The sequence below is a fragment of the Toxotes jaculatrix genome, chromosome 22 (genome assembly GCF_017976425.1).
Source record: "Toxotes jaculatrix isolate fToxJac2 chromosome 22, fToxJac2.pri, whole genome shotgun sequence".
Lineage (NCBI taxonomy): Eukaryota > Metazoa > Chordata > Actinopteri > Toxotidae > Toxotes > Toxotes jaculatrix.
The window spans coordinates 6,815,798-7,071,446 of record NC_054415.1 but is presented as its reverse complement, the minus strand read 5'-3'; the positions used below and the strand labels follow the sequence as shown (position 1 = coordinate 7,071,446).

Here is a 255,649-nt window from a genome sequence, read left to right as displayed (position 1 = left end):
CCCAGGACAACTCATTAAGTGTGTAGTCCTCCTGTAAAAGAATAAGGAGAGCAGGACACTGTGCTGCAGTCTGCACTCAGCATGCCCGTCAAACACGGGAACCAGTGTGTGTGTGTGTGAGTGTTTGTGAGTAGGAAAGACATACAAATCACATTCACAAAAAAACACGGATTGTATTTTTGTCTCTCACTCACATTCTCTTGCACACCTAGAAAACACACAGTCACACTGACCGACACACAAATACACACAGAACTTACAAAGGCTGACATGGATTTATGGTGCCCGTGGCTGAAGCAGACAGGCCTCGGGAAAAGGCACACATTTAACCGAAGAATAGGAACATCCACTGTCCAGGATAATACAAACACACACACGATCACACACAACACACAGCCAAAAACACACACTAGCCCCAGGAAATGGCTTATAGACTGTGCAGTGTTTAAAGCAGACTTGTGTGTGTGGGTAAGGCTGTTGGTTTAGTCACTGTATGCTACTGTGCATGTCTTCTATTGACACATGCACACATGTAAAAAGAAACACACACATGTTCACACAGATAAATGCTGATGGACGGAGAAAAGTGAGAGCACCTTCATTGTGATCATTGATAAGAAAGCCTTGGATTTTTGTTATTTGAATGGAAATGAACCATAAGATTATGTTTGGTTACTGCCTCGGTGCGAAATGTGTGTGTTTCCGTGAAATGGAATTTGTGGAAGTGATTTGTGGGACAACTGGGGATGGCGAGGGTTTAATGAGCGCTTGTTTGATTTGGGAATTGGAAACTGCAAGGTCTTTTCTTTGCGCTGATTTGCTCTGTTTAATGATAAAGTAAATACACTTTATGTGCATATGTGTGTTTTTTTCCATCCTTCTATCCATTTTTCTTTCCTTCTTTCTGTTCTCTTGTCTTCCTCCTGCCTTGTGTTGTTTTCTTTTGTCTAACCCTCATTCTTAATTCAAGACTTCTAAACCCAGAGAAGAAAATGAGATCCTAACAAAACTAGAGACGGTGAAAGAGAGAGGGTAAATGAAGGAGAAATAGCATGAATCTTTTGTGTGGCTCTCCGTCTCCACCAATCTTCCTCTCAGTCGATGAACGAAAGAGTGGAGGAAAAACACAAACAAAAGGAAAATAGGCAGTGTTCCTCCACCTTTCCTCAGCCTCCTTACAACTCCACAGCGATCAATAATCAATCCCTAATCTCTCTCACGTTCTCTCCCTCTCTCTCTTTCTCGCTCTCCCTCTTTTGCTCCATCCTATCTTTCCTTTTTAAGCCCCTCCATGTCTCCAGCTAAGATAGTGAAACTGCGGCGAGGACACGCACAAGACCATGCAGATGCACACAAATGAAGTTTTACGCACAGAAGCACGCACAAGATTAAAGACAAAGACAGCCACGTATACAACACAATAAAATGACTTACTTAATACTCTACACATGTGCAAGAACACTAATTTTATCACAAAAATACAAAAGATCGTGACTGAATACCTCTATGGAAACAATGAACATACTGTACACTATTCTTTCACATGCATGCTCACACAGGTCAAGGTTTCTATGAATCATTTTCCTCATTTATATTTTGCTATTTCTTCAAGTGTCTTTTAAGGTGAAAATTAAAATGGCACGTTGTCATCTCTAAATCAAAAATTAATTTAATGCTTTTTTTTTTTAATCTCAAGAATCTCCAAATAGTGTCTTTGAAAAAATGAAAGGGGGGACATGTCCTCCGAAGCCCTAGTGGAAATTATGCCCTTACACACAGATAAAATATGCATAAACATACATAAATAAGACGGGTGACTCGAGGGGAACTTGACGTGGTTGACTCGACTCAGTTCTGAAATGAAGAGCCCTTATGGATGAGAGGTGAAACGTCTTCAAGTATCTACAACCACATCACGTTGCCCTCAATTCAACTCGTCGTGGATAACAACGACCTGGATGACTGAGAATCTTCACAGAGATGACACACGAACACACACAGTCTTTCTATGGCCTGTGTAGTTTGCGCAGCGGCAGCCTCGGCTACGGTCTCGTCAGTGCTTCACCCCATGAGAAACTGCAGCCACTCACACATACAACCTATGTCAGTAGCTTAAGGGTCTTGAATGTAGAAGAAGTGAATCAACCTCTCCTTTACCTTTGCGTACCTTCATAGGTGGCTATTGCTTTAGGAAATGTTAATCTCGCCCTTGGGGACATGATAAAAGAGAGAGGAAAAATCTGAGAGATTAGTGGTTGAAGATTGAAGGGAAATGAAAGAACAAAATGAGAGACAAGAGAGGAAGGATTGCGGTTGCCAGAGATCGAATGGCATTTAATCCACCTGCTTTTTCAACCACATGGACCCCTGCTGGCCTGCCATCAAACCTACCAGCTCTTCTGTACCTGTTACCTAACTCTCCTGTGTCTCATTCCTCGTTGTTCTTAACATTGGAAAAATGCTAAAAAAAAAAAAAAAAAAAGTTACAGGAACAAAGAAAAAGAGAGATGAGAACAAGAGAAGGAACTGAAAATGCATCTCCATAGCTGAGCTCCAGTGTTGACAGAACGCTGAACAAGAACAGTGCCACTGTTGGAGGAAGCCACCTGCTGTTCCATAAGTGTGTGTCTCAGTGTGTGTGTGTGTGTCTGCATGAATGTGTGCATACCCTGCTGTGGTTATTAGGGATGAAGAGGTGTCCCACTCAGCACCTGTCCCACTGCTGGCTGTGGCAACTTCACACTCAATCACCACTGAAAAAAAAAAAAAGAATAAATAATGGGACAGTACTATTTAAGTCTGGCTACTTTCACACGTTGTAAGATCTGTGTGTTTAAATGCACACTTTTCTCAACCTCTTCCTTTCTCTGTTTCATCACTGCATAAATACAAGTGCATGAAGGACTAAATAAAGTTTGACTTCTGTTTGTTTCTCTTGCTCTCTCACTGACCAATCTTTCTTTTTAATGTTCTCTTTGTGAATTAGTAGCATCATATATAAAATAAATTCAATTTAATCCTCAGTGACATTAAACACAGCCAATCCTGATATAACCTGATCTATTAACAATGATACTATTGCTCATGTTATGAAGTCTGACATTCTTGCATCTGGTTTTGGATCTGTTGCTATGGGAAAGGACACAAATCTTGTTTTGATCCACTTTTAGCTCTCAATGCCTCAAGCTCAGGTTGTTCCTTTTTTTGCTTTTAGATGTATTTAACTGAACTGTATTTGGATGTCTTTAGATTGCAAAATTCAACAGTCTCTGTGGGATCCGGCCATAATAGGTGGAAATCCTGCTGGAGTGGTTGATTGTAGGATTGGGTTAAAAAAAAAAAAAGGAAAAAAAAACAAAACAGTCCTGTACAGACCTCTGAAGCAATAAGTAAAACAACAAAAAACAGCTTGAGATTGAAAATATGTTTGCACCTGCTCCCCAATCTCACTCTTGAAGACAGAGACAGTGAGCAATACACTGACAGCAGCTTTTCAATTCCACCTCCACAAGTGCTATGGAGTATGAGGAGGGGCAGCAGGAGATGCCACAAACTCTTTTGGTCCTTTTTGGCTTTGTTCCACATTCCCACATCTCCACTTATTTTAAATTCCAAATGTAGCCACTCAAAACTCAAATCTTTTATTCATTGGGCTGATTGTGAAACATGTAGGTGGTTTGAAGTGCTTACGGTCACTTCCCAAACGGCATTTAGTGATTACAGCGCTGGGAGACAGAGTGGCTGCTTTCAGTCTGGTAGCAACGGTTATTCAATAACTCTGACTCTTAAAAAAAAACAAAAAAACTTTCTCCCTCACTCCCACATATACAACTGGCACACACACGCATCTAGTAACATGCATGTACGTTCACAAAATATGGCACTCATCATTGTCATTATTTCTTTACAGACCACAAAAGTAAGATATGTGGCATTCATTCACTTTATTGTCATGGTAACTCCCTCTAAGCTTTCTGTATTATCTATGGCAATATGTGGTTCAAATACAGCCTATGTTTAAGTTACAGCTTTTATTGTTCTTGTGCAAGGAAATTTAGAAAAGAGTCAAAAGTGCATTCGTGCAAAAAGAAGCTTCAAGGGACGGTGTGTGTGTGTGTGTGTAGCTTTACACATGTGTTACAGCATCTTTAATCCTGCGGGGAAAAAAGAGATTCTCACATACAGATAGCTTCACTAATAAAACATAAGTGGATCAAAGGTAACAAGAATAGAAATGGAGTAGCTCGGTCAGAGGGGAGAAAATAGTGCGATGCAATGCAGTTTTTTTTCTGAACCCATTCAAGTACCGTCTGCCTCTGTAAGTGCTGTGCCTGCATATGAAATTACCCATTCATGTCATCATTAGCATAATGTAAAATCAAACTTGTCATGTAAATTTGAGCAAGACATACATTGTTATTTTACTGTCAAGAATATGGCAGGAACATGAGTGGATCATGTAGAAATCATGATATATCTCAAATACTTGTTATTGTTGCAACACTAACTCCACATGGGAACAAACATTTGTTAAATTTTGTGGGTTATTGTAAACATTATATTTTAGAATAATACACCCAGATCTATAGTGCACAAGAGGCTATTCCTCTACAAATGAAATAATTAGATCTAATAAAAACAGTGGACTACCCTGGGCAGGTTGGGGACGCTGGGTGGTAATATAAATGGAAAAAAAACAAAAAGTCTACGCAGAAACTCACTCTCTGAACATATTAAATTGAGAGAAAAACAATGAATGATTAATGGTTTTCATTAAGACGCCATACCACAATAATTTTTCCTCAGAGCAGAAGATGTTTATTACCCCAAAGCACACGTCATTAGTATAAGGTTCTGGTGTCTTAAACAGACCAATTCATTTGGTGATGCTGAACACAAGTAATAAGGAGCCGTGTCTGTGCTGCAGCTGATGCTACATATACTCCTGGTTGCACCTCTGGATAGAAGCAGAAGCTGTATTCCTCTGTGTTCTCTACAATTAACCCACAAGTGCCACATGTGCTGTGCTTTTCACTGTATATCCTATAGTAATGAAACCTTTTGCCTCTGGCTCTGTGTGAGTGCGGGTAAAAAACAATTTAGGTCATAAAATGATGGTCAGCTCTTTGTGTGTGTGTGTTTGTTACAAATAACAATTCCATTTTGCCATTTCGATCATTATATTCAGTCAAAGTGCTGAGCTGACAAAAGCCTAGAAACATTATGAAAGTGTTTCAATTACCTTCACTGCCACTTAAACACAATGAGCTCCCTTTATTGATAAGATACCGCCTCGGGCTGCCCAAATGCGAACGCACACACGCGCACACACATACACGCACACACACACACACCTGGGGTTAAACTCTTCCAAACACTGATAAGTCAATGTCATTCACACAAAGCGTTAACACAGCACCATGTCTGCTCCATCAAAATCAATAATGGCCCCGGGGTGAGTGTCGTGGCCATGTTTAAGAGCAACAGCACAACACCAGCAGCAATAATAACCATGTTAATGAGCTCCAGAGAAAGGTCAAGGCTAAACAAAAGAATTCCTCCTTATAAATATTTAAGTGTGATTAACATTAGCAGCCCTAATTAAGCCATCAGTCTTTGCCCTGTGAAAGGGCCTTTGATTAGTCAACACTCAGGATGTTTCACTCCAATGCAGAGTGGCTCTGCAGGGCCTGATGGGGAAGCTGTTGAGGAGAGGGTGTGTGTGGGCTGAGGGAAGAGAAGGTGATGTTTTTATTTATTTATTTTTATTATTATTTGTGTGTGTGTTTATGTGTTTGTTTGTTTTTATACTAATGGCTGACTAAATAAATTGATCTGATTGGTCTCCTTGCCAACAGCTATACACGTAAAATATCCACCCAAACATAATCAGGAACTCTTTTTTCAAGGTCTATAGTAAAATATATAATGAAATTATATATGTAATCAACTGTTATTATGGAAATAAGCAGAAACATAATACAAACCACTTTAATCTTTAAGGTAATTGAAATTTAAATTAGAAATTTAAAAAAAGAAAAGCCCAGTTTGTCAAATAATATAGCATATGAATAAACACAGTGAAGGATCCAACTGAAAAAAAGTGAATGTAGTTAACAGCTTCCCACAAATGTATTAAAGTGGAGAACTCCATCAGCAACATGTCAAGACAGGGGCTGACATTTGGGACCCATTCATTTTGGATGCATTAAGGAAAATGTCACACCTCAAAACACCTGCCAAACTGCTTTGTACAGTGAGCTCGGTCCATATTTACCATCATATTAACAGATGTTAGTCTGTGGACACCACAGGGCTCAGCGGTCGACACTGTTACCTCACAGCATGAAGGTTCACAGATCAGATCTTGGCCTCGGACTCCTCTGTGAGAAATTTGTATGTTTACAGTTTTGGTTTCTCTCACAGTCTCAGAGTCATGCAGGTCAGGTGAAGTAGACACAGAGTAGTTTTTCTATAGCTTTGCAATGGAGGGGTGGCAACTTGTTGCCCAGCATGTTTCTCCTCCCAAATTATGGTGGGACAGACTCCCCTGAGTTTTAAATGGTGAGGTTATGTTGTCAAAATAGAACTTTGTTATTCACAAGCTAGCACTAAATATTGCAATTTTACAATATAATGGCTTTTAAAGATACCAGAAACAACGTCATGTACCACCCTGTAAAAGAAAATATAGCTGAAAACCGGAGAATAAAGCATGATACAATGTGTAAGAGAAGACTTTAAGAGACCAACTCCAGTGCAGCTGGGGCAGGCTCATGGGTTGGTACTATATTCTAATTTGTTGATTATATAATCTTGCTAGCAGCTACACCAGAATGTTAAAGTGAATTCATATTATCATTTTTGATAATATTTAATATTTCCATTTTGCTAATTCAACAAAGGCATTATAATGGTGTTCCACATGGTTCTGGCTCAGTGTATCTTCTGGATGCAGAGCAGATTACTATAAGAAGTGAGAAGCAGTCTTTAAAACGTATGCCATCACTACTAAGTGGCACACACAACAATCAATACTGAAGCTCAGTGCCAAATTATAATACTCCAAATCACCCACTTGGATTGAGTGTTGACTGTGTGTTAGCTTCCCCTGGGTTATACATATGTTTGTGTGCGTGATGATGATGATGGCTGTATGATGTCACTGTCCCTGTATGACCCAGTCACAGACATCAATTAGAGGTAATCATATTTGAGTGTGTGTCTGTGTTGTGAAGGCCTCGAAGCATCTTACGCAACCACTGGGGACTGTGAGGTTTTAAACACAATGCATGTTTGAGTGTGTGTGTGTGTTTTAATGTGCAATATCTCCTGTTTGCCATCCAGCCCTCTGCTTATGAGTGTGCATCTGCATGAGCTATAGCCATATTGTAAATAATAAATAACTGTGTGTGCCTCTGTGTTCATCTTCTGTACTGTATCTGTGTGAACGGGTGTACAAGTGTGTGTGTTCAACCTCATATGTTTATGCACTGAAGCATCTCACATGACAATACAAAGGTTACTACAAAGTACATTTCAGCGTGTGCCTGTGTGAGCTCGCTGTATATGTATGGGCCCCTGGGCTTCTAGGGCACTGTGCTTGTGGACAAAATTAACAAGAGAAACGCTTCAGGCATCAGCTGCACACCACATCGCAGGCGAGCCACAGCACAAGTTGTATGTGTAAAGTAATTTAAATCCTCTTCTGAAGGGTGAGAAAACATTTTTTACAGTTGTGGGGATTAGTCTAAACTGGCTCCTCGCAGGTCACGGATTGATGGGCTTATGCGGGGCCATGTAACAGGTTTAGTAACCACTGGCTTGTGGCATGGTCATGTGCTTCCCCAACATGTAGGGAGTATCTAACCTTCAAATGTGGGTAGCTCATTGCCTCTAGACATCTTGGGTTAAGCCTTTCGCCCCTTCAGCCTATATCAGCTCATAAAGAATTCACTGTAACAACTTACTGTGCAGGTTGGTAGAATAATTAAATACAATTTATCAGCTGTTCGTCTCTTACAGAAAATCCACATACTGGCTCCAGTTTCAGTTAAAAAGGGATCAGGAAATCAAAACATGAATCCAACTTGAAAATGTACCAGAGAAAAACAAATGCAAAAATTTCCTCTCAGTTAAAATATGAAATGTCAAATAGAAACAAGCCCAAAAGTTTTCTTTGTCAGCGATGGAGTTTTTCCTCATTACCAAACTTCTGTCTCACTGCTTCTCTGACTTCAGCTCAACAACAAGCCAGTTTTTTTAGTCATGCAGCCCAGAAGAGCAAGTGAAGGATTTATTGTAATATAGTGAGTATTGTATCTCTGAAGAAAACAGACATACTTTAAACCTGCAATCTGTTGCTTTCCTCACACTAAAACTATGCGGTGAAATTATCTTTGAGTGCCCAGGAAATATGAACATTAATTATTGACTGTATTTGTAATGCAACACCAGCACAAGCCATGGACAAAATTAGCAATGAGTTAAATTGCCACCTCTGTGCCACAGATTGAACACTAATTCTAAGATTGTTTTGGATGGATATATATATATATTTTTTTTACATTTAGCCTCGTGTATGGGATGAAGAAATAGTTTAATTGCTTTAAGTTTGTGAGTGTGTGTGTGTGTCTGTAAAAGTGTATGTGGTCTTCAAGGTCATCCTCCTCCCCTGGCGGTCCCACTGTCTCTTCAGCGCAGCAGCTCAGGGCCTCATTACCACTCACTTTATCTCTGGAGGGAAACTGAGAGTCAAAGCCAAGCTCTCACTCACTGCCTCTGTCTCCACTTCATTCACGAACACGCACAGCCACACACATACACGCACAGCTAGCCGTCCCACCACCACCGCCATAAATGATGTCAAATCTTTTATACAGCTTTCGCGATAGAGATCAACCATGTATTTGCTACATTCTTCCCTTGATGTCATTTTTATCTTCCTTCTCTCTTTTTCCCTTTGCCTTTGGTCCATCACTTATTCAGCAGATAGTTATTTATCTCTGTAGCTTCTCCACACCAGGACAGTGAGCCTGTGATTTATACATAATTAAAGCTCATCTAACTGACACTCTGTACTTCTTGTCCTCATAACAGAATTGTTACCAATCAAAAAAAAAGCTGTTGCAGGGTCAAACTAAGCCCGGGTAAGAAAAGAGAAGCACTTAAACTTACTTGTGCAATCTGTTGGGCTTTTTTTTTTTCACTGATATGCGATGTTCATATTTAGCTGTTAAGCTGTTAGCACAACAGATACTGTGTATTACAGGGGATAAAGGGGATTGATGGCTTTCCATTTCCTTCGATTTCCACTTTTTCATCCCAAGTCTAGCAGCACTCGCAAAGCTAGTTAAGCTAACCAGCTTCTGGCGATAGCTTTGTATTAACTGAACAGATATGAAAGTGGTATTGATCTTCTCAGCTAATGCTCAGTAAGAGAGCAATTAAGCATACTTCACTAAATGTTGAATTCCTTGATTTTCATTCAAAGTTCTCTGCAGTAAACTGGCTCCGGGTCCAAAAAACATTAAAGTTTGACTCAGTCCAATGAGACTTTTTCTGCCACTGGGCAGTGCTGCCTCCAAAAAGTCTTTGCATGACCAAAAAAAAAAAAAAAAAGACAGGAAGGTAACAGCAGTTTCTAAGACCGAGCCAATAACTCACTCCCCCAGCAGCAGAAGTTCTAGCTGGAATGAAACGGCTATTGATGGTGCCAAGCAGACAGACAGCAGCAGCACAGACTCAGAGAGAGCAGGAATAGAGGTGCAGACTGGAACAAAAAAGAACAAATAAATAAGAGTGGGAGGGAATAGCAGAGGGAAGTGTGAGGGAGACAGAACTCTATAAATTGTGGCCCAGTGCAGGGCAGCAGGAAGGGCGTAGCAGCCTGATGAATAGAGCCATCAGCCTAAGCAGAGGCTACAGAGCAACCTGCCATCTGCCTGCCCATTACTAGAATGGAGTGTATGACAGTCTACGCTCATCTGCAGGCCCCACTGGCATCGCTGGCAACCAGGAACATTTCTTTCGGAGTGTGTGTGTATGAGTGTGATCATTCTCAAGTCCTAACAGTACAAGGTGTCCTTGTCTAGACATAATCATAACCACATTTTCTGAGTGTCTTCTGTTGTGTTTTTAATTTGTTTGGGTAAATGCATTTGTCAAGCGCATGTATCTGTTTAAAGCATATTGTGTGAAACTGTGTGTGTGGATGTGCAAGGAGGCGAGGGTGGCCCTCAGAGAAGAGTTACAGCAGCGTGGCAGACGAATTCACACCTCATTGGCAAGCATGGAGAGCCAATCACCGCCAGCAGATCCGCCCCTCAGGCTGCCGCCCTATTCTTCAGTATCCTTGATGAGTTAGAGAAAGCAAGAAAAAGAAAGAAGTGGAAGAAACTAAGGAGTGCAGAGGGAGAGTGAGACAGAACAAAAGAACAAAAAAAAAGGGAGTAAATTCAAACAGAAGAATAGGGATAGACTGTGCAGAGAGACGCTGATGGGCACAAAGAGACACACAGACGGATAAGAGCCAGAGAGGGAGCGCGGGGAAAACTTTAAAGGGAAAAGTTATTTTTTTCTTCAGAGAAGGTCATTAAATCAAATGTGATTAGTCATCACGGTGGAGGATGTTGTCTTTTGTATTGCAGAGTTGAATGCATTCTGGTATTTTTTTTCCCCTTTTTGTCCAAGCTTCTTTAGAGAACAGAGGCAGTGTAGGACTGAAGTATCATAAAAGCATCCAAATGAAATTGTAGCTTTATCCTAATCGCTTTATAACGTCCGACACAGGAACTGGTGCTAGTGGAAGCGACAAAATCCCACTGTTCATACAGAGGCAGATGGTACGGAGCACTTACAGAGGCAGTGAGAGCTAAACTGGCAGAAGCTGATATAAATAACAGTCAAAGTGGCATACAGTATGGGTGGAGGAGCAGAGTGACATGTCGGAGTGCATTAAGGGCACAATATGAGGAAGTTATAACAAACAGAATGAATAGAATGAAATAATTATAAGCATCAGAGAACACTCACATACTTTATTTCCAGGGACTATAACCAAAAAACTGTGTGGTTGTCAGTAAATAAGGAAAAAGGCACATGTGTGGGTCACTGATTCAAAGCTTTTGAATTACAGTTGGCCAAGAAGGTGCAAGCATCTCTCTGGAACAACACAATTACACAAAGTTTGACTATATCTGGGTTTTTTTTTCCCCTGTTTGTTTCCTCTGTGGCTCCAAATACCCAGAGTGGCTGAAAGGTCATCACATTACTGTTTCATTCATGTGTTTTCTTCCAGGTGCAAATGGGACTGAGCCACAGCAGCAGCTGTACAAGCACAGCACTTTTGGCATCTGCTTTACTGTGTGACTAGTGTTTTCGAGTATAAATGCATTTTTTTCAAGTCATGGATTCCTGTGCACTGTGGAAACGAAACTAACACTGATAGGGAGGCATTAACAATGTTACTTGCCTTTTCTAGTTCACGGCAGCCAGTGAGACTGACACTGATACCATCCTAATAATGAGGTTAGTTAACCACACTCCTCCTTCCGTTCAGGGGAGGTGGTTTCATCATTGCTGATTTTCTCTCAGGGATGGGGAGCAGCACTCTGACTGTACCCCACGTTGCCTTTCTACACTGCACACTTGTCTGATTTCTCAGTATTGTGCTGCACAGTGACAAGATGCTTTCTTGGCATCTCCTAGGTGAGTCAAATCAGTAGCTAATAACGAGACAGACCTGTCCTCCATGTGTGACTGCACACTGCTGACCCTTCAGTGTCTTCCTACACAAGCCCTTATCTGCCCAACAAAAGGAATTACCATAACAATTTGCATTGTCTTGCGCATAGACCAGACGATAATGTGAAAAAAAAAGAAAAAAGCATGGCAGTAGAAATAATGCAGCCTTTTTAGAGTAAATGTAAATGTATTAGCCATGATAGTGCAGGGCACTTTATTTATGCACTGCTGACAGACTGAAGAAACAATCAGAGGGAAATATATATAATAAACATTTATTATAAGTTTCATAGTTTGGAAAGAAAATATTCACAAATACTGAAAGAAAGTGAAATCAAATTAAGAGCAGATTGTTCAAGTAACATGTAGAACACTGTCAGATATCTATTTGATAGATAACGTGAATGAGAGGTTTTGCACCAGTTTATTTGATAACATAACACCTGTCAATAATTTGATTCACCCTCACCTGAAATACTTTTTACTGCATTTCAATTTTTGTTCTCTTCACTCTCCACCACCTCCATCACTCTGACCCTGCAGCCAACAGCCTTGAGGACCCCTCAAGAATTTGAGCACAGCCTGATGCCACCATGCAGCCTCACTTTTTTTTTTTGTCCATCCAGCTCACTTTGTTTTTATGAACACTTATTGCATTATTTATTCTCCCAAAAATGTTTCTCTACATCCAAATTTCATTACTTCTGCTACCTGATAAATGTAAGATTCAGCTGCTTCAGAAGGTGTGTATATAAATCCCAGCTAATATAGCACTACATTAATTTTGAATTATTCCAACGCCTTCCCTAATAGACTATTTCTCAGGCAATGCATCAAACTAAAGAAGCAAAATGTTCCTTTTGTGTGACTTTAGAAGAAGAAATGAACCAGTAACTCTTCATATACAAGCAGTTGTTGAAGTGGAGAATTTTCAGAGAAGTTTTGCAAATTAAAAAGGTTGCTGAGGTCGTGGTGGAGGCCTTTGACAGAAAAAGGTAAGCCCCATGTTTAGATCTCATGATTCTATAATCATGCTTTTAATTATGTTAGAAGGCATATAATCTCATTACAGACAGAATACACCGTTAAATCACTTATCTTTGCTGGGAGGCAGCGGGTCAGACAGAGGAGCCTGTGCCTGTGGCAGAGAGGCAAAAACGAGTGGGAAGAGAGATGGAAAAAATGGGGCTTAGTCTGCTCTTTGGAGAAACACCTGCCATGAACTCCAATACCCATTATCCCCAACCTTTAGAAAACTCCTCCAACGCGCGCGCACACACACAACACTCACCCTGCTATATAATAGAAGTCAACCCCTAACCCCTCCGAGACTCCAAAAGTCAAAAAGCAAAAGGACAGCTGACTGACACACAGAGGGGGATTAGTCACAATGAATCACATGCTTGCATGCACACACACACACACACACACCCTGCCTCTCTTCCTCACTCTCTTGCTCCGTCCATCAGACACACACACACACTTTCTTCTTCTTCTTCTTCTGATGCAGAATTAAGATAATGTCTCGTCTGTGATCACCTGCCTCCACATCAAACCCAGATGGTGTCCCTAGGACTCAGAGGTGGGGGCATCAAATGTCCACAGACACACACACACACAGAGTTACTGCATCCATAAAAAGTGAGTGGATGGCTGCATTACTACCCCACCCACACATACACACTGTCAAACCAAACACATATATATACAGTGTCTGTCTATCCTGTTAAACCCAACCCAGAGAGTCTGGCAGAGTGCAGACAGCGTGGAGAAGCCGTCTCCTCCAAGACAACATTAGCCTGGGAGACTGAGCAGAGAAGAAACACACTCCAGAAAGAAAGAAGAGAGGAAGAAGAAAGGCACAAAGAAGTAGATAAGTGAAAGGAAAGAGGGACAATGAGCGGATAAGGAGGAGGTAGAGATCTCTGCTCCTTTCACTGAATAGCTAGAGCGCACAGAGGATTCACACAACAGAGCTATATAAAGAAAGGAAGACAGATAGAGAAACAGAGAGAAAGATAGATGATGAACCAGAACATCTGGGATGAATATTTCCCCCACGCTTCGGTCCCCATCTCTTGGGCTCATTCACTCTGTTTGGAAAAATGTCGTTGTGACAACACGAGGGCCGCGTATCCATCAAAGATGTACAATGCTTCCTGTAATTAGCATAAAACATACACACACACACACTCTCACACTCCAGAGATGGAGCCCGCTGAATATTTATGGAGAAAAGTTCAACAACAGTTCCTGCATCATTTTGTTTTTTATTTCCTCTGATCAGACATTGTCACAAGTGTTGGTCTGGATGAACACTCAACACGCAGGTCGTTAAATTATTAACATAACACAATCTCACACGTACAGATGCAAAGAAGAAACAGATGCGTACATGTGTATCTGTGTACAGGATAGTGCATTAGGAGTCGGAAAACTATGAATTATTGACAACAAAATAGGACTGACTTTAATTAGTAAAAATAGACTTTCATTTTCCTAAGGGTGTTGGGAGTGAGTGGAGATGGGTCTAAGTGGCTTGTGACACATGTGGCTGGCTTTCTTGAGGTGGTTCTGGTTCATCTTTGTCCTCTTAGTGAGCCAAGCTCAGGCCCGCTGGGTCCCGTAGGTCACCGCAGTGTCACTGCCTCCCTGCTATTCTCAAGGGAGAGATAGACGAAGGGGAAGAGAGGAGGGGAGGGAGATAAGAATCGAGGGAAAAGGTGTCTATTTCTCGTTAAAGGTGCTGTGTTCGGTGCCTCTACTCTGGTTCGGTCACAGGGTTTTGAGGGTGTGTGTGTGTGTGTGTGTCAGTGCTGATTCATTCCTCATTTCCTCCACTCTGCTTTGGTCTGTCTGTCAGTCGGTCGATAATCAGTAATCCCACACAATAAACTCTTCATTGCTCTCTCTTTCTTCCTCTCTCTTCTTTAACCCCCAGTCCTCAACTTGTTCTGAACAAAAGAAAAAACAGAGGAAAGTGCATTAGAGAGACGGAGAGGCAGTTAAAATAAAATCAAAACAGAGAAATAAACAGAAGAGAGAGATATTATGTCACACAGGGGAGACAAGACAGGGAGAGGAAGGCCTGAGAGTACAATAAAAAGGAAGAGGATGGAGTGAGTTTGAGAAGTAGAGAAAGGACCGGAGGGCAGTGGATTCCATGTTAGCGATAAGTGCAACCACAAATCCCCAGCACTCCGTGTCAATAACCATTTGAACCGGCCTATTGCAGCTGATGCCTCTGGATGAAAACTGCCTAAGAGAAGATGAGTGAAGGGGAAAGAAAAAGCAGAAGAAACAAGGGACATAAGGGAGGGAATAAGACAGACAGAAAGCAAGACAAGAAAAATATCTTCTTCCTCACTGACCACCTTAATAATGGTGTTGTGAATCAGATACAGTCTGTGTCAGTAACATTTCATTTCTCCAAAGAAATCTGAGTTTATTTTCCGCACTATTGATCTGACCATAAAATGGTTATCAATAAAAACAGTTACTCCTAACATTCCCTCCACACTGTAAAGTGCAGGTTAAGACAAAAAACCAAAACAAAAAACAACAGACTTTGAAGAAAACAAGATGATTCCAGTTTATTACAACTTATTTCCGTAGTTCTGGACACTATCAACAGTACCAATGTAACTGCTTAGATCTGGCAACATGGCAGCATCACTACAATCAATTCCAATGGGGCAAAACACACCAGAGATTAGAGTAAAAAAAAAACTGTCTGCAGGAATGTGTACTACCCACACAGGAATCCTTCAACCTACACTGTACAAACAAAAACATGAAGCCTGCTCATATAAACATTACTCTGTAATGTCTATTAATCGTCAAAGACTCCACAGGGTAGCTTTAAGGAGATCAAGTGTCGGCCGTGACAGGACTTATCCACATTGAACACAGTGTCTGTGTCAGTGTTACTGTACTATAAAATTAAGTCACACTTATTCAACACCATTTATTCAGTAACATTCATTAAGTCGCAGCTGGTTGCTGACTCAGGTGTCACTCACGAGTACCACGGCAGTCCCTGGCCTCATGTTACCTTACACAGAAAGGTATGCAGGTTTTACAATTCGAGTTGAGTCACTGGAAACAGTGTCAGGAGAGAAAAAGCTGTATGAGTGCATCCCCTTAAGACTTGAGATGTTCAAGCCAACAGTTTGGCCAGTTTAGCTAAACCACATTAGTCGTAATGAACTGGAATTATCCTTTAATATAATCAAAAAACACATTTATGAATTTAAAACCCAAAATATTTACTGACATAAGTGCTGAAATGATATGTTAAAGAATGTTTGAGAGCAATATCGATTAAAGATGATGCTGAAGCAGCTACGTCAGTCGGCTTCTTTCTCATTTGAATCATCGCAAACATAACATCAGTGGAAACCACAAACAGGGCTCCAGCTCGGCCCTTTGAGAGTGAAAGGGAGATGGAAGGGTCAGCCTAAAAAATGAAGTGGAGAAGGAAAAGATAGGGAGCAAGAGGCGGTCATGCGGTGAGAATATGGAATGAGGAGGCAAGCAGTGGATGGAGAGATCGGCCTCCATGATAAACTCTTATTCACAGAGGGAGAGGGAGAGAGAAAGAGAGACTTTATCTGTCCTTCGACTGCCTCTTTCTCACTGTTTGCTATCTGGACCTGTTAAGTGCTGAATGCATTAGAAATGTGACTAGGGATGAAGGGATAGTGGATGGAGGGAGTGAAGGAGGGATGGCGGCGGGGCACAAAGGGCGGAAAAGAGAGCGAAAGTGGGTCTAAATGTTATCACTGACTGTGGCAATAAGAACGCTAATTTTCAGTGACAATGGCCGGGCAGCTGACAACGGCTCTGTCTCAGCTGACTCCAGCTGAGGGGTCAGTATTGTAAAAAAACTGAGATTTGGTTTTTATCCTCGATGAGCTGCCATCTTGGACCATCTTGCTCCTGCAGTTTTTAGCTGAATTTCAGTTTTGAATGCCAAGGACGAAGAAGGAGAAAGAGATTTTGCCGTCTGAACTATGTTATCAAGTGTCTCTGACAGAGAGGGCAAAAGGATGACAAACGGCTGTTAGAGGGGACGTGTGGATCTTCTGACCCCCCAGAGGTCAAAGTCATGTCCTTTGACATTTGCTCTCAGTGCTGCTTCCTGCTCGGCTCTGATAAAACTGTGTAAACATCCTAATCATGATGCTGCAACAGCTCATTTCAATCCCACCTCATTCCTCCCCCCACTTTGTCGGTTGTGTAATTTCTGTATATTAGTCCTTTAACGCCTTATCACAAAACTGTTTCTTTTGCACCTAATGACTTTAAAAGCAAGTCTTAGACAGATAAGCACAGATGAACAGGAGTGTGCCGTGATTGCCGCAGGGTGATAAACACAAGTGGATTACCATATCGTCTCAGGCTTGCTTCCAAACAATTTACAAGATCATAACAGCATCCGGCTGTGAACGCACCCTTGCTGAATCTTGACGAGGCTACAGGTAGCTCTCTTAAACGCGTGCACACACGCGCATCCACACGATGAATAAAACATTGTGCAATTTACATGATGTATAGCTTAAAAATCTGCCTGCATCTGACTTTTAGATCTAATACTAATACCCACGAGAGTAAGCGAGAGCCACAGTACTCGGTTTTCCTCATTTCCGGCAAAACAATGCAATTGTAAAAAAATCTAATAGAAAAGCTCTATGAATGTAAATTGGGCCTTTTTGGGGGCAATGGATGCTACATATTGCAAAGTGAGAGAGGGGGAATCAAGTTAATATCAACCTGAGTGACATTACTATTACCATACAGTGTGTGTCCGTCGGAGACAGAGGGCAAAAAAACATTTGTACTTGACAGTAAAAGGAAAGAGCACGGAGAGGACAATGGTATCCAACTAGTAGCAGCTACTCCCGTGGTCTTATTACATTAAAACACACACAAGAGACAGTCGGGGGGAACGCCTGTGTCAGCAGGTATTATGGAAATATATCAGAAGGTTTAAACTGGCTATTTAGCTTTACTCAGGCGCCAGTAGCCCTGTGGAAATTATATTCTCCTGTCTAAAAGCAAAGAGCTGGTGCATGTAAATGGATGCTAGCGTGTGTGTGTGTGTGTGTGTGTGTGTGTGTGTGTGTGTGTGTGTGTGTAGTGTGTTTCATTTAGACATTTAAAGAGGGAAAGACTGTTCTACTGTAGATACCATACACATCTATGAGCTCCAGTGACGTATGCTGTAACTCACGCACACACGGGGCTACTTTGTAATGCAAACATCGATTCAACTGAAAGCTACACTACAGGATTAAGAAGCGCTACAACTTACATATCATCTGTCCATGAGGGTGCATGCACATACTTGTCATTCTTCAGAGGGGGGAAAAAAAAGGCATTATTTTGTCTTTTTACGGATTACAGTTCAAGCTTTACCGTATTTTCCTCACTTGCAGAGAGTACAGCCGCATGCTCATGCTCATTCATTTCACTTAACAAGCATGCAATGCTCATATACATAACATTCACATGCAAATGATGCTAGTGCAGTGTATCAAATTACTTTCACATGGGACATGACAAATGATCAAAGATAAATAGCTTAGTTTGGTAAATACGCACCTGTTTGGCGTTGTTGACACACTGTAGGTAAAGGGCTGCTATGTTGGAGCAGTGAAGGGTTTTTCCAACGTTCTCTTTGTAGCATGCCAGGATCTGGCCCTGCAGGTCTGCACACACTGGATACACCTCATACCGCCTGCGGGGTGGGTGAGAAGGGGAGAGAAGTGGTGTGAAAACGGGGAAAAACACGGTGTCAAAATGGAGGAGGAGATGGGACAGGAGAAAAAGTGTGAGGGATGAGAGTTAAGGAAAAGGGATTAAAGTGTGAAAAAAAGAGAGTGAGTGATAAATGTGTGAGAGAGAAAAGAAAATCAGAAAAAAAAAGTCAGAATCAAAGGTGGACACAGCGCATAAAGATGGACTGACAAAATAAAACATATTGTTGGTCTGGAAAATGAGCATATCGATGGTCATTTTCTCTCAAGAGGGCTCATGCTTTGTTAAAGCACACTGAGCTGTACTGCAGTCTGCAGTGTGTGTACACCCCCTGTCTTTTCTATTATCACTGTCATTCCAGTCCAAAACACCTGAAGCAAGAATCAGCATTACTGTATCTGCTGGGAGGAAGGTCAAAGATCAATCCAACCTCCACAACCTGCTGTGATGACCATGTCGATGTGTGCGCTACAACATATCGACAGAGAGGCCAGAGGATTTTCTAAAGATGGACAATAAGAGACGTCAAATAAAGCTTCCAACAATGGCTTCAACCAGAGATCCACCAGTGCCATGGGAGAGTATGGAGGAGAAGCTAACTGGACTAATCAATGTGTAATCCAGCAAAACAAGAAGAGAGCATTGGTTTAACCTAGAAAAGCAATAAAACTAAGGTATTATGATGGTGATAATGATGATAGGGGTAAAATTACAGGCAAGCAAAGTGTACCCTCCTGATAAATACATCCCTCTTCTTATGTCTTCGCTAAAAACCTTTTAAAAGGACTTATTGATCACTGTGCTGTGGAATGCATCCATTGATTCAGAATGGCTCCCTGAAAGTGTCAACCATTTACAAACTGGGTAGCAATCACCTTGGACTGGTTTAAATGTCAAATTCAATCTTTTAGCAGCCAGGAGCAGGTTGCTGCTGTAAGACTGTGAATGCAAATTGTCGGGTTATAGGCTACACATGACTAGCTTAGCGCACCCAAGTCTGTCCTTGACGTCCGCTACAGCTTTAGCGCTGCTGTCTTAGCTGGTATAATCCAGATGCTAGTGCTTCCAATAATAGAAGCTCAGCTAAACTTCAGCACATTTAAATGTGACTTCTGTTGGATGCATACAAGAGATGGATCCTTTAGCCAGTCTAGCAGTGGACTGTGCTACCAGCATTGGTGCCTTGCCCAGTGTTAACTGCTTTGTCTGTCTCTTCACACACCCCATAAAAATCCATAATGACAACACATGCACATGCTAGGGCTATTATGCTAATGGCAGTGTCATCGTTTTGTTCACACCAGTGCTCAGGACACTCCATCTGCCTCACTAAACACGCCTTGCATGGGTGTAAAAGAGAAAGAGATTTTGCCCGTCAGCAACTCTGAAGATCTCAAAGGAATATTGGGGCTGAAGCCGGGCCCCAGTAGTGGGAATCAGATGTTTGATTTGCCCCCTGGAGTGAGAAATTACCCCCCGTTGGATGCAAAGCGGGGGATTGGTGGCATGGGTCATTACCCAGGGTGCAATGCAGCAGGAAGCTGGTGCAGGGAAGATGCGTACATATGTGTCTCTCCACGTGGTTATATTTGTCAGGGAGGCTGGAAAAATCTATAGTCCTTGTAAGTACAGGTCAGTGACAATTTGTGACAACATGAGAGGTACTCACAATAGTAGTAAGAATAATCAATACACTTCATTCAGTATCCAATGCTGCGCTCAGTTGCCAAGCAGGGTGAGAAATATTTTATGTGAGGAATACTTCAAAGAATAGAAATAGTCACTTTGGACACTTGAAGGAATAGTCTGACATTTTGGAAAACACACTTATTCGCCTTCTTGCTTTCTTTCTTCATGCCAAGCTAAGCGGCTGCTGGCTGTAACTTTTATATTTACTGAATAGACCTGAGAGTGGTATTGATCTTCCCACTCTCCACAAGGAAATGAATAAGCATATTTCCCAAAATATCGGACTATTCTTTTAAACATTGGTTGATTCCAGGGTAGGTCTATACCCTGAGTAATTCCTGGCATTTAGAACTTTGAGCGCAGACTGGGACATTACGGTGTTCGGTGTGTGGGGAAGGTTTCTGCGTTTGTGGAACCCACTGGGGAGAAATTCAGTCATTTGCTAGGAGGCATAACAGGGCCATTGCTCTGCGTCAGGGTATTGAACGATGACAGCAGCGCGGCCAGAAATCGCTGCCATCCTATTCCTATGGATCCTGGCGCTCATTTATTACACCGCCTATGGGCATCTACAGGGACAAGAGGAGCCACATACACCCACTAATTACTTTCTTAAGCATCTGCGTTAATGCCAGGTGCATCCTGCTGATACAAACCACAGTGTTTATCACCAGTAATGGCCTCTGAGAGAGAGAGACAGGAGGACACAGGGAGGGAGGAAGAGAGAGAGGATGAGGGGGGTGGATAGAAATGAAGAGCATTTCTTGATGAGGAACTAGACAGTGGTACTTCTATTTTTGCTTGCTCTCTGGTTCTCTCTAGAAGGGAGGAAGGGGCCGAGACAGTGGTTGAGTTAATCATGGAGACAATAACACTGTCACACACACTCTGTGGCGGCACACTGCATCTTCTATCATCTATCATTAAGATTAACATTAAGTTCAAGCTGCCAACCTCACGGAGCTGGAAGGAAAACACTCCAACCTCCCCTCCCTCCTCCTCAGTTTTTTCATTAGGTGTCCTCGTATCATTTACTAGAGTACGACTGTTATAGTGCTATGCAGCAGGGTGAGCCGAGGCAAATACGACAGACACGTCACATCACGAACAGACTATAAACCATAAGCACTGGAAGATTACCCTGTTTTACCTTCTATGAAGGAAACTCACCCACATTTTTTCACTCAACAATAAAAAGTCATGAAATAAAATGTATCAGAGAAAACAACATACTCCTGTAAGTCACTTGAATGCGGTCATTTCAAAGCTTCCAAAGGATTTTGTTTTTTTTATTTAAGTCATTTATCGGCCTCAGGTAATCTCCATTTATCACCACTACATAACGGCATCGAACACCCCGCAATGCAAGACAAACATTAGGTTGTTCCTGTTGAATTCATCGCAAAATAGTTCAAAGTGGATTTAAATGCTACAAAGTGAATACACAGTAGGTCCTCTCAGTGTGGGAATTAGAGGGTATAATTATAGATATAGTTGAAAACAACAATGAATCATCCAGTTCCCATGTAACCTGAGCAGAAAGTGCTTTCGTAAACAGGGACACTGTGTCACATTCCCAAAGCAAAAGCTCTTTTTTTTTTTTTTTTTAAAGTACATGATATACAGGAAATGAAAACATGAGTGAAGGCCAGAGGCATTTTGACTTTTTTTTCAGCCATGGTTTAGTCCAACTGTAGAATTAGAGTTTTGCAGTTATTGGGTCAGTTATCAGATGAAGAGGACAGTTTTCTTTTTCGCAAAACAAAAGCAACAACAAGGAATCCATGCAAACTATACAGACTCACGCTGAGACAAAAATTATAGTGCTACAACATAAATGTCTACACACACAAATCATAATATTATTCTACAGGATATAGAACCAGACATTGCCAATAAATGTCCCATTTTCCCCTTCTCTCTTTCTCACTCTCCCCTTTTTTCACCATCTACATCAGCCATTTATTCCTCTCTCCTTTATTCTCCTCTTCAGTCCCCAGTGGTTCATGGGATATTTAATAAAACTCCATGTGCAGGGGGGAGAATCTGAAACAAACAGAGACATCTAGCCAGAGACAGTTGGTTATTATTTGCACTGTGTGTGTGTGTGTGTGTGTGTGTGTGTGTGTGTGTGTGTGTGTGTGCACCCCTGCACCCCAGAGACAGTAAATCTAAACAGTATATATAGGGATCTCGCCTTGTGCCACCAGTAATAGTAAAGGTTTCCATAATATCACCTTATCCAACCCAAGCCCCCAAACACACACACACACACACACACACACACACACACACACACACACACACACACACACACACACACACACACACACACACACACACACACACACACACACACACAAGCAGGTCCCTATTGCCATGATTCACTGATTGAGAGGGAGGAATGAAAGGGAGGAGGCTGGTTTAGATGCCTATATTACAGTTTCTCAGCTCTGCATCATAAATCATAAAGCAAAGGGGGGTAAAGAACAGCAGACAAAGGGGAGGGGGGGGCTTTATTAGAGGAAGTGAGATAGAGACAGCCAGTGTGTGTTTGTGAGACAGAGGACAGAAAAGAAAGCATGGAAAAGAAGTGGGGTGTCTATGAGAAGAGAGGTGTAGGAGAAGCAGAGGAAACTCTTAAAGCTTTCTTCTCATTTCCTTTGTAAAGTTTTCCTTTAGGAGCAAAGAGAAAACGAGGTTGAGGGGAGGTGCAGAGATGATATGAGAGGGTGAATGTGTCCCATTTAACACGTAATAAAGCAGAACAGATTACCTGCTCACTCCCTCTCACTGTCCATCTCCCTCCTCAAGGTGTCCCTATATCATTTAATACAATCCTCTCTTTCAAGCCTCCTGCTGTACAAGTCAGCACATTTCCATGGAGGGGACATATTCCGATGGGTTTATGGCTACGGCTTCATTCTTCAAAGAACATATTGACTGCAAGCAGGGGGATGTATTGAGATCGATGTTGGGATTTTCATACTGTATGCATGTGTTATACCAATAGAGGGTGCGAGGAGCGGTATCAGTCCATTTCTCAAAGCAACTTAGATTGACCATGACTACCATCTGCTGTAACAGTGTAGAGCTGTGCACTCAAATGACATTCATAGATCTCTGTTAAGGATACAACATGCTTCAATAGTTGAACAAGGTGCGAGACACATCTTGGAAACGTGGACATTCATCTGTCATAATTTGAGATACATTACAACTTTGGAAAAAGACAAAGAAAAGCACAAAGAAGCATGCCCAAAGGGACAAGCAGGCATACAGACAAATACAGAGACAATGGATGCAGGGGCCAAGAGGACATTGTCCACTTGTACTGGATAGGGTTTAACTGTCCCCCTGGAAAAAGAAGTATTGTTTGAACAAAATGACTGTAGAGGACTGTAAATGTTTTCAATTCAACTGCGACAAGAGCACTTCTTACTCCTTACAGTATACTAGATCCAGAACAGCAGTGGACAAAGGGTGGATACAAAATAAATAAGATCCACATAAATGTCTGTGAAGATTCTCAGTCATCCAGGTCATGGCTATCCAAGAGGAGTGGAATTGAGGACGACTGAAGAGGCTTCTTCAGTTCAGTTCCAGGGCTGAAGAAGCCTCTTGGATGAGAGGTGAAGCGTCTTCAACATCTACAACCAAGTCCTGTTGCCCTCGATTCAACTCTTCTTGGATCCACATCAATGTGTTCGGAGCAGTGCAGCGCAGTAGTGCTATCAGTCATCATCAATGAGCAGCAGAGAGAGCGTTTCTCTACTCAGGCTCTGGGTATCACTTGAAAAACTATACTTTTTTTCAACACCTTACCAGGAGGTTTCTATTAAAAAAAACAACAACAAAAAACCAGAAAACCAATACAGCCTTAGCGGCTAAGATACCAAGCATGAACCGCAACAACAGCCGTGATTCAAGTCAAGCTGGGAGCCTTTGCTGCAGTTGTCTCTCCATCATTTCCTGTCGTCTTTCTACTTGTGCGATCTAATAAAGGCATAAAATGGCCACAAAATTAGGAAGATTACTTCTCTGAAGTTTGAGTACTCCACACTACTCAGGCAAAGACGTCATGTCAAAGTGAATTCCGCTTGGTTTTTAACGATAAAAGAATATTTTTGCACATACGTCGCTGCAGTTGATTATTGGATTTTTCTGCATTTAAAAGCAGCCCAATATAAGAAGAAGCCATTTGTTCTGTTTTCACACGACTACTAATGCTGTTATCAATCTATTATGATTAAAAAGCACTTGACCAAGAACAGGAAGGAGCCATTTTATGGTCTGATTTAGTCAGGTTTCACACATGTTGCTAGCAATCATCTTACCTCATCTCTAACCCCTTTTTAAGCCCACACACACACACACACACACACACACACAACACAGGAGCAGCATACTGTAGCTCCATCGACAGTATGGATTACCATAGCCTGCTACCAGATTGAGTTCCCAATCACCACATTGTCTATTTATCATCATTTGGGTCCACTTAGGGGTTAATAGGGTTAAGGGGCGGGTGCCAGTTCCCCCTTAAAAAGCCCTCATGCTCTCTCTAGTTAAGGCAGGCGTCAGTACCGAGGGGGGTAAATAAATACAAATGATCCAGTTAAGGAGAAAAATGACACACATTTTGCTCACGCTGCTTTTTAAAAGCAGACCTGAGTGACCCCCCGCAGTGAAATCCATCAGCATGGATAAGAGATTGAATGAGAGAGAAAAAGAGAAGGGAAGAGGGAGAGAGGGAGTGGGAGGAAGGGACATAGAGAGAGACAGAATCAAGAAAAGTGTGACAGATAAAAGACTGCCAAAGAATGGAGAGAGAGAGAGTGTATGAGTGAGGGAGGGAGGAAAAAGCAGACGATAACAAAGAGGGAGTGAGTGAGAGAGATTTAAATTAAGACAGAAAACACTGTTCCTAAGTGAGCAGCGAGGGAGACAAAGAAGGGTGAGCGAGTGAGAGGAAGAAGAAAAGGAGTGTGTGTCCTTTCTGACCCCTCTTTATACACACTCTTATAAGGAGAGTGGTGCCTGGCCTCATACAAAGGACATGTTTGAGATATTCCTCAGAAGTATGATGAAACATGCACCTGAAGTATGTTCACCGGTTCAGTGACCCCTACTTGTGAAAGGCACATTGAAATTACAAGGTTGAGTGGCAGCATCTTGTGATTGGTAAAACCCTACGAAATGCTGCATGGCAGTTATTTTCTGTTCCATCATGCATGTCACTGCAATGTTCACTATATGAAAAAAATCCCAAATTGGTTTCTTAACCATTTCCAAAATCACTCATTCAGCCACTAAAAGGTGTGTATGTGCAAAGTGTGTCCATGTATACGCCCACGCAGGTCCCTCGAATTGTGTGTGCTTTTTACCAACAGCACCACGGAGCTCTTAAGGCCCAAAGAAGAGCTTTTAAAGCAGTTATTGACTTCTATCTCCTCAGCTGACCACCATCTTGTCCCTACGCCCCGGTTGCCTAGCTACGAAATTGTGGTTCATCCTCACCTGACAGAGGGGTCAAAGCGCTGCTCAGCCTGTCCTACCTCGCCGACAACTTCACAGAAAAAGAAAACACCTCTGCAACGGCAACAACTGAAGCACTTGGCACTAACTTGCCTGCTAAATTAATTACTGTTATTTTTAGTAATTAAAATTGCTCCGTGGCCCAATTAAACATCAATAAATCATTACTTCATTAATTTTGGAACATCGGTATTATTCCCTTAAACAAACAGGAGCGCTGCCAAGAAAATGGAAAGCCTCTACCTGCCTCTACAACTTATTTACATTTTGTAGCAGCAGGGTGGATTTTGCAGGAAACCTGATGGATTCTCTCCAGCACATTTATCCTTTTCAGTAACATGAAAGATAAGAAAAAATACACAACGCAATAGTCCTGCAATGCTTTGTTGCAGGGCCATTGTGTTTGATTGCATTAGGTTGCATGGGATTACCCAATTTGGTGTCCACAACCTTATGACAAGAAACAATGGTTTGAAGGAAATTAAGAAATTGAGGAAATGAGGTCTTTAACTTAAATGATACTAAAGGCAATAAGACCTGACCACAGTCTTTGTCACTGCAATTATACTAAAGTGTCACAATTCATTTGCCAGTGTTATAATGAAAACTTTTAACAAGAAGCAACTTCATTACTAAGGAGTTTGCTGGTAAGATTGCACAATGTATTAACGTAAATAAATAAATAAATAAAGCAGTAGAAGGGTTGTTTATTTCCGAAAGGTTTATGGTCAAAAGGGGCTGAAAGAAGGACGAGTGGGTTCTGTTTTCTCCGGAGTGGTATGAGGGAGAAGACAGACTGTCAGGTGTGGTCTCTTCACCGAGGCAGTACAGCACACACATGAAAAACAATGAGCCATTTACATTCAACAAGTTTTGCTCCACGCCTCCTCATTCCACCTTTGCGTGGGCGTGCGGAGAGACGAAGCGAGGACAGTGGCTGTTGTTATTGTCAACTGGATCAAATTAAAAAAAGATTTATTCAAAAGAGCTAAAAAAAATAAAATAAATAAACAACAGACAAAGGGAGTGAGTGTGTAGCCTGAGGGAGGAGAGGAGTGACAATGAAGTGACAGACAAAAATGATATTTTATTCTCTTTGGCCAAATGTATTGGGGGTGGGGGCTTAGACACACTCAGACACAAACACAAAAGTGTAAAAATACTCTGTGTTTTCCGATCTTATGACAAATGTCACCATCAAGGCAGAAAAACCTACAGGAGCCCAGGTTTTTGGAACTTCAGAGAGGAGGATGGAGACATTAGAGATGATGGTCTCAATCCTTCAGTGTTACACAGCCTTGTCAGACCCTCCCATTCACCAATATGTGATGTCCCGGTCCCATCTCAAGTCTGCAGGGACCCCAGACAAACACAGAGCGGCCGGCTTCGACAAAGAAGCCCAAAACCCCACCAAAGGTTAGCGGTGACAGGAGGGCTTAGGACTACGCTGCCGTTCTTTCATTCCCCATTCCATCTTTTCGCATAATCTCACATCTATCATTTTGCCTCCATGCCTGTCAGCTCGCACTTCAAACTAAAGCCCCATTGGGTCACTGCTGCCTGTCGAGACTCTACACACACACACGCCAATGCAGACCTCCACATACACATCCGCATACATGAGGGCACTCAAATGCATTCATCCTCACATACAAAAGCATGTGTACACATATGCATGCATACATACATGTAGTGCAGTAAAGGTCACAGATTCAGAGCTGGACAGTGTGATAATGCATCAGACTTGGATAAACTAGTGGTGAATGTGGCAGCATATAAATCAGGTGCAGAGGGAGAGATAGCCTCCTTTCACAACTGGGAACTCTTATCTACAGTCAGTGTCACAGGGAAAGTGAATAAAAGCTTTGGTCTTATGTGAATGCATGTGTGTCTAACACACTGTGTTATTACATTATCTGTTACATGCTGTGCATATTTACACATTTATGGAAGACCTGTCCACCAATTGTCTTTTGTCTTGGCCTTTGAGAACAGGTTGAGACCCTGCAGTTTATGATTCATAGCCACAATTTCAGACACTACAAGGGCCTACTTACAGCTTTAGCTGAATTTGTTCATACTCACTTCAGTATGAACAAATTCCTATATATGATATATGATATATATGATTTTTTTTATGGATAGACGTATGTATACACATATGTGTGTGTGTGTGTGTGTGTGTGTGTGTGTGTGTGTGTGTGTGTGTGTGTGTGTGTGTGTGTGTGTGTGTGTGTGTGTGTGTGTGTGTGTGGATGTAATGAGGTCACAGTGATGCAGTACCGTTCCAGTTGGGAGAGCTCCATCATTCTCAGAAAACTCTGGTGGGAATACTACAGGAGAACGGCAGGGAACAGCTGTACCGCACACCTACGCAAAAAACTGCACACATTCACAAACTCATATTGCACAAAGACACACACACAGACATTCACACACACACACACACCCTACCCTCCCTTGAGTACCTGCCCCTCTCACTCTAATTTATTCCTTTCAACTTTACCAAGGAAAAGGACCTATGACCTAAATGGATCTATTTGTATTTCCTATCTGTAAACGTGTGTATATCACACACCATAATGAAACCAAATGAAGTGAAAGGAGTGAAATTTTCATTTCAATGTCTTTTTTTTTGCTACTAAGAATATCTTGTCCCCATCCAATCACTTTTACAACAGATCCTGTTTCAAACCAAAGTAATGATTTCCCATGTTGACTGTTACAGAGCATAAAAGAACCTGTATAAGAACAGGTGCTGCATATAGCTGTGACACATACTTTCCTCCCAAATCCCTACCACTCTCGAGACCTTATTTTTCTGTCTTGTCCTGATCCCAATGCCACAAAGTAATAACAGCTTTATCCAACAGATATCCCACAAATTCCCTGCTGATCTTATGTCATTTGCACATGGCAAACTTAAACCAACCAAAAACCCTAGTTAAATCTTCCAAAAGTATATATTCAGATGTTATAGCCCTTGACAGACAACCTCCATTCTCCTTTACGATAATAAACCATACACTAATATCAGGCCTAACACTAATCAATCCCTGGAGTACTATCACTCCCGTTACAGCTGCACTGACATGAGCTCGAGTGAGGAAATGAAGACATTTTAATAAGAAAGATGTCATCTCCAACACTTTATAACATCCTCACATTAACATATCAAATGTTAATTCTATCAAGTATGGATAAGACCCCAGCTTTGCTTTCTTTTTTTTTTTTTTTTTATCTCTGGGGGACATTTTCAACTTTGAGGAAATCAAAAGCCAGTGTGAGACAAAAAAAGATTTCCTCCCATTATTCAACAGAGGCCACAGATAGCATCTTATCTCTGTAGGGTCTCTGTCATGAGAGAGAGAGCTTTGAGGAAAGACACACGCATTACGTTCAGCAAAGATGTTCAACATACAAATGCATACAAACATACACCATCACGCATGAACTCACACACATAAACAAAGATGGGCCAAACACGCCCTGCTAAATCCAATTAACCCTCTGCTCTGATCCACTCAATGCATCCCTGCCCCTGTCTTGTAAGACCAGACCTTCCCGCCATTTCATTAGCACACACACACATCCACGGATACTCCCTCCTTCTCTGCCTTTCAACCATTGCAATCCAGCCTCAACCGTGCTAATGCAGCTCCTATAACCGAATACACCAATCACCGCTCTTGGTGCAAAGGCCTGTGTCACATGACTACCCGCATGTTAGCCCGACGCTCGCTCGCAGTTAGCACTGTCATTTGGCACTAATGCTATTCCAGTGTTTTTTTTTCTTTAATGTGATTTGTAAAGTCTCAGCTCTGGCTTCCAGCAGTCTAGCGCTAAACCCCCGGTGGACTTGGCTAATCACTTTCCAGCATTTCTGAGGGAGACAATGATCCCAGTGTTAGCGCTGGCTAATGACAAGCTAACACAATTAGCCTAGCCTCCCTGGAGGAGAGCTCAGAGCCAGGGCCCATTCTTGCCCCACCTCCTGTGGGCTCCTCATCCACTTTCCCTACATTACTATGGAGCCTAATGGCCTCTTATTAAGAAGACAGATGGAACACGGATGGGGAGGGATTCTGCATCTTCTTGAGTTACATATATGTGTCGGATATGTGCTACATCCATGACCGCATGGATGTTTAATATTGCCTCCTCTGCTAATAGCTTCAATTAAGTAATCATTGTTTTCAGTGAAAGGTGTGGTCGCAAGATTGGTAGACGAAAAAAGAAGAAGACTACACTGTTTGAAAGCCTCTGCAGAATTCTTTTCTGCAGCACAAAGGTTATCTTTTGCATCTTGATATAGTAAACGCTAGCCATGTTATGAATCTGCTACAAATTATCTGATAATCCTGTTTGACCCAAGTCTGCTTGAACATAAAGTTTGACCCAATAAATGATACTCCTCTAACACTGAAATATTAAAAGAGTACAAGAAAAGCCCTGTCAGCTATCATGAACATGCAATCAGGCTTATCAGTGAACCGCATCATCAACATCAGCTAATGGCCCGGGCTAATGTGGTTCTGATTGAAAGACGTAGGTTAGAATGTGGCCAGCATAATTCAATAGTGTATTCACTGGTCGGTCCACATGGACATCTAATGTGTTGTGGAAGCATACTTGTTAACTTTATCTTTCTTCATGTAACAGTACACATGAAGCTTTTCAAGATGCAATTGGATTGTGAACCTACTCTGTGTGAGAATAAGAGGCTTTTTTTTGCAAACAAATCATTTTTAAAACAAAGAGGCAGAAAGCAAAAATCCTATTTATGCAGGTAACACAAAGAAACACATAATAAATTACTGATGGAGCCGAGTACCTTGGGTCAATTGTCCGAACTTACTTGTACTTGGCATTCACTTGGTCTGCAGCTTTATGGTAGTTCTCTGTGGTGACCTTGTAGAACTGAGCACTCTGAAAAACAGAGAGACGGAGAAACCAGTGAGTGAGAGAAATGCATGAAAATGCGACTGTAATCTCCTGTACAAAAACGTCCATTCAATTTATTCACATCTTCCCTCCTCTCAGGTTGAAGCCATTTAGGCCCAAAGAAAATATTTCAGCAGTGTGACACCTCTGTTTAGATCATAACTACAGCACAACCGAGCCAACACAACCCTGCCTCTTCTGCCATCATTCAAACTTCATTAAAACCTGATTGAGAGGGATATTAAGGGCAGGGGTCTATTACCAGCTGGGTTTATTGTCCATAACATCTCTGTACTGTATGTAGGTTTAAGATTTTTCTATTTTATATGCCGCTTTGAGCGTGTTCACACACTGCACGTTTTCCTCTTTGTGTGAGTGTGTGAATTATGGGTATTTGTGTGTGTGTGTGTGTTTGCATTGTGCTTATCCTCCCACAAAAAGACTGCTGTAATAACAGGCAGCAATCCTGTAAGGTCAGAGGGTCGCTAGTCAACAACGTACAGACCACTGGCCATAATCCTCCAGTGACCCATAGCAAATGAACCCATAGCAGGACCACTCAACCTGAATTACCTCCTCAAACACAGCCATATAACCCAGCTCCTACACCATTTATACCACTCTAGGAAGATCTGTTTTGTCAGCCCTCAGTGGCTGCTATGCACATTTATGATCAAACGGTGAGAGGTTATAAAGTGTGATGGATAGCTTGATTGAGCTGTATGAGGTTTGATCCTGGGACAGGATGAGCAAATGTATACCACTGTCAATGTCTTCAGATTAAGAAGTATAAGCATAATAAAACTTATACTTGCTCATAAAAAGAATAATTCACCAAATATGATCACATTTTCTACGACATCAGTCCAATTAGAAGTTTTGTACGATTCCCTGTTGGGCTGTTAAGAGACACAATCAACCTAGTACTGTGTACATTACACAGTACTAGGTTGATTGTGAATGCATGATATATCTCATCTACTAGAAACCAAATTACAAATTATTAATTACAGCTACATTAGAAATGTGATAAATGTAAGTCTCTTGGTCCTGTCTGCCCTAACTTAACCTCCTTGCGGGGAAGACATTCATCATAGTTTTGGAAAAGATCAATAGGAATGAACTGCGCTGCTGAAAAGATCAATAGTCATGTGTTGTAGAGCTAAAAGAAGATGGGACATGACAACGCTGACAAATGGTCTGATACAGATTTGAGTCCTCTTCATTTGGATGGACACTCGCACAGAGGGTTTGTAGGATTCAGAGTCCTTTACTCTTTCACATACTGCATTTACAGAGATTATTTAAAAATCTCTTAATTTATTTCTGTGGCATCAATATGATCATCACTTCATAGATATGTTGTATGTATTGTACTGAAACAAAGAGACCTTATTTACATACGTTAGAACTTTTGCTAAAACACTTTTGTATCCTTTTTTATCACTCTTGAGATGTCTCAAGTCTGTTTGTGTCAAATTTAATTGATTGGAAATGATTGATGTCTAAGCACTGTCCCATGTCCCATGAGTAAAAATTAAGTCATGACGTCCAAGAAACCCTCCTTACATTTCCTTATATGCTCAGGAATGAATCTGCAGAGGGGTATACGGCTGTCTGACAGACTTATTTTTTAGTAATTCTATATTTAAATAAAAGTTTTCACTTTGACATTACTGGAAAGTGTGCCCATGGCAAACATCCTGCAGGCCCCAAAACATCCTGCATGAAATGCATTAAACAACAAAATGTAAAGGGGTATGAATACCTTACTGAACCACAGCGGTTGTCCCTCAGGCAGACATTAATTTGTATGTAAAACATAGAACAACAGAGCATTCCCAAAGTTTAAGAGTTAACTTGTAAGCTTATGCTGTATCAGTGCCCTCTTGGCCTTGAATCAAGTGGTTTTCAGTGTAGACAAAGAAACTGTCAAGAGCTATGGAAAAGGATTTAAAAGAGAAGCTTATTCACAGATAAAAAAAAAAAAAGACTAAAAAAGAGATTTTGGGAGCTAAAGAGGCAAGAATAAAACTTCTCCTGAGTGCTGAGATTGAGCCATTGGAAGAGAAAGAGGGAGACAGAAAGGGCCGGATTTGGGTCTCTGTCTGGAATACTAAGTATAAGGTAATAATACCTGCCTAAATGGCAGAGCTGGCACTAATCAGTGCACTAATCCACCTGGGAGGACAAAAGGCCACGTGTGACAATGATTGCAGGACCACTTACAATACACATACACACACACACACACACAAAACAATGCAGATGCATTCACACACACCTACACACACAAGACAATAACACACACAGCATGTGTGGGTATGCTGCCAAAAGTGTCCACAACCACAGCGGTGGTTAGATATCTAGATATAAACAGTGCCACACAAAAAAAGGGAAAACAAAAAAAAATGGTTGACCACCAGACAGAGAATAGTGTAATTTGTGTGATTACTGAGTGGTCTCAAAGTGTGATTTCCTGCTGTTGCCCCAACTGATTTAGAGAGTAGCCCTGACCTTTTATTAGCCCTGAGAAGAGAGACCACAGCTTGGTTTGGCTGAACATTCCTCCCTTGACCAAAATAAAAAAAAGTTTTTTTTAGGAGCAGCACAATACAACCTTGATGTGAGTCTCTGAGAAAGATGTTTGTTCACTGCTGAGAAACAGATAATACAGAACTGTGAAGATACAGGAACCTGGTACAGTGTATGTCCACATGTGCAATCAAGTATTTACTGTGAAAAACAGTTTGAATAAAACCGTGTTTTAAATAAAACAGTGTTTCAGGTTATTTTCATCCTATTTACTCAATTTGCTTTCCACTAGGTTTTCAGCTCATCTGGAGCCACACAAAATGCTGGTGGGGGGTGTCATGGACAAATTAAGTCATTACTGCTAATGCACTGCGGCGATATGGAGAAGATAGAAGCTGCACCCCAACACAGGCTCCAGCTCAATTTAGAGAAAAAAGCCTCCAATTTTTAATGAATAAAAAAAACAGCCCCCTGTACTGATGGCTTCTTTCTCTTATCTGCTGCTGAGCAGGAGGGCCAAAATGGGGAGAAACCCCACCATGGGTGACATTATGATTCTGCAGAGCTAGAGAAAATGGGACTTCTGCGATGTGACTCAGTGAAACTTACTCATAGGGAGAGCAATGATGCTGGTAAACTGTTATTGAGCCTATCCTGGATATGCAGAATTGACTAAGCTTTTCAAGTTTTGCCTTAAGGGGCAAGAAAACATCCCAGGGTGGAGATGCACAGATGAAGCAGCCACAACTATAGATGTTTGTTAAACTCTGAAAAGGACCTACTTTTAGCCAAAGGTAACTAAATCTGCCAATGATCACCTCCAAACACACAGAATGCATCAGCTCATGACCTGGGAACCTCAAAGACTTTGATTCTTGACAAAGCGAGGTTAGCTGTTTCCCCCCATTTCCAGTCTTTGTGCTAAGCTATGCTAACCTGGCTTCAGCCTTACGTTTCACATTCAGATATCAGAGAAAAATAAAACAAAAACACATCCTTCCCAAAATGTAAAACTATTCCCTTACAATTATATGAGCAACTTTGAATTTTGAGTTCTTTAAATTGGTTTTCTTGCAAACCAATAGATAATCTATACTTATCAAAAGTTTAGGCCATGCAAGTGAAATGTGTCTACCCTCATGTTCATTGATGAAAAAGACACACACACACAAAAACTTTGAATATATTATAGTTCAATACAATTTTCACCACTTGAATCTACATTTATAACTTAGCTTGAACAAAAACTGAGCCCTATAAGTCAACATTCAAAAAGTTGTGTCTCAGCATTCATTACTTTAGCCTGCAGAGTGTTACTACAGAAGGATTTTCTTTCTTTTTTTTTAAACATAAATGAACGTGCTGCTCTGTTGTTGTGAAATCACCATTCCTTGAAAAGACTTCCCGTTAAATCCCTGTGAATCCCATCATGTGCCTATAACAGCAAACGGTCTCAGACACAATAATTCAACACTGCAGCACACTGTCATGTCTTCACTTCGGATTACTGTGTCTCCAGTTATACAAGTAGCAGAGCCAGAGAGACTACGCTGAGCGCTTCATGGTTAAAGAGAAATTCTAAAACATCTTTACTCCTACAATACAGCAACAAGACAAGCAAGAAACTACTGTTCTGATTTTTTGAATTTTAATTTTAACACACAAGCAAAAATGAACTTAAAATTTTAGCTCCAGTATGCAGGAGGAGAGACAGAGGGCAAAAGACTGAGAGGGAGAGGGATACTGAAAAGACAGACAGAGGGGAGAGATGAAGATGGCAAGTCAGTGCCAGAGACAGAGATAGAGAGATAGAAGCCATTACTGTTTTTTAATGCTCTTTCCCCAGTATTTCTTCCTTTCACAGTGCTATGGAACTTTGCTATGAGATGGCAATTGCTGCCGTGATTGTCCTCCATGGGAGAGCAGAAAAATCCAATTTCATCGATATACAAGGCGAAAAGAAAGATAGAAAAAAGAAGAAAAATCCCTTCAGAAAAAAAAGAAATTGAGGCATGGAGGGAAAAAAAAACACCACTTGAAAAAAAAACTGAAAAAGGAGAGATACAGAGAGACAGATGTGGCAGGAAGGGAGGGCTGGAAAGAGACATGGTAGAAAAAAAAAGAAAAAAAAACATGGGCAAGTTGATTGTTAAATATGAGATTGTTTTACAGCGGGGCAGGTATTGAGTGAAAATGTAATAAATATATAGATATTGTTTTCAGGGGCTATTTGGTAGCTGTGGCCCCAATGAGCGGCAGCAGCAGAGGCAGCAGGCTGAGCTGTCTTGGAGCCTGGTGATGGCCTGTCACTGGAAGCCCCTCTGATGAATGGCCATGTTGGATTGGAACAGACGTGTAATATATATCAGACTTATATTCTCTCTCTCTCTCTCTTGCTCTCTTTTGGTTCCTCTGCCTCTTTCTGGTGGTGTGCAAGATGCTGGGGGAATCCTGAGGTAAAAGGGAAGAACGCAGGGCAGATGGAGGGAGGGCGAAGAGTGTGATGGGAGATAATATTAAACTGGCAGTACACTCCAACTGAAATCAAATTTGGTGCGATCTCACTAGAAAAATGCAGCGTTTGCAACTAAAAAGAAGAACAGCATTGGGCTTTGATAGATACAGAGTGTGCAGACTGGTCAGAGGAACTACAGCTGTGTTCACCACCCAACAGTACACCATCACTGGTGACAGGTCACCAACATCATATAACAGATTCTGGGTCATACATTTTCTTCATTGAAGTTTTAAAAGTAAAATAATTTACTTAATGTTTGGTCACAACAAACCTTCTTTCTTTTCACACGCCATCACTCTCATCAGCCATGTGACAACTCAAACCATATCCTGTGCATTACTCGGTAATCAATTTACTGTCCCCACATATATTACAGTGTAAGGTAGAGATGGTGCAAAAGGATGCAAATAACAGCACAGCAACTAACAATTTTCATTATTGATTAATCTCTTAATTGTTTTCCTTCTAAATGGTTATTCCATTTGTCAAGACAGTGGAAAAAATGCCCATGACAACAACCCAGATCCCAAGGTAGACTACAATCAACAGACTACAATGCAATGATATTCAATTTACATTGATTTAAATCAATAAAAGAAGCAAATCCTCACACCTGAGAATCTGGAAAAAGATTCTTGTCCAAGTCTAAGAAGCTTTTGAAAGCCATGTGTTGATGATGGCTTATCTTTGTTTAGCTGTATGTATTTGTATTTTCTTGTGATATTTGTTTTCTGTACTGTCTTTATGTATTGAACACCTTCATCTTCTGCTATTGATGCTATTACCCACGCAGGAGTTACAGTGAGCACACAAGAGCAGAACATGCCAAAGCTGATTTTGTTTGGTAATGCTGTCGGGCTTCTGCTGGGTGATGAGAACAGGGAGTGAAGAGAGGCTGGACTGAGTGCCAAATGGGGCACTGTGGCCAGAACAAGAAAAAGGAGTGTTATTAACACAGTCCAAACAAACTGAACCCCCTATGGAGCCCCAAGCCGCTTTCTGCACAGTAAGGCAACATGCAATATGCCCACCATTGATCCTCAGTTACACACAGGATCAAACACCGTCACACAAAACCCACACATGGTTGCCACTTCTGTCGTGTTTTACCTCCACAGGCCATAAATCCTGATGGAATCATTTGCAAAGTGAAATGCTGTGGTCAGGTCATGTGTGTGGAAATACAGTTAATTTGTCGTTTCATTCTTGCACATAAATCAATTAAAAAAAAAAAAAACTCTGCATTTTCCCAGAACCTTCCTGTGTCACATTCCCAGTTTCTCACACTCACCTTCATCTTTTTTTTTTTTTTTTTACTATTCAGTGATGGGCTGTAGTGGTATTTCTTCTTTTCTTTATCATACAGTTGACATTTATCATTTTTCTGTCTTGTTTCTTTTACTTTTGTCTTTTTCTTGTTCTTATCTTCACTCACAAATGTCACTTTTTCGCTCTTTTTCAATCTCGCCTTTTCTTGTGTTGAATATCCAGTTTCTCTTTTTTCCTTCAGTTTCTGTCTTCAATAACATATCTCTTTCCTTGTTGTCTGCCCATCTCTCTCTCTCTTTCTCCTCCCTCTCTCTCAATCTTCTGTTTCTCTGTGGTGTGAAGGTGATTTGTTGACACTTTGATCTAAGGAATATTGACCAGAGGCCAACATGGCTGATGGATGGCCAGTGCCTGGAGTCGATAATGCCTACGTTAGTTGGGACTCATCACTTCTACTATCAGCACTTGCATTTGCTCCTATACAGTATTATGTAGTAGAACTACTCAGATCAAAGATGGAACGATCTGAGCTGAGGAACTGAAAGAGTGAAGCTCGACTGCACAGCTGGATCTGTGGAAGTTCAAGTGCAACAAGGGAGCATGTCAGCATCTCATATTATTTCAACATTCTTTGGTCTTTTGCCGAGCCATCAACCTTCAAAAGAAATTTTGAAAAAAAAAAACTGCTGTAAATAGCTGTTTTCTTTGCAAATGATCCATTGATTAATTTACACCTTCCCCTGACGTCAGTAAATGGCCTCCTCTCCTCTCCACTACCCAACCAAAATTGTACAGACCAATGCACTTCCAATTACTGACAGAAGCCCACCACCACTCAATACCCACTGGTTTGGCTTAGCAGTTCATCCTCAGTGAAGTAAGGAAATTTTGCAAGCTTTATTGACCCAAAGGGGGAAGGTCTTGCACATAATGGGACCTGACAAACACACACTAAAAACATCAAACAAGCATGCTTATTAAAACAGTGAGTTATTACAATGATGCTGATTGTTAAATCAGCTAAGAGGAAAATTAACAAATGGTGAAAAAAAGTAAGTAAATTAATTAACAATGATGTGTGCACCTGCACGGATAAGCACACACAAGGTGAGACGCCATCTTTTCACCAAGAAATCACATTTGAGCCATTTGGATAAACACAAAATCATTTCACACTGAGGTCATTTAAAGGACAAAGGGCCCATTGAGTATGTGATATTTTGCTGGCCTTGTATTCATGAGAGCTTCTAAGAATAAGAATATGTGATTGCCTCCCTCTTCCACACTGAATATCTGGCTTCACAACGGTGTGAAATTTCCTTTTGGCTTTCACTATAAAGGGCATTTGACTTTTTGCACCCTCCAAAGGGGAGAAAACTCCTTCCCAGCATGAAGGTGTCATTTCAAGCACATTAAATAGGGCATTGTATCCTTCCTAAGACACACTTATGATTTGAGAGCAGCATGAGGGCGTCCTTTTTAACACACTTTAACAGGGCATTTGACCCTGGTCCCCCGCCTTGCAGGCATCTCGCACTGGGACCAGCATGGAGCTGCCATTTGAAGGTGGCTGAGCACGGCAGCTGACCCTTATCCCCCTCCATAGGACGCTGGTTTGACAACGAACATCAGGGTAGTGTCATTTTCAGGGACAGGAGGACACACACAGAGATGAATGAGATTTAACCCTTTATACTTGAGGCAAGGGAATGGTGGGTAGAGATCAAAGTAAAAAAGAGAGTGTAAAAAAGAGTGGCAGAGAGGCAGTTATGAAGAGGTACAGAAAGAGTGAGAGAGAGAAAGAGAGATGCACCACACTGGGGGAAGTATGCAGACTCTAAGTTGAAGGATGAAAACAAAGCAGTGGGTCAGTTGGATGAGGAGACAGAATAAAGGTGACTGTACTTGGGCTGAGTCCCATGGTGACCGAGCTCTCTGCGTCTGTGTGCGAACTGTGTGCATGAATCTGTATGTATGAATCAGTACTTGTCTGTGAGTACACTGGTTTGTGGGTTTCTGTGTGCACTTCAAACAAGTTTTAAAAAAGAAAATCGTCAAGTTTGTTTCTCCATTTTTGCCTGAGAATTCAGCTCAGTTAAGCCACATTGAGTAAAAGTTAGACATCAGGTTGGAGCATGATGCAAACATTTTCTTACCCTCTCCTCCAGCCGGGCCACCTGCTCTCTGTAGAAAGCATCCTGCCTCTTTAAATCTGCTTCTCTGGCCTCCAGCTGCTTGGCCTAAACACACACACACATGTACAATGTACAGCATACACACATGCACACACAGAAGAGGGGAAAAACCATTACTTATGTGCTCAGTGGAACATTGCCAGTTTTAACAAACCAATCACAAAACACAAGTGTACATACAAATGAGAGAGGACCATAATGGGGACAAGTGTGTATAAAGCAGAGACACATTACAACACAACAAAGACAGAAGTCTCTTGTTTGTTGACACAGATATACCACACTGTGAAGCACCATGTGAACATGTGTCGCGCTTGCAAACATGTGCACACAACCAGAGAGGGTTTGCATGTATTTGAATATGTGCACATTTTGCTTAGTGCATGGAGAGTACACCTGTGTGTGCCAAGGCGTGGTAATGTACGAGCCTCTTTGTCCTCTTGTGTTCAATCTCAAGCCAAACCACTATCAGGCCAAGAGGATAACATCAGTCCTCAGTACGAACGAGCACCTCGGTCTGGCGTATATATTTAGCTAGCCTACCTATCTCCACTGTCCTCCATTCTACTATGACCTTCACTAGACGTACGGCTGACTCTCTGGGTGATATACAATACAGGACAGATAAGACCTGAATGTATCGGCTCCCAGAAAAAAAAAAAAAGGAAAAAAACACCTTTACACCTTGACAGAGGGCAAGCGATTCAAATGGAATTAGACAATGAAATGTTACTAATCGTGATTAAAGTTCAAATTTCTGTACAGACCAGTCAACACTTTTCAGGAGCACATATTTTTAATTGTGGATCTACTTCTCATCATGTACTTGTTATGATGAGATGATGACTATGGATGTTAAAACAGCAATAAAACAGCATTTAAAAACTGGCAGAACTGGCGTTTCCTGAATCTAAGACTTAGTTTCATTCAAACTTTGGTTGGCATATATCTACCAAACTAGGTTTTGACTGGAGGAAAAAGAACCTCTTTGAGGTATTAAAAAAAAGTATAAAGAATATGTAAAATAAAAAGAGATGGAAAACCTTTGAACAAGAAACAGAATTGTATTATGCAAAGTTGCAGTGAACTTTAGGACCCGACCAAGAAAATTTTGTATTACTGTTCCCTTCTGTTAATAAGTCTTCAGAAACAAGCTGAAGTCGTCATCTCATCTATAATTCTACAAAGCATTTGGAGCAAGAGAACTGAGCCTAATAAAAAAAAAAGGATCATCAAAATATAGAGAAGCTGAAGTACCTGCTGGAAAGAAATATGTAACATGTCAAAGAAGCTGAAAGGGAAAAGAAATCCGTGACTCTATCATGCAGAAACAGTGAGAGTTAGATGTAGAGTCATGGAGAAGGTGAAGGCCTTTAGACTTACCTTCCTTCCAATCTCCTGAATGAGGGGAGCATTAAAGGAAAACAAGAGAGAGAAAGAGAAAAAGTGTAAAGAGGCACTGATTCATCCGTGAACTTCTTCAAAGTGACATTTGGAAAGGTTTAGTATTCAGAGGCTAGGGGGTGACTGGCTGCCACACTGTTCTGCTTGAATACTCCCCTCATCCTCTCAATCTCCTCACTCACTGGCATACACACACATCAGTGCATACACACACACACACATACATGCATGGTATGTAAGCATAAACCATGTGCACTGCTCTAGACCCTTGAAGCCTTTGCTTTAAGAACCATAGGATGTTGGAGGAGACAGAGACGGAGTAGGAACAAAACGCAACGTACAGCGCATTACCCCATCCAATCTCTGCTACCCTGATAACCATCTGTGTTCGGCTGCTCAACGCACTGCGGGCGGAGCTGCATGCTCTATGCATTGTGATGAGTGTCGAGGAGTGCCACCGAGGGGCTGTCCTCGCCTGAAATGATTGGGGGAAGTTTCAAAGTCAAGGGGCTGCTCCAAGCTTACCCACTACACACACAAGACAGAACACAGGCAAGCACCTGCACCCACACACACACATATATATATACACACACACATATATATACACACACACATGATGTCATCTCCAGAGCCAGATAAGGGGGAAAAAAACATTCCGAGCAGCACTTTATCACATTCCCAACAACACTCAGCAAAGCAACACCATGACCAAGTTGCTGCTGTCTCTGCTGTCCTCAGCACAACCTAACATTAGCCAGTCTTATTGATGCGGTCAGACAATTGTCTCCATTGTGTCCCCTTACAAGTCTGAAGTGCTATTGTGTGGCCGGAGTTTTACCGAAGCTAGCACTGCCTGCACTTCATGATGGAATCAAGTTGACTTAAACCTACATAAATGATAGCGCTGGGCGAATGTACCCTGAAGTACACCCTTAAAAGTATGCTGTAAGTACACTAGAAGTAGCTCTATTATGACCTTTATATGTGTTATCGATTCCAAGCATGCAATCAGGGCTTCTATGATAGACTGGCAAAGTTTTTGAGAGGCTGGATTACATTGGCTGAGGTGCCAAAAAACTGTCTCCCACCAACAGCTCAATTTAGGAGGAAAAGAAGAGGGATGATGGGATGGAGGGAAACGCAGAGGAGAGGACCGGCAGGGGGTTGTGCAATGTCACAAGTGTGTCCAAACTCAATGTTACGCTGTTAGGTGGTGACTAAAGAGTTTAGCTTTGCAGAGAAAGACAAAAGACGCACAGAGTCGCCAAGACGCAAACAACGACTCAGACGCTGATCTGAAACGCACACATCAACACGTACACACATGCACATACACTCGCACCAGCCGGAGCAGCTGTACCCACAGAGAGCGGGTGGAGAGATAAATGTGTGCTGAAGGCGAGACTAAAGGGGTCATTAAAGGAAGAGAGGTTGTGACAGAAATGTGTACCCAGGGATTTTCTTTTTTTTTTTTTTGCTCACTTTTGTGTGTGTGTGTGTGTGCACGTCTATGCATACATGCACCCGTGCATGTGTTCAATTTCCATGCAAGCAGGTTGGCCCTCCTCTTTGACGATGCACACAGGCCCAGACACACACACACACACACACACACACACACACACACACACACAATGTCAGGATTACTTCCGACTGATTAACCCCATTCTGCAGACTTTAAAGATAATCTAATCATACTAAAGGCCAAACAATGGGACAGACTTCACCACTGCCCATATACCTTTTGTTCCCCTAATGAAGAGGCGGTCGCGGGTGGAGGAGGAGAGCTGGGATAAGGGTGAGGGGAGGAGGAGCAAGAGAAGGGCAGAATTTGAAAAGAAAATGGAAGTGAACTTGAGAGCGGAATAAACAGAGAGATAAAGGACCAAGAGGAGTGGACAATAAAAGGTGATTTATCATTGGACCTGTCAAGAATGGAGACCTGGCTGTTAGATGGGACACTGATCCTGGCCCAAGTGCGTCTCTATAACTTTAGAAAGAAGTTAAAGAGAGAAAATGATCACAAAGTACAGAAAGGAGGGGAGAAGTTAAGTAGAGGAAATAGGGAAAAACAACGAGGAACAACTGATGCTTTTAGTTTCCAGCTTTGAAATCGAGACTTCTCCAAGACAATGGTTAATTTAATCGGAAGTAAAGAATGAATGTCAACCACTCTCATGATGAACACATGAAAAATAGAGTTCTCCTCATTTTATGAGCAATTTAGAAACTTTGCAAGTCCAGCCGATGATGTCATTCTTTTAGGCTAATTCACTGATTCAAATTCAGCCTCTTGCTCTGTTTAATTTTCCTGTGCAGAAACCCTTGACATAGGGGGGAAAAAATACCCCAGTAAAAAATACAAACACTCACATTAATACCCTCCCACAGGGTGAGTCCACACACACTGCTGTTTGTAGCCCAGGAAACCACATTAACATCAACAGCAAACTTTTACATTTCCCTTCTTGTATCCATCTCCCCCTGGTCTTTTATTAAGTACAGTAGCACAATGGCTGAGGGTGACAGGCGGCTGAGAGTGAGACCGTGGTGGTCAGATTAAACGGATCGTTTAGGCGAGGTGAACGCCTCTGTGAATATCAATTAGCCAGGCGCTGAATAATTAAGGACAGCCATGTTTTTTAATTAGTCGACTGCCGCAGTTTGAGCTGGGAGCGAGGGCGGAGGAGGAGAGGAGGAGAGGAGGGCAGGAGAAAAGGAGAGGAGGATGAAGAAGGATGAAAACAGGTGGATTTTGCTGCGTCAGGCCTCCCCCACCCACAGCCTGTTCTCTCGCTGATTTGCTCCCATACACTATTTCTTTCACACCTGCTTTTTCGTTTAAAGTGTTCTCTGACACGAGCATCTTTCTTTTAAAGCGTTTCAAGGTACTGAAATAAAAATGACTCCAGCCTGCAGCGTTCAGCAGGCTTATGGCAACTGCATGTCTGAGTATGTGCATATACTGTGTGTGGCTAACATGTCTACCTAAAACACATCATCACAAGTTTATTATGTCTATGTGTTGTGAGCAGTTTAACTAAACAAATTAGTGTAATTGTACAAGTCCGAAAAAAAAAAAAAAACATTCTTAACTTTGTGTGCAAGAAATATGGTTTTGATTCCCTCTTATCCCATTCATCAGCTTGTTACAACTCAAATCTGTATCACAGCTACTTCGGTAGAATTCAATTTATAATAGGCTCACAATACTAGTTGCCAACACAATAAATTTACGCCAGGCACCACAATACTTCCTCAAGCTGAAGAAGAAAAAAAATCAGATTACAGCTATTACTGTAGCAATTCTGTACATATTACATTTTCATTTCACACCTCAATGATGGGGACCTCTGTATTGTAATATAATGAGGTGACTCTCTGGTACATTGCATGCTGGCTCCATGCTTTTAAATCATGCCAGATGAAAATAATCTTACACGATGCCATGATCAATAGAGCACAAATCAAATCTCATCACATTAACTAACAGCGCCTCATCCACAACCTTGGTCTCTTTTGTCTTCCCCCTGCCACCATCAGCTCAGCCCTGATTCACCTCTGTCACAAGTAGCATCATAATCAATGCTCCCTCACACCATCCACGTGAGCGCTGCAGCACGCTGGGTCAGAGCTGCTCACCAGGGCCCATCTATCACAGACCTGCGCGACAGGGCCCTGTGACAAACTAATACTGAAGCCGGGGGTCTCGGGTCCTGCGTGCTCCGACAGGCAGGGAGGGGGGTCAAAGGGCGGCACAATGTGACCGTGCTCTGGTGTTAATTGGCACGACGGAGGTGTAGGTGGCTTGTGGGAGGTTAGAGATGGATGGAGGGAAGGGAGGGGAAGTTCATGGGGTAGGGAAGATGAAAGCGAGGGAGAGAGCTGGGTCAATGTGTGGATGGAATATGGATGACAAGATAGTTGGAAAGAGAATTGGGTTTTTTGACAGTTCTTGGAAGAACTGTCATATCAAGCTTGGAGGTAGGAGAATATTTTAAAAAGGGGGGGGGGGGGGGTGATGAAAAACACACAGTTTCTTACTTTTTTTTTTTTTTTTTGCAGCCACAGACGAATATATACAAAGCTTACACGCACACTCCAAACTCAGTTTCAGACACACATCCCTCCCACGGATCTTGGCACATCCTGTAACTGCCTCTAAAATCATTGCAACTCTATCTTTAAAAGCTATCATTGGCAGATCAAATCTAAGTGATGGAGTGTAAAATGATATCACCTAACAGCCCTTACTGGCAGTATTATGCTTTACCCTTAGAGTCACTAATAAAACATAAGTCCTGGTAGCAGAAGCTGTAAAACTCCATTGGAAACCATTCACTGTGGATGGTTAATTAGCATCATGGGGTTTTACTGAGCTGCAATAACACTTCAAGACAAGGTATTAGTCTCCATGGGAAGTGGTAGGGTTATGGGCGATGTAATCATGTCAGATGTGGTGCGGTCAGTTAATGGGCTTAACCTTGACTGATAAGACTAAAGGACAAACACATTATAAACACTTATTCACATTCTGGGTGCTTCAGTGGTGAAATGTTGTCCTCAGGTGAGCCACTGAGCTGCTCAGTTCTTGTTGCCCATGTTTTTGGTATTTTGTCAAACCTACTCTGTTTGGTTTGATTCACCTGAACCCTCTTTTCTACTTCACTTCAGTTCATTTTAACAGCATGTTTAACAAGTTGTAAACCAAAGAAGCTGAGACTGAGTCTGCACAAAGACACTGGCCTCTGGCCTGTTTTTTAAAGGCCTGATGTGCTTGAATGAACTAGTTCCTACAGCTTGTCTTCTAAATTTGTCTAAAGGCAACAGCTTTCATAGCCGTTCAGAACAGCCACACTTGGAGGCAGCATGAAGAGTCTGCCATCACAGAGAGGGGTGAGGTGTGCAAATGGTACAGAGGCTTGGAGGATAACTTTGTATACTTTAGGACAGTCTCTCCTTGAAGGCATTTGTGGTGCTGCACTTGTTTGTACACACAATTCTGACTGAAGTCCAAATCCTGCCTTCTTTTTCTCCAAAAAACTGCATAAAAAACTTCATGATTGTCGTTTTTTTTTTTTTTTTTAAGGTACAGTAACTGTCCACTCAACACAGGGAAAATGTAAGGGAGTTTAACTTGCAACAAAGGCTGCTGACAGATTCTGAATCAGTTACACGCGTTTTAGACCGCTGGGCCACAAGGACACCACAAAATAAATTTGGCAACATGGCCACCCTGTCACAACATAATCAGGAAGCAACCTCTTCTTGGGAATTTATCTCAGCAGAGTAGGAAATGGTCACAATGAAGTAAAAAAAAAAAAACAGTGGTACCATTAATCATTGAGAACAAGCTAGTGCTAGTCAAGAAGCTCTAACTGAAGCAATTACCTTCTGACAACTATGCTGTAAGGATTAACCTACTTTTTTTAGTGTTGCTTTACTGTTTTGCCCTTTTCTTTATTGGGTATGTGGTGTGACCAGTGCCACTTGCTCATACTGTGGAAATTCAGAAAGCAATCCAGTGTATATGCCAGGAACGACAGCAGAATGCAGATGCTGCTTACCAGGTGTGTGCAGGCATATGACCTGACAATGTAGTAAAGCTGCAGGCCATCTAAACTGTCCAATGAAGTTGCTACCCTGTCAGGCCACATTACCTATGTTTTTCATTTGTTTAAATCTGATTGTAGCATAATTCAATCAAAGAAAATCATGTTTGTAAGGGTAATTTTACCCAATGTAAAATCTTGTTCTGCCAATTACTGTATAAGCACACATACCCAGATGTGTCATTACCGACAACACTCGTCTATACATTTGGAAACATCAGCAACTCGACTTTCTCTTTAACAAACAACTGAAACACAAACCATCCTGGTAGAAAAAGACATGAATGCCACAGGCTGCAGAAAGCACTACCCTCCCGGGGGATCTCTTAGCACAGTGAGTAATGACGCAATGACCTGGTGGGTCAAAGGGCTGACCTGCCCAGGACAGGGACCAAGGGCCCAGGACAAGGACCAAAGGCCAAGAGGTGTAGGTGGTGAGTGTGGGTGTCTCAATGTTTGTGCCTGTATCTTAACTGCTGGCTGTTTAAGGGCACATTGAAATTAAGTGTTCGTGCAGAGTCTGTAGGTCATTGACAGTGAACAGGGGTCAACAGGGGGCTTGATCTTAACCAGCTGGCCTTAATGATGGTGAGACAGGGCTGTCAACCCACTCACACATTTACATCTCTTTTACGCTTCTCCTGAAGTTGTAGATAACATACAAAAATATACTAATTTAGTTTAGGCAAATAGGTTTACAGTTTACAGAGGACCATGCTTCCTCTGAGATGTTCTCAGGATTGAAAGGAAGGGAATAACGTTTGAAAAGCAAGGAAAGAAATGATCCTCTGGAGAAAACGAATGAGACAAGTGAGCCCACAAATGTTGAGATCCTGGTAGAAACATGAAAAACCACTTTCCTTTCTACTCCCAGACACTTCAAGCCCTTCAGCCTTTGTTGGAGACACCACCTCCACCGCTCCGCTGCCAGCTCCTTCACTGAGGGACAGCCACAGCATCTGCTGGCTCAGAGATTGATTAATTGGCTGATCAGGCGCCCGCGGTGTAAACTGATTGATTGATCATCACGCAGTTGGAGCTGCCTTTATCTAGAGCCCTGGGGAGCGAACCTCTGGAGGTCCCCAGTCATCTGTCATGTCCAACACACAGGGGAAGACGAAAGAGAGATGAAGAGCTGTGGGTTCATTACCGAGACACGGGGGGCATGTATGTATGGAGGAAGTCTCAGCCACGATGGGAACAGGGGGCATGCCAAGAGAACAATGGGAACATAAGGACAAAGAGGGTGAGGATGAAGGGAAGGGAGAAGATGCTCTGGTGCATATACACAGAGAGAGACAGATAAAGATATACATGAAGGAAGGAGAAGGAAGGATGGTGGTCAAGCCACAAACAGTGGAAGAAACCACTATTCAAATACTCTCAACAAGCAGAAAGTAAAAAAAAAAAAGTACAAAACAGTGAAAAAATATGTCTTTAGCTTGGAAGAGATTTGTAGCGACTATGGCACGGACTTGCATTTTTTTTCAGGCATTTTGTTTTGGACATATAACCTCCACTCATTTTTAATTCCTGACCACATCCCTGTTTAAAAGCGAGCCGTGAGAGTGATGGGATACTGGGACAGGACTGGGCAGGTGAAAACAAGTGTGGAGAACGCTAGTATGCATTCAGTCAGCCACATAAAATAAAGGCAGAAAATTCCTTTACTTGACGGCAAAGGACACAGTGAATGACCTGAGAGTAGAGGGAGGCATATTGCCTTTGGACAACAGATATCCCTGGGGAGGAAAGTGAATGAGAGAGAAAGAGATGGTGGAGCAGGGAAGAGAGCACGAACAACCTATAGGAGGAAGAAGGTGAGAGGGATGTAGAAGGGAGGACAATAGGGGGAGACACGCAGGGAGAAAAGGGGACATCCTCGGGATGTGTTGCTGACATTGGACTTCATGGAAAAGTCAAACTGCATGTGCCTGACCCGTCTGTGTGCAAGCGTCTACTGCATGCAAATCTTTACCTGAATCAGTGCTCAGGTTGACGAGCAGCCTAGTGTTATGCGTAAGTGACTGAATCCTTGTGTGGTTACGGCTGTGGGCATACTGTACATGTCTCACAACACGCGTGCTCACGCTGTGTATTAATGCATATTCATTCCATCCAGCAGCAGGTGGTCTTCCCAGGCCCTGATGAAGCTGGGAGGGAGCCACAGTCCACCTTCAGCTCCTGTCTATCAAGTCCATGTCAGCAGGCTCAGGGTCACCTCTAATCCACTAACCTCCTCAGCTGAATACAGGCCTTTACCCACTTTTAAAAGGGGATGGACAGAAAAGAGCCAATTTGATGTTGATTTCTTCTCTTAAATTATAAGTTAGCCTGTTCATGCATACGTATGACTTGTAAGCTTCATGATCCTTTTCAACTACATGTCAAAGCACATGAATGAGTAAATAAATATTCTTATTTCACTGAATTCCTCCCCCAAAACAATCCTGCTATTACTGTTAGGTTATTTGAGTTTTGTTTAAAGTTTACACTTGGTTTGTTTCCTAATTGGAGTTTATAACCTTGTTTGGAAAACTGCTTTGTGAATCAATATCTCTAATTTCTCTCGTCTGCTCTTTCCACGTGCCTCTATGTATTCCTCTATCTTTTATCTTCTTTCCATTCTCTCACTGAATCTAAATCTCATCTAGATTTTCTGCTGTTCACAGCCTTCTCGACTCCCCTTGTGTCTGCGTTCCCTCTATATGTTTAAGTTCTTTCCATCGTTCAATCAAAAACTCTCCCTCTAGCACCATTAGCTGAGCCGACTGTTCACTTCGGTAGAAGCTCATTAATACCACTCTCCTGTCAGAGCCAAGAGGGAAAACAGAGAAAGACAATGAGAAGGGGAGGGGACGAGTGTAAAAGAAAACACCTGTCACATCACACATCCAACATATCTACTGTACTGAGCCACATACATGTTCCCATACACATATAATGCTGCATCAAAGGTAAGATGCTTGCTTTTCTAACCTTTGGACTTGCCAAATTAAGTTTCAGCTAGCCTGAGTGAAAGACAGGATAAGAAATAGCAAGAAATTATCACAAAACTATTCTCAGTAATACTAAAGGCTGCAGAGGTCTATGCTATGGCACCACTGATATAAAAGTTGTACTAGTGAAAAGGGGAAACGTGTCACACATTGTGTTAAAGCTGAAGTTTTTTACCAACACAGTTCAGGCATAATAACTGGATGTGCCATTATAAATATACAGCATCAACGAACCCTGTTAAAATCTGTTAAACCCACTAAAATGACTTTGACCAGAAAAAGACACAAAGTGTTGAAAAAATGACAGTTGTACACTTGCTGTATATATATCTTTAGCTGTAACATCTGTTTAAAATTAATAAGAAACAAGCTCTTGGTGCATTCACAAATAGGAAGGTGGAAACTTAAAACACTAATTTGAATCTTTTTTACAGCTTGTCTAGAAAGTGCACAATTTTGCAGTTATGTGTAGTATGTACAGAAAAGTGTCTTTGGATAATTAGTTGCTGTTCACACAAGTCAAATCAATTCCTCCGTCAGACAAAGGTGAAAGAAAACACACAGCACAATAAGAAAATTCCAGTCAACCTTCCAAAATGTTTAGAACAAATGAGGGTGAACACATACATAAATACATACACAGCCCAGTGAGGCTGAGGCAGTAAATTGACTGTACTGGCTCTCTTGTCAGAAAGAAGCTTTCCTGACACCAGTATCCATCCATCAATCGAAGTGCTGCCGTGCCCCGGCCCCGCTGCTGGCCACTCGCAGTGCCAATTAGCTGACAGGGTGAGGGCCTGGCGCAGAGTGCCAGCCACAGGCCATGCCAATTACAGCCTGATCCCCCGTCTAACCCTAATACTGGCACGGTGCGTCTGGGCACCACACCCTGGGCAGGGGTGAGGTACGGCCACCAATATGTAAAGGACGGTTGAGTGGACACCCTCCAAGACGAGTGAGACAAAGACAGAGGAGAGAGAGAGAAAAAATGGACACAGTTCTGTACAGTAGACTGTCAATAAGAAAGAATCGAAAAGGCAGCGATGCAGACAGAATATCTGCTCAATTAAGTTGACCTCTTACAGTACACAAACATTTAATTACGCTGTATCCACGAAGCAAACTGACATTCACACAAACACAAGACACACTTTTACCTCATGACATGAGGAGAAACAGTAAAACACCAGGTTCGTACTTTTGTACTTTTTCATTGGCTCTAATAGGTCTCAACTGTGGAAGGTATTTCGCTTTTAAGGTCCCTTGTAAACTTATTAATACATCCACAGTGACTGATATATTTCCCCTCCAGGCCTATTAGTGTCTACTTGCTAGATCTGTAATTGTAGCTCCCCATCTCCCCCTCTGGGCCAGTCAATGAAATTCTGATCATGCTGGAGTGCAGTGGTGCTGTGCACTTTCTTTTTTAACTAAGTCTTGTCAAAATCCAGTGAATGTTGTCTGAAATATTGTCTACCATAAATGAATTGGTCTTTAAAAAAAAAAAACACAAGAGCAAACTTTGTTCAGAGCCTCTGAATGTTTGTTACAGAAGAGTAAATATCTCGTGTGAGTAGATTACAGCTCACCTTCTGGCAGAAAGATACGCCTCTGTAAAACAAAATTAAAAATACAAAATGATGTAATGGTATATTTATACGTTTGCATAAATATTCAGGAATAAAGCAGACATGACATCCCATAATTAAAGGTTTACGGCAGTTGCAAAAAAAATTGGTGCTGAAAATTAATTAGTTAAAATCTCAAAGTAATTACTCAATTTAAACAGCTAAATACTTGAGTAATGAGTTTCTAAAGTGCTGTAAACAATTAAGTATCTGACAGGAAGCAGGTAGAGAGGCTGCTGACTGCAAATATAATATCCTACAAACTGTCAGACTGGAGGAACAACCTCATCCTGCTCCACTGTCATGCTGCTGGTCTTATTTCTTTAAGGTAGCCTCAGCTTTAGGTCTAAAGCCGAACTGTAATCTATGCCACATCAACCTAACCACTTCATTAATCCATCTGCAGAGCAAAAGTCCCCCCGCAGAATCAGCTCTCTTAAATCCAGTTACATCAAGCCTGGCAGGGGTTGCTCTTACAACAGCTCAGAGAACTGTCGTCAGAGATAGGATGCAATTTGTCCTTGGCAAGCTGAGCAAATCCAAAATATATGTAAATCACAGTGTACCGCTACCTCTCTTTATCTCATTCAAAAGTAAAAGAATGAGGACCTATTCTCCCCCCAATCTTCCATATACTCTGTGATATGGAGAGAAAAAATAACAAGTTGAGAGAAGAAGAAGTTTTATTTTACTATTTTTTCTAAAATACCACCAACGGGCACCAATTCAAAACCCAGCAAGTCTCCTTTAATACGTGGGAAATTAAATTGTCGGCCCATTATCAGCCAGGTCCAGTCATCTGTATCTAAAATGCAACCGTGCGCAAGTGAAGTACACAAGATTCACCAACAGGACCAGGACATTTGCTGGAGACTGCAGTTTTTAGAGGGGTGGGAAGGAGAGGAGTACCAGGGTGAGCTGAGGGAGGGTGGAGGGGGCTTGTTGCATTAAAAATGTTAAGCTTTACCCAAAGTCATTTTCAAGCCAGCCAAGCATCAAATGGAACACAGTTTAAGGAGAGAGTAGGTACTGATTTACTTGGGGAGCTCTGACGGGATGGACATGGTGTGCGTGTGTGTGTGTGTCTGTATGTGTGCACAGGGAGCAAACAAACATTGGTATGCTGTGTTATCCCTCGCTGTGAAAACAGAGATGGTGGAAAAATCATGGAACATCACATTAGCGCCTGGTATGTGCGTGTCTGGGCGAGTGTGTATGAGAGAAAGAGATAAAGATAGAGACAGAGGGAGCAACAAAAGCAGATTTTTTTTACGCTTCTACATTCAAATAACTGTGCATACAACTTTGGAAAAAAAGTGAGAAACTGACAGATACATGGACTAACACTGGACTATAACAAGCTAAAAGCAGTGCAGTCTAATACAAGAGTCCAGGAATAAATCCTAAAGACTGCAGTCTGCGGTGCTGACGAACTGTATTGGGTTATACAGGTGTGCCTAAATAACAGAAACACTTCTCCGTATTATATAATCCAGTTGAACAGTAACACATTTATATACTGTGTAATGTTTCATAGTGTCTCTTAACCAGAGTGTCAGCTTAAGGTCTCAAATTAAGAAAAACAATAAAGTAAATGTAAGCTCTGAGTGTTTTGGACCAGTAGACAAAACCATCGCCAGCAGGTAAACCCCACCCAGGCCACTGTTTGGAGCGAGGAAAGATTGATGACTCTGGGTTTGATTGAAAAGTCTGCCTCGGGGTTAGAGCCTGTGTCTGGGTGAGACGCTGTGGCCAGTGATTGATTGGCCACTGGGCCAGTTTGCCTCCGCAGGGAGCAGAGTCGCTGAAAATCAAAAGAGGGGTCGGCGGAAGTCTATGATTTCATTAAAACACAGATGTGTGGACTGACAGATGGATCTGGACTGTGAATAAGAGAGTTACATGACTGGCTCACGCCACGTGCTCGTATATCTCTGTCAAAACTCCTCATTTGTCAGTACATAAAGACAAGATTATATTTGTGGAGCTCATTCATACGCCAGTCTTTTCTGCTTTGTCTTCAGCTGGTATCCACTAAAAAGAATCATATATTCCTAATTGATGCTGCCGGGTAATTAAGCACTAATTGACCTCTTATCTAATTAAAGGTTTATTTGTGTGTAATGATTCTACTAAGTAACTCCTTGATTAGGCCTTCTTGACCACATAAAGTCACCAATCAGCTCTTTCACACCAGGCTGTCTACTCATTAAATCACACTCATCAAGAAATTATTCAGAATAACCACATGATGAGAAGATACAGTCTTTATGAGGTTGCCAAGCATGTTGAAGACAAAACAACGCAGTGCAAAGTGTTGCATCAATTTTCTTTTCAGCGTGAATTTGACCAGTTTGTCTTTTAGTAGCTGCTGTGATCCAGGAAATTCTCCTGCTCTGGACAGGCAAACATAGTCAGCATAAAGAGTGAAATTAAAAATGACAAATGCAACTTTACAAAAAAAAAAACCACACACAGCTCATTTATATGTTAATAATTCAAAGAGTAATTATGCTCATCTCGTATCTTTCCACTAGCTTATCAAACAATACAAAAACATGAAACATGTATCTAAACAGAAATCTTAAATTTACCACTGTGCTTCTAACTACCACAAACCGCTTGTGTACGCCTGTGTTTACCCCTGAGTGGCAGAACATGTGTGTGCAGTGACACTGAACATGTTACCCTCAGACAACAGAACCCCAGGAACCCGACAACAATGACACCGACAACACACACCCATGCCTACACTGCTGTGAAGTTTCAATTACTGGTACACTTGCTGGCTGGCTCCTGCCCGTCAGCCTGACAGGGAAGGGAGTGACTGGTGCTGGAAAAGCCTGAAGGACAAGCAGTCCCACCAGGGTGGTAGGAACCATCTAGAGTCCTGGCTGCACTTGACACAACTGCAATTTATACTGAAACAAAATCTGATGCACACATGACAAATATAGATGCCTAAAACTGTTTGCTGTAGAGACAGATGTGAAAAACACTTTGCTTCAGCATACTTCTGGCTCAATGTAGAAGTTGACAAGTTGACAGTATGGTCATAGCGCAACAGAACACTGCTACTATGGTCATACCAAAAAAAAACAACAACAAAAAAAACAAAACACACACATAAAACAGTGGCTAGTTTTACCAAAATTATTATTTTTTCTGCAGATAATTTATGACAAATTACTGTTCCTAACTTCCTAAAATATGTTTAAATTGAAGGTGCTTTAGAATTTGCTTTCAATAAAAATGAAGTTTCTTTTTGTACTAAATTTGGCACAAATCTGAACCGAGATACAACCAAAACCAGCATCTATAAACGGAGTCTAAATCAATAAAATCTAAACGATACCCAACTCTAGTCTAACCCATGTCTCAGGGCAATTCTCCAGAATGGGTGTCACTGTAATTGGTGCAGCTATGGTTGCGGAGGTTATGGCCATTATAGGTGAGCGTGGGGAGGCATAACTGCTCACAGCATCGCTCTCATTGTGTGTGAAGTAGAGGAGGGAATGTATGGCGTCCTGCTGCTCACCGTGACCTGTATCTTAATGAGGGGGACAAATCAATACTGCACCGGACAAAGAACACAAGAACTACAGCTGCCATAGACAAATGTTTTTTCAGTGGCAATGAACATGGCTTCAAGTCAATTCACATTCAATTAAAGCAATTTGAAGTGCGATAAAAATCAACGATGCAATCATGACATATTCATTCTGACTAAATATTTTCTAGATAGACTAGACAGTCTAAACATGAAAAACACTTTCATTTTTCATTCGTTTTCTTTCCATTTTACAGGAACACAATGTTTGGGCTATTTCCTATAGATCATCTTATAGTTTCATCCTGTTTCAAAATGCCTTTTCTTACTGCTCACATTTCAAAAACAGTACTTCAGGGCAACCTAGTGGCCCAGACATACAGTTACTGCCAAGTCCCTTGTTCAAGTCAGGTTATTAAATGACATCCCTGTATCTTTTCCCATGTTTTCTGGTTCTTTCCTCTGTCTATATTAAACCAAGGAGAAAAAAAAAAGTCCTCGACAGATAGATTGATTGTTGACAGATGCAATGTTTACCCATGCAGTCGACACCCAACTTCTTCACTTTCTACAACACTGAAAAAAACAATGTCATTTCTCTTGACACCAAAACTGCCAGTGGGCTGAGATAAATCCAGCAGTTTTCAAAACACTCTCACTTGTTTCAGTAATGTTCAAAAAATAAGTCATTTTCTGAGAACACAGCAGAGCAATGTGTATCTCTCCCTCTGAAGTTTTTTTTTGTGATTCAACACTAGGTTGTTATTAAGCCAGAACATGTATTTTCTGCTATCAAACTAACTCATGCAAACTAATGTTATGCATTTACAAGGGTTTACTGGGAAAAAGGACTGAACAAATCACCTCTGAAAGCTTTATCAGCCACCAGATTATGTGCTTAGTACAGCAAACCTCAACCTCTCCCTCGAGCTCTCTCTCGATCAACTTATTGACTCTGCTCAGCAATCAGAACCAATTTCACCTTCCAATTACTGATCCTTATGTGCTTTACAACAGTGTAAATTTAATTTATTGAGTAACCTATGGTGAAAGGGTTTTTTATTTGATGACACGGGTTGGTGAAAGCGCATCATGTGAAAATGAGCAAAAAAAAAAAAAAGGTCTACATACTCATTTGCACATATTTCAAGCTGAGTATCTTAGAAGTAGTTCTTCTGTTTTCTTCTTTTTGAGTAAAAGGAAATAGACTCACACAAGGACATGGAGGGGAAGAAAGACAGTCAGGAGACGGGGAAGACACCCGCACAAAAGACTAAAAAAATGTTTTATGTTTCATCAAAGATGAGTTCACTGTGGGTAGCGGACAATCCTGAAGTTTGACAAACACAGAGTGAAATGACAATGGGTGGGAGACGTCTTGGGCGAGAGGCTGCCTTTTAAAACGGAAAAGTCCATTTCCAGTTGAAAAGAACAGTGCCTGTGTGGAAGCGTCTGACTTGACAATTACATGAGTGGTAAAAACGGCACTGCGCCTCCACTGATAACCCGTTGGATTCTATTAAAACTCTGGCACTCCAAAAGAAAGCGCAAATGGAAGAAATTATCACACAGGCGCACACACACACACACGATTTTAAAACAGTAAGACCCTCTGACAATGATTCTTTTGATGCAATATGTGGGCTTTTAAAGAAGTAAGGGACAAACTGGAGGGAGAACAGACACAATCAACTGAGTTTATACAGAAAATATAAGTTACAAAGACTATAAGTAAAGCTGTATGTATGACTGTGTGTGCTCAGCCATGCTGAATGCACGGCCACTGCGGTGTTTGCTAACTGTAGTTTCAAAGGCTGATAAAGTCCCTAGGTTAGCCCTTGGGCTACAAGAAAAAGCCTCGTAGCGTATAGGAGGAAAAGTTCTCTTAAGTAGAGGGGGTTTGTACTTCAGGAGGATGCAGGCAATGACATGCACAAGGTCTCTCCTCTGTGTCCTGCAGGAAGCGGAACTGTATATTGCTATGAGAATGGTGAGAGGGACTCAAGTAACAAAGGAAGACAGACTGGTTGGTCACGGCTGCATCCCACAGCGAGAAAATGACCCAAAACATTAGAAGAAAAGAACCAGACAGTGGCTTCAAATGATGGAAAACCAGCACAGTCCCCAGACCTAAACCCTGTGGAGCTGGTTTTAGATGAACTGGACAGAAGGTGAAAACAAACAAGGTGAAAGCAACCCACAAGTGCAACCCATTTGTGTGGACTTCTGCAACAGCGTAGGGACAAACTTTCTGAACAATATTTGATTTCCATTGTATCCATCGCATCACGGGTGCGTTCGGCTGCTGGATGAGTCAAGCATTCAGATTCAACTTCAGCTCAATAAGAAGATCCCATGATTCACTGTTTTTAAAATCTCCCATTGTTTATCTGTTCTGTGCTTGAATTTCAGAAACACTGAGACACTGAATTATGTAAATTTAAATGACAGCTGGAAAACTTCAGGTGTTCTAAAACTTTGCACAGGTAGTGCACATAACAGATACAAAGCAGGTGTTACAGTCTTTCCCCTTCCTCCCCTCCTACAGGCTCCTCCACTCATCTGTCCTGTCTCCCTCCCTATGAAACACAACAGAAATTAAATAACAGAAAACCTGCGACTGAAACGGTTTTCTTCACAGATGCTGAAGGGAAAAACACATCACATCATGTGTCTCCCTCCCTCGCTAACTCTCTCTCTCACCACCTTTTTTTTTCTTTCGATTTGATCTCCGTTCCAAACGAGGGATCACTCATACACTTGTCCTGCGGCGTGGAATCACGTCAACGCTCCTTTCTTTCTCCCTCTCTCTCAACAAAATGATTCATTTTTCTATTACGGCGATGAGCGTGTGAAATGAGCTATATAATCAATAGCATAGGTTTGTAAACAGCAGCCGTACTCCAGGGAAAATGTGTTTTCTTTTTGAAAACAATACGCTGCCTGTGTGTGTGGTAAGGAACGCTCATCTGACAATGTTTACAAGGGCAATTTACAGGAAATAAAGACACAGCCTTCCCAAAATGAAGGTAGCTTTCATAATACGGCAGGATGAACAGGCAGAGATACAGAAGAGGACAAAAATATCAGCCTACAACATGTGGCTTTATGGGTTTACTCCGTGTATGTTGATTAAAGTAAGCTCAAACTGTCCTCTGAGTTTGTATTATGCAGATAAGGCTATGATGTACAAACAGTCTAGAAAATAACTGTTTAACATGTATTTGTGGTCGTGTGTGTTTCTGGGGTTGAGCATTGACCCAGTGAAGACAGTCCTATGAATGACTGCTCACAACGATGCTCACACACTCACAGCTCTGACATTTGTCACTTTACCAGGCATGACCTGTCGATTACAGCAAATAGGTTCACTTCTGTGTGTCTGTGTGATAGAACAGGAATGCGTGAACATAAAATGGGACCTGTCTTCATGTAAAAATGACACTCATCAGTGAGTCTGCGCTCACAAGGTCATAGAGTTAAAATGTTCAGCGTCTGTTTGACACTGTGGTGCAGATTTGAACCAACCCAGTGTCAAAAAGGAATGAAACTGTTTGGCAAGATAAAACCAGATGGGAAAGTTCACAGCAGCTGCCGTACATCAACTTACATAGAGCTGAGCGCGGAGCCTCTCATCCTCAGTGGCGATCCTCTCCCTTATGACAGCCTGCTGGAGGCTGTCCTGGGCCATGGCCCGCTCCACCGACAGGATCCTGGACACTTCTTGCTGGACTTGGGACTGGGCATCAGCATTAGTCTGCGCCCTTGCCCGAGCCTTCTCTGCCTCCAGCCTGTAAAGCATTAGCATTAATTTACATGATTAAAATGCTTTTTAACCCATTTCAAGATGTTATATGTTTATGCAGAGTGTTGCAGAGGGGTATAATAACAATGCACCTCATGATAGATGACTACAGCATCTGCTACTCAACACTCCTTCCCCTACAGCTATCTCCATAATGCATGACTGGCTATTTAAGTTTTCAGTGGACAAAGTTATGCTGTCTATGGTATGTTCCCCTGTCCACAGCACTGTGTACTGTGTATTAGTATAACGTGTGTTATAAAGTATATGGTGAACCACACATATTTTTAAAATTCAAACCAAGACCAAGCTATTCTGAAATGAAAAACTTTTGAAAAACCATGAAGGAATCTGTTACTCATTAATTAAAAAAAACAAAAAAACACTATTTTGGGCATTTATAGCACCACCCACGTTCACAAACCTGTTGTACTGCTGGCTATAATATTGTGTCTCCCAAAAGAATTAAAAGGTCACAAACGCAATTATGGTGCTGATGAAGCATAGATGTAGGCCAATATACTTGTGTATTGATTTTCAATCCTAATGTCAGTTTCATCCATTCAAGTCTTTGCTTTTCCACAGCTTGCAAAGAGGAGGCAACACTGAGAAGTCATACTCATACTCAGCCAACACTGAAAAAAAAAAAAAAACATTAGGAGTTGAACTCTGACTGCCCCAGTTTAAGTGCCTCTGATGTACCACAGTTAGCGGATATCTGTCAGACAGTTCACATCTATTTACATTATTTTAAAATAATTTACATAGAAGAGTAATTTGACTCTCAATATGCAATAGACAACACTACCATTTCCCCAAAACAAGAACCATCAATCCAGTGAAGCAGTGATGTAGACAGAGGCACTACGCTCTCTGCAGATACAAGACCACCATTTGAACCCTGTCACTGGGTTCTCATAGTTGCCTAGCAACGCACTCCCTACTCGGCGACAGTGTGCTTGATTGGAGAAGAGGAGGAACGTCCCTGAAACCCTGAAAGTCTTCCTCTGCTAGGAATCAAACATTAGTAGCAAGGTAAAATAAACAAAGAACAGACAGAGTGAGCGCCTGAGTGAATCATGACAGACGAACGAAGGTGGCAAGGATCTTAATAAACTCCAGCCGAACAAAAATCCTAAGAGAGCCCTGAAAGGTAACCTTGACGAGAAGAAGGATGCCTGAAAGTGACGGTGCGTGTTGACGGGTCGCGTGATGCATTTCACAGATAGGATAACTGTTACGTACGCGAAATTCCCCTACATTCAAAGGAGCCATCTTTGATCCATCATTTGTCAGAGGTCTGACTGATCAATTATTGTAAGATGCCTAGAGAGGAAACACTGTGTAACAACAACACTTGTTTTTAAAAGGTAGTTTATTAGAACACATTTTCTTTTGTTTCAATCGTTTTTCAAGTTGTGAACATTTTGCTTTGATATTCATGAAGTTAAATGCATGACTCATTTACAGCCTCATCAGGCTTGTGCATTGCTCATTATGATAATTTAATTGAATCATCCTGGTTGTCAAGTGCGTGGTAACAGGCGTAGATACAGTTTGTGCCTTTTTCACCTCGTGGCTCTGTTTTCTTGATATTACCCACTGATCTGTCAGTGTGAAGGGTTTTCATTTGTTATTCTATTTCAAAAATCTCATCACTCTCTACACTCACCTGTGAATATGCCCAAAATTTAGACAGTGATGAATTATGATGGACAGACTGGTCTAACTGATCACCACCCCATGCCTTTGGCTTTGAGCTGATGACAGGTAGGTCAAATGAAAATATGTCTGATGTCTTAAAGTTGCCATTTGCCCTGCAACACCACTAAATGTCAAAGAGCAGGGGGGAGCAAGGGAGAGAGGGAGACGGAGAAAAAGACAGAAAAGAGAGAGAGGAAGGACCGAGCGTGAGCGGTGGCGACATGACATGTTTGGCCCTGAGGAAGCGAAGCAAAGAGGGAGTGAGGCAGAGAGTGGGAGAAAGAGATGGAGGGAGACGGAGAGAGACCAGCCATGTCCAGTCTCACAGTCCACTGGGCTGCACACGTCAGCACACTCCATCCATCATCAGGCTCCAACTCACATACACACACTCATACAGGGAGCCTCCTAATAGCCTTTTACATTCACCATTTCCCCACGATCCACGCCTCTCTGCCTGCACTGCTAATTTACCTAAGCTACCTTTACTCAAGAAGCTCTGGCTTTTGTTACTGCCACTACTGTAAGAGAGGGGACGGCATACAGAGTTTTTAGAGAACTACACTAATTAAATTATTCAATGTCCAAGTCTTAAAAGTGTTCAGATATTCTAAGGACAACCAATATGCTATTTGCTTTGGACCTGTCCACGACTCTGACTCAGGACTGTCAGATCTCCTTTTGTTTACCAGTTTTGTAACAGAAAACCAACATGACAGACGGTGAAAGAGAACTGAACCAGGTAAGATCAAAACTAATAAAAAGTTGTGCCCACTGAGCAAAGACAATACCAAGTTAACCATGATTATAAATGAATGGTGACCAAAAGCTACAGCCTGGACAAGTGAGAGAAATGAGGCCAAGAAAACAGACAGCTTAGCAAAAAAGTCTGTCTACTGACTCCCTCACAAGTGCTAACCCAAGCAAAGACTGCTATCACTAGCTGGATGCTATCTGTCTGCTTCACCTCTATTGCTTTCCAGTCATTATTGCCCTGTCCCTGGGATATTGGACGCATTTTTCATTCGACTGTAGAAGATTGGCACGGGGTAGGAAAGGGGGGCTTTGAGATAGAGAATGGGTGAGTCAGACAGAGAGAGGAAAAAGACAGCACCTATGTATGGGAATGAAAAAAGCATATCATGTCTTCTGAGGACAAGCGGGTGATGTTTGGCCTGGTACTGGAGGGATAGAGAGGATAATCTTGGCCCAGTAACCTGCGTTTTGATGGCTCAGTGGATCGAGTCTCGAAAACAGAACGGTGGAAAGGTGGAACCAGTGATGTATCATTAATTTGAAGGGGAGAGGAGTGCAGGCGGGTTGGACTGTGCTGGCCTTTCCAGAGAAGTAACTCGCTATTTTCAGGAGATGACCTTGAACAGAAGTACGGAGGAATGCTTCAGTACTTTTAGGAAACTATTTCTAAAACTGACAGAGATCAGATCTGTGGCAATTCATGTAAAAGATTCATAGGTAAAGTACAGGAGATGCTGCAGCCTCGTAACCCTTAGCACCAACAGTTTCCAGTTAGTTAGTTTCGAGTAGTTAGTGTGACTGTGTACACAGACAAACTTTCCAATAACAACAGTAAATGCAGACCTGCTAAAAAAAAACTGTGCTTAACTATCATCACCAAATACTCAACAGCAAATCACTTCAAATATTTTGTTTGTTATACCAAAACAAAAGAAATTTTAAATTCATGTCTCCCAGGTTTTCCTCTTTTACCTCTCCATCAGTTTCTCAGCTCTTTACCCATTAATGCTTCCAGTTGTCTACCTGTCATCTGCACAAGATGTGTCTCAATACATTCTGCCTGGAAGGATGGATTCTGACAGACCTGCATAACAGTGCAGGCTCAACCCAGGTGCCTTGAAACAAAGGCATTTAAAGGCCCAATGCAATATTGATGTTAGGAATAATGTCGCTGAATGCTGGCAATGAATATTTTATGGAGCTATGCACTCTCCCTGACACACACACACTCACACATAAACACACACAAACACCACACCTGACTGTGGGTGCTGTGAAATGCCTGGACAGACTTAAAATTACGTGTACGGGAAACAAAGGACAGGGCAGTGGGAAGATTAATTTAGAAGAGCCTCCACACTGCAGAAGGAACATAAAAGCCATTTTGTACTCTCCCTCTACTTTATCCACATTTAGAGATAACTGCAATGTTCTTAGTGATACGACCAAGCTTCATCAGCAGCAAACTGCCAAAAGTGGATATCACTGTCACGCTCTGCTTCCGTTACTGTCTCTTTAAATATCAGACCGAGCATTTAGCTCGAACTCCCAACATCCTGCCATTTAATACAGTGAAAGAGCCAGAGTAAACAGTCCATCCACTTAGCAATTTGGAATAAGTTGTAAGGCATGATGGTTATCATTATGTGCAGCCATCGGGGTGTCTTATGGAGCTTTAAAACCAGGATAACATTAGAAATTACTTTGAGTTTGTACTGAACTCAAAGCCAACTGATTCTATCTATTCATGTAAGACCACCTTGAGCAATACACAAACCACAGACAGCAGATTTGCCAGGGGACTGGACAGAGTCACTATTTAGTACTTGGTCACAACTTATCCTAACACCAAAGGAGTCCCTTATTTGACATTAGGAGGTGGTTCCCAGGGTTTATCAGATGGTCGGTGAGAGATTAGCTCGTTGCTATGATTTTCTCTGTGGTTACTAAGGTATTTCTAGGTAATAATATGGATATTTGGGATGGTTGGGTTGACAGTGGCTGCTCGGTTGCTGGCTGAGAGCATGAGGTGGTTGCTGTGGCGACTCTTCTGTAAATGTACTATTTTCTGGGTTTATGCCTGTAAAGCACTTTGCAGACTCGTTTTTGAAAAGTGGCATATAAATAAGAGTTATTACGATAATTAGTATGGCTATCATTATTATGATATCACTATTATGACCGATTACATGATTATTATCATTATTACTATTATCATTCCCGTTCAGTTGTTACGGTGTACTATATCTATATTTATCGCAGTAGTCACAGTTAAAGTATCATGAAGAAATAGTGCAGACAAGTACAGGAAGAGGATCTGAGAGAGAATCAAGACGAGCAATGAAGCTGGTTCAGACACATTTTTAAAGAAGAATCACAACTACCCAAACACAATCTTTGTAAAATCAGTCCATAAAAAGATAAAAAATAAATAAATAAATAAATAAACAGGGTGCAACAAAGAATTTAACAGGTTGGCTGGATAATGCTGGGAGGAAGACAGAAGCTCTGAGGAAGGTCAGTGTTCTCGCTCAGCAGTCTGACATGCAATTATATCACACAAGTCAACAAAAGCTGCTTGGATACATGCTGAAATAATGGGCAGAAGTTTCACAACAATGACTAACCTTTAAGTGTCCACTGTGTGGACACTTAAACACGTTCATTTCACGCATGGGACGGGAGACTGAGAGAGGGAGGTGGGAAGAAGCCATGAACAAGGGGGAAGAAAACAGAATGAGAAACAGACAAGGGAGATGGCTGGGGGGATGCAGGAAATATGGAAAAACAAAGGTAGGGGATAAGGGAGAAAAGGAGACAAGAGAGGGAGGAAAAGGTGGAGGAAAATCTGAGAGAATAACAGAAGAAGAACTGGATCGAATGGTGACACAAGATGAGTTAGGCTGAGGGAGGAGAGACAGAATGGCGTTAGAGCCCCCCCCCCACCCCTCCTTCTCTCTCATCCTTTTCTCTGAGTCGTTCTGCTCTGGTGCCTCACAGAGAAGCAGCAGAGGCAAATCTGCTCCCTGCAGCCACTCCTTGCTACAAATGAGTTTAGGCTGCACCCAAATGAACTCTTCACAGAGCCCTTACTTCACTCCTACCAGAGGAAAACATACAAAACCAGATCTCTGGAGTTCATTTATGGCCCTAAAGCCAAACGGAAGAAGCACTGTTTAATCGAAAACACCAGTGTTCCTCAAAAATCCCTAGATCTGGGTTCCCTACACAGCAATATTGCACTGGATAGAATTACAGAGTTGACCATGTAGCTGCAGTGTTCATACCCCCATGTCTCTGGTGCCACATTTCCTATCAGGCCTCTATTGTCTTACAAAAGCATAAATGCCCAAAATTAACTGTCAACTGTTTATCTATCAGTTTAACAGCCAACATGTTATCTGCATTTATTTATTTTGACAATTACAATAAATGAGCAAATAACCAGTGAACTACAGAAGTAGTTGTTGGGGCTGAACATGACCTTGAGATTTTGGTGACCTGGGTGTTCACATATTCTTCCATTTCCCTGTGCTCAAGCTGTGCAGCAATTTCACCGCAGGGTTCCATAACTAGTGAGGCACTGTGCAGTCCAGTTAGCTTTAATAAACACACACCCAAAAAAAAAACGTTTTACATTTTACTCCAATTTCGCCGCAAAAGCTACCCATTCTGCTTGCTGAATCTTCCATCACATCGAAGGCCATAATCACTGTGCCTTGTTTGCCTTCAACAACCAAAAACTCTCTGTAGTTAGTGCCTGCACCCTGTGAAGGTGAAATACCACCACAATTTAATTATGGCTTGACAACCCCGTGGAGAAAAAAGGGACTGTGTTCCTCTCATCTATTTCAATTAGAAGAAAGCACCAGTCACCTTTAGCTCCCAATAGCGACAAATGAATAGAAAAGTTCAACTGTGGTGGTTCAAAAAAAAAAAGAAAGAAAGAGTAGAATGCCAGTTTCAGTCCTGAAGCATAGTGGTGTGTTAGTATAAATTAACACATCATTTTATACATTAGAAAGCATCATGTGCCAGATTGAACCATAACAGATAATGAGTGTGGTGATCCAAGACTTGTACTGTGATCAGATGTTGGACTGAGTGTGGACAGCAGCCTCTGAACCATCTAAACAAAAAGTTAAATTACGCTTTAGTAAATAGTCTAAAGTGTTTTTTTTTATCTCAGCATCATTACATTGTGGTTTATTTTCTGACTTCCTGACTCTAGATAAAACCCATCACTGATCTTTTAGGTTCTCCTTAAATCCCAGAATACACCTTGATAGCTGTCCCATGATTACTCCCTACCAAACCATTAGCTAGGAAAATGAACACACATGAATGCACACTCAAACAAACAAAAACAGAACAAAAATAAAGTGACAAAATGGGCAAAGGAAAAAAACAAACAGCAAAAAAGACCACATTGAAAACTGTATTAATATGCATCTACACACATACTCTACTGATGATTGCTTATTTACCATTTCATGTTCAGTTTGTAAGTGAAAATGCAGGCCCATGCCAAGCACAATCAAAAATTGAGGGCTTGAAAGCCACCATGATTTCAATTAATTGCAAGGAGGGCGTAATTTTGAAGCACTTACTCCTCTGAACAGACATCAATAAGAGAACTGCAGGAAGCAGTTACATCAAAAAAATAAAATAGCCAGGAAAAAAAAAAAATCAATAGACAAATGATTTCTCAACACCACTCGTTAATTTCTCTCTTCTTGAATGAACCTCAAAACAGAGGCTAATCGCTAGGCTAACACTACCTCCTCCTGGATATGGACAGGTTGTGTTTTTTTCCCCCTCATACAGTACAAGGGTGCATTTAGTGGCTAATCACAGTTGTTCATTCACCGGGGTCTGTTGGAGATCATCCAGGTCTATTAGCGAGGGGGAGCACCACGATTATCTGACATTATGGCATGTGCACCTGCTTCTTTAGGGTCAAAAAGAAGAGGAGAGCACAGGAGGTGATAGGAAAGGGGAGAGAATGGAACACGCTCCTCACATTAAGAGTGTGTTTCTTCATCAGGCAGGGCTAATGGATCACCCACTCAACACCCAGGAAATTACCTCAGGATAGCGCCCTCCTTTCTCAGGCATGATTAATTGATCCGGAGTGAACGAGAGAAGGAGAGGAGAGGCAGAAATAGAGGGAGGAAAAAGTGCTGATGTGCTTCGGAAGAGAGGCAGATTGGAAACAGTGGGGATCGGAAAGACTGTTGCTGACCTTTTTGACTATTAATGAAAGCGGAAAACGTTCAATCTCTAATGAAATCCTGGAACAGGAATTGACACTGGTGTAGTACCCTGATTCAATCTATCATGATCCAAAACGAGGCAGGTAGGGGGAGAGAGGAACAGGAGAAGAGAGACAATGAGAAGGGTACAGAATTATGCGCCACACACAGGGAACAAGAGAGATTCTGACTTTCAGCAAACTCAGTAAATTTACCTCAGAAATAAAAACAGAAAGCTTTGCAACAAGAAAACTATTTGTACAAGGTCAGAAACAAAAACTGGTTTTCCATTCCAGGCTAAAACCGCATGTGTGTGTATGTGTGCATGCATCTAACCAGGCTTGCAGCTCTTGCTCTGCCTTGGCCCTCTCCTGCTCCAAGCCTTTATACAGCTCATCAGTGATCTTCTTCCTCAGGGCCTCCTCATCGACTGGGGACAACAAGAGAAAGACAAGCAGAAGCAGCACAGAGAATGAGTTAGAGAGTGGGATTTTTAAGTAAACAGCTATTGTTTGCTGACAGGTATATTGTGTTTGTTGGGACACCAAATAGAATGATACTGTCTAACAAGTAACAATGAAAAGGTAAAGAGAAAGGTGGGTGTTTATCTACAACAGGTGATAGAAAAAAAAAAGTTTTGTTCTAAATAAACACTTAGATTTTTACTGACTGAGCATCAGGAGTTTACACTTGCTGACACTACATTTGCAACAGTGTACATCTACTGTACGTGAATATATAGACAATAGACCTTACGGAGTGAGGACAATTTGGTAAAGTGAGGACATCTTGGTCTGTCCTCACAACTTTAAAGGGCAGTTTGAGGGTTAAGACCTGGTTTTAGGGTTACGGTTAGGTTAGGGTAAGGGGCTGGGGAATAGATTATGACAATGAGTGTCCTCACAAAGATATACGTATAAGTATGTGTGCGTGTGTCAAGTGCGGCAAGAACTCACATCATAGAGGACCTGTGGCATTAAAGCATGATGGAGCAATACACTTTAATCCACAAAAAAATTGCCCCCACACACTGAGGCACACACATCCTCACAGCAGCACACACCCCTGTCTACATATATTCATGTCAGGGACATCATACACGTATGATTCCATGTCTCCGCTGGTCTATCTTGGCAGGTAATTAAGCATGAAAGTAAAGATGCCAGGCGGCGACCAGGCCAAAACGTGCTCTGAAGACAGAAGTGCCATGCGGTGTGCTGCGACACTGCAGTGATTGGGGGAGTGTCTGAGTGTGTCAAGATTACTCTCCCACTGCATTAGTTAGATAGGATAATCCCTATTGTCTGTGTCTATTATTACCAGGTAATGTGTGGTAACAGCAGGCCAGTTGAAAGGCAAACACACAAAAACCTATTTCCAGCTGAATCAGATTAACAATAAGACATAAAATGTGCCACGCCGTTCTTTTCGTATAATCTTGGAGCAGTAAAATAAACACAGATAAAAGGAAAAAAAACTCTGAGGCAAAGTGTCTTCATGCTCCAGCAGCGTCTGCAGTTACAGTGTTTATTCTGTGATTTTAAAAAGCTGCAGTGCTTAAGGGTTATTACAGCCATGATTTCACATCTGTCCCTCTTTCAGTCCAACATGTGGTGTTAGTGGTGGCTGATTTCTTAATTATGTTCTTTCAATATCACAGCTGGAAGCATAAGAAGACAAACAATTCCCCAACTTACCTCACTCGATTCAATGTGAAGTTAAATTAATTTCTTGATAACATAGCCTTAGGATTCAAAATTGAGTCTAGCTGCTTTAGTTTCATTGTTTTGACTAAAAAAAAAAAAAAGAAAGGAAAAGAATAACGGTCTAAAAGCAGAAGCCCCAATTCCAGATCAATATCATAGTCTAATTAAATGCTTCAAATGTTTCGTTGGCCCAAAGCATGCCTACCAGTCGTCTTGGAAATCTATTTAAAGGCTTTGAGATACCTCGTGGACACGCGGAACAAACTTCTCTCAGGGAACGATTAAAAAAAAGAAATGAAACAATTAGGACCACAATTCTAAGCTTCAAATTGATATTTTCTCTAGCAGTGGTGGTAGCATCTGTTTAACACTGATAACTTAATAAGAATCATAAGATCTATCTGTGTGAAACTTTTGTTTGAAGCAAAATCATGGTCAGCAAAAATTTAATTTTTGAGTGAATTTTTTTTTTTGACTGGCTCTCGCAGTGGCCTGAACCTTAGTGCCCTCAGTGTCTTCTGCTCTTTGTGAAGACTGAATAAATATCCACTCATAATGTAACCAACTGAATACCTAAGATTCAAAATAAACTGTCACCCAATTCACAAATACACAAAAATTTGAATCTTTAAGACTAATTTTCTTCAGTGGTTTGATGTAAAACATAAAAAGTTATGATACTGCTGAACCAAAGGTCACCAGTTACCAGGAGCTTGCTACAGTTAACGCATGGTGTCATAACATCTTTGCTCATTACCAAGTATCTCTCCTTCCAGCTCCTGCCATTTACTCTTCACCTCCGTGAGCGGCTTTGACACAACAACTGTTAATAACCTGCTCTCAAGCGACATTCCTGCTTAAACACACAAAACAAAAATACAGTTAACGTAATCCTTTTTCTGATTTCCACCCTCTATGGCCTTTTCTTCTCAGCAGCAAATGACAAATAACAAGAGCTCACAGTGTGACACCTATTTGCTACAGCAAAGGGAACGAATACACATCAGGTAGAGGGAGGTTTAGTATGACAGCGCTTCAGAAGAAACACTAGTGCAAACACAGGCGTTGACTGACACATGACAACTTTCTGCTGCATAGTGTGTCCTCAAAGACAGAGACTGCTGTCACCTACTGTCCAGGGTGTGAGAAAATAATATCAATCATGTCTGACAGCACTCAGAAGCGCCATTGATCTCGCTGCAGAGGAGAGTCTAATTACAACTCAGTTAAGAACTAAAGCAGAAAGACGACCTGTAGGGCTGCAATCCTGACACAGGTTCTGCCATAAGAACGTCAGATAGAAAGAACGCTACTTTCCTGTGATTGTCTTCTGTTAAAGGTAATGCTGCAGAAGTAGAACTTTAGCTGCATATAAATATCTCCCACGGGTCTAGAACACAGCAATAAGCAGGCAGTTGTTTTTAGTGAAATAACACCACTGTACACTACTCAGTGCTAAATGGCAGGCAGACAAAGTTAGGAGCTAGATGGTGGAACAACAGTGCAACATTTACCAGCTAAAGAGCCGCATCTTTCCCTCTTGGCCAAAACATAATCACTTACTGCGATACAGAACGGACAGGCCGATGTCACATCTTGCCACAATTAAATTTGTGATTATGACTGCAAACAGTACTTAAGCTTTGGGCCACAGTGAAACTAGCAGAGTCACTTTGCTGAAAATCTCTCAATTACTTACTATTCCCCCCATAGGTCCTTAGAGTAGATGAATACACTGTGTACAGTAGAGCTGTGTTGAAAAAATCGATTCTCCGACTCTGAATCGATTCTCATTTTATTTTCTAAAGATCGATTCGTATGTGCAAATATCGATTTTTTAAAATACATTCCCCCCCGGTGAACTTTAACCCCACTAGTCGCGTCATCCAATTCACGCATGCGCGCGTGGTGTGAAGCTATCAAAACAGTGAACATAGCGTCGGATCGTAAGCGCAACGTTAGCCAAGCAGTGGCTTTGAAAACGCCAGAAAGGGTCAAAGCTTCTGTCTGGCACCATTTTGGGTTCAAAAACAACAAGGACAGAGATACGCTTGACAAAAGCAAAGCAATTTGCAAGGAATGCCAAATGGAAGTGAAGTATTGTGGAAATACGACCAACCTCAGGAACCACCTAGCCTCGCAAGCCGGTCTCAAACGAGCGAATATTGCACACCTGCTTGGTAAAGTGAGGCACATTGCAAAGTTCTTTTATCGCAGTACGACAGCCACCCGCATCCTCAAAGAAAAACAGAAGCTGTTGCAGCTGAAAGCACACAGGCTCACAATTGATGTCGTGACCCGGTGGAACAGTGTGCTCGAGATGTTAGAACGCTTTCTGGAGCAGCAACCTGCAATATCTGCCGCTCTGCTCTCACCCGAAGTCCGCAGAAATGAAAAGGAGCTGTGCAGCTTGAAAGAGGAAGACATAACAGATGCAGAAGATGTGGCCAGAGCTCTGAAGCCAATGAAGACAGCTACTCAGGTCATGTCAGAAGAAAAGTCCCCAACAGTTTACATGTTCGCACTTTAAAGGCAATTGAATGTCATACACTTAGAACACTTACGTTTCCTAAGGTACTGTACCATTGATTCTTATTTACATGCAGTATGACTGTTACTTTGAAGCCAGCAACCAGCACTCTGTTTACATTTACACTGGCTGAGAATGTCTTTGTTTTTCATGTTGATACTTGAAATAAAAGTAGATTTGTATTCAACAGCAACAGCTTTTGTGTGAATTCTTAATGTCATATTTTTAATATTGCACCAGGTTAGTGTCCTGTAGTAGCAGTTAGCAGTCCATCGCTGCAGCTATAGACACCTCTGGCATTCTGTTTGCTGCCCTGGATCTGGTCATTCTGCCCCACAGCATTGTTTTTGGCATTAATATGTTGCATATCTACACAGTCATGTAATTCAGATAACAGCTTAAAAAATGATTTTAATAACACTTACTCGAATCAAGATCGAATCGAATCGAATTGAATCGTGATAATCGATCCTGAATCTTGAGAATCGGAATCGAATCAATTCTTGAAATTTGAATCGATACCCAGCCCTAGTGTACAGGACATCAAACTGAAGCGCCACTTAAAATCTGAGGTCAAACCCTGTCACGATGAACTTTTTCAGCACTTCTGCACCATCTCTCCTTTAAAATCTCTCAGACTTACATTGAAAATGTATACCCTTCAGCAGTGCGCTACAAAAAGTAAAATTTTAAAATTCCTCCAAGTTCAGGGGAGCCCAAGTGGTTCCTCATTTATCTCCACATCCTCTCCAGCCCTGCAGAGAGAGGATTCAGATAGCTAGCAGGCCCACAGGGTCAGCCAGAGAACAGGTTCTGATATGATAAACACTGTCTGGGGACCTTGAGGGAGGCTGGTTAGGGTCAGACACAATTCCAGATCGACAGAGCTCGTGTCAATCCTGAGTAGGACATGTAAATGTTAAAAAGATTAAAAACTCATCATCTTTTTAGACGTGTCCCCCTCCTTTCCTTTTACACCAATCACTAAACCCTGTGGAAAAACCCAGAGAGGAGGAGGAGGAGAGGCGGTGGAGCACAGGCTATTGGCAATGGAGATAATAGACGAAGGCAAATTGCGTTTCTCATCTGAAGTTTCATTAACCCCAGGACCTGCGTGAAGGGCATAATCTGTAACATTACCACTTCCTCACGTTTCTAGCTTGCGCTTAGTTGAGTCACCGCACACCTTTAACTATGTTCAAATAGGGACGAGAAAAAAAAAAGAAAAAGAGAAGCGCCAAGAGCAAGCTTCCAGCCCTGGCAGGCAGGTGCCATTTCTGATTTTCTCTTTTATTCACACTCTTTCCTGTTAATTTAATCTCATGTTATGGAATAGAAACTAACTGATCATTTCACATTTTCACAAGATAACAAGAAACGTCAGTTTCAAAAGCAGAGTGATATATTTCACAAGTTTCACACTCACATTTATGCACACACACACACACACACACACACACACACACACAACCACCACATTTCTCCCTTTGTGTTTCTTTGTCTCTCCCATTTGCCCATTCTTTATGCTGCACCTGGGAGACATCTTTAAGCAGACTATTAGTCCAGCCAGTGTGTGGGCTCTGGCATATGAATATTTATAGCACATTGGAGAAGGTGTAGGAGGTTCAACCTTGACTATGGTGTAATCAGCACACATACTGACTCAGGCCATGATTTAGAGACAGCCGACCTGCTGAGAGCCTCACTCCGTACCCAACTCTCATGGACACACATAATCAATGTCCGCCTCATTAAGGTCGTACCCTTTCAGAATTGGGCTGAACTTTGCAACTTTTTAACGAGATTCACATTCACATTCATCGTACCTTTTTTTTTTGTTCTTTAAAAAGAGCAAGCTTGATCAATCATCCAAGTTGACTTTTTTCCTCTCCTTTATAATACTTGGTGAGCTGGGTACATAGTGAGCTGTGAGGTGACCTTGCAAGGAGGGTATATTCAAAATACCTCAGTAAATGTCAACAGTTGTGAGACAAATACATGGGCCAATGTCAAGAGTCAGCCACGTTTTTGCAGTTGGATGGAAACTGTAGTGGTGACGGTGTAGCAACTTTAAAAATATAGCCAAAGCAAACATATATTTATTATCCTGAATACTGCAAACACAGAAGAACATGGACAGAAGAGTTGGTTCTGAAAAACCTTTGTCTCCTCTCAAACTTTCCCTGAGTGTTTCAAGACTGAAGAAAGGAAATGGAAAGACACAGCAGCAATGACAGCTTCACGTCCCCCAAAAGACAGCTTAGATCTTGCATCCATAACTTACCAATTAAAGAGGAAACAGATAAGTAGATTTGTTGTGTTGTGCCGTGACAGCGGCAGACAGTGTCTCATAATACCTACGCTCAACACACTCCACGCCTTTAACAAAATCAAGCGAGATAGTGTTGTATTTATCTTTTAATCTGAAACCCAATTAGCACAAACAATGGAGGAATAATTTTATTCAACATGAAATATGAGACTCTGTTCTGACAGTGACCCCAGAGCTAATGGAAAACAGACTGACAAAAAAATGTTTTTGCCAAATGTACATGAATAACTTCTATTAATTGTCCGACTGTATGACTAATGTGCTCAAACAAAAAGGCAAATGGGTCACATAAAATTCCGTGCCATATCACGGAAGCCCTATGGCCAAATAAAAATTTTATATATACACACACACGCACGCCACCTCCTTCCCTTAATAAGGCCTGGTGGTTTGTTGTGTGAAACTGCAGAGGTGTCGTTTTAATCACTGGAGTCAGTGTGGCGTGGCATAAGTTGGCCTTTTTTTAATTACCTTACTGATTGAGCACAGTCAAGGATGGGGAAGCCTGCCCACACCCCGGATACCACCCTCTGAAAAACTTGCGCCCACGCCCCATTCGATACTGTGTAATGAGCAGGTAACATTCAAATGTCCTCTGCCGGATATGTCAAGAGATAATGGACGTGCACCCACACTAAAAAGACAATAGGGCTAAAACTTCGCTTTAAGAGAGAAGAGGGGAAGACAGTGAGTTTGTCTGTGTCTTTGAGTCTCTTTAACATAGAAGTTGTCACATGATGTTCCGTAAAATTAAAATCCTGATTATAGAGCGAACTGAAAAGGAAATTGTAAAAAAGTTGAGAAAAAGAAAAACATACCCAGATACAACAAATACAGAGGCTAGTGCTGAGGTTAGCCTCACTATTTTGAGTGTTCTCACAAACCGCAGGAAGAAGAAGAAGGGTTATCATGACAGCTTTAGCTCCACAGTGACGAGGCAGAATGGAGGGCCACTAATTACAGCATCAATTTATTAACATTATTACAAGAAAGAATTAATCATTTCATTAACAGTTAGGGGATGGCAATGAATCATAATATGACCAAAGCCACTGTGAGGCCCATTTTTAAAATGAAGACTAATTACAATCTGCATGAAAACTTGGAGACAAAAAGCTTAAGGTGGCTTAAAGTAAACACCCATACAATAAACATCATTAAAATTCAATGTAGCTGGACTTAAAATAAATCCTCGGACAGTTCATTTCCTCATAACCTTTGCTTTCTAATTAACCATGTCCCATACATTTCAGGATAAAATGAACAATTACCACAAACAATTTAGTTCTCCAGTTTTTTGGTTTTTTTTATGAATAAACATTCACCCCTGTCTCTTGTTAGAAGGACAAGTTTGTCCAGCTGCCTGTGAGGTCAAAAATCACAACAGCAAAAATACAATGAAAACTAAGAACAGCTTGATTGGATCTGGTCTATTCCTTAACATAGATTAAGCTACCCTACACCTTCATCGCCATTTAACCTTCATTAGCATTTGTTTGTGAAATATGTTATGAACACAGAACACAGCATCCTGGAATAAAACTCACCGGCTGGTGCAGCAGGAGGTGGTGGGACTGGACTTGATTCAGGCACTGGCACTGGAGCAGGGGATATTGGTTCCACAGGGGGCTGAGGAGGAGGTGCAACTGGTTCACAAGGAGCAGAAAACTCAGGCAGGGGAGGTGCAGCAAATGGCTCAGCAGGCTGCGGGGACAAAGTGTCCCCTGAAGGATGGAGGGGCGGTGGAGGGATGGTCACAGGCTCAAAAGCAGAAGGGGAAGAGAGGGGTTCTGATTTGGGAGGTGGGCGAGAAGCGAGGGGTTCAATCTGGACAGAAGGAGGACATGGTATGGGGTCAACTACAGATGAAGGAGCAATGGATTCAATCACATGTAGAGGACCAACAGGTTCAATTATTGGAGGAGAAGAAGCAATGGATTGATTTATGGGAGGAGGAGATGGTTCGATTACGAGGGGAGGAGGAGCAAGCGGAGTGACAGCTTCCACCACAGCTGGAGCAGGAGCAGAGGGAGGGGGCAGTGGTGTAGGCAAAGTTACCAGTTCAGCGGCAGCAGGAGGAGCAGCCGCCACAGGCTCAAAAGCTGCAGCAGCAACAGCACTAGCAGAAGCAGGTGGGGGTGATGAGGATGGGAACACCATGTCAGTTATGGTGGGAACTGCTACCTGTTCTGAGGATGGTTGAGGAGGAGGCTGTGGAGGTGCAGCCACAGTCTCTGTGGCAGATGGAGCTGGTGTAGGAGGAGCAGGGGGTGCAACAGGCTCTACAAAAGGAGAGGGAGGAGGCAAGGGTGTGATCGGGTCAAAAAGGGGAGGCACTGGCCGCCGGAGAGGAGAAGGATTCAGAGTAGGTGCCGGTGGAGGTGGAGAAGGAGCATGTTGGTGTTTAGGAGGAGCTGCAGGCTCCCTCATGCGGTTGATGACATTCTCAGAAAGCTGCGAAGAAGAGTGGAAGAAAGTCTCAGAGGAACAGGGAGACTTATTCAAAAAGGAACAGGTTCACATAACTAAATATTACAGTATACCTGTATACAAATAGTTACAGTACATAACCCCCTGTAAAACCACAACTTGTCATTATTACAGTTTTCAGTTGTGGTGATTTTTTCTTTTGTTTGTAGTATGGGAAGTATGGCAGATTTTTGTAGCTGTGATCAGGGATGGGCTGTTTCCCCCCTGCTCCTAATACTGACCAAAATGTTAAGCTATACTTTTAAGCTGGTGTTCCTATGGAAAACTACACACTGTTCTTCCACCATGGAAGAAAAAGCTTTGTTTTCAGTCTGTTTACATAAACATTATAGCATTGGCAGAATCAGGGTTGCACCTTGCTGAAAGTTAAGAATAGCCTCGCCTGGCTGGCTTGCAAACTGAGTAATAATAGACAGAGCTGTGCCAACTGAAGTCTTATCTGACCAGCTAAAGCCTCTCAGTCTATATTTAACATCAGCTGACAGTGGCATGCCAGAACTTGTGGCAGCTCCCACCTAGTAACAGAAGCTACGTTTCAATAACCAGCCACGTTTATACCGTGCACATCTTTCCACTTTTAACATCATCTATTACCAAGAATGCAACAGCCTGGAGTCATTTTCATTCATTCATACACTGAGAGCAGAACACGTGGCCGGTGACGTCGACATCAACATTCCCAAAGAGACATCCAAAAGTTTAAAGCGTCTCGTAACCACGGACTTATAACTAGCCTGTTGTTAAACCATAAACTTCGTCACTACTTTAGGTTAACCTGCTATGTAGCTTTCAAACTGAATGAATGAAAGTTTACCGGGTGCCAAGAGTCTGCTTGCAATGTAGCATAGCTGATTTTAGTGCTAAAGAGCCATAGCATAGGATTACCTTTACACTTCTTCACTACACTACTTCATCATTGTATTACCCGATGCAGGATTAAAGCGCTCATGTAACAGCTGTTCGCCCGGCACAAGTTTGTATAACGTGACTTACCCGTATGCCCTTCACCACCGTTATATTCTCGTTCTCGTCTGATTCAAATGACACGCGACGGGTACTGTTGTTCGCGCCCATTGTCTGACCGCAGGCTGTCAAAGTGTCAGTTATCTACATGTAAAGGGGAACACTGGCATCCGCTTTTGTTTTTGAACAGTTTACTTGCGTTAGAGCCAGGTATGGCTGGCTGAGGCCCGCACGCCACTGGTTCAGCAGGTCCGCACTTCCCTAGCATGACGTGCTTGAAGAACACGCGAGTTGATTGGACAGAAGCATCATTCCGTCCTTACATCGGCGATTTTCATTGGCTTTTGCTCGTGAGCGGTTGAGTGGGAGTGTGGCAGCACTGCTTGTCCCACTTGATGCAATTTTCCAACATAGTATTTGACACCTGTCATAATAATCTTGTACCAAAATATTGCTATAAACTGTCACACATTGATGACACTGTAATGTTTACAAGGTATGATTTCAATCACGCGCCAGGTCAAAGGTAAAAGTTTGACTAGGCGTTTGGTTTTAGCTATTCAGCATTTCATCTGCCAGAAATCTATTAAAGCTGTTTAGAGCTGGCAGTCTACTTACAGAAAAAAAGATTTAATTATTTATTAAGTCGGTGATTGAACTCAGTACAATGTTCTTTTTTTTTTTATGTGTTGTTGCTCATCTCGAGCTGACAAAAAGAGAAAATGAGAAAAGCAAAACAATAACAACATTATGAGAGATGGAAAGAGTAAAATATGTAGCCTGAATAATAATGGAACATTATCATCAGATTCATGTAAAAGTGCAGAATGAGTTGTCAGACCCATCAGAGAAAGCAAAGACCTAAATGTAAATAGAGCTGAAAAGAGAATAAAAGGAGAGAGAGGGAAACAGAGAACCATTACATGGCCAAATTCAGTGGCCATATTCCCATTGAGAACCTTTGCCTGCTCCTGCCTGGCATCCTGAGACTCAGTCTCACAGTGTAGAGTGGGCTGGCTGAGGCTGGATCATCTGCACAAGCCTCCCCTGACTTTCATCTGCAATTTCTGTATCCTGCTGTCTTCCTCTGCCATTAACTCACTGTTTGTCTTCTGAGTCATCACCTGTCTTTTTTCATTCATCATTTCTGAAACTGTATAAAACACTTTTGAGGGGGGATCTCTCTGTTTGTCCTTGTCTTTACTCACTTTGTGTCTCATTAACAGTCAACACCTCATTGATATTTCTCCTGAGGTGGATTTTGTTATTTGTACAGTGGAACATCTAATCCTGGGAATTAATGAGTAAACAACAAATGTTGTCCACTTTCATTTTCCGTGATAGGTGTTTGAGTTTTGCTATTTTCTGATTCTGCCTTCTACTAACAGTAGAGGAGATGGGAAAATCCAAAAGGGAGCCAACAGTCAGCACTCAGTGGAGCGTATACCTCCGCCAAAGAGAAAAATACCCTAATTCTCACAATGTTAAGGAAAGTGAAAAAAAAAAAAAATCTGGATCCGCCTCTTTAACCAGATCTGCCCCAGAATTTAATGGGTTCTTCCCTAGCCCATGTCCCATCCCTCCACCAAACTTGGGTAAGGGACCAGGTTCAGTACTTTTTGCAAAATCCTGCTGACAAGCAAACAAACAAACCAACAGAAACAGATGAAAACATAACCTCCTTGGCAGAGATAATAATTAATGGGTAGTGAGAGACACTTACATTTGGTAACTGGCAGCCAGTCAGAAGAGAAAAACAAAATCAAAGAGCTAAGGCAAACTGGTAGACAATCAAAGACAGAAGATAGATGAAACATGGAAGGGTTGGACATGCAGGGGCAAACTGAGAATGCTCAATGGCAACAGAGGTGAGCAGAAGCACTGAAAAGGTAGGGTGAGTAGAAAACATATAACCATCTGGTGATTATTGTCAGCTCCACAAGGAGCAGATGCTAACTGTCCTCGACAGAGGCTGATACATTTTGGAGATAATACATCTCATTTACCTCCCTTCTTTCAGTTAATTACACTTGTTTGCAACTGTTTGCAGCATTACTGCTATTACTATTACAGTAGTTCTTTTTCTTGTACTTTGTGATCTCCACTATGAAAGATACTAACTCCTAAAGAGCATCCTAAAGAAAATTAATATTTATATACATATTTGTGTGTGTGTGTGTGTGTGTGTGTGTGTGTGTGTGTGTGTGTGTGTGTGTGTGTGTGTGTGTGTGTGGAGAAAGGGCAAGTTTATATGCTCCATCAACAGCAGGGATTCTAGCAAGCGGTCACTAAATCAGTCATTTTATTTACGTATATTGATTTAGAAGTAGATAGAAAAAAGTTCAACTGTCAGTGTGTTGAGGGAATTCAGATTTCTTCATAATTATAACTTTCTTGTTTTGTATAATACTTTATGCATTTCAGGAACTCATACGGCAGCTGACATGCCTCAAGGAGAGAGGATATTATAAGGAATGACAGTTCATAAGAATCATCCTGTAAACTCGATATATTATACACAAACAGTAATCCAATACAGTTTCTATAATACTCTTTTCTGTTGACTTTTGTGTTTTCTGCTTTGTATATGTTTTGGGTGCTGTGCAAACGTAAATCAATAAAAACCTTTTTAAGAATTCATTGCGGTGGTGTATACTGTAATATCATTGAGAAATTCCCTATACACAGAGGACTTGTTCAAATTTTTTACACAATATAAACCTTGATCAAATAAACATTTTTAATATAAAACAATGTACCAGCATGGCTGACAGTATATACGTATTATATACATTTGATCACACAACACAGTATAATACACGCAGTATTTTCTCAGATCCTGAATTTTAATTCATTTTAATTTTCTGTAGTACTCTGAGATAATGGGTGTTCAGATGTTTTACGTTGTGTCATGTTGTTATGGATAGATCCCCCCAAGGGGTCTCTTTCACCTCTGCAATGACTTCATTATTCCAGATTACGTAATAAAGCATTAGAATGTGCAGCAATGCCCCGAGGGCACTGTCTGAAAAGCCTCAGGCTGTATTGAATACAGTGCTTATGGAACAGAGATATTAATGAGTGGTGGAGCGTGTACAGGGCCTTGCTTGTTGTTTGTGACAGGATTATTATTAAAACTGACTCCTGAGTTTGATACTAAGCAATTATGTTGCTTGGTGATCTGGTGAATTTACTGGTAATTTTTCATTCAGTGACAAAACTTGATTTTCCTGCGTGTTCAGTGTCCTTTCACGTTTTTCTCATATGTAACTGCCACCTAAAATATCTGATGATGTGAATATAATTTGCATCATTGCCTACTATCATCTTGTTCTCACACCTTGCAGGGCCCTTTTGCATCCATTTGTACAATTATGTGAATCAGTTAACATTTGCCGCTTTAACATTTCCCCGCGCAAAAAAAAAAAGAAATTTGTTTTTCTTGGCTGGAAAACCTGCTACCTCAAAGCAACTAAAAGATCACATTTTCTCCTACAGGATGAGATTCTCCAAAAACAAGAAGTAAATGTGATCAATTTGAAAACTAGTCTGTTATTTAGTTCCAAAATGTGGTTAGTGTGAATATATAGTTTTTCATCTTGTTTTACCCACTTAACCTTTATCATTGCTGCTTTTTGCCAATATCTCTTACTTTGCCTTGATCTTGTGATATTTGAGTTGATTAGGCATCCATAAATCTTCATCTAATTTCACTTCTTTCTGTGTCATTTCTGCAAAATCGAGTGCTCTACTCAATAAAGATATCAGCTGAATTGAGCGTGTCTGGAAAGGGAATGGGATTAAACCTAGAATATAAATTAAGTATGAATTGCTGTATCCTAATGCAGGTGGTGCATTGAGCTGGAGATACAAGACACATGTTCTATTTGATCCAGTTTGAGATTAAGTGAAAGCTCTTGCTATTTCCCTCAACCACATTTCCATGGAAACAAGTAAAGAAGTTTCTTCCTAATCACCAAGGGATGACTTTTTGTTACAAGTTTCCAAGGGATGTAAATGAGAGGAGGATGTACTGTATTTACACAGCCTTGTTATCTTCACGTTTTATTTCTCTCACAATAATTATTAGAGCTATTAGCATAAGGTACATTAACAGTGACTCTCAGTTAATTACAACCCAAAAATTACATAAAAATATGTTCCCATGACCAAGATCATCAATTATTTAATGAGCACAAGAGCCATATCTGAGGGAAAGCACCTGCTTGAATGTATGCTTTTGCTAAGAGCTTCTCTCTTATCTTAATGCATATCGTCTGATGTGTCTTACTAAAATTATGTACTAAAACTTAAGCAAAATAGTTAATTTGGTAAAGTGGCTACACCATTATTCAAAGAGCTGTAAAAGTCAGTTCTTACAGAATTTATATTTTCTTTTCTGAACACTAAATCAAGGACACGGAGCAACTGAGATGCAACACCTGCCTTCAGATTTGTATGTTAACTGATCATTAAGACATGTCATACATAGATCTAATTGCCTTTGTATTTAATCCACACACAGGTCAGATCAGTCAAAGCAATCGCTTAGGGTTCATATCAACCTGAAAGAAATAACCTTGGAGCTGCATTGCTGGAGAAAAAAAGGACAGTAAATTAGTTGGACTGATGGGACATGGGCTCCTAGGTAAGGTGATAAGAAGTTTAAAATTAAACTTAGATCTGGGAAGCCAGGTGCCTTCAAAAGAAAAACAGTGGCTCCCGCATGACACAGCGATTGTTTCTTCTTTTTTTTTCGGAAGAGGCACAAAGATCACCCACAATGTTATCTCGTCAGTCCACCAGTGCATCAATCAGGGCCCGGGCTGCTGGGAATCGACCTCTTTTGCTCCAGAATCAATGCCCTCTCTCATTCTCATTGCTACAGCAGAGATCGTCAGAGATACAGCACAGGAGAGCCCCGCCAAATCCAGCACTATATGTTCTAAATGGGGGAGGCTATTAACTCACTGACACACTGTCTCCCTCTCTTTTCTCCTCTGCTCAACCTTTCCTTTATCAGTTTCAAAACGACTGGAGTGAAAGTGTTACAGTGAAACAGTTTTTTCTGTTGTGATATTTGTGCTGTAAAATGTGTTGAAAAAAGAATATAAAAAATGTCGCACAACATAGGAGATGTCTGCCATGAAACATTTTAGCATCCAGTTATTTTCATTCCCCATGTCAATGTAATTACACCATTCGTTCCACATTTGTGATTGCAGGAGTCATAGAAGATGTGCATCACTGTTGCGGCGTTAAGTTCCACGATCAAACCACAACTCCCAGAATTCCGTCGTACGACCTCGCGCTTCTGCCTTCCTGTTTGGGTGCCGCAGCTGGAAAAATGGCAGCTGATGCAGGGAGATACAGGAGTGCTGTAAGCAAAAACAAAGACCCTTCAGGTCTGCTCATCTCTGTCATAAGGTAAGGTTTGTCGCATTCTCTAAATAAAGTTAATAGACTGGCGAGAAGTCGGACAGCCCTTGAAACGTGCTCGTATTTGGACTCAGACGAATTGACAGCTAGCCTTAATGCTAAGTTAGCTATGCTAGCTACATCCTTCCTGTGTTGTTAATTGTGTGAAAGAAATGTAAGCACACACATTTAGTATTTTTAATTCCGATATTATATGTTGGTAAATGATAACAGCTGTTTTATTTTCTCGTAAAGCAGAAGAGAAAAGGTTGAATCTGACTTGGTCATGGTGTGTGCCTTTTACCATTTGAGGCTCAGTGATTATTCGTTAAAGAGCACTGGGCTATACTTTTTCACATGGTTAATCACATGGATTTTAGAGATGACTCTTATCAAAGTGTAGTGAAACGACTTGTTTGGGGGTGGGTGTTAAAGTTTGACTACAGTTTGTTTTGTCGGAGCACTGTGATATATATCTCTACACGGGTCTATTCATCACTGAAAATCTATTAAAAAAAAAAAGTTCGACAGGCAATTTGTAATTGCCTGTCTCATAACACTGGTGCTTCATTCATATTTTTGATGTGAATTTAGTTATTGGATTGAATCCTACTGCTCTATTTCCTCTTCTCCTGATGCAGGACTCTGTCCAGCAGTGATGATGTGCAGGACAGGGAGACAGAGAAGGGTCGTCTGGAAGAGGCATTTGAGACATGCGACAGGGGTTTAGATGAGCTGATTGTTCAGCATTATGCCGAACTCACCACTGCCATCAGGACATACCAGAGCATCACAGAGCGCATCACCAGCTCCCGCAACAAGATCAAACAGGTAGAAATCAGAGACACGTTTTCAGAAATGGACACTGGGTGAAATGAACCTGGAGGGTTGTGAAAACTATCGTTAGAGTTCATGTCTACATTGTTTCAGATGGATTTTAGAGCGGTGACTCTAAGCTGTGTAATTAAAAACAAAACAGAAAAAGCTTTTTTTCATTAATATTTGTTTGTCTCTTTTGTAATTAGGGGCACCTGGGGGCAATACTTGAAGTTATTTCACTTCTCATCCAAGGGACTTCTTCGTTTCTGACTGACTGGTGGAGAGCTCCATGTATTTAACCTCTGTTGGCTCATTATCACGGCCATTGCTCCTGATTGTTGTAACATCAGTCCTTAGAGTCATTGAAGTCACCTGAGGCCAAGTGTGAATGGTTGTTAAGTCTCCTGGGAAGGGGTGAAAGGACAGAATTGTAGGTGGGAGATAAGTGGGATCGTAGACGCAGCCAGGAGCACCTACAAAACCTAGTGACATCAATGACCTTGATAACAAAACCACAGAGGTTAAATACCTGGACTCTCCACCTGTCAGTCAGAACTGAAGACAACGCTTTGATGAGAGATGAAGTGTCTTCAAGTATCTACAACCAAGTCCAGTTGCCCTCAAATAAACCCCTCTTGGATCACTATGACCTGGATGACTGAGAATCTTCATAGACGTCTCTTATCAGAGTTTTAGGCTTTTTTTATTCTCCAAGTCTGAAAGACTGACTTAATTAACGCAAATCCTGTTCACCCAAGAAGAAAACTGCCTACTTAACAATTGTCAGCTGAAGTCCAGAACCCATAGCCCCGTGGACGTAATTTTCTCTATCACACTTGATAAAATTATTCGAAATGTTGAGGTCAGCCCCTCGGTCCCCTTCATGAGCAAGCCAATACAGACTTGGCAAAAAAGTCACCTAGTTTCCCAGTGCTTTTTTTCATCAGGGTAAAACTTTATTTTAACCAAGGTGTGCTTTCCCAGGTCTGTCTTTATATGATGGTGTAACCATTACATCAGTTTCTTTACACCATTCCATGGGGCTTTTTCACAGCAGACATTTTGACTTTTAGTAGCAGGAAGAGCACAGGTGTTACTAATAACCTGAAAGATGACTCATGTCTATTCAAGTGCCTCAGTAATCAGTGACAGTGAACCAGCATGCACAATACCTGGACCTAGAAACCAGAGCAGCTAAGTGGAATTCAGTCATCATTAATTTATACCTGTGTTTTTCTTAATGTGACTTGTCTAAATGTCTTCTGTGAAAAATATGTGTGAAAATTTCCCAGCATAGATCTGCCCCACTCCAGCTTGAGGTTTATTCATCCAGTGTAAACACCTGTGTGGGTGTGCGGGGCCTGTAATGTAATTGCCAGTTGTTTCAGCACATTATGTACTAAAGCACAAAAATAACAAAAAATGATTAATGTTTCCCACACCAGTGTTTCAAAAAGTTTCACTTACTTCCTCTCTGTATTTCACTACCATTTCAGAGATCATTTGATAGTAAACTGTTAGCTCATGAGATTAAACTTAGCATATTCTTGACATTATTAAGAAGTTTGCATGGTTTTAGTTGTCACACTAAGAATTAATCAAAAGGTATTTTACAACAGCCAATGTTGGTACATTATTTACAGGTTACAGTTTCAGGTCAACAGGAAGTGCAGTCAAAATTACTTCACAGAACTATTCTGGAAGTAAACTGTGATCTTTAAATATACTTCTATGATTTGAGAATTCAGGAGTAGGCACTGACCTATACTTACTTACTCCTAACAGTTTGTTCCACACTTCCAAAATGCTTTTGTTCAAAGATACTACCACTACAAAAATGTGCCTAGTGGCCAAGTTTGGTGTTGTGTCTCACTCGTATGATTTCAACTCCCTCCATCCTGCAGGTGAAGGAGAACCTCCTGTCTTGTAAGATGCTTCTCCACTGCAAACGGGATGAGCTGAGGAAGCTGTGGATAGAAGGCATTGAGCACAAGCATGTCCTCCAGCTGCTGGATGAAATTGAAAGCATCAAGCAGGTTCCTCAACGGCTGGAGGCCTACATGGCAAGCAAGCACTACCTTCATGCCACAGATATGCTGGTGAGTAGGCTGATGGTCAGGGAGCTGGTTGTATTGAAAGCACCTTTGTATGTCTTGTTTATGTGTGAGCTGTACGTTATTTCAGTTGGACAGAGGTAGACCGAGAGACAGGGTTAGAAATAATAGCGCAATAGATGTGATCTTCCTAATATCTTGGGGTTTGGATGGATTGTATGCGAGGTAGAGAAAGTGAGGAACAGAAAAAGGAACAGGCTGCTGTCTTGTTCCTGAAGTTGTGGGAAAACGTATTTACATACTGTTTGAAAAATGCATATGAGGTTCTTCTGAGGCCCATTGTGTGCGCAGTACACATACATAAACAGCAGTGTTTATGAAGTGTTGCTGCTGAGATTGATTTCCTGGCGCCTCTCATCCTTTTTAAAGAATCCTTCTCTAGCCTTGAACAGTCCAGTGGGTGCAACGCTTTTACTTCAAGCGAACATCATCCGAGCGCAGTGAGGGCGCTGCAGGTGTGTATGTATGCGTGCACTCGTGTTCTTTTGATGTGTGTTTTGCCGTATGCTCAGCAGGGAAGCTGAAGGATGGCATTGAGGACTAAACGACCAGACTCTGTGATCTCTCTGTTCCTTTGCTTTCCTTCCCTTTCCTCTCGCCTGTCCTCTGTCACTCCCACACATCTTCCTTAAGACTTTAGTAATAATTAGTTTGCTAGAATGGGGTTATCTGAGGAGGAGGAAAAAAGAGGGATGATGGTGCGCCCAAAGGACCATGAAAAATCCTCTTTGTGGGGGTGGAGAGAAGTGGAACTTCATTCAACCTGTGCTCAGACAGTTCATCGTGCTTTGAAAGGTTGTGGAAAGTTCAAAGTCAGTTGGACGCGTCGCCTCTGTCTTGCAAACTTCAAATGTGCTTTACTTGATCAGAATGGTGCATTTTCATTGGTATGTAGAAGGCAGACTTTAAAGCATATTTTATGTGCCTTCAGCTATCAAAATGCTGTTGGATGCATTCGTTCTACCTTTTGCTTTGGTGACATGTTTGTGCAATTCATGAATAAATAATGTGTGAAAAGTCCACTTTAAATAATCCTCACTTGAGCCAAAGTAGAGGATATTAGTGATGATTATAAAATGGCAAAATGAGTTTCCTCAAATGACATATTTGGTATGTGAATGATTCAACCAGCCATTCCATATTTATTTCCAAGACAGACGGAATGTGAGAATTAAATTTATATGAAATTACGAGAGACTGTGCAGTGTTTCCTGCATTTCCGTGCTGATATACACTCTCAGGACACACGGACACACTGTCTGCATCTCTCTGCTGTAACATCATACTGCCTGTGTCACCTCTCAGGGAGTCCCTGATGTGTTTATTCCCATCACGTTGTCACTCACAGCACTCATCCATCAGATTCCTTCCTTCCTTCCTTTATTCTTTCCTACCTTCCTTCACAAAAGTTGTATTGTTTTCTGCTTACAGATACACCAGGGATAAATTTACTAGTCTCTGTATCTCTCTCTCCTCTTCACTGTCACTTCCTCTCTATAACATTGTTTGTGCATGTGTTCATGTGAGGCTTATCTCTAAGGGTTGACAATTAGAATTAAGACTATGCTCTCTGTCTGCTGTTGAATGGCAGCCTTAAACCCTATGGGGTTGGTTAAAACAAGACTGGCTTTGGTTCCAGAAAAACTCTCCTCTCCTCCCCTCTCCTCCCCTCTCCTATTTCCTCCCATCCCCTTGTTTCTTTAGTAACAAACTCTTCTCTTCTCCTTTTCCTCTTTGTCCCTTTCTTCATTTATCCCAAGCAAATTCACTAGAGGCTTCATATTCCTCATTACACTGACAGGCCTGGCCCCCTAATGATGTTAACCAGCCTCCCTCTGTCATCCCAGCCCAATGGTAATGAGATATCCCTCCACACACAGACACATAAGCGTTAAATGATGTACAGTCATACAATCACACACACACATAATCATACACAGACACATCTGAGAGGTGTGTACACACAGACTTGCATGGAACATGCAAAGCCTTGCAGGCATGCCGAGTTATTCTATTAAGCCAAAGGGGGCTGATCATACAGCACATTAGCTCATCTCGTCACTAATGCGGCTCTCATTTGCATCAACACACACTTGACCCATGCCCCTTGCCCCCCCCCACCTCACTACCCCATTCCCTTCTGGCCTGCCCTGGCCGTGCAAATATTCTTCACAGCGCTATCATCTGGCCATTAGTGCTCTTGTAATACACACAGAAAAGCACATACATGCTCATAAATACACACATACCGACAGGGACATTTTATTTAATGGCATAAAGATTCTTTAATTTGCAAATGTGCCACAACCACTGTTGCTCCTGCTAATGAAAAGATCAGTGAGGAAAGGGGGAAGAAGAGAGGCAGACTGAGTGAAGATGGAGAAATAAAGAGCATGACTCAGGAACGCATGAGGAGACTGTAGATCGGTTTTTGAAGTAAAATATATTCTTTGTACATTGTAAATAATTATTATCCATAATAATATGGATTAATTCAAAATTATTGCCATTGTGGTTGTTGATCTCATTGTAAACATGGAGTGAAGTTTCACAATTGCTCACTGTCTTTGAGTTGGAGATAGACATAAAAGGAGCTTCATGTACAGGTGTCATGAAGTGTGGAATACTTAGGGAATAGGAAAAGAAGGGGGTAAATAAGGCATTGGTTGGTGTGCATGTGAGTCTCTTTGAAAACAACTTTGCTTCTCGTTTTACACCGGAAGTAGAAGGTGTAGTTTTAAATGCAGTGATCTTGAGCAGGACAGTTTGACTGCCATGACAGTCATTTTCCATTTGGTTAGTGTGGGCAGATAAGTCACAAACATAGGAGCACTGGCCATAGGCAAGTGGGATGAGAAATTTAATTTCCTGGTGAAATACTACTCTGTCTATATCCCTCATGGAGTTGATGGTTGGGCCTTTTAGAAGTCTGCTATTTGTCTATATTTCTTGTGTGGAGATTTGTGTTTGTGTACCAAACAGAAGCACAACAGAATTTCATAACTCAGTTAAAATAAAATGTTGTCATATGCAGGTGTCAGCCGTGGAGTCCTTGGAAGGGCCCTTGTTGCAGGTGGAGGGGCTTGGAGATCTGCGGTTGGAGCTCCACAGCAAGAAGCTCAACATCCACCTTGTGCTCATTGATGAGCTGCACCGACACCTCTACATCAAGTCCACAAGTCGCCTTGGACACAAGAACAAGGACAAAAATGCTGCTCGCCTTCCAGGGTAAGAAGTGGTTTCTTATGTTTCTTAGGTTGTTACCAGTTGTCCAGATGTCTTCACAAGAATGAAAGAAATGTGGAAATAGCTCTTCAGTGTCATCAGGAATTCGCGTGGTTTCTGAAAAAATTGTGAGCTGTGTGTCATTATTTCTTGTGTTTGTGCTGCGACATAAGACCAGTTTATATTCAGTGTAGAGCTGATGCATTAGGTATGGTGTAGGTGTAGCGCCGTAGCCAATGCTGTACCCTGACGTGCACCTTCCTAGAAATGTAACTACACATTGAATTCTTCACAGTATTTTGCGCAGTAGCACGACTAGTGGTCAAAAACTGACTTAACAGTCTAACTTTAAGCTACTGTAAGGAGGGGCATTTCATCACATTTCATTTACAAACATCCCTATTAGCTTCAGCAAAGCTGTAGCTATTCTTTTGTGGGTCCACACAGGAAACATAAAAAACAGTTTTTATTTCATTTGCTTACATTGTTATCACTAACATACAAAATAGAAGGTTGAGAGAGACATAGGAATTGAAGTTGAAAAAAGAAATAGCCTATCATAAAAATACATCTTTTAATCAGTTTGTTTGAGTCCGGGTACAAAAAGCCTTTATTGTTTGCCGATTATTTAGTCAACAGAACTATATCCTTGCTTCTTTGCGAAGTTTAAAACTCTATAGATGTGCCTTCATTATAAGTTATTCCATTGCTGAGACAACTAAGTGCAACTTGCCAATTATTTACTGTATGGAAACCAAGCCAATTACTGACAAAAACAATTAGACCTTGTAAAACTTGTTGCTTTGCTTCTTTATGTTTGTACTTTGTGCTCTGAAGTTCCAAAGAAACAGACAAAAAACACCCCACATCATTTGCTGTAGAGGCAAACAACACTAATTCGCTCATAGGGAATTAGGAGGCATGCATTCAGCCATGATAGGTGCTACAGTAAGGACATCAGAAAACACCAAAATACAAACATCGTAGTTTGGTTTAGACAATGTAAGCTGCCAATTACTAGCAGTAAATAAATAAAATGACTGTAAAATAAATGTAACATGCATGGTTGCTGTTTGACACCAGTGGTGCCTCAAATAATGAAGTAAGCTTTGCAGCCACTAGGAGAATAACTTAAGCTTTGCCTCCGTGACCTAAGAGACAGTTTCTTAGTTTCATGAAGCGGCCATGTAACTTATTGGGGCTAATGCTGCACAGTGGCTTCAGCCACGCTGTTGATGCTCTTGTGTTCTGTGTAAGACATTCAGCTTAAGTGTTGTTTGCACTTTTACACGTGTGTGTGTCTGTGTGTGTGTCTGTGTGTGGGGTGCAGTAATTATGGTGGCGGTGGGTTGGTGAGGTACAGTGATTTATTACTGAGGGTCAGCCAGTGACAGGTCCTGGCCTCCCTGTATTGGGTCGTCTCTAACAACAAGCCAGCCTCCATACACCCCACTCACTTAGCAGGCACACTGTGTTTATACCGCCCAACTTAAAGGACCTGGATTGCTTCCACCTCCGGCTTAAGGCTTGATAAATGGCTCATTGGAAACCAGCACCAATCCCACCCAGAGATTCTAGGCTTTTTGTTATAACAGTAGATTGTTTTTGTTAGGGAAGGGCAGGTTAGTGGGTATGTTTCTGTTAGTGCATACTAAACTTTTGTATGTGTATAAGAAGCTATTACTCCAGAATTTTAGGAGTGACTTTCCTCTCATGCAATTGCAATATCAGGATTTATATGAGACAGAGAGCATGATATGTAATAACATGATTTATTTTATTTTGATAATCCCTGGATTTTATTCTCTTCACAGCTCTACTGCCAAAGACACATCTCCAATGCCTGTGTTGGATGTGAGCAGCCTGTCCACTCCCCGCAAGCTTTTGGATTCATCACAGTTCAGCACACCTGGATCCAGCAGTGGTACAGTGCTTCGATCATATTAGATGGGGTTGTAAAAAAAAAAAAAAGGGGGTGTTATAGAGATGAACATATCAACAAAGTAGTGTTGTGGGTCTCTGTGTGTAGCAAAGTGTGTGGATTTCAGTTGTCAATTTTATTTTCACTGTGCTGATATTCTTAGTGATAATGAAGTCATTAGCATCACTCTGGCTTACATCCATTTGCATATCATTATGGGTGTGTATTGCCTTCTCTCTCACACACACACACACACTGTTGTTGAATACACACAAAAATGGCCGATCCAAATGGCTGATCCACTCTAGTACAAAGGACTAAGCACACCACTGATGCCTCATTGCACATACAACTTTGCACACACACATATACACCGACATTTCTTTCCATGCGGTATATGTCATAACATCTTCAACTATGATCATACAGTATACATCTTCCTCGCTAAAATTATAATCATCTTGTCCACACTATCTGTACCATTAGTCACCCAGTGTCTCTGTCATCACAGCAGGGGAACAGCATTCATTACGCTCAAACCGGTAACCAGCGCTTTTAACAGGGACTGATAATGCAGACTCTAACTGTATTCGGCAATGTAAGAATTCTCTTTTGGCTGTAGGGGCGTAGAGTCAGCACTGCATTCCTTCCAGGCAGGGCACAGAGGAACGCAAACAAGAAGATAATGAAAAAAGTTAATCCTGCAATAACTTGGTGTTCCCTTGGTGCTTCTGAGTTTTTATATTAAGCCTGGTACTTTTTTCACCACCCACTCTTGGCATTCTAAATTAGTGACTCACCATGGTGTTTTTAGCTGTGTGGATACCAGGCAGTCATACACCATACTGTACATACCACCCAGCATCCGCAGACATGTTAGCTTATTGCTGCTACGACCTTACTAACGTGGCAGGGACACGTTAGCAGCATAAGCATATGATTGGCTCCTGACAAGAAAGGCTTATGTGAAAGGTACAGTGCCGCCAACATTTCTGTGCCATCCAGTGGTTGTTAAGTGAAACTGTTGGGGTTCTCTATGTTGTTCTCTGTCTCTGTCTTTGTCTCCATTGTGTTTGGTTCTGCCCCCATTGAGAGCGTTTGTCAGCTAGACCTCCCATTTTGGTTATCTATCATTTACTCCACCTCTTTTTATTCACTCAGCTCGACACATCCGCATGTATGTGTGTGCCATAACCTCAAACACACAAGCACACACATAAATGTACGAATTACCACTAATATATAATAAATATCCATTCAATTCACCCACCCTGTAGGCCTAAAAGTAAAAGCTAAACCACAGTTTTCCCCACATTACGCAAAGAAAACACTGGCAATTATCTACCACCAGGCGGTAAGTGCCTATACAACGTCATGCTAACAACTGTGGTCACGACACAGCAGCCAGCTTCCATCAGTGGCCTAGCTTGCCATTTTGTCTAATAGCATTAGAGCACCTCATTTGTAGCTAGTAATTGTCATAATTATTACACAAACTACAGTTGGAATGGGGAAAAGAGGAAATACACCCAAAGTCCATTAACTTGCCATAAACATTAACTCTCTTAACGTGCTTTGATGGGGAATTGGGAGGCCCCATCTAATGGAAATTAGAGCATCACTCCACGCTGCCACTCTCAATTTAGCCGCTAATGTGGCTAAGTCATATGGTGAGAGCATGAGGGGGGAGGATAACAGGGTACGTGCAGGTGTGTGCATTTAAAATAGATGTATTGTATTAATATAGTAAAAACTGTAATTTTATTGGTTTTAGTGTGTTACATTAATAAAAAGCTGGTATGGTTTGTATTCTGTATACGGTAAGTATCTGTTTTGGGAAATTGCTGAATAGATATAGAACATTTTCAGGGTTCTACAGTGTGCCAAAGAAAACGCAGTGCTCGTTTTATGTTCGCCATATAAATGATATGGCAATAGGATACTCAAAACACCATGACTGAAACAACAGTTTGGAACTAGAGGCAAAGCAATGTAGGGATTGTTTATCATTGTCACTTCACATTTTTCCAGTACTGCAATAATTGGATTTGTGTGCTTGTAAATATTCTATAACCACTTTTTGTGTGTGCTAATCTGTGTGTGTATATTACTTGTTCAGTGCGCGAGCTCCAGCAGGATGTGCGAGAGCTAAACCAAGCTGATCTTCCTGAAGTGGATCCAGAGGAGAATAGTGCTGAGTTCATGGGTATCCTCATCAAGGTACATACTGTACATGAACATTATAGTGTAACTACACTCTGTTAATTGTGAATAATATTCAATAATATTACAGCCTTTGTGTTTTCTGCTGTTACTTCAGTGTCTATGTGATGTTTTTGCTTCAAGTAAATTATTTGTGTTGTCCTTCTTCTTCAGGCTCTGGCCAAGTTGAAGAAAATCCCAGAGACCATCAAAGCCATAATGGAGCGGCTGGAACCTGAACTGAAGCAGATCGTTAAGAGGTCCACCACTCAGATAGCAGACCATGCTTACCAGAGAGGAGAAAGCCTGGCCCAGGAGAGCCAGCCCAGGTAAAGTATGGATGTATGGAGGGTGAGGAAGGCACTATGTTGAAAAATCATGACTTCCTGGGAGTGGCGAACAATCTCCTGAGAGTGAGCTGCTAAAGATCAGTGAAATAAATTGAGAAAACTGAAGGTTAATAATAAATGGTAAATGACGAAAGGAAGGGGGATGCAGTAAATAGATAGCCATGAAGAGGAAACTATAAACGCTTCCGTGGAAAGATGAAAGCCATCTTTTTGAAATGATAATATTTGCCTGACAGAAGATAATAAGTAGCACTAGCTATGTTTCCAAAAATGATCAGTATAAACAGCAGTAGGAAGCTACTGTTGTTACCACTGATAAAAGACCTTAATAAAGCTGTCATTTGTAATCCCTGCAGCATTAAATCTATGCACAAGAGTTTTATTAAAGCAGCCTGCTTTCTTATTCTTCTGTAGTTGTAGTATTCCCATTAGAATCAATTCCCCTGTGTCATTATGTAAAAGGTGGCCACACTCTCCAGTGGATGGTAAAATTCTGTGCATTAACTTATCATTTCTTGACAGGAATACCTCAACATTCCCTGCAGATTCTCATTAACACTAGACAGCTGTTTATAAATACTAATATGGATTGGATTAGTCACCAGTCATTTTTGCTGTTACGTGCAGTGGGTGTTTTAGGTATATTAAGAGTTGACTGTGAAGGCAGTAGAGAACATGTTTTGAATGCATTCCCAGGGTGTTCATAGTCAGACAGTCAACCAGGTATGAAACACAGTAAAGGCTAGGACCGGAGACACGCCTGCCTCAGACCATGAAAACAGATACTCTGCTGCTTTAAACCTAGACAAGTCATGGTTAAACACGCCCATACACACACACACACACAAACAATTTCACACCTGCCATAGAGGACTGCTACTTTTTAAAAGCAGTCACGTCAGCTCCTGCAGACATACACATACAGTGAGCAGACTTGGGAAGCACAGGTCTCAGTCCACTGATCCTGAACCATTTAAGAGGAACGTCTTGTTTTCTGTCAGGGATGTTCTCTCTGGCCTCGTCTGCCTTCCTTCTCCTGTTGCCTGCTGAATCTCATCTGACCTCAATGTAATAGGCCACCGTGTAGCTCATTCCCAGCTCTACTCCTTACAGATTGTTTTAAGTTTGCCTGCGTGTGCGTTTGTATGGGAGCGCTTAATGCTGTATTTGTGTCAGAGCGTGCTGAATTGCATTTACGTGAACACTTTGAGGTTTGTGTGTGTGTGTGTGTGTGTGTGTGTGTTTGTATTCGGATACATACACACCTAGTCCTGCCTATGTTCACTTCAATTTAAAGTCAAGGCTTGTTGCTATGGAAACTCCAACCAGTGTACCACTTGTAGGGAACAATGGTCTTGCATTATTGCACACTATATTTTATAGCACTGCAGACTAGCAGGCAACACTTAAGCACTTTACAGCGTATACAGTGGTCTGTGGCTCGCTCTTGGAGGTTTATATTCTCATTCATGTCCTCTGTGATCAGCCACTTTGAAAGTGCATTTTCATTTCCAGTAACTTTCACTAGATCTAACTTTCATAAAGCTCCTCCATACAGGTTCCCACAGGTTCCATGCACCAAAGTTATTAGCATGCACCACTGATCTGAGAGTAGTCCAGTTTAATTTACATCAAATCAGGCTTGTTGGACTCATATTCCTTTTTCATTTTGCATTATAAAAACAGAGCCTTCTCTTTTCTTTGTTTTTGGTAAATAGGAGATTCTGAATCTAATCTAATCAGAAAGAGAGCTGATTTAAAGTGAAGGAGCACTTGAATAACCAAAGAACAACAAGATAAAAGGCTAAGTATTTTAAATCCTATGTAAAAACAAGAAAACCTGATTGATCACAATACTGATAGCTTGTCTGTAATGTACTGTTTTTTTCCTGCTTGTTCAGTAGAGTGGTCACTGGAAAAGTCTGATGAGGATGACCTGGCACATTTAATGCTTCAACATGATACTTTAAATACTCTGTAGACCCCTGTTTATAGTAATTTAATTATTTTTGGCTGTCAACCAACCTAATGATAATCTAATGTGGGCACTATCGTTTTCCTCCCATAATGAAACACACACATACACACACTCACACACAGGTGTACTGTCTGCCCGTCAGTCTGGGCCTGTACATCCCTGTGTGCGCTCCCTGCTGTCTCTCCTGACTGTTCATCAGCCATGTGTGTGTCAGCTTCGATCCTGAGGGGAAATGAGAAGTGAGGTCTCAAAGAACAGACAATATGGATTAGGACGGCCTCCACAGGGAGATAATGAGAGGGACTGGGCTGTCTACTCTTTGTATAAATATGTGTGTGTGTGTGTGAGGGGTGAGGTGGGAGATGTGGTTGGAGTGCATTTAGAAATTGAACCAAAGATGAGGTTACAAGGTCAGAGCTGTGAATTTTGTGCGTCCACCTTCATGCAGGTGTACATGATCATATATTGTTTGTCCATTTCTGAAGGCTGGTGTTCACTATGTGTCCTTTTTCTTGTCGGTCCTTCATGTTTATGCATGAGAGAGAGAGAGAGAGAGAGAGAGAGAGAGAGAGAGAGAGAGAGAGATTCCCTCACTCATTGGCATTTCACAGCTCCCCTCTTCGTCTCATGAACATCTCCCGTTCACTGAGTTATAGCTCATAGTGATTTGTGCCTGCTTTCCTCTCCATTAATAACATTTACTCGCTGCTACTGCCAGTGTAGTGACAGACAGCCAACCAAAATGCCCCCTAGTGAAACATCCATCTTGCCTCTACATTATCCTTATACCTTTCCAGGAAACCTTGGACACTTCCCAAAACTTTTATCATGCTTTCTTTTCTCGCAGCATTTAAATTGGTGGTAATTTGTATTGACTTGGCATTAATGAGGTATGGGCTCAGGTGCTTTTGACTATACATAATAGAAGACAGTTTATTTTCTGCAGTCACAGCTTTTCTGGTTTAGAGCCTAAATTTTAATTCTGGTTACTTGTACTTCAGGCTATTATAACTGGTCTACTGGTCTTTTTTGACTCATTTATTAGTTAAGCACCCAACTTGCCTCAGATTTTTTTTTCTTAATTAAATCAGCAGAAAAGCTGATTAGGAAGGTGCAGGAAAGCTTCTGTTAGATCTGAGGCTAATTGGGTGAGATACAGGTCCCAGGTTAGAGAACACTGATGAAGTCTCTGGGCAGCAAAAGTTCAAGAATTTGAGCTTTGCCATTTTCAAAATATGTATAATATTTAAGATTTGCACAGCTTGTGAGTTTATAAAATTACATAATGGTGCAGTTTCCCAAAAAGGATGGATTTCTACAAATCCGGGTCCATCAGGGTCTTCAGACTGACAGTATTGTTTTTTTTTTTTTACTTTTAAACTTTTTTTTTGTTTTTTTTTGTTTTTAAAAACCAAAAAACCAAAATAGTGGTTTCACTTACTACCAATTAAATAAAACCCAGATTAAATGCCAGAGGAGGGTACTAAAAGACCTGTGTTAGATAAACAGTGTGACTGTTTTTATATCAACTGTAATATCTCCACTAAAATAAAGTGGGCACTCACTGGGATGGGTGCACTGGGTACTCATTCAGACTCAACTAATGTAACCTGTGTTCCCTCTTTACTTTGAAAGCTTTGTCCTTGTGCAGAAAGCAGCTATAGCAAAGTCTGTATGAAAGCATTAGCGTAGATGAGGCAACTGTGAGTTTCCAATCCACAGTGCAGCACTCAGATCAAGTGGAAGGTCAGTTTGGTTTTGCCTGCACTCTCTTCTTCAGCCAGAGCCATTTAGAGCTAATGAGAGTAGCTGCTCATTTGAGTCCAGGTTGGGCACCTCGCTACTTTTACAATAGCCAGCCCAGGTGCTGGGTTATTACTGCAGGTAAAATATCTGTGAGTAGCTGCTGAACTGCAAATGAAAAAGGGAACTGCAATACCTAATTAGTTATGTGAAATGCACTCAGTAGTCGTTTTTGGATAGATCATGTGTTGCTTCATCCATTCTCTCTCTCCTTTTCTTTCGGGCAGCTTTAGTTTTGCCTTTAGTCTACTTTACCTCAAATTATAGGTTGGATTTATCGGGCTTATTTTAAAGTTTTACTTTTTAATTTCATATTATTTACCTTTTATTATGTAGGTAAAGACACTGTAATAGGAACAATTTCATCTTTTAGAAGATTGGATCTGTGCATATATACATTCTCCTGGTAGCAGTTAAGAGGTAATGGTAAATTTAAGGGCAAACAGAAGCTGAGATACACAATAATCTCCTCACATAGAGAGTACATACCAGTAATGCTATATTTTTTTATGCAAGTGCAGAGACTGTGTTGTTATAAAATTATGTTAGGAAAAAAGGGTATTTGGATGCTGCTTACCATGATACATTAGCTTATAATCAGAGGCATCAGGCGTCAGTATTACTGTTTTAATGGATATCATGAATTTGGAGGTAAGACAAACATGAAGGAGCGCAGAAAGTGGTTGTTAACTGCTGCAATACTGTTGGGTGTGTAGACTTTTTATGGTCATTATTGGTGATACAAAAAAAAAAAAGTCTGTTAACTGGTGTGTTCGCTGGCACCAGCAATATCACCCAGTGCTAAGACTAATTTTCCCTTCCCTCTAATATTCAAGCAGAAGCTGAATTCCTTGGTGGCTCAAGGCCAGTTGATTTTCTTTATTAATAAAGTGTCGAGTGAATGTAGTCCTTGTTGTGTTTCTTAGCTCCTGTATTAGATTGTGAGAGAAAAAGACCATGTAAAAGGCTTACATAATACGTGTTGCATTTCAGAATTCATTTTTATTCCAAAAACATAACACATTTTTGTTTTATCTCTATTGAATATTATCATGACTCATTTCTCATAACTTCTCTTGATTTCCCTCCTTTTCCCTCTCTTCCCCGTGTCTTTTCTACCCAATCTCCTTCTCTCTGTCCCTTGTGTTTCTCATTTTCTCCCTCCCTTTCTGCTCTCTCTGGCTCCCTCTGCAGGTTGCTGCTGGAACTGCTGGAGCTTCTTTTTGATAAGTTCAAGGCAGTGGCTCAGGCTCACAGTGTGGTGCTGGCCCACCTGCAGCAGATTGCGGTGCAGTGCCCGGGCGGGGCCCACGAAGAGGGCATCAAGCTCTACGAGCAGGCGGACGTCTCTGCCAAAATCCAGACAGTGCTGCAGGTCAGTTTTGATCAACACTGATGAACCAAATGTCCCCAGATCATTTATATATGTGCTCAGTATAGTTTAAAGTAGTATAGCACAAAAAATCAAATCCTAGTGATCAAAAATTAAGCTTTAAACAGCTTTTAACACCTACAGAGATCAAATTACATATAAATTACATTTAAGTGATCTCTGTGGGGGAAACACAGGGTTTGCCATGTCTTTCAGTCCAGTTGATCATAGTAAATTTATCCTTCTGTGAGCAAAACTCTACCTACTTATGTTATGGGCCCATATTGTAGCACTGCACCTGCTAACAAGATGCTTTCATGGTGAACTCAGAGTTGTTTGTTTTGTCCTGCCTCACAGGCATACCCCCAGGCTTTTATTTTTCATTCGCTGCCATGGAGATTTGTTCATCTTTGATTTATTTCCCACCCTTTTCTTATACAAGAGTGATTTAATTCACCTTCTCTTATAGTAAATTAATCATTTGAGAAACTGGCAGCGATGTGATGGATGGCGTTCAATCTGTCAGCAAGAAGTTGCAAGGGAAAAAGACAGGGGAAGCTTGATTGCTTGGATTAATTTTAGGTTCTTTAATTGGCGTGTATTTATGCTGGGTTCTTGCTCCCTGCTTCTGTTTGATTGGCGGAGGGGATGAGCAGCTGTTGAGCTGACCTATGGTGAATCTCTGAGGAAAATCTGTGGCAGTCGTTGCTCTCAAAACGATCAGTGTTTGTGTGTCTGTCTCCCTGTGCGTGTTCATACCAAAGAAAACAGCATTCTCCCTGATGATCCTTCGCTAGGGGTTGTGTAATTTAATTTTATGACATTTTTCTGAAACCCGCCTCGTGTGTATAACCACACCCTAACTTGTTTTAGAGTCTATTTTTGTTAAAGAGGATGAGCAACTTGTCATCAGTCACTTAGATGCACAGTATATAAATATACAAGATAAATAAGATCTTAACTTTTTAGGGCGGGAAACAAATTTTCTCAGAGGGCTAACCTGTTTGTTGCCATGGCTATCGACAGTGAGATCAGTAATTAAATGTTTTTTTTTTAACAGTACTTTTACAGATGATAAAAGTAAATAAAATGACAGAATGCTGTTGCCCAGTTAAACTGAAAGCCTATCTATTTCTAGCTCATGCAATATGGCTCATCTTCTTCCAATAACTTCAGGTTTTTTTTTTTCCAGCTGGCATGCTTGAACGCATAAATACAGGAGTGTTTAGGTGTATGTGTGTGTGTGTTTCCGAGGGTGTGAATGTGCATAGGCATGTACTGTAATAGCTCTGCTGTACCAGTGCAGTCACAGAAAGCATTAAGCCATTCCCCAGCATGCGACGACTGCCAACACCCAGTTGCCAGGGACTCCACTCTCCCCTGTCTCTGCGATGTGAGATAATGTAATCTCTTGATTAGAATACTCATTACGTGAAATGAGGTTTTCTTATTCACTCACTCGTGTTATTATTTCCTGACCGATTGTATCAATATGAAGGCCCCTCGTCCATCCCTCCCTCCCCCTTGCCATTTTTCTCATGTCTTGCCTGTTGGTTTGTTGTTCTCTCCCACTCTTCATTTCCATTTCCCTTGCTCCTTCCTCCCTTCTTCAGCATCATTCCTGCTGCCTCTGTATTACAGTCTCTCAGCTTCCCAATACCTTGTGCGTACCCTTCTTACTCCTTGTAATTTCCTTCTTAATCTCATTATCTTGCTTTCTTTTTCTCTCACAACTCCCACACTCCCTTTCACCCCCTTCGTTTAGCCCACTCTGTCTTAGAGAGTCACATATCAGCAATGAGAGAAATTAAATTCCTACTGCTCCCACTGCTCCTCTGTTAAATATTATTGGATACCGAGCCAGTTCTTATCTCACGTCTTAACACCCACAAAGGGGCAGGAACCTACTCAGCATTGGTCAGAATTTGGTTATGATCTTTGTTAGTCCCTCATCTTGTTTCTCTCTTGAATTTGTTTTCTTCATTTCAAACAAACTACTGTAACTTTGTTTTTTTCAAAAAACTAGTTCACTATTGCCTGACACATGGGCAATGTAAAAGGCTGAAGGCTTTACTCTTCTGTGTAGCAGCGACACATAGTCTACGCTGCGTCGCTCTCAAACTATACTGCCAAAATTCTAGTTGGCTGTGAGGTTTCTGTGCCACTGTGCTGAGTTTCTTCATGTTCCTCAAACGATGGCGTCTGAAACTGAGTGGATCGTGCAGGTGTTGGAGCTTATAAATGCTTTTACTTTTGCATCGGATACGCGGCTGCACTGTACCTACGGCGTCGATTCTGCTTCAGCAGTATAAAAGCCCTCAACTTGAGCATCTTGTTGATTCAGTTTAAACAGAGGCAAGTAATTTATTTGTAGCGATTGCAGTGTGTCAAAGTAGGAAATCATTTTATTTTCATTGAGACTGTTGAAACTTGTTTAAACTTCTGTCTACCGTTTTTGCCACGTACAAGGACGAATGTCTTTTACAGTTAAATCATTTGAATCCCTGCCTGTCTTACTTATTGCAGTTCACATCGGTGACATGTACAGAAACCTCTTGGTAGGTTTTATTTTTTTTTCCCCACTTTGAGAGGTGGAGAAACCAGGTTGACCTTTCCACATGACATACCAGCAGACAGATGCATGAGCAGACAGAAACACAGGGTGCACCCAGTTACAAGGCCTTGGCTGAGAGACGCTGTTCATTAATACGTGACTGAGGACCAGTGGGCTTAGAATGGGAGTAGGTAAACAAGCCTTTAAGGATTCGTGTATTGGTTTTAATCCCTGTACAGAAATGCTGGAGATGCTCCCACTTGTTGTTTATTTCAGTGCAGAAGTATTGATTCAAAGCATAAAAGACTGGATGGTAATCAGTGGTATTGATGTTGGAAGGAGTGTTTTAATTCCACTTCACAATTTTTCCAGTGGCTTTCAGTAGAATGCATGCGAGTATATCTATTGATTATTCACACCATTACTGAATTTACATTTCTAAGTGTGCACCACCACATGCCTTCAGTACTCACTATCTGTGACTGCCTTTTTTTCCCCCTTCCCATCACAAACTATTTGTTCTTCAAAGCAATCCGTTTTTTTCTAAGAAATCAGAGCGACTGGAATTTGTGTGTATATCCATAAATGTTTAATACACCTCTCCTTGCTCTTCAGTGAATACAGTATAACACCATCACACAATTAAGAGAGCCTGTCAGCCAGGCAAGTTTAATGTGATGTTCTGCAAGTTAAAATGTTAGTCTAAACAACATTATCTGCCAAGTGAGAAAATCCACAAGTTTCCTTTGAATCGTTAACAAGACAGAAGTCACAATACGTTATCAGGTAATTGGGTAACATAGTTCATGAAAGATCACAGTTCATAAACCTCTCCATGCATTCTTCATTAAGACTGCCTAGCGGGAGTCATATTTCCTGTATATTTGGCACAGAGTGTCTCTGGCTACTGACATCCATCACCCTTTGACCTTGTCTGCCGTTCAGTTTGAGGTGTATGAGTTTGTTAATTAGCTCGCCATTTGCGCATTCTGCAAGGATTTGTGGCTGGGTGACTGCTTGCCATGTCCATTGTCTTCTGCGAGTGTGTGACCAGAGTGCAAATCACACTTTTAATGAGTGGCTTCCTCACTGCAGACAAGGAACTCTGAGCCTGCATTCAAAAATATGGATGGATGTTTACTGTCGGCCTTCTGTAACAACTGATTTCTAGATCATAGATACTTGACCGGAGAACTTGAACTTGTGCATATTCTACTGTACCTAGAGATATAGCGAGTAACGGGCTGAGCTTCTTTGATGTGGGTCCTGCATAAAGATTCACATTTTAAAAAAACAAATTGATAGGACTGATGTTTAGGTATTTGTCCTTGCTTTAGAATTTGATTTGAAGCACGAAGAAGTAAAATCCTTTCTCTCTTTGATACAGTTTTTTTGGGGGGCTTTGGTGATATAACACACTTCTTCCATCTATTTCTGACGGAATTTTCTAATATTCTTTTCCTGTTTTTATGTATTCCTGATCACATTCCTGCTCCCCTCTCTTGAAGAGAGCGAGGGAGATTAACCAAGACAAAGGGGGTGTTATGTTTGTGCCAAAGATATTTAAATATACAGGTGGCTTAAATATGCACCGCCTTCTCTCAGCTCATCAGCAGAGTGAAAACGAGGCGAATTGAACTGCCAAAGAGTAGCCAGAAGACAATGATCTCTTTTAATTAGATATGAAGCGCACACATCGCTACGTTGTTCTCGTCCAACATTTTAATCAATGTGTCACATTTATTCTGCCCTCCAAAGCGCTGTCATATTTACATATCGCTGGAGCGCATTGAAGTCTGCCATCTCCATGGTGTTGCACAGTCTCATCTCTCACAGCTCCACCCCACACCCCACTTACATCTACTACATCAAAATCACCAGAGACTTAATCAAATCATGATGGATGTTTTTGCAATAATTTCCTTGACTTGTTGATACACTTCATGACTGCGCTGTAAACGCTGTTCTGGCTTCAAGATTAAATAAAAAGCATCACAGATGAGTTTCATGCAGTTGTACAACTTGGAAGATCATCAGCGTGGTTTGGCTTTGGGGATAGATTTTGTAATGCGAAAGCAATCGCCAGGTGTTTTTATGTGTACAGCACGCGTATCAAATCAGAGAATTCAGAGCTATTCTCACATACTCTCCGAGATGGGAGGTGCTGCTGTGATGGCAAATAAAGTAAACCCAAAGGTTTTATATATCACTAAATAACATGCTTATCTTTGTTTACTGTGGAGCTACGATGAAAAGAATTAAGCTGATAAAGACTACAGTCTCAGTGAGCAGAAATACAGAGAAAACTGACTTTTAACTTAAAGGTTACCATAATGTTCAAATTCACACATCAAATAAACCAATTATGGTGAACAGTAATATTTTCAGGGCTCTATATTTAGGAATATTTAATATATTTTGTCGTTTCTTTTACTATTGAGTTAAAGTATGCAGCAGTCATTGCCCTTGCAACGTATACTTTGCTATTTTGACTCTCAGAGAAATGGAAATGAAAAAAAGTGTATTTTTTAAAGGATAGTATCCATAGAAACAAGTCTATTATTCCTCTTTCCTTTTTATTTGAAACAATAAGCACACATATAAATGTTGGGGGACACAGCAAGGACACAGAGAGAAATAAAATGGATTTCAGTGAACACACAGGCACATTTTCCTTTCCCCTGTCAACAAGATAGCCTTCAAAAGATTGACTTGATGCGGCCCACTCCAGGTGGGAACCCCCACTGGTTAGCGGTAGTTCAGTGCTGCGGGAGTAGTTGTGGTTGAAGCTCTGTCCAAACTTGTGAAGGTTATTGAAGTTTCTGGAACACAATCAATACTGGATGTATACAGAAACCTTTCTTTGACGGCCAAGGACACTTTGGGCTTTAACTTCAAACTAGCAGCAAGGGATATCAGTCAATATGTTTTGTGACAAGACACCAGCCAGGGGATTTAGTGGGAAAACAGCCGATTTCAATAAGCCTTGAGAAAGGAACAAAGTGCTGAGATTGTTCTCTCGGCTGCTTTTAAGATGACTTAATAAGAAGGAGAGGATGGGAGCAAGGAAAGAGCAGATGAAGTGATATTTATTTCTTTAATTTTCGCCAATTGTTTACTCTCGAGTTTACCCAATGACAAGTGCTCACCTGCAAAGCTTTGAGTGACGCTCTCTTAATTGCTCTGATTTGTTGGTGTTTGGGCCCTAATGGACGGAATGGAGGATGAGTATACACTTTCTCCAAGCACAAAGGGTGATATCAGGACATTTCGTTAGGAAGAAATAAATGGGAGTGCTGGTAATGAATTACAAAGGCAGACTTCCATGAAGCTTTTCTCCACTTTTTAATAGAACTTCGCTCTCAGCCCAGTGGACTGATTTAGTTTTGGGGTGAGACCCAAGCCACTCAAGTGCAGCACGAGGTTGGTTGGTTGATGGAATTACATTGAATAGATGTGGAAATGATTGTCTTTGTCAGGGGAGCCCTTGAGAGAGATGTGTTTTGCATGCGTGCCCACTCATACACATAAACAGACAAACACACACAGACACACACTCGAGTTGTTATGAACTCTTGAGCTTAGTCTTATTATCTGGTGTGAAGAGCCAGTTGCCATGTCTCACATCTTTACATACCAAACCTTTTTCCATCCACTGTTTCACAGATTGACCCATGAATATTGATTTTTCGTGAATTCAAGCAGTTCCTTTACTCCTCTCAATTTCTCCATCAACACTTTGTAACCTTTGAGTGGAAGTCCGCTGGACTAATGTAGAATGGAGATAGTGTATTGGCTAACTTATCAACATCCATCTATGCTGAAGAAGTTGCTAAGACGATGCTTTGATGTTTAAATGCCAGATTTTCAACCTGAACTGTTCAAACAATGAAGGATAAGTGGTAAGAGACATGAATTTGTTTCCATCTGGTGCTGGCTGCTGCCAATTTTAAAGAGAGGGGGAGAGAGTGTGTGTTAACATTATATCTGCCTAATTTCCATGAAATCCCATTTCTCATGCACAGATAGCAGAGCCAGTTACTGTACATCAGACATTATGAATACTCTAGGATTTTACTAAATTAGAACTGGCTCCCATTTTGGTCTACAGTTAATATTGTGGACCACTGAATTTGTTTATTTTTATCACTTGTGGATGTGTCTATTTTTGCATTGTTGTGATGCTCGGGGTGCAGTCACTGGGGCAACTCTTTGTATTAGCAACTGCAGTGATTCTGCTGTTCATCATTCTTCAGGTCATATTAGCAGGTGTGGAAAGTTACCAGAGGCTGCTCCACTGTTTGATTAGTGATTAGCTGGCACTGGCATAGTCTTGCATATACAGGAGAAACATATTTTGTATCAAACCAAATTAATATCTTAGATTATATTAAATTTGATCAAGTGTATTGATTTTGGAACAAGGTTTGTATCAATTGAAATGCAGTTACAGCACATTATTCCAAAACATTATAGTACTTTGTTTTACTGGTTGGAGACATAACTTCTTCCACCTGTAAAGTTTTTCATGGTGCAACAGTTAGTACAATAGATTACTTAGCAATGTGATTGGTTAATGTGAGTTACATAGGGATTGTAGCTTTTCATGCACAGTGTCCTGCTATATTTGGAACATTCAGTGCTAGGCAACTAGGTTGTTTTTGTGGAACAGATGCTGGGGAGTGTGGTGTGGGTGACTCTTGTTTACTTATATCATGTGTAGATTGTAGTTTGTTAATATTAAGTCCCTCGGCAGTACTTGAATAAAGTAGTTGACAGCTGGAGATGACGGTGACTCATGACAGTACTCATATTAAAACTTAAAGATAATATGTCTCAAGAATAAAGTGACTAACTCCTGCCGTGATGCTTTTGTTATTGTAATACTCTCTTGTCCTTTATAAAAAGACACTAAGACACTTTTTTGACAAACAAAGATGAAGCGCTCAGCCTCTCAAATTGTTATTCTTGATAATTAGTTTGCACATTGCACAATAAGTTTGATATAAATTTAGTCAGTTTCATCCTGTCTGAAAAGAAACAAATTCGCAGTAGTTTGGTTTTGCAACAAAATAAGTTTGTTAGGACCAACGTTGGATTTGTTATAGAAATTAACACATTGAATAAAGAAATAATTGAGAACATTTAAGGTGACATTAACAAAAACTTTTGTGAGTTATTAGCTTTGTAATGTGGTTTGCTGCTGATTGGAGGTGGATTGGTTAGTCCTGTCTGCTAAAGGCTTGTGCCCACTATAGAATTAGAAGGAGGTCCCATAAGTAGAGGTGGGAAAGCAACTATCTTTTTGAACTTCACTTAGAGGTGTTAAATCAACAACAACAGGTTGTTTGGTCTCATGTTTCCACTTCGATTTCCTCACTTTTCCCTCGCTTCTCTCTTTCCATGCCCATTTTCAGTTTAGCATTCTGTTGTTCATTCTCCATCCATAATCCTTTGCTCTTTCTATTCTCCACGACTCTTTCCCACCTTTATCTCTCCTTCTTTCCTTCTCTCCTTCAGTATTCCTTTCTGCCTCCCATCCCTCCATCTTTCTCTCGGTCTTAGCAGTCCAGTTAATTGCCTCCAAAGTTCACTCTGTCTCTGGGCTAATGCAATTTAAGTAGGGTCGGAGCCCCTTCATCAGCCCAGCGCTGGCATTTCATTAAGTCTACTTGGGCGTTAGCTTGCAAGCAAGTGGGGGTTTCGCTCCACCAGCTCATCATTAGTAATTAATACACTGATAGGATTAGCTGCAGCATGAGGCTAGTGGCAAGTGGCAGCCCTGGTGTTGCTGGTTGGAGAGTGCGTGTGTGATATGGCCTCCAGCACTGCCTGTGATGAGGGGAACTGTGTTACAGACTAATTACGTGTGTGGTGGAAGATTGTACGTGCGTGTTTTACTTGTGTCTTTACACAAACATTTGTGGCTAAGTACTGTGACCCCACCTTCATGTAACTGAACGTGAGAACCATGGGTCCCTCTTTCCATTTTAAACAATTTCAGGAGTGTAAAGTAAAATCTATGTAGAGTTTTCTAATGGCTGAACAGTTTTTTTCAGACTGATTCTTGGCTTTTTTCTGTTCTCAAAGATTTCCTCAGAAATGTTTATCTGTATCATCATAGAGATGTATTTAAACTGTGAAGCAACAACCATCTTAATAGTATTAATTAGTGAGGTTTATCAATCTCCACTTATCCAGATTTGTCTTTATTTCTTGAATTAGTGGGACCATATTAATAGAGATTATATTTCCTTATTCTGAGTCCAAACAGAGACTAATACCTAAATATATAATTCCAACTGCAATCCACTTAAACTGGAATGGGATGATTTTTGATCGCAAGCTTCCTTTTGATATCAGCATGGCTTCTGTTTTTTGAAACTTTATTTTGTAGACTGTAGATGTTTCTGAAACAGATTTAACTGTAGATAAAACATCAGGGACTGAGGAGACAGTCCTTGATAAGTAATACTTTTCTAGTTACTTTCAACACATCAAAAAAATGCTTTTGCATCATTTTTTCATGGCAGTTGAAAATACGTGCATGTGTGTGCACTTGATTTAATATCAGTGCTAGCATGTGAAGGCTTTCCCATGCATGACGGGGGGTGCTCTCCGCAGCGTTAATTACATCATTATGGTCGGGATGGATCTCCATCTGCTCTACCATTACTCCTGTCCCATTCTGGGCTGACCCACACTGCGCCTCAGAATTAGACACACACAGGCTAAATGGCCCCACTAAATTATGAAGCTATTAGATATGGGAGGCTATTTTAGAACATATGTATTCACACAGAGAGAAGAATGGGGAAGGGTGGGAGAGAAAGGAAACGATGAACTGAGGTAGACAGAGCAAGAGAGAGAAAATAGAAATGTGAGAAATGAGAGATGAGGCACTAAGAGATTTTGAAAAATGAGAGCCAGTGAAAGCAACGGAGGGAATGTGCAGATATAATGATAGAGTAGAGGAAGTTAACTTTCTCTATCTGGCCAGAGTTTCAATGTGCTTGTCCTCAGCTATTGTTAGAAGTTGATAAGATTTTTATGAAGCATGATAAGACGTTGATGGATTTCACCATGGATCATGCAGACGGATCAGGAAAATGGAGGACAAGAATTTTAACAGTGTTCATCAAAAGCACCCAGCCATGTCAGTGGCCTCTTTCTATTTCCAGAGTTTGGATTTTCTTTTGTTTTCCAGGATTGGCTTTGTAGATAAAATGTTGCCATAAATTGTAATACGCTGTTGCACTGTTATGATAAATATAAAACCCACTGCTTGGGGTGTCTCAAGCTGATATTCTAGATATGTATGCCTGTTGAACAAGGCATTTTTAATTGCAATTTTACATTAGAAGTGATGCGAAAATAGAAGTATAATTCAGCAAAATCTTCCTGGAAAGGTAATATTGAGAATGAATGTTTGTACGACCACAGCTATAACTGCGGAGAATCTGAAAATGATACAAAAGGGAAATACAGGGAAAGACAGACTGTGCTGTGTTTTCACTCAGTGCTGAGTCCATACAGTGAGCTGAGTACTGCAGTGACCCATTCTTTTGACTTGTTTGTAATAACTGTCTCACCAACATAGACGTGCTTAAGGGTGAAATGAAAACCCAGAGAAATCTCATCTTAGGTTTTTCTTGTCCTTTCAAATTATTGGCAGAAACACTATCACTCTAGGCACTTTGCAAATTAAACCTGTGTCACATAGTTAAAGGCCAAATCCCCACTGGGATAATACTACGATACTTCTTCTCCTTTTAAGCCTTTGATGCAGTTCTCTGTGTGTTGTTTAGGTTCTGCTTATGGAGTATCTTGACGTGAAGAACAGCCGGAGTGCCACAGAGCCATCAGCTCAGCTCTCCTATGCCAGCACTGGCAGTGAGTTTGCCGCCTTTTTTGCAAAGAAAAAACCACAGCGTGCCAAGCAGTCTCTCTTCAAGTAAGCACCACACCTTTTTCTCTATGATAATCCAAAAAATAATAGTAAATTATTCTGCATATAAATTTACATGTCTCAAAAAGACCAAAGTGTATTTAACATTACTTTAGTCTGTATTGTTTTCCCTATAGCTTTGTGTATTGTATTGTATTGTTGTGTCATGTGCTCACTTTTATTTGTTTTTATTTGTTTTGTAGGTTTGAATCATCTTCCCATGCCATCAGCATGAGTGCCTACCTGAGAGAGCAGAGGCGAGAACTCTACAGCAAGAGTGGAGAATTACAAGGTGAGGAGGGGGATGGGGGGATGAGCTGATGATGGAGAGAGCCGGGGTACAGAAGAACAGCAAGACTGAAGAAGGGTAGACATATAGTGAGATGAAGGGAGGGAAAAAGAAATGACAGGGCAGAAGGTGTGAAAAGTATTGACATAAAAGTGGGAAAAGGGAAAATGTGCCAGTGAAAGAAGAAGAAATTGGGCAGGGTTTGCAGTGTGTCAGATAAAGCAGGAGAGGAAAGTGCGGCACAAACACAGAACTAAGGTTAGTGTTGGGCGGAAGGATGAAAAGACGGAGAACGGCTAGAGGTGTATGGGTTGACTAAGAAAAAAGACAAGACCTCAATAGAAAACATGGACACTTACAGCTTACTGAACAGACGGAAATAATGGGTACGTGCAGTCAGATACATGAATACACAGATTAAGAAGAGATGGCAAACACGTGTGTATTTTGCCTGGAGTGGGAACTGAATTCAGACAAGATCGAAGGAGAAGAGGGTGATTTGGTCATGTTTGGATAAGGCGGAGGACGGGGTGTGGAAGGACCCAACCACACAGTGAAGAATAGATTTGGGGTGATGGAGAGTTGGACTGGAGAGCATGAGAGGGAAGAAACAAAGGTGCTGCAGAGGTAGGAAGGGCGTGTAGCAGATCGAAAAGTTACACTTAGGCAACGAAAGGCAGATAACAGGGATGTGGAGAGGGAAACAGTGATAGAGGAAGAGATTGACGAGAGGCAAAGAACAGGGTGACTTTGCAGAATCCGCCAACAGGGAGAGGCCTTGAAAACCTCTCAGTCACACATTCACACACATGCGCGCACACACACACACACACACACACACACACACACACACACACACACACACACACACACACACACAATATCAGTGTGTGCGAGCTACACAGCCAGACACTGGAGAGTCTATGCTGTTCCTACTTCTCCCGTCTCTCCCGAGCTCTGTTTCTCTGCCTGTGACCTTGAGGTTTCAATCAGCAGTGCCTGACAGCCCTGTTTGTCTGGCACTGTTCCTTTTTTAACCCCAAGCTCCTCGCCGACATTGTTTGGATAAAATGGAAAAGGTAAGAGATGGAGCAAGATAGCAACAGTAAATTGCTTTTGATTTGTCGAGACTACTCCGTAACATGTGCAAAAAGGTATATATAAGGTATTCTGATTATCAAGGGTAAACTATTTAAATAACAGTATTAATTAGGCTTCTGTAGGTATTTTGCTTAAAGCACAGAAGATATGTCAGAGCAGGCTGTAGTTCTTTCTTTGACAAGAAATGCCACTCATACAGTCTGTAAATGTATGCAAAATGTACTTCCTCAGCCCCCCACCAGCACAAAAAGAACAGCATTGATTAACTGTGGATAAAGGAAAAGCCCAAACGGTCTTCAAATAACAGCTCACTTTTTTTTCTTCTTCCATCTGTCGGCGCCTCAGAAAGAACGGGGAAAAAATATTTTTTTTGACTGGATGAATGCCTCGGAGCGTTTATAAGAAGATGAGATTTCTCTGGGCTTTCATTTCACCTGTCACAATGCGTAGCACCGGCCACAAGCCCAGGCCGGGGCCTGAATGGCTGCAAAGAGATTGAAGGAGTAAGAAATCATTTAGAAAGTGAAATAAGTCGACTGTGATGGAGGGAGGGGAAAGATGGATGGAGGGAAGGGGGGAGGGAGAGGAAGGTTAAAAGTCATTGTTTTCATCAGGGTCCAGCGAAGAAGCCATTAAGAGATTTCTGAAGGAAGAAATTAGAAAAATATGTATTGGGACGGTGTGGAAAGGGACTTTTTCTCTCTTCAAATTAAACTTACTGTAGGGAGGGAGGGAGAGGAAAAGAGTCAGAAATGAGAGATTGAGTTGATGAGTTCTTCTGGCTACAGGATTACTCAACACTTAAAGCTTAGTCATGTGTGTCTCTTAGTCTCTCTACTTGGAGTTTCCTAAACTCTTTTTTCTCAACGGTCTGCTTCAAGTCAATATACTTATTAACTCAAATGCTCACCAACACAGCCTTGGAAATAAGAGTTTGATTGTTCATTTTAAATCCAGCTATGCACCGTTGACAAGTGCATAACAATGGCCACGCACTAAATAAAGTACAAAGTCACAACTACAAATGATTCTGTAGTTTGTTCAGAGGCTGCTAGCAAATTTGCGGCATTTGGCACTTTTTTTGGGCGATACTGGCCATGTGATCATACTGACATGAAACACATTTTTACCTCTGAGATATTACAGCATTTCACATATCTGACAGGTTTCCAGATCTTCTGTAAGTAAAGATCAGAGCGGCAGTATTTGTATAAAATGTGTAATGATTCAGTAACCTATCCACTCTCACATATCTCTAATGGGTTTGAAATTAATCTGTAATATCTGTAATTTATGTCTCCCGAGTCCTGTAAGGACCCGACATATATCATTACACACATGCACACAGCTACATGGGTGCATATTCACATGCCTCACATGCACATGCAAACACGCAGAGGGACTTAATTGCTTGCCTTCCCCACTGAAGCATGTCTCGTATGCTTCAATTAATCCAATGCTTCATCTAAAGACTTCATTACAGCTCCATATGTAGCCACATCTGGAATACGTGTTCTGAACGTTTGTAGTGAGACTGCCGACTAGAGAATGTACAGGATATAGTGTTCATATATGCAGCAGATCCTCAGCTGTCTGTCTAAATGTGTGTATACTCTTTGTGGGTGTGTGTGTGTGTGTCCTCGGCGAACCACTGCTTTAGAATCACAGAACCTAATCCAGATTCAATCACATTCCCTATGAATAAATGATGAAAACAACAATTTTCCAGCTATAGATGTGTTACCATGCCCCCCATATTCCTCTGCATGTCTCCCAAGCACTAGACTTTTACGTCCTCGCCCTCTGTCTTTTTTTTTTTTTTTTATTGCCTCTCTGTCGTGTGTGTGTTGGCAGTGGATGAGTCGGAGTGCCCCAGTGGTCATCTGGGAGGTGAAGTGTGAATATATCTCAATAACTGCGGCAGTCTTGCACCACACCAAGCCAGTAATGCATTAACACAGCGTCTTTTTGATTTCATTTCTCTTTGTGTCGCGCCCGTTCATTGTGTTTCGTGTGATATTGCCTTGCCCCGGGCCACGTTTGATGTGACGCCCCCACCCCTGCGACAGCCGTACACAAAGCCTGCCTATCACCACACGCTTGCCCCGGACGTGCACGTAAACAAACATACACACCGTCAAACTTCCCCCTTCCCCCTGCAGGCACGTACATAGACTCCCATTTCCAACTTTCTCCCACCTCTGACCTCCCACCAGTCCTAAGATGTATTCATAATCATCTCAGTTCCAAATCTGTTTCGCACTTTCCCTGTTTTCCTTTTGATATTCAAATAGACTTGTTCACAGGGTGTCCGTCAAACAAAAAGAACAGTCTGGCTGCGTCTCCTATGCAAGCAATCTAGTTACAAACAGCTCGTCTTCTGCCCACCCCTTAATATGTAATGCTTGGTCTGAGGTGCAGGAAAAAGAAGTCTGTGTTGTTTTAGGGGCTTCTTGTTTATGTATAATAGCATCATGTTCCCATGAGAGATGGGGGAATAGGGAAAGGGGGAGGAGGAAGCGAGTGACTGCTGTGGGCAGCCAGAAGTGATGTTTCTTGTCAAGCTGATTTGTACACCCCAATAGGGAGGGGAGGAAGAAGAGGTGCAAATGGAAAAATGTCTGGTGGGAGATGTGGGGGTGGAGGTAATGGTGGGTGGGATATCAGGGGTGGGACTAGCAGATGTTAATAGCCACGTGTTCTCAGAGGTGTGTGAGTGTGTGTGCGTGTAAGGTGAAGTAGCAGAAACAGCATGTTCCTGCCAAGTGATGTGTGGTGTTGCACACTTTGCCAAACTGGGATTGGGCGTGCTGGGCGTTGAATGCATTATGTTTTGTGGAAAGTCCCTTTTTAGAAACGCTTGGACCTTTCAGGAGGATGATGGGGTCATTAAAGGAGGCTTTCACATCACAAAACAACATTCTCTAATATCCCACCTTTTTCATTTGGCTCCTTAGGAAAACTACCCCATGTTTTCTAGGTTTGGCCTTATTCATAGGCAAGCAACCATTTTCAGATCACTTCCGCACTCTTTGGTCACACTCCAGAAGACCCTTAAATCCATTTTTACTGTAAAATCACTGACTAGCACCTCTAATTATACCACCAATCTATTATTTTTTCCAATCATTCATTCTCTTCATCTGTTGTTCAAGGAGAATGTTTGTTCACTCATCTTACGGAGTGATCAATACTTGACTTCCACTGACCTTGCAATTACGATTCATCATATTCATAGATGGAACCTTAGATGCAATTGAACTTTGTCGGTAAAAAAGTCAATAATTATTATAGGATTATGACGCTGGAATGTCAAACACACCTGCTTAGCTTTGAAGTGTACTTCAAATGGCCATTATTCCTAGTAGAACATTGTCCCTTAAGTTGAGTGATGTAGAAAAGGCACTTGAACCTGGCCGGATGTGTGCGTGTGTTTGTATACTACATAAAGTATGCATGTAATAAATGACATGCACGACATCCTGTAACTGAGTGACATGTTGTAACTAAGTCTATCACTGTGCGCCACAGGAATGTCATGAGAAAATGACGTTTCCCCTCTTGTTCCAGTGTCAAACCTTTATGAATCGCTTTGTTCCAGCAGCGACATAACTGGGTTTGTAGATAAAATGCAAGGTACCTCTGTTACCTGACAGGCTATTACCGTGAAAGGCCTGTATTTGTGTTCAGCATGAAAGCAAATATGGAGGAGCTCTGCATATTGTGGAAAACAGGCACTCATACACACACTGCTGCAGATGTCCTGGCTCTCAGTAGTTACTTTCTATGTCATCTTCGACTCATTGTGTTCAGTTTGCACATAGATTTCAGCAAAGTTGATGATAATGGTTGAAACAACATTACCGATGTGGTTCCCCTTCCCTCTTCCTCCAAGACATACGCACTCATAAATGCACAGTGTTGGATTCTCATCTGCTGTGGGACCAGTGATTCAATTACAGTAGATCTGGTGCTGAAATTAAAGTGGAGCATAGAGACAGTGTGGAAAATGCACTGTGGCTTGTAATAATAATATCAGGTTTATACTGTAGAGTACCTCACCATAACCCCTGGTTAGGAGACGAAGGATAACAGGATTATAATGGGAAAGACATCACAGACATTTATTTAAAGGCTGATATCAGAGTTGCCAGTGTTTAACTCACTGTTGTTGTGTCATATGTTTGTGAACCAGCTAAAACAAAGCGTTTTACTGACTCTTTCATACGAGTACATTGCACATTGCACCTTGTTTTTTCCTTTCATTTCGTTGTTCTGGCCCTCCACTTTTAGATAAAATGTGAATCACAGATAATTATCCAAACACAAGCCAGCAGCACCTGCTGGAATAAATCTTGGTACGGGCCCAGGAGTAAAACTGGATGCCAACCAAAATTACTCTAGCATTAACCAAAGCGTTTCCACATGAAACACTGCGTGTACTGTATGTCTTATTCAAGCATGCAATGATGGCCCTAAAAACTGAAACAGTTGACGAATGAGAAAGCTTATTCAGACATGTCTGCAAGTTACGGTAATGTTGCATAAGCAAAATGTGAAGTTTTTAGGAAGAACCCTTTCTTTATTTCTCTAAGAACTACTGAGATAAAACATGAGCATGGCCAGAATTAGTTATGTGATTTTCACATGACATCAGGATTTAGACCCACGCCTTGGCGATGTGACAAACGGCTAAGCCAGACATTAAATTTTGAACTTTTTTTGAATTTATTTTTTCAACAGAAGGAGAAGAGAACAAGGTTGTAATAGTTTACACAGCGCAGACATTTAATCAGACAGACTGAGCTTGGTGTATTTTTCCAACCTGAGGCTAATTTTAATCAGCATTGGTCTTGTCATTATTGGCGGCTTTGACTGTTACCTCTGTGTTTACTTTTAATCTCAGGCCTGCTGATTGGAGAAGATGGAGGGATGCACAAATGGAAAAGTGAGGGAGGGAGGGAATGAAGGGTGGAAGAAGGGCATGAGGGACTTGAGGCTGTGGAGACCTTGGCACCTGCTCCGTAGCAGCTACACTGGTAGCCTGACAGATAAACACACACCTCTTGCTTTCCCAGCATGCAACAGGTTCTTCCGGTAAAGAAAAGGGTGTGCACCGTGCTGGCTGATTCCCTGCTGGGCCCAATCAAAGATGTGATGACACTTGGTTTTCTGGCCGATTAGCCCTCCTGGTCTTAATACACACACACACTCACGCGCACAAACACACGTATTTGCGTTCAATCACTCATACTTAAATCTTTGTTATGGTTGACAGGTTTTAGAGACCATGCTATTTTTAAACTCAAGGTGACTGGAGTGAGCACAGTGGTGCTGGTTTTTCTTATAAATTATACTTGCCTCTTTTAAGGATGATACTGGTGCTTTAAAAAAATGAAAAGTTTTTCATATCTGTTTCATATTACTGAAACAGGGCTAGTACATGTACACAGACACATGCACACGCACACCAAATGACAGTTGAGTTTCTAGTTCTTTTACTGTGGGAGTTTTCTGGACTCCAGACATGTGCCAGCATGAAACACTGATTCAAGTTGGTGTTTCAATGTGTTAGATAGATGTTTTATCCTGTTTCATATCTTATGCTGGTCAAATTTCATGTTTAGGTTGTAGCTACAGGTTTTTTTTTAATATCATTAGTGGTTCTACCTTCTTAGCTTACAGAAATTGGTTGCAGGTCTCATTTGAATCTCAGGTGAATTGTTGTGTAAGATAAAACGAATGTATGGTGTTTTTAGCATCAAAACTAAAAGGTTATACAGTTTTCACTGTACTGTAAAAACACAGCTGTGTGAATGCGTTTGTCTTTTTGTGAAAATGAGAACCCTGTACAAAGCCAGTTTTCTAACGTTGCCACCACCAGTTGGCAGATGGAAACTGTACTGACTTTGCTGAAGTATGAAAGACAAACAACATACATTTCCAGCTGTTCAAAGGGGTTTTCCCTCCAAAACAGTTCCATGTTTAGGATGACACTCCCTCATGTCTCAAAAGGCACATTCTCCACAATTAATATTCATCTTGCTACCAGAGTGCATTGTTGTCATACCACCACTGACAGATGTGCATTCATTAAACTCAAGACCACGGAGACACATTGTATACCACAGTGACACCTTTAATAATTAATCCAACTCAATTTGCACCTGAATTTATTTATACTATCATTTATTTATACCATTTATTCTCAACTGAGGTTTGGATTTGGTCTCCTGGTTGGTGGAGCAGCTGATACCATCCCATCAAATTAATTTTAATAATAGAAGGCACTCATTAAGACCCAATCAGACATGAAGACAGTCTGAGTGGAATGGGATGCCCGGAATTGACCAGAGATTCATACATTATTGACACAGAAACCGATCTTATTGGATCAGCAGGTTTCAGCTCTGTGAATATGCAGCCAGCTGCCAGTCTGATTTTTTAAAATTTTTTTTCAAGCATGTGCAGACACACTTTTAATATATATGTACTAGGGGAATATTACCTGAATTGATCACTCCCAAACTAATTTTCATGGCATAACAGCTACAGACAAATGAGGCCATTGAGGGTGAAAATTGGATTATTCTATATGCTGCTTTCTATTTGCGCAATTTAGCTTGAAATGTGCAGCGCTGGCTAACGGCACAGATTAGGTGCCTCAATCAAATGAAGAGCGCTGCCTCACTCCACTTGTTTACAGACAAACAATTACTGTACGTGGGGTGTAAAGGTGCAGATTTCGCAGAATCCTACCTGTGAAATTTCAACTGAAAGGTTATGTCCAAACGTATTTCTTTGAGTGTTGTGTCTGCTCGTGCTGTCTTTACCAGCACAGCCAATTGTTTTCAGCTTTGTGAGCCTACATTGGGCGTTTCTGTGTGAGGGACATGATTGTGAGTCAATTACACCAATCACCCAGTCGCTCTCCTGCCAGTCCCAATCAGAATCTAGCCAGAGCGATCACAGGTGTCTTTGATCCTCTTGAGCTGACCTTTTTGATAACATCCAGGCACAAGCCCAGCTTGGCACATTAGCTGTAAATGAGAGATTACAACTGTGATCACAAGGGGAACATGGCTATTGTATTGAGACATATGAACAAAAAAAACACAGCTTTTACACATTTAGGATATTTATGTTTGCAGCACTGATTTAAAAGACCAGTAATACCGTATGTGCTACACAATACATGATGAAACCATATTTTGGGTGGCTAATGATACTGACAGTTTTGAGCAGCTATTTAAAGTTTAGTTAGCTATCTGCTAACTAAACTAACAGGATGAAGGACAGGGCAAATATCAGTGCTGGGGCTGGGTATCCCTAACTGGTACCCTTTGCAAAAACAAACTGTGGAGAACATTGATTTCCTGACCAAACCCATTTGATCAAAATCTAAAAATTTAAACATATTTTTCCCAGTACCCCTGTGCTGCATTTTGTACCACAAAAACAACCACTGAGGTCTGTCAGAGTTCTTTTTTGTGTGTGTGTGCAGACAGCACTGTGCTGTCTGTATAGAAAACTATTAAGTTTCAGGAGAGTTTTTAGATTTATGTAAATTTAATCCACAATATCATGTGTCTATATATGTGGTAGAACATGTACATACAGCATCAAACAGGGAATTAAGAATGTATGGACTGACTTTTTCACTTTTCACTGTACTTCTTTCTCCACAGCCACTCACATTTACACTTCTGAACAAAAAAAAAAAAAACTCATTCAAACCACTTGTAAATTAGGGATTATGACTGTTCCTTTGCTCGTCTGTCTGGATTTTCTCATCTCGTCCTCTCTCACACACTCGTGGATGCATACAGAAACACATCGGTCCCAGGAGACGTCGGAGCGTGTTAAAGGAGGCATCACACGTTCATTCTCTCCCTGCCTAAATCTGGGCAGGGCCGGAATTCATCACAGGATCAAACCCGTTTCTCATCAAACCCAAGAAAGTGTAGCTAATGCAATTTCACTAAGTCACTGCTTGACTTGATTGCATGTGGGCTGGGAGTGCATGCTAAGGCACCATAGGGGGCTGGAGGGGTGTCACTGTGTGAATGTGTGTGAGCATATGGTATCTGTGTAGTTTTGGTTGATCGATTTGTTTTAGGCTCTCTGTGTCAGTACACAATGCACAAATTTGTGTATGTGCATGTTGTGTATTAAAAGCCATTGTACCGTATGAATATATATATGTACCTGTCTGTTTGTATGCCTTTAATCTGTGGATGTTTTTATAGATAGAAGTTGTGGTTAGTGTCTGCTTAGGTGTGTGTGTGTTGCAGACGGTGCAGTGGTCCTCAAGGGGGATTTCAGGCAGATTTGGCCACATTAAAATGTGTCACTTCTTCCTCTACAGCTTTCACTTGCCGTCCCACTGAGCACCACACCTCCACACACCCCTCCCAGTAATCCTGGATCAGACCACACACCAAGGGACACGAATGCACATAGACACTCATCCAAACAACACTAACGAATCCTCAAGCACGCACGTTCAAACAGACAGCCTCTTGCAGACTCGCACTTTTACACGTTGTGTTGAGAGAAGACTGGCAGCAGTTTGGTGGCATCCTGACCTGAAACCGGAGCCACCCTGTCACGTCTAGACAACTCTGAAGAATCGCATGCATATTAATGCCAGGCTACTTAATATTCATCAGAACTATGACCCGTTGGCAGCTGGTTCCAGACCCCATGGATCAATGAGGTCTCTTCCTCGCTCCTTTGTTTGACACGGATGCAGATGTTTAGAGCATGAAATTAAATTGGTCACTGTCATTGGGAATACATACGTGGCAGTCAATTTGTGTGTGTGTTTGTGTGTACGCGTGTGTGTGCGCGTTTTGTGTAGTTGCTGGTTAGTCGTGGCTCTTGGAGCAAACAAGTAACGCTAACTTCCCCAGAGTCTGTGACATGTTGATGTTATTCATGGGAACTTGAGTGTTTGCAAGTTGATGACAAGGAAACAAAAGTTTAGCCAGCTCTTTCCATGCTGATGATCAGAGAGAGAGAGGGGGAGAGAAGGAGAGAGAGGGAGAAAGATAGAGAAAGATAGAGAACATGAGGGAGCGAGGGAGGACGAGCAAGAGAGTGCGTTGGCGGCAGCTTTGTTTAGGAGCCTGTAATTGAGTCTTAATTGAATTGGCACCAAAGGAGGGATGAATGGATGGAGAGAGAGAGAGAGAGAGAAAGAGAGAGTTGGAGTGAATTGGACCTCATCTCTGTCTCCACTTAGCAACGCGAATGTGGGCTCACCGTGCAGTCGAATTTCATGGCAACAGATCGGAATCAGAAACCCTTGGTTTGAAAGTTTTGGATGGAATGAAAGCTTCCCTTGTCATTTTAATGAAAATACGGAGAGTGTTGTCTCCCCTACTTTTCAGATGAAACTTGTTCCATTAGAAATGTGTTATAGAGCCCAGCTCGGGGAACAATGGGTTGATATGCATTTGAATGCGAGGCTAGGCAGGCTGCACAGGTAATGCGGAACAGGCTTTCGCACTATGGCAGGCTGTCTTTGTGTTATATTACAGTAGCTTTGCAAGGCCGTATTGGACATGGAAATGAAACACAAGAAAACAGCAGAGCAAGGCTTTGTGCCAAACTGAAATCTCACCATTTCAGATCCCACACATCCACACACACAGACACAAGCGCACACACCCTTACCCATTTTGAAACCCTATAAAAGTAGCTTGGATCACCATCTTGTTTGATTTCTGTCCAGTGTTTCCACTTACGTACCACACTTGACACCAAATCTCAACTGTCCAGAATGTAACAGGAAAGTACAGTGAGCCTGTTGACAGTATTATACTTCAGAGTCCTAAAATCTTGGAATCAAACTGTTTTTTTTAAAAATGTTTTCCCACACACAGAGTTGAATTCTTATTGTATCAGACTCCCTTGGTTTTGAATCTAGAAAGCAATTTATTGCATTGTCTGGTTTTTCCAGTCTCATGGTTGAATTTTTGCTTTATACCATGGGAGTTAACCACAAACCTAAATCAAGAAATTGTAATGAATAACATTGTCTTGACGGCATAAAGACAGGAATGCTGCCGCCTCGCTGCTCTCCGTCTCCTATCCTTATTCATCAACCTATCACAATTTGCTTGTGAACGCTGCATGAACCTATGGTAAACGTGTGCATGCATTCATGCATAGTATTCTTTCAAAACTTTTATACATGCACACACACAGACGGTTCTTTTACTCTGCAGTTTGCTATATTGAAAACAAGCTGCAATTTCTCCTCCATCAATTATATTGATTACTTCAGGATGAGTAGAGGTAATGAGCTTCGGTGTTCTTTCTTTCCCCTATGATCTCCCCTCTTTCCCGGTCTGCAGCTCCCCCCTCCTCACCCCTTTTGTTACATGGTAATGATTTTCTGATTAACCCTGTTAGCTGAGGGGTTTACCCACGCAGCGACGTAGGGGTATAGAAGAGTGTGAGCATGTGGGATGCATTTGGATTTGTGATTGAGACCAGCTCTGACTGAGTGATATGTTTATTACGACTGAAGGTGCAGATGCAGAATAAACAAAAAAAAAAGTTTATTAATAGGAAAAGCATACCTTTTACATGCCCCCTCCGGGGAGACCCGGGTTCAGGGTCACTTACAGAGCAACACCCTTGGGGTTGGTTGGGATTTGGTGTATTGTTAAAGGACATGGTGATGATTACTGAAGCTTTGAGCCTGGGTGGTCCAGTTGAAAGCAGATCCTCACATCCACCTTAATCTTCTTGATGTTATATGATCCACAAATATCCATTTTACATACTGAGCAGCAAAAGTAACCCCCAAACAATAATTACTATGTATAGAAGTCTGTTTTGACATGTTTCATTGAGTCATGTCCTCTTTCCTGTGTCCCAGGTGGTGCTGATGACAACCTGATTGAAGGAGGAGAAATGAAGTTTGTGTGTAAACCAGGAGCGAGGAACATCACTGTGATCTTCCAGCCTCTTCTCAGGTACAGCACTGAGTGATACACTCAACACCCAGCCAAGAACAGATTTGAGTGTGGTTTCCGGATGTGTTTTTAGTTTATCAGAAATGCGATATGCAACACAAAACGACAGGAAGTGTATAGTCTCTCATCTTCTGATTTACAGCTAAATAGGACTTTATGTGATTAGATTAAAATACTGCTAATGAACGACCTGTTGTTTTTATTAGAATAATTTGGGCAGGATTCCATTAATTGTTCAAGTAGTATGTGCTAAAGGGCGTCTAGGGTCATACTAGTGTGTCAGACAGGGATGGCCAGGCCACAAGACAAATGAAGCCTGGGACATGACTCAATACCAGTAAAATGTAAACTAATTATATTACAGATCCTCTTAGTGACTATCTATTGATTTTAACCTTTTTAATGTTTAGTGTGATATAAATCAAACATGATGTAATATACTGTACCGTACCCTCAGTTCAAAATCTTTTGTTGATGTCTGTCCAGGAATTGGAATCATCTACTGCCCTTGCTTTTATTTCCCATCAAATTTGAGTATTCTGAAGGGTTGTCTTTGTGGTAATGTTCTGTATGTCTGCTAGTTTTCTATACAGTGCTGCGGTCCCAGTAGAGTAGTGTAAATCTAATAGTGAAGCAGTTTAATTGAATTGGCCTCCGTGCAGTGATACATTACCTTCTAGGATCCATTAAACAGAGATGTTTCCTATTTCCACACTGTGGTACTTGGCATATATTTCTACAGTTTTTAACGTGATGGTGCATATTTTTAATTCCTGGAAACAGAGTAAGAGTTTCTTTTTGGCAAACATTATGACATAGCTAAGTGGCAATGTTGTTTGAGAAACTCCAGTGCAGACGGTGCAAAACAGATGTTTGTTTAGATTTTGTTCAAGTATACTGGCAACTAAATGATGTGTATACCCAGACCACTATGGACTCCTCAACAATATGGAATCACATAACATTGGCCTATTAAGTTAGTTTGCACTCAAGCTAGATTGCACTTCATCTGTCAGATCCATTTTTGGTCTTCATCACTTCTCCACTAATCTAAGCTGTATTGTCAGTTGTCATTTCACCTTTTGTTTGACTGATTGATGCTCTTTGAAAGCAAATGACTGGTTTCAGAGTAAGAACTGTCTACAGTGTGTTTGTGTGTGTGTGTGTGTTGAACTGTGTGTTCATGCAAGTGTTTATGCATGCTCCAGTGTCTTTCTTTGCAGATGGCTGACTGTGTGTTTATGTCCCCAATGTTTTGGCCTTTCCCTCAGTCTCTCTCTCTCTCTGTCCCTCTTCTAACACACTTTGGTTCTCTCTCTGACACACACACACACACACACACACACACGTTGACGTTCATCCTCTGTTCACTGTGAGTCTGGCCAAGCTTTTCTCTGAACAAATGACCAAAAATAAAACGGTGACTAGCTCTCTGCCTACCTCTCCCATGTTGTCTGTAATGGTTCATATCAATCACACCAAACTGCCTTGCACACAGCGCTCTCTTCTCTCTCTCCCTCCTTCCGACGTGCCCTCTCTAGACTTCTAGTGCCAGTGGAGCGCTGTTGCTTGCAGATGGTTTTCTAATGGCAAAGCTCTGGCACTCCGCTGATGGATCACTACACCTCCTGCAGCCAGCCATGCAACTCATGGCAGCTCTAATGACAAAAGCAGTTGGGGGTTGCTGCACAGGAAACCAGTGATGTGTGCGGCAGTGCGTAGGCGCATGAGACAACACGGTCTTAATGTTTGATAGCAAATGGTTTTTGCATGTTGTGGTATATTGCTTTTTCTCCCCTTAAATCAAGTATACTTTATATTGTTTTTGTGTGTCTGAGCGCTGTATCACAAAGTCATCACCATTCCATCTAATGTGATATTAAGCATTCAGTTCAGATGGTGTTGCATGTGATTGGCAAATAAGAACGGCACCTCTTCCAGATGATCATGCTCATAGCTGGCTTAGTAAACCCAGAGTTAACTGAGCCTGCTGATAATGAGCTTCATGATATTAGCTGTCCAGAGCTGCCAAAGTACTTCTAACTGACACCAAGTAACTCAAAGTGAGCCAGTCGAAGTTAAACTTGCTTTGTGATACCAGCATTTTGTCACGCATTTAAAAAAAAAAACTTGTGTCATGGAAGTTCTCCCATCCAGCTATATGTGATTTTGCTGACTTGGAGAAGGTCCAGTATTAAGTATAAAGTATCCAGTATAAAACCCCAGTGTGAGCTGTGTCTGTGCTCTGAGGGCTGTAAGTTTATTTAGCTGGTTTTGTTTAGATTATTTATTATATGCAGAGAGAGAGAAACAAGATTTCAATGTCATCAGCACCACCTTGAACATCGATGTATGTCTGACATATGGTGAAATTGACAATAAAAAAAAGCCTTTGAATCCTTTTGAATCCTTGCCTTCAGCAATATGTCGAGTGCATTTGGGCATCGAGCTTCACTAAGTCTGTGACGTGGTACCTGGTCAGTTTTGGATAGAATGTATAGAAGAAGCCAAAGACTGAACAGAAATGCATATCTCTGATCCAGAATATGCTGGAAGGATTATGTATCCCACCAGGTCTTGGAAGGTCTCAGACTTGCTCGGGAAGAGTTGAGTGAGGTGGCGGGGGAGGAGGACATCTGGGCTACTCTAGTTAACCTGCTGTGTCTACTACCTAGACCTGGCTAAAAACTAGGAAATGGATGGATTATAATGAGCATAGGACTTGTGTGGAGTAGACTCTTCTAATGTAGTTACTTTTAATGTTAATATAGTGTCTAATGTCCTTTCTGTCTATATTTATACTGACCTAGTGAATTCTGCAGCAATTGCATGGGTTACCTCTCTATACATTCTTAACATTGTGAGGTAGGTGCTTTACTCTTGTTATAATGCAACCAGATGGGTCAGGGTGTAGATTGTATGTCTTTAAAGATGCACACACAAATATGGGGCAGACATAGGGGAGTGTTTGTGCATGTAGCAGCCAATTTAGTTTGACTTGTGGGGTCTCCTGCTGACATTTGGGTGATATTTACACCTCTTGCTCCGGATGAGGTTGGCATTTTGAAAAGCTTCAGCAGGCCCCTAATCTCTTCCCTGTACACCATCCACAGGATGACCAGGCATGGCCGTGCCTCTAGATGTCTGCTAAATTTGTGGCCGTGTGGCTGTGTGTGTGTTTTTGTGTGTGTGTAGGTACATTTGCACATGCAGTTCACACCATATGATCACTTTTTAATTAGAGCCAAAGCACACACTCACTCACTCGCTCACTGACTGTAAAACCGTTACTCTTATAAGTTATGATGTTTTTCCTGTGCCTTTTTTAACTCTCAAGCTCTCATTGCCAAACTTTTCATTTGAAAAATCTGACCAAGGCAGACATTTTTCATTTTTTGGCATTAACCAACCGGTCGAATCAAGCTGATCCAAAAAGTATTTCCGTAAGACCCTGTGGAAAATTAAACCTGTACCTTTGCTTTGACTGCCAAGTAGCTGGTGCTATAGGTTAAAGGTTCATATTGGAGTCTTGGAACCCTGGGGGCACTTGTGTGATTGCTGTAATCATTGTCTGTCAAAGCCAGACGTCCAGCAGAGTAGCTGCGTCCCCATATCTGGGCAGTTAAGTTGGAGAGTAAAACACTGTCATGACTAACAGATAAGGAAAATAACATAGGGATTTTAAGAACGCCATTTTTTTTCTTTAGTAACTCAAAGTCATTAACTTGCTGAAGGGCTTAATGTCATAGTAACAGACTTGTGCTCATCTGTTTTCCATTCTAACTGAATTCATGTTGTTTTTAATCTGACTCCAAATAGGTTTTTGGCTGGAGCTTTAGAATTACCTGTTGAGGTGTTTCTTATATTGTCCTCATATATTGTCTAAGCTGTCCATGTACACACACAGCATTAGCTTATTAAAAGTACTAATGTTGATGTGCAGACGCTTGAACGCATACAAGGTCTACTCGAAGTTGGCTGTACTGTAAGTGTCCATAGCTGAGTGAAGAAGTGCTAGGGAGAGAACAGAGTCAGAAGGTTGGAGATTGACAGAGAGCGCTCGGGGGAAGAAGAGAGGAAAGGACAATGGAACAAGTGATGAAAGGAATAAGGAGCAGATAGAGAGCTAGATGACAGGAAAAGGACACAAGGGCTCTGACTCCCACCACTGTAGCCTGTGGTGAAGCCGACACACATCACCACTCTGCGCTAATTTCACACTCTCATTAACTCCCCTCCTGCGCAGCACAAACAGACCAAGAGAAATATAAAGAGCAAGAGTCAGAGGTGAAGCTGAGTATCTTTAAAGAAGTTTTGAAATAGCATTTTTTTTAGGTTTCTCAAATGATTCAGCTGAGGCTTCCACTGTTCAATCCTCAAACATGACTTCCAATTAGATTTGGATTTTTCCACATTTCTACTGACACTCCTGAAGAACAAAACTTTACCAAATTTTCCTGTTCAAAGACACAATGCACCATTGCATAGTGTGCATTCTGTTTTATGTGCAAAACGTCAATATCAAATATTGCATCTCCAGCATGGTCCAGTGTATAGTTTGTTTCATTAAAGGGTCATAAGCAAGCGAATGGCGAAGGCTAGAAGATGACATGATTTGTCAAGCCATAAAAGCAGGTACTTATTATTACAGCCTAGCCATCTTTATGTATTTCCAATTTTTATTGTTTTCTAATGATGAGCAGACTGAAAAACAAGTTCTCTGACAAAACAGTGCTGCAGTAGTAACTGTCCATACGCTTCCTACCGCAGCATGGCAAATGCCGCCCATTACCCAGGTATTTATGATCTATATAAATTCTGCAATTACACAGTCTTTTATGATGTTGATCCACTAGGCTGCTTGTTGGGCAGCATGAATGGCCACATTCCCTGTAAGAGACAACAAACTATAGCACAAGATCAAAAATCTTTTCAAATACATCCCAGCAACAAGATTTGTTTGATCAAAAAGTCATGGTTGAGATCATTTTTGTGACAAGCCTGGTGTTTGTAGTTGCCCACCGAGCTGCCCTGTGTATGACCTTTTTCAAACATGCAAATTCCCACTGCGGCAGAACTGAAAATGGCAAAATAATTTGTCGTTGAACCCTAACCTTCATTTAGTCTGCCAGCAGCTTCATAATTACTGGTGAAGAATACAGTTTTCCTTCAACAATAACATCTGTAGTCAACCTCAAAGAGGTGTCCTCATATAGGCTATTAAAATGCAGCGTGGATGTCTTGTCTTAAGTCTTACTCACACAGCCAGCCCTTGCTCTCTTTTCTAATCTTTTCTCACTCGTTCGGGAGGATTTTCCTCCGTAAACAGCATCCTGCCTCTCTCCTCTCTTCCAGCCCACACCCATTAAAACTGGGAGCATAGTTGGGAATCAGGGGAAGAGAGGATTTTACACTGGAAAGGTCAGAGAGAGAGATAAAGAAGGTAGAAAAAGAAACCAACAACAGAGAGAAGAGAACAAATGGGAGGCAGTGAAAGAAAAACACAAAGGAAAGGATGAAAAAAAAGGAGCGGGCCGACAGGTAGAATGAGAATAGAATGAGATAAGACTGAAGAGGAAGAAAGAAAGTGCTGAGGCTCTTAGACTGCATGTATGCTGGGTGGCATGTTAGCTTGCTTTGAATTGGAGTTGTTTATATACATCTACTGTGTACGGTAGACTAGGAGAAAATGAAAAGAGAGGGTGGCCTGAACAGTAGTGTGTAGGGATGTCCTTTTTTTTCCTATAAACCTATAAATCAATCTTCAATGAATTTGAAATAAAATGTAGTTCGTTTGAATGAATTAGAATTTTTTTGAATTAGCTTAATTATTTACTGCTGGATCACAGACCATGTGCATTATGTCTCAGGCAGTATGTACTTGCATATTGCCTGAGAGAGATAGCTATGCTCTCCTTCTAAATAATAAATAATGCAGTAATTTATGGAAAGCTACAGCTATATCTAAAAAAAATTAAATGACGACCAAGAGAAAGAAACACATGGACGAAGAAGAGGAGTGAGTATGGAAAGGGAAAGCTGGATGTCTGCAGGACACAATGCCAGTTTGCTATGAATCTGTCAGGTGCTCCTACCTGTCACTAGCTGCAGCACCCACCGTATCTTTATTCTTTTATCTCTCCCATGCCCTCCCCGCAGGACAACACACACACACACGCACACCATACACGCCGTGTTGTAAATAATACTGCTAGTTTTATCGTTTCCCAAAAGTGCAACTTCAGCCACTTTCTAGTGAGGTGCAGAGTTTTCAATCTCCTCATGTCTTACAAGCACACACATTCACGGAGACAGACATACGCACTGTGGGCATGAACACTGCATCCACACACACACACACACACACACAAGATATTGTGCAGGAGATTAGATCCATCATTGCGGGGGTCTTTTCTCTGGCTATAGAAGGTGGATAAACTCTTTGATTGTGTTTATCCATCCCATAATGGAATCAAACTCGGTTCCCAGGGCAACCTGTCCAGCAGACTCATGTGAAGCAGACAGTCGTCAGTCGGAGCTTAAGGGGGTCTAGTTTGTCTGAACGCTCAGCAGTAGACTTCTTATGAAGTCGGCTTTCAAGGTCCCTGAGGTTTTAGGGCTGTGTGGGGAAAAATAGCGGATACTGGGAATTGTTGCCTGGTCAGATTAGAGGTAGAAATTGTGCCGGGACACAAAGACAAACGTTTATATATATATACCTTAGACACACACACAAAACACACACACATGGATAGGTCTTTGAAGCTTGTCCAGATGACCAGGTCATAATCACACAGATGTTCACACAGTCATGCTGTCCCCATCGATGTTGTCCCCCGCAGTGCCTGATTGTCTCTGATTGGCTGCTTTTTGAAAGAGATTAGATTGTATTCTCTGGAGATTTGTAGGTCTGTGTTTGTGTCTTGATGCATTGTGTTACCAACAATAATTTAATGAAACGAAAGTCTCCGTTTTTTTTTTGTTTTTTTTTAGTGTAAGATAATTTAATTAAGCCTAATACGATTCTTCAGACCTGTTGCTATGAAAGGACAGAAGTGGGAGGACAGAATGCCTTTAATGCTCATCGAATGAATGCCAGAGGGAGCCGCTGCCAAGAAGAGAATTACTGAACCACAATGAAGAGATGTTTTCACCATGTGTTGCTTTCTCCCACATCCCTCAGTCTTCTATTTGTCTCCCTTTTCTGTCATTTCCTGCATTTTTCAGGGAGGTAATCAGCCACTAAAAGACTGAAAAACAGGACAGACTTTTACTACCCACTGCAAGCCGAAATCCTGAAAGAATGACATAGAGTATTTATAAAGAATTGTATTCTGTGTTTCTTATCTATCTCCTGCCCTTCTGAGAATACTGTCAAGGTGAAGACAGAGTGCCGGAGATGGGTGATTTACAGATATTCTCTTGTTCCTGTCCCACACACTTCCCTGTGTTTTCTCCTTTGAATTCAGCCTCAGTCGCCTGTCTGTCCTCTTTCCATCCTTCTATCCCTTGACAACATGAGCTGCCACTCTGTGTTACTGTCACATGAGCGAGCGCCAGCCCCCACATCACAGCAGCCTTTGATTGGCCAGGCCTTTCCAGGTCGGTGAGCTGCTGCCTGATAATAACCTTGTTTGATTGCTGGAGCAGAGATGTAATTGATTGATCTGCTCACCCTGTCTGGGGCTAGGCTTCTGAAGTAGCCTCACAGATGTGTGTGTGTGTGGGTGTGGGTAGAAGTGCGGTATTGGTTGATTGTTGAGGGGAGTTCTAGATAAGCATACATGCTGACACGTGCACACAAACCTTGACTCACTACCTAGATCAAAACACACACACACACATATACACCCTCACACTGTTATTGTGTAGTATAACATGTAGTGGGTACTGGAGGTGTGCAGATGAGGGGGAATGTGGAGGGAGTTTGTTTTTTTAAACTCCTCCGAGCACATCTGCCCTGTGTACCTCTCTAAACAAACCCCACCAACCAATAAACAAGTCATTAAACCTCATTAAAATTCTCCAACTCCCACTGAAAGGATTGTTTGTGATCTCCTAATTGGTGGTTACATAAGTTAGTCCATCTTTCTAGATAGTTAATTATTCTCAAAGATAGATGGTCTCAACTCATTGCAGCATCTAATCCAATAGTGGCTAAACAGACTTCAGGCAGTTCTTAGAGACAGTGCTTCACAGTTAATAATTGGACTTGGGGAATGTTTGTTCTTAATGTGCGTATGTTTGGGTAACATCAAGGTCTAAGGGCTAACTAAGGTTATGGTTTGTGTTTTTGTGTCGCATTATGTTGTCACTTTTCCTCTCTAATTTGCCTGGTCTAATTTGTTATTGGGCTGTTCACATAATGGCTATGTATGACTCATGTCACACTCACAGTGTGAATAGAAGCTAAACAGACCAGTTGTTGGACAGAGTTTATTTGTTGCTCATGTCTTCGATTTGTACATTTTGGGTAATTTTGCCTCCGGCTCAGCTTGTCTTCCTGTAGTTTTGAAGGATCATTTTGGTGTATTGTTTACATTTATTTTTACAGAAACATTTTCTGTCTGGCTCTGCGGAGATGATTTATTTCCAATAGGGTTTCTAACTCGGGATATAAAGTTAACCAAATATGACTCCCCTATGTCCAACCCAAACCTAAGCTATGAGATGAAGAGAAAACCAAAACTCTGAGGATGCAGCATACATTTTTAAAGGAGGTGGATATTTCTCTGCTTTTGTTATTCCTGCCCTATCAGTGACAATTTGATCCTTGACCAGTCAAACTGGAGTCATGGTCTGCCTTTTGAATGTACAAGTGGAAAAGTCAAACTCGAAGACTGATTGAGTCTATATGTCTAGCCTCTCCTCTCCTCCTCTCACAAGGTTATTTGTTGTCAAAGATTATGAATTTATATGTAAACAAGTGAGACAGCAACCCCATTTCCATTCATGACTCTAAATTCTGACGTAGAAGAAAAAAAAAATCGATGCACATGTTCATCACTTCCCTTTAAAAGTTCTCCAACCCAGCATGAAGTACACATGGTTTTCTCCACTTTGCCCATCTGCTCTTATGTTTGTCACTGGAATAAGTGAAGCATGGGAAGTCAAAGGATAGAAACACTTTTGCAGTAAAGTGTAACAACACTGAACTGCCAAGCTTTCCACCAAGGCTGATGAGCAGCAAAAGTGTAAACACATCCACCATACCCCCCCCCCCCCCGCCCCCCCCCCCCCCCCCCCCCCCTGCCTGTAAGTGGTCTCTTCTCCAAACCTGCTTGGCTAAATTCATCACACCCACCCGAAATAGAGCTCACATCCACAACAATGAAGATTGGAAGGGAATTTCAACCAGAATAGGACAGAACAGACTCTAAGAGGGGAATAAACAACATAAGGGAGGTGGGGAGTGAAAGGAAAAGGCGAAAATCCATTATGTTTGATGTTAGTGTCTCACCCTGGCAGCAAATGCTGGTGGAAAAACCCTGTGAAATGACATTAGGGGCGTCTTGTAATGTGATTTCTGCTATGTGTGAATATGAGATTTCTAATGGATTTGAGCACATTAGAGCAGTCTTTATCTGTAGTATTTATTCCCCCCTGGTTTCAAATGCAATTTGCTAAGTACAACGTTTCACTCTGCTCTAGCTCACTAGCTTTCTGGCTAGAAGGGATGTGGGGGAGGATTATATTATTTTTCTTTTTTTGTGGGTGGCGCTACATAAAGATATCATGATAAATATTCGAGGCACAGCATTTGTGACAAATTGGTATATTATGAGAAAGAGAGATTGTTTCTGTAATATGTGCAGAGGTATGCAGAGAAGAATAGTAGGGTTCTGTGCTTTGAGTTTGTTCATCTGTGCTTAGGTCCAGTGCCTTTGTTTGTCTGCCATGCATATAAAAACTCAAAATGTTATTTGTAAGTTTTAAAACTGGACTTTAAAAGTTTTGGGGTCTGAAATTGCTAAAAAGGTTTCTTATGAGCCCAGATCACAGTTCAGATGTAGAAGTCAAATTGAATGTTTTCTTATGCACACCGTGTAGACAAGCGCACAGGAGAATGAAATGAATTTGGAAATGAATAAATGCAAAAGAATTTAATGACTTCCATCACAATGTCAGCTCTGGGTTTCATGAAAAAAAGAGTCAGAGGTCTAAGGTGAAAGCAACAAATTATTTTAATTCATTTAATGAATTAATGCTCATGTCAAGCCTGTTAAAATGAACACAAACAGAGTCAAGGCAGACTTGCCAACAAGTTCATTCAGTTAGTATGATTTACTAGTTTGTAGACATGAGAATATTCGGCTGCAGCTCTCTCCTAATCAGGAGAGCCCAGACTTCTTGGTGCACTCCTCAGCACTGTGGTGCGCTGAATAAGATTTCTACCAGCCCTTGTGATGAATGAACAGAGCAGTCTGGTGCAGAACTCCAAAGCTCTGACAGAGTGCCATTTTCATAGCACTCCATCACTATCTCACACTGCTTACATTATAAAAAAGACAAAGACTCATGTTCGTCTTCAATTTTCGTGACACCCTAATATCTGTCTCTGACTGATTGGGGTCACGGCATTCCTGATTAGCATGCGCATTTACGTGTTCCTGCCAGCATTTCCGCAAATTGTCCCAAATCAGCCAATGTGGTGCACTCCGAGCTCTCTGCAGGCTTAATGAGCTAGATTAAGAAGGAAGTCATTTAACCCCTGCCTGCGACACACACGCGTGCACACACACACACAGTCTAGATAGCTAGATAGGCATGTGTACTCATCACAGCCAAACAAGCACAGACACATGCACACATACGCATACACTCACACTATAGCCACCTCACCCCCACCCTGTATTTCGCTAGATAGGAGATGGAGCGAGGCCATTATGCAAATGTCAGGTGTCAAGTGTAAATGAGATTGGAGGGATGGGAAACAGAAGTATTGAATATCACACTGGCTCCCTTGGCAACTGCACCAAGGTAATGAGAGCATTCCAGGACGTAGGCTGGCAAAAGCCTTCGTCTCACTGAAAGATAGCAGAGTGAAAATATTAAAAAAAAAAATGTTAAGAGTGAGTCCACTGGGTCTAGTTGATCCAAGAAAGAGTAGATAACACTACCACCTGTCTTATTCATACTTGGAGTGTGAATAAGACAGGTGCAGCTCATATTGTTTCCTGTAGTTGTTGAGATTTACTGTGTGCTGCTATAGATAATACAAAGAAGAAGGGGTGTTACCTGGAAGAACAGAAGACAGAACAGCTGCTAGTTGTAGTAGGCTCATATTCACACCCCATATTATGGTTTATATTGACATAACTAACAGTAGATCAGGCAGATGAATGGAAAAGATGACAGCACTTTAGTGAATTTCTCTCAAAAGCTAAATTCTTAGTATCCAGTCATCCTTTATGTTACCCATATGTTATTTAAATGTCTCTAATTATGGGTACACTGCAGGCACTGTAGCCTACGCCAGTGTCAAAGTTATTTAACTAAAGTACGTTGTCAGTTTTTTAAAATATAAATAAAACCCTTATCAGTCCCCAAAGCCAGCCCTTTTATTCACATGATTCTGAACACAGTCGTATATAAGTGTTCACTGCTGGCCATGTCATCATCTGCCACAGAACTTTGGCCCAGCTGTTGTTAAACACTGGTTGCATACATCTGTCTCTCAATTTATTTCTCTCTGTTTATCTCTCGGTCTCTCTACTCTGTCTACAGCTGTAGGCTGTGCACTGATTATTACGGCTCCTCATACCTAATCCTCTTTTCTTGCCTCTTCATCTCTCCTTGTTCTTCTGACTCCCCCCTTTGTCCCTCTAACTCTCACTGGCTCATTTATTGCTGACCCTGGTCTACCTGTAAGAAAGACAGAGAGATGAAATATTCCTGGAATTACTAAAACCTCAGACTACAACTATTAGTTTAATAATGGATGCAGCTCTGAACAAGAAAATTGTAGAAATGTCATGTAATGTCATTTGTTAGATGGATGTCTCCTCATTCAGTCTCTGGTATACATTTTCAAAGCAACTGACCTACAAAGAAAGAATCGTCTGGTTTAAAGCCTCATCAGATGTAAAACCATGCTTTATTAAAATGAACAGCACTGAACAAAAACCTTCTGCATCTTCTGATGTACATTTTAAATCTGAAATTGCTTCAGGAGAATTATTGTTTATTCATTGTGTAATTTAAAATATTGGCACGAACTACTCTAGCATCTAGAAGTTTTCACCAGATGAAAGTTTTCTTTCTCTTTTTACCAGGTCAGCCTAAACAAAGCAATACAATTTCAGCTGACCTTTAAGAAACCTGCCTTTACCCAACAGAAGCTCTTGATTGCTCTCAGATGCAGTACGCTTCAGAGAGCAAACAATACAATATATTCCAGGCTAACTGATCAAGGTGACGGCATACATGTAAAGCAATTCTGCCATACTTCTTGAAGAGCTATGGGGTGATAGCATGCCTTGCATCCTCCCTGGCGTCATGTTACAACCACTACAGTAAATGCATGGATCCCTCTGTGGTGTGTGAGGAAGCATACGAAGGCAGATTAGTTGTAGCAGATTGCTAGTCCTCTAGTCCTCCTGTTAGGGCTGGGTAATTTTCTTTAAATTTCTTTAAAGAAAATGAGAAACTTTGATGAATCTGCTGATAAGTTGCATTGCTAATAAACCAGTCCAAGCAGGTTTGCCTAAGTTGGCCAAGCTAACTTAGTCACCTCAAGCATTCCTATCTTTGCAAGCAGCACTTGCACTGTCACCAGTAATTAGACTTATTCCCAGACACCAGAAGCTAGGCTCTAAGAAAAAACTTTGTTTTGCTTCCTGTATTGGTCCTTCTTTCGATTCTGAGGCCACCCTGTGTTTGCCTCAATTCTGAACAGTTCTTGATACAACAACGGATACTGATCAGCGAGCTGCAGCTTTCATCATAGACTGCTGCAACACACACACACACACACACTCATTAAATTAAACATAGTCTGAACCAGTTCCAGTGGAATTCAGTTTACACAATAGCCTACAGTTTATCCTTTTATTAGTTTATTGTGTAATTATTGGCTGCTTTAATAAATAATGGTGCTTGTTTATCTCAATTATGGTGAGCTATCTTGTTAATTAATCTAAAACTCTGACAATGATCTGATCTGAACCGCAAATCACTGTGTTGTTCTGAAAAATTCACTCACAGGGACTCTGTTTGGATCCATAGTTCTTCTCTTCCCCTCCTCTCTCTTCCCCATCCTTCCTCTCCCTTTGGTCATCCTGATAACTGAAGTGTTTTATGGACAGAGTCTCTATTTACCCATATAGCTATGTACACGAGAACACACAACTCACACACACATCGCCCACACACTCTTGTCACTTTTTAAAGTGAAACACATAAAGTTAAAGGTCAGTGCCAGCTCAAGGTTGCCTCTCTCCCCTGAGAGCCCTTCCAAGTGGACACACACTCACACACAGACCAAGACATGACACTACAACAAGCAGGCTTGGACAGACTATGAAAGGATCAATGAATAATTTAACCCCTAACATCATATTTCCCATGGCAGTAATGTATACAGAACACCCTGCGCGTGCCTGTGATGTGTATATCTGTATATCTGTTTGTGTGTGCGTGCGCGTGTGTGGAGATACTGTTGTGGCGTGTGCCCGCCTTCATTTTGTGTATGCCCTATATGCTGAGAGGTGGCTATTTCAGCAGTGTAATGTGATGTGTGGGAGTATTATCAGAGCTGTAGGTATGACAGACACACAGGCCTAGAGCTGACTTCCTGGAATTGCATTTTGTTGGCCGTCTCCAATATGAGACCTGTCACCTCGCTCCCTCCAGGCCATGCAAACTGTGATTGAGGCATTTCTGTGAGGTGTCACTATCAAGGGCGCACGCTTGTGAGGGTTTTTGTGTTTCTGTCTGTCTGCTTGTGCGCAACGGGTAATAGGCTGGTTTTTATGCCGATTAAGAGTTTTATGCGTTTTCATTCATTTCCCCCTCCCCCTACCCTCTCTCTTCTTTCTCTCCTCCTTCAGTTCTCTTACCCTCACTATTTTTTACTCTTTACTTCCTTCATTTTTTTTCCCCGTCACTGCTTCTCTCCACCTTCACTTTGTCCTCATCCCTCCCCTCCTTCCATCCTTTTCTCACCTCTCTCCTTCCCACCCCTCTTCACCTCCTGTGCCCCCCTCGTTCCTCCCCTCTTCCTGTCAACACTGTCATAGCTTGGGGAGCCCTTTAGTGTATTACAGACCTCTCACCACTAGTTCTCTTTATGGCACTTTCTCTTTTTAAATTCAATCAGGCTTCAATGGAGCCCCCAGAACCATTTCAATTTACTACCTGGACGCCACAGGATGGAAAGTCCTACGCTAACATAAAGGTCTAAATGGAATGGAAAGCTAAGAGAGGGAGGGAGAGAAGAGGGATGGAGGAAAGGTATGGCAAAGACGGGAGGGGGTGTATTGAAACAGTACCACAGAGAGATAACAGCAGTGGAGTGGTAAAAATAGAGAGAGGTGGGGGAATTAGGAGAAAGAGGGTGAGAGAGAAAGATGACGGAGTGGGAAGAGTCTGAAGCGTTACAAGGGATAAGAGAGCAGAGATGACAGCAAGGAAGAGAAGAAGGAGTGAAATGAAGGGTGGCAAATCAAGAGGAGGAGATAAAGGCATACAGTACAGAAAGGAGGTGATAAATATAAAGTATTTGTTTTTTAATCAGAGGAGAATGGGATGTGAAACGGCTCACCTAGCAACCTGTTTGAAGGAATGCATCAACCTTAAGACATCTGTGATACTATGCAGTGCTAGTATACTGTGCTGGTCTGCTTTAGCTGGGAGGTTTAAAGAAAATACATAACGCACAGACATACTGAAATGGAAATCTAAGATGAAACTAGTTTTCTGTCGGTGCAATATTGTTTTTATATATATAAATCAGCAGAATGGCATTCCTTCACCTGTGGTGATTGTAACTTTGAGGAAATACCAAAACCATTGCCATTTCCACACAACAATCCTTTTGACCTCAACTTGTCTACTTTCTTCAGGGCAACTTTCCATTCACTCTTCCCTTTGGGCCAAAATAGACTCCTCGTGTCCATCTCTGCTGCCAGCCCTTTGTGTGTTGTGTGCAGGTTAAGTGTTTTTCTCAGTAGTTTTCAGGCACATTGAAAAGCGGCTTCTCACTTCGCTCTCCCAGGGATAGTTGCTATTTCACTGAACCATGAGTGTCCTTCAGTGGCTCAAAAAGTCTATATCATCACCATCAACTATGATTAGACAAGAACATAATGTGTGTGTGTGTGTGTGTGTGTGGGTGGGTGTGTGTGTGTGTGTGTGTGTGTGTGTGTGTGGGGGTATGGGTATGTCAAGGTGAAAAAAGATGAGCTCAACACGGATTCAATCAGTTTGCTTCCCAAGCTTTATCTGTTGTTTACTTACAACTTCACCACTTAGAAAGTTAGTTGTGTGGTGACTTTCTCCACAGGCAGAAAATATGAATCAAGGCTTCGCTTACCCAGATAAACTTGTCATGGTGTATGTGCTCAATGCCAACATAAAGTATGTATTTTTTCTTGTTGGCCTTCTTTCTGGCTCCGTGTTAAGACTGCTAAATCATAGTGTAGATAATACCTTTAATAAGGTCCAAAGCTTCCTTCTCCCTCTTCCTTCTCTGACCTGAAATCTTTCAGCTGTTGCTGAAACTGAGAAGTGAGTCACGCAGAGAAATGCCAAACATGTTCGTCAGAAACTGTAATTTTCTCACAGAGGGTCACCTTGATATACTTATGGATGGATACCAGGTTTAAAAGAGAGTATTCAAGAATTATAAGGCCATTTTCCCACTGGATTTGTTTTTTGAGTCCAAACTTGAGTTCTGCCTTGACACTTCATCTGTTTAGTGGATTTGGATGTAGTTTCTTAGTCCATACTGGGATTGAGAAAAAAGCCAAAGTGAAGGTGCTCTAACATAACCTGCAGATACTGTTTAGGTAAGAAAATGAGTCACTGTGTGTCGAGTAATTGTTGGTGTCTGTATTCTACTCTATCAGCTTTGTTTTTTACTTCCTGGCTTACTTTAATAAAGCAGTCCCCTTCCCCTTGTTTCTGTAAATGTCACCTGTGGGAGGCCACTTAGAGCTCAGCTTATTAATCAGACTTGTTTTATAAGGAGGAGATGAACACTTAAATACTTAAGCATTGAGCAGAGGACAATCAGACCAGATACAGTTTTTGTCTGCACCTGCCTTACTGACCAGGGAATTGTGTGAGTGCTTGTGTGTGTCTAACCCTAAGCAACTGGTGCCTGTTATTAAGAAAACACACACACTGTGGGACGAGCCATGAACAGTGCTGTCACCTGCCTCTCTATCTGTATTGACTGACATTGTACAATTGTCACAAAAGCAGTAATTTAAGCTTGCTAGCATCCCATTGTGACACTGAAGCATCTTTGCCTCTCTATGGTCCTGTAGCATATGAGAGAACTGAACCCCTCTTTGCATCCCACAGTCAATTTCCATTCACATGGTAGTAAAAAAAAAAAAAAGAAAATACAAAATATATAACAATTAACTGCTATTAAAAATGAATGGGAGATGTGCTCTATGTTCCACAGGGGAGGCCTACACAAAATGTCCGTGTCTGGATGATTAATGCAGAACAGGAGACCTGAGAGTCTAAACTTAAGAGTGTATAACATTAAGACAAATCAAGTTTTCATATTATTCAGTATATAATTGTCTCCACTATTTGATACTTCTTTGTGTCATAATAACTGATCTTCACCACCCATTATAGACTCTCTAGCAAAGCTGAGAGTCCATTATTATTCCAAAAATCTTAGTACTTACTATTCAGTTGACAGCAGAGACAGGCCATTATATAAAATTCATACTTTAGTGACAACCTTCAGAAATAGAAAGATCTGGTCCACTGAAAATTTGGAGGCTCTTGTGAATGGGAATGAACCAGCAGTGGACAGGTTTGTCCCCCTGCTGCTATGATTTCCTTGCCTTAGGCAACACACCAGGGAAAGTGTGTGTCTTTGAAACAAACTTCCAGTGGAGTGGGGGATTCTTGCAGTGCTGGATACACCCATCATACACACACAACTGCAAATCTAATATTTTAAAAATGGGCAGGAGACAATGATTCAGCAGTAAACTATAATTCCCCCAGCATGCTGTTGTCATCGATCAAGCCAGCTAAACTTGAATTTACTCTGAAAATAATAATACATTGCTTCTGCTTCCCATTACCTTGCATTTCTTCTAGACTTAAGTTCACTCACATGCTCTAAATGGCAAGTTATTGATGACTAAAGCCTTTATGTGGTAGTTTAGGATCCAAGCACAGAGGTAGCATCTATCTGTGCACATCTATACTTAGCATCTGCACTGTATTAACTGAATATGCCTTGACTACATGCTCTTAGGGAAAAGACTAATGAGCGAGATAGTCTTGGGAAGAATTAGAGAGAGATAAAGAGATGGAGGGTGGAGAGCATGCTGTAGGAAGATGGAGGAGTAGGCCAGTAGCAGCAGTAGGGTGGTGATTTGTCTTTGAGGATCTGTGGTGTTGGTGTTGGCAGCGTCAGCTAAACAAGGCCATCTCATTTCCTGTTGTCTGCAGGAAGCAGCTGTCTGCTACCGCTACTGCTGCTGCTGCTACTCAGAGCCCCTGGTCATCAATCTCCCCCGTTTTAATTGGTCTGCACCACACTGCGACGGGGCCAATACACACACATGCGCACACACACACACACACATTGACAGAAATAGGTGTAGGAACGTAAGTGTGCTTGCAAGGATTACATGTGTGGATGCACACTCAGGCACACACAGAATGAACATCTGTTGCAAATACACAGATATACACCTGCTTACCTCTGTGATAAGCACAAATAACCACTAATGAACATCACACTGGTTTTCCTACATTTGCCCTGGTTTTACGCTGTAGCATTGCTGTATGTGCTGCAGATTTATAATGCTGGCAGTGCATACTGTTCTTGATTAGCCAACATGTTCACTAAATGCTACTAGTTTAGATACATACTGCATGAGGGGTACAGCCTCGTTGATATCACCGTTGCTATGACTGTTGCCATGTCTGTTTTGGTGTAGATGTATTGATATGGCAATAGAGAAATACAGTTTTTAAATCTTTGGCGTTGTCACAGTAGGAAAAGCACAGATGTGATTCATAAGATTAACAATGACTGCACTCTGTTCAATAAGCTGTGACAGTGAGCCGGCATGCACCACACCAGAACCCTGAAACTGAGCAGCGAAATGTAATTCAACCATCATATACTTTTTGTAGTACTATTTGTAGTATGTGTGCTTTTACTACTGTGACATGTCAAAATGTCTCCTGTTCTCCAAAAATTCATGAGCCAGTTCTGCTGGTGGGTTATTCATTTATTCATCAACTCCAAAAAAATGTCACCTGATTATCTACTGAGGTCTAAATACTCAACAGTTACTGTGTGTTTGTAGGTATTTACCCAGTATTTCAAAATCATTGGAATAGCCGAATCACCCTGCACTCTTCCTGTCTTTTGTTCTCTTACACAAACACATGTTCATACCTCCCCATCCCTTACACACAGACACAGATACACACGTGCGCGCCCCTTCACACACACAAGATTACACGCACGCAAACACACAGAGAGGCTACAGTGTATGTGATGCAGCATCAGGGGTAAGAGCAGGGTATAAACAGCAGGGAGTCTGGCAGAGGCGTGGGCGGTGTGTGGGAAGACCATATGCATTTCACCAGGCACTGATGGGAAAAAAAAAAAACAAAAAACACACTTGCACACTTAATCACACACAGTACTGTCGCATCAAAACACACACTCTCTTACTTACTCACATACACACACACACCCAAACAGCAAATCCTGCACAGGTTTCAAACGGTACACACCAACTGGAATCTTAATTCTTCTTCAAAACCATTTGTAATGAAAAAGTCAGTCAAATGGGCATGCAGCCTGAGCATGCAGATAAAGCTGACACAGTGCCATCCAGTGGTAGTAGTGGAAATTGCTGTAGGTACTTGGAACATTTCAGAATCCATCTTTTCAATTTTCGTATTCTTTAATGCAGTGCTACAACTATGTGCTTTGAAATCTCTGGAGAAGGTCTTTATATTCTCGGGTGTGACTTCATTAATTGAACACCGCTGTAGAAATAAGTAAGTTGTGTGAATTCGGGTGTGTAATATTCCCAGAGAATCAATATTGAATGAGCAGTTGGATAACAATTAAAAGCTGCCATTCTGGCATTTATTGTCTGATCCATTGGAATGAAAGCTAATGTTGGTTGTGCCATAAAACCCATAAAGTGTCCCCATCCATTAAAAATCCTCTTATGACTTTGAAATCTTGCTGAAGTGACTCGGTAGTGCTGCTAGTAAGAATAATTGCATATAGATAAGTCCTTTCAAGTGTCACGGCATGTGGTGTATTGATGTATTGACATGTGCCTGTACATTTTTATGTTAGTCTGTGAGTGCGCGTTTGTTAGTGTGACAAAGACAGACTGATTTAGTATGTACGCACACCAGCGCTCACTCTCCCTCCTCCTCCTCTCAGTTGGTAGACGTTCACTGTGTCCTGTCCTTGGTGTGTGACAGGTCTTTACAGATCAAGCCTTCCTCTCTGGGCAACGAAATCAGAATGCACCATAGCTGATAGATTCGTGCCTGAGGGGAATTCTGGGAGATTTAAAAATGCTGAGTCTGTAATCGATCTTAGCACACTCTTATTCTGCTGTCTTTCTTAAATCTTTGTCTTTATCCCATTTCTCTTTCGGCATCATTACGCCGCTGCTGCAGATAAAGATGGATGATGGGATCCCAACCCTTTCCATTTAAAGAAGCATTTGTTACCTTAGGTTTAGTTTCCAGTGGGAAATAAATTCAGAGCTGCTGCTATAAAACATCTTTGTCTCTGTCTGTTCTCATTTGTTTTAGATATCTTAAAAAATCAAACTTTGTCTTTTTTTTTCTGAATAATCAGAGAGCCATTAGGATGCAGTGGGATCACTCATTAGCCAAATCCCTGTTGGTATAAATACATTTAATGCCATTCAGGAGTGTTATTTCTCGACTTACATACACATAGGGCATGGTATCTACAATTATCCAGCCCCAGACCCTAGGCTCTGACATCTGTTTCCTAATGACAGATAATTACATGCTGTCAAATGCAATCATCGCCAGTCGCTGCTAAGAAACTGGGCTTGGAATGCGATTGGTGCAGCCATGTTGGTTCCAGAGGAGACAACACATCCTGAGGGGAGTGCAGCGATGCTATAACACACTCCTTTTGAATTTGAATATCAGTCTGTCTGTGTGTGTGTGAGTGAATGTGCCTATGCATATGCATGTGTTTGAGAGTGTGTGATGATTTCTTGGCACCTGTGAGACTAGTAATGAATAGATAGACATGTGATGGTGTGAACTTTGTGTGTTGCTATCTGGGGGTGGTCTTCAAGATAGACAAACTGATTCAGACTAAGTTTTGTGTTTGCCTGGTCAGTGCAGTTTTTGTGCCTCTGGTCAAATCAATGATGATCTCCTGGGAGGATGTTTTCATAAATTTGACTGTCTTAATACTTTTTCATACTCACTTTGTAAAAGTTAAACTATTTCTTAGTGCAAATGATAAAAAACTGTTGCTTCTTCATGTTCTGTTGGTAATTTTAGTTAATCTTTGAACAACAAAAAGCTTAGAAAACCTTCACAGAAGAGAATTTGAACTGGGAAACAAACAGACCAGTTCCCAAAAAACTAATAGCAACTGTACTATCAGTTTTTGAGCTCAAATATTTCTCAGATCAAAGGCCATGATAAGTCTTACACATATACATGTAAACATTTACATAATGCTCCCATTGTTCAGTGTGTCAGGGCAGTAGTGTGGCCAGGTAGTTAGACAGATTTGTGTCTTTGCTGGAGGGTCTTGACTAAAGCTCCATATTGCATCTGCACTGCTTTAGTCTGACTGAGCAAATGGTTTGATTATTAACACATTATTTATGTATTCATTGTTACTGTGATCGGCATCAATCACTTTTACAGTCAGTAAATCACTTAGCACCACAAACTCACTCTTGATCTTGTTGTCCCTTTAATGATCTAATTCCCCTCTTATAATTGATGCCTGCTGTTACAGCCTTTGCTGCATTCCAGTCTGTGTGTTACTGTCTGCCACGTTATTCTGAGGCCAGTTGGAAATAGTGTGTGTGAGAGGGTAGATAAGCAGATTATTTAAGGCCATTAAGATTTCACACACAGGGGCGAGTCCACACTGTGTTGTCGCTGCTGTGTCTCTGTAGCGCTTCTGCGGCGTCTCCTTAGTGACTTGGCTGACACCTCTACGGCGTACAGCTGCCATATGCTTGACTGGTGTGTTTTGTTGTCACCTGGCAATGAAACTGACATTGTTAACATCACATCCGGTCCAGCTTTAACAGCCTCATAATATGATGCGGACACCATTACTGAATTCCTGTGGTTTTGACTGGATTGAAAGCTCATTCTCTGAATGAATAATGGTTTTTCACAATAAATGGAGGCTTTTTAAGGATGCATGCATGCCATTTATGTGTTTATCTACCATTAAATAGGCTTTTATGTAATATGGTATGCCTGTGAAGACAGGTTACCTACACAACTGTACAGGCACGTGTATTGCAGTGACAAAAACAGGGCTTGAGGGATTTTACATGTTACATTTCTTTTAAAATACGTATGAAAAATTTGACTATTTAATATTCAAAGACTTCAGACTTGTTCAAAGAAAAGAAAACTTTTTTTTCCCACCAATGATACAGAAAGAACTCTAGCCAGACAAGTTGAGAAGCTATCAAAGCAGGTCATTTTCTGATGTATCGTGCAGGAGCTCATGATAACTGGTAAAAATGTCAATTTAGACCGATGTAAAGTCAAGCTCAGTTGTAGCCTTGAGAGACGAAATGAGGCTAGCTGTCATTCTCTGGTGAGAGGTCAGGCTGTCTCACCATGTTTTTGTGTAGGAGGTTTGGCTCAGAGTACGGTTTTCTGCAAATGGCCTTGCACAGTACAGCCTGCAAAGATAGTGCTCTTCTGAGTTTTGGTGGTTTGGGATTCATTTGGAGTTGAGACAAGTTCGTGGCTTTCGAATGTGTGTGTGTTTGTGTGTTAACTTGTTTGGTGTCATTTGTTATCAGCAACATCATCGTCACCAGAAGCTGTTATTCTCTGTATAGTATGTCATGCCATCAGCGAGGCAGACGTTTGGAAGATGTGGCTGTAATGATAATGAGCTGGGAGAGATTTCCTTTCAGAATCCATTTGGAAATCTTTGAGCTCTGCTTTGCCCGATGTTATTTATCCATTTGCATTTTAACTAGCCTCACCGCTCTATGTTCTAAATGATTTCTCTGAATCCTCTCACAGAACATTCTGTTTAATGCATGTTGTCACTAAACTTACACTCTTAAAATGTAAATGTGCTGATGTGCTTTTGGGGTTCTCTGCTCGTCGTGAGCCCCAACAGTCCTCTTAGCCCAGTTAGCTTGGCTAAACTTCCTTGAAACACCCATGGGCTCAGTATCCTCGTGAAGGGGCCAGCAGCTCTGCTCCAGATGGCAGCCTGGATAGACAAAGCCGTTTTACTGCCTCGTCCCTGCTACATTACTCAAACGTTATCACCCCTGCCTACAAAAATCCATCTGTGCTCACGCACTAACTTGAAGATCCATCATCCTGACACTTGTATTGAAACAATGACAATAATGACAGCACGAGATGGATCTCAGAACAACACGACACACGTTTTAACTGGCAACTTTTGTCCTAAGATCGATTTCTGGAAATGGAGTTGTCAGCAGAAATTGTATTTTTTTTGTGAAGGAGGGGCGTTTAAGTTGTACTTTCTACATATTTATACAGAGAAACTATATATCTGGCCCCCATTGTTTTGCAAGCTTGACGGTTTTAATGAGGCCACAAAAGAGTTTCTTCTACTTAACTTTCTGTTGTGGTAGAGTTTCAGTTGGAATCAATGAAGGATTTAGAATAGGTTTAGGTTCCTCGCTCACTCTGTCTCTCTCTCTCGCTCACTCTGACACAAAGATGCACACACTTACACACACTCTTGCCTCAGCTCTTGCTGACTAATTGGATAGAGATGCTGAGTAGTGTGATCGTACAGCTTGTGCTTCTTGTGTGTTTATCTGAACATGTTTATATGTGTGCCTGTGCATGCTCGTATTTCTGTGTATATGTACGTGCAAGCCTAACTTTAACCAATCAATCATCCACCTCCACTGATCTATAGTTCCTGCATAGACTGTGTCCCTGGTTGTCTGCAGTTCTGCAGTGTCCTGGCACTAACTTCCACTTCACATCTCTAGAGCACCAACACTTTTTCCATGCAATGGAGTCTTCCACCTGCTTTTTACAAATGACTTTGTCCAGTCAAATCTCCATCTAGACTCATCTTTGTAGCTTCATTCCTGTATTATTTTCAGCTTCTGTCTTCGGTTTTTCCGCAATTTTCTCACCTAAAACATTTTTCTTTTTCCTTTTCTTCGTACACTCTCTGTCTCTCTCTTCTATAAGTTTAGGTCATATATATTTCTGGTCCTGTAGGTCAAAGAATTCTTTTGTGATTTATTTGTGCATTTATATGTGCTGAGCGCTTGAGAAGGTGCTCGCTGTTGCATGGTTTGCCCAGCGGTGTGTGTGAGACGAGGCCAGTGACCAATGATTCTCTGACAAACGAGGTGTGCATGTGCCTCTACCAACCCATACATAACTGTCTGACCCTATCTGACCAACCAGACACCAGCTTCCTGGGAGAATTCAGACAGCATGCATCGTGCAGCTCTGAGCATTTTGTATTAGTAATTATTATTTCTGTCATTAATGCTGTAAACTGCTTTTGTATTTGCAGTTATTTTGCCATGTAGAAATCTATATATATATTTATGTCTATACATATTTTTTTTGTACACATTCACTCCTGGTGCACACACACATGTCTTGGAGTTGCCTAGTGTAACTAAAGTCAACATTAATGGCACTGAGCAGCTCCACTGGAGTACTTTTAGGAGCTCAAAGGCACCTTGAGAGACATACTAAACTTTCCAAAATTAGTTCCCTTGGCAGATCTAACCCTTCCAGGTGACGCTGGACCCACTGATGCAAAGCTACCGTGTTGCTGGTCAGAAGTCTGTGTCTCATTGCACCTGTGATAACATTTCGACCATTTTAGCGGTGAATTAGCTTCCATTCACAGCTGGTTTTATGTCTTCAGTGTGTCCTTGCTGTTCTAATGTGTGTTTATCTTGACTGTTCTGCTCAGATTCATTCAGGAGATAGAGATGAACATGGGGCCAGGCCAGGCCAAGCAGTGCCAGCTCCGGGCTTTCCTCACTTACTACATCAACGACCTCTTTCTCAACCAGGTTAGTGAAATGACAAATTGATATCTCTTACGCTGTCTGACAGAGCAGTATACCAGCATTCAAAGCAATGCTTTAGAGGAACATGGGAGATTTTCTACATATTAAAAACCTAAGCTATGGGACACTGGTAACACTAAATAACAGATTGGTTCTCATTTAATGTCAGAAAAAGTACTTTTATAGTCTATTATTGAAAGTCACAGTCTGTTCTTGTTACTTAATAGCTGGAACCTTTTGCTCTATATCAGATATAAAAAATTCCACTGACAATTGTGGGGCTTCAAGTCTTGAAAATCAATTTACCTGAATGTTCTGTTGCGCCCCCTCAGGGTTCCTCCAGACTGATAGAACTAAATAACACAATGGCATAGTGCGGGGGACCATTGTATTACTTAATCTTCTCAATATTGCTTTAATATAGTACCTGTTCTTACCAAACACTTTAGTAGCTTCCTAGCTTATGGTCCCCCATAGGTGTGCACCGTAACTGCCAGAAGACACATATATATGAACACACACACACACACACACATACCATACCATACCATTAAACATGAAAATATTTGTGTATAGCTTATAACCCTTCAAGGTTTTGCATCTTTTCCTGTGCTGTTTGGTTTTAAACTGTTACTCAAACAAATGTAAAGTTTCTTTATAAACAAATATAAGTGTAATTTTGCAAATGTTTGGCCCCCAAGTTTGATCAAGAAGTTTTTACTTGTTGAAGCAGTGTGTTTTATCCAGGCAGCCATCTGGAACTGAGCAATGTTTCAAATGAAATACAGGAAACTGTTTTGCATTACAGTGACTGATGGGAATATTTTTACCTTAAGGAAATGTCAAATCAAAATTAAGAAAAATAGACAGAAAAAGTGAAAAACAAAAATGCAACATGATAAACAACTGAGTTCTTTCATAGAAGATTGGATTGCTGTAGCTTGACTCCCAATATCATGAAAACTGTATGGTGTGTGTGTGTGTGGTCCTGCCTTCTCTTGCCCATTTTAATATAAACTTCACTTAACTATTAGGTGCGAACAGAGATCAACAAGGAGATTGAGGCAGTGAGCAAGGCAGCCGACCCCTTGAAGATCCTGGCCAGCGCTGATACCATGAAGGTTCTAGGCGTCCAGAGACCCCTGCTGCAGGTGAGGAACGGGTGCAGGTGGAGGGAATGAATGTCAATGAGCATGTGTACAATACAAGGCAGTTCAATTCAGCATCACAGAATATGGCCTCAAAAATGACCAGAGTTGAATCAACTGCCTTCACAACCTGTTTGGCACTTTTTTCCCCTTTGCACCCCTGTTCAGTGGAGGAGCACTCTCTTGACATCACCCACCTTTGCAGTTCTCTGATCTCTGTTGGTTCAGGGGCAGGCACACACACACACAGACACACACACACACATACACACAGACACATACACACACACACAGGCACTTCCACACACACTCTTTCACCCTCTCTGTTTCTCTTTCAGATCATTATTCCCTCCCTGCCACCTATTTCACAGGATCATAATTGTGGCTTGATCTTTCTTGAGCTTGTAGCTATTACTAACTGGTGGTTATATACGTAACTACACACACACACACAGATACTTGTATCTACCGTTCTCTCTCTCAGGTCTGTTTTCTACAGAAGGTAAGTCTGTGATGGCTGACCTACTCAGAGAAGTAGAGGGTTGTTGGCTCACATTTACTTTCCAGCCACACATGACACACACACCATGACTGTGTCACTGCACGGCCACTCTGGCAAAAATAAAACATATTTCTGCCATTCTAGTGGTGTTTTGCAATGCTGATTTTGTTTTTTTTTTGCGTGCTGATATTTTGAGATATCCACCTCTGAAAGTTTGCTGAATGGAATTTCATCTGTGCTGCTCAAAATTACATTTGAAGGATTTGTCCAAAGAAACTGTGCGAATTGAAACTGTTAAACTTAACTAAGAACTAGAAACATAACCAAAAAAAAAAAAAAAGAACTGATATTGACTGCCTCATTGACTGCACCACATTTAACCACAGGCTCATCTCGCCGATTTTGGCAGCCTTTCTTATTCAAAACAGGCTCATGCCAGGTTGAGGATTACAGCAGTGCCAAAGTCAAGATCCAGGCGGTTGGCAAGATATTTCTATGTCTCAGCTGTCAGATATAGTTGATGTTTGATGGAGTATGACTCTCTATGTCTACAATATTGTAAAAATGTACGTTTCACATGCACCCACATTTCTTGACATGTCTGTGTGTGATGTGGGTGTGTGTGCGTTTTTGTCCATGCTGTTGTCAAGGAAGACAGTGTCCCAGCGAGGTAGTTTGTTTGTGTTGCGGGCGTTTGTGTAACAGACCTTGGATATGTGTATGTCGGCGTGTGTGTGTGTGTGAGTGTGAGTGTGTGTTCTTTGCGTTTTGTGGTGTGTTTGTTTCTGTCAGAGCCTTCCTGTCTGTGTGCCTGGTTCTCTCACAGGGAGGGAACAGCGGTGGCAGTTCATTACAGAGAGAGAGACCGTGGGCATTTGGAGTTCAGCAGGGTTTGTTTACGGCTCGGGCCCCTCCTTAACGAGGAGTGCAGCATCTTGCTAATTATGCTGCTGTGGCTAATGAGCCTTTCTGCTGATAGTGGGGAGTGTAATAAAACACTCCTTTTGTTTGGGCTTTTTGCCTTTTTTAATTGGGCAAAAAGAGCCTTCCGCTCTTGTTCTCCTGCCATTCACATTCGAGGGTCACAATGGCACTTGTGTGTGTTTTTGGAACTTTTTCATGTGTGCGTTTGTCGCCACGTGAGCCTGTTTTTCTACCTGTGTGTGGTTGTGTTTTTGGTCCCCAATTTGAGAGCCTTCCCACTGCTTTCTTTGATGGCCTTCATCCACAGTGTCACTGTTGTGACAGACTGCTCTCTTCCTCAGTGTGTAATTTTATTCACTTAGTTGTCATGAGAGCTTATGATAAAGGGGTTTGACACCTTTTTATCCAGACAGTATAAACTAAAGTAGGTTTTTGAACTGGGTTTGCACATAGTACTTTATGTCAGGAGTTTCTAGCCGGCCAGGTGGTGAATCTAGCCAACTCTGCGACTGTAATGGATAATTAAAGATTATAGTGACAGTACTATTTAATGGTTGCTAGACTTTCCAATAATGGAGCAGATGTGGCTGGGTGTGTCCATGTGTTTTGAGGTATCTGTGCACAGATATGAGCGTGAGCATGTTCTTGTGCACACATGAGCTGTATGTGCTCCCTTCAAGTGCTATGATACTTTCAGTGCCAGGTGTTATCAGAGAGAGACACACACCGCTGGCATCAGAACCAGCGTGGCTGACAGGAGGGAGAGAGCTCAATATTGCTACACCACATTAAACACCCTCTCTCATACACCTTGGCTGCAGCCCCATACAGGGAAACCATAGGGGACCACATTTTATAGACTCATCTGCTCTCTGCAACCACTGAAGCACACATTAATGTGCGCAATAGTTCGAACTGGAGGAAGACATTAGCGTTTAGCATGTGTGGTTTTGTATGGCCTGTGATGGATCCAAGGAGTTCAGAGCCAAACGGAAATGTAATAGGGCACATGCATATGCCAGTGCACCGTTCCATTTTTTTAAGACTCATGTATAAACGGTAAGGCATCACTCTATCTACTTATAAAAAGTATTTACGTATTTATAATAAACATAATATTTATATTATTTTCTGACCTTCTGCTCTGTGATGTGGGATAGGGTTAGCCCTGGTCTGATTTGGCTGCACCCTTGAATCATGGAGAGAATATTTATGGATGTGTTTCCATAGCATTAACTTTTGGAGTGGACCCATGATATTAAATACATTTATGTTATGAATTATTTGACCCTTTGTCAGTGATATCTCACCAGTAGAAATAGACAAAATGACTTTGTGGAAACACTGCACAGGAGTCAAGGTGAATATTACGCCTTAGGTTTACTTAAACAGTCCATAATAAGCAATACATATGCAGTCTGGGCTTAGGTTACTAAGTAATATTGATATGGGCACTGATTTGCCTATCACCTGGCTCCAGCAGTGTCAAATACTGCACTTATATACTATATACATATATTAAATAATAATGATATGATTATGAGCCTGACACTGGCTATATATTGTCCACTTGGAGCATGAGATAAGGGCTGACTGGGACGGTATATAGTTCAGTGGGAAAGGTTAACGTCCATTCATGTGTCTGTGTGATAGCACTGGCTGAGCTGATAAGTCTCCAGAGGAGTAGTGGTGTTAAAGAAAGGAAGAAGGCAAGCAAGCCACGAATCTAAGGCTTCTTTATGTTTCTTCCTATGTTTGCTTATTTGATATCGGGCTTTCTTTCTGGCTTGCTTCATGTCTTTGTTGTTCTCTAGCTTTCATCTATCATGGCCATAGTTATTCCCATTTCATTCTTATTTTTCTTTCCTCTTTTTTTCCCCATGGACTAGACTCCAGCAGTGCACCAACACACAAACATACACGCCGTTAGCCCTAGCAGTGTGATGCTATCTGTCCAGCTTTGGTGTTGCCACTGATTGATTCATTTAATTAGAGTTAGATCGAGGGAAAGGGGCAGAGGGGGAGAGAGAAACTGGGAATAGAATAGAAGGTTAGGATAGAAAGTAGGATAGGGAGGGTATGGTCACTCTGCTGGATAGCTCTGGAGATTGGCTCCATTAATCTTGGTAGAACCCCCTCATGTCCCCTTTACACTCTCACTTTGTGACACACTAGCATACAGGCATACACACAATGTCCACATGTTGCCTCACACAGGTGAAACGAGACAAACCGTCCAAAACAACATATAGGTGATCACATTTCTCTGGCCTGAGGACAGTGCTGTCGAGCCACCTGCATAATGCCCACTTTTGTGATGCGCTCGTGTTTGTGAGAGAGGCCGTGAGTGTGGACGAATTGTTTGTATTCTGCTTGTTTACTTCATCAGCCAAGACCACACCAGAGCCATAATTACATTTCACATAGGCCCTCTCATTTCAGCTAAGTATCATTCAGCCTTGTCCACAGTGTCTCAGAACAATAGTTGCTAAATATTCCTTTTGTATGTGCATTTGTGTGTTTGTGTCTAAGTGTCCCTGCACTTGTTATTCATACGTGCATGTATTTCCCTGTTTTTGGGGTGTTTGTATGCACACATCACTTGTTCAGGAGCCAGATAAAGACTGATTTCATTCACTCACTGTCAGCTGGCAGAATGCTCACTGTATTGCAGATATGTTCAGCTGCCAATGGCCTGCTAATGATGTTGACCTTTTAAATTTCATATTCACATGTAGCTTTGTGAGAGAGGAGGGTGGAAACAGGCATACACACGTGCTACTTGTACGTGCACACACACACTCGCACATTCACCTCCAGCAACTGTAATGACACTGACCTTTTTATTTGTGATGATGTGCAGCCAATGTTTATGTGTGGGGGCCTGATCGCTTCCTGTTGATTGGCTCCCCGCTGCCCCTTCCCCCACAAAGACCCCACTATCACACACACACACACACACACACATCCACAGTGGATTACACTCGGGGGGAGGGAGCAGCTTTTCTTTATTGAGGGGACTCTAAACACACAGCTCCCATCAACAGACACAGCAATCACAACACAATACACCTGTTAGCTGCATCAGCCATGCCTTGTGATTGGGGCACAAGTGGGAGGAAGGAGGAAAGAGGATATTAGGGTGGTTTGTGTACACACATAGACAGATACAAACCCACACACACATAGACACATGCACTCATGCACAAGACTCAGACAGAGAGAAGCGCACCTCTAACATTACCCGACACACAACCAAAAGCCATTCCCTTGTTTATTAATAAAAAAAATCTCAATGAAACTGCACAACACCCGTTGTAATTCTGCCAAAACAGGCCTGTTCACAGTAAAACAACTAATCTAAATGCTAACCCATTTAGTCCAAATGTTTTCTGGACCCTCTACTACATTATCCATCATGAAATGGATTGTGCCTAAGCATCTAGTTGGCAATTTTACAGCTGTTAAGAATTATCAAGGAATGAGGCACCTCAATAAAAAAACATACCTCTCTTACTTGCAGCAGTTTTGGCTGCACTTGAAATGAGTCCCTCCAATCTCCTTTTCCTCCTCTACCAAGAGAGACAAAGTCGTAATCACAGACAACATGGTGGTTCCCAGAGGTTATTTGGTTTTATGTTCTCATCTTGGCCTTACTTGAACTTAAATGATGCAGTATCTCACACTGGTCAGATTCACGCTCATGTTCTGAAGAGGTCAAGAAGAGGTTGTGGGATGAAACAAAAAGTTTGCCAACTTTTCAAAGCTTGCTCTGTTGGTTGCTCTGCACTCAAACCCTTTTCCCAAATCAAGATTGAAGGAAATTGCAGTCACCAACCCTCCTGTGCTTTACATACGTCTCTTTATATTTGATTGATCAGTATTATTATCACCTAAATCTATAGAGGGAGGATGGTTGAGCATGCTCTGTAAAAGGATCAGCGTACAGTTACACTGGAACATAAAATGCACTAAAACGCTCCATTAAGTTTTTGTTTGAATCCTTGACCTGTAGATTTGTGTAGATTTGAAATCTGGCATTAATAGTCGATACAACACTGCATGTTACACACCACAATATGTAATATGGCTTTTTTTGATAAGCTATTTGCTCTGGTACTAGAGGAAGTCAGTTATATTTTTCTACTACATCGACTCAAATCCTGAGAAACTGTGACTGTGTTTTTTAAGTCTCGCTCACCTCACAGCCTTATTTCTGTGCTGCCTCCTTCCTCATCGCTTGAGGTGTAACAATCCCCACCACCCACCTTTGTCTGGTTATCTCACACTAAACACATGTACTCCTGAGGCTCGTGCCCAGCTGCCCTGAGCCTCCAACCAGCCACCACCATGGAGATGTTCCTTTCTCACAGACGTCACATAGCTGTGCTTTGTTTATACACTTGTAACAATGTAATAACTATATATTTTCTATATTATATATATGTACGTTTGCCGGTCTCTGTGTAGTGACAGGGAGAGCATTTAAATGAGTGACGAAAACAGCCTGAGCAGCTACAGCCTAATGTAGTACAGGTTCGCACCCTGCAGTGCTACCACTGACAGAGTCTCTGTGTGTAACAAGACATAATCTTTGCCTTTGGAGTGAGTGAGTTAGTGAGAGAGAAGTTGAAATGTCAGCTCTACCGCAGACATGCCCGTTGGTTTGAAGGAAAGAAGGTTTTGGCTGTGGGCGCCTGATAAAAGTTACGGCTTGAATTTTTTAGAGGTGAGTTAGTGCTCTGAATTTGCAAAATGACAGTCGCTGTGTTACTGTGAGTACACACATTGTTTCGCGTGTATGTGTGTTTCTGCGCATGTGTCTGTGTGTGTGTGTGTGCGCATGTGAGCTAATACAATGGCTCCAGATGGGCCTAATGGGGCACAGAGAGGAACATACACCCCCCCACAGAATGCATTAAACTACATTATAATTTCTCTTTCACCCTCTCATCCAAACTTTTATTCACTCACACACGCCACTGAAAGCCGAACCCAGTTCTTGTGATAAATAATTCATAACAAGTTAATAGTAAGCGATAGATAATTTTATAAAATGGTAAAGACATCCCTCTCATATCCACCAGAAGGCAATGTTAGAATGTTGAGTGTAGAAACACCAAGAGCGTTGTAGGATGATCAGAAAAAGTAGAGTTTTGCGTCACTATGAGGAATTAGGATGAAATTATGGACGCTCCGCATTTCACCCTGTATTTGTGTTTGTGTGTGCGATATTGGGCCTTATTTCTCAATTAGAAGACGTACAAACACTGGATTAAGCTTTGCATTAGAGGTGATGAAGGTGGAGGTAACTCAGTTTTATCCACCCTGAAGCTATGGACTTGTATTTATTTCATAATAACATGTCTCTTATGCAATATTATGAACATAACAGCTATGTGTACATCATTATTTGCTTTTCATCATTTTACTTCCCTTAGCCAAAAATAGCTCATTAAATAATAGCCCAGCAACGCTAACATCCAGGATTCAATTTGCATACTTCAGATTTTATCCCAAAACATGTGAATGATTAGCTTGTTATGCAAATGCATATAGAGGTTATTATATATACTTCAGTCCATCAGAGGGATGATTACTGGTACTTGATTAGTGGCTTCCAGCTCACGTACGAAGAGCTGAGTTGCGTTTATGTGTATGTTTTCTGTGCATATATATATATATAAATCATGGGAGTTTAGAAGTCCATTGAATGTTTATTTCAAATATTGAAAGCAGTAAATCCAGCCAATAAAAAAAACAAATGAGGAGGTGGTATTTTGGAGAGGATTCTGAATTTTAGACTGTGGCACTGATCTCACTGAATGAAGTCCCATGAGGGGCAGGGGTGCCACTTTTGTTTGTGGTTCCTTTTTTAGTGACACTATTCACACATGAAAAGAGAAAAGCACGATGCCTTGTTGTCAGAGCTTAAACAAACTTGAATACAAACCCACTCACATGCACACACGTATGAAGAAACATGTGTTTTGGTTGAGCTGGCACATGCATGAGAGCCATCCGGTTTGTGTCGGGGGAGTCTTCGAAGTGTGGCTCTACGCTGACTTTGATGAATGATCTGTCAAGACAATGTCCCACACATGCCCAGCTCCGCTTTACCCAGGAGAGGGACAGCGTATGTGTGTCTGTGTGGGAAAAGAGGGGGAGACAGAGGTTATCTTTGCATTTGTTCTTGTTGATGTGTGGGTGTGTCCGACTGTGTATACGCACTGCTGACTGTGTGAGTTTTGGCAACCCTTGATCTCATATGTGAATGGCATGACAGAGGCATTACACGAGTCAGCGGTTTGGGGTCACGGTGGGGCTGAAATGGTAGAGAGCATGGGGTTAAACACTCTGACCCCCGCACAACCTTGTGGGGTGTCCCACTATTTTAATGGGGAAATCCATGATCCGTTTCAGATTCAAACCTGAGGCCCTCGCTTCCCCCCCCCTCCGCCTCGACATATCAGAAAACACATTACAGAAACCTTATGAAGCTAAACTAGCTCTTTTTATCTTCCTTTGTCCACCTCAGGATGACACTTCGCATTTAGCCAACGCAATACAGCAACACAGAGGAGTTTAGCGCTTACTTTCCTGCACTCTTTACTCAATCCACCAAAGGAAGTAACTACTTTTAGCACCGGCTCAGGGTGGTGTCTGTCGTGATGACCGTGCATTAACAGCTTTTTGTGCTGAGGTCTGAGTGCTAGCTCTGCCTTGTTGCTGTCATTAGATCGCCATGGCCTTCATGCCGTTCTTAGCGACAGCAGTTTACCCCAGCAAATTCTGCGATCCATTTGCAAGACCCAAGTCTAATTCTCCTTGATGACTATGCTTTTACGTAGTAATGATGTAAAAGAGTAGAGGCAAAGTGAGCCAAGCTCCGTTTCAGCGGTAATGCAAAACGGTGAAGTAGAATTACGAGAGAAATATCTGTGTTTTTCACATGATAGCGCAGCGTGTTGACCTTTAGGCTTGAAACATTAGAAAGAGAGGAGAGAATAAGATCGACGTAGGTAGAGAAGCCTCCACAGTGCATGTTCCCTCCTATGTAACAGTCAAGTAAGACAGAGGATATGTAGCAGAACACACTCTCTCTACCACCCTCACTCCGTCTCTCTCTCTCTCTCAGCCCTCCCTTTCTCAATCTGTCCCTTGATTACTTTTTAATGATTTCTGCTGCCTAAGACAAATGGCTGTGTTAAATGAGCAGAATTAGACAAGGGAGCCGAGCGCAAGAGCATTTGTTAGAGCAGGAGTAATGGATCAGGCATCCATTGTTTACTCTTCTCCATTCACTGACTTGGTCTGCTATTGAGCTCTATGTCCTCAAAGTGGAGTAGGGAGACACTGTTATGATTCTGAGTACAAATGAACTTTTTGACAATAGCATGTCATTATTCTCTCTAAATTTCAAACTCTTGCTATTCTTTTACTTTCATTTTTTTTCTTTTATGGGCTTTTCTTGAATTCTATATACTCTAAGGTTGAATGGGTCATATTTGCCCACATTTAATGATGAATGTAATTTTTTAATCTGTAAAAAATCCAGCTGCTGCTCATACTAATGCATCTGCAGCATTTAGCACATCCTGGAAATATTGGAATCCATGCTCTTGTGCTTTTATATTAATTCATTATCTCTTAATAAAATAGAAATGAAGGTATCAACTGTTTATGTATTCCACGTTTGCCTTTTTCTTATTCCATTTATTTTGTAAATATCGTTCTTGTTTTTCTTGATTCATCTGAATAGTTCTTACAAATTTCCCCAAAAGCATTGCTGTTGTGAATGCAGTAAATCTGTCCAGTTTGATTTATCTAAATAATGTAATTTTTGCGAGGTCAAATGGGTCATAAAAACTCCGGCGCCCTAATGCTCTTCATTTATACGGACTTGCTGTGTGAGAAAGTCCGTCATGCACTCTGCAGAAGTTTCCCCGAGCCACCCACTGCAGCCTCAATGTGCTGACTCTACAACCTGACCTCCCTGGAGGAGGCAAGAATTTCCCTTCAGGGATCACTAAAGTAGCATATTATTATCACTGCATTAGCGTAGTCACGGTAACACAAATTGGCAGCAATGTCATTGCCACAATTTTTTTTTTTCTAACTGTGTTAAATAAAGCGGTTTATGGAACCGCCAGCCTACATTAAGAAGTGGAGGTCGCTGCTGTCTGAGCTACACTGAGCTGCAGCAGCTAGCCCTCCTGCAGGGTCTGTGTATTTCTTCCTACCCTGGCAAGTTGACAGGGAGTCAGCCATGGACAGTAAAGGGTGCTCCCTTGGCAGAGACAAGGCCTTGGTTAGCACTCCATGGGCATGGGCATTGCTATGGATCATTACTTCCCTCAGTGGAGTGGCTGCGGTTTTGTGTGTGTGGGCATGTGTGTGGGTTTGTGTGTGTGTGTGTGTGTGTGTGTGTGTGTGTGTGTGTGCATGCTTGCCTACTTGTGACACAATGAGCGAGGGGGAAATTGAAACAGAGAAAGGGCTATTAATATTAATATCATTCTATCACATCAGGGGTCCGTCCATATTTTTTGAAGATCAATTACAGACACTACTGCCCCCTACAGTCTTTGTAGGCACTTTGGCAGCTAGCTACTGGCCTTGAATATAATGTAAGTATTTAAAAAATATATTATTAATGATAAAATAACATAGATAATACTTATCCCTTTAGCACACAGAGTTGTACATATTAAATCTACTTCAGAGGGCAGGCATTTTGTTGATACCAAACCTCATTCTGTGTTTTAACTCATAACCAGTTCTTGTAATAAATAAGATATTTTCTGCCTGGTTTTATCAGGCAGCACTAAAAGGCATGTAGCAGTATTTTCTCCTCCTGTAGCTGTTTGCATTTACCACAGGTCATTTTCAACTTTGACAAAGCTATCAATTTTTCCATTTCACTCCTAAACAGTGGGACTCCACATTAAGTTTACATAGGCAGAAAAGTGAGCTGAATTATAATAAGCTATGAGTGATAAATGGAAACTATATGTTTCAGACTCCCTGTCTGTGTGTCTCTGTATGGGATTGCTCTGCACCAGACACAGTGCTGCTTTTGTAGTTGTAGTGAGTTTCAGAATGGATGCAGCTATTGCCAGACTAATAGCAAGTTATCACTATTATTGGAGATGTAGGATAGATTGGTTAAGTGCTAGGAGCACGCAAACTGGAACGTACTGAGTTGTAATCTCATTTAACCGCTCTTGAATTGCTCAAAGGTGTGCGTTTTGAATAGTTTACTCTCTGTGTGTATGTGTGTGAGTGTGTCTGGGGATATGAAGCTACTCCGCTGTTCCCAGGCCAGCTATTAGTCACACAGGAGTGGCTAATCTGTAATGGCTGCTGTCACAGCCCTGCCGCAGCTCCTGGTGATGGGTGCACTGTGACAAATGTGCACACACTCACTTTCAGCCTGAGAACACACACAACACAGAAGTTCAAAAACACACACCACTGTGTGCACTCACGCTGATTCACTTACACACAAAGAATCATCCATTCCAGCAATACGGTGTTACGACTTTTGACAAGCTCTCCAGCACCAGTCATCAGTCCAGCCGCAGGTGACAGATAAGTGAAGCTATAGCCATCTTGTTACGTTGGCACTACAGCAGACTGGATCTGAACCGACACTTGCATAAAATCCAGTCCCCTTTTATTTTTCCCGCGTCTCTCACTTTGTCTGTTTTTCTCTTCTGAACAGTTGAAAGCTCAGCCCAACCAACACTGATTGCTCTGCTCCTGTTTCTGCCTCTAGAGCACGGTGGTAGTGGAGAAGTCCATCCAGGATCTAATGAGCCTGATGCAGGACCTGAGTGCCTATTCCAACCAGTTCCTCGAAATGGTCTGCGACAAGCTCAAAGAGTACAAGGAAATCTGCAACACAGCCTACAGGTAAAAGGAGGGAGAGACCAGCTCACTTGCTACAGGAACTGGAATCCTTTTTTTTTTTAATTTATTTTTTGTTATACTAGTCTGTGTCGGATTTATGATCACTGGGCTCTTGAAAACAACATTAGCAAAAATGTAATTTAAGAACATCTTTGATTGCATTATAGAAATGTCACTGTTCACATCTCATGCAGGGAGGGAGCAGGGTTTCAGAGTGCTTTTGGTTTTTGTATGGTAAACTGTAGTGGGAATAAATCCAGGTTAGGTTGCAGTCTGGATAAGTACACAGCTGATACGGAAGCTTTCTGTTGTGAAACCTTGGCAGACATGTGGTGAGTCATCTCACAAAAGCTTTTACAACCAACAAAAAAAAAAAAAACAGAAAATCATAGGAAGATGCTAGTGTGCATTTTTATGAAGGGCTCATAGCACAGAATATTTAATTTTTAGAGCAAGGAACGGGGTTTGATTGTTGTTTTAATTGCTTTCTACGCAACTGTAATCACACACACATTGGTGCTAGGAAGGGTCATCCATCTGTGCTCCCCTGGGACCATGTAACACCTGGACAGGTGAAGGGAGGGCTGGAGAATATGGGGCGGGGGGTAAGAGAGGGAATAATGAACGGACCAGGAGATGCAGGATGGGACTGACAGACTGCTGGGAGTGCATCTGGACTCTGTCACAGGTCAGCCTCAGTCTCACTGGGGCCTCCGAGTGATAAAGATAAGCCCAACAGAGACTGCCAAAGTGTATGTGTGTGTTAGTTTGTGTGTCTGTGTGTGTGAGAGAGAGAGAGAGAGAGAGAGAAACCCTGGAGTGCTTGTGTCTACTGTTCAAGATATTACTATGATATTAATTGCTAAACCAAACAAAACAACTACATGCTGGCAGTGTGCTCCAGTTTGTCTTAACACCAAATCAGATCTGCTGTAATTCTATTGTATATGTCTGTACAGAACTACCTTTCTATTAATGCCACTAGCCTGTCTGTTTGAATATGAATATTATGTAGTTTGACAGTTAAGCAATGCTTGCTGTGTGGCTCTTGGGCAGTTGTGGTCTGTCAGTCATCATTTTCTAGTGAAATATCTTAACAGCCTTTAGACAGATTGCCACAAAAGATGGCACAGATGTTCTTGGTTGGTAGAGGATTAATGCAGTTTACTCATCCCATGACTTCTTTTGGTGCCACCAGCAGATAAGAATTATTCTTCCATTACCTCAGTTCCTGACAACGTACCTCTAAAATTAAAGAACTAATTCTCTTTGTGCCTCGGTTATATATCGGTTGTATATTAATAGTCTGTTGTCTACACTTCAGTATGTCTTTCTTTGTGTCCTCAGGGGTATTGTTCAGTGTGAGGAGAAGCTGACCATCAGTGCTTCCTGGTCTAAAGATGAGGACATCAGTCGTTTGCTCCAGTCCCTCCCTAACTGGGCAAATATGGCCCAACCCAGACAGACCAGACAGAAGAGGGAGGATGAAGAGGACTTTACTCGGTAAACGCACAAATACACACATATACACAAATATGAATGGAATACATGCCTGTTCATAAAAAAAAAATATATGTCCATGTGTATGCAAATTTACAATTCTGTCATGAAGAACTGATACCCAAACAAGTAGGGCAACTAGAACACACTCTCGCGCACATTGTACACACACACACATACAAGCAGAGGTAGACACGAACAATCACACTTGAGCAATCACGCAAATAATCCCTCCTTCCCGTCTTTGCTCCCTTATTCACATATTATTGAACCCTCCCTTGTTGACTAAGATGCACCCACATGAGAGGTCACGAATGCTCTTTTAAGCACCTTCTATCTGAAGGAAGTGAGGAAACGAGGGAAGAACAAAATAGGAAAATATAAGAAGAGCAGTCGGAGGCAGGAAAGGGGGGGGGGGGTCTGTCTTATCGAAATTGCCTTTGAATGTGCGCACTCTTCAGGGAACACTGAAGCTCATCGGAGCGGAATAGTAAAGTAAATAAATAAATTGGCTATGTGGCCAGAGAAAGTCAATCTGTTGTGTGCGCTCTCTCCCTCTCTCAGGCACACACACACACACTGTGAGAGCACTGAGATAACAAGAGGGAGACCATAAGGCTGTTTGATTTGAGAGGCATAGATGTTTTCATCACTATGAAAGGGGGATTAGCTTCTGCACGACTGGCAACCCAGTCCTTTAATAAAGCCTCATTAATAAGCTACACATGCCCATGTGTGAGTGAGGGAGTATGTGCTTGTGTATCTGGTGTTTTTTTTTTACCCATCTGTTGTTCAAAGGATCTTGATCTTGTGGGCATCCCGGTGAATCGGGACGCCAGTCCACATGCCATGCGTTCGCCGCACTGTGCTGTTGAGATTTAGTTATCCAACTTCCAACTTTTCCTTTCTTCCTTACCAGTCTCCAAAGTTCATTATCCTTCCAAAACCACAAGTGATTGTTAATATAATGCAAAAGAGGTTTTGATCTTTTTGTCTGCCCTCTGTTTGTTTTCCGTTTCTAAATATTCCCCATCACCCGCTGTTATTTCTCTTCCACCGATTGTTGAGTTAGTAGCAACTCCTCCCTTTTAAAGTGATTGTGCCCATAAAATTCTCTTAATTACTGTGTCCAACTTTCTTATGTTCCTATCCTCCACCCATCTCTCTGTGTACATATCCATCTATGCATCTATGTAGTTATCAACCCTGTATCTCTCTCACTGTCCCTGTTGTTTTTTTTTTTTTTATTTTTTTTTTTTTTATTTGTTTTCACATCACTGTAAAGGTCAATGCACTATTTCAGCCCCACATCACTAAGCCATTGTGCACATAAGCATGAGATTACTTTAACATCTGAATTCTCTTCAAATAAACATACTCACACAAGCGCACTCGTACATTTGCACATCCATTCCATTCAGCAGTCAATTATGTTTTAACTTTTGGAAATTGACTTCCATTATAGTATTTATATAAGCCACGCACTGCCTCTGGAGACCAGACAATTTGAGTCCAACCAGCAAACCAATAATTTCCTTCAAATAACTTAATATTGTAGACTGACTGTGGAGTTTTTAATAGTCATTCCTTGAAGTCGTTGCACATATGTTTGTCCTTACATTTTCTGATAGCTGTATTTTTTGTTAATGGGTGTTTACTGGTTGAGTGATGTTTTTCTTTGCCCTCTAACCATACAAACCCTTACATCCCCCACTCAACTTCTTTATTATTCAGAGCGGCTTTTGCTAAGGAGTCGGAGGTGTTGACTGGGAACCTAGGAGACAAGTTAATCCCCCAGAACGAGATCCTTCGTGACGTCAGTGACCTGAAGGCTCTGGCCAACCTTCAGGAGAGCATGGAGTGGCTTGCCGGTCGCCTCAAGACGTTCTTTGCTAACCTGCCTCATGCCTCCAGTAAGTAAGGGAAGCGTCATTTGAGATTCAGAAGCAGTTGATACCTTTTGTCTATGTTATTTGTTATAATGTCATTGTCACAGTAAAGAAGAATGTCACCTCTTCACCTCATCCTCCTCTCTCCTGCAAACATATTTTAGGTCTCATATATATCTCATATCTATGCATACAGGCAGAGCTACAACATCACTAGATGATAAATACACAGAGATTAACAGCCTGTGTGCTGATATTTATCCCATAACTAACTGGATTCTCCCAAACTTACCAAAAACCCTGTTCCCACTAACTGGATATATCTAAAGGTGTTATTCTGTTGATGAAATTAAATTAATCAAAACATGGTAATATTTTTGACACAAACATTGACATATGCAGTGCATTTAGTGCCTACAACCGTTACACTGACGCCAACGCAGACATCTGTTGCTGTTTATTGTGCATACTGAAAAACTGCACATTGTCTTTGACACATGAATTCTGCTGATCAGATGGTTGCATTGCACCAAAAATCAGATTATTCTTTGTGTCATTTTCTTCCCTCAGCGTCTCCTTCTTCCAGTTTGGCACAGACAGAAAGACCTACATGGCTGCCAAACATGACACTGTTTAAAAAAAAAATGCTTAGTATATGTTAGTGTAAACTGTGTGAGAGCTCAGTTGGCATCAAACAGATTGCACGAGTACACTGGTTCAGTGAAACTTTATCCTGGGGACAAGCTGCTCCGACAACATACATCCTCAACTGGTATACTTCTGTATCGTTCAATATTATATCATGGATATGTCTTCCAGGAGATGTTGCTTCCAGTTTCTCAGGTCATTAGGCAGTTATTGATCAGAATACACTGCAGATTAAAAACATTGTCTGGATGGTTTATGTAGGATCACAGTCAGGGGTACATGAAGTTTCCTCATCCTTAACTGCAGCGCTTTTGTAGTAACACTTCTTACCTGTGCCTCATTAAGTTCTTGTTTGAATGTATTATCACACACTCATTACCTTCTCCACTGGAGTTGTCAAAGAACACTTTACACACACACACACATACACACTCATTATGGTTGCTTCTACCTCTGCAAGTGTGTGTGCATAAATGCCTACCTTAATCAGGACTCTAAAAAGCATCTCATACATTCCCTGCTCAGTCATCACTTTTGTATCATTAATCACTGATCACAACGAGGTGTGTGTGTATGTGTGTGTGTGCATGTTTCCATTCAACACATAGTCTTTAGGTAGATGTTGTTAATCTCTTATCATTACAGTAATGTTTTTAGCCTCATTATCACGCTGAGAATATGTTTAATCTTCCTGTAAAGATTCTAGCATCTTGTAATTTGCTTCTTCGAGTCCATATCTTTTTATTAGTGTCATATGATGGCAATCAGGGAGTTATTACTCCCATTAATGACTCTTACTGTGGGTCAGGTTTGTTTTTGCGCTGTAGTTAGAGGTAGCAGTCTTTTATTTCGTATTTTCGTCCTTACGCCATCAAAACTTTGGTATTTATGTGCAGTATAAAACCTTTTCCCCAAATTCGTACAATATAAGCAGAAATCAGACTTCACTTTCCAGTCTAATGGTCTAATGAAAAAGTCAGTTTTATTTGATGTGTTATGTTTTTTCTAATGAGCTCATTTAATGGCCTATTTAATGTCAGTCTACAATTCCAGAGTGAGATGATGCTCTTGAAATTTCAGTTTGTTATTCAGTTTCTGCATAAGAATTACCACATTTTCACATAACATATTTGCCACATTTTCATACAGCCATTCATTCACCTTTGTAGTTATTGTGTTACAGTACTACGGAGTAACTTAGCCATGTTCACAGCAGTATCTTGGTCCTCTGGCGGAGCTCTGGTAAATTATGCACCTTTCCTAGAGGAATAGAGAGAGGGCTCCAACCTCTATCAGCCACTATCACAGCTCTCTAGCTTCAGACCTCTGATTTGCTCATTGAACTTGCACTATTTCGCTATTCCATATCGCAACTTTTCTTTTAGACGTAAAATAATTAAATGAGAAATTTTCAGATATTCTTATTTGGGCTTGACTTTGTCACTATCTCTTTTTAAACTCTTCCCTTCCCTCTCACTCTGACGCCAGCTTGCTTCGTCTATTCATAGATAAGAATTCAATAAAAGTACGGGAAGGGACGTGACATAATTATCATTAATACTGGCGGGTGGCATTAATGGGAAGGATAGGGCAGTCACTTATCATGCTGGGACAGCCTCCGTATTGTTCATTATTTAGTGTTTGCTGAGCTGATGACGGACTACGTGTGTGTTGGTATGGGTGTTAGTGTGTGTGTGTGCGTGTGTGCGTGTGTACATAAGCATGCACTGTGTAAGATGGGACAAGGGTACGGCTGGGGAAAAAGGACCCCACCTTATCTCATCCTCCACCCCCCTGCCTCACGTCTATGCCTCTCCAAATTGGATTTTATATTACAGAAGCAGTCAGGTATGAACAACTCATTTTCCTCTCCCTCTTTTTGCCTTTTCTTTCTTTCATTCCTCTTTCTTACTTTCTTGCTTCATTCTTTCTTGGTATTTCTTTCCTTCATTCTTGCCTTGTTTTTTTTTCCTTTCTTTTTTCCTTCTTTCCTCATCCTGGCAGTGCGAACATTGGTCTTTCAGATTTTGTCCATAGCCCGGTGATCTTTGCAGTGGACATGAGGTTTGATCACCTTCCTGTGTGATTGAATTCTACAGGATGTGTCGTTGCAGACATTGCTGTGCTCTGAAGTATAGAGAATGATATGAAAACAGCATGTGTATGTGATCCGTTGTGCTTCCTCAGGATGCTGGTTCAGTTTAAGTCTGTATATGTGCACTTCCATTTGGATATCTGTGTGTGTCAGATTATTAAAAATATCTGAATGAGACTGTGTGTGCGTGTTGGCAAAGAGGACGGTTTGTGTGTGTGTGTGTGTATGCAGACAGACCACTGATGGTGATTGGCCGTGAAGGTGGCTGGAGAAAGGGTCTTATCACCCATCTGGTCTCAGCACTGAACTTCTAATCCACTCTGACAATATTTACCCGACAACACACACAGATACATACACGCACGCACACACACGCAGATGCCTGAGGGGCAATGTCAGCATAACAGCCATTTTTTGTTGACTGCTGTGTGTGTGTGTATGTTTGAGATTTTTTAAATAATGTTTGCCAGTGTGTCTGGCAGCCTTGTTGGATCTTTGTGTACTGAGCAACGACCTGCAAACTGGAGATCGTGAACAGCGTGAAAGGTCTTCCTACTGGGCAGTGTTTTTCCTGCAGACTTTTTCTGTCTATCGACACTTTATGTACTTGTGTGCAAATGCATTTGCGTGTTCACATCGGAGGCCTGACCATCATTAGCTATGTAGAAACAAGCTTCTAATCTATGCTGCAGGGTTCCTAGAAAATAATCATGTGTTCTCCCTGTGGGAGTAAGTTCCTTCTCTCTCTTATGGAATACACTTTTCTAACCTTGACTATGGTGAGTGTAGGTCTTTCCCCTTTAGCTGTGGTTTTTTCTTGACTCCATTTAACAAGGCAAGTTGACTTGCAACACATTGTTATTCACTGCACAGGCCTGGGGGAGTAGCTGCAGCGGGAGATGATGGTGTTGTTTTTTTTAGTAGTCAAAATATTATCTTTTTGTTCATCCATTCATTTGTTTCTGTCCAAAATGTCTAGCATATTTCTATTCTCTCTCATTATAAGACACCATCAAGCAATTTAGGGTTGTCAGGTATAAAAATCTTTCTCTATCATTCTCAATTTTTCTCTCTCTCTCTCCCCTCTCATCTTTTCCCTTTCTCTCTGGACAGAAGTTCAAATCCCCGTGTGCAGATGTTCATCCTCTACCAGAGGCAGCAAAATAATTAATAACTCCTCTCCTCTCTTACTCAGTCAGTCATTTATGAATCATTCATCATTCCACCCCTGCAGGATACTGTCCTTTGCGTATTTTTCCTCCGTTTTCTCCTCCATTCCTCTTTTCTGTTTATAGGTAGGGCATGTTTTCACTTTTTAAACAAAACAAATGATTTTTATCAAAGTTTCAGTATCTGTATTTATCAGTGCCACAGAAAATTTCAAGTCAGATTATTTTCTTTGTTCTTAATATATCTTGTACGTCCTTAATCGCAGATAGGGCAATGAGTGTAAGACTGGGCGTTAATATAAAGTGTCTGGGCATGTTCGCATCTGCATGCTGTATGTGTGTAAGTGTATGAATTCCATCACTGATCTTCTCTCTTAATGTCTGCCAACCTCATCTTCTGCAGATGGCAAGCAACAGCCGTTTCTCTTAGATGAGATTCAAAAATAATTGGATAAGCGCACAACACACACGCACGCACGCACGCATGCCTACACACGGGCGCATAAATAGATACATGAAATGCACATACATATCCTCACATTTAATCATGCATACACAAAGAACTTATAAGTAAGAGTTGGGGGTTATTTGGTTTGAGGAAAAAGAAAGCAGAGAGATACAGAAAGAAAAAAAGAGAGCAAGAAAGTTGTCAGTCAGGACCAATGAGTCGTCTCCTTTTGCCCGTCTGTCCCCGACTCTAATGGTGCCCCCCATGCTGCGACGCTTCCCTTGCATCATCAAAGCGGCACAGGCTGGGGGAGCGGCAGGAGACTGTGTGCCTGTGTTTCTGTGCGTGTGTGTTTTTGGACGTGTGTGTGTGTGTTTCACGGACACCCCCTGGAGAGACCTCCAGCAGGGTGTGCCACAGCGAGCCCCCCCGTTTTTTTTCTCCCCTTCTGCTGCCAAAGTGAGTGAGTGCAATGCACATGAGAGGAAACAGAAGCCTTCGAGTCACTCTCACACACGCCTATGTGCACATGCACACACACACACTTGGATGAAAAACACTCCCACAGGCAGAGCAAGTCAAATGCTCTCGTTCTCTCACACAAACGAAGTGAAAAAAGAGACAGAAAAGAAAAGAGCAAAATAGTCTATATCTGCCTAATACACATGTAGCTTTTCTCAGGTGCTTTAGTATATATATATAGTGCCCTGACTATAGAGTATATATAGTCAGGGCACTGCTAGCTGTACTTAGCACTTGTTGATGTTGTTACTGTTCCTTTGATGCCAGTAGATGTCAATAATGCCATAGATCACAGCTTTCAGGTTTCTCTTTGAATGTTTGAGTGGCGGTGTTGTGTGTCTTTGCTCTGCTCTGTATCTAATAACGATCTGATAAAGTGACCAGGGAGAATAAACAACTTTAGCTAAATCCAATCAAATGAAGTCAATTAATGTCATTATTCTCTGCTCCCTTGAGAAATCATTGTGGGTGTTAAGGCCAATCTTGTTTGTTGTTCCTGTGCCTCATTTAGAAGGATTAATGCTGATATTGCCAACCTAAAGATTTAATCCATGGCTCTCTGTTTTCTGCCTGCGGAGGAGGCAGCGCCTTGTGTAAATATCATATGGATTTTATACAGTAGCACTGATGATGATTGACATTTTCTTTAAAAAAATCCAAATATAGAACCAAACACAGAGTATGTGACATGTTAGACTACTGCTCTGTTGATTCAAACCAGTTTTTGTTTCACTTTCCGACTGGTTTAATGTGAAATAGTCAGATTTTCAAAAATAAAGACTGATTATAATCCTAAAATGTTAGCCACACTAGCCCTTAATTATCTCGGAGCTCATGTTGGTGTTTCTTGCTGCGGCAACAATGAAGCTGATTAAAAAGAGGAGAGGAAGGCTCATAATTTGTGGTTTTCTAACAGCTTTGTGGAGTCAGCAGTGAGAAAAGTCAGAGCTTTTTTGATACTGACTTTGAGACTTTCTTTGTTTGTTTATGACTGGGGATTGTTACTTGAATCACATATTTTTTTCTCAGTAAAATGTCCATGTAACTGTTTTCTGTTAAGTGAACAGAGCAGTTTGAAGTAGTCGCCCAGGCAGTCAGGGTTTAGTGAATTTACCCAGACTTACCTTACCTTGACTTGATTTTTAATTAGCAGGTAAGTTCATACATACAGTAGATGCATTTAGCACTTCTAAATACACAGCCTCACACATCACATGCACACCTTTAATAAGAAATGCAATCTCAAGTATTTATCTCTAAACTTAAGGCACACAGACCATAAGAGGAGCTGTCACTGTTGTCACATCCCAGCCCAGGCTGGGTTTGCTTTGTTAATTGGATGGCCACGACACACACCTCATTGCTGTTTGCCTAAACCAACAGTCTCTCGTCTTATCAGGGGTTCATTTAAAGTACCTGTAATGGGGACAGACACATTCACCAGCACATATAAAATGCAAGCAGTAAGGTTTTGGACTTAAGTCAGCCTTATTAATGTGGGGGAAATGTAAAGCTGTTTATCTTTGCAGTAAAACCCCCTGTTCCAAAAAAGACAGAGGTGACATAGCAGTCGATGATATAGTTTTACTTCAAAAACCTTAATTAGGAGCATTGCGGTGTCAACAAACAGCAGCTAATAAACACATGTACCAACATCAACAAATATCCAATACCCAAACCTTTATCTGTTTTGGGGGGATATCATTCAGAAGAATTATATCACAGAGAGGAAAGACAGATGACCAGGTTATTCTGTCCCTAGTTTTGACTTGGGCCACCCTGTCCTGAGTTTTTTGTGTGTGTGTGTGCGTGCATGCCTGCGTGCCTGCGTGTGTGACCTTCGGAAGGGCAGGAAGAGTAACTGGGGAGCTGGCTTTGACTGCGGCACATCGATCGTGGACCCCTGCATTCTCCTGCTCAACAGTCACTCTTTGTACACACACGCACACAGACACAAGTTTGTGAAGCTATCCTTATTAGGACATTACACTGACCTCCATTCATTGTGGACAGCCAAACCCGAACCCTAAACTAACCTCAGTCCACACCTTAGCCCTAACCTTACTTTGGACCTCAGAAATGATGTTTTGCCTCATTAGGACCAGGCTTTGGTCACCACGAGGACCACTGGTCCTGACAAGGTCAGTGTTTATACCGCAAAAGGTCCCAAAGAGGTAACAAAAACGTGCACACACACACACACACACACACGCATGCACTCGCCTCATTGACCAAATAGACTTACATATGAGTGACGGGGCCAATTTCTCTCCCTTTCCTCCCCTTGCTAATTTATGGCCATTGATCTACACTGGGCTGAATTTATATACACTCATCATGCTCTCTTGCTCTCTGGCTCACTCTCTCTCTTTTCACACATACACACACACACACACACACAGACACACACACACAGGTCTTTTGTATGGTTTACAATGCAGTGCACTGACACATGCTTCTGCTGTCTCAGCACAAGTGGCAAGAAGAAAGTACAAGAACATGCTGAAGGACTTAGGAAGTGTGTGAACTAATGGCTTTGTGTAAACTGTTTGAGCTGGTGTCATTTACAGTACCTGATTATGTCAGTATTAAATGGTATACATGTGTATTGTCATGCGGTGCAGTACAGTGTGTGAACATTGAATTCTTGTCCTTTGTCCTCTAGTTAAGTGATTATCCTTCTACTCATTATAGATGCCCTTGTTTGGTATAATTGCGTTTATTAATAGTGCCTGCCTGTGTCTTCTTGTCCGATCTGTCCATTCAGGTGCGCCTCCATGCTCAGCAGACAGTCAGGGGGTTGGTGAGAGTGAACGCAGCAGGGAGCAGATTCTCCAGACTCTGAGTGACCTGTCCAGGGGCTTTCAGGACATTGCCGACCGCTGTCTCCTGGTGTTGCACCTGGAGGTCAGGTAGGCAGGAGAAGCTCACACACACTTCACAGAGTATAGAATTTGTTTCAATAATGTTTGCTTTTATTTGAGTGTTAAAAACATATTTGAGTGTTAAGTATTTTCTTCTATTTGTTTATTAGCTGTTCTGCAAGTGGATCATATCAATATTTAGTCACCCAAGGCACAAAACTACACACAATAATATAAACTATGAACACTGGTTTGTAGATTGATGTGACTATTTCAGGGTGCTGAGCCTTTGTTTGAAATTGTGTTTTCAAATATATAAGTGTTAATTGGCACAAGCTTGGCACATCTAGTGCATACTTCTATCTGTATCACACGTCTGGCATGTGCCATAAGCCTCAGCTGACACGCATCAAATTATGTGTGTGACTCTCACCTTCTTCTTCCAATAATTTCTGGAATCGGTGCATTGATTTTACTCATATGAGACTTTCCAACTGAACGAAACGCAGATTGTTACAGTGTGACTTTAACTCATTTACTACTCAGCACCGTGATCATGCCAGACAAGCTCAGCCGACATGTTATTAAATCATACGGGCAAGAATGATCAGCGATGTCACACTTACATCCTAAATGCACAAGTTCAGGAATTTTTACCATATCTTGAATATGTGTTTTGAATGTCAATTTCCAAGTTAATTTGCCACACCATAGAATTTCTCCACCCACAACCACTAATAGTCCTCCATCATCCCTCTCCCCTTCCTTCTATCCCTCCATGTACCGCTATTTCCCCATAGACTATTGTGTAGCTTATGCAATATTGTTTATGATTTCAGTAGAAAACCCTCCCCGAGGCTGATGTCTAGCTATATGCTACACTCCATTGACTCTCCCCATCTAGCGAATTTCCCCTGATAGTGCTACCAGCTAAATGAAGCCATGAGGAAGAAAGCAGGACAGGAGGGTGGAAGAGATGGGAGAGAGATGAGTGCGGAGGTTAAAGTGGCGTTGGGGGTTAAAGAACGGAGATACAGTATCTAAGTGAGAGAAATGATTGAATAGGGAGAGAAAGAAGGGAGATGGAGGCATTGAAAATGTGGTGTAGCTGTTGGCTTTGCCTTAAGAGGAATAGACATTCACCCATATCATTTTATACCTTTCTGCTCAGGGCATTGTGATTATGGACTTATGAGAGTATTGACTCCTCAAGTCTAGACAGAAATGAGCTGTCTATGGACCTGAAGGACCTCAAACCGCAATGTAGGTGTTTAAATGAACAGAGAGAAGCATATTACAGTCCTAAAAGTAGTATTAAATATATATGTTACCATAGGCATAAAATGCTAACTTAGACAAACTAGAGATAGGTTTATGTTGCTTCTCAAGATTATGGTTATTTTCATTTAGAGCTGAAAAGTGAAATGCTGCAAAACAGTGATCAAGAAATAAAATGAATAAAACATGTTGGGTGGAATTTTCTGATATTCGGCCTCCCAAAGTGAAATCAGTCTTGTTCATGGCAGTTGGTTTTGGTGTAATTTTACCAGCCAAGAAAATCTATCTAAGAAAAGTGAATAGAAAAACCCTTCAGGAAGGTTCATAACCTACAATTACTGCACTGGAGCAGCATACCGGTCAGTGGCACAGATCTATGTTTAAACCACATCTTCATTCAACTTTTCCTGGAAAAAAATGCAGTTACAAAACATACAAAATACATATTTAGACATAAGACATTAGGATGAGCTTCTCTGGCATACTTTCTACAGTTATAATTGAATGGTTTGAAAGGCATGACGAACTTGTAGCGGAGATTCCAAGAAATCCTCAGGCAGTGGTATTTCAATACAAGTACTCTGAACATAATGATTTGTGTAGAAATTATAGGTCTTACAGTAGGCATAAACATTAGTGGGCCTTGAGAAGTGAGAGCACTCACAGTGCCCACTAAAGTATGTTGTACTCTAAGGGCAGAGAATCATATACTTCATACATAACTCTTTGTGAGGCTCTTTTCTTTCTTCTCCTTATCATTAGCAGAGGTCACGGTTTTCCAATATATCAATATATTGATATTCTATCAATAGTGAACTGTGACTGAACTTTGTGTGGACTGTCTGGCTTTATTGAAAAATCACCAGGTGTACATTTAATGACAAGACCTGAAATGGCTAGAGGATAAAATGTCTTTCAACATCTACTCTCTGTCTTTCTCTTTCTTTTTTTTTTTACCCTCGCCCATGATGTCCTTCCCTGTTTCAATCCAGGGTGCATTGTTTCCATTACCTGATCCCTCTCACCAAGCAAGGAAATTACGCCATTGTGGCTAATGTGGAGAGCATGGACTATGACCCACTGGTGGTGAAACTGAACAAGGACATCTCAGCCATCGAGGAGGCCATGGGGGCTGCTCTGCAGCAGCACAAGTTCCAGTACATTTTTGAAGGTCAGTACAGACCTTGGGTGACATATAAACAAATACCATTCACCCAGTCCCAGATTTTCCTCCTTTCTTTATTCTTTTCTGCTTGTCTTTTTTATGCATCACGGTCACTATTTTCTCATTTCTCTTTTCCTCTCTCCTCTTTCTCTCCCATCAGGTCTTGGTCATCTGATCTCCTGTATTCTAATCAATGGGGCTCAGTACTTTAAGAGGATCAGTGAGTCTGGTATCAAGAAGATGTGCAGGAACATTTTTGTTCTCCAACAGAACCTCACCAACATCACCATGTCCAGGGAGGCCGACCTCGACTTCGCCAGGTCAGAGTCTTTTTCCCATTTTCACAGGGTCAGCCTGTTTTCTCTTCAGTTTCACTGATCTCAAAGAGATAATGTCTTTGATATCATAGAACCCTGAAAGATAATTAGAGTCTTAGAAATAATAATATTAACATCTTTATTTGTTGGGATCTGTACTACAATAGATTTCAAGACCTAAATGAGATGATGTAATATTTCTAAAATTTACATCATCTAATAACATGAACTGTATTATGAAGCCATCAAATCAGAAATGGACAACACTTACTATTTGATATGCAGTTTTTCAGTTTAAATCAGTTCATATATTGGGCCAGTCCTACTACACACCTGCATAGACACGCACACGATGTCCTGAAGTTCAGACAATGTCAATGCATGAGGCAGACAGCTGGTCAAACAGATTGTCAACCACACTGTGTGTCTGTGTGCACACCGTTCTTGGTGTTTATTTCTTATTCATACATTTATATTTTGTGAGTCTACCTGCTGTTGCCCAGTGCTGTCCAGCCCTGACAGTCATGGGGGAAATCAGCACTCAGATATCTTTGTGAACAAGATGGAGGGAGTGAGGAAGAGAGAGAGAGAGAGGGCGCAGGAGGGTGGAAAGAGAGAAGACAGAAAGAGAAGGGTGATTCATAGTATTCATACGATTTTTTTGCTCTTTCAGAAGCTTGTGTCCTTGACAGGAGAGAGTATGTGAGAGGAAGGGTGATGGAAAAGATGGAGAAAGTAGGGAGGGCTTGGGGGGAGGAAAATTGAAAAACTAAGTGAAAGGAAGTCATAGAAAAAAACGTCTTTCACGGGGAAGGCATAGAATGGACTTAGAGAAGGTGGCATGGATAGAAGATAGCATACAGCGGAGTAAGAGATGAAAGCAAGAAACCTAAATGGAGGCGGATGAAATGAGGAAAGTTTGAGAAGAAAGATAAAACTTCAGCAGCTTGATTAAAGGAAGCAGAAGCGGCAGAACACTTACTTTGTTAGAAAAATGTATACACACCTTTATTGGTTCTAAAAACATGAAACTTTGGCCACGACACATTCTCTTATAACCTGGTGAAGGCTTTGGCTGTGACGACCTCCTGAAGGCCGACATTTGAATTTTTTTGAGTTTATTTATTTTTCGCTCATTATATTATATTAATTTTTAAGGCAGCGCCTCAACAGTCCATCCCAGTGTTTCTGCATCTGATATTTGTTGTTGTAAAATGTGTTTACCCATGTCTGCCCTGTTGTCATGTTTTGTTGTAGGGTTAATTAGCTTCTTTTCACAGCTCTTGGCATCTCTGTGAGTGTGTCGTATGTTTGAGTGGATGGGTGTCTATGTGCTGCCGGTGTTTGGACATAGCTATTGTTTGTAATATACTGGTACTGCAAGCCAAAAAAAAAAAAAACAAAGAAGTAAACTGAAATGACCTGAACTGTACTGGATGTGGAGGACCATTGATTAGTATGTTATTTCTACCCTCTGTCAACTTTGATTATGGAGAAATGCCAGTGATGGCTTTTCTGTCTTTTCTCTCTTTCTCCCACTCTCTCTGATTACGAGGCGTGGGTGGTGTGGAGGTGTTGATTGGGAATTGCAGAGCACATTGTTTACACATTCATGGCTTTTTGGATTGGCCGGCCTCCGGCACCGAGACACACCAACACGAACACACACACACACACACACACACACACACACACATACACTAAACCATGCACACACACACATGTAATATGTATCTCTTGTTCTCACCCATGCACAGACACCCAGCCAAGCCAATCAGCATTTTGAAATCACCATATTTATGTTTAAGACATGAATATTCATAAACCATGCTACATTCATCACACCTGCTAGCGCAACTGACCGTACGGCTTGTGTTGGAAAGTGTCACAATGGGAGATGGTTAAAAGGTTTACCAAGAAGCCACATGTAGTATTTAAGCTTCTGAAGTGTGTTTAAATCCTGCTTATGTCTTTATCATGAGATGTACATTCTGAACTTATTGAATGGAAAATTGCAAAAAAGAAAGGATCTAGAGAAAATTGTGATTGTGTTAGTTTTGAATGAATGATGATATAGCAACTTGACATTTCATAGATATTGGAATAGTTATTAAACAGGTTATTTTTTTAAGTTGTATGTATACAGTATGTACTATATATGTAGCAACATAAAACATACAACAGTTTTGTAGTAAAGATAGTGAGAAAACTAACATTGGCCACCCGGAATCAGCAGTGAAAAAGCCGACTGAGGAGAAGGGACTAAATGCAGAATATTCAGCAGTATTTTATTACCACCTCTGGAGAAACAAGAGTGAAATGAAGAAAGGAAGTGATCACAGCAGGAAGCTTGCTTTGGAGAAAGCCAGCAGATGCTTGCCTGTGTGCCCATGTACTTTTATGTTCTTATCTGTGTGTGTGTGTGTGTGTGTGTGTGTGTGTGTGTGTGTGTGTGTGTGTGTGTGTGTGTATGTGTGTGTGTGTGTGTGTGTGTTTTGACTGTTGTTCTGCTGCATCTGTGTGCTTGTGTGGGAAAGAGAGAGGCAGAGAGAGACCTGGACAAGGGCACAGTAATAACCATTGATCTGAGTTAAAACTAAGGAGAGGCCTAGCAACCAGCACTGCAGAACTCATGAAGACACACGCAGTCTCTCTCTCTCATACACACACACTTTCACTCCTCTAGACTGTGTCTGCACTGGACTGTGCAGAAGCATGGGGAAACAGTGCCACCTTGTGGCTGAATCCATGTTTATATACAGTAAGAAACTGTGAAAACCTACAGTATGTGAATTGTTAATGTTGCACAAGGTGTTAAAACTCAAAAATATGTGTGAGCATGTGTGTTTGTATGGCGAGGTCCTACGGCGGTCTCTTGTCTCTCAGTCAGAAGTTTGGCAGCGGTATTAGCACGTGGGTCAGGGTCAAACACAGACACACACACCTAAACACTGGCACACAAGTGGACACACACAGACCATCTGTTCAGAAACAGTTCAGGGGCTCAGTCCATTTCTGTAGACCTGTGTCTCACTGCAATGTCACATTTGTGTGTACTGTGTGTATGTGTGTGTTTGTGTGTGTGTGTGTGTGTGTGTGTGTGTGTGTGTGTGTGTGTGTGTGTGTGTGTGTGTATTGACTGCACCCTTAACCTTGTCACTCCATTGATCACCTCTCATTGTCCTGTGTCCACCTCTCTCTCTCTCTGTGTCTCCCTCTCTTTCTCTTTATGCCGATTTCCTCTCTCTTGACAGAGGCAGAGATGAGATAAACAGATGAGGCTGTTTGTGAATCTTTTACCTTGAAGAGACCAGAAGCCACAATAGTTCCCACCAAAACACAAGAACAAAACTTTCAGAAACTTAGTGTTGCCTGGCAACAGTCCATTCCAGTCTGTGCAGAAATTCTGGACTTAATTTGCTTGGCAACATATTTAGTGACCTTAAATAGAGATTCAAAATAATTAGCTGTCACTGAGATTTGAAGTTTGCGGTACATCTTGGTTAGAGAGTGAACCTAAAGCCTAAACATAAAAATAGAAAAGCCAATCGTTTTAACGTTGCAACTCGTTTGGTTTTCTTCCTCTGTATGTGCCCTGATGCAAATCGTTTCAGCACTAGTTGTTTCAGATCAGGTACGTTTAGGGACTAATTGGCTTAATGTCACGAAACTGAAGACTTGAACCGCCTCTGCTGGTTGCCATAGCATGCAGTCTTTTAGAAAACATGTCCGTAACTGCATTCAAATACACACACAGAGGAGGATTCATCCTCAAATTACCATTCTGTGAGAATAATCTTTTTTTACTGCAGTAGACCAGAAGACAATGCTTCTGAAAGTACACTCACTTCACTGTATAGACATGTTTTGCACAACACTGTGTGTACATGTGAATGTCCTGCAGCAGAGGTAAATGTAAATAACTGTGTACCCGTTTGTCTGTGTAAATGTCTGACGCAGCAGCATTAAAGGTATGTTCTTCCAGACGCACACTGAACACACACTGAGTAACACAAACACAGACGGAGCTCTGAGCTGCCCGGTGACCCGTGTAGGCAGGTTGCAGGGCTGTCATAACATCCCTGGCAAACTTGCAAGCCCCTTAGCCCGTAGCTAGGCTAAACATCATTCTGACAGGCTCACTGTAGAGATGCCCCAGAGTTCAGCCCATCGCAGCCACCTGTCTGCTACTGGAAATTACTACAGCGCGCAGGTCTGCATGTGTGAATTGTACAAGATGCTTGTGCACTGTGTATTGTCCCAAAGTGTGCTACCCCAGCCTCTACATGTCTCTAGGATCCAGTGTGTGCGCATTGGCAAATGAACTGTCTTCAGTTTTGTGTGTGTGTCTAAACCCCTGTGTGTGTGTGTGCGTGCGTGCGTGCGTGCGTGTGTGTGTGTGTGTGTGTGTGTGTGTGTGTGTGTGTGTGTGTGTGTGTGTGTGTGTGTGTGTGTGTGTGTGTGTGTGTGTCGAGGTGACAGGCTGGTGTGTCTACAGAGAATGTTGTAATAAGTACAGTTGACGGCCGTGTCAGGAGGTAGTGGGTGTCAACAGATAAAACTGTTTGTATTTAGGCCTGGCTTCGGTACACTGTCACTTCACTCGGCTTCTGTCTCCCTTCCTGTCACCTTGTGTCTCTCTCTTTATCTCCCTCTTCCTCCTCTCTCAGTCCCTTTTTCTTCATTTTTCTCTCCCTGTCCAATTTTTTTTTCCTCTTTTGCTGCTGTCCAACCACCTGCACCGCCTCTGCTGAACTGTTATCCTCCCTCCTCTTCTTCTTCCAGCCCTTCCCTTCCCCTTCCCCTTCCCCTGCTCCTGTTTTCTGTGCCTGCATGCATAAGATGCAGCGGTCTTTGCTGATGAAGCCTGTATGTGTGCGTATGTGTTTATGTACGTGCACCTCGCAGCATGATGACGCTGGTGTTTGCTGATGAAGCCAGTGAGAGTGTGTGCATGTGTGTGTTTGTTGTGCATGGCGCAGCATGATGGGACCGGTCTTTGCTGATGAAGCTTCAGTCTCAGAGTCTCTGCAGACCTTTCCTCATTACCAGAGAAGAGACAAATGCACTGCTCTTGGGGGAGGGAGAGACAAAAGGAAGGGAGGGAGAGAGAAAAGAAAGATTGAAAGAGGCAGAAGGATGTGGAGTCTGTGACTACCTCCACACTAAGCTGGTTAATTTTGAAAACAACAGTTTATATACGAGAATGATATTCATCCATGCTAACATATTCAGGTTGTTCTCAAATGGATCCATCTTCTTTCACCCTTGGCTTTGAGTTTGGGCCGAGGATGCTGCAAGATTTATTTCAGTTATTTTACTACATTGCTACATTTTCATATCACATTTTCAAATATATCAAAATCTAAGAATAAATATCTTAATCACATCCTATGTAACACCTCCTAAATATGCAATTATGGTGCAGCCAAGACTGGTCATGACAGTTCATGGCAGCTGGTGGTCAGAGTAATGCAACACGCTTTCCAGATGTGCAGCAGGCAGAAATAACAACTGTGAGAGCAGTAGTCAAGAGATTTTTCACTGTGAACAAAGCTCAAAGAAATGCCAAAGAAGTAAAATAAAATCAGACTGTACAGTGAACGCTACTTGGCTTAACAGCTTTTCATGGATAGGGGAAATCAAGCTGTCTCACACCTGAATGCTTCATCCTGAGAGGTGCCAGGAAAAACGTAAAACATTTTATTGTTGGTCATAAATGCTATCTGTTATCCAGGCACTAAGAGATCAGTCAAATCACTATTTCATGATTGCTAAGTCGTCTGATATCATCTGACGCCTGTATCATGCAACTGGATAAACTGACATTTAAAATTAGTGATCACAAAAAGCATTAGGGGTGGAAGAGAGTTGTCTTTTTAACTTTACTTTCCATCAGCCCTGTACCAGGCTTACATCAGTGACCTCACGTCCATGCTAAAAATGTACTGTTGGAGTTTTCAGATTGATTGATTTCTTTCAAAAAGCTAAATTTCTGGTGTCAAAAATGACAACAGGCCAAAGAGTAAAAAGATGAATTTTCAAATTTTGACAGCTTCATGTTGATAGCAGTGAGACGGGGGACAAGAAATGGACAGAAAAGACAGCATAGTGCCCTGTGGTTGGTTCGACTAACGCCAGTATTTGTGCAGCAACAAGCCTTGGTTCCACTTGATGAAGAGGGTCGTCCACAGACTCTCCCATCCCCTCTCCTCCTCTTCCTTCCTCATCTCATCTCTCCCCCCTCCCTAACTAATGTGTTGTTCCAAACGTGCTGACAGAAGCAGCCTGTAATGGCCTTAATATTGTACACAGTGGAAATGAGGGGAAATTAATTGTGCTGATTCTTGTCTTTCTCTCGCTTTTCTTCTCTCTTTGTGTCTTCGTCTTTTAGCTCCTGCGCCCCCTCTTCTCCTCCATGTTTCTCTCTCCCTCACTGTCGTGCCATTGACACTCATATCTGTCTGTCCTAGGCTGCATCCACGCATCATAAATTTACTTAATATTCTTTGTATACGAGGAGAGGGAGGGGGGCGGCTAATTAAAATTTAATAGGAAGCGCACCATGGAGGCATGCTGCCGAACACAGACACACACACACTCACACTATGCACACACACAAGCTGATTACTAAAGCAGTGCTCTTATAGACAGGACTTCTGGAGGAAGCAGGTGGAAATTGGCAAAATTAGTTCTTTTGTGTGTGTGTGTGTGTGTGTGTGTGTGTGTGTGTGTGTGTGTGTGTGTGTGTGTGTGCGTGTGTGTGTGTGTAGAAAGGGAATGAGACAGAGGAGGAGGCTGAGGGTCATAAATAGAGAAAGACTTAAAGGAAGGGGCCAGTCAAAACAACAATTCACTATAGTATTGTTGGGAAAAAATGCTGGTTTCAACTAGCTTAAACTAGCTGCTTCTCTAACAGATAAGAGGAAGCGTTTGTGTGTGTGTGTGTGTTTTTGTGTTAGCGTGCGTGTCACTGGGGGTTCCATCTTGATGGTGGGGTGCCGAGAGATTTTAATCTTATTAACAGCCCTTACACTGTTTGGCAAATGGCTTTCCAACTGCTTGTGTAATGAACTGTTTGAAAGTGTTTTCAGCACACACTAACATACATCACTCAGACACATAGATAGACACACACACAGTGACACACAAACACACCTTACACTTTCTCTGTCTGAACCAGCCCCCCCCCCCCCCCCCCCCCTTTTGTACCGAGCAGAGACTGGTTTGCCAGCTGTCCTCACGACTCAGACACACACACACACACACTAACAACCAGCTGACAGCCTAGCACACCGTCTTCCTGCGGATGCAGCCTTTCTGTTTTGATATTAGATGCAATAGAAGGGGCAGGAAACTGCACAGTGGATTTAGTGACTATCATCAGTTCTAAATGAGCATCAGTCGATCTGCTTTTAAGTAATCCTGTGTGGGATTTTTCCCTAAATGCATCGCTTCCAAGTGAATTATAGTTGCTATTATACCGTAGTTAAGCCATGTTTTATAGCACTGATGAGGTATTTTTTAATTTCCTCCTGCTGGCTGCTGGAACAACAGATGGGTTCCAAAGCGTTCCAGCTACTTTTACTATTTTATCAGACAAATTGTTTTTTAGACTGGGGAAAAATGTCCAAACAGCACTTGGTTTCTGTCAAAGTGGTCAGAGTCATAATTTAAGTTTTCAGCTGGCATGTTTGTTGTTAATTTCCCACTGTGTGCATAACTTAACCAGCCTACCAGAAGGGTTTCCTTAATTGAAACAGGGAGCCGAGCCTAAAAACCTGTCAGTTAGTCAGCCTACACAAATACAACTACAAGAACTTGGAGATAGTTTCTACCATAGCAAATAACTGTAGAACTAAAACAAAGAAAAGCCTAAATTGTATATACAAGCACTTTACACACACTCTCCACAGATGTTTGCAATCATTATGCCTCTGTAGAAAGTTATTGCTCTGTTCAAAATCAACAGTTTCTTTCCTTTAAACTGCTTCCCATCAAGAATTTGAAAGAGGGAAACCTTCTTCCCTCAACAAAAGAAATGTGTTTCCCATTGTTATCATATTTGAGTTATGTGTGTTTTCCCCTTCAGATCATATAACGAGGTGATTTGCCTCAAGTGTTCAGTTAATCACTGGGTCAAGGCAGTGAAACGATAATGTTTTGGAGCTGTTTTTTTTTTTTTACTGTGTTTCTGAGGTAAAAGCACACGCTCTAAACATAGAAAGTGGAGACACATTTGTTGGCACTCACGTTCCGACAATTATCAGCGAGAAAGGCAAACACACAAATGAATGTTTCATTTCATTATGAGATAAAACCACAAGTGGGACCCATCCTTTTCCTGCTTTTTTTGCCTTTCTTCTGTCTTTCCCACAGTTAAGGAGTAAACCAATGTGACCCTCATCAATATTGACAAGCTTTTTCATGAAATGAGCTCAGGGATGGAAAAATGAACAAGACCTTGGAGAGAAATTGAGAGCAGGATGGAGAGTGAGATAGAATGCAAATGCTCTGATAACCAAGGGCATTACTTGTCAGGGGAAGGCCAAGAAACAAATATTATACACCTCTATTCCTCACTCATCTCTTTAGTCATCACTCCTTTTTTCTCTCTTCCTCTCGCTCTATCTCCATCATTCTATCCCTTCATTACTCTTTCCAGGTCTTTCTCTTCTGTTGAATTTCCAAAATGACAGCACATAAAACACCTTGGAACAGAGGCTCCCTGAGTGCTCATTAACACCTCGTTAGCATCAAAAATGATCATCTCAAGAAGGGAATGGGGTCTTGGATGGGTGGTGGAGCTAAACAAATGAGATAAAAATATCTTTTCTTACCAAAGTGTCTTTTTACTGCACCATATCAGAGAGATTTGAATCCATTTACTTTCAGCTTCCTCTGCTACCTCTACTTCCTCTGCTCTTCCACTCCCAGTGGAGAGCTTAACTCTCTCTCTCCAGATTCTTTAATGGACATAATTACAAATGAGTCTTTTTCTCTGGCTTCACACAAAGAAAGTTTTGAAAAAACAAGTGGACACAACATTTTTTTTCTCAGTTACAACACCTCCAAAGCCTTTCTTCAGCCTAACAATGTCAGCGCTACAATTATCTCTCCTCGCTGCTCTGCTGCACTCACAGAGCAGCAGGAGCCACTGCTGCTCAGTGACTGGCATCTGCCCTTGCCCAAGGTGGCCAGTTTATGCTGGTAAAGGAGGTTTCCTTTGCCTGCGAGGACAGAAAAAAGTAGAGCTGAAGCTGTTTCAGCCCACAATCCAAAAAGAGTATATTCCGTTTCACACAGAGACACAAGCTCATTAAAATATATTGCTTCCCCTGTTACAGAGGGAGCAATGAGGAACAATCTCAATGATAAATCTCAGCAAAGTTAATTAGAAGAAGATAGCATACCGGTGGCTTCATGTTTTTTCGTCTGTCTACTTGAAATCAGGTGCACTTTACATTGTGCCAACCATTTTGTAAGCAATGTAAGCAATGTGTTTTAAATATGTGATGACACATGATTTGTGTATCAGGAGCAAAAAATTGTACAACAAACACTGAAATGGTCCTTTAGTGTTCAACAAATGTTCTAATATTAAACATACATGTAATAGCACAGTATGTAATATACCATACATCACCTGCTGTCCTCTTGCTCTGGCTGTATCTACAGCTACTGTATGGAAGTCTAGTGTATCTTCAATGTATCTTTAGAGAACAGGATTTGTCCCATAGCCAGGGGCAGATAGTGGTGAAATCTATTCTAGTCAGTGCATGTATTATAGTGTTCCTTTGTGTATTTGAGAGCATAGCTGTCCTGCCGACACAGTCCCGCACAAGGTATTTGACCTGTTTTGCCCCCAAGCAAAGAATAATAGTCTGTCCTGCATCTCAGCGCTCCTATGCGTTACCTTACCTTCAGCCTCTCCCCCCTTTTTTTGCACAGGAATGTGTAAATTGTGTTTATGACAAGTTACCTTCCTCCTAAAGTCCATATTTATGGAAAAATATTGCGTTATTCTCAGTGACCTAATGACTATGAGTTATACAGCTTATGCTCACGTACACAGGAGGTTCATCTTAATGTTCTATAAAAAAAATAAATACAGTTTATAAAAGTTTATTTAAAAAAAACAACAAGTGCACATAGTCTCTCCTCACTTCAGTCTGACATATCTGACCTTTATGTCTGATGTTTTCGTCAGCAGGTGGAAGTGTTCATAATTCACTCTCCCTTTATCAGTATGTACTTTTGGTCTTTTTCAAATGGCTCATTGTGGCATTAATTCTACACACACCTCCTCCTCCTTTGGACTCTGTCAACAGTGTTTCATTAAAACGACCTCAGTAGTTTGTAGCCAATGAATGTTTTCCCTCTACCTTCAGCTCCCGGTGGCAGCAGGGTGAGGTCCACAAAGTCCTTTTTAAGAAAATTGGGCTTGACAGCTACAACCGTTAGTTTGGCTTTCGTGTTTCCCTTTGTTGTTGCTGCTCCCTCTGAGTCTGCATTGGAATAATGCAAAAAAAGAAGGAATATAAAGCATTATTCACTTTTTTTGGTCTATCCTTTTCTTTACTCTCTTTCTCTCTTCTCCCATTTTCTTCACCCATAACCTCTTTTCATTTTCTCTCCGTCCTCATTCCCCCTGTCCCTCCTTTCAGGCAGTACTATGAGATGCTGTACAACACTGCAGATGAGCTGCTGAACCTGGTGGTGGACCAGGGTGTTCGCTACACGGAGCTGGAGTACATCAACGCCCTGTCCTTACTCCATCGCAGCCAAACTGGCGTAGGGGACCTGAGCACCCAAAACATTCGACTGCAGCGGCTGAAGGAGATCATCTGTGAGCAGGCGGCCATCAAACAGGCCACCAAGGACAAGAAGATCACCACAGTGTAACGATAAAACAGGTCAGGGCAGGGTTCAGAGGGAGGGTTGAGAATTCAGAGAAAGAGAATAACTGTGCATTTTCCAGTAACATAACCTATGTTCAAATCAGTTTTCCTTTTTCAGCTCCTTCACAACTGTCTAGCAGAGACACATAAAACATTTAATTGAGAATTGGGTTGGAAAACACTGAAATAGATGTTTGTTCTAGACCTAGATCATAGTGTATGTCAAATCGGTTGATGGAAAGTGTGTCTTCTCTATTTCATCTTGACTGATGCGATCAAACACATTGTAGTCGAGAGCTGACAGATACTTTTTTCAAACTCTGGGCGTGTTGATTTTATATATATATAAAATACATATATGCCTATGCAGCAGTGACTCACTCTAATTGGGAAGTGAGGTGACAACCAACACAACTACAAACTGTGCAAGTCTAGTTCCCTGTGTGTCTGTGTCATAAGGTCTTGACATAAATGCAGTAAGCACGACTCTAACAGTCTCCCGCTCGCCATGACTCCAGCTCCAGATAAAAGGCGATTGTCTTGGACACTCACCCAAACTTAGGCCCCCTATCTCATCTCATTTTCCTATTAGATCTAAACTGCTGCTCTCAATTACACCTCTCTCTCTCCTCTCCTGGCAGCCCCATGGGCCCACTGATTCTGTCTGCAATAACAGATGCCAGATTAGACTGTCTGAATGAGGCCACATCTTCCGCCTGCTGCCAATTTGGGTTGGTCCCCAAAGAATTCCCTAGCTGAGAATTGTATCATATCTATGGCTGTTAAAAATCTGTTGATCTGTCTTTTTCTGAACTTTTGCAGCTGGTGTGGAAAGTTGTTAGTTCATTAACTTTTTTTTTTTCTTTTTTTACAAATTGGACAAAAGAGAGTGACTTACTTACTCAGTAATGAAGATATTTTTGCTGATTTCTGTTTCATCCCTCTGTAAAATGAGAACAAGGTATATTAAATGTAATATTTAAAGTCTAGCACACCACAGTGAAAAGACATACACTTTTTGCATTAAGGCAAGTGTGTGAGAATACATTTCATCAGTCTTACTAGCTATAAATGTTAACAATGCAATTTTCAGTCTTTATTTTGTCATGCCCACTAGAAGTGCCAGAGTCTTTTAAAGTGAACTGAACATATAAACTCTTGATACAGATCATTCCCCTCCCTGCAAACCTCCTTCTTTTTAGCTCATTAACTTGGGAGAGAAGTACTTAACAAGAGGAGAGGAGGGGAATGGGAGCCTTGTCAATACATTGGACCCAGCTCTGGTCTCCCTGATGCCCACAGAGCAATCCTTCATAATGACACATTGACACATTGGTTGAGATTGATGAGAAAACAACAGTGGACTTGCTGAGGAGTTCGCCTACCACTCTGAAACGAAATCTAAAATGTGCTGTTGACCTTAGAGCTACTTTTGTAATGTTATACATGGGGAACCTTAATACAATTGCACTGCACACATATAACCCATGAAAGTCCAAAACATGTATGTATTAGGCATACTCCATATATGTACAGTGAGTGAGAACCACTCCTGCTGTCCATGCATTTTATTCATGACTGAAATGTGTTAAATGTCATGAAGGTTCAGTGTCATGTTTCTTTTTCTTTCCGTTTGACCTTTGTTTGCACATCTGTTCTATGAGAGTCATTTTATGTTTCCAGTAAGAATGTACTAAATGCTAAACATCAAACTATGTTTTCATTTTCGTTCCTCTGGATGGTGAGGGTCATCTTAGAAATGCTCTGAAATGTTCTTCTCTAAATTAAGCACATATGATTTGCCAGCACATACACTAATATACGGAACAAATAAAGCATTCAATCCCAATATTGTCTTGTGTATTTTGTACAGTGTTTTACCTTGTGTGTTTGCAAAACAGTCATATATTCCACTGGGGTAAGTGCATGTACGTCTGACAGTAGTTCACATACACAGTAACCCTCTTCCAGACATGGCAGTACAGTCCATCCCTGTTTTGTTGCAGTAGAGATGTTACCTGCATATATCTCACCAGAGAGATCGATCCAAAACCAACACTAGAGGATGTACTTTACCTGACAGGTGTGATGTGTTGTGTGACATGGTTTGAAGCATGAAGTCTTACGTGCAGCAAGATGGAATGAGAAAAATAAACACAGACAACATACCACCTGAAGGCGCTGTGTGTTGTTGTGGGCATAAATCCATGCCCTTCATTCTCTGTGGCATAGAGTGATATTAGCAAACTTGCAGTGTTATTAAATGTATTGTGTCTACTATCATGGTGCCCTAAAGCACAATCCAAATATAAACAAAACGGTCACCTGATCACCACAATCAGAGCACAAGATGGGAAGGTTTAGTATATCTCTATTTAGTATATCTCTATTCTCAAATTTTAATTTTCTAAATGAGAAATGCAAACTCATTTGCCATCCGTCCATCTTCACCTCCTGAATCTTTTAACACTCTCCTCTGTGCCAGGATTTGGATTTGTACACTTCTCACGTCCCTGAACTGTAATTTCCTTGCTTCTTCTCAAATATCTGCGGGGTTTGAACATAGATGTGGAGGTGCTCATCGTAAAACTACACAACCCACAATTCCGTTTACCTCGCACATGTTGCTAAGCGACAACGGAGGACGCTTCACGTGAAAGCTAACTTGTTAGCTAGCTGGAGCACGGATATTTAGACTTTTTTTTTTCTCAAAGTCCTCATTTTGACTGCTCTTCAGTCAGTCAGTCTTAAGCCTCTCGTCGCCGAGTTTTTATCATGAAATAATGAAGGAAACAACAAGTCAGGAGTTTTCCCCAGCGTCGCCTAGCTGCTGCCCCCCAGGGCCCCTCACTGACGCTCCCTTAGCAGAGGCTCCCAGCTGCGAGGAGCGAGAAGAAAGCAGGGAGATGGAGGTAAGCAGCAGGGCACCTTAGCTGGTAAACCTTTGTAAGCTTCATGTTGTATGTCATCGTACTTTTTGGAAATAAACTTTTATGTTTCCGTATCTTTCATTTAATTGTTTTCATCTTGACAAATATAATGGCTCGTTGTACCGAATTGGAATCAGTTAAAAATAAGATTAAAAAAAGAAAAGAGTGACTGCATATTAATGTAGCAGTTACTAAACCTCCATATTTGTTCCGTTATGCAACAGGTAAAGCAGGTAACCTTGCGCAAGAGGTCTGAGGAAGTAAAACAACACAGCAAGGTCAAATGGTTGCTTATTTGCAATTTGTAATAGCCGCATTACCATCACTTAGAGTGCTGTGCATCCTTCTTTAGCATAATCTGTATGTGTGTACTGCATGAATATGTGCATGTGAGCTTTTAGGGGCAGGAAGCAATGAGCACTAGGTGATGCTTATAGTGGCCTCATCCTTAAATTCTGTGACTACATTGTTATTGTAGGGGGGCTTTTAGTTCTCTGTTGTAAAACTAACAAAGCCTCTACACACTAGCTTCCCTATTCAAATAAAATAATGCGTTTTATTTTTAATATTTACAGAAGAGTGGTGTTTTAACTGCTGAGGTGGTTTCCAGCAGTGTAAACCACCTTGGACGTTTTGGCACTGGGCTGCAGCACATGTACCATCACCTGTCCCTTCCTGTAAGCCTAACAGATCTGTCTACATCCACATTGTCTGTTTTCAGTATAATTTTGATACAAATTTAGTTTAATCGGGTTGTATTTTTCTCTACTCTAGAATCACAATCTCAGTGACATCTCCATTTTATGCAGTTATGTCCATCTTCAAAAGCTGGAACTGCCGCACAACAAAATTAGAGGTAACTCTTAGTTATAACCAGATGACCTGTGTCTCTTCACTCCAGTTACAGACTTGCTATTAATTATTTATTTACATTTTAACATTTCACTTTCTGTTGCTGCCTTTATCATTTCATCAGTTCCTCTAACTTTTCTCATCTGCTAGATTTGTCCTGTGTGAGCCACATGCCCTACATCGTCATCCTGGATGCTTCTCACAATGAAATCTCCAACTTCTTTGGATTCCAGCCACCCAAGAACCTAAAGGTAATGCAGGACCTTGAGCTGACAGGATAAGACAACATTTGATTGGTGGCTTGGGCTTCACTCTCTCGTGCTATTCCCTCAAGATAGGCTTGGATTTCCATAGCCCATCTGTAGTCACTTTGAAAATGCTTACAAGGCATTAACTGCCCTTGAATGACAGTGAACTTTACTGAATTGAAAATTCTTTCCCATACTCTATGGCTTCAGTCGAAGAATTTCTTCAGTGTGATGTACTGAAGACTTTTGTAAACAGTGTTCTGCTGTTTTTTTGTTTTTTTGTTTTGTTTTTCAGGAAGTCAATTTCTCCCATAACCGTATGACAAAAATGAAGGATTTGTCAGCCTATTCATCTCTTAGCCAACTGGATCTGGACTGTATCCTTACTGAAGAACATTTACATTCATCCATGTGCACATCGACTAGTCACCTTCTATTCTGCCTACATACAGCATAATAATGTCAGTCAACAAATGCATCCTGTTCCCCTGTATTTTCCCCTGTGTGTTATTCTTAACGTGCCTATGCCTCAGACAACAGCTTCAGTGAGATCAGTGGTCTTGAGCAGTGTTGCAAGCTCACTCATCTCAGCCTGGCACACAACAGGATCTCGAGGATCAGTGGCTTGGACAGTCTGCCGCTCACACATCTCTGCCTTGTAAGTTCTTCTCTATTTACCGTCAGAAATATGATTAACAGGTGCGCGTTCACACATCGACATTCATGCGTACAGTATTTACAGGCACAGACTTACAAATTTGCAGTTCTAAACAGAAATGTCAGTTTTATTTTCTTGGCACTAAGAGGGTTGTTTTCCTCTTCCTTGTTGTGTGTATTTTACCTCATGTATGATCAATTTCACCTGTTTATGTTTGTCTCTCTTTTGTCTCCCCTCTGTCTCCTCTTTATGTCTCTGTTTTTGGCCGCATTTTTACATTCAGTAAAACCTTGGCCCTGTGTTCGAGAATCAACATATGGTCCAACAGCAGGCCTTTCTCTCTCTTTCTGCTGGTGTGTGCATGTGTATGTGAGCGCACATGCGTGTTCTGTCCTTTATCAGTGTTTCCTCATTGTCAGCAACCATCGGTCTGGCTGTGTCTGCCCCCGTCTGTAGCTTTGCTTTGGGACCAGCTGCTGGTGTTTGAGTGAGCCTGGACCAAGTTCAGCACATACACACACACACACTCACACATACCTTGTCCATCCAGCATCCATCTAATCCCATCCCTGACCCCTTTTCCTCACATGCTGCCTCCCTAAACAGCATGGCCCTGTCAGCCAGTCTGTTTCCCAGCCCATCACAGCACCGACCCAGAGCTTCAAGGGACCAACGCAGTCACCCACCCCCACTGACAGCAGCCCTCTGCCAGGCAACATGCTTGGCAAGAGCAGGGTGAGGTGTGGACAGACGGCTAGATAACAACTTTAGTCACTGGAATGGAGTGAGAAGCAGGCAGGGGGCCCTGACAAGGGGGGAGTTCCCATGTCTGGTTCTTCATTTGGTTAGCGTGCTGCGTTAGCACCTCGCCAGCTGTTTGGCTGTCAGTCCTCACCAATCAGGATTTAGCAGTGAGAGGCAAACCTGCCACTCAACTCAGTACTGAAGGGAATGAAAGTTCAGGCACCCTGCAGACCAACCATGGCACGTTCTTAATATTTATTACTGGGATTCATTGAGTGGACATAAAGTAGAAGAGGTGGTTGGAAGCCACTTGTGTGTGCATGTATATGCATGAATGTCATGTACTTACCTCTTTAATTGTCCTCTTTTCTGTCTGTGTCCAGAGGGGGAACCAGCTGGGAAAGATTGAAGGCTTAGAGAATCTAAAGAATCTGCAGGTTCTCGACTTGTCTTTGAACCGCATCACCAGTCTTTCTGGTCTCCAGAACCTTCACCTGCTGGGCTCCGTCAACCTGGAAAAGAACCTGGTACTAATCTGAGATAATCTTCAGATTTTTTAAGAAATACAGTTTCTAGGCCTAAATCTCAGACGCAATTAAGCTAATTTATGAGACTGAAATTCCTGGACCAGGAAATGAGCACACTAATATAACAATAAAATTCTACTTTGACAAAAGTAGAACTTTCACACTCAACAAGTTTCTGATTTTAGTAACTACAAATGTATACAGGGGTTCCCTAGTATAATTTTATATTTTTTTCAGATTGGTGAAATTCAGGAGTGCAAACACATTCATGATCTTTTCCTGTTGAGGGACCTCAATCTGCTGGGAAACCCTGTGCAGGTAACCCAAACCTTTACAGAACACAGCCTTATACTACCAAGGAAACCGTACTGTGCACTTCTGTACCCACCTTTATGCACTTGAGCTTCTATGATGACTTCTATCTGTTTATTGCCGTCACAGAAACTGTACAGTATGTGCTATAAATATTGTTGCACCATATGTTTCTGTGTAACATATGAATGTGACTGGCAGGAGCACCAAGACTACAGACTGTCAGTTGTTTTCCTCCTCCAACATCTCACTGTGCTGGACCAAGAGAAAGTCACTGCTGAAGAGAAGGTATGACTAAACATCATTTTGGTAATTTCAAGATCAGAGATACTGCTGCGATGCAACGGCACAGAAAATAGTGTCTCAACATGTTTTATTTATATTCTTCACTGATCCCTTTTGTGCAAAACTAGAAAGAATGCCACAGGCTTAATGTGGTGTATATTTTATAAGGTATATCCCTTGAATGTGGACTATCTAAAGACAGTGGTTACTAACCTTAAATCCCAGGTGTCATCAGTGAACAAATATGACCCTCCTATGGATGTGGTGGCAGCCAGAGATCACATGACCCACCTAGTGTATCAGCTGATGCAGCCGCAGGTGATCTTTGAAAGGTTTGTACAAATAATACTACTACAACAACATAATCATAAGGAGAGAAAAAAATGTTAAAAATCTAAATTATGTATTTAAGCAGTATTTTGAAAGAGCACTCTTAATGTGAAGATTTAAATCCAGATGGAATGATTAGTCATAATCATACATATCCAAAATCACTACCAAGAAAGTTGTTTTCAAACACGAGCAGGATTTTATCTGCAGTGCTTCTGTATTGCTCTTATTATCTACCCTCTAAAAGAAAAAATGAGTTCATGCATCAGCACTTTTTTGAAAACATCCATCATCAGCAAATAAAATGCTGCAGCTAGAGTCAATTTAACATTCTCCTCTGTGCTTCCTAGAAAGAGTACATCCATATTGCCCACAATGTTCCCGTTTAAATTGACTGTAGGAGTGGCTTTCAACAATGGAGAAGTTTGTGCTCTGGCTTCATGGTTTATTATACTTTAGTCTTGTTCATCTTTGGTAAGGAAGGTAACTGGGTTTGAATCTCTCTCTCTCTCTCTCTCTCTCTCTCTCTGTGTGTGTGTGTGTGTGTGTGTTTCTCTAATCAGTACTTTACCCAGTGCAGACTCTCCCTATCCTATGCTGGTGCTGACAGGTCCTCAAGGCTGTGGGAAGCGAGAGCTGGCACACAGGCTGTGTCAGGATTTAAACGAATACTTTGCATACGGGTCAGTCCCAGGGTTTTTCTACACACATCATCACTCACAGACACTGTAAACTAACAGCACATGTACACTAAATTATAAAGTAGAAGAATAAGCTTATATATTAAGTGTTGAAATGACTTGACTGTTTTATGTTTTCAAGTTATGTTTACATTGAATATATTCTCAAGATACTGGAGAGAGTGACATTAGTGATACAACAAGTAAAAGTTTTAACAGTTTCAGTCAAAATGCATTATTAAGGCCTAGTATAATGTAGTTCTGGCACAAAAGGATCTCTTCACAGACAGTATGGTGAGATGGAATGATTACACCAAACAAAAATGATTTCAGTTATGATATTGATAATACAGTTTATGTGTGGACTGTTTTTCAAGATATGCAAAGGTGCTTTACACAAGTTAAGTAAAGGAATCAATGTCAGGGGTAAAACACATGCAGAGGTTCAGGTAAAGACATATTCCTGGCTTTCACCTAGTGGTTGGTTTTACTTTCTTGAGCATTCCAGAAACCCAGGGGTCTTGTCCTGGCCTTCTTGCCCCCCCGCTGCCCCCTCTTTAGTGGTTGCAGGTCTAGAATTTTTCAGATACTTAGACCTCATAAATTATATGGCTGGATATTTTAGATGAAACCCCAGACTGAGTGTTTCTCTACTTGTCTGTTTCCACAGAACCTGTCACACCACAAGGGGGTGCTACTCTGGAGAGGAGAATGGAATTGATTACCATTTTGTCAGTGAGGAAGACTTTCAGAACATGATTCACATGGTACGTTAGCTTGGCATTAAGCCTTGTGTTTGTCATCACCAAGGGGGCAAACACAATGTTAAAATAGCCAACTTTACAGCCTAAAAAAAAATATTTACAGCCTGGTACATTTTTTGTTTTTGGTCTCTATTGATAGTCCGTGAACACTGTGAGGGGGGTGAATTTTTTTGTACCACAACCGTTTTAGTGTTATTTAGGCTTAAAATTCTTACATTAAATTAGAGCGTGGTTACGTTGAGTGACAGCTCCATAGACAGGCACTGGCAGTTAGCTCTTTGCTAAAGCATCGGCTGGGCTAGGCGGCTACCTCCAGAGGTTGACAGGGGCTGTAGTGTCCGCGTTTGCAAATATTCGGATAGTTTTTTGTGACAATATGGCTTGTTGTAGTGTAGACTGTACTAACCGACCGTCGAAGGAGTCTGTGTTGGAGTTTTTTCGGTAAGTAAATTCTCACTATTTTACCTGGATGTTTGCACTAATTAGCATGTATTAGCATATTTTGCCGCTGGCTTATGACTTCATTGCTGATTTCTGGTCGCTGCTGATACAGATAGAGGACCGGAGCAGCTAATGTTAGGAACGCTGTTGCGGTGTGTTTCGTGCTCTCAGAGTCCGTTTATTGCGGGAATACTAGGCTACAATTTTATTTCGTCTCATTTTTCTGTTTTCGACATTGCATGGACAGAGCAGCTCCGTCAGTAAGCGGCGGCTGCGGTTTGTGTGCTGCTGTAACTCTAAGTGGATAGTGGATGCAGGCAGCGTTGAAAGCCAGTAAATATTACATATTAAACATTTTAATATAATAATATGTTTAATATTATTTCAAGTGTTCGGGCTTTATAGTTTGTAAGGAACAGGTAGGAGCGCTCGCCCTGTGTCGTGGTCGCACGGGGTCGAGCTAGTCGGGTCGGACTCGGGGACTGTCGTGTGGTGGATGTAGCTGCCGCTTAGCTTGTTAGCCTAGCTGATTAGCTGATTAGTTGATTAGCCTTAGGCTAGCTCAGTTGCTCCGAGCTAAATGGCCGGGTTCTCGGCCGGCTGACCCATAGTGTAACCTCTCCGCCAAATATCGAAAGTACACTCCCACTAAAATCGAAGATGGCGCAGCTCAAATGCCCACGGTTTGGTCACAAAACCGACTCCCCGAAACCAATGGGTGACGTTACGGGTGCTACGTCCATGTCTTATGCTGTCTATGGTCATCACAGGCCCTAGGCGTGACCGCATGACAACAAAATACATGTCACAGGGTGAGTTCTGCACTCAAAATAATCTTATACATAGAGTTTCATAAGTCATTCATTCATAATGATGCTCTCCTGCAGGTTAATTAAATGAATGCTGGGTTTTTGAAAAGCTCTACCTCAAATGTGCTTGAATCACTTAACTCCTTCAGCAAGTTTCAAACTGACTTCACTCTCTGGCCATAATGAGTTCAGCAGATGAGATAATTAGTTTTACCTAGATGGAATGATTTACTTTAACTGGCTGATAATTTGTTTAAAAATGTTACATTTAGTCGAATGGGGCTTTAGAAAATGAGTCATGGAGTCTTGGACACATTTGTTTTTCATTTTGTCCCTCTTACCAAGGTGCCTGTTATGTAAGAGTGGTGAGAGGATGAAGGATAGAGGTCGGGGTCACGAGGTGATTTACACAGCAAGGGCTTTGATGCTGGTATTGATGCCTTTTGTCTACTCCAACAGAGGAAGTGGATCAGGTTAACTTGACAGTCTGTCCCTCCCTCTATCTGATTCGTCCATTCTTCATCTTCACCCTCCCTTCTTCTGTTGCCAGCTGCCTGCTTTATCTCTGTGCTGTCTGCCCCTTCTTACTCTTCATGCTCTCACCTTTGGTGTGTCAGCTGCCGGCCTCTTATTGAATCCTTTTTTTCCCTGAGATTTGTTTGTCAGTAACTATGCAATCATGACCTCTTGAACCCACTTTTTGTGGCTGTTCTTACACAAAATTAACCCCAATCAGCAGTCCTAAGTGCTTATTATACTCTTTACTGTGCTGTAAACAAAAAGAAGTCCTGCTGTGTAATTATATCTGAATAGCTAGTAGTCTGGTAATATGAAATCACAAGAATCCTGTTTGTAATTGTGTGTTTAAATGCTTTTCAGTTATTTAGAAAGGTTACGGGACACAAACAGAGCATTCAAGTGAGCTTAAATCCCTGTTTGACTTTTCTGTTGAGACACATGGTGTATCTTATATAAATTATCAGTAAAAAGTAAAGAAATATAAAATGTAGTGTGTCGCACTTAATGAGTTCCCTCTGAATTACTGTTATATAATAGTGCTCCGTCACACTTTATGCAGTTCTAAAAGGCAGGTAAGGACAGAGTTGAATCTATTTTCATTGGGGTGATTGATTTTGCAAAGTCTGTGCTCTCCAGTTGCTGTGATTTTAAATGTGGCAAATCACAGTGATAGTGTAAAATATGCTTCAGTAAAACGATACAAAACAAACTGCCTTAAAAACAAAACTCAAAAATGACATTTGCACAAACAGCTACTAAATCACAGTAAATCTTCTCCAGTGGAAGATTTAGGAGCAGTCAGAGTAGAATTCATACAATATCATTTTTTGGGGAGGGAATCATAACAAATAGTTTTATTTATATACCTGAATCCACATTTTGTTTAGTTATGTCTCCAACTGCACTGGATTTGTCCGCGAGCTTGTTGAGAGTTATAAACTATGTCGTTCAAAAAGAAAGTGCCCCAAAGGCCAGCAGACAAAAGGTCAAAGGTCACCTGTGAGAAGTAACAAAGAGGGAGATTTTTGGCCCGAGCACCGGGTCAAAAGTTCAGTTCACAGGTGGGCAAATGTCTTGAGGTTGTTAATCTTGACAGAACATGCTGGGGTTGTGTACGTGTGTCAAGTATTATGTCCACTTTAGTTGATAAATGTGGCTCAGAACAGTTCTGTTCTGGTAATGATGAATAGTGGGGCAATAAAGTGGTGCACTAAAATGTTCTCTCATTCTTTCCCCTCATAACTAACTGGAAATTCCCTTTCAGGGTAGATTTATCCAGACCATGCGCTATGGGGGTCACAGCTACGGTCTGACCAGAGATGCCATAGAGGAAGTGGCCAGAGAAGGACTGGCCTGCTGTGTGCATATGGAGCTGGAGGTATGCGTATGGGAAACTCATATATAAGAGTACATAAAGTAGGCTTATAACAAATGTGGTCAATAAAGTCAGTGTTAGAGACACTTTCTAAAGTACATTCATTGAAAGAAAAATATAAATGTATACATAAGCATTCATCACAAGGTCCTGAAACAGCATATTGTCTAAACTGTAATCCTTAAAAGTTATTGTTTTTACAATAAATGTAAAAGTATGTTTGTATATTTGTAATTTGGGGGAACTGATTCATCCAGCATCATAAACCTATACCATCTTCAGCAAACCTGATCATCTGGAAAGAAACTGAAATTTTATTTCTGTGCCCCCACCACAATCTCCTGTGCTGTAACATCCCCCCAGGGAGTGGCTGCGAATCATACAGTTAAAATAAAAGAATATCAATACTGCTTTGTTATAGAAATAAAAACTTGTCTTTCTTGTCTATCCCCTTAGGGGGTGTTCAGTCTGAAGAACAGCTACTTTGAACCTCGATACATCCTGCTCATCCCCACCCAAGTGGAGAAGTACACAGGCCACCTAAAAAGCCGTGGTCTCTATACCCCAGCACAGATTGACATGGCAGTGTCACGTATAGAGCTCTACGCAAACACCAACAGGCAACGGCCAGGATTCTTCGATAATGTGATTCCCTGTGGTATGGCAAGGAAGCACTGTGTCACAGAGTTATTTTTATTATCGCACTAGATGTATTCATTCATCTACATTTCAGAGAATACTAACGGTAATTTAATATTCTCCAGTGGCTAATTCAATCCATTTTACTAATTAGTAAATTAATGTTTAATTGGACTACGAAATCTTTACAATTAATTTTCAACAAACATCAATTTTAAGGTATGAAAACACTTAATTTGTTCCCAGGGGAGATATTTTGATTCTCCATGTTTGACCTTTGGATATCATGTTAGTAAAAAAGAAATTGGAAAGTCTTGCTCTGTTCACCGGCAGTTTGTCACTGAAGTGTCCAAAGCTAAAAATACCCTGCCTTACTGCAGACCCAGTGTCACTGGTATAGCCTTAGATAAATTAACACACTTCACTAAAATCCATACACTACACTTTCAATCCAATTACCACATGTATTAAGGGTACGTAGCCGCAGAATAGCTGTGTTTATCATTCCCTCATGAAAGCACTCAGACATGTTAGCTGTTTTCTTAATGAGCTGAACATAGAGGGAGCGCAGCACACTCATCACTTTTATGCACTGCTAGCTAGCACCTCATTACACTAAGGTCATCATTCCCATATCTTTGAGTCATTACTGTTTGATGGGAGATGCATTGGCTGTTCACGATGAGATTTTTCTGTGTGGTGCTGTGTGTGTGTGTGTGTTTGTGTGTATGCACTTCTATGTGTGAGTAGATGACTGGGAAGAAGCCTACCAGACACTGAGGCAGGTAGTGAAGGAGTACCTGTTGCTAGAGGAGCAGGAAGGAGAAAACAACAACAGAGCATCCCCTGACAACACCTCCACAGGTGTGAATTTGTTTGTTCAAACGAACTCAACAAACTCAGCAGACTCAAAGCATCAGGGTGCTAATTTCACGAAGGCTTGGGGTGCAAAGTGTAGTCAGGTGCACCTCCCATTGTTTTTACGTTTTATTTAAAGGGGCAATCCATCAAAATCAGTTGACTAGTCACAGGGAGTATTACTTGAGTTACACAGTTAAAACAGTGGAAGAAAAAAATACTCCAAATTACTCTAACTGAAGGTGTTGAGTATTTTTAATCTGACAATCAGTTTTACAGAAGTGCAATACTTACTGGAGTGCCACTTTAAATTATTATTAACGTGACTAGAAATTAGTGTTGTGCGGCTTCTGTTTATACATGCTTCTTGTGCCTGTCTGTCTGTATGCTGTAACCATCATACACAGTATTACACAGTATTGATATACAATATCTGTCTTTCTCAGTCTCTGGTCATGAGCCAGAGGAGAAGCCACCCTCACCCCTGTCGAGGTCGGGGTCAGGGACACTCACGTCACACTCTGCCACAGCTCTTCACCCCTCAGATCCCTCCTACAGAAACTATTTCGCCAAGATCCAGGCAGAGCTCAGCCCTCAGAAAAGCCCTGCTGTGAGTAACAAGATGTCTGATGAAAAATTTATTGGTAATGAAGCCTGTAAGTGAAAGCTAAATAGACATCTAGACTCTATCAAATTTATGGAAAAATAATCATCAGTCCTCTGACAGGATGCTGGCTGTCCTTCTTCCTCCTCATCCAACTGCCATGCATCATCACTCCTGCTTTCCTGCTTTTTTTTTTTTTTGTCACCTTTAATCACTCTCCACATCAACTCTCCTCTCCTCTTTCTCACCTGCAATTCCTGTTTGTCTCCCCTTCATCTCACCTTTGTACTTCATCTTAACTTCTCCTCCCCTTTCGCCTCTCCTCTCTGCAGGAGCTGGCTTCCATCAGGAGGCGTGAGCAGCTGGTGAGAGAGGCTATAGTGGGGAAGAGTCCAGGGGTCTACAGCCAGCTCTTCAAAAGGTTCATTATAAGCAGGACGCACGCCACTGCAGTGCTTAATTTCAAGTGGGCACTCTCAGTCCGGCCAGATTGGTTTGATTGGAGCACTTGTCCTAACTGTGTTTTGATGGCTTGTTTTGGGTAATTGTGTGACCTTGAGGGTGAAGTGGCAGGTCCCCAAATTATTTCAGTCTAACAGTTTGTGAATAATATAAATGATGGGCTCTTGTGGTGGTGCTCTCCACTCAGTTGTCCTAAAATATACAATATGACTAAAAAAAAAAAGAAAAAAGAATGAATGGTTGCAGATTTTTATTCTAGTGGACTGTGTGTTAATGTGTGTGAAATTGCTTTTCTCTGTGATTTATACTGGTGAAGAAGAATTATTGAATTTAGTCTTATTTTTTGTTCATGTCAGCTCTCATCAAACAGCACCATCATCACTGCAGAATCACGATCCTGGTACTCATTTTAGTGAGGACAGCAGGTAAAAACACACACACACAAATGTGTGATGCACATACACTTATATGTGCTCATACATACATACTAATGCAATTAAAAACCACATTCAAGGCCAGATGTTACTGTAGGAGAAGAACAGATACATAGACGTGCTTCAGAGTTGTATAAGATTTCACTCTCTGTATGGTTTCTGAATTTGTGATAATAGCTTTTTGATTTATGATGCGGGGAGAGAATCCAGAACAAGCCTTGTGGTTTCATAAAAAAAAAAAAACTGTCCAGCTGACAATTTAGGAGCAGGAAACTTCTTTTGTGGTAGTATTCTTCTCTCCCTAGTTCTGTTTTTACAACACATGTTCACTTTTATAGAGCGCATTTTACTGGTACAAGCCATGTGGGTACAAATCTGAGCATACATCCCACACACAAGCACAGACACACACGTACTTACACACAAAGACACCCACTCATGAATTTAGATTTTCTAGCATTTGCTGTTTTTGGACTCCTCTATTTGTACACTTACACTCAATAAACAGGCTTGCTGCACAAATATGGGTTGAATCAGTCATGCATCGAAACAGTGTGTGTGATTATGTGTGTGTGTGTGTGTTGTGCGTGCAACAGCACACACAGCTTTCCCTTGCCTGTACAAATTAACATTTGATTTCATCACTTTTTTCTTAAAAGAAGTAAGACAGTAAAGATACACACAGAGATACAGTAAGTGTTCTGTCAAAATTAATTTGTTTCCTGTGGGATCATGTTCTGAGAAGGCAAGTTTCAGGAAACTTGTCGAGAATCATCAAGCTCTGTCAACGCAGTCTGACTGATACGTGCCCCCAGTGTTTACAGTTAACATTACTCAGCCCTTCAGTATTTCTGTAGAGGATTCCAGACATCTGTCTACTTGTCACTGCTCTTAACAGGGATGTGTCTTTACTTGTGTGTTTCTATCTCATACATTGTTATAGAAGATCTCTGATGGGATTTTTGTGTAGTCTTATGTGTGTGTTGGTGTGCATGTGTGTTTGCGTGTGTATGGTCTAGTGTCAAAGAATAGAGGGGTTAAATAAATAGCAAAAACCTGTACTTGTTTGTTTATTGAGTACCTTTAGTCATCCACAAATTATTATGATTATTGATATTGTGGAATACTGTCTTTCCCTTCTTTTTCCTTGTTTCACCAGCAGCTCAGATGGCTCTCGTGCCAGTTCAGTGCTCTCTGTGCCCAGTTCAGCAGGGGCCTTTTCTGGCTTAGTGGATACCTCTGTCCCAGGACACGTCTTGGAAACACCCAGAGGTTATTATTTCTTTTTGTTATTTGTTTTGTACACTTATACATTAAGTTTTAACACTGCTCTAAACTATGTGAATTTTTCATGTGTTCCTTAGTTATTCATTTCATAGTATAAAAACACTAACTTTACTGTCTGTAAATCACCACTACCACTTCTGATTATAAGATAATAAAACTGGCTGTATGTAGCTCTAAAGCTTTGTTGATGTGTTTCCATATCTTATATTAAATAAAACATTTCCATTTCAGACCACCTGGCACCAGATCAAACTCCTGACACCCCCCAACCAGACACAGATCGACTAGCTGCTGTTGCGTCCACCTCTTCTGAGAGACGTCCTGGATCCAACGTCAAGCCCATCCTGCCACCGATCCCCACCGGACGCAAGACCCCTGCAGTACCCAGCCCGGCTCCTTCTCCAAGACCCAGCCCAAATGCAACAGTCGGAGAGGGAGGAGATGCAAACACGGAGCAATAGCTTCCAAGGTTTTAGGGTATCTGACATCTAAGAAATTTGTAAGTGTTCAAAGTAACTGCTTTTTTGTGAGGAAGAAAATGAAATGAACTCGATCAGCAGGTATGTAAAAGTACATAACTTAAAACATGAGCTTGGTCTGCTAAATTCAAAGAACATCAAAAAATTTGAACTGTAACTGCAAAAGTTAACAGTGAGCTGCAAAACCGCACATTTGTTTCCATCACACCACAAATTACAGTCTGTAAATATGATACACCCAAGCAACACTTGAGATTAGGTTTCAGTGTCAGCACTTGCCTTTTCCTGTGCTCTGATACTCGTGCCACAACATGTGAGGATCTTACTATATACTCTATACATGATAAATAATGGTGTTAATGACCATATATGAGGTGACTACAGTATAATTATAGGCAAAGTTGTGCTTTTCCTCATTGTAGAATTACTGGCTTACTGGCCTGAAGGCATACAGTGTTGACACATATTATGATTCAGGCTTACACACAGATTGACAAGCATGTCTTTCAGTCATGATAAATACAGTGTAGTAATGTGTTGAAGAAAACAGCTCTCTGTGTCTTTTCAAATTAATATATACAGACTCGTGACTATTGGAGCTATCTGTTCATCTTGGAAAAGTTGATGTCTATAAAGTGTGTGGCACATGTCATGTTTTATGAATGTAGCATTAATTTTCCTGACAGTGAAGTGGCATTATTCTTCCCACTGTTCAGTAATCTCATCAAATAGGATTTGCCATCGATATCTGGATACTGATCTTCAATGTGTAGTGTCGAGCTCTTGTCATCGGATGATAAATACATCATTAATCTTTATCTCCTCTGATGGCATTATTTATTCAACTGGAAATGCGTTCATATGGAAGTTGTTGACAGGTATTAAACAGGGAGCCATCACAAACAAGTTAGTGTGTTTTTGTCAGTTTGTGTGTGCGCACGCAGCCATGTATACTTGTGTGTCCGTATGTTTGTGAATTTGGCAAACATTGTTCATTGGCAATTCACAGCAGATTATAATTGTCATCTGTCATAAGTGTGCGCATTGCTTATTTAACCGGTGCCTCAGCCAGTCTGCTTGTAGGTGTGTGTGAGTGTGCGCGTACAGTATGGATGTTCTGCTTCCTGGTCTGTGTGTGTGTGTATATGCGGCACCGCTACACACACAGAACACACCTGGCCATCCATCACTGTCTTGTCTTTCAGGCAGCAGATGTTGCAACCCTGTCATAATTCTTTGGCAGTTTGAAACCAGACAGTGTCTTCAGGGCCCCTGGGGTCTAACCTACTTACACTGCAGTCTTCTCCCCTTACTATAGCTTATCAGGGACTAACGCGTCGTCTTTGTGTGAATCAACATTGCACTGAATGCAGCTATATGCAGATGTCTTTAAGCCTATTTAAAGAGATGCGCAGAGATATAAGGGTGACTTGTTTTTGAACAAATAATCATATTTTCTTTGTCTTTGCTTTTTCACTGCATCTGTTACAGTCTGTCTGTCTTTGTGCTGTTTGTCGGGTTACATGGAATCACTGCAGCAGCCACTGCAGCTTATTAGGTCACAGAAAAAAATTTGTGGATTGCAACAATATATAGGAAATCTTAAAATTTTTAATTATCTTTGTGCCTTCTAACAATTCTGAGTTAACTCAGGTGATGTGTGTGATAGCGACATCAGTGTTTCTGCCGCTCTCTGCTGGATTCTAAGCATCATAAACCTTTGCAAAACATTGTCCACAACGAAAAAGTTTATAAAGCTTAGTGAGGGTGTGTGTGTGTGTGTGTGTGTGTGTGTGTGTGTGTGTGTGTGTGTGTGTGTGTGTGTGTGTGTGTACACCACGTACCACTCTGTCTACTGAACCACTCGTCTTCCCTCACTTCACCAGCTGCTGAAAAATAAACATGTCGCACACTTTCATCTAGGCATAACTCCTCAAGACAGCAACACTTTTTCACCACAGGAAAAAGGAGAGCACATTTCCTGGGAGAAACAAAGACTGGCTTGCATCTGAGATTTATGTCTGCAGGACAAAGTTGTTATAGCGTAGATATGCACGAGCACGTTATCAATTTTCACAAAGCTGAAGTGCGCACTGTTATGAATTAATTTTTTATGATATTTGTGTAAGGCTTTAACAATGGAAGGAAAGAGAATTAATCTATATTTTCATTCCACAGAGGGTATTGTAATAAATAACAGAAGTGGTAAGAAATACCAGAAATCGGAAGCAGTGCTACATCAGTTTGACTGAGCGGATATCACCCCTGGTTCCAATGCGGCACCATGGTCTTCAATAGTTCCTGTGTGAATCAGTTTGATAGAGCGAACTCTGCGAGGCTCAGAGGTTTAGTTCCCATCTAACTATACCATACTAAACTTTATTTACTACGTATAGTTTACTACACTAAACTGTACAATATTGTACTAAACACTATACTATAACATTTGGTACTATGAGCTGTCCTACACTATAGGCTACTATACTATACTATACTAAATTGTACTGTACTGCACTATGCTAATAGACTATACTGTATTGATATGTTTCTTAGTCTACTGAGAAACAAGTCCTCTCTTTTTCCTCTACTGTGTATTAAGCAGCAAAAGACAGAAGCAATGACACATCAAAATCTGATCACAAACAGTACTGATGCATCCAGCTATTTGCATTCCCAAAATAAAACCCTGCATATATATGGACTGTGTCTGCACCATACATACTGTCTGTCCAAATTCTGAATGTGAATTCTATGTATATATTACCCTCAGAAATTCCCACAATGGAAACAAAAGTTGTATAGCTGTGTAGATAAAAATAAATCTCCTGAAATGTTACTAGTTTGCGGTGTAATGGTCTTTAGACAGCTAATGTATTCAGTCATGTTCAGTAGTCAGCTTTAGTTTAATCAAATGGTACTCTCACATTGCCAGAGCTATTTCCACACTCTATTTCACTGTGCCAACACAGGATAAAGCTCAGACTGAACCTGCTATCGTTCTCAGATAGTTAAGAAAAAAATGATCTGGGTTGTTTGAATTTCTTTAAGCCCAATCAGAATTGGCAGCTGGGGGCCTAAACCGCTCTACACACATAGGTACGCTATTCAAATATGTCCTACTGTTTTTGGAAGTCGGACTTGGACTTACTTGGAGCTTTACTTCTTGCCCGTTCCTTAGCTCTTTTTCAGATACCCGCCTCACTGGCCAGGTGGACACAACCATCCTTGAGCCTTATGAGCTGCCCCAGTATTTCAAACAGCTTTCAATTATACCCTGCGTTTACAGCGACAGTGATTTGTTACTAGATAAAGGGCAGCAGTTACAGCTAGTTTCCCTTATTGTGGGTTTTCTTTTAAAACATCCTGTGAAAAGACGGGAAGAGAGAGGGAGGGTTATGAGGCTGAGAATGGACTTGGAAAATAGTCTGTGAAAGTACAATAATATGTTACAGGCTCAGCTGTGAACGTGGTAACTCACCTCACACATGTGGAGTGCACAGTGTAACAGAGGAGCAGGGACACACCTACTCCTTTCAAGCTGAGACATAAAAGTCTGTCCCACAGAGATGAAATGATAGTCTCCATCTTTGACAGTCCCTGCTGCTCATAAGATAATTCTTTGACTTTCTTTGTTTCTTCATCTAACATACCTGCGTCTTCGTTCTGAATAAACGAATCAGTAAATCTCTTTTGACAGTTTCTTGAACACAGGGATTGGATAGGTGAAGGACTATGAGAACGGACAGGTCCCACGTGTTTTGGATTTGTGCTGAACTTGCTGTTTTGATTACTGCTGGAAGCCTTGTATGTCGGAACAGCTTGGATGACTTAGTGCAGGCTCTTTCTTAACTTCATTCCTCTGTTTCACTCTGCTATTTTCTCACAGTAGTAAAAAGTTACTCAGTACATTTACTTAAGTACTGTACTTCTGCACACTTTCAAGGTGCTTGATTGATATATTGATTCTACATCTATCTCTGCATTGGCTACTACATTTCAGAGTGGTTACACCCACAGAAAGAAATGTATTATAAGAAATATTTCTTGCTCTCACATCACAGGCACACACACCGTTTAATCGCATAACCACGCAATTTGCTAATTTGACATAGACATTCATGGCATAGTTAGTTCTGTAAGAAGAAATAAGTCAGGTTATATACAGTATGTCCCCATTAACCAGCCAAAAGAACATTTTCTTTAGGCCTTGACTTGAAGTGCATATCTTACTTGCTGAATATTTTCTTCCAGTCATCACCCACCATGTAAACATAAATAATGCTTCACCTCAAGGGTAGGAGCTACAGATTGGAAGCTGTTACCAATGGAGAAGACTTAGCTGTTTCCACAGGAACACTCGGGATTTATCTCTGCAGCCTTCGCGTGCTTGTGTAGAGGATGCTGGAATAGGTCAGGGTGGTGATATAATGAAGGCTTAAATAAGACACACACATACAAAACACACACCTCTGCATTAACTGTGCCGCATGATGTGGCGCCACACTCAGTAACTATGGCAACAGCACTCTGCACTGCACCTCCCTGTGTGTGTGTGTGTGTATAACTCCTCACTGTGTTCCCTGCGGACAGATTAATTCCCTGCCAGATTCATTCCCTGTCAACTTGCTGAAACAAAAAGTTTCTGTTTTAATTAGTTTGGTGCAGTGTCTCGCTTCATCTATCTATCTGTATGGTGTCTCTATCTCTCTCTCTCTCTCTCTCTCTCTCTCTCTCACTTTCACTGTCTTTCTCTCCTCCACTCTTCCTTTTGCTCTCTAGTGTAATTAAAGACAGTCAGTGCGGATAATAGAATCGTAATAGTGTGTAATTGCAATAATCAATACAGAGTGCATACTAAGAAAGTCACCATTTATCAATATATGGATACACACAGGGGTGGGAGGATGTCTTACAGAGCGAATTCACACATGGACCTTTATTCATTTACATCTGGTTTATGCTTTATTTGGCTATACTGTGTTTGTCTTTTCGTAGTAAACAGACAAACAAATACATACAGTGTTTTTGTATGTACTTTTATAGTATGTAGCAGATCCTAAATTCTCGTCCAGCTGTTTGTATAAATGGTGCTTTTCCAATAATACAAATGGTTCAACTTTTTGGAAAAAAACTATGCTCATTGACTTTCTGAGATGAGAGCTTGGAGATTGATGCTACTCCCATGACTGTATGTAAATATAAGGCTACGGCCAGCAGCCAATTAGCTTAGCTTAGTATAAAGAATGGAAGCAGGGGAAACAGCTAGCCTGGCTCTGCCAAAGCTGATTACACAATCAAGATATAGTGTGTTAATTAGTGAGCTTTAGAGGTGCTGGTAGGCAGATTTTGTTACCTTTGGACAGAGCTGTTATTGCAGGTTTTAAGAAGCGCGGTGCTTTAGCAAACTCTTATTTCTGAGATGCACTTTTTTTTTTTGCTCTCATTCACAAATGTTGCTTTGTGAATGTCTGACATTGTTAGGCAAAGACTTTCTCCTGGGTGCAATCACGAGCAAACTGTAAACAGTTATTTTTATGTGTGTGTGTGTGTGTGTGTGTGTGTGTGTGTGTGTGTGTGTGTGTGTGTGTGTGTGTGTGTGTGCGTGTGTGTGCGCAGAGACATAAACACACCTCCATGAGCGGGGAAGGTTGCTTTGTTCTTGCTTGTGCTTTTGATGTTTTATATTATTATGTTTTATTTTGAATTCTTATTATATTATATAGTTATATGTATATTTATTTTAAAAATGCGAAATCAAACCCACACAGCAACAGCTGTCATTTTCATCTTGTGACTTTCTGTTCCTGGTTCTGTTAAGCAGAATTACCTCTTTCCTTTCTTTTGACTATTTTCCAAACCCTAATCTTTCCATCATTTCATGCATCCATCCCATACATACATTTGGAGATACTGTTCAAAGCAAAAGGTTCTGTCCACATAGGTGATATTTATAGAATTCTGATATATATATATTATAATTTGTATAACACTAATTCTTCTGTACTTCATGCACCATGTCAGTAGATGGTTGCACAAAAATTTGTTAATAATTTTACAGTATAATTCAGATTTTCTTCATCAAGGACATTGATTCAGAGTAAAAGCAAACTTTTCAGACTGATTCTCAGGTAAGACACAAACTAGGTCGCAACCATTCAGCAAAATTATATAACACAATTTGTTGCATATAAAACTTTCAGCTGTTTCAGAGAACTTGCGAACATTAGAGATGACAAGCCAGCGCAGCAATAATGTCCAAAAAGTCGACATAAAGAAGACTAAACTGGACAGAGGAGAAAAACACACACACACACACACATATCTTTATGTCTATCTTTCTCCCTCTCATGCCTCATCTGGCTGTTCCCCTCAGGCTGTGGGTCAGGTGGAGGAAGATCTCAGTAGGTGGAGGTGGACATGCCCAGACAAACACCTTTACTGGAACAATACTGCCCCCTCCAGGGTGGGCTGACCTCAACTGGGAGCCAGGGAATGGCCGCCTGAGGGGAGCTGGGCTCCAGCTGCGCTGAGCAGTGGAAGAAAGAGGAGATAGTGTGATTGTGTTTCCATGATAGCCAGGTGAGATTTCACAGTCTGTGTATGTGTGTCAGAGGGTGAGGGGAAGTGTGGATGTGTGAATGTGTACACTTATTTGATCTTTCCTTTGATTTTTAAGGCTTTTGACCTTTGATCATACTTTTGACCTTTGCTTTGACATCGGCTCTCCAAAGGGTGACGACAGCAGTTTTCATAAACCTTTTATCTCCTCTCCCACCCCACCACCCGTCTTTTCTTTCTTTTTCTGCCATTTCTCTGTCTGTTTTTCCCTTACTCTCTCCTCTTCCATGTGTTTCTCTTCTTCTGCATATGTTATTCTCCTCAGTCTGCCTCTTCACCTCCTCTATATGTTGTCTCCATCACTTCATTTCTCTGTCTCCTACTCTTTCCTCTCTCATGAGAAGTGCAGGACCATACTGTAATAGCCAGAAAGGCTAGACCCTGCCACAAATGCACCATGTGTTAGCAATAACCTTCCTTTTTTGGTCATTCTTTTTTTTTTTCTCTTTCTTTCATGTTCCCCTTTCTCTCAGTTTAGGAGCTTTGTATTTCATGCTGTCAGTCAAAAAACATTACTTTTCTGCTGTTTTATAAAAGCCTATTCCATTTCTGTATCACTCCAGCCTCTGGAGCTATTCTCATTACCTTCTCCTGCCTCTCTCTGTACCTTTACTGCCTCTTTTTCCAAGCCTCTCATTTCCCAAAAGTTGTTGCCTTGTACATCCACAGTTCCCATCGCATGAAATCGAGTGACTCCTCATTGTAGCATCCTGAGGAGGTACAGACTCCAACTGTCCCCCCCCATGAATATTAAATTAGGCCCAAGAGGGACTTTTCAAAGGGTATGTGACGGAGGAGAAGAGTCAAAAGAAACAATTACAGCAGAGGGAGGAGAGGCAGAGGTGGATTATGAGGACAAAGGTTATGTGACGGTTGTGAAGGTCCCCAGGTGTCCCCGCTTTGAAATTCTTCACACCGCCATATGCTCAAGCCCTAATGACTTTGTGATCTATTTACCCCTGGCTAGTCAGGGTTGGTGTTTGAGTTCAGTGAGCAAGGGTTTAATGTGGAAAAAGACCATGTTAGGGTATAAGAACTGGGCGTGCGTGCATGGTTTTGTGTTTACGTTAATTTTGTTTTTGTCTCCATAAAATCTGATCATTGTGAAGACCAGTAAAAGGCGACCCCATCTGCAGATAATGAAATCACAAGCCAGGTCATAGATAATGCTGGGAATTATGCTTCTGTCTTTTTTCCTACATTGTTGAACCACGGTTACCTCTCCACATCTCTGTTGGATGTCATGTTTATATGCAAAAATCTACAATTGCTGAATTTTTATGCGAACACTTACATTTGTATAATGCACATGAATCAGCAGCTTTATAGCAGTAGTCTGCCCCCCCCGCCATTTTCCATTCCACTGAGTACTGCCACAGAGCTCCAGTGACCTGCTCTCAGCAGACGAACAGCAGACTTGCCTCTGCTTGTGTGTGTGTGTGTGTGTGTGTGTGTGTGTGTGTGTGTGTGTGTGTGTGTCATCTCTCAGCCGTGGCCAACAAGCAATATTGTACAACACAAGAAGACACATTCCACTGAGTTCACTGCCTGACTGATGGAGGGAGTGCATTTATATTTATATAGTTTACACGGAGTCCTCAGATATGAGCTCATATCCTGGTTAAGGTCAAAATCAGGATTGGGTGAATGCCTTGGAAACTCTCCCCCATGAAGTAACAGAATATTCTGCATATCAGACGAAAAACACAAACCACAATGATGGCTCATGTCAACAAAGGTGGGGTTAGGTATATTATAGCTGGTGCACCAAATGTATATTAATCCGCTGCAGAAAATAGTCCACAACACATGCACTATTAACTCCTGTTTGAGTTGATTTCCCGACAACTCAAACACATTCTAAAAGTCACACTGTTGATTATTTTCATTGTGAAATTGTTCTATTTCAGTATTATTGTGACAAGACTGCATACCTGAGCAAACTGTCCTTCACAGTCCTGCTCCGTGAGCTCAGTTAAATCCAGTTCTGCTCTGCTCACTAAAGCTGGATTAGGTTTAGCTGTGCAGAAAAAGTACAGAATCATGATTCTTGTAGTAAACTCCTTCAACACAATACCACTGAGAACTGAGTTCTTTTTGGTTTCAGTAAATACTGTGTGTTTTTACAAAGGATCAGCATGAGTTGTTGACCCTTGGATTAGCTGAGTGATGCACTGGTGAACAAAAAATATAGGAGGTGTTTAACGTACAGAGCTGAAACGGTTTTCTAAATTTTTACGCTATGTTCATCGACGTAAACAGAAATGCTAAATTCGGATACCGAGCATTCAACAGTTACCACAAAACAGTTTTTCTGCCAGATGCACAGAGGCTGCTTGTGTTAAGCGTTCACCTCAACACACTGTCAGTTCTGTCTGCTTTTCTCATCTACTCTCTGAGATGGGTCAAGTTTAATTGGCAAAGTTTAGTCAAAATTTCCCATGCTTCTACCAAGCAGAACCATTACACAGAACACCTGGATTTACAAGTCAGTAGCTTAACCTCTGTGTTGTTTGTGCTTTGCAGCCAAACGCTTGGACTGCCAAGAGAGAGGAGTCTGTAGGATGGAGCGCAGGATGCAGGCAGGAAGGGACCCTGGCTGACGAATCATGCAAAATAACTAAACGCTTAGATGAATGAAGGTGCACACACAAGCACACACACACACATACACGCACAGTATTAATCTTTCTTTTTTGAACTACTGAAGCTTTTTGTTTTCCCCTTGAGCAAAGCGTCATCATATATGCACAGTTAAAATTCTCTGTAGACACTGTTAAAACAAGTTCAGTCAAATCCTGTGTGAGTGTTGGAGTTGTACAGACGGAGAGGGATGTTTGGAAGCTAGGATTCCTCCTCTGCACTGAGCTGTGATCCTGAAGGTGATAACAACATTTCCATCAGTAGTAAACTTTTTCTGTCTGAGTGACAGACGCGCAGTCAGACCGGTGGAACATATGCCACTGATGCATTTCAAAAGTTACTCGCTGCCTCATCTGAGTTTTTTTTTTTTTTTTTTACCTTTTTCAAAATACCTCAGTCCCTGTCTCTTTCTACCTCTGTCTCTGTGGTCTCTGAAAGGTTCAAAAGTTAAGTGTGGACAGCTGCTGCCCTTTGACCTTCTGGGGCTGTTTAGTTCCTAAAAAACCCGCATGCACATAAGCCATCTCTCCAGGTCAGACACACACTCATCACTCCTGAGATAAAAAAAAGTTTGTCTTTTGTTATCAACGGACTGAATCTCTTAGATCTGCTTGAGCTGCAGTGTGCTCCTAATATAGTGTGCAAAGCCACATAATCTACATTCACTGCATTTTAACTGGCTGTATGGCTTTTTGAGTCATCCAGTCATGATTTTATGTGGCTATAATTGACATAATTGCAGCTTTAAATTTCAGTTTAATCTGTATAATCATGACATTATGTACTGTAGCTAAATAACATACAATCTGTAGAGTCTGATACTCATAATCACACGCTGATTTTAATCTCCCTGTCTTCAATTTGCAAACACGAACTGAAGCTTTTGTTGTTAAGTTAAGATGCAGGACTTGGTTGTAGGTCAGAGTTGTTTCTGTGAGGTTACTGATTCACGTGTGTATGTTCAGTTCTCTGTTTGTGTTGAATATTGGATTTACTGTGACACTATGTCTTCTTAAGCACAGTGAAGATAACTGCTTTTGTTCATTATTTTGATATCCTTTGTCGGCTTCAGAGTGGTAATTGGACACACACTCATGACTAATTCTTACAGCCCAGACATCTGCTGCATCTCAATTCTCTGCTCTGGTGCTGCTTGTCCCAACAAACCAGCCCTCATGTTGCAACCGCTGTTTTCTTCTGTTGCCATGACAGCTCGTATCTCAGTCGGAGACGGGAGAAGTCGCATGGTTTATAAAATTAATTTAACATGACAAAAATTGTCTGCGAGAGACGAGCATGTATACATCAAGCTTATAGACGGACCGTGTGCGTGAGTGTCTGTGTGCTTTTGTCTGTTTCTGTCTCGTGCAGCTTATCCTGTCTACGTGTGTCTCTGCTATGTGCGTGTGTGTGTGTGTGAAGGCGTGCATGTGTTTGTACGTATGTTTGTACTGCTAAAAGGCTTGGCACAGAGCAGACCTTTTGTAGTTGGCAGCATTGGGCACTCTGCCCAGCTTGTATGTTTTATGGATGTGAGTCAGAATTGCATCAGCCTCCGGCCAGAGGAAGACTGCCCATCTTCCTGGTGTGAAACCAACAAATGTGCCAACACTGACAGCATTAAACAGAAACTGATACAAGCCTCAAATCTGCCTGACACATATCTCATGCTGTCTGTCTATCAATAGTTACATTAACACCATACAAAAGGAGGCAGGAAAGCAAATGAAATACCAGCACGGGAAAAACAAGCCTCTGAGGCTGATTCCAAGCTACAGCAGTAGGTGACATGTCCCAATTCTGAAAATCTAATTGCAAAATGTTCCAAAGTGTAAGTGGTCAAAGTTCAGCTCAGAGTTGCCAATGCATTTCAAGAAAAAAACACTCTACAATCTCCTTTTTGAACTCAAGATAATGATATTACAGTAATATACCCACCAATTATTCAGAACACTGTATGAAAAAATAATCAATTCTGAATTTCAACTCAAAGCCTCAACTTTACATAATTAAAGTGCCATGTGAGAAATCGCACAATTAACGGAGCGCCTTACAACCGGCGGCTAAAGTAATGTTTGATTCTCATAACCTCTGTGATGGAGCCAGTGGAGCGAAAAAATGAGGTGGAGAAATGAAGATTTCAGAAATGCATTAAATCTGTATTTCATCAAATTAGAAGTAGAAGCTCCTTGAAAAGCTGCCACGAGGCATGAATGGTGAATGACCAAGGCTATTCCAAACAGAATATTAATAGGTAATTATATTCACTTGTACCTCCATTTTGTTCATCATCAGTGGCCCCTGTGCTTAACACACTAGTTATGGAACTAATTTTTTAAGAAACAGGAACAGGAAAAAAAAAAAAAACATGTCTGCACAGTTTTTTATTTTTATCTTTTTTGGCATCTGCATTTTGGAAGGAGAAAAGATGGGCACAAGAGTTTAACTCTCACTTAGTTATTGTACAACCATGGAAGTAATTACCTGTGATTGATATTTTTATTGGGCTGTCAGTAAAGCTGGCCAGCCTGATGAATGACGAGCACACATGAATACTAACACACTCATACCTGTGTGCTCGCATTTTTTGTTCTTGTGTCTTCCATGTTTAGTCCCAGTTCACCCACTCAGGCATGATAACCCGACTCACACACCCTTCCCTTTAAAATCCTGATGGCTTTGCTAATTTACTGTGCCTGCTTCTTTTTCTCTTCTTCTTCTTCTTCTTCTTCCTCTTTCTTTTCTTCTTTCTCTTGACTCCCAATGCACATGATTCTTCTCTGGTTAGCCTACAGCGTGAATTTAATCAAAGCTCACTTTCGAGCCGGCACCTCTCATGACTAGGGAGGATTTAAGCCCGCTTGGAGTAGGAGAGCAATTAGCTGAGACAAGGCTAGTTAATATTCCCCATCTGAATACCCCCAGCAGATCCACAACACCTTTTATATCTAATCACACCTGCTGCTGCTGAAAGACAGTTAGGCTCACTCAGCCATTATGTAACTGAGCTCAGGACGCTATCAAGACAGTAAATTGGTGAATGTTGGTTAAGCTTAAAGTTAAATCAGTGTTGACACCAGTAGCAGAGGAGTCTCCAAACACTGACACCCATTTTACAGCATTAGGAGAAAACAATGATATACAGAGAGATATATGCACTCACCTTTGACTGTCTAGTGAGAGTGGTTCTGATTGATGTGCCCTCCTGAACTTCCTTAACGTACGCTGAGGGTCAGTTACAGGGCAGCGTGTAGCTCAGACAGCCCTGAGGCCAAACCAGAGCATACCACCTTTTTACTCTTCATCAGAATCCATCTCTCACATTGATGGATTCTCTATAGAAGTCCTTCATTTTATATGATTGGTGCTGCAGTGCAGGACTTGACTGGAAAATCCTGTCGTGTTATTTAAAGCAACTTGTGCCAGAGGGGAGAGATTCCACATTGAGGTGTGACATTCACTGACACTGGAGCCACATGTAGTTTGAATTAACAACCATGTACCACTAAGACTGCAGAGTGTGCATTTGAAAATCAGCATACTACAGTGCTGCTGTGTTTAAAGCATGCACAACCCGTTGTAGGAACTGATATACCGTACTCTGTGTGACGTCCTTTTGATGTGTCATGAACTTTAAATTGTTTAGGCATCAGTTTCCCTTTACTGTAGACACATTTAAGGCAAGACTGAATGGTGATTCTTATTTATTTACCCGTGTAACTACTGGTTTAATATTTGTGATTTGTTAAGTGAACTTCCATTGAGAGTCTATTCCCATGTATGCAAATACTGTATACATGTATTGTTGTACCTTCTCCCATTTCTTTGCAATCATCTCAATCTGCACCTCAGCCGGTTCCTCCTGTGTGTGTGTTGAGTTATAGCATGTCAAGACTGACAGCTGGCTAAACCCTATTAAACTGGTCACCACATTCCTGGGGTCCACCATTAAAAGGTGACCCAGTGGCACAACATACACAATACACGCACACACACACACACACACACACACACACACACACACACACACACACACACACACACACACACACACACACACACACACACACACACACATACACACACACATACACATACACACACACACATACACACAGGGGCACACACCAACTGAGAGGGGCTTGTAAAACATGACAGATTTATCCTCTTTCCTCTCCTTTCTGTTTTGAGAAGGTGTTTGCTGTACAAGCTATTTTGGTTGGGTTTATGTGTGAGTATACAAACCTTGAATACAGAGGTATGTGTGGAATACAAGAGTTCATGTTTCAACAAATTGACCTTGGCTGTGTTTGGTAGTTTTAGTATCTGGTATTTTCTTTATTTGCAAAGGCGGAGTAAATTTTGTTTAAACCCTAACCCTAACATCAGCTATAGATTTATTTTTTTTCAAATTTTTTTTTATTACCTTGTGAAACACGCTGTAAAAGACTGGGTCAGTAGCATGTCAGATCTTTAATATTATTTGCACCAACATGCAGAAGTTGCTCATGGGCAGCCGAGACAGTTTATGGTGGATTCCTTACTCAAGGAAGATGCAACTTACAGTGAGTGTAGGTGATGGCAGACTAAGCCTCCAAGTATATGTCATCATTTTACTTCACCGCTTATTCTATTACACACACACACACACACACACACACTGTAGCACAGTAGTAATGCATTCCTTGCAGGGTTAAAGCTCACCAGTAACCCCCACCTTTCTTTCTATCTGTCTCTCTCTTTGTCTATTTCTCTCTCTCTTTCTCTCTCAGCCAACAGGTTGCAGCAGCCTCACCCCCACCCCTCTCCCCCAAACGTGTCTGCACTTCAGCAGAGCCCTGAAAAGAAAGTCTATGTCATCCAACCACTCTTACACACATTCAAACCCACCTTCCTCCTCGTTCACTCAGATACAGACACCTGGATACACACACTGATTCTCTTGTACCTTTCAGTTTATTATCAGTGCACGATTTTTTTATGATTTTATTTATTTCGTTTTTTTCTTTTCTTTTCTTTTCTTTTCTTTTCTTTTCTTTTTTTTGCTCCTCTTGGATGAAACTTTTTTCGTGTGTATTTTAGGGGATATTTTTCCTCTCTCAGCACTCAAGAGATCACCTGGATTGGGAAGATAATGATGATTCACTTGTCTGCACTGGTAAGTGAAAATGTGTGGGCCCATTTTAGGGCCATAGTCAAAACCCATTACTTTAACTGCATTTTAAAATGGTGCTTTATGGAATAGTTTTGAATTCTTAACTGCTTAGATACCCTTGTTACAGCCTAAGTGTCTGGACTAAGGCCAACACATTTTTTTATACTGAGCCTTTGCTGCAGCTCTTTACTGTACAATTTCCCCTTAAACAGCATTACTTGTCTGATATCAGTGTTTGCTGGTTGCCTCTTTTCCCGTTGTCTCAATTGCTTTTATGTGATAAGGGACAGTAATTGCTACAAATGTACCACTCCACTCATTCTTAGAGCATGCACTTACAAATGCACACTGTCTGTGCGGTGTGGATGTCCTGCATGCACTCATGTGTATGAGTTAATGCAGAGATTTTACACCTCCAAACTCAATAGGAGCAGAAAAACATTATGCCATACGGTCATGTCAGTGTGTTCATGCATAATAAGAGCATACCAGGTTGTTTGTGAGAGCATTGTCAGGAGATGAAACTATGGAGAGTGAATTGTGGGTGACCCCCCCATGCGCAGACTTGTCTGATTTTGTTGACTGCAGATGCATAGTATGAATGCTGCGTATGAGCGCATGTGCTTTCACTTGTTAGTGTGTGTTTTAGCTGTGGATCTGATGTGTGTCACAAAAGACATCTGCTATCATGCATTATAGTTCTGAACTGTGTGTTTGTGTCTGTGCGTGTGCCTTTTCACTGTTACCAGTTTCCCACCTACAGGGATAATCCATCCTGTGAAGTGGTGAGGTGGAAAATACCATTATGTAGAAATAGCTGACGTGCCGTAAGACTTGCGGGGCATACAATGTGTGAATGAGTGTGTGTGAATGTGTGTGAGAAAAGGAGATAGGGAACAGAGAGGGAGTATAAGGGCCAGGGACAGTAAGTTTCATTTTGTTACATTATTTAATCCTGTCAGGGCAGCAATAAACTGAAGGCCCTGGACACAGTATACACACTGTCTCCTCAGGGAGGCTGGACAAAGTGCTAATGATCCCAGTGTGATGTGAGTGATGGATGCAATCTTGTGTGATTTTTGGGGTGCTTGCGAGCACATTGTCTGAGGATTTGACTTAAGCTTACGAGCAGACATTGCAGAAATATTAAAATGAGCTGTGATTTTTAAGCACGACTCCATGGATGGCAATATCTGCCCTCGTGGTTTCCAATGGATGAACTATAGTGACTGTGGTGATCTCTTGACTTTTCGCAAGTGCCGTCATCAGGTCAAATGTTTCAAAGTCATTTAGATGGATGCAAACACACATTTATGTTGAGCTAGAACCAAGGCTCTTTTATTTTTGCACATTTCTGAGCATTAGTATACCCTGTTTGCTTCAGGAAACGTCTTTCACCTTTGGCCATGATAACAGGAAAAGAAAGAAGCTCACTGAATTGTTTCATCATATTGATGCCTCTGCATACCTGCTGCTTTTCTGAACACTCAAGCAAACCTATTTAAAAATCCCGCTGTAGGATAGATACAAGATACTGTGTAATTCTGCACTGGCTGTCAGTCATGAAAACACACGTTTGAGTTTGTCGACTCTGCTCTTCAGTAATAAGATGATACATGCAGAGACAGATCTTAGATCTGCATTGGTATGTGAAGGAGAGAATGAAGTTTTTTTTGGCTGTGTTATATTAGAGTTCAAGCCCTGCCAGGTCTTACTTCCATCTGCAGGGGATGTAAACTAGTCAGCCTTCAGCCATTCTGACTTTGTCAGACCAGGTGGTAAAATCACATGGAGGAATTTTCTGGAATTCACCTTGGTTCGCATTGAACTGATTTATTTTTATTTCAGTAAGATATTAATTTTATAGTTGAAATTGATTGATTAATGCTATGTGAGTCTTTAGAGCCAAAAGAAATTTGTTGTGTTTTCATCTCATGCAGAGTAGCTGAGTGAAGGCAGACCTCTCTTTGATGTTATGCTTATGAATTTGCAAAAGCACATGTCCATACACAGTATACACACACACACACACACACACACACACACACTCAGGCACACATACACACTTATGTGCAGACGTGGAGGTTAGAAAGCTAATGTGAAACATAACAGCACGAACCATTTCCCTAGATCACAGTTAATGCGTTGAACGTGTTGCTCTCTGATGGAAGTTCATTCATTTCAAATGGGATAATCCTTTACTGCTGCATGATTCCTTTGCCACCGCGTTGTGCGCTGATTTAAGCATTGGATTTGCTCTACTTAGGCATTGATTACGCTCACTTAACTGAATGTTGTTGGAGCTTTTTCTGTTGATACACTTCTGTTACTGTCATTGGAGTATACTTCGATGCTTGCTTTTAATTATCATCTTCTATGGTGCATGTCCCATTGGCAGATAATATGCCTTTAAAGCAGCTGCAGCGTCTCAATGGGACTGGACTGCCTCCACTCAGTGTACCATGCCAAGTCAAAACCAAGCTGTAGCCTCAGGGCTAATCTCTTTCATGGTAACCTGAAGTTTCCCCTGTCTGTCGAGGAAGAAAAAGAGGAGGCTTTTCTGTATCCCAGAGCGTTACTGTACCTCCATTTACTCTCATGGACAGCTAATACTCTCCCTCCATCCAGATTTGCTGTGAAGAACAGCTATGCTTTCACCGGTGAGGCTCATCTGTCTGAATGTCCCCGTCCTGCTGTCATTTCTTACAAACACTGCCAAAGACCATCTCCATTCACCTGTCTCCTACACACCCACGGCTGAACTTTGATGATGTTGAGGTCTGAAGTATTGGTGAAGAGAAGGCTAAACTACAGTCAGTGTGTTGTGCTGTATGTGGAGCTTAGAAACAAAAAGAACCGTGCTTCAAAAATATGATCAGAGTGAAGCAGAAATTCAAATCTTGCACATTTTGCATCACAGACAAAACAAAATCAGGTGTTTGTGTGTGTAAGCGAGTATGTTTTCATGTGTCTGACCTTGTAATTGTATGAATGATATGCCCACATGCAAGTTAGGATAAGAATTTCATTCACATGGCGCCTCTTTACCACAATTTTGGTGCCCTGATACCAAAACACACACACACGCACGCACGCACAGACAAAAAATAACAGAGGGCAGGTGGAAACTGTAATTAGACACACCTGGTGCCCATAATTGCAGATTTGCCTTGGTGCTAAGTTCTTTTTGACCAAGTCCAAGGTAGTATGCACACACACATCGGAAGTGATTAGCCATGCTGTCTCGATCTTGGCTTCGTAGACTATTACCTCTGCAGTGTGAGTTCCAGGCCGTTGCAGGAGAGGACATGTATACATGGCTCACAGGTTTGGCTGACCAGTCAAAACATCTTTTGCACTTGTGGAATCCTGCAAGAGCTCCTCTGAACCTGTTAACCGAAATCTTTCCAGCAGCTACTGTTTTGATTTTCATCAATAAGGAACAAAAAATTCACAGGTTTGATCCCTTTTATATAAATGACATGTTCTTATCTAAGCAGCATGAGAATTTTATGTCTTAGGATTTTTTTTCTTACATTGCAAGTTTTTTTTTCTGTCATTGCACAAATGTCCTTAGTAAAAAAAATAAGGCATAACGCTTAAGGTGCCCGTGAATGGCAACTCATTTCAATTTACGAGATGTTACAGAATTTTTATTTTCATCCGTGAAGAGTCTGAGCAATGTCAACAAAACAGTGGAAGAGGCTCTGCTGTGTAAAACGGCTACAATAGATTATTGGGGCAATTACTTTTAATGTTCACATTTGTTTGGACTTCCAAAAGGCAGCTTTTAATAGCTGGGCTCATACTGGACAGTTTAAAAGCCCCTTTGATGCTTTTATTCCCTGTGTGCCATTGGAATCTGTTGTAAAACTGTTTACAGGGAGCACGCCTGTCTGCAAGTGTACACATACAATGATGGGAGCTAGTACAACACTTTTCTAAATTAGCCCAACAGAATCTATAGTAGGCTGTAAAAACATGGAAATTACATTTGATTTCAGTGGATAATAGTTGCATTCATCCAAATTGCATTAAAAAGTTTAAGTGTTTAAGTTTTTTTTCTTTTACAAACTCTTATGAACTTGCAAAAGCTTTACTGCTGCATGAGAATCAGAAGTCTGTTATAAATTTTAAAAAGCTGATGTTTTATCTTTGAGTGCCTTTGATGACTTAGTCCACTCTGTTCATCTGTACACTTTCAGATAAGAGGAAAGAAGAGTTGGAATTGATGATCGTAGAGTGGAATTTAGAAAGGAGATTTGTGAAGAGAAGAACTGGGAGGCGGAGCGGGTGATCGAAGGAGGAAGAGGAGGAGAGGAAGAGTATGGGCTGCTCTTCTGTGTGGATCTTTCTATTGTCCCTGTCTCTGTCCCATCAAAGAGTCACAGCACAAACTGAAGGTAACTGATAACACCTTAATAACACACACAGACACACCGTGTAAGTTCTTTTTTCTATACTTTTTCACTTACTCATGTATTCATTTATTAGAATTTCAGTCAGTGAATTTTCAGTCACCTTTTTCTTCAGTCATTCCCTCTTTAAAATAAGTTTCAGATACAGCCTTACATGTTCCATCAGTTGCTTAATTCTTTAATTCAAAACCATATGTCTGATTGTCAGAAATGTGCACGGGTCTATGAATCAGACCACTCGGATACTCGGGCCAGAGAAAGGGCAGGCGCTCAATGAACACAGTCTGTGCAAGAGCTCCATCATTAAATCTCCACACCTGGATTGGTACACGGGGCAGACGCTAGCCCAGCTTCAGTTTTTCTCCAGACTCTGTCTGTTCAGGGAATTTAAACATCTGCTAGCCTCATGTACAGTACAACAGCACTCTGTCTGGCAGGCTGTCAAACCCATCCCCTGGATACAGAACCTTAGCCTCAGGTGCTATTGGATGTCACCTAAAGGTCAATCAGCCAATCAAAAGTTAGATTTCCCCCACCTGGAATGTGGTTGGCAGGAAGTGATTGGTAAAGTTGTTGGGCAGAATTATGGAGGCATAAAAATAGCCCGAGGGCGTATTTGAGGCTACAGCTCCTTTGCAACTGTTATCATTGTTTATTCTTGACAGTATTAATTCAAATGCCATCATAGCGTTGTCCATAACAACCCTTGGGGTCTATAGTGTTTAAAATTACACACAAGAAGAGGTGTGTGGCTCATTTTGAATTATTAAAAGAACTGACAGCTTAAAGCTCCATTAATCAGGATTTTTTATATTAACAATGATTCAAATGACCACTGTGAGGAACCATCTGAGAATTATCACCCAGCTCTACAGAGCCATGGAGAGTCTTTGCCTCTTTTAGGCTAGTGTTTTTGTTTTGGGGTGTATAAATTTACCAAAAGAAGCAGTCTGGACTTGTCTGTTAAATCAGACCAAAATCAAAGAGGCTACATTTATAACTATGAGGCGTAATACCTGACTGTAACGAGGAAGCAGAGGCTTTATTTGATGAGGTGATGAGACAGTATCGTAGACCCTGAACCACATATTCCAACTCAGAGTTCAGGAACAGCAGTTCAGAATCAGTCCCTCTGGTTGACCCAAGTGTCAACCTTGTGTCCAGGCAGCCAGTGTTTATCCACCGACTGCCCCAAAAAAGGGTGGGAGTGTGGCACTGGAAACAGATCCTGAGGAAATGTGCATTTGTCACATCGACTGTTAGGAACATTGCCAGTATTTGGTCTCTCTATCATTTAATATTTCTGCTCTACTCTAACAGTTTGTGCCTCTCTGCAAATTAGTTTCTTCTTCTTAGATGAACTTTTACATTTGTTTGGATAAAATGTGAAACTGATGGTCCTTTGAGATCCTTAGACCTGTGCTCTCTGATAGTTTACATCTTTTCTCTTGATCTTGTTGGAGCCGATTGCAGTAGTGCATCATTATTTCTTAGACTAGTTCTCTCCTGGCAGATTTTTCTGCAGCATATGCTGAAGCCACTGAGCTACATCTAATGTGTAAATCAATGGTAGTCTAGCACAAAGGTGTATACAACCTTTGAGATATCAGCATAGATAACCTTGAAGAAAAGCATTCCTAATCCCTCAGCATGTGTTGCCTCCTTATCTTAGGCATGTGGTTCTCACCTGCCAGCCCAGACAGACAAACTTCTGGATAATTGATCTTGTTTTCTACCTCAGTCTGAGTCTGTCTGACAGAGACCGACCTCCAGCTGCTTCCTCTGCTCAAAGTCTCAACCATATTTTATGTGCTTTTACAGAAATCTCTGGAGTAGAAAATGTATCCCAGTAAATGGAACAGCCACGTGTGTATGCTAGGGTGGTTGGCTGCCTATGTGAGGCTCGGCTCAAGATGGAAAGGATGAACATTGTTGTATCCTGTGAATTTGCATCGGTGGTTTTAACTGTGTTTTTGGCATCGGTGATGAATTGCTGAATATATGACATTAAAGCTTCCATGTAGGCAAAGATAGTAGCTCTGCGCCAGAGAACGATCCAAAAATGGAATTCCCAAAGCTATTTTATTTCCTTGGTGCATGGCCAGAGATGTACAGGTGTGTGAGGGAGAACATAATGTTAGGTCGCCATGGGCTGGAGACATATGTCACCCCTGGTGAATCCTGGGATTGCAGCCAATGGAAGAAGGGTGAGATAATAGAGGAGAGAAAGCTTGGTAATGAAATAGAGGACAGGAGAGAAGCAGAGTTATCACTTAAAGAACAATCAGTGGTGCCTATCTCTTTTTCACTAACCTAATCAATGCTGTCGTCACTGAGAGTTTATTGCATATGTAATGCCAGAGTATTGACTTGGTGGGCGTTTGCAGACGCAGCAGATTTCTGTGTGGAGTGTGTGCGTTTGCTAGTACAGCACTGTATATCTGTGTGGGAACGTATACAGGCCTGTGCATCAGGAGCTGCAAGAGCATATGCATGTGTGTGGGTGTGTGTGCATGTAGTCAGTGTACACCAGTGTACCTTTGTGTGTGTCTGACTTTTCAACTCAGGCATTACAAAAAAGCATCTGAATCCTTCCAAATGCGGCAGATCTTTGTGTTAAATGCGTTTGTTTGCTTGAGCAAGGAGACTGACCCTGATTTTGGGTGTGTTTACCTTATTATTCTAAGCGTTCCTCATCGCTCTACTAAAGTTTTATTGCTGGAGTGCTCAGAATATTGATAGTCTCTCTGGCTCACTTGTGTCTCATTAAAAATTCATGGGGATTTGTGCGGTGCTCTGGCTGCATGACAGAAGCAAATGAAAGGAAAACCCTGAACATGATGGAACAAGACTGCTATCTGGTGGTCACTGCAGGAATAAAACAAATCTCTGAGTTTTGTGGCAAAATTATGAGTCTTATCCTTTAACCTTTAAAAGGATTTACTTTGGATTTCATTTGATTATGAAAAAAAGCAAACAGCTATCTTGGATTTTAGTTTAGTTTCTTTGCCTTTCTTGGAAAAAAAAACAGACATTCTCTTGCTCTTCCCTCATTTGTATTCATACACACACTAATTCGTCCATTCTTCTTCCCTCAGCATGCAAGACGGTGGTACAGGCAGACATAGTTTTTCTGGTGGATGAGTCATGGAGTGTGGGTCAGAACAGCTTCTCCGGTGTTAAAGGCTTCATTTCAGCCATCGTCTCCTCCTTCCAGGACAGTGTGGTGGGAGCTGAGGGGGTCCGCTTCGGCGTCACTGTCTTTGGGGATGTCCCGAGGTAAAACACAAACGGAATAACAAATAATTAAAGAGCCTCTTTCCAGTTAACAGTGTTTGCATTACTTGTTCCATCATTCCTACACAATCCAGTTTTCTCTGTAATCCCTTCCTTGCAGGATGCGGATTGCTTTGACAGACTACAGTTCACTGGAGGAGGTGCTCAGAGCTATCAGAGACCTGCCGTATGAAGGTGGATCCAGGAGGATCGGCGATGCCCTCCAGTTTCTGGTCGACCCTGTTTTCAGCCCTGCCATCAGTCGAGATCATGCCCCAAAGGTACATGTGATCATGTGACATACCCATTCAGGGCAACTGCCTCTGTTTGTGATACTGTGATAGTTTTGTATCCAATAAGTATCTACAGCAAACTTTTTACATGTGTGGATACACAAGCAACAGGGAAATGATTGATTTGAGATTACAACCCACACGGCAAAGACTTCTGCTTCCAGTTGGCCAGCAACATGCATATACTATATGTTCTGGCCCTGCGTGAAAGGAAATTACTAGAGAGGAGTCTGTATTTGTACTCCACAGGACATAATGGAAAAACAAACAAAACAAACTGGTCTGCCATTTTCACACCACTGCGAATCAGATTAAACTATCTTGTTGTTTAGTTTGAATACAAATTGACAGTGTGTCTCATAGAAAGGTACACCTGGCAACAGATTTTGCTTTGTTTTGCTTTTTCTTTTGCTTGGGGACGACGCAAAAGAAAAGGAGAAGGTGGTAAATTTTCCATTGCAGATCCGGTTGGCTGAACACCGGTCGATAAGGGACGACATGTGCCAACAGTGCCAGACACACTGCAAAAAATTCCAAGTGATTGACCTCCTTTGTCACAGGGTCTTTAGAAGTGATGTGTTCAAGTGCTGCTGGTCTTAACCTTGAACCCTGACCTATATGCAACAGTCAGCAATTTAACTAAACTTGTCTCATGAGTGCCTCTCAAATATCCAAATGCACTTTGTTTCCAAGAGCTCTCTCAGCTAAATTTCTCTGACAGTCTAAAGCTGTAGCGTAGTCTCAGTATAACACAACTGGTTAGCATTCCAATCATCTCTTTATCTCTGAGTGTGTGCGCGAATCATTTTGCAGCAGCACCCTTGACGTGGGAAGGCAGAGAGCTGAGGATTAGGTTGATATATTGAATTGTACAGCCAGAGCACATGCCAAGAGGCTGCTACAGTCTCATGTCGATGCTTTCTAGCCTCCGTCTTCATTGACTGAGGGGTGAACTTTGAATGAACTGAGTAAATTTTCCTTAATGGGCAAATTATCAGTCTCAGTTCCAAGCCAGCATCCTGAATTCCATTTTGTCTTTGGGTTTGATTTATTTAATTATGTATTCAATTATGAGCTAAACCATGTCAAAAGTCCATGGAGGCTTTAATGAGCATAATGCTGTTTAGAAGCTTTTGCTTTCTGTGAAAACAAAAGATAATTTGGAGGGTGGATTTAAACTCCAGTGATGTCAACAACAGGGAAAACCTGTTTTCATGTTTTTAAGAATGCACATTAAAGGTAGAGACAAAGCTACTAAAACTGACCCCCGCTTGCATAATCATTTTGTTTTCTGAAGACTGCATTTTCACAACATGAGGCAATAGAAATTAGTAGATAGATTTTTGACAAGTAGCGCTCACTGACATTAAAATCCCATAGATCATAGATTTAATCTATGAATATATGGTAGTGTTAATAACATATCTTACTGTTGAATCTATATATAATGTTGAATGACCCTACACATGTAATTTTCTGTCTCTTTTGTGTCCAGATTGCTGTGTTGATCACAAACGGGCCTTCAGACGACCATGTTGATGCTGCAGCCAGAGCTGTAGCTGACAATGGGATTTCTCTCTTTGCAGTAGGTGAGTGTGGAAGTTGATATTGTGAATTCCTTCAACATCCCCACTGCAGAGGGCCCCTCAGATTTTATCCGAGCTCTGCCGGCTTATCTGCAGTGTTTGCAGTTAGAAATTCATGTCCTGTACATTTGAATTCATTGGATTCAGTGTGGGTATTTGTGAGTAAGTGTGAGATTCTTGGTTCTGAGTGTGTGAGTGCACTCATGCAGGTGTATGAACTGTATATGTATGTGCAAACATAACAGCATCTATTAAATATGTATGTAGGAATAAGTGATTAATTCAATTCCTATACTGTATATGTAAAGGTGTACTTTCTGATACTGTGTGTTGCATCAGCAGAGCTACTTCAGCTTACCTGCTAAAGAATACACACAGCTTTTTACCCATAAGTTTACTTACACACATAATACCCTTTTTCTCCTTCCCACACACACGTATAAGCACACAAGCTCACAACTTCCTCCCCTTAGCTGGGAGCAGTGCAATAATTACTGCTCATTAGCTGATGGTGTGCTAATCGCAGCCATTTTTCATTAAGCCACTCAGTGTCCCCCATCTACACCTCTGACACCAAGCCCTGCTCCTCTCATTCATCACTTCTCACCACAGAGAAGCTCCACACCATCTTGTGTACTAGTCTGAAAACAATGTTTGTAGAGCCTGTGTCGCAGGGATACAATATATTATATGTACAGATATATTTGCCAACGTGCATGTTCTCTACATAAAAAAAAATTGTAAGAAAAAGCATAAACATTTATCTTGTAAAGGTGCTGAGCCCAAACAACTGTAACTGTGAATTAACTCTCACAAAACACTTGCAACACAGTCATCTGCTTCTGTTCAAATTTCATCTTTGATTCATTAGGACAGCACGACTTTTTGAGCCCAGACTGGCTCTTTATCAGGTGTTTGTCAGGGCCCACTTCTACAAGCTGGGGCCTTACAAGCAAACATAGGCTAATACCATAACTTGAGATAGGCACCAGGAGCCTTTGATTAAACCTGACTATTTCTACAGTATGCATGTGCATGGGTATCTACATCTTTTCATGATTTAAATGAAAGCACTCAAAATGCAACAGCTCCCCCTAGTGATGTCTGTGGGAAAGCATGTGGAGAAAATGCAAAGAAAGGATGTCGAACATAGGAATAACACATCATTTCCCTTTTCACCTCTAATAGGTTTTCACTTTTTATTATGTGTTAAGCAAGTAAAAGAATATCAGTGGTATAAGTGTTTAAAGACTACTTTTGTTGGATCTGCTTTGTCCCACACTTTTCTCCTTTGTCTCTTTGTCTGTCCTGTGACCAGGTGTTAGGGGAGCTGATCAATCAGAGCTGAGGAAGGTTGTGTCGAAGCCACATGAGGAGCACTTGTTGCTGGGCTCTGACTTCTCTTTTCTGGAAACCATCCTTCCTAAACTGTCCCGCAGAGTGTGTTTTACAGCTTCTGAGCCACCGCGTCCTGTGAAAGCTTCCCAGCCTGGTGAGTAAATACACACACACACACACACACAGTGTGAAAGCAAACTTCTTCATAACAAACTGAGATTTTTTGAGTCTTCTAACTGCCTTCATACTGACTGTTGTTTTCATTTTTATATTGATGAATTGTATTTCACTCTAAAGTGTGAAAAGTGCTAAAAATGAATAATAGTTGTCTATTCTTTCACTCTACACTGGAGCTTTCTAAGATGGATTCATCTTTCATACAAGTTATATGTCCAGACCAACTTGCATTTTTCTTTTTCCATCTGCATTTCCCTCGCTTATTCTGTTAAATTTATATATTTTTTCATCTCATTCCTCTTTCTGTACCTTCTCCCACTTCCAGCTGAAGAGCGTGTAGTGGGCCCTAGAGACCTGCAAGTCAGTGAGTTGGCCCATAGCTCCCTCAGACTGACGTGGAGCCAGGCCACAGGTGACGTCACTGGATATCGCCTCCTGGTCACCCCTCTCACCTCCAAGGGACACCTAATCCCCCCTCAGCAGAGACAGGTGAGGGACTGTGCATATGCATGGTGATAGTAGATGTTATCGTTTTGAGAATGTTGTCAGTTTAAAGATTTAAAGTAGGTCAGGGCATAGACAGAGATAGAGCATAAAGAATCTGTCAGATCCTGTAAAATAAAACTCCATTGCTTGGTTTAGACTTGTTAAGATCACTTTGTAACATGAAGCGCAGATTCTAAAACAACTTCAGAAAAATGTTTTCAAGCAGAATGGAGACAGACACACTGTGTCCTGAAGGGGTAACAAATAAAAACATCGACTGATGCAGAACTGGAATAAGTGACACATCATAACACTGATGTCCATTTCCCCAAAACCATCTGTGCTTCTGTGCTTGTAGATGAATCTTTTCATGATGCTACTGCAGTCATACCCTTGACAAACAAAATTATATTACAGAAGCACAAGAGGAATATTTTAGTCTCTGCATTAACTAAGTCACTGCTGGAGGTTTACTGAAGCAAACACTTATATGGGAAGAGGGGATATAAATGTATTTTTGTTTGAGACAAGATATTTATTCAAGTACACTTTTCAGAAGCGTTTGTCTGTGTCATTGCCCTGTCTCTGGGTATTTCTCTCTTCTACTCTGACTGCATCCCACTCTTGATTAATCATCTTACACTGCACTTCATTCTCTCAGTTTTTCTCACACAAACACACACACACATACACACACTAAGCTCCACTTTTTCCTGCTGTCTTCTGTGTATATAACAGATTGATCTGAAGGCAGATGTGAGCACAGCCCTGGTGACAGAGCTGAGCCCAAAAACAGACTATTCCCTCACTGTCTATGCCATCTACCCCAGCCTCATAGGAGACTCTGTGACAGTCACCGTTCAGACAAGTAGGTGTCACACATCAGTGCATACTCATGCATCGGTTAGAAAATACAAAGATACTATATGCATATGTATGCATGTCTATTTTAAAATTTGCTGCACCACCTTCCCCTAAGTCTCTCTCTTTTAGCCCCTTTGCCCCAGGTGTCGAACTTCCGTGTTATTGAGGAGGGTTTGTTCTCTCTGCGTCTGGGCTGGACACCACCTTTAGGGAAGCTCAGCGGATTCAAGATCTTCATTCCAAGATGTAAGCTAACACTACACCATGCAACTGTTTTTTGACCCAAGAGCTAAAGTCGAATTCTTCTGCAGACCAATCTGTAAATATCAAGTATTTTGGACTATTTATCATCATAATAATATACCTCAGAGATGTCCCTGCATTGAAAATTGTTTTAAAGTAGTTTGTAAAGATGCATCAATTAAATCTGACATTTGAGTTAATTTAACCATGTTGAACTTTGATTTATTTGTTGAATGAAGGCCATTATCAGTTCAGAGCTGCTTTTCATCTTCTTGATCTAACATCGGGCAGTCAGTGCCACAAAAACAAGTTGCTCGAGACGTATATTTCTTGGGTATTGATTTGTTTGGATTTATGGTTGTTCTGCAGCCAACAGACCAGGATTTACTTATGAGCAGCTGCTTCCTGGAGACACCTCCTCTCATGTGATTGACAGCCTGGAGGAGGATAAGAAGTACACCATCAGTATTTATGCTGTTTACCCCCAGGGACCAAGCGAACCAGTTTCAATAGTGGGCAAGACATGTAAGTTTATAGACTTCAGTGAAAATTGTTTAAATTACATTAATTTACATAAACAGGAATGCCAAAGATCAAGACCACACTTTTTCACACATAGTCCATTTATTTATCATAGGTAACACTTACTACAGAGAAACAGCCTGGATAGCTGTAGCTAAACAATTCAAGTCATGCAATAGAATATGAAACAAGATATAACACAAAGGACCAAACACCAAGGTGTAGTACCATAATATATCCACAGTAGGGTGATATTGTTCTAGATAAAAATACCTCCAAGCGTTAGACCTATTACAAACAGTTCAATTCTCATTTATCTCTATTACCATGGTTTTGTGGCTCACTAAAAAAACAAAAATGAAGTGTTAAATATGTTTGTGTTTGTGTGGATGGGATGTGTTTAACAGTAAAGCTGGTACCAGTTCAGCAGTTCCTGGTCCAAAACGCCACCACAGACACTGTCCAGGCGAGGTGGACTTCAGTTAAGGGCGCTACAGGATACCGTCTGACATGGTCGTCCCCAGGTACTGGTTCCACTATGTTAAAATGCCATGGTACCATGGTACCATCAAATGAAAACTTGCTGCTACTTTGTGACATTCAGTTATCCAGTGCCTTGTTATGTCTTTTAGAAGGTCACATTGAGAACATAAACCTCGGGGACACGTTTAACTTCTACATGATCCAGGGCCTCCACCCAGGCTCTGAATACACCATTACCATCAACCCCATCTTTGGTGACATCGAGGGGCCTGTCACCACCACCAAAATCAAGACACGTAACTAGAGTGTTTGCATGAAAGTACAAAGATAGACGAGTGAGTGGTTACAGAATTAAAAATATGGTATTGAAAGTCCCTCAACCTCCCCCTTCTCTTTCTCTCTTTGTCCCTCTGTCAGTGGAGAGCAGTGCAGTTCAGACCCTGAAGGTGTCTGCTGTGACCACCAGTACTGCTGTCGTCTCATGGAACAGTGTCCCAGGAGCCACGGGATACAGACTGGCCTGGGGACCCACCCCAGGTGATTTCACATGTTTCAGACTTGCCTTCTTTACAGCACAGTATTCATATGGTGATAGGATCCGTTTTTTCTAATGATACATCTCACGATTCATGTACGTTCATGTCTATATGTTCTTAAGATACAGCGTACAGCCCCATGATGCCTGTCTACAGCAAGTGTAGAGTTAAGGCAAAGCAAGTTTATTTGTATAGCATGGGTATTTCTAAGTGCTTTACATAATGCATGAACATAAAAACAGAAAGGGAAAAAGACCAAAAAACTGCTTAAAAAGAACAGCATGGAATGAAAATATTAAAATGTAAATTAAAAGAAATCTTCTGAAGTAATTTTGCATGTCAAGAAGAGAGACTTAAATACAGAAAAAAAAGGGCAAGATGGTTCATGATGAGTATTTAAGGTTCAGTCGAGGACAGTGCAGAACATACGTTTTTAACCCGGACTTATAGGTGATCAAAGTCAGAGCAAGTCTAATATTCTCTGGAAACTTGTTCCAGCTCTGTGATGCACAGTAATTAAATTCGTCTTGTCCATGTTTAGTTTGCACTCTGAGAACAGTCAGCAGCCTGCTACCTAATTATCTGAGAGGTCGAGAGGGATCTCATGGTAAAAGACAGACAGTGATGTATTTTGGTCCTAAGCCACTGAGAGATTTGGAGACAAGCAGCAGTATATGAAACTCTATTCGCAGATACACTGGAAGCCTGGATTGGTTTCTCTAAATCCTGTCTGGACATGAATCCCCTGATTCTTGTTTTTAAGATGGTAGAATGTGGACTTGTGTAATCAATTTGACATTGCTATTCAACACTACAGCAAAGACTTCTGATTTCATTCTTGGTTTTCGGAGATGAGCACTCTCATCCCTCCGTCTTTTGCACCAATCTCAGTTATCTCAGTTTTGCCTGCCTTTTGCAGGAGAAAGTCCAGGAACATACAATCATTTCATTTTGTTCCTTGCACAGAGAATCCATATGACTGTTGTCACATGGTGACAGAGCAAGATGAATTTTAGTGTCTTCTGCACAATAATGACAATTGTGTTGTTTTGTTTGATGTGCATATAACTGTTAAATAGAAGAAGAGTAAGGGATATTTTCACATTGCATTTCACATGCATGTTTCTTTTTCTGTTGTTGCCCAGCGCTTTTTCTTCCAAGGGCTTTTGAAATGCCAATTTTTTTCCCCAATGGACACATCCACCCTGCCAGTCTACCAGGAGGATGTGTCAGGTGCTGTGAGGAAGACGCTTTGATGAAATACAAAAGGGGAAAAAAGAAGGAGGATGTTGTTTCCAGAGAAGGGTGCACTGATGCTCAACCAGAGCTCACACCAATAGCAGCTCAGTGATGAATAATCAAAGTAAAAGGAATGTGACTTTATTGTCAATGTTAACGTTGTTTTCAGAGTTTGCTGGTCGGGACCGTCCCAGGCAGCTGGCTCTGAATGGCAGTACCACAGAGTACCACCTGAAGAATGTAGCCCATGATACGGAGTATGTCCTGACTCTCTATGTGCTGTTTGGATCCGTGGTGGGGCCCGGTATCACTGCTACCTTCAGAACTTGTGAGTACCAGCGTTCATCATATCTCCTACACTAATATCATTCATTCAGCAAGTGTGGTGCTAAGTCAAAACATGATGTACTGGTGAAGTTGTGGGAGCTTCACACCTTCGTGTCTTTGTCTGATTGATAAGTCATGTGCCCATTTTAACCACCATCACTTGTCACTTGTAGTATGTGTCAGCGAGTGCGAGTCAGCAGGGCTGCAAGTTGAAGACTTCAAACAACAAAAGTCCAAAAGGGTTTTATTTAGACTTCGGCCTATTTTTACTTCCCTTCTGTGGCACAAGCACTCTGGCAGTATAAAAGACTTCATCCTTTCCATTCATAAAATTACAATTAAATTAAGATAATCTGGTTTAAAAGTCCCAGAAGGTCAGCGGAAAATGACTTAGGAGGAAAAAAATTGAAGAGAACTTAACCACAGCCACCAACACAACACAATATAAGCTAATTGCTAGCTCTGCTGAGCAGCTCACAGGGCAAGATGTAATTGTAGCAGTGCAAATCAAAGCACTGCTAAATAACAGGGACTAGTTTAGAAAGGAAGAAATCAATCAGTCAACCATAGTGCGGTATAGCCTAAGCATTTACATATATTGTAAAATGTGTATGTGTGTGTGTGTGTATGTGTATCTCTAGTCATGTCTGTCAGATTTTCATTTGTCATTAATCTTTGTATGGCACACAGTAAATAATATCATATATAATGTATTTACAAAATCAACTACAGGCTGTTGATGTTATTTCCTCCCTCTTCCCAGCTCCTTTGGGTTATGTGTCAAACTTCAAGGTGACATCCTACACCAGTACCTCCATAGATGTAGAGTGGAGTCCCATTGTAGGAGCCACTGAGTATAAACTCTCTTGGAACACAGGTAAGAGCCTTTTCCTGGGCCTGTGTTTTAACTTTATGTTTTTTACCTGTCAGACATCATGTCAACCCCTTTAAAACCTTTACATTCATTTGTGCACTGTATGAAATAATAAGTTTGTGTATTTATCTGTCTGTGCACTGGCATGCTTGCAGATGATAGCAGACCACAGTCCCGTTACCTGGATCACAGTGTTCTCTTCCACCGTATCGAAGACCTGAACCCACAGTCCACTTACACGATCAGCATCTGTGCAGTATACGGCAACTCAGAAGGACCAGAAATCTCCTTATCTCAGCTTACAGGTATTGAACAGGAATGTGGTCTCACAGTTTATTTTAATTTATCATGATTCATCTTTAGATTTAAATAGTTCTGTGCAGCTGTGCACCCATTGTAATTAAATGGGTAGGGACACTGAAGTTCTCCATCCGATGCCACGGCACCCTTGTGGTGTCTTCATTTGACTGACAAGTCATGTACTTTGGTCTTCCCATTTTAACCACAGTTCCTGTTGCTGTCACTTGTAGTATGTGTCACTGAGTCTCAAGCAGCAGGGCTGCTATCATTTTATCACTGTCACTGTCAAAGTTAGTGTGTGTGTGCCAAGTTTATTACACTGACAAATGGTAGGGTCTGTGAGTCAAGCCACGGCAGCTCATCCAGCTCAGAGATTTTAGATAGGCCCCTTTTTTGCATAATGATTTGAACTGACAGTATCGTATGGTATAAAATTAAACCAGGATGAAAATGATATCACCTGACAGGTTATTTGGTGTTTTTTTTTTCTTTCAGCTGCTATCTCAGACTCAGAGCCAATCCAGGCAGTGAAGGGGGTTAAGGTTGTGGACATTGGTGTCAACTCCTTCACCTTGTCCTGGAGGAAAACACCAGGGGCATCTGGGTACAAAATATCCTGGGTCCCCTTCCTGGGTAAGGGACCAAACGCTATACAGCTAACCATGTGTCCTTACACCCTGTGATACATACCTGCATGCATGTATATGAACAGGCAGACAAATATTTGTACTGTGCCTATCATAACCTTTAATTTTACTGACTAAAAATATTAAGCACTTCCTGGATATGTGCATCATTTTTCAATTTCAACAACTTGTTACTATCATTTTGCATAATGAGAATTTACTCTTAGTTCTTAAAAAAGACCCCTGTGGCTTATTGTGTGAGAGTTTCAGCTGTAAATGAGTACTCAACAGTGTTGTTTCACACTCTCATTATCTCTATAAGCTGGATTTTATTATTCTCTGCTCTAGGGGGTGATGAAAAGTCCCAAGTGGTATCTGCTGCCTCCACTACCTTCACCATCCACAACCTGCGGGAGAGCTCAGCTTATAAAATCCAGGTGTCGTCTATGGTGGCCAACAGGGAGGGAAGCCCAGTTCTGGTCACTGCGCGCACCTGTAAGTCCTGACGGCCCCAAACAGCGAGGAACACCATGAGATGTGGTTCTGTAACTCTATGATTTTTTTTTCCCTAGTGAAAGTCCCATTTATCTTTCCTTCATTAAATTATCAAAAATGCAAAAGTCGCACATTAAAAACAGTTTCTTCACCAATATCATTATCAGATTCAGTATTTTCTTTATTTATTTACTTGGTCACAGCAAGCATGCATACTGGGTTGAGATATTGGAATCTGGAGAGAGAAATTTGGAATGGTGATTCCCTAGTGTCCATAATGACTGTGAAATTAATTAAGCCTTAGACTGAAATCTTATTCAGCCAAAGTAATAATGTTTTTTTTCTGTCATTCAACATGCTGTATGACTGAATGAGTCCATCAAATATGGCCCTTTGTTTTTTTGTGTGTTCGTATGTTTCAGTGGATCTTCCAAAAGTGAATGGCTTTGCTGCTCTGAACACTACAGACAGCAGCACAGTCCTGAACTGGACACGAGTAGCAGGCGTCTCTGGTTACCTTCTCTCCTGGAGGCACATCTCAGGTCTGTGGTAAACCACAACATAAGTTTCACCCTCATTTTACATTCATGCAATTTTCAGACAAAATAGTTCAGCCTTGTCAGGAGTACTGTTTTGTTTAAAGCGGTATTGGTTTTAAAAATCAATATTAATTTGAATAAATTCCAAGTGCAGTGTGACTTTAATGGCTCCCTGAGGGGGTTTGAGGTGGAAGTGGCATGACAGCACAGCACATTATTGCAATGTGTTTTGAATCTCAACATAAGAACACTTTTGCTGAAAAGGGAAAGATTAAGAAAAACATTCACAACTGACTGAATTGTGTTTTGATATTCCAGGGATTAATAGAAACTGTTTCTCTGCAACAGCAAGTTCTTCTTTGTGTGTCTTTTCAGTGTTGGAGACGAAATCAGAGATCCTGGGTCCTGGTTTCACGTCCTATAAAATCAGTGATCTCCTGTTCGGCAGAACTTACATTTTCACCATTAGGCCTTTGTATGGAGAAGTGGAGGGGCCTATAAGCACTGTGTATCAAAGAATATGTAAGACATTACTTCAGTAATGAACATGTAGTCTAAAGACATGGGTTGTATTGTGTGTTGTTGTATTGGTTGTTTCACTCAGTGCCAGTAGTTTGCAAATATTTGGGAGGATTTTTTTTTAAATCAGTTATGTTATGGCTCTGTGCGTCTCAGTGGGAGAGGATCCTCCGGCGCTAACAGTCCAGTCTGTGCCAGCCACAGTGGCCCCCAGTTCCCCTCATATCACGACTGCCTCGCAGACTGCCTCCGTCACCAACACAACCATTGCTCACACAGCCACCAGGGCCACCCGGCACCCCATTGCTGTGCCACCAATTAAAACCATAACCACCAAGAAGCCTCCTGGTCAGCCGCGTGTCACTGAAGCTAAAGCAGCAGCCGTCACCTCCTTTCAATTAACCACATCCAGTGCAGAGAAAACAGATCCACCACGACCAGGTATTCTAAGCAGATCAAAAGCTGGCATTTGTTTTATACAGTAGATATTGTTTTATAATTGAAAGTGATTTATATGATCAAACAGTGAATTTCCTAGTTATTCACACTGAGTGGTGAATGTGTGTTTAAGGTTTGTGTTTTTTGAATTTTTCATGTGTTTCTGTGTTTTGTCAGTGTGTGGTAAGACCAAAGCAGACATAGTGTTCTTAGTGGATGAGTCCTCCAGCATTGGCGTTAATAACTTCATCAAGATGAAAGACTTCATTTTCCGAGTCGCCACTTACTTCCCCATCATTGGTCCTCAGGGGACGCAGGTTAGTATCACAGTCAAAACTTTCTTTGTATTCTCTCATACTAGCTTAATGTGATGTGTTGAAGATGTGGCTTGAGGTATTTACTGTGGTCTTTTTGGCCCTTAGTTTGTTCAGAGTTGCAGGACGACTACAAATTGGGACTGATTACAGTGATTTTAAATGATAATAGATGCCTGCAAGGTAGCAAACTGATCCAGCGAGTCTACTGGATCAGACCATTTCCATTAGCAGGAACATAATGAACATTTCTGTCACCAAATGGGTATAGTCTTACTCAAATACTGGCAGAATGGACAAACAAGGCACAATGCCACACAGCTGGTAATGAGGCTCAGTAATAAGTGGCATCTGAAGAATAAGGTAAATGCATCTGATAATGTGTAGTGTGTCTGCGGAGGATGGATATGAATAAAAAGTTTCATCACATTCAAGTTTAAATCATTGGAATAGCAGCGATGACGACGATGGTATGATGATGCGCTGATGATTTCTTCCATCAATTTTCTCTCAGATAGCTGTGGTTCATTACAGTGATGAGCCTCGAATTGAATTCCGTCTAAGTGACTTCAAAGACAGAAACTCTATGCTCAGGGCGCTCAGAGCTCTACGTTACGGAGGGGGCAACACCAAAACAGGTTAGTGACACTCACGCAAATGCGCACACTGCTTTGCCTCCTGTCATGAGATGGCAGCTAATTCTTATAACACTACTTAGGTCCTGCTATGTAGAAATAGAATTACAAAGTTAAATTTAATCATTTCAGTCAGAGAAATTTATGGATATCAGCAAATAACAGGATGAACGTCAGAAGAAATAATCATGTGTGGTTAAAGTCATTTTGTTTAAAGTTGAAAGCCCACACAAGACTCTGCTATGAAAAAATTTAGTCTAATGACTAATTCACAGAAATAATATTGCTGCAAACAAATCAGTTTAGTCTGCCAACATATAACAATAAAACTGCTACTAACAACATTATCAATTACGCTGCCATTACCTTCTTAATCAATTACTTTGTCTATAAAATGTCAGAAAATTGTGAAACTTTTCCAGAGTGAAGTCTTCAGATGTCTTGTTCTGTACAATGAAACCCCGAAACATTCACTTTACAATGATACAAAACAGAGAAAAGGAGCAAATCCCCACATCAGAGAAGCTGCATCCAGAGCACGTTTGGCATTTTTGAAAAATGACTGATACGAATTATTATCTATTATTATCAAAATAACTGATAGACTGATTGATTGATCAAATAATTGTTTCAGTTCTTGTCTTTAATGTCTCCAGGAAAAGGAATCAGCTACGTTCTGCAGGAACTGTTCCAGGAGTCTCTTGGGATGAGGCAGGATGTGGCGCATGTTCTGGTTCTGATTACAGACGGCAGAGCCCAGGACAATGTGGTTCCACCCTCCAGAATTGCCCGTGCGCTCGGTCAGTCGAAGTTATTGTAAAGACTCCAATGATGGCTTTTACTGTATCTAAAAATCAGATATGGCAGAGCAATGTTGTACACGTTTATCCTTAATGTCCTGTCTGGATGATCACGTTTTGAATCTGTCTCTCTTTGCAGGTGTCAGTGTTTTGGCAGTGGGAGTTTCTAATGCAGACGTCGATGAGCTGAATAAAATAGCAGCTCCCACCAGCTACAAGAATATCTTCTACTCACCAACCTTTGATGACTTTCCTTCCATAGAGAGAGAATTTATCAACAGCATCTGTAGTGAGGAGCTCCTCTCCGAGTTTAAAGTACATGACAAGGTAAGACAAAAGCAAAGCAAAACCACTGTCTTTCTCTGTAGTCTATATTATGTCAGCTGACCAGCCCACGATGCATTTCTTTTTCCTCATTTCCATTGTCAGTTTGCTCAGTTGGACACTCCGACTGGTGACCCAGAGGAGCTGCTGAAGCCTCAGGGCCCCTGCCCCTGTGTGAAGGTTGGTAATTCAGAAATAAAACACTAGACATAAATATTGTTATTGCTTTGAACAGACAATGTGTCTTTTCTTAATTTGGATCCTGGTTTAACCTTCATCAGTGAGTGCTGACATTTATCTGAACTTCTGACATATCTGCTCGTTTGATTAATGAGTTCTTCTCCTCACTGATAATAAAGTATTAATCATATTAATCGTTTGTTTTCCCCAGGGCCAGAAGGGTGAAAAGGTGAGTTAATTAAAACATGTTAAAGATTACATTTAAATTCATCTAAGAGCAGTGCAATTTATTTTTTTTTTATAATCTTAATCTTTCTTTCAGGGGGATGGTTTTGGTCTTGGAGGTCTGGTACGTTTTTTTTTTTGTTTTTTGTTTTTTAAATCAACTTTTCTTTTCTATAGTTTGGCATTTATAAGTCAAAGGCTAATGGTTTGTTAGAGGAAACTTTCCACACACTCCCCATGTCCTCTTTCTGTACCGTAATGTTAAATTAGTTTCAACAACTTTATTATTAATTCAGCTTTTTAAAATGACCAGTGGTTTGTTTTGTATGTTTAGAGATTTAGGCAAAGCCCTGGACAGTATGATCCTTTCACTTCTTCCAAAGGAGAGAAAGGAGAGAAGGTAAGAGCATACACACACGCAAAGTTTTACCATACTGAAAATAAGGTGGAGTTTATTTAAACCACACTTTGATATTATCTTACATCAAATATATCAAAACAGAAGACACAAATAATAAATAATAAATAATAAATAACAGTCTGTTTACTCTTATTCATCCCATGAATCACTTACGAAAATGTTAACACAGAATTTCTTTCTTCATAGGTCCAGGATATCAAATTACTCTTGTAATAACTTTTTTCATGTTTGCTGTATCCAGTCTCATAACCCTGCTGTCACTGTGTAGGTCAGTGTGGCTTTGCTGTGTATGTCTATAATTTTATTTTCCTTCTCAGACCATAATGTTTTAATCTGACAGGGACCTCCAGGAACAGATGGTGTTCCTGGGTTGCCTGGACGACCGGGGAGAACTGGACCCCCGGGCTCTGCTGGCCAGCGGGTAACTACAACTTCAGGCTGATCCGGTTAAAGTTTATTTGATTTATGTTTCATTCTGAAAGTGACTTTTTTTTTGTTTGTTTGTTTTTTCAGGGCCCACCAGGCATCCCAGGTGACATGGTAAGATTAAAATGACAAATACATTTTAAAAAGTGAACCTTCTCTTGGATCATTGTGTAGGTTAAACTCATTACTTATGATATCATGTGCTTGAATGAGACTAAGTACCCTATTTCTATTTTTCCATTGCCTTTCTGCGGTGGAACATGAAAATGTATTTGCAAAGAGAAGATACATGTTTAAAAAATGTAAATATATTTTAAAAATTCAAGGAAGAGGTCTTTGGAACAACAGCTTTTTGATGTTCTGATCAATCAGAATTCTGAATTGTTCTGAGCTTTGTCTACACATGTCTTTCCATGGCAGGGTCCTCCAGGACTCACTGGTCCAAAGGGACAAAGAGGAGAAAGAGTAAGTCTAATCTAACTTGAGCATTTAATGCAGCTGTTGACTCACTTCTGTTCATGGCACAGTTGCAGAGAACAGGTAGATGCACTCTTGTGTGAATCTCCGTTAAACGTTTCTTTATGTTTTAACACAGGGAGAGCCTGGGTATGTTATAGCTGGCACAGACGCAAATTTCGTCCCTGGACGAAAAGGGGAACCAGGATCCTCAGTGAGTGCTTACAAAAAAAACATTTGAGGAGATTTTAAACTGTGAACTTTTGGATTAAGCTTAAAACATTATTCATTGCACGTTACAGGGTCCCCAGGGACCTCCTGGTGTACCAGGGGTCAATGGAGCTCCAGGCCTGCCCGGACAGCCAGGACCTCCAGGATCACCAGGATTGTCTGTGAAGGTAATATTCAAACTAACCAGAAAATCAACACAACAAAGAAAACATAGCAAACAGCAAAGTAACATTTCACCATTTATAATATGTACTTATTTATGAAATGCATACATTTGGGTGTTTACCCCACATTATATTGTAATCTTTCTTTATAATACCCATGCCATGGCATCAGAATTGTATTTACTGTTTGTACTTTGTAGGGAGATCCCGGTGAACTGGGAGCAAAAGTAAGTATGACGGCTGTTTTTTCTGGGTTTATTAGTTTTCAGCAATGAATTGCGTGTGTTGATGATGATGTACAGTGAGGAGACTTAAATTTTACTTTTGTAAGAGTTGTTTTCTTGCATCTGAGCCTATTTTTAAAGCCACGGGATCAGTTATTTAGTTATATAATACGCTCTATTTCATTTTATCATCCGATAATGCTGTCATTATTTTTGAAAGGGTTTGCGTGGGAAGCAGGGCGTGAAGGGAGACAAAGGAGAGCCAGGAAAAGATGTAAGTGCATAGTTGATAAAATTATCACTAGTTCCAAAGCACATTGTGAAACGCATATAAAAGATTATTCAGAGTTACTCTGAAAAAACTAATTTGCATATTCTTATAAGTTTTTCTCTCTTTTTTGTTTCTTTCTTGCTTTCTCTCACACACAAACCGTGACACACACACACACACACACACACACACACACACACACATATGCAAACTACTGTAGGGTATTGCAGGTTTGCCTGGTCCCATTGGCTTAGATGGGGTGTCAGGATTACCAGGTCAGAAAGGAGAGAAGGTAAAAGTGTTATTCAAGAAAATATTTGCCCTGTCAACTAAAAATACACAAGAATAAAAACTGTTGATCTGGTCTAACAAATGTATTCTTTCTTTTTTTTTTTTTTTTTCAGGGTGAAGAAGGAATTGGCATACAAGGTATTCAAGGTCCTCGTGGAGAGCCAGGAGAGAAGGTACATCACCATAAACTTAACAGGGAAAAATCTGTCGTAAATACAGAGTGTTATTTGCAGTAATAAAAAACAAAGTTCATTCATAGAAGCCAAAGCTTGATTTCAGAGAACCAGGACCAGAGGCTGTGATGCCAACAGGAGCTCATTTTGGAAATGTTCCACTGACGATAGAAGGGAGGCTAAATTTGTGGATGCTTGTTTATGCTTCTGCAGCTAACTGAGCACTGCACTTTACCAGAAGAATAACAAGCTAATTGTGTTATATGGTAGATTTATAAAGTGGGACATGATTGTTATTGATGCATTAACATCAAATACTCATTTTTGTTTCACTAATTTGAACCGTTTTGTTTTGCAGGGAAATATTGGCTTTACGGGACCAGTTGGCCCAAAGGTAGCAAAAATTGATTGAAATTTTTGTTTACTTTATTTATTTTTGTTTAAATCAAAAAACCTTTTAGAGGAATAATACTGTTATCCAACTTATCTTTTAAGGGTGATCGTGGAGAACAGGGCATCCAAGGAATCATTGGACCTCGGGTGCGCACTTTATCATTAACTCCTGTTCAGTTGCTAGCAACATCTTTCTGCATATTATACCCTCAAATGCAAATGAACTAATTCCAGCTTAGTCTAATGAGATGAACCCTATTTAACTAAGGGTGAATATTGTGTAAGAGTCGGTGATGAAAGGATTCAGAGCCAGTGATTTATTTGTGCCTGCAGGGAAAGAAGGGATTCAAAGGGGAGCAAGGGGACAAGGTGAGTTCATCCCACACACATGTTCACTCTTTCTTCATTAGGCCGAAAATATTTGCCCCATAATTAACAAAATAACAGTGTGTGTATATGAATGTGTTCATGCATATGTGTGTTAAATTAACAAATACATTTTTTTTCTTTTTAGGGTGAACAAGGAGAGATGGGACCAATTGGACCACAAGGACCCACAGTGAGTGAAGATTTCATCTTATAGAATGTGGTCTCAGTTGATAATACACATATCTGCAGGTTTTAGCCACTTCAGGTTGACATTTTGAAAAGCTGAGACAAAATGTTCCCTATTGAAATTGAAATATATGTATGTATGCATACTGCCTCTGTACTGGAACACATCATAAAGTTCCACTAAACCAACATAATCATAATTGCTTCCACTGACTCACCTGAGCACATTAAAATCCACTCTCTAATTTGATTACAAAGAAAGCCTGAGGCAGATGCAATATGTTTATCTGGGACCAGCTCTGAAAACTGTCTGGAAAAGCCAGCGATACACTATCTAATAACTGTTTTCTGATGTCTCCAAACAGACATTTAGATTGATAAATGAACAAATGAGCGAGTCATTTTGTCCAGGGTTTTCAGGATCTGGTTCTATCAGAGATGGTTGTGATTACATACGATCGTGAGCCAAATTGTCAAACCTCAGTGGGCCTCTTTGGCAAATGGACCTTTTTTTTTTTTCCCCGCTTCACTGATTTTTAATTTCAGGCAGAATAGTTCCTTGGAGGAGATTATCACAAAAAATATATCATGAGAACCATCTTCTTGTCCTTTGTGACACATTTTTCATTATTTCAATTCAAAAAGTTTAGCTTTGAAGATAAGAGCAAATAAAGAGCTGATGTACAGAAGATAGCACAGTGCTAAGGATAATGTTTTATGTATGGAAATTATAATAACTTACAGGCTATACAGGAGCCATAATAGATAATCACAATTATTCATAACAGAAATGCAAAATATTTAACATTTACCTTGTTTGTTTGTTTTTTTTTTTTTTTCAGGGATTCACAGGGCCGATGGGGTTGAAAGGAGACGAGGGTCCAAGAGGAGCACCTGGAGATCCTGCCAAGGGTGTAAGAAAACTACTTCACTCATTTAAACCCATAAATAAGAGCACTTGATTCTCAGCATTCAGTCTTCTTTTTCCCATCACAACAGATACTTGGTCCAACTGGAAAAAAGGGAGCCAGGGTAAGTAACTGAACCAATAAGACCACTGCTTCATAAAGAGGAGCTGTGCCTCCATTAAATATGTAGTATTAAAACTTCTGGTGTTCTTTAATTGACACAGAGTTGCTCATCTACAGATTTGGGGGTTTCTAAGATACTCCCAGAAGTTTTCCCAGAAAGTTTCCAACTAGTAATAAGACTCACCTTGTTAAATTTTGTCACGACTTCACATGTATATCTAAGCTGTTTGCTCGTATTTATCTTAACTGGCTTAGAATAAGTCACTCAGCTGGAGGGAAGTGATTCTCTTAATGTTTTATTCTGTTGAAATGCTGTTAATTGATTGTTGAGGGTATTCTTGCACACTCAGACTCAGTCCTCTGGGTCTGCTTATCAAACACAATTAAGATTTTCTCTCATTAGCTTTTGCAGTGGGACCGAAAGCTTCATTGAATGGGACCTCTTTAATCTCAGTCCACAGGGTACCATTTAAAGTAAAGAGAGTTTTGTTTTGGAACTGTTGAGATAATTTGGCTTGGTGACCAGAATCACTGTGCATGTGTGCATGTATGTACGTGTCTTCTGTCTGTCAGGGAGACATCGGTCCAGTCGGCCCCACAGGTCCTCAGGGAATAAAAGGTGAACGAGGAGACAAAGGAGATAAGGTTAATAGTGAGAAATACTGTACATCATGCCTGTGTTTTGTCATGTCTGATTCACTAATGTAATAATAAAGCACATATAGCCTATAAATGTAGAAAAATTATGTATAAAGATACAGTGTGGCTATCGTTTGTTCTGATGTGTGCAGGGCAGTCCTGGTTTTGGGATTCCAGGACAGCCGGGACCAAAAGGAGAGAATGGCGAGAGGGTGAGTCACCTGAAAAGTGAAATCACTCATTTAACACTTTAACCTGTTGGCTGCCATAATAATGCAGCAAGGAACAACTGCTGATTAGTGTATCTGTTTTGTTATTATTTATGTTTTATCATTCACAGGGAAATGTTGGTTTGTCTGGAAAACCAGGACCAAAGGTAAGTGAAACTGATCACTTAAAGCTGCTTAAATCAATATTTATACATCATCATATTCATTCATTAACATCCTAAGATATATTTTTTAAAAACATACAGACTTTTATTGAGGTTCTTAATGTTACAATGGCGGTTTGTTTGTCCAGGGTCATGATGGCTCTAAAGGTGACAAAGGGACTATTGGGTTACCCGGCAATCCTGGAGAACCAGGACTAAGAGGTAAAGATGTAAGTAAATCCTGAGTGGTTGCTACAGTAATGATACGAGTTTCTAGTGTGATGCAGCACAATTCAGGTTTGCCATGTATTTCTTGTAAGATTTTCTTTGGGATCCATAACAACAGAAGTAAGCTCATTGTATGAACTAAAAAATTACTTTGACTAGTTGTGAAAAATATTTACTTTGTAATGCTGGTTACTGTTGGCTTTGTCTGTAGGGTGCACCTGGAACTAAAGGGGACCCAGGGATTAAGGTACAGTCAAAATGTTTACTTGATGCTTGATGTGTTTGAACATTTAAATATGTTGCTTATGGGGTAAGCTGGATAATCATTTATAATTAATTATCATCTTGCACAGGGTGAACCAGGATCACCGGGAGAATCTGGTGACAGAGGAATCAGGGTATTTCTTTAGTGTTTTCCAAGACTAACAGGCAGAAATATAATGAAAATTTTAAAAGTAATTTATACATAGAATGGCCAAAATAACATTAAAAGGAGCTATTTTTAAAAAAAACAAAAAACATACATTAAGACTAATACCCCTCCAATCACAAACTCTGTCATAGCAAACAGCCCCATTGAGGGGCTATGAATAATATGAATAATATTCATAGTCATACAAGTTATATTTTCATGTGATTCACTGTGGACAAAGGAATCTTGCTGAGCAACAATCAAGTTGCAGCAAATATACACACATTTGTTTCTGAGTGTTTATTTTTTATCTACTGTAAAACACTAATGCAAAGCTATATACTCTTTAATTTCATTATTATGGCTGATCAGGGTCCGCTGGGGTTACCAGGACGACCAGGGGACCCAGGAGAGAAAGGAGATTCTGGGAATCCTGGGCTGCCAGTAAGTTCTTTGCATTAGAACATTAAAATACACCTACACCCTGAAAGAGATGGACTTAAGCAATTTATTTCACTTTGCTCTCTGTGCAGGTTATTTCTCTGTTGAACTAAACCTTACATCTAAATACATCTGCTGTGGTTTCTTTCTTTTCTTTATTTGAAGGGTACTGATGGAAAGAAAGGCGACAGAGGAGAACCAGTATGTTTGTATTCACCATCTCCCTCATTGATGAGCATGTTTGTTGTTTCTTCTGGTTGACCGCCTCATTCTTCTGCGTCAGTCACCATGTCACGTCTTCACAACTTGCTATCCTCCTGTGACTTCATGATTTTTTGTTGTTTCAGTGTATTCCCTAATTAACTTTGGCTTTTAGTGTGTGCCACCCTTCAGTGCCCCCACTATTTTTCCTTTGTACTGCAAGTATGGATTGTGTTCATCAGTGTGACATTTTAGATTTTAACTGTGTTCTCTTGTGTGCTTCTTTTGATCGTGTCGCCGCCGTCACAAAGGGAAAACCTGGACCTCCGGGAACACAAGTAAACAAATCTTTATTATCATTTCTGACAGCTTCTCATCAGTTCAGCCATGTTTGACAGAGGTATTTGTTGTAACAAAGCTCGTAAAGAAAAGAAACAAAACGCCACTCTCCCATAAGACCAAAGAAAATTAATGTCTGTTCTCAATCAGCTGTTAATTAGCAAGTTAACGTTTGATTTTTCATTTTGTCCCCCAGATTTTTTCAGACAACAACAACATACTGACCAGGGTGATTAAGGTAAGTTGAAGAATAAAATGCCATATGCTTTATTTTATTCTTTTTTTTTTTTCTTTAGCAAATTGAAAAATTCTCTCCTCTCCCTCAGGGTGAACCAGGAGAGCCTGGTCAGCCTGGTTTGAGAGGAGAAACAGGTCTGCCTGGACCAAGAGTGAGTAGCCTATCGCCTGTTTCACAAACATACTGTATATGCTGTAGGTTCTGAGGCACACTGATCATGAATACCATCTCTCAGCTCTTGACTGATCTGATCATAGTTACAACTGCATCAGTCTCTTGAATTTTCCATCATCCCATTATCTCAATATCTGTGTTTCTACACAGGGTCCAGAAGGTAAACCAGGACTACCAGGACCATCTCTGGTATGTGTACATCTTTTAAAATATGTTACATTTACATTATTGATTTGGTTGATGCTTTTGTCCAAAGTGATGTGCGTGCGTTGGAACATGACACTGTGTGCTTTGCAGGGCGGTTCTGGAAGAGATGGACTCGATGGTGTACCTGGGAAACCAGGAGCGAAGGTTACACAAACTTCTGCATGCAATCTTTGTGTCCATCATTAAAATCTGTGAATGAATGAATTGAAGAGCTTACTCACAAGATGTTTCATAATGACTGCAGGGTGAACAGGGGCAAAAGGGCGAGCCTGGTCCGGTGAGTGCACCACTGTTATTTTGTAATATACTGTTTGTAATTATACTGTTCATGCATAGTTAATAACCCATGTGGGAAAAGTGCTGCTGAAATCAAAAGATTATGAAGCTGATAGAACATAAAAGCTTCTTGTTACATGTGAATTGCAGTATATTATCTCACCTACGCAAATCCATTTATGAAAGGAAAAGCAACGATGCTGTCAAGTTCTTTCAATTTCTGTTTAGGCATTTTAACTCCGATCTGTTGTTGCACTTTCGTTTTCATTCGCCCATGCACTTTAGATGTTTCATCTTTTTGTTGTGATGCTTTTATGTGATGTCTGATGTGTTGTCAGTTTTGTCCTCTCTGTCCCGAAGAAACTTTTTTCCTCATTGTTACTGAATTTCTTTGGGTTAAAGTGACGTATGATGCCTTTAGACAAACTCAGATGTCTCTGATTAATTCAGTTCTATTACGAGTTTTTAAGAGTCGAGTTAGCCCCCCTACCATCCTGTGTGAAAGTATTATATATTGTCAGCCCATGTTTAAAACTCCAAACTCCTTTGTCATTCTCAGATGAATCATGGGCAACTTTTTGACTGTTATTCCTTTATTTCATGGATTCTTTTTTTCTTGTCTTTATTTATTGGTTTGTACTAAATACTGTTTATTATGGTGAAAAGTTTAAAAATGCCAAATGTGTTTTTTTTTGTATGTGTGCATGTGAGCAGAGGGGAGAAAAAGGAGACCAAGGGCGGGTTGGGATTGCAGGAATGCCTGGCTTACCGGGAACTCCAGTGAGTATCGTTCTGAATCATGGCGCCTGTGGCTCAGACATCACCTTGTCTTGCTTTGTATGTTTCTAAAGGCGACAATAAACATTCAAGCCAACCTAACAAAATATATTGTTGTTTCAGGCGTGTAATTAGCATGAGCCTTTTGTTTTCCCACCAAAATGATAAATGTGAAAAAATACTGGAGGTTGCTGTGTGTGTGTGGGTGTGTGCGTGTTTTTTTTTTTTTTTTTAAATTTTCTGTTGCTCTACAGGGGAGACCTGGCGTTGATGGGAAGAGGGGCCTGCCAGGAAAAGATGTGAGGAACATTTTCATCTAACAGTACTGTGCTGTGTGATACCAGCTGAATTACTGATATGCTTACGTACTCATATAGCTATGTTTTAGCTATTTTTACATAAATGATTGGCATTCAATACGTATTTTCTTTTCACAGGGAGAAAGGGGACTAAAAGGAGATGATGGCAAAAAGGTCCTTAAAATGTATTGCTATCAACTAAAACATTATTAAACTATTTTTGAACACAAGTGTTAACTTTCCTCTCAATTCCAGGGGGACAAAGGAGACACAGGTGCAAATGTAAGTGTTTTTTAGATTAAAAAAAAGAAAAAATTCACTAGAAAACTGAGGTTGTAACTTTGAGTGTTTTTGTTTTTTCACAGGGTAAAGATGGCAGTAAGGGGGAACCAGGACCCCCAGGTTTGCCTGGTAGGCAAGTGCTTGTCACAGCAGAGGTAAAAGTAATCACCCGCATCTCTTGTTTACTTGATAAACAGGGAAGCAGGTTTCTTATTTCTGTATCATAACAGTAAACATAAGAGTAGATTAAGAGACCTTTTCAGCATTGTACCTGTAGTAATCTCTACCTTGGCTCATTTCTGTTTTGGGGTGATTCAAAAAAAAAACACACAAAACATAGAAAACAGGTCCATTTAAACCTGCCTGGTTTTTTATTTTCTTTCTTTCTTTCTTTCTTTCTTTTTTTTTTTTTTTTTACATGAATCTGTTCACAGGGCGCCACAGTTGACGAAATCCGACAAGCATTTCCAATCCCAATGGGTCCTCCAGGAGCTACTGTGAGTTTAATGCTTAGGCTAAACACATTTCTACATATTTATTTGCCTGCATGGGATCTGAGTCATCATTCAGTGATGACTGTAGTGCTTTTCTTGTGGGTTGCAATGTGGGTTGTGTCATTATCAGCGACTTGATATGGCAAGCTTGATGTCATGCATTGTAGATGCATGTTCCAATATCTTGCTCCTCTGTTTCTGTGTGTTTAGGGTTCACCAGGCATGAAGGTAAGGTGGTAATGGGCTTGATTCTGAAACAAGATAAAGAAAAAAAAATTACAGTAGTTTTGTTGCTCATTTTTTTTTTTTTTTGCAGGGTGATAGAGGAGAAAAAGGCCTGAAAGGAGAGAAGGTAGAGCTGATTTGTGTTATTCCTCAAAAACGTGTGTATATAGAAATGTAAATGACATTAGATTCACCTTCGCATTCACTTTCTTGTTTTCGAAGGGGGATGCTGGAGCTCCTGGAAAATCTATTGAGATGAAGGTGAATACAAGATGTAGTAATTTCCCCCACTGGGATTCATGTTCTCATATTTGCATTATTAAGTCTTTGAGCAACATATTTTGCCTCTTTTTTAGGACATTGAATTAATGTTTGAAGCCTACGGCATAAGGGTGAGCTCTGAGCGTGACATCGTATAACTTTCGAGGTTGACAGAGTTTTTAATAGTATCCCAGTTTGACCTTCTAAATAAAAACTTTTTCTCAGCTGCCTCTGCTGAAGACTTTGATTGACAGGCTGCTGCAGGATGGAATAGAGGAGCTGCTTCATGTGCTTGGCACCACCAAGAAAACAAAAGAGAGCGCCGAAACTCACACCTCCAATGTCATCACTGAGTACACTGTACGTAAACCCGAGGGAAAAAAGTGCATGTGTCAGAGTTTATTAAAAATATGTACTATGTGCACGCACTGTATCAAAAATCTCCATCATTTAGAAACAAAGGTTGTCAGATTTATAAGCACTTGTCTCATCTCAACAGAGTTCAGTGAAATTTGACCTCACCAGCCAACCGCTGTCAGAGCTGGACACCACTGAAGACCCAGATTTAGATGGACAGTCTCCAGAATCAGTGTCAGCTGTAAGTAACATTAGAATCAGAGTCTTAAAATCTTCTTTTCCTAAAACCAGGGGGAGGGGGGGGGGGGGTGTCTGCCTGTGCAATGAGGTTACTAAACGTGTTTTAAGCTAAATTAACCTGTTTTGAGGATTTTATTGAGTCAGCTGTAATGTTTGTCATCTCATAGTTAAGATACTGACGGTGACAGAAAATTCCTGAAACCCCTCCTCAGATTTTTATTATTAGTTTATGCTTTAAAAAACCCTGAAGGCTCCATGCAGGTCTAAACTACTTGTAAAGATTGATCTTGTTTTGTTTCAGGAGAGCAGGAATTGTTGGCCCACTCTTGTTAAATTATACTAACAAATTTATCATGATATCATCACACACAAACCTATCTATGTGTGAATACCTCACTGTCCGATTTGTTTGCGTATGTATATGATTGGTTTTCTTATGTCTTTTTTTAAAATGTTCATAATAAAGCTCTTCTTTGTGCGACGGTTGTCGCTGGAGTGTTGTTCTGACTCTTATTGCTTCAGTATCTGATCTGTTTCCTATATGACGTGTTTGGTGTTTCTTCCACATTACACACTGATTTTCACCCACTGTGTAATGAGTAATATGCTTTTACCTAAAGTGGATGATACTGGTCCAGAGCTTATTCTCATGTCCGCTAATTCTGTCTTTTCATTTGAAGGAGCCTGTGAATGAAACTGCAGAGGGTCCAACTTTATGGACCATCACCACAGTGAACGGAGAGCAGGGGCTCAACATGACTGAGACCAAGTTGATGGGATCCACAGGGAAGAAGACCATAGATGGGGATGGTGACGAAATGTCTTCTCTCAAAATCAATCTGACTGTAGTCAGTTCTACTTTCAATTATACTACAGCCCAGGAGGTAAGGACATTTTACAATAAAACATGCCATCTTTAAATTCACTCGAAACTATTGTAAACATGCTGAGCATGTTAAGCATTTTTCAGCATCATTCTGATTTAAATTTGTTGTATGTATTCATAATTGGCAGCGTTTAAATGTGAGCACAGTGAGATATCTTAGTGTCTTATGTAACTTAGAACATCTTTCCTTACATTCTTGGTTGAAATGTATTTTAGTGACTTGGTTTCAAAACATTTTCTCCTTATCTCTTTAATTTACCCTCTGAGCACAGTCCTGGTAGTAGAAACAAGTTTGTGTTGTCTTGTATTTATGTACAGTTCATCTTTAAAACTCAAATAAAATAAACTCCATTAACTGTGGATGTCAGACGGTTTCAGGGTTACCTGAAACTGTGGTGGAGACAGTTCTCCTCACACAGGAAGATTCTCTGAAGAAGAATTCAGGACAAAAGAAGAAGAACAGGGAGCGTGGGAAGGTAAAGCTATCAAGCTACCGTCATCAGTAACCTGGTTTGTCTCCCACTGATCGAAGACAAGCATGAGTATTCTTTAATGTGTTAGATATAACATTAAACATAAAATACTCCTGGGGTCATTTTAACAAGTATAATTGTGGTTTTATGGTATAATTGCCTTTGATAACTTATATTTATATTATTAAAGGACCATACTAGTATTTCATGTTTTAGCTCACCCTTCCTTCCTTCAAAGTATTTACTGATTTCAGTTTATGACGCAATATGGAAATCAACTTACAGAGACTTGGAACTTGCTTGACATAATTCAGAGTGAACGTTTTTTGGCTTCACTTTGTTTAAGCTTAATTTTTGTTTCTTTGTTTTTTTTTTTCAATATTAAGGTATTATAGCTTGGTAATGTAGATAGGTACTTAGAAAACAAGTCAAGACAGTATTTATTTATGCATACAGCACACATCACCCTCTGTCCTTAAACCCTCAGATTGGATTAGGACAGATCTGCCCCAAAAAACTTCCACGTGTTTTTAAGAACACGCAGATATGCAGGAGTCGGAGTACTTATGCGTTTTGCTGTCAGAAAATCAAAGCCAGAAGGCAAAAAATTGTTTTGGATTGTGTGAATTTTAATGTTTCTTGCAATAAAGAGTTTTCTGTAACCGGCAAACTCGAGGCTACAAAATGTTCACTGTGATGGATCATCTACCTCAAAAAAGTCTCTATAAGCTGATTTTTATGTCTAATTTCATTACATCAACATCAAGAAGCAGATAAATACTGCTGTGAGCCAAAGTCGGTGACTGCTTGGATCACAGTCTAGGTACGGCAAGGCAATTTTATTCATATAGCACATTTTATCACAGGTAAAAAAGATTATCTGTGTTCTTTAAATTAAAGCCTATGGTGTGAGAATATATTAGAATCTAATCAATTTCTGAAATTCTGTAATACAGCAATATAAAGTAAAAACAGTTTGTAATAAATGGGTTGAAACATGCAAAACTCCAGGTGTGGTCCTATAAAATCAAATAGGTCTAAACCATTTAAAACTTTTTTTTTTTTTTTTGAAACTTTAACACTAAGGGCTCCTAAACATCTTGATTTAAAGCTGCTGCATTAATTTTTACAATTCATTAACTACTTATTTCCCTCTTAAATATCTCCTTAAACTTACAGTATCAACTCATAGTTTCATACTTGATCATCGACTTCGTCTGAAGCATGGGAAACCTTTATGTTTTTTTTCTCTGACTGTGAACTTCTTAACTAGGGCAAAGGAAATAAAGGACGACATAAGAGGCAGAGACAACGCCTGGTAAATGTCCTTGAAGGGGTCAAACTAAACCTGGAAACTTAACTTCACTTTTGCCCCAACTACTAAACACAAACAAACCAACTAACACAGCCATCTCACCCTGCAGAACTGAAACACAGGCTCTAACACTGGCTAACATCACATTAACACAACATCGTTTGTGTAGAAATAACTGCTTTAGTGCCAAATCATAAAAATAACCATATTAAATTAACAGTTTTAAAACACAAAGAATTAACAAGTTCCTGTTTACATGGTGTCGCAAGAAAAACTAAAAGCATGCATTTGTCTTATTGTCCATGTGCTTCTCATTATATTGATAACAGTTCTGATAAATTTGATGAATGGGTTGCTTTGTGATCGCTTGGCGTTGCTGTCTTCCAGTCATTCACACAAATGATAAATGATGATCTGTAACAGTATCTTCCTGTAATTATTGTCATTTCCTCTTTATCTAAAGACAAGTGAAGAGGACAAGCAAGAAGAAGAGGGAGACGAGGAGGAGTTTTATAACGGTGAAGAGTACAGTTATGAATACGAGGTAGGCAGCTGCCGCAGCAAGTGACTAATCCGCTGTTGGGAACTTCATTTTAAAGTGATGATTGATGACGTGGGGTTGTTACAGATTTGGAGTGTAGTCGTTGTGGGTGCCTTCTTGTTAACAAGCCCTGTCAAACTCATAATCAAATAGCCTGTTTCTTTTTTCTTTTCTTTCTTCTTCTTCTTCTTCTTTTTTTTTTTTTTTTTAATTGCAGCATCTCTCTGGACTGAAATTTATCTGTGCCCACATAAAACAGTGGAATGAGTTGATTAATGACACACCCACTGCCTGAATTAATTATAAAGAAAGAATTAGTTTGTCATTACAGCCCACTGCATCTGCTGTGCACATCATCCACTGGAGTGTCTGTGGGTTGTGAGCATTTAAAAGTTATGATGATTTTTTTTTCCTTCTCCTTGAAACAGGAAGACCTTTCCCCAGGTGACCCCTCGCTCTCACAGAAGAGCAGAGACAACAAACAGGTAAATTTGCATCAAACAGCATCTTCTCATCTGTTTCGGCTGGATTGGGAATAAATGTTATGATTAATTTTTACCGTAAAATATGTCCCATGTTTTTATCATATGCAGCCTAAAGTCCAAACATATGAATTCCCCCATCCAGTGGATGAAAAGGTGAGCATCAATAATTCTGTAGCCCAGATAATAATGAAAACTCCTTCAAGGCTGCGCTCTGATAGAGAGGGGACAGAGACAGCTGAGCTCAGTTATGCGCTGCTGTGACGCTCCTGAAAAATAATAACTTGTTTATGCTGTTTTCATCTGTGTAGGAGGAGCAGTTACCCACACACAGCCCTGTCCAGTTAGAGACATTGGCAGACACCTCCAGTCGTCCTCTGACATCTCTCTCTGACAGACAAACAGATGCACAGGTGAAAAAATGACGCCAGATGTGTGTTGTACAGTGTTTGTCATGCTGAAACACAGAAATCCAAGCGTGCATAGATGAATGGGTTGAATTGAGATGTAGCTATATATTTAAAAATGTCTGAGTAACCCTCAGTGTTGGATATTTCTCCACCTAGACTGTCTTGACAACCACAGAGTCACTATCTCAACCTATGGAGGATGTAGAAACGGTACTGGAGGCTGCTGGCCTTGTTTGTGCATGTAGATGTTTACTCAGTGTAGTCCTTAACTTTTGAAGACGTATTTTCTCTGTCACATGCTTATCTGTCCTTTATTGTCTTAACCAGGATGAAGTGTCACTGCCAACACCTCCCATTACAACAGAAGAAGCAGACAAGGTAGAGTTTTGATTTTAAATTGCATTTGAATCAGGCTTGAATCTTGCATGCCTCAGAATGCAAAGCTCTTTTATTTACACTTAACACAAGAGGCCTGAAAGTGGTGGACAAGTGCTTGAATAAACTGAAGGATTGGCTTTGCTTTCTCCTTGAGTGTCCCATAAATAAACCATGTGTACATTGAGATAGAATAAGCACTTGGCGTCATATTTCAGTACCTTATCTTCTTTCTACTTCCTATGAAAATTTCACCAGTGCAAAAAAGTGTTTGTTTAAGGCTAATGCAAATGTAATGGAAATGGAAAAATACCAACATTTACATTTTTTTTATGACATGGCTGAAGCATGAGACAGGGCAGCATTTTTGAGCAGCATGCTTTGAGCATGATTTTTCTAAAGCTTGTCTAAAAAGGAATGAGAAGAAACACTAAGTGAAATAATGACCTTTTTTAAAAAATACTTTCTTTCTCTCATTTTTTTTTAAAACAGGACATCTCTTAATTCCCATGAGACTGTGACTATAGAGTGTTAAGCATTCATAAGAAAGCACACACTACATGGAGAGTGTGAATAAACTGTGAACTGTATGGCTGGTGAGGAGCCCTGAACCTGACCCACGATTCATGAGCAGGGGGACGTTTTCACTCAGCGACGATGTCACACATCCAAAGCCATGGCCATAACAAAAATTTCCTCTACCCGGGCTTTTTATAGTGGAGCTTTATTGAAAACCAGGCACCTGTTCAGATCTTAAAATTGTGTCCTCATGTTGAGATTGTTGTGATTCTCCAGTTTGTTCAGTGTAAACACCAGTGTAGCCTTTACTTTACTTACCTCAGTCTACAACTCCTAATTTATTTATTAAGACAAAGATTTCTCTGTGACAAGTACAAAAATAAGCTTTCTCAAACATGTGCCAACAATTTCAATACATATTTCCTTGTGTCAGATTGTACTGAAATTTTATTTATTGAAATGTGGAAAAATGTTTTATTTTTCTCCATTGAAAATTCTTTGAATACCAGTGATATTATTCAGAATATAGCAGCACCATAAGTGTTTTTGTAGCCAGATCAAACACTCTTTTCACTGGTGAAATTTTTCTCTGTGATTACGTTGTTTTGTCTGTGTTTAACCTCTGTGCATGTATCCTTCAGTAAAAAAAAAAAAAAATGTCAAAATAACTGTCTCAGCAAGTCTGTGTCTTTCTTTCTTATATATATCTATATCATTTTTTTACCATCATACATAGAAATCCACACACTTTATCCCAGCTGTTGGATAGAAAAGCATCACAACCGTAGCTCTAAATTTGCTCACAAATGTTTTGGGGGCCTTGACAGGTGCCTCAATCCCAAATCAGGGTGAGAAGAGGCGTCCTCTGGCCTGATTCCATGGTAAGTGCCCCCTGGTTTTGTAGAAGACAGATTGATAGTCATAAAAATGGTAATAGTAATCATTATTGTATTTTTAGGCGTTCATGCCGGGTGCCCCGGGTGGAAGAAATCGGTTCATAGAGGCACAAAAAGTAATTTTTTCCACTAGATATTTCCAGTCATTAAAAATTAAAACTTCATACATGTGGCTCCAATTGCACAAAATAAAATATGAAAATGCAATTTCATGGTCACCGTGAACCACATATGAGATTAAGCTCTTCATTTTGATTTCAGCATCTGTCCTCTGGAGCTCAAGGTTACAACAGCCTCAGTGTAAGTCTGCAGTATAATCAACAATACAGGTAAAGATCATGAGTATTGATCCAAATTAAAATGGTGCAACTAAGAGAAAACTGTTTTTTTTCCCTAGAAGAACCAAGAAAACTCTGATCTTCAAATGCACACCAGGAGGGAGATGCAAGAAAGAAGAAAGAGACAGAGACACAGTGAGACAGAAAGAGAACCAGAGGGTGAAGGACAGACTAAAGCTGAAGAAGCTGAAGAGGGTGAAATGGGAAAAAAGAAAGGATTTGAGCCAGATGGATATACAGAAACAGTCCCTGATCCGGTTTATGATGAGGAGAGGAGTGGAGACTACGACTGGGATCCTGAGGAGGATGTAGATCGAGAGAGGGAAGGGGAGGAGGAGGAAGAAGACCTGAAGAGGGAGAGAGAGAGGGAAAGGTTGGAGATGGAGAGAGAGAGAGAGGAGCTGGTGAAGGAGATGGAGGCCGAGCTGGAGCTGGAGAGAGAAAGACTGGAGAGGGAGAGGGAGAAGGAGAAGGAGCAGGAGAGGGAGGGGACAGAGCAGGAGGGGGAGAGAGATGTGGAGAGGGAGAGAGAGGAGTGGGAGAGGAGGAGGATGGAGATGGAGAGGGGGAGAGAAGGGGTTTATGATGAAGAAACTGGACAGCCATACCCGTATCCTCCAGAGTATTTTTTCCTGAAGGTAAGGGCACAAAGTACACCTCATGATCTCAACACACTCAGTATTATCAAATACTCGTCAACAGAACAAATGTCCAGTTTAGTTATATAAAGTTATTAACTTACAGTACATTTCTTCTGCAACAGGGCCAACCGGGGGAGAATGGAAAACCAGGACGAAAGGTGACTGATGATATTTTAAATATTAAAACTCTCATAGACCCAAAGACACAATCAAAAAGGCTGTGAACTTAAACTTTTACATTTTGACACTGTGCTGGGGACAGAGACCTCAGAAACTAAAACCTGGCCACACCTGTCTGCAGAGCTAGATACCACTAGAGGTGAGCCAAATAACATGTTTTGTTTAGTATTTTCTGCGAGCCAGTCCTTGTATGTGAAACACATCCTTCCATTGTGAGGATTCACTGAGTCACTGATATCATCCCACTCAGACGCTGATTAAAATCATTATTACCATCAGCCCAAGATCACAGAGCAAGAATGACAGTCGCCACACGAACTGTGCCACCAGTTCATAAAAATATCATCGCTGCTCTCCCCGCCTACCCACATTGCATCAGTGAATGACATCAGAGCTCAGGGACAGCTCCTCTCTCGTCTCGCCTGTCAGTAAAGCCGGTCGAGTCCGTGCCTTTGATGTCCTCTCTGCTCTATTTCTGTTTGACTGTGAGACAGTAGATTAAAGCAGACATTAATAATTCCCCTTGTTAAACATGCTGACACTTCTGCTTATTCTTCTGTTTTTTATTTCAAATTCCTCCATGTTTTTTTGTTTGTATTCCAACTTTCTGATTTTCTTTTTTTTTTTTTCCAACACTTTTCAGGGTGAAATTGGTGAGAAGGGACAAAAGGTAAATACAATGTTCACTCATAAATAAGCTGTAATCTACATTAATCTTTTAGTTTGTGACACTGAAATGTGGGAGTTGAGATTTAAAGGATATTTAAAGGAATGAGTAAGAAACATTGTTGTAGATATGTTTGTCTTGTATGTGTCTAGGGAGAGCCGGGCATCGGCCACAGGGGTCCAGAAGGCCAGGCTGGTCCTCCAGGACAGAAGGTGAAATGTCCATACAATGAAAAAAAAATTAAAAATACAAGCAACAGCTTTCTTACTACATCCCCACTAAATCAATTATTCCTCACAGGCTTTTCCATCACGTTCACTTTGATTGACTTCCTTTCTCATTGCGGTTTTAATTTAGAGGATTTAATTGGCCGTGACTCACTCGCTCGTGTAAAGTTTTGTTTGAGCTTTTAATTTGAATTAAAAGGAAAAGCAACTTTATTTGAAAGCAATTATTCAAAAGTAATAGAAGAGCTGAATAATAATACATTACATTACATTAAAACAAGTGACCTTTAACTGTGTGTTTGTCTTCTGCACGTTTCATTTGTCTCTATCATCCTTTCTCTCTCTCTCTCTCTCTCTCTCTCTCTCTCTCTCTCTCTCTCTCTCTCTCTCTCTCCCCATTTTTCTGTGCTTCTGTTTTACCTCAGGGTGAACCGGGTGAGCCAGGGCCTCCAGGTGCTCAGGGAATCCAGGGTATCCGTGGTAACGCAGGCATCCAAGGCTCCCCAGGCCTTAGGGGTCCTCCAGGGGATGTGGGGGAGCCAGGCAGAGAGGTGCATCATCAATAGCTCTGTTTGATTGAGTAAAAACTCACAACAGTGGGAGTTTGTGAATAGATGGTTTATGATTGTGAATAAGGTCAGAAACAGACAGGGGAGGTTGTCCTATTGGGTTTAAAAGACACGTAAGACATTTTGTGTGTTGATGCAGGGTGAAAGGGGCAAAAGGGGGAAGAATGGATTGCCTGGAGCTCCTGGACCTCGAGGAGCACCAGGACCTCACGTGAGAAAATACAAATGATCTTTCCAAGTGCTAAGTCTGATTTTAGTGATTTTTAATGGAGCTCAGCTACTTTTCATATCTGATTGTTTGCCAGCTGAAAATGGAGGTTAATGATATTTTCTTTTGCTACCACTGCATCTCTCTGATAAAGGGTCCTCCTGGTGTACCTGGAGTCAAAGGAGAAAAGGTATCATATACCGATATTCTCATTTCTATCTGTTGTAAGAGAGAAAATAAGCTTTTCATTGTTTTAATTACTTCTTTATTGCGTCTCTCTTATTTTCTTCAGGGTGACAGTATTCCAGGAGAGCCTGGTGGGAGGGGCTTGGCTGGCTTCACAGGCAGAAGGGTGAGTTCAGCTCCTATCAGATAACCTCCATTACTGGCCAGTGATGGTGAACAACATTTAGACCAGGTTCAGTTTATGTTTAGATTAAGCAGGAAATTCCTCAGATGTGCATTTGAGTCTTTATCACACATCTAATGGTTTACTCATTAATATTTCTTTTCTTTCAGGGTGAAAAAGGCTCTCCAGGTGTTAAAGGAGTTCCTGGACATATAGTAAACAACTTTTCAAAATCATACAACTGAGTATAAAATTTCACTGAAGATCATCAGAGTTTCACTTATGTACACTTGGAGACAAAATCCTTTTCTTTTACTTATTTTACTAGGGTCCAAAAGGCTTGCGTGGCAGCAAAGGTGAAAAGGTGAGTTATTATTTCACAATTTGTCACAGTTAACTTAGAAACTTTCTCTAAACCACATGACGAATTAAATGCTACTACTGAGATGTTTATTTCTTGCAGTTGTCCTGTCTTTCATCAATTTGGTCCCTGAATTTCAGCGAATACAACTTTGTTAGTTATTAAAATTACTTAAATTTGATGTCCAGAAGAATGTAGGACCCAGTACATGCTGCAAACAACCTGTTCAGACATCATCTCAATGGTTCTCCGATAAACTGAGATGCAGGCACCCCTCTAGGAATTGGAATGAACTGAAATTGCTGCCACGTCTAGTGACACAAGTGCAAGGATTTCATTTAAGGAAGGGGAGACAGTAGTTTTGAAAGGATGCTTGTGATCTGCAGCAGTGTTTTGTTGAATGATTTTTACCAAACAAACAACATGTTGTGTCAAGAAAATGTTCCCATAATATTATATCATATTACAACAGCCAAGCACTGCAGAGAGGATAGAAGATAGATCTTTGGACTCACATTGTCTGCGCCCCCGTCAGACCTATCTGATGAACAAGGCAACATACAAACATTTAACCGTTCTTGCTGTTTTCTGACCTCTTTCATCGCCAGTGTGT

At 41.1% G+C, this 255,649-nt stretch overlaps 4 protein-coding genes across 6 annotated transcripts in view; 3 read left to right on the top strand and 1 right to left on the bottom strand.

Moving 5' to 3' along the window:
* Nucleotides 1-14,001: 14,001 nt before the first annotated feature.
* chchd3a (coiled-coil-helix-coiled-coil-helix domain containing 3a) lies at nt 14,002-76,194 on the bottom strand. Of its 2 annotated transcripts, XM_041030513.1 has the most exons (10): nt 75,963-76,194; nt 74,664-74,933; nt 74,027-74,108; nt 66,248-66,341; nt 58,002-58,182; nt 39,157-39,240; nt 30,593-30,663; nt 18,352-18,487; nt 18,062-18,102; nt 14,002-14,699 (listed from the first exon to the last, which is right to left on the bottom strand). In XM_041030513.1, the coding sequence occupies exons 1-10, from the start codon at nt 76,041-76,043 to the stop codon at nt 14,690-14,692; spliced, it is 1,050 nt and encodes a 349-aa protein (XP_040886447.1). In that variant the 5' UTR covers nt 76,044-76,194; the 3' UTR covers nt 14,002-14,689. The 2 variants fall into 2 exon arrangements, with proteins under 2 accessions (XP_040886447.1, XP_040886448.1); XM_041030514.1 differs by lacking the exon at nt 18,062-18,102.
* Nucleotides 76,195-81,272: 5,078 nt separating this feature from the next.
* On the top strand, nt 81,273-183,639 carry exoc4 (exocyst complex component 4). Of its 2 annotated transcripts, XM_041030346.1 has the most exons (21): nt 81,273-81,359; nt 81,992-82,181; nt 84,074-84,268; nt 87,318-87,511; nt 89,323-89,432; nt 91,549-91,649; nt 91,806-91,960; nt 96,957-97,137; nt 107,497-107,642; nt 107,840-107,928; nt 119,921-120,017; nt 144,406-144,508; nt 145,540-145,656; nt 156,861-156,997; nt 158,342-158,497; nt 160,229-160,407; nt 168,033-168,177; nt 170,400-170,578; nt 170,733-170,892; nt 181,557-181,805; nt 182,432-183,639. In XM_041030346.1, the coding sequence occupies exons 1-20, from the start codon at nt 81,280-81,282 to the stop codon at nt 181,792-181,794; spliced, it is 2,952 nt and encodes a 983-aa protein (XP_040886280.1). In that variant the 5' UTR covers nt 81,273-81,279; the 3' UTR covers nt 181,795-181,805; nt 182,432-183,639. The 2 variants fall into 2 exon arrangements, with proteins under 2 accessions (XP_040886280.1, XP_040886281.1); XM_041030347.1 differs by lacking the exons at nt 144,406-144,508; nt 145,540-145,656; nt 156,861-156,997; ... (5 more) ...; nt 181,557-181,805; nt 182,432-183,639 and adding an exon at nt 121,559-122,311.
* Nucleotides 183,640-184,573: 934 nt separating this feature from the next.
* On the top strand, nt 184,574-198,009 carry lrguk (leucine-rich repeats and guanylate kinase domain containing). The gene is made up of 21 exons (XM_041030662.1): nt 184,574-184,702; nt 184,945-184,998; nt 185,296-185,397; nt 185,495-185,576; nt 185,723-185,823; nt 186,116-186,197; nt 186,354-186,478; nt 187,606-187,749; nt 187,987-188,067; nt 188,263-188,349; nt 188,572-188,678; nt 189,240-189,359; nt 190,027-190,123; nt 193,154-193,267; nt 193,721-193,922; nt 194,654-194,767; nt 195,208-195,371; nt 195,698-195,786; nt 196,184-196,252; nt 197,421-197,533; nt 197,780-198,009. Exons 1-21 carry the CDS (start codon nt 184,574-184,576, stop codon nt 198,007-198,009), a joined length of 2,406 nt encoding a protein of 801 aa, XP_040886596.1.
* Nucleotides 198,010-212,349: 14,340 nt separating this feature from the next.
* col7a1l (collagen type VII alpha 1-like) overlaps nt 212,350-255,649 on the top strand; it is a 52,092-nt gene continuing 8,792 nt past the window's right edge. Inside the window, exons 1-92 of the mRNA XM_041030596.1 lie at nt 212,350-212,446; nt 216,649-216,846; nt 219,960-220,140; nt 220,259-220,418; nt 221,926-222,019; nt 223,335-223,508; nt 223,857-224,020; nt 224,756-224,885; nt 225,011-225,127; nt 225,494-225,649; nt 226,054-226,170; nt 226,279-226,425; nt 226,547-226,666; nt 228,074-228,232; nt 228,995-229,108; nt 229,261-229,410; nt 229,901-230,038; nt 230,380-230,526; nt 230,949-231,068; nt 231,441-231,587; nt 231,741-232,025; nt 232,200-232,339; nt 232,851-232,974; nt 233,628-233,771; nt 233,911-234,098; nt 234,201-234,275; nt 234,487-234,504; nt 234,598-234,624; nt 234,835-234,900; nt 235,262-235,342; nt 235,435-235,461; nt 235,768-235,812; nt 235,943-236,017; nt 236,106-236,201; nt 236,399-236,425; nt 236,643-236,696; nt 236,914-236,985; nt 237,098-237,157; nt 237,516-237,551; nt 237,653-237,697; nt 237,884-237,919; nt 238,065-238,109; nt 238,948-239,019; nt 239,105-239,137; nt 239,710-239,781; nt 239,928-239,987; nt 240,116-240,151; nt 240,298-240,378; nt 240,588-240,623; nt 240,730-240,774; nt 241,161-241,232; nt 241,395-241,430; nt 241,742-241,768; nt 241,966-242,007; nt 242,096-242,158; nt 242,332-242,370; nt 242,479-242,532; nt 242,633-242,665; nt 243,379-243,444; nt 243,696-243,740; nt 243,879-243,914; nt 243,996-244,022; nt 244,106-244,177; nt 244,457-244,519; nt 244,727-244,744; nt 244,833-244,868; nt 244,964-245,002; nt 245,098-245,133; nt 245,228-245,362; nt 245,502-245,600; nt 246,280-246,483; nt 246,854-246,961; nt 248,232-248,276; nt 248,737-248,817; nt 249,243-249,299; nt 249,408-249,452; nt 249,608-249,709; nt 249,863-249,916; nt 250,034-250,084; nt 251,428-251,481; nt 251,559-251,612; nt 251,758-251,796; nt 251,894-252,472; nt 252,598-252,633; nt 253,299-253,325; nt 253,475-253,534; nt 253,975-254,100; nt 254,258-254,329; nt 254,481-254,516; nt 254,619-254,678; nt 254,846-254,890; nt 255,004-255,039. Of these exons, the coding sequence (XP_040886530.1) occupies nt 216,771-216,846; nt 219,960-220,140; nt 220,259-220,418; nt 221,926-222,019; nt 223,335-223,508; nt 223,857-224,020; nt 224,756-224,885; nt 225,011-225,127; nt 225,494-225,649; nt 226,054-226,170; nt 226,279-226,425; nt 226,547-226,666; nt 228,074-228,232; nt 228,995-229,108; nt 229,261-229,410; nt 229,901-230,038; nt 230,380-230,526; nt 230,949-231,068; nt 231,441-231,587; nt 231,741-232,025; nt 232,200-232,339; nt 232,851-232,974; nt 233,628-233,771; nt 233,911-234,098; nt 234,201-234,275; nt 234,487-234,504; nt 234,598-234,624; nt 234,835-234,900; nt 235,262-235,342; nt 235,435-235,461; nt 235,768-235,812; nt 235,943-236,017; nt 236,106-236,201; nt 236,399-236,425; nt 236,643-236,696; nt 236,914-236,985; nt 237,098-237,157; nt 237,516-237,551; nt 237,653-237,697; nt 237,884-237,919; nt 238,065-238,109; nt 238,948-239,019; nt 239,105-239,137; nt 239,710-239,781; nt 239,928-239,987; nt 240,116-240,151; nt 240,298-240,378; nt 240,588-240,623; nt 240,730-240,774; nt 241,161-241,232; nt 241,395-241,430; nt 241,742-241,768; nt 241,966-242,007; nt 242,096-242,158; nt 242,332-242,370; nt 242,479-242,532; nt 242,633-242,665; nt 243,379-243,444; nt 243,696-243,740; nt 243,879-243,914; nt 243,996-244,022; nt 244,106-244,177; nt 244,457-244,519; nt 244,727-244,744; nt 244,833-244,868; nt 244,964-245,002; nt 245,098-245,133; nt 245,228-245,362; nt 245,502-245,600; nt 246,280-246,483; nt 246,854-246,961; nt 248,232-248,276; nt 248,737-248,817; nt 249,243-249,299; nt 249,408-249,452; nt 249,608-249,709; nt 249,863-249,916; nt 250,034-250,084; nt 251,428-251,481; nt 251,559-251,612; nt 251,758-251,796; nt 251,894-252,472; nt 252,598-252,633; nt 253,299-253,325; nt 253,475-253,534; nt 253,975-254,100; nt 254,258-254,329; nt 254,481-254,516; nt 254,619-254,678; nt 254,846-254,890; nt 255,004-255,039 (7,821 nt within the window). The 5' untranslated portion in view covers nt 212,350-212,446; nt 216,649-216,770. The remainder of the gene's footprint in view (nt 212,447-216,648; nt 216,847-219,959; nt 220,141-220,258; nt 220,419-221,925; nt 222,020-223,334; nt 223,509-223,856; nt 224,021-224,755; nt 224,886-225,010; nt 225,128-225,493; nt 225,650-226,053; nt 226,171-226,278; nt 226,426-226,546; nt 226,667-228,073; nt 228,233-228,994; nt 229,109-229,260; nt 229,411-229,900; nt 230,039-230,379; nt 230,527-230,948; nt 231,069-231,440; nt 231,588-231,740; nt 232,026-232,199; nt 232,340-232,850; nt 232,975-233,627; nt 233,772-233,910; nt 234,099-234,200; nt 234,276-234,486; nt 234,505-234,597; nt 234,625-234,834; nt 234,901-235,261; nt 235,343-235,434; nt 235,462-235,767; nt 235,813-235,942; nt 236,018-236,105; nt 236,202-236,398; nt 236,426-236,642; nt 236,697-236,913; nt 236,986-237,097; nt 237,158-237,515; nt 237,552-237,652; nt 237,698-237,883; nt 237,920-238,064; nt 238,110-238,947; nt 239,020-239,104; nt 239,138-239,709; nt 239,782-239,927; nt 239,988-240,115; nt 240,152-240,297; nt 240,379-240,587; nt 240,624-240,729; nt 240,775-241,160; nt 241,233-241,394; nt 241,431-241,741; nt 241,769-241,965; nt 242,008-242,095; nt 242,159-242,331; nt 242,371-242,478; nt 242,533-242,632; nt 242,666-243,378; nt 243,445-243,695; nt 243,741-243,878; nt 243,915-243,995; nt 244,023-244,105; nt 244,178-244,456; nt 244,520-244,726; nt 244,745-244,832; nt 244,869-244,963; nt 245,003-245,097; nt 245,134-245,227; nt 245,363-245,501; nt 245,601-246,279; nt 246,484-246,853; nt 246,962-248,231; nt 248,277-248,736; nt 248,818-249,242; nt 249,300-249,407; nt 249,453-249,607; nt 249,710-249,862; nt 249,917-250,033; nt 250,085-251,427; nt 251,482-251,558; nt 251,613-251,757; nt 251,797-251,893; nt 252,473-252,597; nt 252,634-253,298; nt 253,326-253,474; nt 253,535-253,974; nt 254,101-254,257; nt 254,330-254,480; nt 254,517-254,618; nt 254,679-254,845; nt 254,891-255,003; nt 255,040-255,649) is intronic.

Coding starts and splice junctions, on each gene's coding strand:
- chchd3a (XM_041030513.1), bottom strand. CDS start 76,043: ATGGGCGCGAACAACAGTACCCGTCGCGTGTCATTTGAATCAGACGAG. Junction 74,934..75,962: donor CGGTGGTGAAGGGCATACGG/GTAAGTCACGTT, acceptor TCTTCTTCGCAG/CTTTCTGAGAATGTCATCAA. Junction 58,183..66,247: donor GAGCAAGAGCTGCAAGCCTG/GTTAGATGCATG, acceptor AATGCTTTACAG/GCTGGAGGCAGAGAAGGCTC.
- exoc4 (XM_041030346.1), top strand. CDS start 81,280: ATGGCAGCTGATGCAGGGAGATACAGGAGTGCTGTAAGCAAAAACAAA. Junction 87,512..89,322: donor AATGCTGCTCGCCTTCCAGG/GTAAGAAGTGGT, acceptor TTCTCTTCACAG/CTCTACTGCCAAAGACACAT. Junction 170,579..170,732: donor GTTCCAGTACATTTTTGAAG/GTCAGTACAGAC, acceptor CTCTCCCATCAG/GTCTTGGTCATCTGATCTCC.
- lrguk (XM_041030662.1), top strand. CDS start 184,574: ATGAAGGAAACAACAAGTCAGGAGTTTTCCCCAGCGTCGCCTAGCTGC. Junction 186,198..186,353: donor TAGCCAACTGGATCTGGACT/GTATCCTTACTG, acceptor CCTATGCCTCAG/ACAACAGCTTCAGTGAGATC. Junction 193,268..193,720: donor GTGTGCATATGGAGCTGGAG/GTATGCGTATGG, acceptor CTATCCCCTTAG/GGGGTGTTCAGTCTGAAGAA.